Genomic DNA, 230,734 nt, shown 5'->3' with positions numbered 1-230,734 from the left:
CCCCCCCCCCCCCCCCCCCCCCCCCCCCCCCCCCCCCCCCCCCCCCCCCCCCCCCCCCCCCCCCCCCCCCCCCCCCCCCCCCCCCCCAAAAGTAAATATTGTCAAACATACTTTGGTTATATACGTTATTTTTGAAATTGAGTGTCTTTAAATAGGTTAAATGGGCATGGATTGGCAAGATTTGGCATGTGTGCTAAGGGGTTAATCACTTATTTTGGCTCATCACAGAAAGAAAAACTATGGCTTTTTGCCTTTAATTTAACAGAATGTTCTTAGAAATAGAGAATGCTCAAATTGCATAACTAACATAAAAAACAGTTATTGTGTGTCTGTATTTCTTTCTTTAAAGTTTGTTTTGGTACAATGTGTTGTACATAGCGAGGTTTAAATCTGTTATGAGTGCCTGTTGTCATGAATGTTACCATAATCAAGAATGGGGTGGGGGCTGTAATATTGTGTGGGGTTGTAATCCCCACCCCCGTAAATGATGTCCTTTTTTTTTTGCAATCTGTAACTTGGCCATCCTGTTTTTGCAGCTAGTGAACTGCATCTTGCAGTGTAACGTCTGTATTTCTCTCCGCGAAGTCTTCTGTGGGCAGTAGTCATTGACACATCCACGCCTGCCTTATGAAGAGTGTTTCTAATTTGTCAGACAGGTGTTTGGGTGTTTTTCATTATGGTGAGAATCCTTCTGTCATCAACTGTAGAGGTCTTCCTGGGCCTACCATGCCTTTTGGGACTACTGAGATCACCAGTGCTTCCTTTCTTAATGATGTTCCAAACAGTTGTTTTTATTAAAGAGAGCCTCACCTGTTAAGACTTGTATGGCTTAATATGTTGTAAACGCCCTCAACGATAGAAACATGTTGTTAAAACCACACAAAATATTTCAGTTATTTAAAAAAAAAAAACCCAGCCTTTAATAGATATTTTGACCCTGGCCATTATTTTAGATGTGCAATGCAATTGAAAATGGTTGCACTGGAGCTTAACTCAGTTGTTTTGTCCAGCAGTTGCGGTTGTTAATAGTGAAAAATATCAATACAATGCCACAGAATTTGGATATCTGTGAATAGGATGGATTCAATAAACATCAGCATGTATTATCAGCATATTATCATTTAAAGGATGTATTTTCATTGGTTTAAGCTCCTATCGTAACATTATTATTGATCCATGTCATATATATATATATATATGATGTGGATCAATAATGTTACGTCAATTAAATTAATGGGGATGATGACACTTTTCAGTTTCACCAAAAACAATAGTTTGATCCATATGGTCAAGTGGCCTTGAACGGCAGCTGCTAGAAAGCACAGCTCTTTACAACAGGCAACTTTTCCATCTCTGTTGGCATAAGCAAACAATCGCCACACAGACACCATCTCTTGTCTCATGCCCTACTCTTGTCTCCTCCGATCTTTATCGTTTTGATTTATTTGATGAGGGCTGTCCTCAATGCTTTCCTCCTGAGTAATGTCCCGCTCTGGCGCAAATTGAAAAGTCTGAACAGAAGACATTTTCAATGCCGCTCCGTGGACAAGAGCAATAGACCGAGACAAGAGCGATCATATTACTACCCAGAGTGCATTGCGCTGGTAATAACAATGGCAACCTACGAGTTGAAGGATTTAAAAAATAATAATAATAACTAAAATTCTTAAACTTCCATGTGGTTTTAATAACATATTTATATAATTGAAGGCATTTATGACATATTAAGTTTTAACAGGCAGGGTTCCCTTTAAGGCTAAGGATTGGCCTATGTCTCTGACTGTTTTTTCTTATTTCTCAGTCTCAAAATGGCTTCCTTGACTTTCATTGTCACAACTCTGGCTCTCATGTTGACAAACACCAATAACAGACTCCAAAGGCAATCAAAAGCCTAGAATCAAGGCTAGATACTGAAAGCTATCTTATAACTGCTCTACGAAGGCAATTGAGCACACCTGACTAATAAGAAACACCCGCGAAGCCGTTTGTCCCAAACATTATGGTGCCCTGAAATGGGGGCTATGTATAAAGAGTATGAGGTGAAAATCTGCACCTTAACCACATGCGAATTGTTCAGTTACACCTCTAAAATTATTGAGAACAGAGCCAAATCAGGAAAAAAATCTTTGTCCCAAATATTATGAAGCTCACTGCAGGTATTATATTTTGTGCATGCAAACCAAAATGTGGTCATTTTTACTTGATATCTATTTTAGGGGCGACATAACTCAGGAGGTAAGAGCGGTTGTCTGGCAGTCGGAGGGTTACCGGTTCGATCCCCCACCCTAGGCATGTTGAAGTGTCCCTGAGCAAGACACCTAACCCCTAACTGCTCTGGTGAATGGCGAGGCATCAATTGTAAAGCGCTTTGGATAAAAGCTCTATATAAATGCAGTCCATTTACCATTTACCATTTTATTTTTTGTGCTTTTGTATATATTTTTAATTGTAAGTGGCATAGTTTAAGCAGAACTATGGCTTGTTGTGATTTAGTCATGTATATGGGGCTATATTAATATATTAATAACTCCAGTTGCATCACCAAATAATTTTTAGATAAAGATTGTTTAATGTAAAAAGTATCTTGAGTATGTAATGCAGTTCCTGATGTCTGGGAAAAATAAATTTCAGTCAGGTGTAATATTATCCTCTCAAGTCTCGAATAATAGCACATCAACCATGCCTGCTATTCAGAAAGTTTTGGTCAAGAAGGTCAATGCAGATTATATGCATAGGTGACAACACATCACCGCTGATCGACAAAGTACTCAATTATAGGATAGCAGGCGAGCATGGGTGATAAAAAAACTATTCCAAACCAGAAGACTTCATTAAAAAGTACAATATACATTCCTGGCTAGAAATATACATTTCTTTTTACCGTCTCAGGAAACAAAAAAGGTATTTAAACGCACTCAGTCCTGAGAGCGTGCTTCAGACAACCTCTGCTGAATTCAGAATACATTTCATGTATTTCTGACAACTGCCATTCCTGTAAATGAACATCATTTTTCAAGTTCGAGAGACCTTCCTTTTTCTTCTTACACAGGTCAATTCATGTATTTAGATTAAATATATGTATTACTGAATATATAAGGTAATTGTTTTTGGTTTGGTGCTGAATGGATCTGCTTTAGGTCAGTCTGTGGTCAAACCAGCATGCACTAACCTGTCAAACAGGGATCATGATACATATCCCCTACTAAACGGGAGAAATCCCAAAACCCCCCAGTGCCTGTAAGCAAATCCAACAGGTGGAAGCTGGGGTGGTGGAAGGTCAGCACAATTCTGTGAGCTGCAACTAGCATAGCAGGCAAAGAACAGCATAGGCAATCAGCAGCGTATTCCATTAGTGTGTGCATGTGATGAGTATGGGAACATGTAATGATGTGTGTATGTGATTGGTTGAGTATGAGAACATGCAGTGATGTGTGTATGTGGTTAGTTGGGTATGAGAGGCAATTGTTGGCTGCAGCAAGAGTTTCTTGACATAACTTGCTTTGCACATTTCATGTGCGTCACTCATTAACACAAAATCATCAGCATCCCAGTTGTAAAAAATGCAACCATTGCATTGTTAGCCATCCAAAATTGGAGGGATACCAATCCTTCCAGGGGAATTTCCATGGGCTTTGTGGTTTATCTTATATGCAGAGGGGAAACGTGAGAATAAAAAACAAAGAACATCATCTTTATTGTAAACAGAGCTTTTCATATAGGTTTAGTGTGACTCATTTAAAGTATAGCCTGCAAATACTGTACAGTATCCTTTCATACCTGCCAATCATGTCAACCAAAATGCAAATGGTGATGATAAAATTCCCCAAACAACCCATCAGACTCAGCTAAACTGGTGGCATGTACAGTAGCACATCAGTAGTAAAAACAGCATTGTGCATTGAAAAGAAAAGCCCTCACCAAATCAATTGTAATCTGGGTTGAATCAATCAGCCAACTAATTAACATGGTAGAGGAGAGAGGGTTAGATTTGAAGAAATATTTTATTTAACATTAATATATGTATTTAATCGATTTAGGAAACTATAAACCGATTAAATACATATTTTAATATTAAATAAAATATTTCTTCAACTCTAGCCCCCTGTCCTCTACCATGTTAATTAGCTGGAAGAAATAACCAACTACTGTACCTTTTTTGATCAGTTAACAGTGCTTATGTATATATACACAGACACGCATGTGTATATACTGTATGTGTGTATGTATAATTGATTATACAATCACTTCAAGTCATACAGAATATGAAATGTTGTATGTGCATAATATAAGACATGTTAATAAAAGAAATAACATGTATTCAGAGTGTTATCGCAATGTTAAAGTGGGTCTCTTGACAGTTGCAGAGAGGATTATTCCTATTTTTTCCATCATCTTCTGAGTTGGAAGTGTAAATCTTTAATCATTGCATATGTTGAAGACCTGCTTTCTCAGAACTGTTTGTGGAGGGAATGCACTAGCATGAGTGGGACTAGCAATGTACCCTCATAAATCATTCAGAACGTTGTTTAATCAGATCATTGCTTCTCTTACTGATTGGATTATTAAGTACATGAATAAAAAATTACCTAATTGCAAGGGTTTGTACATCTTATAATTATTGTCAATATACAATCATTTTTCTTTCAATTTTTGACCTTGTTTTCACTTTGTATACAGCACAAGATAAGCCATATAGATTACTCCTGAATAACTAATATGAGTTTAGTTTCTTGCCTTACTGAAACACAAAATAACAAACCAAATTAGGTGAAACTTAGATTAAACATATCTTCCATATTGGATCATTTGGTTGGATGCAGTATATGCTTTATGTTGCAAATGTTTAAATGCATACTATGCAGGATTTTCACCTTGAACGTCTTTACTATGATGCACTGGCAATCTGTGTCTGTGTTCACTTCTGCCTAATCCTTGCTTGTCTGCTTGCATTTGTCATTCTAAAAAGTGTTTGTGATATTTCTGGGTGTGACTCTTTTTTCTTTGTGGGCTGTATTTTGAAAAGTATCTGGCCAATGGAAGAAGACAGAGAAGAAGTAGAGGAAACATGTATGTACTGGCTACTACAGTGGTGCATTTTCAGCTGGATTAGTGCTGGAGAGATAGGGACGCCTTGGTGGCTAACCTATCACTAACCAATTAGCTGGTCAATGTTCGGTAACATTATCTAGTTGTCATTATTAGCTAACTCTATTCATGTTTTGCAACGTTAGCTGGCTGGCCATGATAGCCCAAGAATTTTCTGTAGATTTGATTATACTATATAAGTAAAAATGTAAGGCTGGAGAATAAGATTCCAATCCACTTCTCTCGGCTCATATGGGCAAGCAAGCTATTGTTAGCTAGGAAGAAGGAGTGAGTCTACCAGTTGGAAAATCTATACCCATTAAATAATGTATTTTTTCCAGATACGACTAAAGTTTGACTATTGCAGACTAATATCCATGGTCGGACAGACACGTATTTTTCATTAAATTCATCTTAGGTGAATATGCAGTTGTGTACCTTTGTTGCCACGGGGGTTGGCTGGTAGGCTGCAGCCAAGAGGTCTCCTGGGGTACTTCCCCAATCTGCTGAACAGAGAAGGCAGCCTAACATCTAGCTACACGGCGGGAGAGACATTTGCTGAAATAGATAAAGCTAGACTATGTAAAGATGCAAAAAATCTATCAAAAATAAAAGGGACAATGAATTTATGTGTTTGTGAATATGCATGTTTACGTTACAGAATTTTACTATGCTTCCAGGCAGGCTAGAGCAGACTGAAACCCACAGGTGGTGTGCTCGTCGTGGCTAGCATAGGCTCATTCCATCGCCACTAAGGAAAACCTAGCTCCCCATAACTTTGAAATCGGATTTGTCTGTCAAGTATTTTGGCATACTTGTGACTGCCTGACTGGTCTGAATGCAGCAATTGCTGGATTTTTAAAAAGACATAATTCCAGTCTGCAATGTGATGTTACAAAGCTACCGACATAGCTAGCCAGAGCAAAATGGTTGTTTTATTGGTGCATGAGCTTTTTCATCGTGGGGATGTAGGCAGGGTTGAGAACGAGGTGGGGACATTTTTGATTGTACATACAGGAGTGAAGCAAGGAAAGAAATCCTACATAGTATGCCTTTAAATGAGAGAAACTGAACTGAAGATGAGCTTTTATGCAATCATAAAAGCTGAAGGAGTACACAACAGAAGAAAAAAAAACTTATGGTAAATAGAACTGGCAAATAAAAGCTGATGTATTTGCCCAGAAGAGGGTAAATAGCTGCTAAGGTTTGATATTCAGCAGTACAGGGTAATAGCCTAACGTGCACTTAGTGCCTTCTGCAAATTGCCAATGTCTTATTTGAATTGTAGTACTGCTCCTAAACAAAAAGCAAACCCCATCCATGACTCAATGGTTAAACATACTGCACTGTCCTTCAAAGGAGACCAAAGCCAGAAGGAGACGCTCACATTGTAGGTTGGCAGCTTTGTACCAGCCGTGAGATGTAGCATTCAAATACGGGGAGCAGCTGATTAAATGAAACTACAGATAAGAAAATAAACTATTCACTTATGGGCTCTGGCTACTTGTTTAGATGATCTTCCATCTCAGCTTGGTTGGTTCAATTTTAATGATTTTGTGATGATGGGAAAATTTCTTAAGCCGTGGAAGAGACAATACTCATATACTCGAATATCATATTACTGTACACTATATAATATACTTACCAGTTTCTGGGTATTAATGGAATGTCTTCAATGTGACGAATTCTATTGAACATACAGCATCAGTCAATTATTTTAATGAACGGAAGATAAAATCATAATCTGTTTATCTTCCTAACATTCTTGAATGTGTTGTAAATATGTTTTGTCATTCATAATAATAATAATGAGACAATACATATTTACAACACATTCAATAATGCATTTACAAACAGATTCCAGTAAATACATAATATTAAAAAATGTATAATATTAAAATATAAGTAAGATACAATACAATAAGAAGTCATACAATTCATGTGATATAAAACAGAAAAGGTTTTCATACATCTATTAACTGTTCTGATTGCTTGCAGTAAAATAAAATGTAGGATTATGTGAATATAGAAGGTGATACGTCCAAACACAGCCATGTAGATGTGCTTTTCATGGGCGAAAACTTCTGATGGGGCTGAAGATGTTGATTTTCCCCTATTTATTTCACAGCATTGGTCTAATGTAACATTTCATTAGCATAGATAGCATTTCATTAAGAAAGAAAAAAAAACACTTTATTGTGCTCTTGTTCATTTCTGATGGATCACAAAGCCCTTTGAAATCCATCAATAAGCAAGTCTTTCAGTTGCCCTTTTACAACTGCATTACATGGTTAAACATTATTTTCCAGAGGTACTGTTTTCCATCTTTTCTCTTGCCTGACTTCACGTTGACACAGGAGTGCTACAATATGCAGTACGAAAAACATGTAGGTTACTTGTTAATATATCTGTAATTAAAACACACAGCTCATTAAATCTAAAGAATTGCATTTAGAAAAGTAACAACTGATGAGGAAAAATGTCCAAATCCTCTTGGCGTTGAAAGAAATGAAATCCAGGAATCCCAGAATTATTAAGGCTGTTGAAATAAGACATTGGACTATCCAATTACCTCTAGTATTCACTCAAAATATATAATCAGGTAATACATAAAGCAGTAGTAACAGTTTGTCTCAATTGTAACAATTGAATGTAAATAGGATTAACGCTGAATAAATTAAACACTTTTTAGCTCTCTTCAACTGGGTTGCTTAGTCATGCTTGTTCCCTCAGTGAAAGCGAGCGTTTACAAAAGTGCTGTTACAGTCCAATGTTGTAATAACACCTCATAGTAACAGAGTATCAGCTGTTAATTTCTCTTGGTAGTTGGATGACGTTGAAATGGATTGTTATGGTGGAAATTATGAATCAATGTTTTAGCCTGGTCACCCACTCTTTCCGTTGGCTTTCTCTGTACTGTATTTTAAAAGCATGAAGGCTATTAGCAAGTCTCCTGCCAAGAAAGATTAAGATGCAGCTACTTGGACCTGCACTTAAACCCCTTTACTATATTAGTATAGATACCTATTAGAAACGCCTTTCTCTGTACGTGAGAGAAAGCCTGCTCCGTTATTTAGGTGATTTTTCATGCAACATGTCAGAGAGCAAAATATTTGACTACAAAATAATAATGCAAAAACCTAGTACTGGGTTCCACAGATCAAGGGAGGTCAATGTTTGTGAATAACAAAAAGCTGCCGCATTGGGGCTGCCATACACTTTTATTACGTAAAGAATACATTCATCCTCGGGTCTGTAGATCAGTTTAGTGGCTGAAACATCAGCAGAGCATGTAATGACTTGCTACCACAGCACTTTGGTTGAATATAATTATTTGGGGAACGATGAATCTCAGCTGTTAATATTGTGCAGTTTGATTTGTGATTTCTGCAAAATATATGCAATAGAAAAAAAAGGAAGGAGGGGGGAGGAGACCAAAAAGGATATGTTCAGAAGAGTGTACCATTTCAACAAACAGTGCAGCTTTTTATCCATCAGGACAGGAGACATTCATTTGAGACTGAAAAAAATAATGAAGCTGTCTCTAAAATTCATGGTTAAAACCTGATACAAACAGGTAATTGTTTCTTTTTATACAGCAAACATTGCAAATATAGAATTTTTATATATACACAGTTTTTCGATGTAGAATGCATTGATAAATAGTTACTTTACAATGCAGAGTGAGAAAAATGTGTGCATGGGAGTGCAGTTCTCTGGCAAAGAAAACCATATACACAGTCTTGTATACAGTGATCAGCGGACATGTTTTTGTCGGTTTTTCGCTCAAAGTACACAGACAGTTAATCCACAGTCACAGGACATGGCCATGCAATACCCAAATAATTATATTCCAATACTTTTTTTGCTTGTTTTCTTTTTTTTCTAGAAAAAAAGATTAGGACAATTTAATACAGCTGACTTTCCTCAGTTGAAGATCTTTCTCTTTCATTTGGTTCATATACTCACAAATGTGAGAAAGTAGTTTTTATGGTTCTTTCTCCATTTTGTCCAGAAATACAGTCTGAATAAAAATAGCTGCGGAGGAATTTCACAACAATCTAGATATTTCTCCTTGTAAATCTATTTCTTTCTTGTAGTTTTAAATGTTTTGCGCTGTATTATTTTGGTCCATATTCAGAAGCAGTAGTCTGGGTAAAATCAAGATTTCTGTTGAGCTGATACCCCTTTCCAGTAGTCTAAAATGTCATGCAGGTCCTCGTCCTTGGCAAATTGCACTTTTTTGCGGAGTGCATGTCCTGCTGCCATGTACTCCTCTTCTTTGTGTCGTTTACGGTGGAGCTTGAAACGCTCCCAGATGCTGTGGGCTGGTTTGCAGGAGTACTCAGGACTGGAAGAGTAGCTCAGGTTGTGGTACTGGGGTGAGAGCTGGGAGTAGGCAAGGTCTCTCGGGCGCGGGCGTGTGAGAGGCTCCAGAATGGAGGGCTTCCTGCTTCCCGGACCCTCCATCTGCTCACCCTGGTGGGAGCCTGGATAGGAGTGCCGATGCTCACTGTACTGACGGATTTTCTCTGCCTCCGCGCGTAGAATGGCGGCCGTTGGCGTAACGGTCAGGATGGTGTCAGCCGTTGGTGAAGTTTTCTCAATGTACTTGGCCTCAGACTTGTAGGCTCCTTCTGAGCGGAACGACCTGGGGCTCCGTACGGAGCCGCTGGAAGAGGTGCTGGAGCGCTTGGGTGCGGCCTCCATACTGTGGTGCCTCTGCAGCGGGTGGTGGTAGCTCTCTTTGTACACTGGGGAGAGGAAGCCAGACTTGCTCTGGGGCTGCTCTGATATTAGCACTAGTTGGGGTTCTGCAGTGGATACTGCTCCAGATTTCACACCTTGAAAGGATGTGGACTCAGATTTCAGGGCATCAATGCAGTTATTGATGATCTGATTTACTTTGTCTACCTCCTTTGCAATAGTGGAGATTTCAGCCACTGAACCTTGGTTGTTACCAGGCATGGACATATCACATTCTCTGCGATCGGGTGGCTCCCCAGTGCGGACCTCAATGTAATTCCCCTTGGCTGTTTTAGGGGTTTCACTGATATCCTGTAGTTTGTACTGCTCCATTTCGCCACTGGAAGGTAAGTAGGGCATCCGGGGCATGTTCTCTCCACTCATCATCTGCTTTTGTGTCAACTGTGAGATAGTTCCTCCTTCTAGTTCAGGTCCATACTTGAGTTCAATTATATTCTTCTTGATATTTCCTGCTTTTTTATGTTTTTCATCTTGTTGCCGTTTTTTCCGCAAGCAGTAGTAGACTACCCCTAAAACTATTACCATGCCAAAAAGACACCCCAGGATGGTCATGATGTAGTGAGTGGCGGTAGAGTTGTTTGCCTCTCTCTCCTTTCCTTTTTTTGTGCCTGTGGAAACAGACAGACAGGTGTGGTTGTATTGCAGAGAATTGCGTATTGAGGCAACGCAGTAGGTATACTCTGTGTGAGCTTTCAGATTTTTCAGTTCTATCTCCTCCTTTTCTTTCTTGAGAGGCTGTATGGTGGTGAAGAAGCTGTTGTTGTAGAGAACCAGGATGTACATCTTCTTGAAAGGATTAGGGATATGAACCATAATGACCGCACTGGTGTGTGTCACTTGCTTCAGTCTCATAATAGGCTTCACATCAAGGTCAATGTATGGTGGGCTTATATTGATGATGTCATAAGGCCCAGTCCCTGAGGGGCAGTCCTCTACTCCACAGGGGGTTGAGTCTGGTGGGAGTGTGGTGGTGTCGGGAGTTCCAGGGATGTATGAGGTCACATAGTCCTCTGTGCACAAAGTGGAGAGCATGTGCAGGGCATTGCGGTAAGTGGGCATGCTTGGATTCTGGCTGAGAAGGCTGTAGCCAGAGTAAATCGGAGGGGAATCACACACCATGCGCTCAGTTGTTCTGTTGGGGAAACCTGCCAGCCACTTGAGGAATCCCAAGAGCTCACAGGAACAGTTGAAAGGGTTGGTATACAACTCACAAGTGGTCAACTTATTCAAACCGGTGAAAATTGACCCATCTAACTGCTGGATACGATTCATAGAGAGGTCTATATTTTCAATGTTGGGGCATTCCCAAAAGGTATTGGGTGTCACTGTCTCAATCAGGTTTGCCTGGAGGTAGAGGTACTGAAGTTTGCCTAAACCCCTGAGAATGCCCTCTGTCAGGTTCCGCAGCTTGTTGAAGCCCAGTTGGAGGACCTGAAGGTTGAACTGGGCAGAAAAGGCCCCATCCTCTATGTAGGTGATCTCATTCTTGGTCAAGTTCAGGTAAGTCAGGTTGCCAAAGCGGCTAAGGGCAGAGTAATGGATGCTTTTTATCTTGTTCTCATTTAGACGCAGGTCCACAATGGTGCTGTTGATGTGTTGGGGAATGGCCTCGTAAGGTGGCTGGTTCTGACTGCAAATCGCCAGCCAAACAAAACCCTTTTCCCCCTCAATAAGCCAACAGTCCCCTCTCACCCCACCAGTCTGCATCAAAGAGAGGAATGCCACCCACCAAAAAAAGGCACTCATCACAACATGTCCATGGGAAGCTATCTGCGCTTCTCGTGAATTCATGATTTTACAGATAGTTACCGAGTGGCGACACCATCAACAAGGCGGGATAAGTTTCCTATGAGACACAAAATGAGGAATCTCACAGGGTTCACAACCTTTCTCCAGTTTAGGCAAAAAAGTCCATACTTCACCACCAATGGAGTGAAAAGGACAGTAATTGGATGATTCTGTACTGTCTGGACCAGACAGTGTTATACAAGGCAACGCGACACAGCCTGTGCATTTAGATTTCTTTGCACGTGTGACTGTTGACTGGCATGAGGTGCTGATTGGTCTCTGGGACTCAGTATATCACCACTTCAGATTGGCTTGTGCTTATTTCCCTTGTGGCCCACATTTCTGACTAGCCTTGATCTCTTGTCTCTTGTACCTTCACTGATCTTTCATTTATGACTCCACAGTCGACCCTGGAAAGGAAGAGAAGAGGGGTGGATCAGTGGAAAGAAGGTAATACCGACTTGAAACTGAACAAAAATCTGCATATAGAACAAACACATCACTTATATGTGACCCATTGAACCATTCTACCACACACCAGAAAGAAAATAATATTTGTGCTGTGATGTGCATAGATTCTGTGTGGATAACATCAGATAGGATACCAGAATGAATATCAATAGAATCATAAATAAAAGAATCTAGAAGCTCTGTCTACATTATAATCTACACCTGCAATTTCCAAATAAAAATTTAACATGGAAAAATACTGTTTGCATAATAAGCCTAAACATTTATATATAAATAATATTTCTAAACAGGCAGTAAATCAGCAATTTACTTTTAGCAAGTTAATAATTTTATGGATATTTGGATAATAATCTCAGCCAATTGGGATTATTCTCTTCAGAAAAGGTCATTATAATATACTTCTGAAAACTGTAATAAATACAACAAAGAAATACTAAAAATATAATGTAGAAAATTTGAAAGATCACATATTTCAAGACTCATGTATGATGTATAACATAATTCCAGAGGCTGTTATGTGGTTGAAAGGACGGCCATCAGTGGGACAAAGTATTACGTATTAATTATTAAATTTTTATTTCAATTTACCCTTTAGAATACATGATTGGACGAATTAAATCATTAAAAAATAAGTTTCTGATGTACATATAAGACACATTATACTATCCTCTAAGAACACGTTTTCCTAGCTCTGCTTTAAAACATACTGCTTATGAAATCCAATTTCTTGGTTTTTTTTATTAGTGCAATTTGCTCCTGCTTTCTCTGTGGAGATTGAACTAAATACACCCTGTTGAAATCCCATGTTATAACATGGGATAATGTAATATCTCCCGTATTGGCAGCAGGACCCCATCCTGCAGCCCCACTGGTACATTACATGTTGCCATATGGCCTAAGCACTGCATGAACCCTGTGGCCCAGACAGCCCAAAGAGTAATTGATGTTTGACATCTTATAAAGTATTGTGCTAATAAGCCCAAGCAGACAACAGTTGGTCCCCATAAATAAGAACGAGCATGTACACATACTTTGGTAGACATGTTTGGTAGAGATGTTTGGTATGACATATATCTATGTTCATAGTACTGTGAAAAAATCAGGAAATTCATGGCAATATAGAAATGTACCACTAGGGACAACACTACTGAATCTTCAAAAGTACCCTCATCAGGTCAAAATGAAGGGCCTGCTACTACTGTCACAGGAGAGCAAACAAGCTGTACAATAATAACAGCCCTATGCCTTGTCACATCAACTGGAAGTGTGTGATATTGATAATAACTGCCAGACCATGTACACTGTTGTATGGCACACTATACTCCTGCAGATGTATTTGCGCTATACCTTGGCAATTCCAATGCCCTGTGTGAACATGACATATGATGAGATTCCATCAGATTGGCCTCCTCACTGTGATGAGTTCCCAGAGTAAATATGAGCTGAGGAGCCATACAGCAGAAGTTGATTGATGGTTGAGAGGCCATGTGCTGATTAGTGCTTGAGGTGACTTGATCTGTTATTCAATATTGTGAAAGCATGGTGCAGTTTATTACAAAGGTCTTTATTGATGAAGTCACTGGCAGTGGCATACAAGTAATGAGCTCTGCATTGAAGCAAAATTAAATTTCGCCCAGCTGAGGACTACTGTACCAGTTATAATTGTATTCAGTCTAACAGCATAAGGAGGTGATTTCTCAAACTCTGCACCAATTTGTGAACTGCAGTATTGGGATGTATTGCTTTGAAAGAATAACCTGACTTGTTTTTCCCTTTCCTTACTTTTGAAAGAAACATAATGCACCACATATTTGCTTCAATGCCATCGGTAAGTCACTCATTCTTTTCAGTTGAAACACTTAAAAGTGACACTTGCATTTGAAACAGGCACTTATGGTTTTGCAATTTATTATAAAGTGTAATTTTCTCTCAGACAATACAGGCAGATTGTAATACTGTAGAATATCTGTTGTTTGGTATTGGCATTTTGTGATAATGAGGTATTCGAATTTCATTTTGCACTCACATTATGATGTGCACAGCAATGATTCCCAACCCTTTTCCTGGAGATCTACCATCCTGAAAATTTTAACTCCAAACCTAACAAAACATGCCTCTTTCAAATGCTACCGATGTCATTGAGCTGTTAATTCGTAGAATCAGATGTGTCAAATTAGCGTTGAAATGAAAATCTACAGGGTGGTAGATCTCCAGGGACAGGGTTGGGAACCACTGATGTAAAGTTCCTGCACTTTTCCTGCTAATGCCCAGATTGTGTCATATTTAGAACAGCTAGGTAGAGAGCATGCTACAATAACATAGCCAATAATGGCTATGATGGATCTACAACCATGACTGGAACCATTAGCCTACAGAACAAGCAAATAAAACATCCATGCCACATTTATTCATGCTAATTTATATCTTGCTTAGCTTAATAGGAAAGAAAATCAGTGGAAAGGCTCAACAATGGCAATGCTATCTAATCCAACTTTGTACAATATTAACCAACTAGTTTTGGAGATGGTGAGGGAAAACACTTCAGAAGTCTCAGTGACCTCATCTTCATTCTACATTTTTCTAATACCCATTCATCAGAAATCTTACAGCACCCCTAATATTACTTGTTCATATAAATCTGTACTGCCTTGATTACCTAGACCATATCAGACAATAGCAACATCTGTTTATTGCACTTGCAATAAATAAGTACATGGGACTTACCTGTTATTCCTCCAAGAGTACAATTAATAAGGACTTGCGATGCTATCAGAGCTAATGAGATCGATAGGTCTACCATGTTAGCCATCATCTATTTTCCTGTATTAGTCCATACAATGTTTAACAGGATCCCCTATAGAACAAAGTATCCATTGTCTAAGGCCTTCTTGGCTATGTTTTACTGGGATAGCCAAAGAATCGCTGGCTCACAGAAGAAAGGAATACTGACCACAACCGTAGCTATTTAAAGTGCATGTACTTGTGTGAAACACCAATTATGTTACATATGGACAATGGACAAACTTGACTGGAATAACAAAAAAAAAAAAATTGTTCCTGATGTTTCAATAGGGGAATGTTTTTACATTACTTTATCTCAAACTTATAGCATCACAAATATCATAGTTAATGTTGCAAAGTCTCACCAAAGTTCTAATGACAAAGCAGTGCTGCAACATCACTTTTTCCAGTTTAGTGAGCTTTATGGCATATACATTACAGTTAGTACCCGCGTTATCATATATCTGTAGGTTCTCATTTTTACAGAGATATCCAGAAGGGCCAGAGAGGTTAAATTTCTTAATGTGAGCAACGACACATTTTGTCAAGTCCTACAGCCCTACAGCCTGGCTAAGGAGGTAATTCTTGTTTAAACTGGCCAAAGTATGCCCTTGACATGACCTGCATCAGCCTTGCTTAGATTATTTGGCTCTTCTTGGGAGAAAATCAATGCAGCTTTATTAATCATATTGACTTATGCAGGCTTGATTTTGTGCATGTGTGCTGTAGGTCACCGTCCCTGACTGAGGCTTACTTCCTGGATTTTGTTAAACAGTGCTCAGTACACCATTGTTTTGTCCATGTTTCTTTAGGATGAACGACAAAAGCTGAACCACAGATGGAGCTATAAATGTAATAAATGTAGACAGAAATGTTATTTATATGTACTACACTCAATCCCTTACCCTCCACTGGCACAACGCATGTACAGAACAAGCATTAGTATGTGAAAGGCTCGGAAAATAGCATAATATTGTCTTGAAGATGAAGAATGAATGAATCAGCCAGTTTACATGTGAAAAGATGTGTGGAACCTAAGAGACAATCAAAACATTAACAAAAGAACATAAAAAGAATTTTCAGGATCACACCTATTTTTTTCTGCCACACCCACAGATGGTCTTTGTTGACTGGTTCCTAATGCGCAGAGAATTTGACAATATTAATGAGTTGCCTTGAAGGATATGCAAGATATTGCATCAATGACATGGATATGACCGAATGACCAAGTATATTAAAACATTTTAAATATCTGTATTTCCTTCACATACAGTATATTGAGTGATTTCAGTGTCATACAATAAAAGGAACTGCAATTCTGAAACAGCAAGATTTGATTTAAAGCACAAAAATTACTTAAAAATACACATACACAAATTCAGAGAATTTGTAAATGACTCAAAAAATTGATTCAGGCTAATTCAGGGCCAAAGTAATATTTCGCAGTATTGTCTTCAATACTGTACCTGAAGTTTTATTCCTGTTTGACTCTTATTTAATATTCTGTATGAGCCTTTTCTTTGAGGTACATAACCGAGTTCCTTTCTGTGGTTGTGACATTGCTTTCTGGGAAAATTAATGTACACGGTCTGTAAAAAAATCCAATCCTACTTCACTGCAGTGTTTCAACATTTTCTTCTTTCTCCAGTGTTCATTTAATATTTATAGAACACGATCTCTACCTTCACAAAAATAATACATGACATAAATTGTTATAATTCAAGTTATAATAATTAAGCAATAAACTGTTTCGAGGTGGATGAGTCATGTAGTAGTTCTTTGTTTTTTTTTGTTTATAAAATTGTTTATGACTGCCCAGTGCCCACAGATCTTTTCAAATAATTTTCTATAGTAACTTTTCATATTTCAGATTTGTAATGTGTTTGATATGTTTCACATATGGTTTTTTGAAACAGAAAATATTCTGGTAATTTAAAAAAATCAGTATCCGTTCTCCATGTGATTTTTTGTACATGGGCATATATAACATTTCTGGATTGCTTCACGATCACCTTTATTTTTATAGTTTGCCTGTCTTTAAGAAATATCAACACAGCTCTGGATGGGGTCAATTTGAGCAGTAATTACAGTTTGAATGCATATTTATTTGTGCCCTTAACTTTTGGGCCCCACTTGGTCTCATATGATTTGTTTATAAACTGCATATTTTTCCAGTCAATGACTATAAGGTGCTTGTGTTTCCAGCTGACATACCTGTTCCTTCGTATGGTTGAGCATATCCCATCATTTTTGTGCCTGATGACGACATGTTGCGCAGACTGCACACAACAAGAGTTATAAACCTTAGAAAGTGAATCTTTCCACTCTGCAAGGTTAAACTTGTTCTATTACTGAAAACATTGCTTGCTTCTTACATAATACATAAAATACTATAAAAGAAAATTCTGCAATTTCTGTAATTTAATTATATAGGGATCAACAGCTTGTAAGCTGGCACTGACAATGTGGCATTGCTTTTGTGAAGAAAGGCTATTGTAATCACGTGGAAAACTTCATATAGGCCCCAGTATGTGAATGAAAGCAGCCCCATACAAACAACATTTCCAAAAGGTAAGGTTACATCATCTACTGGAAAGAGAAGGTCCTTATGTTTTTTCAAACAATATAAACCTATTCACAACTCTCCTTCAAGAAACAAGCAGTGCAGAACTCATGATAGAGAAGTACTGAGTAATGTATTAAGAATGTGTGACAAAGAGTCTGTTACCATTTAGAAAACACCCTGTTCTATAATTTTAAATGAACTTTTGGAATTAACTAACCTTTCTGTGAACCTCTGTTCACACAGCACATTCAATTTAAGCATTCTACATTGTAGTAAACTGCTGTGAACATATCTGTAAGCAAATAAAGCAATAAATATTGCATATTTGACAGCATATACTCGTGTGGGAGTTCGACAATGTGCAGTAGGAGTGTTTGCTCTAAATGCACTTGTCACTGCAACTTGAATAATACCCAAAAGGCAAAATAAAAGGTCTGCTTCATCCATGCGCAGACAACATCAAAGTTACTTTCAGTTTTATCTCCACAGAAGGAGTATAGCAGGATGGAGATTTCGTTTAAAAAAAACATATAAAAGTAAACCCAAATGCTAGCTGTCACGTACTATTACATCAACTAAAAGCATTAATAAATACATTTGTAGTTTTAAATCGTTCGGTTTATATAACTGCTGTCTCCATGGTAACTATGAAATGAGGCACAGATTGTTCCTTTAAAGGGCTGTCACTAAAGGGAAATTCTTGGGGCTGTCAGGTTCAGATAACACACTGGTTTTCAGTGAAGTGATGCACCCCACAAGGCACAATTGAATCCTGACCATGCCAGGCCAACTGTGGCCAGTAGCCCTGCAGGGTCCATATTCAGTTAGCCATTGTATTGCCCAGGGAGGTAGATGTTAAGGTCAGCAGGGTATTTATTTTACAATAGTGATCTTACGTCTGCATTCAGGATATGGGCAGGTTCAGAGGACAGGCTTGTTAATCCGTACTCTCCCAAATTGATGGAGGATATTGCAGCAATGGGACAACTGATTAGTCATTGTCAGTTCATGACTAAAGGAACAATAGGGTAAACAGTTAGCAAAAGACCTAAAGAAAGAATTCCTATGAGAAAGTTTGTATTCTCTTAGAATTATCTGTGGCTGATCCAAGATAATATGCATGCTCACGCTGAGTCACTGCTGGGACCAATAATTCTGTTAAAATGGGTCCTCCAGCAAAGATTTAAAAGCCACAGGAACCTGATTGTGACACACAAGGCTTATGATGGATGTGTAGGCAGCTGATACTTCCAGCTTCCTTGAAGTGCTCATGAGAATGTATGGCCTCCAGTAGATTGTGTGTCCCAGTAATGCAGTGATGGTGTTACGGCAGGGGGAGGGAGTGTGATCATATGCCCCAGGGTTCCAGTAGGAATGGTGCTGAAGCACACCTCCTGCACTCCATGGCCTGGTGCAAGCTCCATGTGCACAGACATCAATGATGGCCTGATATAGGTATCACACCAGGATGCCGAGGTTCAGAATTACACAGTCATACGTGACTACAAGAAGCAGCAGTGTACAGATACAGAACATAAACCTCTTAAACCATTACGGGTCAACAGCAAAATGATCCCATGGTTCATGTCCATTGACTTCAGCAAAATATGTCACGGTCAAGCAGTAGAGCTTGACACCAAAATAACACCTCTCAAAATATGAACCAGCTAACAATACTTTTCAGATTTGAAAGAGTACAGACCTGGACCGAAAACACAAGCAATTTCCAGAAAACAATATAAACAATAGTGCTAGGTGCCTGTTATAACTGAAATCAAATGTATTACTTTCGGTAAAGGGCTTCAGATAGCTGCAGCACTCCCAGGCTCATTGCAATTCATTAACTTTGGGTTATCCAGGGGAATTACCTTTTCCACAAAACAAATTCATTCTTTAAGAGTGAAGAAAAGGGGTGTATATACTTTGTTGTTGTAAAAAATAAAGGCAGACAAAATTCTATAGATTTAGTTTTGTCCAAGATTTCTTCATCCACATGCCATACAATCCTGAATTTAAAAAAGAGAAAAAAGAAATAAATGGTAGCTGCAGGATTCCAGGAATAAAAATGAAATGAATCTGTAATTAGGTTCGATGAGGCATGTTCTTGGCCTACCTGGTTACAGGGCCAAACTCTAAAGTGAGTGACTGATCGATAAATTGAGTGACTGTCCAGGAGCCCATGAAATATTCACCAGCATATTAACCCTGTGTCCAAAAGAGATCTTTCCAGTAATATGGTCTAAAAAATATCACCGCACGGTTGAATCTCAAAAGGTGCAGAGTCCTTCTTCTACAGTAGCAAATGTCAAGTGGTGCCAAGCAAAGTGAAGCATGTTTTTTTTCCTTCTGTGAGAAGATAACCTATTTGTGATGAATGAACAAAATGAATTAAGTCCCAGCCTCTTTCAGAAATGTTACTGAATGGAGGTCAGCCGTCAGTGACAGAGCGTGGTGCATCGCCACGCCTGAAGACTTGGTTAGACTTTGAGGCTGCCACACAGACACGAGAGAGGAGAGAAAAAACACTATCTGTAGAGAGTCCTGGTGTCAGCAGTGGCAGTGAGTTACAAAATAGTTTATGTTATTGGACAGTCTCCTAAAAGACTTTTAAAAGTTTCCTCTTACTGAGCAGTCTGAATGTGTAATGCCATTGTGTGATTTGGCACCTTCAGGCTTCGTCTGACTCTTTCCTCTGTGATATACATTCCGGCTTCTTATAGGTCTCCTAAATCAGATTGTTCTCCTGTAATTTTTTTCATTTTCCTGCTACCGCGTCCAACACGTGGCCCCAGACTCTGCGAGAACAACCTTACCCATCTGCCCCGGGGGGTGTGTGCAGTGCTGTGGAAACTGAAATGTATTGTCTTCGCGTCCAATTAAACCCGCTCCGCAAATCATAACTCACTGCTGCGTCTCTCTCTCTCTCTCTCTGTCTCTCTCTTTACTCCACATGGTGAAGTGCGCAAGCAGGAAAACTTTTTCAAGAGCGGCCGGGAATGCTGGGAGCCGCGTGTGCGGTGACACCGGAGAAATAAAACAGCCGGACCTGAAGACATTAAGGGCAATGAAACAAGAGCTGTGCAGAGCCAGCAGGGTGAGGAAAGGCTTCAGTCAGCTCGAAAAAGAGGAAAAAATATGATATATAGAGCGGTAAGATGCATGACCATAATATCACATATGGGGTTCTAATACATGTAATAGATTTCCCTGTGAAATGAGCCGTTCCCTACCATGTCATATTTGCATACATATTGCGTAAGCACCACAGCTGACAGCCTGGAAGGAGATTGATATGACCTTTGGGCGGTTCTGACGGTTTTTTATTATGCTTAGGACCGCACGCCTATTTGTTTTCTTTTCACTAAACATGTACAAATGCTTAAATGCGAGACAAGCCTTTGTAAAAGTGAAGCAATCTTCCCAGCGTATTTTTTGAGTGCAGACCTGATGGATCGTGCTGAACTAGATTTGCACGGAGAAATTCCGCCGTCAGACGTGTTGCCAGTAGACACACTTTGCCAGGCAGAAGTGTGACTGCCATGCCTTCATGCCAAAATGCGACACTTATTTGAGCTCTGTACCTCCCATCAGTCAGCGCTGTGCCCTCTGCTAAGCAGCGTTCCCATTTACAAATGACTCTGATATCAGATAGTGTTTATCCCCCAGGACTCCTCAACAGTGCAGGGGAAAACTACCCCCTCCTGGATCATACATTTATATTCTGAATTACTGATGAGCTGAAGTGATACACGCTCAGTTACAGGGCTGGAATCTGGCTGGGCATCTATGGGATGTTGCATTACAATGAGGAGGCTCATAAAGAGCGCTGTGTTTGGAGGAGAGAGAAAAAATCCTCCCGCAGTTTCGCTTGAAGAACCCATCAGTCCGGTTCAAAATGACGTGAACCCTTTATTCACTGGCGTGCACGCGTGTTAATCGCGGATGCCCCCGAAATCATACCGGGTACGTGTCCTGCATATTACGCCTCTGTCTGCATTCACACATGCGAGCGAAGAGACAAGTCAACACTATCAAATAGACGGCTGCTTAAGCTGCACCCAGAGGACCAGGGAGGTGATAGCCCTGTGACAGCCGATAATTTAATCTGAATGCAGTTTAAGAGTCACAGAGTCACGCAAACTGATGAGCAGGCTAATCACGTAGCAAAGCTTTGCTATAGTTTATTCCGGAGATATGTGTAATTTATACTCCCACCTGGTGCCCCTTATGAAAAACTGATTAATCTCCATCGTCCTGTTGAGGGTGCTTACAGGATTGCGGGCTGCGTGTCCTTGGGGGCTTGACACAACAGGTAGGGATTTGTGTGCAGACCGTACGGCATGTACTGGGAGGGAGCACACAGCATCCAGAGTGACAGAACTGCAGTGACAGACTAATGATAGAGGGATGTGATTTTTTAATTGCCTAGCCATCAGCTCCTATGGATTAGAGGTTATTTCTGGCAAGGGCTAATATTTTACACAGCTTGACCAATGCACTGCCTAGCATGCATTGGCTGACTTTTCTTTATATCTAGCATCTCTAGCCTTTAGTAGGTAAAGCACAGCCAACTGTCCTTGAGAAAAGAACAGGAGAAAAAACAACTACATCTGTGTCTGGTTTGCCAAGCAATAAATAATACATTACAGAGCAAAGACCTGCCTGATGCTGTGCACCACAGTGGCACAACTGTGGCAAAAGATCAGCACTCATAAACAGCTCTATCAGTGCCAATGCTCTGAATCCGAGTTACGCACGGTAACACCATTACACTAATAATAACGGCAGCACATCTGTTTGGGACCTTGGGTTTTGAAGAAGGAGCCCTGTGATATGGTACAAGACATTTGTTGTAATGCATTTATCGCATCTGTGAGCAAACCACTATTTATTTTGGTATTTTGGGTACTTTTTATATTTTCAACAATATTTTCAAACAATTTAGAAATCTAACACGTCTAATTTCTAAATAACCTACAACGCCTACAACAGCAATTCAATATTTACGATAATTGTAAACGTGCATATACTGTATGTAGAAAAAACATGCATTTTTCTAAATTATGACAAATGTGCAATTCTAAAACCACCAATTAGAAGAGTATTTAAACTTCCTGATCCATTCTTTTTACTTAATCTGCGCATTACACTCCTATAAGCCTAATTGGGTGGGTATATTTATAACAGCATCTTCCATACTTTTTTATACACAAGAGTACTGACAAATGAATAATAGTATAATACAGTGTTTAAAAACAAGGGAAAATCAACTTAATTATTTCCTCAGGGTGAATCCAAGGGTAAATAATCCTGAGCTTGGAGAGTTTTGGAGATTTATTTATTTATGCACGCACTGGCTAACTTATTATTAAACTTTCATTTATGTTTTATGTTGACAGTGTTTGGGAAACTACTCTGAAAGTGTAGTTGTACAAACTACCAATTACTTCACACTGAAAATAGTTGAACTAAAGCAGAGGTACCCTTGAGAGAAATGTAGCTTGCAGAACTACAATTACTCAGACATGAGTGTGAACATTGCCTTCTTTTTGTACACAGAAAAAACCACTATACAGCTCAGTGGGGAGAACCAGCAATGCGTGACATTTGGCAGTTGACCGGTGGTAACTATAGTGGAGTGGACTACTTGTGTGGACTACTGGACTACTCACCAATCAGGATTAGAGGGAAAAGAGAGAGAGGAGGTGATATGGTCAGAGGTCAAAATAAATGTACAAAAAATGGTCAGAATGGTGAAAATAAATATTTCAGGGCCAAAGTAGTTCCTGTAGTTAAATACACCTGAAAATGATACAAAGCAATTAAATAATACAACCAATACTCAAATTTGAATGCAGTTGAACAGACTGCTGCAAAATGTAATTAAGTTTAAGTACATGCAAAACTAATGCATGTTAATCTACTCCTCAAAGCTCTATGTTGAGACAAATTGTTTACCAAAGAAAGGGAAACCATTTTGGGAATTACCGTTTGTAGAAATCCATGTTATGCCCTCACACGTCTGTGAATCAGCATGGGGATGGATGCACATTTGCTTCAGTACATATAGAATGGTATCTCAACATACTGTTAAATGAACAGAAACAAGACTACCTGAGATTGTCTGGCCCTTGGCGCTCCTTATTTTTTCCCCTTGAATTTTTTGAATTTGGAAGGCCATGCTTTCAGTTCATGCCTCTGACGAGTGGTAGGTTTTTACCACTAGAATGCTGGAGGCCTTTTAAAAAATGGCCCAGAAAATAGTTCTTGAACCAGTAAGCCTTCCAGGCTGTAGAGTACAGAAGAGAAACACCTAGGGTACACTCTCTCCACTGCCTGCAGATATTATGAATGAGTACCCCTTAGGTACACCTTAATGGATTGAACCTGGGGTTAATTAAGTACTGCACTTCTTCTAGGCCTCTGTTAGCCATGAATTACCAAGTACAGTTTATACCAATCAATAATATTCACACTAATCAATATCTATTTACTGATGAAATAGCTTTTTAGTCTTTAAAAATTGATATGTTTAAATATTGATAAGACATTTCACAAATATGACAAGGATATTTTTCAAACAATTCAAAACATAATTCTGCCCCAAAATCTTATTCACATTTAGCGATTATTCAGAACAGAGAGGTTTTTCTGTTCGTTACCCAGCTTGCGATCCCGCTCTGCTGTGAAATATAACAAATGGTCCTTTCCTGATCTGGACAAACTTCATTTGTATGCATGACTTGTTCTCGGCACGACCAGCCGCATGGCAAAAGGACTGGGATGGATCAGCAAAGCCGTGCAGTGCTGCAGAATCCAAAACAGTGGAAAGCAAAGCCAGAGGTGTGGGGGAGAATGGCCTGGGAGAAGGAGAGATTCAACACTAAATAACTCTGATTGCACCCCCCCCCCCCCCCAGATGGAAATGCAGTTTTCACGTGCTCATCTGCGCCCTGGTGACCTTGGGATCGCGGCTGACAGGATTGTAAGCGAGTAGTGTCGTTAGCGTGGCAAAACAAACATCGACAAGGACGAGTGAAATGTCTCCTCTCAAGGTCGCCACAACTGTAAACAATCTGTCAAAAAAAATTAAACTATTAATACAATGCTACGCATTGTGTAGAATTCATTGGGGAAATAATACATTAGGCAATATTGTACGCTCTTTATCATAAAAAATACAAATATGACCTATGGTTTCCAGACCCTCTCCTGAAGGGGAGTATGAGGTTATAGTTCTTAATTTTGAAATTACACCGATGAACACAAAGCGTAATAATGGCTGTTCATTACCAGGGTCTTTTTTTTGTCCATGGGCTTTTGTTGTTCTTCTTGTTGGTCTTACTAAGTCACGATACCTGAACGCACACACACAGCCCTGTGAAAAAGAGGAATTGAGTTGTAGTGTTTGTGGCATCGCTGGTGCTAGTGCCAGACATCGGTGTGCCCCTGTCATCTCCTTCAGCTCTCCCGCCCTGATGTCTTTGGATGGCCTGGCAGAGCCTGGGAAGATTCAATAGCAGGCCTGAACCTGATAGGGTTTTGATGTATTTTGTTCACGATGCAATGTGACAGCCTCATGCGGGGGAAACAAAGGCGCCATTTGCAGCGTAAGTGCCGACCTGCCCGTTTACCTTAAAAGCCCATTAACTCGCTGACCCTCCGTGGTCTTGAGGAGAGGGTGCGATTTTTCACACGTCCCCACAAAGGCAGGGTTTCTTGTCTGTTTCATAAATGGGTGATGGTAATGTTGAGCGTCAGTGTTTGACCAAGTAAGACATCTGATAAAGGACAAAATGAGACAGCTGTTATAGTGATGGGCAGAATCTATGGCATTAGCAGACATTGCTTGATACAAAATGTCATGCTTTCCAATAACAAAGAAGAACACAGAATAATTTGGCTTTGAACATAAGTTACCCATGTGTTTTCTTGTCTGGGGAGGAGAAAAAATATTACACATTAGCAAACATATCTCTTGTACTGAAGAAAAGTACAGGAGAGCAACAACATGACCCCACGCCTGAGAAAAACAAAAACAGCCAAGAAAAGCATGTAGCAAGACTACACTGCATAAACTAAGGGACACTGCTTTTTTTTATTATTTATAAATTTGGTGTCTAACAAGAGGCTGAGCATCCCCTATTCCCACCCCAATTTGGAATGTCCAACTGTCTGCACCCGCAGCCATGTTCATGTGTGAACCCCATTGCCAATTAGGGAGAGTGTAGAAATGTACGGTTCTCCTCTGAAACATGTGCTGTCCCCAGATTAAGAAACTTTTCTTTGTAGCAAAGAAATTACCTGACATTCAAGCTATGGGAAGGAATACTTGTGCTCAGGAATACTTCATTCATAGTATCAATTAGGATTTAGGAGCATAGGTGGGAAGGGACTCAAAACCCTTGCATTTTCTAGGTGAAAACAAGTGTGGCATAAAAATTCCAGGTGTAATATTGAGAGAACAAACCTTTGAATATGGTTATTCATTCCATCATTCTAACCTATCACTTGCCAATCCTTAAGCATTGTATGTACCCAAAAGAAGAATATGAAATTAGTGTAAACAATCTTTATTATATAAATAATTTTGTTTTTTCTAAATTCACGCTTGATCTCTGCAATGTTCAGTAACTGTAAATCAAATGGAATGCTGTGAAAACTACTTGAAGAAGCAAATATAGCTACAATTATCGGTTTTCTGTATGAATACTAATGTTTCATTATTAAAAATAAAATAAAATTGCAGGCTAGTTAAAATTGGCTCCTTTATTTAAAAGGTTTCCTGAATTAGTGATATTATGCATTATCACGCCAAATTCAGAAAGTGTTTAACCCCTTAGTGAACAGCAGTATGTTTTATGTGGATTTGTGGGGTGCTTGAGGGAAGATTTATATTATAATTAAGCCAGCTCTTCCTTGATATCCTTACATTATGTGTAAATTAAACTTAATATGCAATCAAACACTAATATTACATTTGTAAGACGCAAACTTGAATCCCCTGTCTTTATTGTCCCCCAAGGATATTTATTTGTGTATATTGATTATCATCCTTCACAATATGTCACTCATAGATATTGCAGGTTGACAGTATTTTCAAGACGCCTGGTGAGGTATAAAGCAGCCATACTCTTTGAGCAGCTCTGCGTTCCAAAATCACTGTGTGGATCTGTGAGTTGTCATGGGCTGAAATTGATATGTAGCTACTGCCAGGCTCTTCCACGGCTATCTGAAATGTTCACAGTTTAGGATTAAGTAGAGCCTCATATACAATAGACTCATTCCTGTCCAACTGTCCAATAGTCATTTAAATCCTCATCCTCACCCCATTAACTGCCACCGTAAAAACAAACAATGCTTACAAATCTTTTCAATTACTTTTGTACACAGATATACAAAGGTGGGTCGGAGGTACTATACTGGTCAAGAGTTATTTAATTCTTGAATTGAAAAAAAAGAAATATGTGAGAAAATGTGTTGTAGTCACTGAATAATTAAATCTCCCCAAAACCTGTGTGGAAAGTGACCAAAGTGAAGCATTATTTTTTAATCATTTTTTTTATGGCTAACAAATGCTTCTGTGATTGTTACCTAGCTGGCTTTGCTTCCAGTCTGCCACTCTTTTGTGAAGTGGGCTTGCTGGCAGTGTGCTGCACTGTTTCCAGAGATCAGCTTGTAAATGACTAACAACTAAAAGCCTGAAATATAATTTTTTTTGTTTACTGTTCAGTCATCGCTAAAATGAACTCAGTGAAGTCAGTGAAGGATGAGTACACTTCATATAAGCCAAAGTTAAGGACAGATGTTGATTGAATACTGGCCAAGTTTAACCCGAGCTGCTTCTGCTGTATACACTGACACATTAATGTTGAAAACACTCCAGTATGCACAGTTAGACACCCTGGAAAACGGTATTCATATTATCTATTGCTGAGTAGATAAATAATATTAAAGATGTAAAAACTGAGAATATATAATCTTTTGTCAATACCTTTGATTTAGCAATGCGGGTTTCTGCCTTTCAAAAGCGGTTGCTATACTCATTCTGAACTTCTTTAGCAACTGGTTTATCAAACCCTAAGAATAGAAATACTTCATTCAAAATCAGGCATGTCTTAAATATGTACTTTAATGAAGAATAGTCTGGTCTTGCTCATGTATTTAAGCAGAAAGGAAGTTTATTTCCGCACAAAGATGAATAATAACAGAAAGTTAATGTATTGTACAATAGTACATTATTCAAATATTAGGGTACATTATAAAAGAATGTAGATTTTCCTGCGACCTATATCAAAAACCATATTCTTCTATTCAAAAACCTACACTACAAGGGGCAATCAATAAAAAATAAAAAAAATGCAATATTTTGGAAAATAATTTTTCACAGTAGTATGTTTTTGTCATCCAAACCACTTCTGTGTGAAAAAATGATTAAACCTTTTTCTGCTTGGTTGTTAACTATACCAAATACATTTTATTATGCAGTCTGTTATAACAGACACGATAGGAAAACAAAAAAGCTTCTGTTGTAATTCTGAAATTTGCTGACCCCCCAGAGTCCATAGCATTATATCATCTAGTGCTATATTTAAGTGAAAAAAAAACTGATTTTGCTGTACAGACTATCCAAGTATTATACATTTTAAGATATGTTTTAATATGAAATTTTTAATAATGCAGGTCTAGCTAGGGATTACACCAATACCATTAACTTCATCTAAATGTATGTAAGGAATGTGTCGCTTTTGTGTTTGAGTACAGCCATTTATATAACCATGCTCATATAAAAATGTATTTTTTCTTTGTGCCTTTTCTTGGAGAGAAAGGCCTTTCTGCAGTGTATCTGCTGACTGCAGGGATAAGGTGGCTCAGAATCACCTCAGCTGAATTAAAGTAATAACAAAAAGCTTTCAAACTTCCCTGGCCGCCGCAAAACTCGAATACAGAGTGCTTAGCGGAGTATGACAAAGAAAAAGTCATAACTCCGTGCCGACTTTAGAGCAGCGATAGAGTGCACAAATGTGCGATGCGTGGTTGAGCATAGTGAAAAGCACATTACAGCATCCACAGAAGGAACAAAGACCACGAGCCCATGCTTTCAGGTACTCCTGGCTCTGCTCAGCAGCCAGCCTGTTGGGGTGGTGGTGGTGGTGGTGGTGGTGAGGGGGGTGGTGGTGGTAGGGTGGGGTGGTGGTGGTGGTGGGGGTGTGTGTGTGTGAGGGGTGGAGGGCGTGCCAGAAAAGCGAGCCCCTCTTTCGCCCGGGGCTTAGTTAACGGGACACAGAGTGTGCCGCCCCGTGAACAGCAACGTTCCAAGGGAGTTTCAAACCACAGAAATGCCAAAGGGCTAAAGCCGCAACAACGTATAACATTTAACACTTCCCCGCGAAAAGGTTAGCGCAGCTCGAAAGTTCTGTCTGACCTTTATTCGGGTAATCGACACGCCATTCATTCCAGTTGCGCAGCCACTGGTGGCCTGAATTATGTAGCGCTCCTTCCTGACCTTGTTCAAAAAAAACAAAAAGCCTCACATGACATCCTTAAAGCCGTCCGGCCCCCGCCTTAGGGATGATTGCATTAGCAAAAGAGCTGACTTGGCAAACTGAAAATAAATCAAACCCATACATTTACAGCCCTCAACTGAAAACCCTGCTCAACCTTCACTATTTCAGCAGTCAGCCTACCTCATTCACACCGTAAGTGGGGAACAAACTGGGGGTGTTGGGGGGGAGGATAATTGTGCAGCACAGGAACAAGAATATATTTTACAAAGATACTGCAATCAGGCACATCCGGCCACCTTTGTTAAGAGGGAAGTTATTAACCTTAAGTGTTTTTCTCCCTGCTTCATTCCCTAGTGCATGACCTTTCAGGCGGACATCAAATGTCAGATGTTGATTGTGTGGACAACCTGACCTAAGCTCTCTGGCAGCAGAGCTTTGAAGCAGGGCTCCTTTAAGTGTAAACTTTTTGAAGGTATAGTGAAACCTGAAGGGGCAGGATCCATTAATAATGCATGCAGCTGCTATTTGTCTGCTCTGACTCACTCTGCTGGGCTATGTACCAATTCATCGCTCTGGTCTCCGCTAATTAAGGGAGAATAAATTACTCCTTAATTATTTGTTATTTTTTTCCAGTTGTAAATTAGGTCCAGTGCTACTGCATATTTGTAGTAAGACTTTAAGACATCCTTTGCATGAGCTGACAGCTACTGTACACACAAGCCGAGTCTTTGGGGGGGGGGGGGGGGGGGGCGACGCTTGGTGGCCTAAGGCTTGTCAGATTCCGCGTTTTACATTTCAAGCGCTAGTTTGCTTAAAAAAAGAGAGGGAGTTTCCCCTTCCTCGTGCTGAGCACACCCACCCCGCTCATATAAAAGGACCTCAGACAGCGTTAGGTGCATATGTACATTACCTTCCTCATTTTTACCAATTAGTGTCCACCTCCACGGCCCCCCGGTGGACATGTGCTGGTGGGATTGGAGCTCCCAGGGCTCCAGAGCCACGCGGCTCCCATCGGGAGCAGGTCTTTTATAAGGGTCCTTGACATTCAGGCTGTGATGCACACAGTCTAATTATGGGGTTACATAAGAGCCACGTCTTCCTCAGTAGATTCTCTTATAAGGCATATCTGTTGCAGCTACTCTCAAATGCTGCATTGGAGGCCATTTTACGTTTCTCTTCACTGTTCTCTCTTTCTGAAATTAAAAGTAGTTAAAGGAAACAGTACCCTATGTCTTAGACATGAATATTTACCTATTGTTTATCTGTCTCATTTTCAGTCTGTCTTCTGTCATATACAGTATATACATGTGTGTGCATGCATGTATATGCCCTAACGCCCAACAGAATTATTCCACTGATTTATCCACTGAAGTTTAAGGCTCATGTTGGCTCTCCAACTATCCATCACCAATGCTGTACATGTCTGTGTTGTCGACAGTAAATTAACAACATCAAACTCTGACCACAATTTGCTTTTAAGAGCTTATAATTGCACTTGTCCACTGTCCATTATCTAGCTAAAGACAGGCATATAATAAAACAATATTGAACAATAACTAAATAACTTCAATTATTGGTAAGCTATATGCTATTGGTCAGGGCAGTATCAGTAGAATTCAGCTTTATACTTTATTTCTTTAAGCACACATACATTTCTTCTGTTAGTTTTTATGCTTTAAATGCAACCTATGTTGAGCATATAAACATTTGGAGGCCTCTGTCCGTGCATATGACCTTTGAGTCGCTGATTACTGAAGTAAAGTGGTTTATGTGGCTAATTAGCAGCATTATTTGCTTCATTGCTAATATTAGTGCTACTCTGGAAGCCATGTGAAACTCTGGTTCTCTCTGGTTCTCTGGTTCTGGCTTCAGAGACACTTTATGAAAAGAGCAATTTGTTCCACTGTGTACTTCCAAAACTGAGCAATAAAAACATGTCTCCAATGTACAATGCTGACTTCCATAGTGTGTAATGTATTCTCTCACATGAGAATGATTTTCAAAACCGGTTCAGCTAGGAGCCATAAACAACTAATAAGTTTTAGTGTATTGTGGCAGCAAAAGCAAATGCTTATTTAATTCTTAATGCTCTGGAGAATATTAAATTAGATTCTCTAAATTACTTTAAAGAACCTCTAGACAGCACATTGCAAAACTTCAAACAAAGTATTGTTCATTTCAATTGTGGAATATATTTCAAAACAAAACAAAATATCTAATGAAATGCCAGTGAGGAATTCCCGAAAGGAAACTGCAGTTCCCATTCAGCTCAATGTCCCTGTTTCCAGTCTCCTTTCAATGGACATTTCAAATCTGATTTCTACAGGAAACATCCATCATTCCTTCAAAACATTAGTCAAATGGATACATGTGAAGTGAGGATTTCTCAAAAAATTATAATAAAATAAAAATCCAAACTTTACATTTTTTGTATTACTGTTGGATAGCCCTGCAGAGGATGAAGCATTATTGTGCCAAGTGCCAAAATACATATTTATCATCTGCTATTTATTTAAACTTAATGGAATGACATAAGTTCACGGTCTAACCAACTAAGCTAGCACACACACACACACACACACACACACACACACACGCACACAAAAGCACTCACACACACATACACACACACGCACAAACACGTTCATGATTCTGGAAATGAAATACGTGGCACCTTTGATGTCCTGTCTCCCCACATCCTCCCATACTCACTAGTTAATATAAAGCTGCCTACTGCAGCTCTGTTTTGATCTCTAGACAGGCATCTCTCAGTAGACCCAAGCTCTCCATTGGGTACAGCTGGCAGAGACGCCACAGTACAGTGGGATGACAGCTTTCTATTGCTTAAGGCAGCACCAGGAGAGGACTGGCTGTGCCGCTTCTGCAAAGCCCTGAAGAGAAACAGGCACATTAACAGCTGTGCTGTTCTCATCTCGCGTTAGATGTTATGAGACATGGGGGTAGCAGAACTGTCATCGCTCACTCCCACCATCTCCTTCTCCCTTTCATTTTCTCTTCCTCTCTTTGTCTACCTTCTTCTATACCTCTATCCCTCTATCTCTCTTAGAGCTTCTCTTCCTCTTCTTTATTCGGCAGTTTTTTCCCCACCTTTTGCCATATAACCCCCCTCTCTCATTCTCTCCTCTTCCCAGCCTGCTCTCTGGCGGAGGTGCCATCATACTCCAAGATCCCGCCATTGAGAGAGCTCCCCTTGATCTCCTGCGCGCCATCAAAAATGCATGAGCTCGACGGAAGAACAAGGTGGAGCGACAAGACACACAGAACAACTGAGCTAAAATGCAACTGCTTCTCCCGAGAGAGGAGAAGTTATTCGGCCCGGTGAACTTCGGAATCACTTAGCCGGGGGAGAAGAGGACGCCGGGCGCGTGAACGTGCTCCATGTTGCACCGACTCGATTAGAGGTTTCCGTTAACTAGTGCGGAACAAGCAAGCCTTCTGCTACTGGTCTCTGTGATAGGAGAGGTGTGATTGCTCTACAGCACCGATCAAATGTTTCCCCAACTGGCCAGGCCTTTTCCCTGAGCTCAGTTAAAGCAAGGAAACGGACAGACAGACAGACAGACAGACAGACAGACAGACAGTTGTGGCCTCCCTGACCCCAGTCCCTCAGGAGGGTTTGTGCAGGAAGTATTTCTATTTGTCTGGACCTCGCTGATGAGTTCACAACATTGTGTGGCCCACAAAACTTTTCTTTTTCAGACAATTGACTTTGTCTCCTCACACAATTTGGGGCTCAGACCAGTGCCACACTATATGGTTTGCACACAAACAAAATGACTTCTTTATCAGTGATAACACGCACTCTTTCTCTGTCCACGAACTGTTCAATGCAGGCTATGCATCTTTGTCAGACTACATTCATGTTTTTGTGACGTGCAAACAAGAAAGAAAATGACTTAAATGTAATGAATGTCAGACTGATTAAGTAAGTTCATTTCAAATAATGGCACCCCCAGCTGTACGCTCGCACACTCTGTGCATACCATATAATAAGAAAAAAAGATATCTCAGTGTTTTCTCATGTCACAGAGTCATAAAAATATGTAATCCCTTTGTTGTCAAATGTAATCACATTTCAGAGCATAAAATATTCTAACATTCTCTATCTGCTGTCAATATCCCTAAAATGCAAATAGCCCCACCGAAAAAAACAACAAAATATTACATTTGGCACACAGGGTTGAGGTGGCTTTAAAGTTGAGGAATTAAATATGATGCAATTCCTGCATTTGAATTGGAATTTGAATTAAAAGGACACGATAGGATGCAAAATTTTAATTTGAGTTGGAATGATAGGAAAATAAATTTTATTCAATTAAATTTAAAGAAATTCTATTTATGTATAGAAGATGAATACCTTATTAATTTGGACAAATATGCCACTGCCAGCTCAATAAACATCTGCCATAAACAATGCTATACCTTTTAAAATGTGACCGTACCGGTCAGATATCAAATACTGTTGTGAAAACATAATCCATAACCTAGACACTTAAGAATATTTCTGAGCTAGAAGAGTTCTGCAAGGAAGAGGGGAAAACTTCAGAAGTAAGGATAGAGAAAAATATTTGGCTACAGGAAGTATTTGGAAACTGTTATATATCTGCCAAAAGAGGTGGTAAGTAATAACTGACAGGAGCCTGAACTTTTGCATGTGTCATGTTAATTTTAGTGCGTTGTTTTGAATCTGCAATAATTGCAAATAAGTAAGAATCATGCATTAAAATTGTTTAACATTTTACCATGGAGAGGTCAGGTCAGCTTCAGGTCCGTTTCAATGAATCGCTTCATTTAGAGATACATTGAAATTTACCCTTTGACCAGGGCTGGCCAAACTTATGCATACAGCTAACTGTAGAGTAGAACCATAGTGCATCGACTAGAACACTGGTATCTGAGTCCTGTCCTGGGGCTGCAGTGCATGCTAGTTTTCAGTGTGCTTCAGCACCAACAATTAATTTAAGTCATTGATCAAGACACCACACACCTTGTTCTCAAGGCCTTACATGGCTGCTGATGAAAGGAAACCACAAATACCTGCTGGCACTGCAGCCCTCCAGAACTTGAGTTTGAAACCCCTGGGCAAGAATATATATGGAAAATTCTGTTGGTATTCACAGAAGCTTCCACACACAAACTCACATCCATGCACTCATGCAAACACAAACCAATATGCTTCCATTTGAGGATAGTTATATATGTCAGAACTATACTGTGCTAAACACTTCTAGTTAAGTATATTGTGGAGTGAAGTAAAGTTCCACTCACACGCTATTTGGTATGCCTTGCCTGTATAACATGCACACTTAAATTAGTTTCTGCACTCCGGCGCTGGTAGTGAATTCAGATTGCTTGGCAATTGTGCTTGATTTGATCAAGGGTCCTTCATACAACTGTTGACCCTTCTGGGAGCTGCTAGTCTATCCAGGGGCTAGGCATAAATACAGCCAAATGAACAGCTATGTTTGGGAAGATAAGATTCATTATTGAAATGATGATAAGATGAAAAAAAAGAACAAAATCTAATTATCTCTGGTGGGGAGAAGAATGATAGTGAAAGAATCAGCAAAAAACAGATGCTTTTGTGAATATGAAATTCTGCATTACGAAGTAATGTAAAAGCCAGGGAATTTGATTTCCTGATATTATGCATGGAACAATTCCGATTAGCAGAGCAAAGAGGGCATTTTAAAACCAGTTGCATATTGCAGCCATGTTTAAAGTACCCTGAGGATTGGGTGCATAACTGATGTAAAGTAAAATAGCACCTATTAACAGAAAATTCTCAGAATGAATAAAGAATGAACGTAGTTCTTTAAACTTTGTAGCAAGGGCTAAGGAGCACTGGAAGTACTGTTCCCAAAACACTCAAGACAGTTACTCAATAAAGCACAGCAGCTGATATGTTGGAGTCAAACCACTTCCCATTGATCACCTGTCCGTTTCATTTTCTGCATCTTTGTTATTTATAGAAAATCATTAGGTGACAAAAGGCCCAGTTTATTCATTAGAGTGGGGGCCAGAGACTCTTTTCCTCATTTCATTCTGCACAGTAAATGTAAAAAAGAGGAGAGGGAAAGGCAGAAATGGAAAATGGGACCTGCAGGTTTTTATATCATTTTCCGGACCATCAAGCCAACGCTCATTTCCTCGGTCCGTGAGCTCAACAGCTGCCGGCGAGCGTGCGCGAACTGCCGCTTCTCCCCGTGCTGATTCAGGACACGGCCACCGGGCTGGCATCGTCTCCAACACACACACACACACGCACACACACACACACGCACACGCACACACACACACACGCACACGCACACTGTGGGGTTACTCCGCCAAACAGAGGGCTGCATCTGTGGCCGACTGGGCTGTGGCCACAGCGTAACGAAGCCTGACTTCTCACCAGGGGTGAGAACTCCGAGCTTTGGTTCCATTAGAGGTGCGGGTCACAATTCTATCAGTGGGATTCCTGTACGAAATTAAACTTGACTTTGAAGGAAAAAACGAGAGAGGAGGGATTTTCAAGTTGAGAGAAAGCTCTCTGAAACTGATTGAGATCATTGGGCTGTGTGGAAAGTATATTGAATTGGGTATGCCTGTCTTTGATTAATATACATGTAGCATCTTTACACGTATGTGACACGTGTAGGCCCTTCCTTGCCATTCACTCAGTAGTCTAAAAGAGCGACTTTACAGGCTTGCATTTTTCAGATTTTATTGTCCTCCTGAAAAGTTCAAAAGGTATAATTAAAAGTACTACAATGGCACTAGGATAATACATTTTTCGCAAGTCCTATATCAGTGGTCTCCAACCCTGGTCCTGGAGAGCTACAGGGTCTGCTGGTTTTCATAGTGACTCTGCACTTCATGAATCAATTAGAGCAGTTGATTACACCATTAACTCAACTCACCTGGTGTCTTGGGTCTCAAATGGGTGCTGATTTTAAGGTGAAAACAAAAACCAGCAGACCCTGTAGCTCTCCAGGACCTGGGTTGGAGACCACTCACTGTCCTATACTTATTCCACACTGTGTGTAAGGGACTATGACATCACTTGTGACATGTGACATTGATAATATGTAAGACACACTAAAATGGCTTCACTAAAAGGCCTCAGAATTACCCTTAAGGGGATAAATCTCAGTAAATCAATGTTTTACCATAACCATTACATTGTATAATTTATCAAGGCTCTCTGTCAACCCAGTTACAGGTTGTTAATTTTTAATATGGAAACACCAGTATAAAGTCACTTTAGGGTGTTGGGCTATTGCCATTTTTGATGAAGCTGACAGCATATCACAATACTGCAGTATGCTCTTTCACTCACTATTACCCTTTGCTGACTATGTATTTCCCTCCAGTACGCAGGTGAAGCTGTAGTGTGGCACACTGAAATATCAACAAATATTCTTCCCTGAAGCTGCTGCTCTTGTTTCAGAAGTATCCTTCTGTGAAAAAGATATCTGCCATTGACTTTGTACCACACACTGATAAATAATCACTCATTTCTCTGTATTAATCTGCCAGCTAATATATATTGACCTGAACAGAATGCACAAAAGTCCAGGATGGATCAAATAAGGACAACTGCGTTGCAGAGTGAGGTCAATTCCCAGACAGGGAATGGAGAATATCAGGACTAGAACCTAATTTGCTAAGTTTCTTGGTCTAGTTACCGGATCTACTGGCTCCAAACTAGGGCCTAAAGCATGTTATACTACACTTGATCTAATTTCAGGTCAGTCTGACTTGTGGGCTGCATCAATGGTAGATATTGCCTTTCTATCCAGTGGCAGCCATTGCCCGAGCAGAGATTTTGCTCAGCTCAAGAGAATACACAGGTCCTGGATCCGGGCTCAATTTGGGTCATGCACTACTTTCTGCTCCTTTTGTATCATCAAACCATGTCCATTTACACATTCTTCCTATTATTAACTGCTGGATACCACATGCTGGCAAGAGCATAATGTGTGACTGCACTGATTGAGAGGCTAGGGTTGATAACCACAAGTACTGGGTAAAAAAAGTATAAAGACTGACTGAAGATTTGTCACACAACCCGAGGGAAGCAAATTGCAAATCAGCATGATGAGAATTAAGGATATACTGAGATGAAAGGGGAAAAAGGACATTCTGTTCTGTAAAACAAAACCAAATGATATATTACACTATTTAAGGCAAATTACCCAACAGCCTTGAGCACTGGAAGTATTCACTGTGCTGGAATGCTTTCATGCAATAGCAAGAACAACTGTTTATATGAAAAAAGCTTCCGAAATTACATCTGTATCATTCACTTTATAGTATTTCAAGAAGACACACAATTATGAATTATATTATTGGGAAAGGGTCAAGTAAGAGTAGATCCAAATTGTTGGGCTACCAATAACATCTTTTTCAATGCTACTCTAAAAGATATTGTACACCTTATCCTTGCAATTATCATGCATTTAAACGAGCTTGTTCCCAGAGCAGGGGGGTCCAATCATATCCAAGAAAAAAAAATCAATTTTTGTCAGTTTTTTTGTTTTGTTTTAGCACAGCACTAGCACACTTGATTCTTTTATCAAGGTCTTGACTGAAGATCGTGGTTAATTAATTAGTTGAATCAGGCGTCATAGTGCTTGGCTAAAACAAAAGACAGATTGGACAACTGACCTAGAGTTTACTTTGATGCTCAACCTTTGTCATTTGCTCTCATTCAGGATCGGACATCTGGGACGATTATTTATTTATTCATTTTCTTATTTATTTATGCTTACTTTAGAGCAAGGGTGTGAAACTGAAGCTCTGGAGGGTTGCAGTATCTACAGGTATTTATGGTTTCCTTTCAATCTGCAGCCTATTAAAGCCCTGACAACAAGGTGTCTGGACTCTTTAGCTAATCAATGTCTTAAATGAATCGTTGGTGTTGAAACACATCAAGGTCCTCCAGGAAGAGGGCTCAATAAATCTTAAACTTGTCTGACAAAAAGTCTGACATGAGCGAGCCAGGTGTGGCATATCTAGATCTCTCGGTTCCACAACACTGGACTCCAAATTAGGTGATCAAAATCGATGAAACTCAAATAATTTAAGCCCAAACCATGGGCATTCACTGTGAATTTAAAAAGCCACCTCCAATCAGACACGGAAAAAATGATTCAACACGGATTCTGAGCCCGATTTTTCATTTCTTTTCGCACCCATTGAACAAGATCATTACAGCATATAATGAATATTCAATAAAAAAGCAATACCTCAGTGGCAGCAAAGGAAATGAAGCTGGCGAGAAAAAAAAAAAGGCTAAATACAGTTAATGCATAAATTTATCCAACTATGCTCTCAATATCATGTTTGCCAAATAACGTATTCAGGTTGTTTACTTTTTTAATAATAATTTTTTTTATTTTTCTTATTTTAATGTTTAAGATATTGGCTGTAAGCAGTCTACTGTTTTCCTTGCATACTGTATGCTAAATCCATTTAGAAAAAAAAAGGAAGCCCGATCTCACTTGAAATAAAAAATTGAAAAAAACGGAACTTGAGATTGCTTTATTAGAGCACCAGTTAGGTGAGCACAACACCATGGCAATGCATATATTTCTTCATTGCTAAATAATGACATGCTTGTGTGTTGTAAAAGGTTTTTGTAATTCTATTTGCAAGAAATACGCAGGAAATAAAGGAAAAATAACATCATTTTGTCTTTATTAAAAACAGATTCTGCTGGGTGAGGGAGGGAATTGGGGTTGATGATGTGCAGCGGTCAGCTAAAGCGATTATTTGCAATGCTGTCCCTTACAAAACCAACCGTTTGTGTGATCTGGAATGTGGTGGATGGGATCATCATCCTCTGCTTCAAATGATGGTGTGGGGCATCTCTCCCCCCTCACAGTTGCCTTGAAGATTCTAACTTTCATCTGCACACTGGTTGAGTCCCAATATTTTTCACTCTTCACCTCCTATCCTCAACTCCCCCACTACCACTTGTCTCCTGCTTGGACGTATGTGGAGGAAAGGAGGGGAGGAGAAGAGTGGATGAAAGAAGAGAATGAGGAGACATGAAGACAATTGGGACAGCTTATCTGCTTGGGCGTCATCGAAGTCGACACTGACTGTTGATGAAGTAGCCCTATCATAATTTTGATGCCGAGCCCACAAATAGCCCTATAGCCAATCACAGATCTTACACATGGTCAGGGAATTTAAAGCTGTAAAATAGCTTGCAAGTGTCAAGTACAAGTAGTTTCATGTACATTATAAAAACATGTAAATGTAATTCTCGTTTGTGTCAATGCACTAAATATGTAATCAGCAACATTTGATCAAACTAAACATCTCATAGTGTACGCAAACATAACAATTTACTATAATTCCAGAATCCTGATGTCTGCACATACTGAGCACTGTTTCATCTCATATGCTGTAACTGTACTGTGACAACCTTCCTTCTTTTGCCAGTTGATTTCAGCTCACATTGAGTAATTCAGGAACATTTCCGTAGATTAGGGAAACTAATTTGTTGCTTCATATTATGTGTTATTGTTTCCAAGTGTTCATATTATAGCATTGTTCACACTGAAAAACAATTATTTCCCACTGTAAGATCTAAAATAAAATGTGTTGCTAATAAACACGTCCTTTGGAAAAGAAGACTGGTACTATTTGTACTAGACTAGCACTTACATTTGAGTGAAGTTCTCCTCTCTGCTCTCTCCATCTCTGCTTTCTAAAGTTTGAAGTCGCTTTGCTTGTGTCCTCCAATATTGGGACATTAGAGGAAAGGAGGACATAAAGATTGGAGCAGACAAGGTGGTAGTGGAGGAAAGGAGGATACATTTTTTGAGTACTGGGACACACCCACTGGCTTGTATCTTGCAAGAGGCCAAGCAGAATTGGCCTTGTGGTCCAACCTCAGGGGCAGAGTAGGGGGTCATCAGAAAGCACAGGAAGGGGGTAGCCTCTGTCCCCAAGAAGGAGGCAATCAAACTGTCCTATTTCATCACTTGGTACATAAGCCATAAGTTACATAATGGAATCTTTAAAATTCAGTTACATAACAGAGTCTAATTAAAAAAAAAAATCTATCAATCTATGAAAGGTGGTCCACCTTGTTCAAATCAATAAAACAAGAAGGACTCCTGGAAAATCCTCAAGTTGTGGACAGACCCTGTCATTTGGCTTCCACATTAGTTATGAGGTCGCTGGCATCGCAAATTATCTTGTTACAGTAAAGTGTAATGAGTTGCACGATAACTGAAATGACAAATAGATTTGCAAAGGTTTGTAGTGGAGTGAGCGCAAAACCATGATGAGTGACATTGGAGATATGAGGCTTTAGAAGGTTATTAAGATTAAGATAGATTACCTCTGAAAAATGATAAAGTAGAGTATATAATCATAGTCTAATTATTCTTTGCAATGTAAAGCTTGGTGAATAATTTGAGTGCCCATATCCACAGGGTTTTCCAAGAGAGGACATGCCATGACCAGATCAGGTTCTCCAGTGAACTGCACTAATTTATATACTCTTGCCAAACGCTACAGGCTATCAGCTTTAGATAAACTTTAGGTTAGTTTCATTTCAGAACATAGATTTCAGAGCATAAGTTACCATAGTAACTGACACAGGCTTTCTCTGATCCTCATATTTGGAGCTGATAATTCCAAAATCTTTACTTCCTGTGACAGATTGTGTAATAACTTGCCAGTTCTGTTTTCTGGAATACCAGCAGTGAAAATGGCAAGGATTGGAGGTGGGGAGCTCACTGAGAAGGGTTGAGCTACTCAACTCCTGGTCCAGCGGGCCACAGTTCTGCAGGTATTTGCTCCAACCATGCACCACGTCACCTAATTACATTGATTAGCTAAACACTATATTACACTAATACTTCCTGAACCACCTAGGTACAATAATTTGTGAAATCAGTCGTTTTCTTTGCAATCAGTTGTTTACAATATAGAATAACAAGCAAAAAGTGAACATGAGACTGTTATTCTTCATGGAAAGCGTAGCTATTTCTGACATAACGTGGCTTAAGACAGTAAATAATCCCTGTATATATGAAAATCTCCTAATAATAAAATAAGACATTGTGTTAAAATTCTGAAAGAGCAACTGTGGTTGGAATGGAAACCAGCGCACACAGGGGGTCCCTAAGAGTGAGGTAGCAAACCACTGGTGTAGCACATGGTTGGAACAAAATACCTGCAGACACTGCAGACACTGCAGCCAGCAGGAGTTGAGTAGTGTTGTACTAGGGTCAACTTCTTTTGTAAAGCATGTGTCCCACAGGGATTTAAATTTGCATTGAAATTGACATCTTCATGGGGTGCCCATTGGTGTTGGTCTCACAAATTAACCTGACTGATACAATTAACGGTTAATTGTGACCCACATAAAAACAATTCACAGAGAGGAAGGAAAATAAATATGAATGGAATGTCAAACAACAAAAAATGTATTTTAGGGACACCGCACGCAGACGGATTCAATATATGCCACACATTTCGCAATTTTATATATTTACATGTATATTAATTGGAAAGTCTAAATTACCCCTAGGTAAGAGTGTGTGAGTGAATGATGTGTATAGCCTGCGGTTGACTGGTGAACTGTCCAGGGTGTATTCCTGCCTCTCACCCACTGCAAGCTAGGTTAGGCTCCAGCACCTCCCACGACCCTGACCAGGAAGAAATGGGTATGGATAATGGATGAATGGATAGATATTATGATATATATTATGATTATATTATGATATATTATAGATATATTGTAGTTAGATATGATGAATATGAGAGATGTTGATATATGAATATATATTATATTCAACACAAAATGACAGTGGATCACCATTTGCAATTAAAAAGCAGAAGCTATGGTCTTGTTGTGGGGAGACCAAAAACAGAGGGATCCTATGTCAGTATGGCACAAGGGAGCTTTTAATGTAGACATCCATGATTTTCTCAATGCATTTTGAGTGCCAACATTCCACTAGAGAAACGGAATGGCCCCAAATTAAATGCTTTTCCAAATAAGCATGTAATCAAGGGCAGGGCAGTCCCCCTTGCAAAATGGCTTAGGCAGTAGTGTGGACCACAGGGTACTGATGCACATAAATAAAATATAAAGAAACTGGTCAAGTCAGCTGACATAATGTCTGTGGTCACTGACAAGTAAACAGATGGCCCAGACAATTGCATTTTACACATTTTATTTATATTGCAAGGAAAATCAATTTAATCAGAGTGGAAAGTAGTCCTTGATGACAGTGTACCCTGCTGCTGTAAATTACCGTTCAGTTTTAGATGGCATCAAGAAATGGCTGTTGGACTCTGAGGTGGATTTCAACAATGTGTCTATATTCATTTCGGATAATGCAAGGGACACATTGAAAGCATACCAGGAAAGCCTCAGAGGCTTAATGCCAAATGCAGTCTATTTCACCCACAGTGCCCACATTGTGGCATTAGCAAGTGGCATTTGGCCAAGCAATTTCCCCAAAGTTGAAAAACTCATGGGAGTTGACAAAAAGGTTTTTAAGAATTTTCTAAACAGGAAGTTGTACTACACAACCCCTCTAAAAAACACAATAATGGAGCAAGGTTCAGACCTACCAAAAAAAAAAAAAAAAGTTTGCTTTGAAGTACCTAAAAGAGCCTGCAGATTTCCGGAAAAAGGTCTTGTGGACAGATGAGACCAAGATTCACTTGTATTAGAATGATGGCGAGAGCAAACTGTGGTGGCCAGAAGGAACTGCCTAAGATCCCAAAGCACCGCCATCCCCCCCCCCCCCCCCCCCCCCCCCCCTCATCTGTGAAACATAGTGGTGGGAGTGTGGAGTGTTAGGGTTTTGCTATGTATTGCTACTACAGGTACTGGCTCACTTGTCTTCATTGATGTAACTGCTTAAATATGAGCAGATACAATGCTTCTGTACACTTCAGAATTCACCAAATGCCTCCAAACTCATTGGACAGCGCTTAATACTACAATTAGAAAATGAACTCAAACATACTGTTAAAGCAACAAAGGCATTTTTCAAAAATGCCCAAAACTGAAAAATTCTTGATCGGTCAAGCCATTCACTTAATCTGAATACATGCTGAAGAGACAACGTAAGGCACCTAGCCCCTGAAATAAGCAGAAGCTGAAGATGGCTGCAGTACAGGTCTGGCAGAGCATCACCAGAGAAGGTACTCAGCACCTGGCGATGTCTATGGTCACAGACTTCAAGCAGTCATTGCATGCAAAGGATAAATGAGGAAGTACCGAACATTAGATTACATTATTATGTTCCAGACATATGTGCCCTGAAACGGAGGGGTGGGGGGGCTGTGTAAAAAGCATTGTCATCTCTACATGGTGCAACCAAATGTATAAATACCTTTAAATAAAAGCACAAAATGTGCACTTTAACCACATATGAATTGTTTAATTATAAATCAAAAATTGTGGAGTACAGAGAAAAAACAACAAACATTATGGAGCCCACCATATGCACATATGCAGAAGTATCCTATATGCAGGAGAAAGCTTAATGCAGGTTCAAGAGGTGCATATCTTTAGTAATTGATTAAGGACCTGCAAGCATGTGGAGTTGCAATCCACACTATTCCTTCATCAAATGATTGAGAAATGAGGCAGAGCGTCTGAACACCTGCTGCCCTTGAGGACTGATTTAGATCTGCACCGTCATCACTGCGTTCTGCATGCGAATACAAAAGTGAATGGAATCTGGAAATAGTAACACTTATTTTGTGCAGCAGCAGGCTGAATTTCTTCTGGAATGGCGAACAAAATCACTGGGGAAATAAAAGCAGTCCAACAGCTGTCAGGTGTAGATCCCATTCTGATTTAAGTAAGTTGATAATTTCTCATCAGATCATCATTTGATACCATGAGGGGATTTGGCTAGATGTACCTTTAAGGAGACGATACAAGATAACAATAAATCATAGATGAATTGGTTTCTTACATCACAGGTCTGAGTATAAGAGTAATGAAAGAACACTCCTGCAATAATGTGCTTGCAATATTTCAAAACCTAATGCAGAACATTTACACATATACAAGATAATGTCCTGAACAAGAAAAATATGCCTAAACGCTTCTACGATAAATCAATGTAATTTGCATGCAGGCATTTTTGTCCCATGGAACAGTTTGGATGTGCAGGTGAATATATTTTGTGGCAATAAATTCTTAGAATAGAACATTATGAATACATTTTCCTTTTTATGAAATATAAACATGTAAATAATTTGTATGAAATAGATATTTTTGTTTTTGATAAATGTAATAAATCTTACATAGGGTGCAAATATCAGCCCTTACTAAGCAAACACAATGTGACCTATTCAGGATCTATCCTAATAAATGGTACAGTTCAATGCCCTTGGCCCCTTTCCCCATAAAAATAACTTGTTAGTCTATGAGGGTAGAACTGATACAGCCCAGCTGTTAAAAGGCTGCTATAACTTTCATTAGGAATTGTGAAGCATTGCTGACCACACAGCTGACCTATCGTAGCGAAAATGCACTGGTCCTATTTGATGCAATTATACAGTATTAATTAAACTGGATAAAAAACACATGTGAAGTGAAAGTTGCCATTTAATTTGCTTTGCATTAGGAAGTTTTTAATACAGCAGCAAAATAATCTTAAGAAATAAGGTCACCAGAAACTTTATATTAGCTTATGTACAAGATAAATTATGTTGTCCTGGGATTCATCACATTATGACCAATATTAATTCAATGCACAAAATCCAATTAAGCCAGTGCATAGGTGAAATTAGTTTAAACCAGTCTTAACCGTGTTTTGTAAAAGAAAGCCAAGTGTTGCTGTCCACTTTCAGATTCACTGTGTTGGAATGGTGACCATGGCATCAATAATATTCATTTTAAGCATGGCTGCAAAACATAAATCCCCAATTTCCTTTCAGGCTCTCGCCTAATATATGTCTGGAAACTTTCAAAGAGACAGACTCATTCTGCCACAGGATTTCTCCACTGTTCCAGTTGTGCAGTTCTCTGACCAATTAACCTGGAGACACAGGTTGTGAGGTCCTCAATTCAATTAGGTTTTAACAGACCATTCCAGACAGCTAACCTAATTGTCTCAGAGCTCCTGCGCGTACAGAGTTCCATTAACCAAAGAAAGTCTGAAAGAGCCCCTGTTATTTTTGGTGCCATTTGCATTCTTGGCTATTATTTCTCCATTTCAGCTGTTGCAGTATCAAGTAATCAGCACCAGTACTAATCTGTTCCCATAAAAATTCAATCATTCTTTAAAATATTGGGGCATCAGGGGAAATAGCATAGCATTTGTGTTGATGCAGGGTGAACTCTCAGCTTCTGTGCCTGCAGAAACACAAACACAAATATTGGATCCTGTTCAGCTGCTGCTCAGAGTACAGTGACGGAGCAGGCCTGGTGGCCTGGACATCAGCAACCCTGGCAGGCCTTCTCCATGCTCCAATTCATCTGGATCCCGCAAGGTTGCAAGGTGTGTGTGTGTGTGTGTGTGTGTGTTAGGGCTGCCAGATTTATAATTTATCAAAACCGGACAATGAAAACGCGTCCCTCTCGGTACCAATGGCAGACCTGGGGGTGGGGGGTGGGGGGTGGGGGGGGGGGCTTCTATCTGACCAAGGAGTCATTGACATGCTAATTCAGTACATACCACTGGTAAATTTCTTCCATTGATGACTCAAACTAGACCTTACATTGTCTAGTCAGGACTACAAAGTGGACCTGGGCAAATAATTCGAAAAATTGACATTCCGGTCGAAAACTAGACATCTGGGGTTACAGACTGATGCAAAAACAGGTCATTAGAGGTTGTTATACAATACTTGAATATATTTACATTTCTTTTTCTATATGGCTTGTGTAAGGTACCATTTGACAGGTATTGATCTCGAGACCTATTGAGACCACATAAACGTGATCTTGGACTGGATCTTGATCTCGACCATCAAAGCCTTGAGTCTCAGCATATGGTCGAAGGGCAAGACAATGGTCTCTCGCAAGTCCATGTTCTCTCAGCACACTCAAATCAATAATCACCTAGACTGTGCCATCACATTGCCGCTGTGGTGAATTAGCTGATTCCAAATTTCTTTTGTGGCATATATTGGAGCCGTCTACCCCATAGCTGCTAGTAACAAGGTGATTAAAGAAGAAATTACAACTGTTCACCTAATGGCCCCCTAGACCATGAGTAATTTAATTAATGTCTGTCAACTAACCAAAGATTTAGCTGAATGCAATCACCTATGAATATCTGAATGATAGCAAGATTGTCATCACTGGCCAGCTTGCTAGATAGCAAGATTGCCATCGCTAGCCAGCTTGCTAGATAACAAGCTTGCCAACACTAACTTCAAAGCAAGCTAATGATGGAAGCAATATTCAAATTGTCTTTATTATACCAATGAATTGTAGCTAGTTCTGTTCTTAGTATTCTTACTCTTGGTGTATGTTAGCAGTCTAGATATTACATATCCTTTGCAAAGTCTTAAAACTGCCTTGCTAGATCGACTCATAATTTGATGTAAGCTAATTTGGAAAATTTCAAGGCATATCTGACTAGCTGATCTGCTACAATACTATACACATCACAGAGGGCTTTAAAGAGGGTTGTGCAAACAAGAAATGGAGGACAACTTGCAAAATGTGTCGCTCAGTGAATTTCGAGGGACAACATTCTATTCCATAAGGTATGCAGATAAACTTGCGACATTAATTGAGCAGGATATTTCCCAGTCACTGGCTTGTTAACCAGCTCGGGTTATCTGTTAGCATAAGTACAAGCGAAATGTGATTAATCAGTGGTTGGTACACATTCACTAACATTCAAATGATGTCTGGATGTTGTCACTGTAACTCGTTCGTTATAACCCTGTTTCATTTGCTCAGCTTTCCTATTGTCTGCTTACTGTAGTTATCACCAGACTTACTTAACCAAGCCGGGGGCCTCATTTATGTAATGGTCTTACAATCCAATTGCTTTTTGCTAATCTTAAAAACAGTGGCTTAAAACCTGACTAAGTATTTATTTATAAGAATCCACTTTAATGTGGATATGATTGTATCTCCACATAAAGTTTATTTAAGAAAATTACCTTCTCGTTATGTGGAGGTACTGCATAATTGAGAACTGCATGTGAATCCCTGAAATGGTCTGCATGCTTTAAGAATAACATTCAATTGATAATCTGTTTTAGGCATGAAGCGTGCAAGAAATGTTGAAATGCAACGACAAATGCCTATTATTGGCCACATTCACAAGGGTAAAACATGTTCACATGAGTTCAAATTTAATTTATCTGAGCTTTAAACATCCCTGGCAAGTACAGTGAGTCACAGATATACCACTCTATGCCACTTTTTTGATCACAGTTATTAATCAAGCATCAGCAAAACTTAAATATAAATATAAAAGGCCCAATTTCATAATTACATTAGCCTATGCCAGGTCAATGTTCATTTTCCACCATTAAAAACGGAGTTGACCTATTGCTTGTGTTCCACAAAATAAAAGGACAATGTGAGGTTTCCTTTCCGGGTCTGGGGCTTCTCTCACACACACACACACACACTCCAACACATGCACATATACTCTCACATGCACACACACACACAAATGCACACACACGCACATACACTCTCTCTCTCACACACACACACAAATGCACACACACACACACACACACACACAGGCAGAGTAGATCACTGTAAGCTTTACTGAGAATGCTTTTGCCAAGAGCAGAGCCTATATTTAACAAACTCTCTTGGTAGTGATTCTGCAGCTGCACACTGGTGTGACGATGCGAACAGATTTACAAACTATTCAATTGCCTTATGTGAAAATGAAAAAAAAAATGTATTAAAATGAAAAGGCTATTACAAGAACTGTCACAACTGCAAGGCTTGTTTTCCCATTTGGGACTATTTTTTTTACACTGAGAACAAGAAATTTTTTTCTGCGTATCTGGATCATATACTGTATGAGCATTTGCAACCTAATGCCCAGCTCATGGAGAAGTCAAAGTTCAGCTCCATTAACTTTTGTCACTGAAAAATAGCTATAAGAGTAAAGAGGACTTCAGAGTTTTGATTTATGTGTCACTTGCCTGGAATGTTGTGCAATTAGAGGTTTCATTAAAGTCCACTTTATAAGGCATTGGTTCCTGAAGGTTTTACATAGCTGAAAGTTTGGACAATGTGAAATAACTACTCGAAATACGCACTCAAAGGGAAACATAAATTTGATGAAACTCACCCCAGATCTTGGCTACATTTATAAATTCATCATTCTTGCACGACAATGATAAATTAAGTTGTGTGTGAGGCTCATAACAATCTTATTATGCTACTTTTTCTGAACAAATAACTTTTAACAAAACCTGTATTCGTTGCTGTTTTATGCATAAATTATTTTAGTGCTTAAAAATAAATTCACAATTGCAACATTTTAATGGAACTGTAGATAGAAAGAACACAATGAACCATGGAAGAAGATGGAGAACTGGTGGAGGGGGCGAGTCAGAGAAATGAAAAAAATGCAATGCAAAAACAAACAAAAAAGACTAAAAATTCAAGATACACAGAAAATGAAAGATAGTTATACTATATGTATTTTTTGAAGCAATTGTAGTATCTGGGCATTATCTTTGTAACCATCGTCAGTAGTGTAGCTCTGACTAATAACAAACATCTCCTTATAAGGAAAGCTTATGCCGGGAGATATTTATTTGAATCTAGGAAAATTATAAATGGCAATACAAAATTGTGGTCCCTCCTCCATTCCAGCAGAGGTTTTGGGAGACAGCCAGCCTTCAAAAATAATCTGAAAGCTGGGTAAGACCAGAATGTTTTTTCAGTAGAAAACCTTTTTTTTTTCCTGCCAGCGCTGATTGTCTAGAAATTTGATTAGTCAACCCTGGACTTCCCGATGAATGTGCTGAGGACTACAATTACTCCGTGTCAATGGCAGAGTGGATACTCATACAATTTGAATTTCACATGCCGTGTGCCGCAGCTAATGCCGTCATATTATTAACGGGAATCAGTTTAAGCTTGTGCGCGTTCGAAAGCAGCGGCGGGAGCTAGCGGAGCCCGGTGAAATGAGAAGCTGCAATGAGGTACGGAGAACGGAACGTCCAGGATAAGGACTGCGGCCTGGAGGTGGCGCTGTTTTAAAAAAGGGAGAACGGTCACGCACGCGCCTGAGGTGAGGGCGGGACTGTCGGCGCGATGGCTGTCGGACCTCACCACGCTCGGGTCCCAGGATGAGCCGTGCCCGACGGGGCTGCACACGGCTGTAGCTGGATGTAGGTTAGGCCTGCCGCGCACATTAGACAGCACATACAGACGCACGTCCTTTGCATTACCGTCACCACTTTAGAGAGCGGGAGGCTCGCATTAAAAGCACTTAACTTCCCCTGCTTCCACGTTTGGCCTGGATTGTTGAAACACTCAGGCAGAAGGTATCAGTAAGGGATTACAGTCCCGTCTCTGAGTGGAACCACCACAGGCCACTCTGGCAATGATTTCAGCTGAGCTCTCGACTAAACAGCGCAGGTCTTTATACGAGAGACATAGTAAAATAAGAAATACGATACTCCCACTCACTCGCTCCAGAAGGACCTACATTATTAACCCAAGGGCAGCTCTGCTGCTATGGTGGACATATGTAGCAGTTGTCTAAAGTAGAATGCTCACTTTTATCAAAAAAAAAAAAAAAAAAACCCATTCTCAAGTAGTACATGTTCCAGGAGAACAGTTTTACTGAAAGAAACATTGAAAGTGATGTGATATTTTTTTAAACTGGCAAAATATTAAAACCATTATATACCATTAAATAAAACCATAATAATGCAAAACTTCAAATGACATGAGGACCTTTATGGGCACACAAAGAAAAGGTTTTTTTAGCCACTTTTAAAATGCATAGAATACAGCTGGAACATTTGAGGGAAATCCGCTGCGTGCACCTAACCATATTGATGTATCATACAGATAATTCACTCTAATTGCATGGGACCTGTGAGACCTTAACCTTTCCAGACTCAATCCAAACCTAATAACCAAGGCCATCTTGTAACAGCTGTCTGATTTAAACCAGACCTACAGCAAATCCCAACCTACCTCATCCCACCACTGGCTTTTGATGATATATAGAGAATTATGTATATCATATTTCTTCGTTTATGATTTTTGTCTTAATGTACCAGACCTAGAACACACACACATACACACATGTATACACACACACACACACACGTAATAACACACATATACACACATGCACACAGACACACACACACACACATGCACCCACACCCACATAATAACACACATGCACACAGATATAAAATATGTATCCTTAAAATGTGTTGCCAGAGTAATCCCAGCCATACCAATGGGGAAAGGATACAAAGGAAATAGTGGAGCACACAAAGGGTCAGAGGAAACCAGCGTAAAAAACACATTGTGAATTCAGCCCCATTCTCCGCTCTCCAGAGTTCAAAACCATGGCGCTTGTTATTTCCCTGTACTGAAGTGGGAAGGCATGTCAGCAGGAAGCGTGATATTTCAGTAGGCAATAGCCCTTATAATTTGATGTCTTTCTTTTTCATGCATGCAAATGAAAAAAAAAAATTATTTAATTCATATCAACTGACTATTCATAATGGTAGAACATAAATCATATGATGAATATCTTTTATATTCTCTTGCTACCAATCCGGTGCTGTAAACAAGCATGCAATATACAAAGAAGTCCCATTTTCAGACCTACAGCTATGTTTTCCTTATGTAGTGATCCATCATTATTCATAACACAGCTGTGAGATCATATACTAGCTCTGCACGGATAGTGGCTTTGGACTTTTATTACCAGTTCACAGCTAATGAAATTTCCCTGTTTGTTTGTATCTGTGGAGTATGCCTGGGCTTTGAAAAAGAAAGAAAAAAAAAAGGACTAGAATTCTCAAAAATACCCCAGTGGCTTAACAGTCCCCCGAGTATTTGATTGGAACCCGTTGTTCAGTTATCAGCGATTTCAAATTGGTTTCAAGGTTTACAAATAGTTTCTTTATCCTTTCCAGAAATAATCCTGCCACTCGACACAACCAAGGGGCACCGTTGTGAAAAGGAGGGGCAAGTGTTGAGCCGCTACCCACATCTCTGCACAGATTCGACCGCCATGCAGGAGAGAGTGTCAGATGTTGATCTGAGGGCTGAATCACAAGTTATGGAAATGCAGACGAAACATGAACATAAGAGCTCACAGGTAATCTGGTTCTCTGCGTTCCACCTAATATTCTCTCTTCATAATAGTTTCTCTTTTTTTCCAGTGTTGACAGACAAACTGTACTAAAGTGGTAATGAGAGGATTCTTTAAACATCTCCCTGCCAGCTCCATGTTGTGGGTGGACCTGGAGAGGTTTTTTTTCTTACCTTCTCCAATAAACAGTGATAATTCCCTGCAGTGCTCTTGTCTGAGGTGATATAAGTTATGCAGACTGATGAAGTGGCTTAGATTACCCCCGAATCTGTATCACGGACACCCTGCAAATTGAATTCTCAAATACATTTGACTTTGTGGATGCAGACGAAATTCATCAAGAAGGATGCTCGCAGATACGCCGATTGACTCAGGAAATTCCAATTAAAACATAATCACCTTTACAGTACTGAAGATAATGCTGTAATCACAATGAATCTGGATAATGTTGTTTGATGCAGGCCTTTCCCTTACGGAAACAATACCAACAAGTATTTCCAATTAATATTCATTGAAAGCATATTTTTTTTTAATTGCATAAATTAAATATGGGATTTAAGGGAAATCCCAATCACAAGCACCATTCTAATGCCACAGACCCAGTAGAATTTATAATATTAATACATCAATTGTGAAAATAGTGGAACAAATGTTTGTTTCACCACGATTCAGGAAATGATAAATTTCTAAATGTGAAACCTGACGTTGATTAAGCTGAAAAAACGAACGATTCTTGGATAACTATGCTTGGACAACTCATGGTTGCTAAAAATGATATGTATTCACATTTTATGTCTTTACTTAATTTATGGATTATAACCTGATCATAACAAACACAGAAAGTGTTTGAGGCTATGAGTAATAAGCACATAGAACCCTGTGAATTTTGAAAAAAAAAAAACAGTCCTCTTCTAGTTTTCCATTTTCAGATTCACAACAATAGCCATTTGTTAACTTGTTCTCTGGCCAGACGCAAGCCTCAATATTGATAATTTGGTTATTTGGGAGGTACTAATGTGGTGTGCAGACTATTTCCTTTACTTCTTTCACTTTTTCAAACAAGCTATGTTAAGGTATTATTCAAAGAATTTCTATGACATTCAGAAAATGTTCCAAGAATGCAGTTATTCTCCTAAGTGATGAATCACGTTGATAACTTACCCTCCTGCAGAATACACAAAGGCTTCAACTTGAAAATGTAATTTCAAATTAACAATGTGAGAGTGTTAATGGAGTCATGGAAAGAGACTTACTTCTTATCTCGAAGGGCGTATCTGACCAGACAGACTTTGGTTTCAGAACAGCAGAAATCTTGGTCAGTCGCATTCGCAGAGCGGAAAAGGCGTCTGTCACAAAATGGAGGGAGAAAGCCAACCATCATTATCGAAACAAAGTATTAATCAATAGATCAAGCTGTGCGGAGATAGATCAGATCTCTAAAAGCCATGAATCAGAGTAATTAAACAAGGAACGGGAAAAAGTAAGCTGGCAGATGGGGGAAGCCGGAGCGAACGTAAAAGATTTGGGGAAAGAAAGAGGAGCTGACGACAGGTGAGGAAACCGAATCAATCACGTCCCGGGTGGGTGGCAGTGAGGACATTGGGCCTGTCAGACAATCTCGCCACATGCGCTTGATCTAAACAAAAGACACAGATTGCGGAATGGAAACACGGATGGGAAATTAGAGGGCCAGGGGAATGGAAACAATGGAAATGTTAGTGAGATGGATGTGCGAGGAAATAAGGTGTTCACTTTTCTGATGAAGTCATTTCATGCGGTGCATTCCTGTAGGCTCGCGGCGGGATGGAGAGGAAGACAGACCCCGATAAGAGGGGTGTAAATAAAGCAATCTCCAATGATGTGCTGCTAAGCTGTACAGTAAAAGGCCAAAAAATAGGCCGATAGGTAGTCTGCTCATCTGAGGCGCCACGAACCATGGGGAAGAGGACAGATGGCAGGAAATACCCTGGTAAATCTAGCAGAAAGGAACTGACAGCGGTATCAAGTGAGAGGTAATGCAATAAGTGAGACTTTAACCTGTTGCAAAGCGCTGACTGCCTTAGGACTTATTTGCATATTCTGATAGAGTTGCGATGCAGAACCGTCTGCCATTTGCATTTTTATTGCTGCCGCCCATAGAAACGTACAGTGCTCTCACAAACTCGCGGGAGACGATAGGCGTCGCCGTTCATAGTTAGACGCCATCCCTTCACAACAAAGTGGAAATAACATATTACAGAACATCATTTGGAGAGATGCACTTCTTGTAGAAAATAAATACTTGACACAAAGTGTGAAAACCTCAGGTGTGAAAAGGACTGATCTTGTGAGGCCTTGCCCAGTTAAGAGCCCGGGAGTGTGGCAGTGCTCCTGCCGCCCTGCACTCCTCAGGTTCGACAGAACCCCCCAGGGTTTCGGAGGACCCGTGGTGCTCAGACTCAGACCACACTTCTGGCTGTCCTCCCCCAGGAAGAGAGTGACTCATTCACTTCCGCCTTCCTCTCTGATCCTACTGCACAATCCATCCTGGTAATGCACCCTCCATTGTATGCATGCTAGGCACTAACTCACAGACAGAAACTCATGTTGTAAAGAGACCCATCGTATCCTTGTTGTTTTTTATTACAACATCCATTACACGTAATAAAGTAGAGCGAATTCCTGATTTAAATAATTGATTACCGATAGGCATTAGAGATATATTTAGGAGACAACCACCAGCCACCAATGCATCACTGCTCCCTACTTCAATTAACAGTCACTCACTGATCAGCAGATGCCTCCCCACCAACGTCAGGGTTCAGATTAGAAAACCCATTATGCAGTTCATATAAATTACTGGATCATACTTTAAAGCAATAATTAAGGGTGAAAACTGCTAGGAGTGCAATTTGATTCTAGGTCTTGAATTTGGTCATCTGAGCTCCTGACATGAGCAATTGTTTTATGTCCGGAATTAACTATGCCAAGTCATTACATTACAGTAATGTATTGCTTCTTACTTCTGGAACATCAGAACCCTACAGAATCGGTAGGTACTGTATAACACAATCTTATTTTTAATCACCACCTTTTGCACCATTGTAAATGTTCCTGCAAGTAAAGGAACACGTAGAAACTAAATTCTAGTTAATTTTATAATATAAAGTAACTTTTTATTAAAAGTTATTTATTTTTATTTTTTTGGGAATACCTTAATAAAAAAAAAAAAAATTTCTGTCCACCTGATTCATGTGCAATAATGGCAGAGGATGCCTTTTTATATTTTGCCAGGGTTCACTTGTTCTCAATGAAATTGCATAACTGAATTGCAACCAGTGGTACTCAGCCAAATTCAGATGAAAGGTCTTTGTTACGTAAATTGGTGGCATAGATGTCACTGTGTCTGGAACAATGAGGTGCGGACAAAAACAGAAGCACTTTATTATATCCGTAAGGACAAAACAGTGTCCTGCTTTGACACAAACTGCCGTTGCTTCTTGATGCACCATCCCCATAGGCCAAAATCTTCAGGCATGGTGCTCTCATAAGGAAACAGTTATCATTCAAAAAAGATGTAAAATATCTGCCTGCCTACATTTCTATCTTGACACACACTAAGCTTGACATCCATTTCATAATTTGACATGAGCCATTAAGAGCTGGTATTTTCTCAATATGACTTGGATATAGAATATAGAATATTTTTTCTATATTTTTGGTCTGAAAAAGTGACAGGACTGCCCCAGCAGAAAGCAGAGTTAGGCAATGTCCATAAGCAAACATGTCAGGATGAGCCTTCTTCAAGGGTGTGACCTACTGTTACTTTTTCCCCAATTGGTGCCCCATAGTTTTTACTGACATCACTAGCAGACATATCGGGAACAAAATCTTGCAGAGGGTAGTTTTAATAAATTCTATAAACAGAACCCTGGAACCTAGATTTGTCTTTGACAATTATAATATAACCTATTCAAAATGTTATATATTCCTTGTAGAATATCCCCGGCTGTAGTTGGCAACCACACTGAAAAGCTGTTAATTAATAAGACGAATGGTTGGGATAACTAAAAATTTGGTTTCCTATTCTTTTCCAAGTTGTGCAACCCTAAGAACCCCAGATAACAGCATCATTGTAAAAAACAAAACTTCTTGATCATTCAAATTCACACGTACTTGAAACTTGTTCTGAATATATGTATATATTCTTCCATATTATTATTACTTTTTATTACAATTTTTAATGACTCATTTTTGTTTCAGAAAACTCATGTATTACTGAGGGGTGACTTCATGCGTTCATGTCAGAACGTATAATTACCATGGATGGAAATGGAGATTTATCACTTTTGTTACTGGTTCCTTGTTTTTCACAGCTTACTACTGTATTAAAATGAAATGTAAAGAACAACATATAACATATCAAATGGCAAACTTTTCTTTTATCCTTTAACACAAATCCCTTAAAACACAGAGCTGGAGATGCAGGCAAGATATCAGGCTCCTCTAATCACATCTGGTGCAATTATCCTAATTAGGACATGTCTCAACAGTGTGGATCTTCTCTGATCAATTGACGTCGCAGTTGTTGCATCTTAAATTTCTCCTTAGCAGATGTTTCTATATCAGACACATTTGGTCATTGCAAAGGATGCAGGCTCATACAGTTAGGACTTAGTACGAACAGTTAACTGCTTCGGTGTTATCAAAGGAACTGAAGAAGGCCTCTGGAGGGGGGAGACTGGAGGCCATGTTTGAAATGTTCAGTCTCACCACTGAGCATCTGGAAGCAGGAACAGCATGACATTCTCCGAGGTAGACATGATTCTGGGGGTGTTGGGTACCCTGTGATGCCAGATGGAAGAGAATACAGCAGGGGGTATTCCTGCACGGCAGAAATATGAATGCATAATTACACCAACTATTCTGCATTCATGTTTTCAGTGATAGCCTGTGTTGACTATTCAAGACTACTAAACAAACTATAATTTTTTAAATTTTTTAAATAGGACATGAAAACAATAATTTGTAGACTGAAATAAATATCAAGGAAAGAGCAGTGCATTCAGAGTCCTGGGCAGTGTTGGCATGGTACATTGCTCGCCAAAACAAGAAATACACGGCAGCACATTGCTATCTTGGGTTGAGTGAACAGCAGTTTGCGTGAGGCCAACGCAGAGCGACGTGGTACAAAGTGAAGATTATCTGCCAGTAGATGGCACTTTCCGCTTTCCCCTGAGGTGCACCGATCCGACATCCCCTGCCCAATTTCACACACGGGGCAGAGGGGGCACAGTGATGGGGTATTGAATATGAATGATGTCAACAACATTGCAATATTCTTTGCATCAATGCCACATCCAGTATGTAGGCACACAATTGATGTGGGCAGCACAGCCGAGGCTCTTAAAAAATCAATTGCAAACAGGCCTTGGTCTGGAAAGTAGCAATGATGCTGCAAGTACTTTTTTTCTGAACCTCCACTAAAACCTTTGAAATAAAAAAGGAAAGCTTGCTGGTCAGCCATGAGGACACTTCGTTTGTCGACCTCAGTGAATATCAAAAATAATTCAAAAGCACAATCTCTAGCCGGGAAAACCAGCTACCTGTGCGACACTGGAACCTAACGTGTCCTTCTGGCATTGTACAAAACACAAGACTACAGTAATTAAGTCAATTAATAATTAAGTAATATTTAAATAGCACAGTATCGCTTAATAAAAATATAGCAGAGGTCATTATGCTGATGGCATTTGCAGTAGTGCTGTTGTTTTCCATGTGATGCAAAGACAGATGGTGTGAGATTCTGCTTTTGAGGAGAATGACCTCAGGTTTAAACTCTCACTTTTAAACATGCAACCTGCATCCACATTCCTGATCAATCACCACGAAACACCTCAACGGTACACACTGCGGGTCATATGGGGACAGGGCTGCAGTTTATTATTGCCTGGCAAACACTCTCTTACATTATACACTACGTAGGCTTGCATTGTGATTGGACAGCAGACCAACGACTCAGCGCTCCACAATCCCCTCACGCAGTAGACACACGAGCATATGGTTTTATTCCACATGGTAGCATCACAACAGCACCGAGGTCCCACATGACAGCTTGTCCTGCTAATTTACATGCCAGAAAATGAAAAGACCAATTAATCTCAAAATGCCACAACAGATTTAAGGTTACCAAGAATTAGGCTCCTATTTTCAGAGATGCATTGAAATCTGTGCCGGGTGAAGTGTGATTTCTGTAAAAAACGCTGTACGGTAAAACCTGGAGAAGGAAAGACTGAAGATAATCCTTCATAAGAGGTGGAGACAATGATAGTTATAAATAGTAATAACAGTGTAAAATAATGTGTTTTTGCAAACACAGTACAAATGTCATGAAGTGCACTGCTTTGATTCAAATGAGATCCCTGTAGTGAGCTGAAAACATGGACATAGTGGGCTCAGTTATATCTCACGTGTAAATGTAGAACCATTTTTGACCTGTAATACAGCCTTGAAAATAGCTCAACAGGACGCCATAACCCAGTGTGGCTACTGATATTTCAAATTACAGCAACATGTATGAGATAGAAAACATATAGAAAACATGAAGCTTTGCTTTCCATGAAAAGCTCTTTACATGTGCCACAATTTCCATCCATCCATCCAACCATTATCTATACCCGCTTATCCTGAGCAGGGTTGCAGGGGTTGCTGGAGCCTATCCCAGCGTGCATTGGGCGAAAGGCAGGAATACACCCTGGACTACAGGAATACACACCAATCTATCACAAGGCACACACACCATTCACTCACACACTCATACCTATGAGTCTCCAATTAGCCTACCTGCATGTCTTTGGACTGTGGGAGGAAACCGGAGTACCCGGAGGAAACCCACGTGGACACGGGGAGAACACGCAAACTCCACACAGAAAGGCCCCAAGCCGAGATTCGAACCTATGACCTTCTTGCTTTGAGGCGACAGTGCTGCCCACTGCAACGCCGTGTCACCTCGTGCCACAATTTCTCACCATTAATTTGAGCTCAGGATGCCTTAATAATGGAATGGCAGCAAGCCTTAAAAAGTTATGTAACCCTGCTTGAACTAGGTAAATGACTTTCCTCAGGAAGGACCCGTTCACTCCTGATTGCAGTGATGGCTCTTTGTGTCCGGTCACTAGTCACAAACCTGGGAGTTCAGTAAAGCTAAGCACACTGTAATTAATTAGCCAGTATAAGCAAATCATTAAGCCTTTTCCACATGGACTATCTCCACAGGAAGTCTAAAATGGCCTTTAAGCATCTCCTCACAAGATTACAACGAAGGAAGCGACAATAATTTAGGAATAAACAATGTCGTGTTTAAACCAAACAAGTGCATCTATATAGGCCCTTTTCTGCAATATGTAGCGCAAAAGGAAAGGGTTAAACTTATTACTGAGCTTCATAATTCATAAGTAGGAGAACATCAAACCAGTCACTTTCTCACCCTACAGGGGGGAAGATGCACAAACAACTGCACTGGGATGAGATGCCATTTTAAATTCTGCCAAGGCTGTTCATTTCCTACACGTGAAATTTAAATGCCTACTGTATAAACTGAAATGTAAATTAATTGGACAACAGTTTGCAGCAATTAAAAACCAAAGAGTGTATTGGCTGAATATAGGGGATGTGTTATGCCCTTTACAGATGTTTCACATGTTTATTAAAACATGGCTATTCACAACATCAAGGCTTGGTTTGATTTTAAGCTCTTTCATTTTTATCCTAGAAACACAATTCATTTAGTCAGCTGGTGCCATAAAAAAGGACTCTGTTGATTGAATCTCTGTCACTTGTTTGTTTATTATGCTGGCATTCCCTTTTCATGGCTGAATTATGAGTTCTTGTAGCTGCCTGTATAAAGGATAGCACTATAGAGTTGCACATTTACTCAGTTTATTAAAGTCAAATGTAGGTACCCCAAGTAAATCACAGTTACCCTAAGACTGAGGTCCTTTTGAATATAATTAATAATAACAACACAGAATATCTGGTTTTGCATACATGCATGCATGTACAGTATAGTATTTGATATACAAAAACAAACAATAAATAAAAATAATGCAAAGCATTTCGCTCAGCATTCACTGTGAAAAATGGTACATTTCCAAGCATTTGATCTATTGACATACTGTAGATGTTCTTCTCTAACAGAGGTCGACATTGCAACCACATTGACGTCATAGTGTCAACAGACTGTCAACGTTGGTATTAATTCATCTTCACCCCACTCTAAATGTGGTGCTATAAGCATGCAAAATATAAGTCATTTGAAATAAATAATACTGCTCCAAGCTGATGCAGCATATTTTTTTTATTCCCCATATAAATAAATGATTGCGCGGGGAAGCTAATGGCTTGGGGAGGGTTGCTGCACCTCTTACTTCCATTACAATATGTGACAGTATGGCAGTATAAAACTGTACTGCATGTACAATAGCATGGACTCCCCTGCTGAGTACACCTATCCAGGTAAAACATTTAACAAATCAATTACTGTTCATAATCGCATTACGTTATGTGACATCTTTGTTGTACCCCATTTCAGTGCAGCTCCATGCATATTTGAATTAGGGACCCTGATGCACAACACCTCTAAACCCAGGTAATGGCTGAGGGTGTATTGTCTTTCTAGGCATAATTGCAAGGCATAGCTCATCCTGATGAGTTTTTTCTTCTTAGTGACACGTAAAAGTTTTAAATGATTCAGAGTCAGAGTAAATAGCTGAGAGGATATAAGTGTGGAGCACTTACGAACACATTTCAAGGATTTGAGTAATAACGGTTATTAGCAGTTTGCCATGTCATGATTAGCGATGAGTTCCCAGTGAGCACTGTAGCAAGGGACTGAATGAATACATGCATTTACAGCACCATATTTGTCCTTTTAGGGTGTGAGGAAAACAATGTGACTATGTTGGATCATTATAACAAAACAAATCAAGAAGAAGGTGTTACCATTTGCTGACCAATCAGACTGTTATTATATTATTGTTAAGGACCACACCAAATCATTAAGTACAGATGTGAATCTTGGGAAGCGTGTGCATCAGTCATGTTTGAAGTAGCTGTCAATGATTGACAACAGATGCCTTGAATCCGAAAAGATTTGCACTGGACAGCACCACAGCAGAATGCAGAGACTGATCATCCATTCTCCAAAAAAGTGTAACATTTCATGAAGCCCCATGATCATAAACCCATTCTAACTTTACTATTTGTTTAACAGCAAGACCATTTGTTTAACAGCAAGACTTTCTTATTTTAGTACCTCTCATGAACAGTCCAAAATAGAATCAATAAACAAATGTTATGTGGCGTTGTAGTAATAATTCAATTAGGATGCAATACACTTCATTTTATCTTTTCCTCCCGAAGCCACAAAGAGGCATTAGAAAATAGAAAAATGAACACATGCGTGTGGCCACAACCGAAACGGAGGTAATTACTAATTAGATTGATGAGCTGTTTCCTCTGATCCTTTTTTTGCCTGCATATGTGGACATCTTGCAATGTGAGCAATGACCTAGATACATCTGATAATCTAAATACCAACCCAAAATGTAGGCTCTTGCTTATAACTTTACAAAAATGTATATATGTAAAATTATTTCCATGATTGTCTTTATTACTGAACTGTAAAAATGTTTAAATGCATTGGGCTCATTGTGTTTCTGTCTATTCTTCAGTCGGTTCTATATGTGGAAAAGCACAGATATGATTTTACACAGATAACAATGTAAAACTGATTCTCATATGGATTGGTAATCAGCCCTGCAGCCTTCTTGGTTTGCACTCATTCGTGGTTTTGTGGCAGTTATGGCTTGGTGGAACATACCTATACAGCACAGAGAGTTTGGCCCTTTTCAGGGTTTCCTACAGAAATAACCACAATGACCACAAACTCTCAGCCCTTAAGGACATTCATTTCTGTACCTTCTAGCCTCAAGTAAACACAATGAATTCAGACACAACTTGACATGTCCACACAAAACCCCAAACTTGGGTTATTTAGCATTCTTTCCCTGTCAATTTCATCATCACAAATGCACCTGTCCCACAATCAATAATTCTCCCCATTGGACATTTTTGGACATCTGCCAATAACAATATCTAATCAAAGTAGACTGATCAAAGTAGCCAATTGACCACACATTTATGATTGACACTGCAGTCCAACAATCCCTGCATAGAACTAGCTGCTGTGTACGACTTCCTCCGATATATAGCTCTCGCACTGTCAGCAGCATTATAGCTGATAGGGGAAACTTTAGCTACAAGTTACAAAGCTTCTTCTGTATGTGGTTGAAGGTGTTGTTGGGAATTTTTTAAAATTTATTTCAATATAGCCACTCGTACATTTGCTTGTACAAGATAAGATATAGGCTATTTTGCCCATAAATAACATCAGATAATGTAACTAGTCTATTAGCTGTAGATAGCCATGTGATTAAAATCTAATAAAAGTTTAGGCAATTTGTCAAATGCACAGCACATTGGCAGTTGTTAGCTGGCAATGAAATGCTTAAACATTAGCCTGGGAGCATCTGTGTGTGTGTGAAGAGAAAAGCTAGTGAAACAATATAAGAATAAGAAATGATACGGGAGGTAATAAAAAAGTAGAAACAGAGCTGCTGGAATAGGTAGATATTGCACATGATTAGGTCAAGTGGGTCCAATCAACCAAATAGTGTAGTGTAAAAGGGTCCTACAGGTAGAGAAAATCAGGCTTAGGTCAAACTGGCTTTAGAGGCATATCTACCATTAGTGAACTCTTCTGGTGCTATTTTTTGCACACCTTGCTGTAGTATTGGATAATGGTAGATATTCAATTTCAGCACTTAATTAATGGAAGACCAAACAATAACTTCCCCAAGATGTTGATGCAATTAAGGAGTAAGTTTCATAGCCTAAGCATTTTTCAATATTTCCACTGTTTCATGTTTTCCCTTGTCATGGATAATTTGTGATAGAATCAAGGCCAACTACTTTTCGAAGATACTGTGTAGGGGTAATTAAATTGAATGAAATCTTACCGACCTTTTTCAAAACACCAGGTAGCCTAAAACCTTTAGCGTATAGTGCAAGTAAAACAGACAACACATATTCAAGAAATATGGCAACGAAGGAGTTAGGCATAGATGTGTGGGGCCAAGTAAACATATTGTGGCAAGAAGATTATTCCCAGTGAAAAATTGCAAAGAAGCTTAAGATTTCCAGATGTGGTGTTCAGTAAAAGAAGGTTCCACCTAATAGGCAGTACTATTAACAGGAGAAGAATGGGAAGAGTAAGGGGCAGAAGACAAATATATTGTTGTCTAGAAAACGAAACTGCTGTAAAACTGCACCAAAACGGGAAGAACTCAATGCAACTGGAGAGGAACCAGTTCCCCTGACTACTGTCAAAGGCAACTATGATCTGCTAGTCTAAAAGGATGTGTATCTGTGAAAAAGCTCTATGTGCTGTTAACAGAATAAATGACTCCAGTGAACCAAGCATCATCACAACTAGACCAAAAAGACTGGAAAAAGGCAGATGCACATGTGATGTTGCTTTTAGTCAATTTAACGCCCCCTCCACCGGCCCCCCACCCCCCATTTGCAAAATAATTGGACAGATTTCCAATTATTTCTAATTAATTGTAATTAAAGCCAAAGGAGGCTATTTTGAGGAAAGTCGTGCCTAAGATTATTTTTAAGTAAAACTCTTTTAGTGTTATTGTAGGTATAAATAGGTGTTATTGTAGGTATAAATTGAAAAAGAAAGTTTATACTTTGGTTTCTTATTCAATTCATGCATGTATATTAACTGAATTCTTCTCTACCAGAGGTTTTTTTTTTTTTAAACCACAGGTGGCCCAAAACTTTTGGCCTGTACCGTATATCATTCAAGGCTTTACATACTTCAGCAACAGTGACAGTCTCAAAGTGGAAAGGGTTTACAGAAAAGCTTGCCACAGGGTTCACCACAGAGCGTCCCACAGGAGTGTGATCATTCTATGCCTTAGAATGATCAAAAACAGATCCAGCAGAGATAAAATGCTCATTAAAAAGACCTAAAATATTGTTTTTACCCTTGATTTCAGCAATGTCTGTCTTAAGGTGGTCAGGAAGGCTAGCAGAAACATTCATACCACATTATAATTGACAATGACCAGCGATTCATGCATAAAATAAAGTTTTTAGTTAAAAAGTAAATATAGTTATAGTTTTGCAAGGACTTGAACTGAAGCATCCACATTGATGGTGTGATAATATTCACTGTGTGGGTATTCATTTTGTGCCATTCATTTTTCATTGTTGCTAAATTATCATTAAAATATCTGCAATGTTGTACTGTATGAGTGACAGTAGTTTAAGTATGCCCTTATGGTAAGTGAGAGCTATTTTCAGACACCTGAAACAGACGCACTGGTGTCAGAAAAAGAGAATCGCTAATCATCACAACAGAGAATATGAATGCGTACTCATCATCATACTCAGGACTGAGAGCCTGCAAAGACTTACCTACAGCTGGCGTGCAGATGGGGTGCTAAAGCAGCAACGGGTGGCACTTATTCTAAACGTTCCCTCTTCATTTGAGATGGAGCTTCTCCCCTTGGAAACAGATCACAGTGGGCCTTCCCCCCTTTGCCCCCCCCCTCCCACCCTCCCCCTCACCACCCGCCCTCCACCTGCTGGCCTGCCAATCATCCAGCTCTTCCCTGATTTCATATTGATACTGCTCAGCCAGGTTCCGAGCTCCCTGACCCACTTGTGCAGCGGGAGATTTATGGTCCCTGTGGTGCGCTGCTGCGATGGCGCATGGATGCTCACAGAATACGTTTACAGGGAGCAGTCAGGGGCGCTGTCCTAAGCCGTTGCCCACAAAAGAGGAATCCTCACTCTGGAGTGACTGGGTGCACATACTGCAGATACGTGTGAATGTGTACACATGTCTGTGTGCGCACATGCGTGTGGGTGTGTGTGTGCATGAAGATGTGTGTGTGTGTGTGTGTGTGTACGTGTGTGTGCATGTATGTGCGCATGTGCATGCATGCATCTGACATGTCTGTATCATATATTTGTAGTCATTTAATGTGAAAGTTCTCATTTCTCATGTTGGAAGTTTGAGCAGGTGAAATACACCTAGCTGCTCCAATATTTTCCAAAAGACTAAACCAGAGGTTTCAATAAATTTTAAATTATAATGAGTGAAAACACGCACACACACACACACACACACACATACACACACAAACCCATCAACTAGCAACTTGAACATTTCATTGCATTCATTCACCCTTCTCAACTAATAGTATCAGATTTCCCCACTTTTCTCCCTAGTTTAGAATGGGAAATTGTGTCTCTTGGGTTGCCATAGTACCATTTGCACAGTGAAGTTTTAGCACTCATCAACAAAACAGAGACCATTCCGCACAGTATTGGCCACACAGTACAGGAGTACCCCACAGGAGAACTAGCGGCAAAAAATGCATCTCTTACTGGTGACAGCTAGCTTCCTGCAAACAAGTTAAGTGACATTTTTGCAGTACAGGGTAAATAAATTGCATTCTGACTATTCATTTTTTTTCAGTTTATTATTGACAGTGTCCCTCAGGTAGGGGTGGTGGTGGGGTTCATGCAGTTCTTACTATGTAGTTCAGAGAAACTATGTTTTGATTAATAAAAAACATTTTGCATGTTTGAAACGTGACACACATTTCTGGTTTACGCCACACCCACTTCCGTTATTATCTGAATACAAATATAGAAAAATTTTGTTGGTTGAACAAATACAGATACAAATACAAATAGTGGCACCTCCCTCCACCCCTAATATACTATATATATATATATATATATATATATATATATATATACAGTATATATGCACTTTTCCAGACAAATAGCTTTCTTTTTAAAGATGTCCTCTGGAAGAATATTTTAAGAAAATTTGGTTGGATATAATTTTTTTTTTGTGTCTGCAATCCCATTTTACTTGCTCCCATAGTTCATGTTTACTCTATACATAGATTATAATGTTTACAACTGCATTTTATACAAATTGAGCATTCAGCCCCAAATATTCAATTCTAACAAAGCAAACAGTTATACTGCTTCCTCTCAAGAGAAATGACTTCATATGAAGCTTCAATTCAATTCATCAATTCAACTCAGTTTTATTTGTATAGCACTTTTCTTTTAGACACTGTCACAAAGACACTTTATAGAGGAAGCAGAAAGGAAAATTGGACATAAACCAGCCCTAAACCCCCAAGAAGCAAGCAAGTGAGGTCAAAAATTAAATTAAGGAAAAATAAAAAAAGCACTCAAATGGTGGAGATAAAAAAACTCCCCATTGGGAATAAATCATGGGAGGAACCCAGCTATATAAGGGGACCCGTCCTCCACTGGCCAGCCTCGTGTAATACTAAAGATAGATTGAATGGCAACAGAAATGTAATCAGAAATGTATCAGAGCACATAATCAAATGGTTGGACTGAGGTATTAAACTAGGTTGTAAAATAGACAGTCCATGTGAAAAAAAAGTATTAATATGCAGTTCAGGGGGGCGGGGTGATGTATCTAGGCCTCCAGGCATGGGCTTGAACCAGGAGAGGGACAGGGCTGAAGCAGTCTGGAGAACTAATAACTTTGTGTCTTAATCCTAGTTGAAATGGTATTCAATCAATTTGTCATTCTCTGATGCTCCATCCTGCATAAGTATTTGCCATAGGTCGAGCCACATCAGCATCCAGACCTTGTGGCTTCATTGTTGCATCACTCAGTGCAGTCAAGTATATGCACATGCATTTTTATATTTGATACACAATACATACATGGCAACAGAAACCCTTCAGGCAAGGGACAGAAAGTTAATTCTACCTGGCAGGATCTCTGCTTGTCAGTCGTGATATCTACAGTACAGGACAACCGAACACACCTTCTTTTCTTGTTCTACAAACTGCATGCTGACAGCTTTTTAAATATTCAAAACACACTGATAAACCAGGCTTGCTGCAGATGCAGTACTAAACAAGACATTAAAAAAACAACACTGACAGGCTATTTAACAACTTAAGTATGGGAAAAAATATTTCTAAATCACCTGTCACATGACCGCTGCTCCTTGATTTAGTAGCACAATAATTAGGTCTGATGACTATCTACAATAAAATGTTCGCAATTTATGCTGTGAACTGTTAGTATTTGGACAGAGACGCTACAGCCAAATGCCATCTATCAATGATGAGCTATGATCTAATAGGCCCAAAGTCACAAAATAGACGCACTCAAACAACACTTTGCGCTAACTCACACGTAATAGAGCCAAGCCATCTCTGGCAATGAAAGAGGGTCTGTTTTAGATGGTCCTGATGAATAGCCATAGGATGCAGACATGTAAAATGACAGGTGTACAACAGGGCTGCCCAAAGGGAGATAGAAATGTGACACAGTGGCTGAGATTGTGTAGCCACAGTGGACAGAAAGTCCTGGGAAGCTCACTTGCCTCCCTAAGGACTCATTGTGACAACATTTCGGCCAGACAAATGCATCTCCACATGCCGCTCAAAGAACAGCAGCTTTCTTTCAGGAAGAGAATGTGATATTTATGCCATAGATGCTCCACTTGTCAGTCCTGAGACCTACAGAATATGTGTGGGATTAGCTGGGAGGATGTACAGCATCAAATGTTCAAAGTTCAGTGAACAGACACAAGCTTCTATGGGCTCAACAAGAGGAATGGGACAGAATCCCACAAGACAGCATCAGCAACCTGGCGCACATCACATGACAGATTTTGGGCCTAAATTGTTTCCGAAGGTGTCCACACTTGCCACTGGACAGCTATACACTGTATGCAATATCTGATTAGTCAGATGTCTTCAGATCTTCATTTTCCCAATACTTTTGTGAACTGTTTGCAGGTATAAATTTTAAGTTAATTTCAATCTTTGCTATATCTTAAATATCTACTGGCATACTCCTTTAAGTTGGAAGGAACCTATGGCAATGGAAAATTCTCCCAAACAGACATGATATAGTTCAGTGGATTTAGGTAAAAAACACCGTCCATTTCATTTAAATTGCGGAGAGCGATGGAGGTGAGAAATGGCCAGGTGGTGAATTCACCTGTAGCAGATCAGTTAGGCAGCCCCACTCGCAGATCGCTACAATTTGTTAACATGCAAACAATTTAAATATAAAGAACGCATTAACATTTTGTTCTGAGAAATTAAATAATATTACAACAGAGATATGCATAATTTAAAGCACATACCTGTACATAGACAGAAAATACCAAAACTTCCATTGGTTGATAGATTATATAAATAATATTTCATTTGGAGAATTATGTATATTAAGAACAGAGCTTTTAAAAAGGCTCCTTTCACACCTAGTTTCATTTAGAAGAGATGTTAAATTGGAGCAATTGCAACTGCAGTTAACTGGTGAATACCTAAGAAAAAAAAGCATCTACAGCTAAGAGTGTATGGTGCCTATATTTTCCACCATACCAGTACTAACACATTTGATCATCATTGTAAATCATGCCTGATGCAGGTGAAACAGTGCAGAGTGAACAGAGTTTCAGAAAACGACTAACATAAGACAAGTGGACTAACCAACCAAATTTAAATTCATTTGTAAATTAATTCAAATTTTTATTGAATTTTCCTGGCCTGAAACAAAGCAGACTTAATTTTAAATTACATCAGAACTGGAATAATTTCAAAAGAACTTGTATAGTGCTCATTCAGGCATAGCTCACACTGAAAAAATAAAAATGACCCAAATTCAGATGTTAGTTTCGATTTGGAAACAGTAAAAATCAAGTATAAATTCATGACTGTTTAAACAGGAATCCATGTCCACCTCTAAAACAGTTATTAGTGAGAAAGAATGTCTCATGCAGAACACTTAAAACTAATACATGTAGCTTAATCTATACAGTACGTTTTCTTGGTTGCAGGTTTAAAGGGGCAGTTCAATTAAGGTTCAAATGAATGTTTCTACTTACACAGAGTACTATATATCCAAACAGATAGTTCCATGCACATATTAAGCTGTGTGGATGTTTGTGAGTAAAAGTGGCATTATAGTTGGAAAGAGACATTGCTCTTGAGTTTCTTGGTTATACATTTTTGGCATTTTGAGTGCTACAAAAATATGTTCCCTTGAGGTCCATTGTATCAGGGTGAGCTGCAGTGGATATCTAGAAAACTCATAAAATCTCAGTGAAACTATCTGGATGGATAGATGGTACTCTGTTTAAGTAGAAATATACCTTAATTTAATTTTTGGGTGAACTGTCTGTGGTGTGGGGATGGCTGGTTTAAGCAGCCACACCTGCCCTGGGTCAAGCTAATTAGACCTGGCCAATTGGATAATTGGTTAAGAATTAGATAATTGGCCAGGCTAATTGGACCCGGGAACAGGAGTGGCTGCACCTGTGCGTAGTGAGGTAATCAGTGCGCACAGGTTAAATCTGCCATCCCCACTCACACAGAGAGAGCCTCTGTCATGACTGTTTTACATCTGCTCACTTTGGCTGTAACATCTTGCCACCCTTAAAAATAAACGTGGACTGATTGAACATCATCTCCCTGTGTCTCTGTGCTGGAGGGTCCTGTGGAAAGCTACTTCGGTGGCCTGTGGCAGGCTTGTTTGCCACACTGTCCCTTTTAACTTCTAAAAATAATAGTCACCGGCCCTACCTAATAGTTTAATGCCAAGCATAGGAAGTTGAATCCAGGGGGCATATTAATCAAGCATATACAGTGCAGCCCATAAGTATTTTATATTTTTTGGCTCTGTACTCCAGCACATTGGATATGAAATGTTAAAGTGCAGACTGCCAGCTTTAATTTAAGGGTACTTATATCCATATACTGCATAGGATAAATCATGTTGAAACTGCAGCCCTTTTATATATGGCCCCCCATTTTGGAGGACCAAAAGTAATTGGACAATTAGCTATTCAGCTGTTTCTTTGCCAACTGTGTGTTGTTGCACCATTAGATCATGCTCAAGTAAATTAACTAAAGGTCTAGAGTTGATTCTAAGTGCAGAATTTGCATTTTGAGTCTGTTTCTGTTGTCTCTCAACATGAGGACCAAAGACATGTCAGTTTCAGTAAATCAGGAAATCATGGGGTGGGGTGGAAGAATCAGAAACATAATACAGTCTGAAGAAGCAAGAACACACTAGGGTGCTCAGCAATGGCAAACAACCCGGTAGACCACAGAAAACCACTAAATTACACCATCTAGGATGTAGGCGTAAATGTGTCAAAGACCAAAATAAAGAGAAGACACCAGCATAACCACAGATGATTCACTGCAAGATGCAAATCACTGGAAAGCCTCAAGAACAGGACAGCCAGGTTAGAGTTTGCTAAAAAAAGTAGTTCTGGAACAAACTCTGATGGACAGATTGGATGAGCATTAACCTGTACCAAAGTGATTGAAAGAGAAAAGTGTGGAGGAACTTATATTATGATCCAAATCAGCCCTGTCATCTTTGAAACGTGGTGGTGTCATGGCTTTGCCATGTATGGCTGCCACTGGAACTGGCTCACTTATTTTTATCGATGTCTTTATTGATGCTGTGACTGCTGACGTCAGTGGCAAGATGGATTGTTTCTTATTGGTGCCGCTCACCTTGCAGCAGGACGATGACCCCATACACACTGCTAAAGCAACCAAGGAGTTTTGCAGAGACAAAAAGTGGAATGTTCTTGACCGGCCAAATCAATCACCTGACCTATAAAATAGTTGAATAGGCTTTTCACTTGCTGAAAAGATGACTGGAGGTAAAAATCCCCCCAAAAAACAGGAACAGAAGGTGGCTGCAGTACATGCCTGGCAGAGCCTCACCAGGGAAGATACCCAGCGCCTGGTGATGTCAATGGGTACTAAATATGACAACTTTATTTTTTTGTTAATGAATATACTGTATTTATTACTTTTAGTCCCATAAAATGGGAGGACTATGTATAAAAAGGTCTGTAATTCCTACATGGGTCACTGGATATTGATGTAAATTAATTAAAGCTTACAGTCTGTACTTCAAACTTATTTTAATTTCAATGTGCTGGAATGCAGAGCCAAAACAACAAAATTTTGTCACTGTCCAAATACTTATGGACTGAACTCCATATGCTTTGACAAATCAGTTATGATTTCTATTTTAGTTCATACAGCCTACATACAGTCTTAGTTGATACATTATAGTACAAAGTTGTGAATTTATATAGTGAAGATTTCAGAAAACTACGGAACTAAAAACAATCTCTCATAAAGACTGGGAATATAATTAACTTTAATACGAGACTACAGAATTGTTTGGATCATAAAAACATGCTAATTATATATGTACTGCATATCTGAAATAAACATACTACTACTACTACTACTACTAGTACTACTACTACTACTAATAATAATAGTAGTAATAATAATAGCATGATTCATAAATTACATTATATTACAGGCATTTAGCAGATGCTCGTATCCAAAGCGATGTACACAACTTTTACATAGCATTTACATTGCATCCATTTATACAGCTGGACATATACAGAAGCAATGCAGATTAAGTACCTTGCTCAAGGGTACAATGGCAGTGTCCTACCGGGAATCGACCTTTAGGTTACCAGACCAGTTGTCACAAAATATTTTACAGAACTCATCACCGTAAAGTGTAGCACCCCCCCGAGGTGATGCACAGCAGCCATTTTGTGCCATAAAGCTGAGGTCATTATTAAGTAGATATGCCAGGCCACTGTGTTAACCCCTACTCACTATGGTGTGCTTGACATAATTAGGGCCACCAGTTTGTCTCCCCTTGTTTACCTCGCTTGGTACTTCACTCCTCCACCAGCTAGAGGTTGCAATAACCTCTTTGTCAAGCCACTTCTCAAACAATTATCCCATTTGCATCACCTCAATCATCTAAGTTGATAAAGTAATTGCCACTAATTAAGCACAGACTATGATTTACAGTGTTCACAAGTGACATGTTAAATTCAATTTGATTACTTACTACTGTGGACATGCTGCTGTATTTTTAAGAGTTTTACAGGGGCATGATAGGTTTTGTTAGAAGCTGTGGGAAATGTACATGTTAAAAATGAGAGCAATTATATCACATTCAACTTGCACAAGTTAGCATACAGTCTTTGTACACCCACACCAGCCCTTTCCAGATAAGATTGGACACCCCAGCTATGGTTGCATTTCTCTTTTTACTGCAGCTATACTCAATTTGGGTCCTGGGGAGCCACAGAGTCTACTGTTATTTCTTTATTCCTTAAGACCAACGACTGACTCAGCCCCGAGAAACCAAGTGACCTGAGTTCACTGTAAAATCAACTGCTTTGACTGAACAACTGCCGTGTTATTCAATTGCTGAGTAACAACGAAAGCCAGCAGACCCTACGGCTCACCAGGACCAGGAACGAGGACCACTGGCTCAAAGATGTTTTTCATAGCATTTAAACTTCCATGCACGTTCACTTTCCTTCCTGACTCTCCCCATAATAGATTAACTCAATGTTTTTTTATAAATAAGAATAATAAGAAACTCAATAAGAATAATAAGAAACTCAATTCTCAATAAGAAACTCAATTCTACGATTAGCCACTTGACTGTGCTGTTGGAGTGCCTATGGGACCCCTGGAGGATAACCATTGAAATACAAGTTTAAATTCCTGCAGGACACATACTGGAGACAAACTGGTGGTCCTAGTCATAGTGGCATAGGTGGGACCTTGGTGTAATTTTTCATGCAAAAGACAGCAGCAGTGACTTAGTTTTTCCAGGAGGTCTCCCATGCAAGTATTATCTAAGCCCACACCTGCTTGTCTTCAGCCATGCAGCATGTATATTACAATATGACTGCTGTAAATGTCCAGCAGAAACAATGCACACCCACACTATACCCAAAAGTGTTTTATATGAAATAATAAACAATAGTATATTGACCTTAGAACTCAAAGACAACAATATAAGTGATCTGATGGTTGGTAAGATACAATACAGTTCACAAAATATTACGCCCCTGTATGGAGATGGGGGTGGATTGGAGGTAGCCATTAATATTACATAAATGTTTGGAACATTTATTATAACAATGAAATGTCTTTGAGCCATTTATGTGTACTACGGTTACGCTTTTCTTTTCTTTTTTACAACTCTACAAGTGTGCTCATTCATTCTTTTGATGTTACTTTGCAGTAGAACCGCAACGCAAAACAATTGTAAGGTCATGAAATTTTTTTTTTAACTTGAGGCACAAAAACACTGCACTGTTCAAGAAATAAGAATGCTATTAGTTTGTATATTAGTTTTGAAATGATCGCACAACACATATATATTTCACCACAGTTCAGAGCTTGACTGAAACCACTACAACAGTAAGTATTCTTTGGTTGAATAGAATAAGTCAGATTGGCAATAGTCAATTTGAAGCTGAGGATCTGTTTTGGTATTTATTTATGTTTGTTCACCTCCTGGTGAACCCTGACTCTGTAAAATGTATGTGTGCCAAAAAGTAGCTTGTAGCTTTGATGGCCCTGATATTAAAGGAGAGGTGTGTAAATCTTTGTCCTAATTTGAATAAATAAATAATATCACTTTTACATTACACTTTTTAAACCCAACGATAAAAAACATATCATGTTTTCTAATTAAAATTGCGCTTACACTGAATTTATTTACAAATGTAGATGTTTAATTAAAAAGTGTATTAATAAAGTTATTTATTTCTGAAAGAAAATTTATTACTGCCGAAGACCTTTATTTTTTCAATTAGAAAGTATTCACACCAAAGTTTGTTTTGAATGAAAATGTATTCATCTGGAACAATACTTAATTGCTTTTTCCATGAATCTTTCTTTCTACAATGTGTTTGTGAAACATTTTAAAAACCCTTTGGATGTCATTGTTATATAATGCCATTAAATGCAAGGTAGGTCCTCAAATTCACCAAGAAGTAAGAAAACAAATCATGTCTGATGACAAAATTCATAAAATGAACAGGGAGTGTTGTTGTATATTACAAGTTTTCTGTCATTTCTGTATGCACAGGTTGGCACGATGACCTTAGAACGATTGTTCAGAAAGACAACTATAGCTTCAAAGAAAATTTGAAATATTTATTTTTAAATATACATATTAATTGTCATTCTGTTGCCGGTTTGGGTCTTATACAAAGGGCTTCACATTTAGCACTGCAGTTATGAAGAGTGTCCTCCTATAACTCCATTCTCATAAAATGACCTGCTTTTAAAGGGACTGGCCATTGTCCTTCATTTCATTGGCAGCAAGAGCTCTTTCATGATGTAAATTTTCCAATTAATTTACCCTGAATTACTCCTGAGAACTAGCCAGCTATGTTAACAACATTGAGATAAACATAGCAGTTCTTGTTTTAAAAGTGCACATTAATAACAGTGGAAGAACTTAGAAAACAAGCCTACACAAAAACTGCTTCTAGATCAGTCTAATTTAATATTTTCCAGATTTTCTGCACAACCTTGAACCTGTCAGTCTGAGATTATTTACTATTTCAAGATGTAACTATGGGGCTGTGTAATGTTATTTCAAACTGGGTGGCAAAGGTTACAGCGGCATGGCAATGGGATGCTCACCTGTGCAGTTCAGGTCAAATTCGTTTTTGGCACTACCATCTGTCTTGTCTTCATGGCTTCATCTGCTGTGTCCGGTAACATAAATTGAGAAAAAGAAGAATATAAAAGACAGAGAATTTGACTTTTCTTTTCAGTGGTTTTCTTAATTTGATTTATAATTTACTTTTCAGAGAACTTTTCTGCAGGATTAAGGGAATCAACAAAACATGACAAACCCTGCAGAACACGTGTTTGCCTTCTGTCAGCACTGAAACAGTCGTGTTTGGAGCCCTTTTAACTGATATCTGAACAAGATACAGCAAAGGCTGAAAGACAGAGGCTGGTTTATTGGAGTCTTTTGAAGGTTTCACTGGGTGCTACAATTCACCATCAAACAAATAATATAATTTTTGAAAAGAGTGTCATTGCATGCCTATATTTATTTCTGCCATCATGCATATCAGCTCCTGCTACATACCTAAACAAAAATGTTTTCCGCATAAAAAGACATGTTACTTGCATACACTCCCTATACATCTGTACAAAACACAGTTCCTAAAAAATGTCTGCATTCAAAATTATTGATATGAAAATTAGACCAAATTACAACTAAACTTTCAAGTTTCACAGAAATTCAACAAATTTATTCCCAAAGCACTGCTACCCATATTTAACTACAAATGTACATGAAATGGGTCAGACTTGCTTGTATTTCATATATAAAGTTCTCAAATATGTGGCCATCTAGGAAATGATGGCCTATATGACATCTAGCTGTCTACAATTCTGCAACAGTCAATGGTCCATGTGTTCGAAACTAACAAGGTGACTAGCTGTTTTAATGAATGAGTGTCCCACTTGGTAGCCAGCTAGCTAGTGTATATATCTAATGGGCCATGTGTTTGGTCTTATATTCCATATAACAATAAACTGAATAAACACTTTGTTAAAATTAGCTTCTTATTTGATCTGTAACATTTGCTTTAATAGACAGCCAAATTGCTAAGGTCGTGTAGATTCCTATTCATGTACTGGATTGACTCCTAGCACTGATTTTGTGCTAATAACAAAAAAAAAGAAGAAGAAAAAAAAAAAAATTACAAAAGACCAAAGTTAAGTTTTTTCCCTATCTATAGATAGACTGTCAACATACCTATGGAATTACTCAATGACTGATTCCCAATTCTGGACTACATTAACTAAAAAAATGTGTACAGGTACAGTATATATGGAAACAAATCAAAAGCATTGCTTCAAATAGATACCTAACAAAAGCTAATTTTACTTCAATGGATTTGTTCACATGTAATGGTCACCTCCAGTGCCATTTGATATTCAGCAACATATCTGACCCCACCACCACCCTCCCCCATATGCACAAAAATAAATAAATAAATAAATAAATAAATAAATAAATAAATATATATATATATATATATATATATATAACCCTATATATATATATATATATATATATATATTCAAAAATGAAAAACTTGAACCAAGCCTGGAACCAATTAACTTTCCGTAAGAAATCTGGAATGTAGCAAGAATGCTAATAAACCAGAGGACTATAGATAATGGCATTAATTAGCTGGTAAGGAACTAAGGATGCAATTTGCATTTTAGTGAAAGACATGATAGTAATAGAGCCTTAGGCAGCTGCCAACCAGCCTGTGAAGAGGTGAATGTGAAAAGTTGAATGTGGGGCGACCAGGAGAAGAGTAAAAGTTTCAAATCTCACATGCTATTCTTTAATTATTCATCATAATGATTCAATTCAGCTGTTCAATGACCCGTTTCATGGTGCTGAACAGACACTGGAAATGAAGTGTCCTTGGCACCATGTAACCCGCAGCTGCCCTGACCCACCTTTAACCAGGAAGGGGAAAAGCCTCCATATAAGGCTATGGAAATGCAGAATTTCTAGGGCACATTTAACAATGAAATGGCATTCAAACCAAAAATCAGGCATACATTCACAGGGAATTCGCTTGTTTTAAAAAAAACTAAAATATATCCACAAAACCTTTGAGTGGCCAGTTCTGACCATGCACAATCTTTAATGAGTTCTTTTCTCTCTCACACAGCTGTTTAATTAGTCCCTGCCCTGAATGGTGCATACTGTATGTGTGGTGGTGGTGGGAGGGGAGGTGGTACTGGTGTATCCCCTAATGGTATGAGCAGGAACAAGCAGTCTTCACTGTGGGTGTTACCACATTACCACTTGGGTGTTTTGGTTCAGTTCCAAGCTCATTGACAGACAGGAATAGAGCAGCACACATGGGGAGGTCACAAAAATAGCCTGTTACAGGTGACTGGATGGTACACAGGGCCTTGTGACACTACTAAGATATACACATTGTAAAAATTTGGTTAAAGATCACGATGAGCTGTTATGTGTCCTTCAATTAAAAAGATAAATTCTCAGTATTTTGACATTATCATAATGGTTATCTGGGTAACAAGGTAACATACATCTAGGTAACAAGATGAATAGCTTTTATAACACTACAAAAACTGCTGAAAACATATTACACACAGGAACTCAAATTTAAACAAGTTACTCAATAAATGGTTTGTTATACTCTGAGAGGAATAACTAAATATGGGCAGAGATTATTAGTTCAGCAAATAGCATATATAAGTGATAAATTATCTGATGCTACTGTGTGTTTTGAAATGAAAACGCTTTCATGTAGTTTAATCTGACCTGGCTGCTTGCAACTTTTGAAAATGACTTTACAAATTAAAGTTATTAACATTACATGCAAAATTGTGTGTGAATATTTTAACTTCAGCAGGCTGGCTGGATCAGAACAGACTGGAGTGTCTGATCTTATGATCACTGCACAGTAGTTTTTCAATTGTATCAGAGCAGCCTACATTCCTGTCTGGTGGCTTTATCAGTGGATTGCTACAGCAATATTATGGCCATCTGTTGGGTTGGAATGTTAATGGCAGCATAGTTCATTCTAAAATCTATAAAAAAGTGGAGTTTTTCATGACTGTACCCTTACCATGATTTCCTCTGCACACTAACCTTAGCAATTATTGCTATATATAATTCTATCAAGGATAATGCATGCCTTTCAGTATTTACTGTACTTAATAGCTATATTACATAAAGCATCAGAAAAATGTGTTACCTAACAGTAATGTGACTACAATACCCACCAAGATTATGCACACCTCTCGATAAAGATGAGCAAATAAGGCAATATAAAATAAAAAATGCAGGCAATGGTATTCACAGAAAAATTGGGAAATTATATGCTTATATACTAATTACATTTTATATTTGTCCTAATTATTTGCACCCGTTTTCATTACTTTGAGTGCCCTCCCTTCACAAGGATAACAGATCTGACTCATGTGTTTTTAGGAGATTGGGGAACATGTTATGGCCTCAACACAGAATCCTTTGAGATCCTTTATTCTGTACTTGTGGACTGCTCTCTTCAGTTCAACACATAATTGCATTTGGGTCAAGTCAATATGAAACTACATGTTCTTGTGTTCTGACCCACTGAGATGAGATGCTCTTCCTGTACATAGCCCAGCTTTAAGAGAAAAACTGAAGTGATGAAGCACGAAAACGATGGTGTATGGAATTTCAGCTGGATTCTTATAAGGCTTGTCTCCATGCAGATGACAGTTTATAATGGCCCATATGGCAGTCTGTGGAGAAAGGGCAGGGAGACACACTGCACAAACTGAAGCTGGTCTTTGATGTTGATTGTGCCCATTTAGAAGCATGAAAAGGGCAGTGATCTGCACGGACATGTTGGGCAAAAGGCCTAATTGCGAGTCTTGAGAGAAGTGATAGCAGTTAATATGCTGGGATACCTACAGAAACCATTCTAGCGCTGCTGTTCTCCAGAATCTATGTATACTTAAAAGAACATGACAGGCCTTGGAAAAGGAGGCTGAGAGCACGGAGCGACACATAATCATCATGTCACCTACGCAACAGAGCACATTTTTCATTTCTGGTGATTTTTCAAAACTTGTGATTTTGGAACTTGTGTGCCCTTACAGTAAATACCTCTCTGTATGTGAAACTTCAAAGAAGTGGAACACAAAGGGAGACAAATCTAATTATTTTGTCAACTCTGCTATCATAACACAATCCATCTCCTTTCATTCACTGTGCTTGGCACTTCATTTTGCCAGCCCGAGTTGTACCATGAATGGGAAATGCGGGGAGGGAAAAAATACCAATAGATAAAAGATAGATAACAAAGAGCACGACTTAATTCATTTGAAAAGACAGTAACGGTGCTTTTGCGAACAGAAAGCGTCATTAAAATAACATCTTCAGTGTTCAGTTTTGAGAAACACCAGAAGATAGTTTGGCGAGGCAGGTGCCGATTTAGGCACAGGAAATCGATACGATGCTGCCGTGTTACTGCGGCGGTCTGGCAAAGCGGTCAGACATTACGAAAACCAGGCAAGTGATATATTTTTTGAGAACTCTTAAATAATAAATATGATTTTAATAAAATATTTAGGAATTAAATATAAAGTAAAATAACGTGCATTGAAAAAAGCCTGGGGCTCCTGGCAGCAATGCAAAAGGATGAAGAGAATGTCTGAGTGTGCAGGGTTTTTGTATGCGAGTGTAGTTCTTGGATAATATTCAAAAAAAGGAGATTCCAATATCAAGAGACAGGCAGATGAGCGAAGATATTTTAAGAACATTTTCCGGTGATTGACAGCTCCCTGTGTGCCTGTTTTATGGAATTAGACAGTAGTGATGAAAGATATATAATTCGTTTTGCTACTTCTGCTGCCGTTCTGGCAGCTTGAATTCCACGTTCCTGGCCATGTGATGTATATTGACAGTTTCATCCATTGGTATAGACATCTTCAGTGCTCTCGAGGAACACACCGACCTGTCTGAACCCTGGCTCCACAGTATTCACAGGCATCGCAGAGAAGAGCAAAGAAAAATGCAGAGCTAGGTGTACAGAAGTGGAGTTTCACAGGTCAGCCGCTCAGGAGGGCAATTCATCAAAATAGCATGATGCCTAAATGCCTCGGTATTAAATATGTGTTCATTAAAATTGATTTAAGGGCAGGGCAACAAAGAAACATCTAGTGTACATTCCTTCTTCTACACTTTACACTATATTATAATTCGGTGGTTGAGGTTAAGGCAGGTTGTTATTTTTCATGCTTTTTTATTGAAGAGCTTTGCTCTACAAGACTACATAAGGGATACGGCAAGAAAAGCACAGAATATATTTCTGTGAACTTGATTTCACATCTGAGTGACTCTATGTCCCAGTTAGAGCTGGAGCTAGAGAAGAGCCACACCACTCATTTCCTCGAGCAACCACGAGGGAGATAATGACTAAAAGTTCACACCACTTTGTTTGTGTGCTAAGCTGAGCACAAAACAAAAACAGAGAGAGCCTGTAAAATATACAGCTGTAAAAATACACCAAAAACATCCACAAAAATGAAACATGAAATGCTGCCAGAAATAAAGTAACCTCATGACAAGAGGGTGATACCATATGCAAAACGATAATTCTCTTTACACGTTATTTGGTAAACAGATACTCTTACCCAGGGTGACATAAACTATAACTGCATTTTGCATTCTGTCCTAACTGGATATTAGCTGGATATATGTTGAAATAATTCAGGTTCATTGCCTTGCTCAGGGTTGTAACAGGAATAGCCCACCTTGGATTAAAACATGCAAATCTCTTGGGACTGTCACATCTTTTGAAAGGCACTTGTATAATGAATTGCAGGCACGTGTATTTTGCAAGTTAAGCCGCACCTGAGTTTGATAGCAGGTCTGTAGACTGACTTAGGCATTTGGGCTAATTTTTCAAGGCAATGCTTTCACTGACAACTGCGTCAATCAGGCCGGTCTCCCAGTTGTCATAAAAAAAGGAGCATTTTGCGGGTAAAGCACCAGTGGGAAATCAAACAGGTCTTGATGGATAGCGCATTCACCAGTGCAATACATTTGATAGTCCTCATTCAGTCTCCCGCTCTATAAATCGCCAAAATTCAGCAGTCTTCTGGCATCTCCAGTTTTGAGGCTTCACCCTCGCATTGATATCGAAAACATTTTTTGTGATTAGGAAACAAACGTTTTTCTTTGTATACTGTACTTAAGTTTTGATTTAAGGGTATGCTAAGAAGTGTAATCATAAAGTAGATCATTTAGGTTCTTCTCCCGCCTGCCCATGCCAGCCAAAAGCAAGCATTTTTCCACAAAATTTTACATTCATCCTGTTCTGTATTTCTATTCATAAGAAGAGTTCTCGCATTCAAAGCTTCAGATCAGAGAGAGCAGTGCATAGCCTGTTCACAGAGGGATGGCAGGGATCATCAGAAACTGAATTACATAAATAATTTACGGGGAATCTGCCTGAAGTATCCCTACTGAGTGGCACCGTGAGTGAGTTGTGATTTGAGAGATTTGCATTTCCCTGTGATTGGCTGTCCTGTTTAGTAAGCTGTGTGTCCACAGCTGGGCCCTGGAACTTGCTCGGGTTACACCTTCATACCAATTTGAGTGACAGTGTTGGGATTTTTGTCTTTCAGCCTTTTGAGGCAGCAGACCTGACAGTAATGCCATGGCCTATTTTATGCTCTCAGTGTCTGGCATTGCCATATCAGGAGGATGTCTCACCGCCGCTTTAACATCAGGTCCTGTGGGAAATGTGTCAACACTTCATTTCCTTTTCAAAGGTGCAGCCCCAAGGAAAATGGCACTATGGACTGGAAATCAAAGCAGGACAGGAAAGATTTGAAAAGGACCTTCTTTTGGTATTGACCCATTTGAGAGCAGAAAAAAAAGCTGTGTTTAGAGGTTTCTTACCCATTTCCAGATTCAGTGAATTCACTCTTCCTCAGGATTAAAAGTAGGTGCAAAAATACAAATCTCTTGAAATAAATGATTGTCCTCAGGTTGCAGAAGAGGGAATACATTAGCTGATGGTGTTCATTTGTTGTTGAGCCAGCAGTTATTAAAATGAAGCTCAGCTGTATTTCAGCCATGTGACTGCACTTGTTAAAAGGTACAATGGTCTGGAGGTCTAATGTAAATACACATGGCTGACAAATGCCACTGGTGATAACCGTTTTGTGTTTTCATTGCCCTCCACTGTGTGTAGATGAATGAGATGGTCCAGTGAGTAATTTAGATTATTTTAAATATAACCACATTTAGGACCTTCCTTGATTCCTATGCTATTTTGCATTGAACGCACATACCCTGTGTGGAGATTACACTCCCAACAGTTGCACACCTTCCATTATTCTTGTATACCCTCCTATGGGGCCTGTTTTCAGAGTGATTTCAAATTGACCCAGCTAATTCTCATCAATCCCACGGTGTTTTAAAACAAATTAATATCCTTCATTTTCTGATGCTTAAACATTAGCAAATGCAACGATTCATTATTTTTCTTGTATTAAACATTTCTTTCAGCCTTGTCTCTTATTATCACTGGCGAGCACAGTTATCATTATAATTGGATGCTGAAAATATAACCAAAGATATTCCGTTATTTTCAGCTGTTTATAGTTAACTGAAGTTATATTTGCTCAAAAACAGCAGTGGTATAGTAGTTATGAAAACAATTATGAAATTCACAGACAATGTTTGAGGCAATATGGAGTAGAGCCTGTGCTGACATAGTTCTCATGTGTGTTTTAATTACACAAATAAGATTTTAATGACACACAAAGTCTAGGGTTTATCATGGTTTGAGGAGATAAATAGTGGCTGTCATTACCCTCACAATTATTGTGATTTACCCAACCAATAAATTTGGCTTGCTTTATTTTGTATATTCAGGACACTACAAACGGCTCAGGATTAGTTGCCAAAACTGAAAATAATCCAACACACCTGGGGAATAGCAAAAATAGAGTGACTCGGAGAATATTAATATTCAAATCTATTTGCATTTCATGCATTTAGTAAGTGATGATTTACCAAAGCAATCTTTTGATTACAAATACACTGGGAAACTGGATAACAGAGAATCTGAGACACTGGGAAACTGGATAACAGAGAATCTGAGACACTGGGAAACTGGATAACAGAGAATCTGAGACACTGGGAAACTGGATAACAGATTATCTGAGACACTGGGAAACTGGATAACAGAGAATCTGTGACACTGGGAAAGTGGATAACAGATTGTCTGAGACACTGGGAAACTGGATAACAGAGAATCTGAGACACTGGGAAACTGGATAACAGAGAATCTGTGACATTGGGAAAGTGGATAACAGAATGTCTGAGACACTGGGAAACTGGATAACATATTATCTGAGACACTGGGTAACTTTTCGGTTCATTTTGTGGTACGTGCTGAAGGTCAGGTAAACCAAGAGAGGATTACTCTAACAGGATGTACAGCTTCACTCTGACATTGTGCAAATGGAGGAATCACGCGATTCATGTGATCGATCTCTGAGCCACAGTTTCAGGAGTCAGACAGGTGAATGTATGTTCTGTAATTTACCTTGGCAAAGGAACACATAAATATTTTGTGCTATCAACCACTTTACCACTGCAATGAAGCTGTGTGTGCAGTGATTCTGATCTGTTCACAGGGAACAACTTTGTTCCCTTCCCTGTAGTTTTTCTGCCTTAAATCCCTCACAGGTTGGCTGCAGTTTTTAGTAATTCTGATCACAAAGGAAAAAAATAACTTCTCATCTTGTCATTCTCTAAGAATTTGGGAACATTAAAATTGTATATAAATAAATATAACAGTTTGGTAACACATAAGGTAAATTTTCATTAGTAGTTAAATACACTGACTAATGTATTAGTTACATGATTATTTATACATTAACAAAACATAGGATAAACTTGTAATTAGTTAACCATTAACAAAAACATTCACTTTTTTTTACTCCATTATGAATTGGCATTAACTAATGTAATTGTTAACCAGAAGTAATGATGTAGAAGAGCTCACATATTTCAGTAACTTTTCAGTTGTTAGTAGTTAACAACTACATCAGTTAATGCCAATTCATGTGACCTTATTGTCAAGTATTACCAGCAGTTTTACCACTGCTTTTTACAGTGTGACAATGCATAAAAACACTTAATTTACTTTTATGTAATCTCCTGTGAGAGTATTAAGATTCAAGTGAATATGACTGAGTTACAGAACATAAGCGTCTTTCTGTTTTGGGTACAAACATTCAGATTGTTAACTTCGCAGTTCTCTGAAATCTATTTCTTGACCTGTCAAATCTCAATACTTTTCAGTCTGCTCTCTGCTATAACATGAACAAGGGGCAGCCATTATTTAAAACCTGTAAAAGCTGTGTGTGCAATTTGGTACATTGCAGATGACCTTGGGGATTGTAATCCCATTTTTTTGCAATGCACTGCCAGTTCAATGGAGAAAAACTGTACTAATTCAGACTGTCGAGAAACACAGCTATCATATTCTACCACTGAGTGGAATAAAGAAAGAAGTAAAATATATTCAGAAGGTAAGGAACACTGTGGAAGGCAGTGTTTCTTTACACATTCAAAGTTGAATGTCACTGTGCATCAAGAGCAAAAAAAAAAAGAAACCTTTTATTCGACATGCACTCAGAGATTTTAATGTGTTTTGCCAGGGGTAATGATTCAGCATCAACTGTTATTTGCCATCAGCTCTTTGGGTGGGCTCCGTATTTGAATAGTAATGTTCACCACAGAATGCCCACATATGCCACACACTGACAATGAGATGAATGTTCCTGCTCGTCTCTCTATCTCCGGGAGATCTCAACCAAGTGTGCATTCCCCTATTGAGAAGCCTTTTAAAAATCCATAATGGCCTGTTTGTTAAATCAAAGCTTAAAGTCTCTGCTGAGACAAAGAATAATCTGTCATTATATTTTAAATATATGCTGGAAAGTTTGATGAGAAAACGCAGTAGGGGCTATGTTTGCACTCATTTTAATGTCAGATTCCTGTCCTCTGATACTTCTGTGCAACCATGGAGACATGAAGTAAAAGCCATCTATGGTATGATTCCCTATCGTAAGCAGTGTACATGCTGGCCTTTTAGAATAGAACGAAACTGACTATGTTTCTGGCACTAATGGACATTTGGGAATTTTATGAATTCTGAAAGATTCATTCTCTAATTGAGATGCTGAAAACACAAAACATTTTCACTCAAATTAATCCATGGGCCAAGACGCAGCTATTTATAGAAATGGAGTATTAAACAGCTGACAAGATAGATTGCTTGTTTAACCTAAACAAGGGTGACAGGGCACTATGGACAGTTAATGTAGTATGATGGGTTGAATATAGTTAGCATAAAATTTTAGCATAGCATAAAATCTGTGTCCCTGACAGTATAGCCAAACTGAGATACTCTGAGAAACTCTTATCACCCCAAAAGTGCCCATTTATTTGATAAGTTCTTTTCAACACTGTGTTGTACTATATTGTAAAAGGAGTTGCATATAAAATGTGAATTCAAGCTTATATATATTTATGACGTTATGACGTTCATTTTCCACACTGTCCTGGGCACTTTTACGAAAGTGTACTTTCTGTATCGAAGTCTGCCAAGCTCAAAATTCCAATGCCACTCATATGATATGAATAACACACAAGTGGCAATTTCCATAAACAGCCACAATCACAACACTTACACTATACATTCCAGGGCAGAAAAGTCTGCCTTTTCTTTGACAAAACAGTTAGGATACCACCTGTCCAGAGGATGAACTGCGGCTCGACACAGATTCAGTATGAGAACATTACTGGGTTGGGTGAGCACTGTGAGCTCCACAACAACATGACTCAATGGGTTTTACTGGCGGAGCATGGCTTTTAGTTGTGAGCTGTGAATGCAGCAAAATAAAGCTGTGTCCCTCTGCTCTGGCCTGACACTAACAGGTCACATGGTCCACCGGGGGATCTGGGTGGAATATCACACCATCCAAAAGGCTAAAAGGTAAACAAGGGAGATATCATTGCCTGCTATCCAAAACACTTGAGACAGTCTAACTGTGAATGCTGTCTTAACATCACGCTTTGCTGAGAGGACGGTACAGTATGTATCCACCAAGGGGAAAAATACAGTCAACACACATTTTCAGACTTGCATCCTGAAAGCTAGCAATACATTTACTCGCAATGTTGTGGCAAGGGCAACTATAAATAAACAGCGCATAGCAAATATGAAACATCCAAGCACATCATTACAAAATGTATTTTTGATTCTTTTTTTTTTAGAACCCAATTAGGCTATTAATTAAACACGGATGGCAGTATTTTTTCAGTGTTGTAGAAAATGAAAATCTTCACCGTTTCCCCTACGGCTCTGAAGTGTGAAGACTACAGCACTTCGGAATCTGATCAGGAGACCGAAAACAAAACTGCAGCTAATTATTTTGGGTGCCGCGAGGATCTGATTCCTCTGGGAGTGTCTCTGAACCTCACAGCTGAACCGTGCTGAGAGGATAGATGAAGTGGGCCACCGTGTGTGACCAGCTCTTCTGAGCCTGGTGTCCCACTCTGCTAGGTGAGGCAGGAGACAGAGTGACTGAGAGGGGACAGAGGCTTTGTGTCTGTAGTCCAGCTCTTTGCTCTGGCAGGCCCGGAGAGTTCCAAGCCCTCCCGCTCCCTCTGAGCCCTCACTGTTTCCCCACATCTGTAGGGAAGCATGCCGTAAACAGTATGTGAACTGTGCAAACTGCCAGCCTTGCTATGGGAAGCAAAAACAGGACACAAAAACTGCAAGGCACATGGCACACTTAAATTATGCATTCGGTAATGCATTAGCAAAAAGATTTATGTACTTCCAGGATTCAGGAAGAAAAAGTTCTGCTTCACTCACAAACTGGAAGGAAAACTTTAGCCCAAGGGGTTTGTTTACTTAATATTTTTCTTTTTTCTTCTCCACGATTACAATGCCTTGTTAAGCATAATCCAAAACATCCAATTTCTCTGCATGCATAAACATCTGTCAGGTAGCAGCTTCAGTAGGAGCCTCAGTTTGAACAGTAAAATGCAGGCCAGGGGCCTGGGGGCTGATTTCCAATTGCATTCATGGCTGCCACAAAAAGAGCGCTATTCCTCCCCAATGTGTACCAGGAATAGATCTTCGCTACTTCTGAGTTTACTGTCACTCAAGTACATGAGAAGGTAAACAGCTTAGTGATCCATGGTATCGATATGCACCACTACCTGAAATGCCGCGGGCTAAAAAAGTAATAAAGGCAAAACCAGCAATCCCATCCAGCCAAAAATAGATGAATTTTGTCATGAGGGCTTTCATTGTGGTTTGCGTAAAATTTACTGGGGGTGATTCAGGGAGATGCTAAGTGAATTCAAGGTAAATTCTGTGTTTAAGGAACAGTGGCAAAGAAATCAACAGCAAGAGAACATGAGCTTCAATTGTTTCAGTACTGTTCATCCAGATGGTGGAGATTTTCAGAATTTTTGGAGTTTCAGTCATCTGAACGTGTACAAAATCCAAATGTTCTGAGTAATCTTTAATTGCTTGGAAAAGATATGGTACATTTAAGCAATTACCGACTAATTCATTCTGTGAAGACTCTTCACTTGCAACTTTGGAAAAATGACATTTTCCAGCAATTTAAAAGCATTTGAAAACAGAAAATAAAGGACAGTGTTTTTGTACTGTAATCATTTTATATGAGAAAGTTTTATTTACACAACTGGAAACATGCCAGCACTAAAGTCTCTTATATTGCAGATTGAAAAATTGCTTCAACCAATTTTAAATGCTTTTGAATGCTGATCCTCAAGAAAATGTAATTAAAGTGAATGTAGCATTAAATTAATATTATATTCCCTTTTGTGAATCCCAATAGAGATTTCGGAACAGTTCATCCTTGGAGTTTCAATGAGGCGCAAATTGAAAACAACTCACAAAGTGCACCATGAGCAGTGTCCAAGGCGGTTAAGAAACCCACACATTTCCAACAATCATTCTGAGGGGCCCCAGAAAGCAATAAGAAATGGTTCCCCTCCATCATTCCAGTAAAAAAAAAACAGCAATAATCCTTTTGACCACTTTTACAGGACAAACCTCATTTTTTCCAGTACAGCATATCCTGGGGCCCTCTGTTTTTAGGTACACACTGTAATTCACTTTGAAGAATTACCACTGTTACCCTTGTAAGAAAAAGGGAAGTCGAGAGCTGGTGCGGTGTTGAATCTTGGTTCGCGAGCAGTAAATCACCACTTCCTCAACATTTCTCTTGCCTCTGTATATCCGGAAACAAATTTGTTCCGCATTAAATACTTTGCCTGGAGGGGTTCTCTCCTCTGGACCTCATTGGCACCGTCACCTGTCCTGATTGTGAAGTCTCTGATGTGACACGGCACAGACATGGCGCAGCCTTTTGTTGAAAGATTACTAGCGGATTCCTCTTTAGCTTAAAGAGGCTGGAGATTCAGGGAAAGCCCTAGGAGCCACTGAGCTGCTTGTCCACCTCCAAGTAAAGCCTCAAAACCACACGCAGCGTTGTCCTTTAAATGTTTTACACGCTTGTCACAGCGGCAGGATGACATCGCTAACGAGCATACAGGATCTAAATCCGTAAAAAAACAAAAACAAATACAGATTGCAAATTAAAAGCATTAACGGATGCATGTGGCATGACGATGAATTTCACTCTCTCTGCGAGATGTGATGTGGAAAATGTGCAGCAAGCAAGCAGCGAGCACTGGTTGTAAATAATCGTTTTTATTTTGAGAATGATAAATGGAAACGAGAGCGAGCTGAGCTCTGTCTTCACCCCCACGCCCCCGTGTACCGAGTTGTGCTTTCGTGGGGAGCTTTGTGTACAGCTGGTGTGGAGCAAAGAGCTGCCCACTTGAGTAGAGTGCACATCATTAGCCTGCGTAGCGATGTGGATGGTGGGGTTCAGGGCTGGTGCACACAGGGTTATCACAGTCAGACCCCTGCCTCCCTTCACTTCCATTTCGGGCCTATTCATTATTCACAACACTTCATAAATATGCAAAATCAATTCTCAGTAACTGATTTGCTTCCACCATCTGGCCATTAAGCACCTTATGAACAATATGCCAGTCAGAGCCAACTGTGCTACTGTAGCTAAATAGCTGACTCAAGCATCGACGAGCACAGAGGAATTCACAATCATGCCAGCAAGGTCAAGGTGCTTTCTCTCCTCTCTTTTCCTTTGCAGTCTCTGCACTCAGTCCATTAAAGCTTCAAATACTACTCAGAGGTGGCTACTCTATCCTCTGGTGTAAAGGACTTTGTCCGAGTTCACTTTTCACTTAGCAAATCAATGCGTCAGCCCTCAGCACAGCTTGGAATGAACTTCAGAAATGGGTCAGTGCTAGCCTGTATACTGGACCAGGTGAATGAATTCTAAACCAAAAAGTTGTCAAAAACTTAGTCACAAAATATTCCCTTATTTTATCATATTATTTTTCTACAAAGCCTTTTATGATATCAGCAATAGAACTGGTTTGTCCCTCTCTTGAAAAAACAAATTGCATTTTGAAAATATTATTAAATTCATATGAATGACTGGACCTGCCAAACCAGTGACTTGTGTGCACCAGCCATTGCAATGCAAATGAAAATATCCATATTTGTTTTGTTTTTTAATTAAGGATGATAGAGAGCCAGTTGGCACAAGTTTAAATTTCACACTCATTTATTTGAACCAAATATCACTTGCAGATAAAGTGAAATAAAAAGGTCATTGTACATAGGAGCTGTTTCAATGTTAGAGTCTGTTATTCTGGCAACATCACTAAATAAGCTGAATATATAACTGTATATTGCTATCTTACTCCCATTCAACATTCTAAAAAGGCATCCTAAAAGAGAACAGGCAAAACACTAACAAACATTTTCTAGAATCAAGTACCTTGGGCCTTCTTGTTTATGTTGCAAAGCACTCAATTATGGAGGGACGTGATACCTATCTAGCAAAGTTTTTTCAAGCTGAGCATTATACTGTTATAAGGTGATGTATTTATGGGTTGTGCTAAAGTGGATTTATTAGAGGAACTTCTTGGGTTGCAGTGTAATCGCTGGTCTGCTACGTTGACTGAAACGTTGCCAAACATGGCTGCAGTCTGGCTAAACATCGCAGGGCACGGCCCATCCCCGTCCACGCCGCCGCATGCAGAGCTGTTTATTTGGACTCGGATTGATTTATCTCTCGCATGATTTGCAACTAGATGCATTTAGAAGCGTTTTACTGAGAGGGGATGACAGTAACTATGAGCCGCAGAGCTATGTCCTTCTCAGGTATCCAAAATTCCCTGTTAGTTTAATGTCATTAGTTTAACGCCAGAATTTTCATCGATGAAATAGAGGCCAAATTCAGTGCTGACAGCTCAGTGCTCACAGCACTTTGTAAATAGTGATTCATCATGTGATCTGGTGACTGCTCTTTGAGCTGGCTATTTTGCTTCATTTCACAGGTGACATCCATGAATGTATCCCAGCATACACAGCACATGGGCTTACAGAGTTTGGGTGGTTGTCCACAAAGTGATGTAGCTGGAGTTAACTCCAATCTAAGGATGATGGGCAAGACAAAGATGAAAAATACATAGGCTGAGCTACAGATTCCAAATGGTGATGGATTTCAAAATAAAATAGAGAAATATCAACAATATGAACAGAAAGACTAACCACCTAGGTGTGCTGTGTGCAAAAGCAGGCTATCCAAAAATTCCCAACTATTGCATCCAACGTGCAGGATAGAGGAAAAAAAGATTTACAGTTAAATGGGTTATAAAATATTTTATGTATATTGGTACAGCTGAAGATGCACTTGAAAGTTTTCTCTCGGGTATTGTGAAAGTAGAACTGATGGAGTTTGAGGGGCATTGAAGTGATAAATAATCTTATCACATACCTCTGGATTTCTTGTTAAAATTTTATTTCCACCAATTATGTAGTGTACGTAAGAATTACTGAATAGTCTCGCAGTGGGGTTGAATAGTAGGTTGAAAAGTCAAAGGTATATAAAGTGTGCCTTGGGCCTGATTTTTAATGGAGCACTGCCCAAAATAATTGTACATTTTCCAGTCTGTTGGCTGCGAAAGACATAACTACATCAAATGCAGGAAAAAATCTGAAATTCTCATCTTACTCATTCCCCTTCAGCAGATGTAATTGCATTATGCCATGTGAAATCACAGATCGTCTAAAACAAACTCAGCCCTGCAGTATACGAGAGCCGATGCATCAGAACCGCGGTGTGATGCCGATAAAACATTCTGACACTAATGTCATTCCCTTAATTCAGCACTGGGGATCTTTTCTCCAGCGCAATCTTTGTCCGTTGATAAGCACACCTCCAAAATCGGAGGCATGCTGGAAGGGGAAATGAAATGAAATGAGCGCACGGAAGTGCAAAACCCGCCACAGTTCCGCAGCTGAATAAATGGGCGTGTGTACGAGACGGCTCGAGGGCGAATCAGTGATCCATACAAAAACATTTCCCCTCGCAGCATATGAGAAACTGCAGAATGAGAAACACAGTGGAAAAACGAAGTGAAGACCATGTGATATGCTGTGAAGACCATGTGATATGCTGCTATCACTCTATGGGAAAGGACACACATTGGAAAGCCTACGCCAGATGATGACAGAGCAACATTCTTCACTGGACTGTGCTGTCCCTCACTATAGCACATGAGCAGCCCGCTCTCCACTGTGCATACCTGCACTTTCAATAGAGATCTCAGGCTTTGATGCCGGGCCACAGTGGAGTGAATGCTGCTTTTAGATCAGCTATTGACTCCAGCTTGGGGAACCAGAGCTTTTCTTTAGCAGCCCCCCTCTATTCATGGATCCAACTTGTCACAGGAGGCAAATTAATGAGGCAAAAAAAATAAAAAAACCACTCCATATATCAAAAACTGACTGTCACAGCCTTCCATTGCGCCAGGACAATTGCGATACAATTGTGTGCATTCATTAGACACTGAATAAAGGTTGTTTTTGATCGATTTCGGCTGAAAAGACCCACAGATATGGTTTCCATGGAAACACTGTTTATAAAAGTGTCCAGACATAACTTCAGAACTGTAACCTAATCCCCATGGCATTAATGGAAGGGTATCCAGTCAAAGCCAGAGTGATAATTATACCCAAAATTACTTCCCACTGCGTATATCATTCATTGTCATATTCTTGATGTGTCATGGCAGTCATTGCACAAATATGCAGTGCAGTTTGTATTAAATTGCTTTGAGTTGTAAGATCCAAAAAATAAATAAATAAATAAAAATAAAATTCCAATCCACAGACATTTCCACTGCTGGGGAACAATGAGCTGAGAGGACCATTTTAATGGTGTGCGGAACTTGAACATTGTGTTGGTACATCAGACTTCTCTCTTGCTTCATACTTCACCTCATCCCCAGGAGCACAGAACATGCCCTGGAGACCCAGCATGCAACTGCCTGTCATGTAAACACTAAAAAGACATACCTTTATTATGGAGGCTGCACAGAAAACTCCAGTCAATATGAAAAATATCAAGAAAATACAGTCTGGAACTTCTTTGCAGCAGTATGAACCTTCACCAATATGACAGAAATAATAAAAATTGAAATAATTTACAGGCAATACATAGGTATTGGACAACTGTTTACAATAATATCCTATTCCCTATTTTATTGCGTAATAGGCTAAAAAACCAATTAAAAAACAGAGAAACCAACAAAAAAAAAGCATATTTTACACAAATTCAAGGTTCTGGAGTGGTAAAAAAAAAAAAAAAAGTTTATATCAAATGCACACTAATTGAAGCCATTCTGCTGAAGCAATTAAATTAAACTGTTTGAAAAATATTCACAAAATTTCTTCAGACCTAATCACTAGAGTAAAGAAACAGCTGATGGGAATGCAAAGCAGTTTCCTGTTCCATGAAAGACCTTTTTGGCAAATTCTTATCTGGCCTTATGATTTGTGCTGCTAATGAGAGGTAAGCATTCTTGCAGTGTAGCCTCTATAATTCTGCTCTCAAAAACTTCTGTATGTGGGGTCTTGTGATATTTTCACCCTTGCTCCCTGGAGATGGCTGATGATGTCACTGACCCTTGTTTTAGGGATTCTCCTCACAGCTCTGAGGATTTGTCTGTCATCAACTGCAGTCCTTAGCCAACCTGTGCAGTGTTTATTTCACCAGCAATTTCTTTCTTTTTCAAGACTTTCGAAACGGCTGTACTTGATATTCCCAGTTTCTTTGTTGTACTTCTAAATGAATTATTTTGTTCAGCTTGCAGATTTGTTACTTTTCAGCTATAGTTAGTTCCCTGGACTTCATAGCGTATGCCTCTGACTCCAAATTCAATCTCCACAGATGACTTCCGTTAACTTCATTCTGAACAGCTGAAAATGGGGGGACTCAACACAAAAACAGCTGTTTCTGTAAAATGGTAAAAGATACATGCATGTAAATACCATGAAATAAAAGCTGATCTTTTGCCTGTACATTTGTCTCATATTCACCTTTTGATCTCAAATCCAAATGCCTGAAGTATATAGCAAAAACAACAAATTTCACTTGACCATTACCATAGACAATGTATATATTCATTAATAGTGGATAGTAGATACAACATTATATTATATACGGCATTCACGAGAGCTACACAGTAAAATATCTTGAGTTAATTCAACTCTAACAGTGTTAATTCAACTTTAACACATAATATTTGGTCCAGAGTGGGTTCAATTAACACTGTTAGGGTTGAATTAACACTGGATATTTGACTGTGCATGCACATTACTGCCATTGTCTCTGCACTAAATAAAGACCTGCCATACCTGCACTTCACACGTAGGCATGAAAGAGGTCCCCTTCCCCCCAACACACACCGCCCAGAACGGGGAATGGCAATCTCTTCAACAGAAAATGGATGAGTTTGCCTTTCAATTTGCATTAGCAGTGACCTCTTTTTATGTGGCAATTTTTTGTCATATGTCCCCTCCCAGAACAGCTATGTCATTGGTATTGGAGGAGGAGATGCTGGAGAGATCTGCAGTCACGTGACAGAAACGATAAGAGTCATATCAGCAGATTTCTCCAACAGTAGTGAAATGAATATACCAGGAACAGCTGAAAGTGACAGCTTATAACTCTGTGTTGACTTTGCCTTAAGAGACACATGCCTTAGGTAGTAACCCATCACAGGTTGCTGGTATTCATATTGGCTACTAGCAAAAATGCATTATAAAGGTAATTCTGTTTGATTTTGACCTACCTAGTCATACTTTTTTTAAAACAATTAATTAGAACTTATATATTGTTTTAAAAACTGCATATTAAAGAGTCAATTCATTCTGATTTTGTAGTGAAACAGTGACCTTCAAACTATGATTGCTGTTATACCTAATGAATTGTGTTTTAAAGAGCAGCCAGTAGTTCTCTCTGAAAGGTTGGATACCTCAAATGCATAAAGTGCCACAATTTTCAAAAATATCAAGTGTTAAAAATAAACAGGGAAGGCTTTCACCACCACCACCACACATTTCATGTCAGCCACGAGACTCTTGTCATAGCAACCCCCAAAGGAAAGAATATCGTCTTTCATTTTTTTCCTCCAGTGGACAAAACCAACGTGTTGACCTAGGGTGAGCACGTCCACTGGCTCAGGCTGTGGCGGACCCGTCTCCTTCTCCAGAGAGAAATAAGCTGGTGTCACAGGTCTCCGGGGTTGCACCCTTAAGGCACGCAGCTTGCGCGGTGGAAATTGTTCCACACAAAAGCAAAGAGGATTACAAGAGTGATGAAGACTTCGCACTTCATAAAAGGACCGAAAGTCACTGAACACAATTTTCACCAATTACCAGCCCCGGCCTGCGTGGTCAGTTCTCCTTAGCTTTGCTTGCTTTACCGGTTCTACGTGTGAATTGGACACGAGGCGTCCGTAATTGGATCGCTTCCTCTGCGGGGAAGGGGGCCGCAGATTTCTGTCTCTCTTCTGAGCGCCGTCGACTCGGCGATTATTTTGACAACCCGTTTGACTGGCCATTGTTTCCCTTGTCCCCTTCACGCCGCTAAACACAAACGCTGCCTTTAATGACGTACCTTAACACTAAACGAGAGACGTCAGGCGGAAACGTATCGCGGCTCCCGTTGAAGAGAAATCAGAGCGGGTACGTTTCACAGGTGCTAACAAGACAGCAGAGCTCTCTCCCAGATGCTGACGTTCACCTGTCATTTTGGCAGGGAGCGTGGCTCCTTTAATTGGCCCACTTGTTCTCTTCTCCCCCTGACAAGCAAAGACTGCTTTCCAGAGTTTAACAAACCTACTTCTGGTGAGGAGAAGGCGATGTCTCAGAGGGGGGAAAAAAATTTTGATGTGAAAACTCAAATGCCTGAATGGCACTTTCAATATCAACCGAAAAAGAAAGAAAGAAAGAAAGAAAGAAAAAAAAGAAGCAGGGCGCTTCCTGACTTTATTCAGGTTAAGCAACTGTGAAATAAAATTAAAATGAAATTAACCTGGCCTGTTAATGTAGTTACGATAGTTACGCTGACATTTTTCTAAATAATGATGGATTAGTTCTAAACATAATTTAAGAGGCTGACTTGCAAGCTGTTGTCACGCTTGCATCAAAAAAAAACAAAAAAACATCTGGTTGTGTTTGCATCTCCTGTGAAGTGCATGTAATCAATAGAAATTTTACAATGCAAAAACTGGGAGGGTTGCAAACAGTTTTAAAATGAGAAATGAGTGTAGCCATTTGTTCCTACATTTTTTAAAGAAAAAGAACTAGGTCAGGACATTAACTGGGTCAGAAAAATAACTGGGATTGGAATGTGCCAGTTCATGCCTTTGTCCAAGTAAGTCCGAAAATCAGAATTCAGTTCTTGTTTGTGATTTAATTTATCTCACTCTGTGTCATATTTTATCATGTGTAATGGTTTCCCTGTTTTTCACAAATGTGAGAATTTGAGAAAGGCAGGAATAGTTTCACTTACACATCATCAGCCCTTGTATGAACTGTCATAAACAAAATACAGCCGCTATGAAAAAATAAAATAAAAAATCACAGACCACTTCTTGCCCTGACAGCAAACAGATAATGATTAACTGAACGCTGGATTCAGCTTTGATTTTAGCCAATGACCTGTCGATAACAAACCCCAGACAGAGCCATCGATCTTTCCATTTTGCCCAGCTAGATGTTTTTTATTGCTTTTCATTGCCATTTGCAACCAAGAGTTCACGCATATGCTCGCAAAACCAAGGTGTTATTGCCTTATGCACCAAGGTGTTATTAGGTTAGTCACACATTTTACAAGCATGCTACATTCAGCTCAATGTTCTTCATAGTGCAGAAACATATCTCATTGGAAAAATAGACTGCTGTTGCTTCAAGATGACTTACTATCCTGATTACTGAATTTAAAATAAGGGAGTTAATTCATTCATTTTGTTTCACTGAGTTACAAAAAAAATATCACCTGAGCAAGTGGTTAAGTATCTGCTATAAACAGAGCCTTAAATACGCTTAAATATACAACTGCATAAAGCCATTAACGTCTGAAGCTTATTTGGATTTCATCGCTTCAAATGCAGTTTTATGAATGTTTCATTTGCTTGTATTGGCCCATGCAAGCAAGGCGGCTCATTAATTTAAGACTCCTAAAGTTCTTTGAAAAAGGCACAAGGCAAGAACTGTCGATAATCATTGTTGGTTATTTTACAGAAGGGGAGTCAAGTTCACACAACAAGACGCATGTCTAAAATCCCACAGAGGGGCAGTCCATCTGAGCCTTTACCATTCATGCCACTCAGTCATGGTTACATTAGTCACTAGCAAATCATAACTTAATATGTTCCACTGGTCCCCAAATAAGGTCAGTAAGGTTATATTTATTACTCTGAGATAAATTTTGGGCCAAACTCATTCACCACACCCAGGCTACCTCCATCTATAGTACACATCAGTATTAGTGAAAATGATGGATATTATTGATTAGTTATTGCATTAGTTAAAATAATATTAACATTAAATTCATAAAAAATACACATTTATCTAAATACAATTCAAATATATGATCGGTCTTGTCGTTTTAACTGGAACAATTTGGAGATATGCATTATTACATAAGTTTTAACACACAGAAAAACCTTGCAAAGATCATTAAGTTGGTTTTCCTACAGCTGCCATCATTTTATAAAGCTATGTTTAGTCTTTACATAACTTGTGCAGTCCACCTTGCTTTAAGGATATATACAAATGAGGCGATCAACCTGTGTTGGGTGATAGAAGGTTTATTTTTATGTGCCACCACAAGCCTTGCCAGAATGCTTGAGCCAGGAAGAATGCTTGTGCCAGAATGTCAAACTAATCAGCATTAAATATCAGAATAAATAACAGTACCACATAGGGGTGCTGTATTGATGGGGGTGGGGGGCTTTGGAGGAACAATTCCAAAGGTCCTGAATGACAGGGGCTCTCAAACATTGCACTGTAACTGTGCAGGGATGGGGTGACCTGGGATGAAACCAATGTGAGCCCCTTCTACCAAATGCCTGAACTATTAATTAATTGTTTAGAATACCTAATCCAATATCATTTGAATGGTAAATTCTACTGCTAGCAGTTGAAATGAATTTTACTCTGAACTATTTGTCAATCACCAATATTTCCCTCTTGCTTCCCACTTATTCATTACACAAATATTTTCTACATACCAAATATCCCAAATATAGAGACACAAAGTCAGGTACATGATGAGATTACTCAATTAAATAAGTTGTTTGATTTGATTATTTTATATTTTATGAATAGTAATAGAGCAGTGAGCATTGTAAAACTGGAGACAGACAGATACTTTGCAAAGGGCAAGTTCACTCACTCTTTCAAGAAAAAGTTTCCACCTCTAACTCAGGCCATACCTTTTCTGATTTCTGCTCTGTTTGATTGAATCCATAGAACTTCACGTAAGTTAGCATAAGATTTCATAGCGAACCAAAATATTGTTATGATTTCTAAGGTTTGTGCGCAATCTTTACAGAGCAAAACTTTATTTATGTTTTGCTTGTTCTGTAACATGGAGATAAATGTTGTCTATTTCAAAACCGATGGCTTACTGTAGGAAACACTGCTGAGCAGTCCTTTTGTACATAAAGACCTTCTTCAACAAATTGAAACAAAATATAAATAATATTAGCTCTGGTTTTTGCTTTCTCATTAAATTTACACTAAATGAAGGGGTCATTTGTCAGAATGGCATACACTAAAAGGTAAATGGAGTGCCCCATTAATTTTCATCTGGGCTTGTTTACGAAAATGTACTGTAGAGCTACGAGAACAAAGACTTGATAAAGGTAAAGCAAGACACTTAAAGTGATTTTTTTCATGAGACCTCTACCCCAGGACCTAGCCTCTCCTCTGAAATCAGTTTGATCCATCGCTGCCTTTTCTCATTGAAATCACCAGTTTAAAAGAGGTGAGATGTTTGCTGTCCACAATTAGTTGGATTTCCATTTCTCTGAACTGGGAGTTCTCTTCTCAGCTTCACTGTTGCTCTCTCACATAAATCCAAAAGCTTTCGTACAGCCTGCTGGAAACATGCCAAAGTAAAAGTGGAGGGGTGATTTATTAAGTGATCTGATTGGGCAAAGCTTTTCTTATGAAAAGCAATATTCGTTCTCACTGGAGAATGGACTGGAATAATAAATCCTCTTTGTGTTGGTTTTGTGCACAGGGGTTCCAAAGATGGCAATGGAGCTCCTATATTGACTCAAAGTGACTCAAATCCCCCCCTACAAAAAATGCAGAGTGATCTATCCTACGAAATTAGATAGATAGATATCTAGATAGACGTTAGATAGAGAGAAAAAACACAATGAATGCCTTGATTCACAAGTATTTGGTTTGTTTTCAGAATTGTAAAAATCTAAGTCAAATAGTACTTGTTAATAATTCAAATCAAATCATGTTCATATTAACTGTGTGTGTGTGTGTTTGTGCATATAGGATATGCTATATATGTAAATATAAAACTTACATAAGTCCACATTATCGTTATGCATAATATTATTTGTAGTTCAAGAGAATTAGAAGTTACTTAATCCCAGTTAGATAAACACTTGTTATATTGGAAAACATACACTTGGAAAATTGATACTTTTAATGACACAGCTTTTCATCTTTTACTATGTGTCTTCCAAGAAGGATAATTAGGAAAACAGCTGAGCTTTAATGGTTATTGTCAACAAGCCGTACACTAACTGGATTAATTCAGCATGGAAGTGCAAAGTGTCAGAACACAAAAAGGATTTTTCTTTTGGGCCCCACGGTAGGTAACATTTTTAACAAAATAGCAGCATTTCTTGAACGGAGCTGTCACATTCTTAGTACCTATGCGAAAATCAGCCTGATGTGCTATTGCTACACTGCATAGAGCTGAGTGGCCTTCTTTACCTTGTGAACATTCTTTGAGGGGTCATAACCAGTAATGGACGCCAGTATTCCCAACCTACCCAGTGCCTCCCATTTGAGAAGGAAGAAATCTGGCACTTTGTGTGCTAAGAGCTGTCTTTTAGTCTCTGCTGACACAATGAGCCTGTTCTTGTGATTGGGGATGTGTTCTCATTAATGCAGATTCAGACAGGGCCTGTGAAGTTTACGACTGACGATTCATTGTTGCCTCACGGAAACAATTGGGGCTTGCACAATTCCCCTGCTTAACTGTTTTGAAGTATTAATATTTCTGTTTATTCATTCCGCTCGTTCTGAGGGGCCGCGGCACAGTGACAGCAGCTGCATGCACGCTGCTTTTTTCTCTTTGTTTGAGCGATGATGTGCAAGGGGGCAGGGCACCCAGATGAAAAATAACTGAAATAATGCAGGCTGAAGCCTAGTTCCAGACATCCAGATGTAATTATCATACTGGAGACGTGTATGTTTAAAATGTGCAAGTGGGTACGTCAATGACATGCTGATCTGATAAAATAACCAGAGAAAAATGCAAAGATGTATAAAACTGAACAGACTACGGGACCACTCAAACACAGCACCAGAGACTATGTGCAAAATTTGATTAAGGAAATAATAAAAATCCCTGGGGTATAATCTTTATTAGTCTGCTTGAAAGGACAGAACCATCACTCGTGCTATTTGGCCTCTGAATTTAAATATAGAAACCGTTGTATATTAGATGAACCAAGATGTAAGAAGGACTCTCTTATCCTCTTGATGGTTAGCTGCGATGACAGGCTTTGGTTTTTGATATTGGCAATGGAATTGCTTTTTTCTTAACAGCATGTTTGAATACACGGTAGGAGTGAACAGTGTTGCATAACATTTATCAATATTTTGCACAGTTGAAGTGGAGCACTAGGGTAACGGCACATATTCTGATGAATACACAGCGATAAATGTTATTTGAATCAGTTATGTGTTAAAATGAGGATGGACACTGCCTAAAAACCTCTCTGAGAACAAATGAGAAACATCTATTAGCAGAAATACATCCTTACTGGAATAAAAATATGCCGTGCATTTTATTGTTTGTCTTGAAAACGACTTACTTGGTGGAGACTCGACAGTGATTTGTGACTGCACTGGCACTGGGTGGCTGTCGCCAAACTAATTAGAACAATGAATCTTAAAGCATTCAATCCCAGCATGAGATGTTTGTAGGAGTTGGTGATATATAAATGGCTTAGTTGGTGTCATTCAAATGATCCTAACACTGGGAGACTAAGATTTACCAACTGTGTCAAGTGTGTTCTGCCCAGGTACTTTTGGCCTTTTGGAATTGGATACCTTTTCCCCCAAACTGTCTACTGATGCAAACAATTGGCCCATGTCCTGGGATTCTTGGCAAGCAACACTGCTGGCTGCAGTATGGAATTCATCATATCCTCACTGGATGTCCTCAACATGGCAAAGTGAAATAAACTGTCAGTCAGTCATCAGTTTGTTGTTGCAGTACATCCCACGCACAGTAGTAATGCTGCAATGTTGTTTTACCAAGAACAGACCAACAATGGCACGCATGCTCAAAGATGGTTGATTCAACATTGGGCGGTTCGCTTCCTCAAATGTGAAAGTCCGTTCCTCAGCCCCCTCCCCATTCCAATGAGCGCGGACAATTTATCTTTATTAAGCATCGGGCTCGTCTTGAGCGGCCCAAGATAGGCGCTATGCGAGGGAGCCAGAACGGAGGGAGGCTCCGGAGAAGAACAAAAGACATCTTTCATCAGCGGCGGCGTCTCAGGGTGACACCGCGCCGCGAATGAAACGAGTGTTTGTCACACAAAGGCTTTCAGACGGGCTTATCTTCGCCTCTCTTTGCCAAACTCTGCCGCATTCCCCACTGTGTCCCTGTCACTCCACCTCTGCGAGGAGCCCAGCAAAAAAAACACAAACACAGGGCTCCTCCAGAACAGCACGGGCGTTCACCTCCTTTATAAGGATACGCAGGCCACTTAACAAAGGGAGAAACTCAAAGTGCTGGCGAGAAGAGAGAAACAAATAAATAATACAAAGCAATGGAATGCAACACTGAGGTGATTTTTGTGAGTAAATATGACCGCAAGGAAATAAAAGCTTGATAGCCAGCCAGCTCCAAACACTGTACATCAGCATTTTTCAAAGTGGGTGCTGCAGCACATTGGGGTGCCGCGCGATCCCTTCAGGGCTGCTTCGAAACTTAAGCTATGTTAAAAATGTATGATTTATCTTTTTGTTAAGTTATGATAGAACTAATAAACTATACTGTAAATGAAAAAGCTGATTCAATTCACGTAACAATTTATAGTGAAGTTCCATTAACTAACACAATTAATAATGCATTAACTAACCTGAACAAAGAATTAATTAATCTATTAATATTTATTAATGTTAACTAAGCCATTAGCAAGGGTGAAATAGGAACTACAGTCTGAGCAAGTAAGTTAGGAGTAAATAATGTGTTTTTCATGAAATTGCTACCTAAGTGAACAATTTGTTCATGTTAGGAAATACTTCCTTAAGTATCCTGTCAGGGCATGTAACATTAATTGTGATGACCAAATGGGTCATACTTCAATGTATGGAGGAGAATGGCACATGATTTGATAAAACACAAATAAATGATTTGTTCATGTTAACAAATACCTTGTTAAAAGAGTAGTTCATTCTTTGTTCAGGTTAGTTTATGCATTAAAGCATGCTAGTTAATGGATTCGTATTGTAAAGTGTTACTCAATTCATGATGGAGCACTAGTAAGCTCAGCTGATTTCAGTTCATGATGGAGTATTTGTAAGCTCAGCTGATTTCAGTTCATGATGGAGTATTTGTAAGCTCAGCTGATTTCAGTTCATGATGGAGCATTTGTAAGGACAGCTGATTTCAATTCATGATGGAGCATTTGTAAGCTCAGCTGATTTCAATTCATGATGGAGCATTTGTAAGCTCAACTGATTTCAGTTCACGATGGAGCATTTGTAAGCTCATACTGCAATTATTAGAACTTGTCTCAACTTGGTCCTCCGTGCGTTCAACCTCAACCTGTTTGTACACACTGATCTCCCACCAGGACTGACATGTACCTCATTTGATCAAACCTCGACTGATTGTTACTTTTAAGCAAGATTAGGGACATCTGGTGGTTTTATGCATTTTACAAAAGAAAGAAAGATTAATGAAGAAAACAAAACTGACATCAAGATTGCCTGCTCCTGCTCCTTCTGCTGGACCCGTTTTGATTGAATAATTCTGTGATATAACTTGTTGTATTTATGCCAAGCAGCTTGATGCATTATTAGTAAGTATGAGCACACATTTTTTTAATTAAGCGAGACAAAGCGTAAGAGCAGGAAGCTAGCAAGGCATAAACTCTGATCTGCCATAAGAGATTGTCGTGCATACCACGATACTAGATTACCTAAACGTAACTTATAAAAATGTCATTTGTTGAATGAAATAAATTAGATATTTTGACATGTCCATCTACTTCTGCCTTTCATACAGATTTACAACCAATTCATAGTGTGACCATTTATTACACAGTAAAAATTTCCAGTGTTAATTCAACTGTAACAGAGTACACTTGGTCCCACTCTGGACCAGACCATTTGTATAACGTGTTGCAAACTGCTTATGTCATTGTGGAATGCCACAGCAATGGAAATTATTTACAGGAGGACATCAGGCCTGAACAATTTGGGAACCACTGCTGTACCGTACTGCAGCTTTAGAAAAAGACCTGGAGCCTGAGTGACTGGCACAAGTAACTCCAGCCAACTGTGCGGCAGAACTCTTTGTGTGGTGTTAGAACGCCACGCGCAGGACTCCATTAACGGGGCCCGACGCGAGACAGCAGAGCCGACCCGTACATCACCACGGCGATCGCCGCTACCTGCCGGAGCGTCTGAGCGCCCCGGTGTCCATCACTCTAATGTGCTGAAAGAGCGCGCGGGAGAGGGAGAGACGGGGCCGGGGGAACGCTGCTTCACACTGATACGATAGAGCCAGGCTTCTGCCAGCCCGCGGGAAAGACCAATTGGGCCTCGCGGGGGACGTGCGCTCCTGCGTGGGCCCCAGCTGGCTGCGCTCGGCGCTAGCGCCAGAGTTCACAGTCCCGTCAAGATGGCACCCCGGGTCACAGCGCCCAGACACAGAGGTGAGGCTGTTACACGCGAACCTCGTTAGCCAATCAAATTGTGTCTTCTGTCCCGAATTGCCGATACAGTAATAATTAAAAAACCTGTTTAATGCTGACTAGGGGCTTGGCTTTATACAGAGTCTGGAAATGCATGGCACTGCTTCGTGCTGACTAAGGTTGCTGTAAGGATGCCAAGCGCTCCTGGATGCAGTTCAGACATTACACTGGAGACTGAAACGAGCATACACGCAGGCTATAGGAAGGCTGCAGCTACAGTAAGCCTTAAGATGTGCGTGTGTACGAGCGTACGCTGGCTGACCTTCAACATGACATTTTCAGATTCCACAATGTGAGCTCACACGTAGGTTTCAGCGCATGTGGACCTTGTTATAGCAGCTGAGCACAAAGTCAAATGCGATGAACAGCGAACATTGTATTTTGCGCTAATCTCTTCATTAAACAGATCAATATGGCCTGGGTTCTCGTCTGAATTTCTCCCTTAAAAAAAAAACACAAATGTATGCATTACCCTCTACATGCCACAAAAGCAGCCCCTCTCCTCCTGGGAGGTGTTAGATTAAGGGGTAACACAGAAAAACAAAAGCAGCCATGCTACTATTAATGTAATAATTCACCAAGGTTAGAGCTCAGCTCTCTAAGCTAGAATTACCCATTTTTGGCCACTGAAGGTTGAGTGTTCTGAATTATTTTGAGTAAACCCACTTGGCTTGAATAATCTCGCAGTACTTGACCCACAAAACGGAACTAATGTTATCATTACATGAAAGAGACAAAACTGCGACGACGACGCACTCGGGGGAAGGGACTTTGCGAACACGTGACCGCGAGCAGAAGCGTGCGGTGGAAAGATAGCGGCAGAACCCAACGCCCGTCGCGGGCGATGCAGGCAGGGCGCTTTCGCCCACCTCTTCTGTGACAGCCACGGCGGAGCGATGAACAGAAACTCGCAGGGCGCTTGATCAGATGAGATCAATGACTACTTTGGAGACAGACGAATCAGCCAAGCCTGGGACGGAGAACCTTAAGACAGCCGCACGGGCCATGATCTCATGAAGCCACAGCCCGGCCCCTGGAGGAGCCCTCCTCATGCTGTTACATTCCCCTGTGATCCTCTTTTCCTTAAACCTCTAAACCTAAAATGCTTACACTGTAAGCACCGTAACTAACGGATTACCAGGATTAGGAGTGGACAAACATGAAGAGGGCCATATGTGTGCAGCCTTCATCTGGAACTATCCATGCAAACACCCCGTGGATATAAATTATGCTGCCTGTATGTGCGTATTTTTTATGCACATGTAGCATTGGTTGATGCTTGCATACGCTTGCTTACATTTTTATCTGAAATTAATTTACTAAAGATTATTGCACTTTCCTGGAGGGGAAGGAAAAGGTAATAAAAGAGTGAGTCTGGATCACTGCACAGATGATGCAAATGAGAAAGATGATTGTCTTCAAATGAAGCAAATTAAAAAGCTGTTATTCTTAGTCAGCTAATATCCTGAGGGCTTCTTGCTGGCCATTTTCTTTCTATTTTTGTCTTTCTCATGCAGGTCAGCTGGAGAAGGTATAACATGAATTCTCTCTGGCAGAGAATGTTGGTAGTCTCTAGCGTCAATGTTACAGTGGCAGTGATTAGTGATGGGAGGCCTAATCATCCTTAAACGTGATGGAACCATCATGTTATTAGTGATTAATTCATGTGATCCAACCAGATACGCTGAATCTAGTTGGTGAATTTAGAACACATGGTAGCTCCACCCACTACAGAACTCATTAATGCTTGCTTTGTCATGACTAATTTTGGCCTGGATCTTTTCTTTCCCATCTCCTACAGTATCTAAGACCCATCTTTCCAACACCTTGAACGCTTACAGTGACACAGTCGGACAGTTCTCTAACTGAAAACAATGAGGACGGGGAGTGAATAATTTAGCAGTCTCCAGAGCAATGACTTCTCTCATAGGTGTTGGCCGTCGCCTCCATAGAGAACTCAATGGGATTACCAGGGGATTAGGCCTGATAAGCGCAACAACAGAATTGTTTCAGGAGGACAGTTTATTTTTGCGCTGCCAAATCGAAACTCGCTGATGAAGCTCCCTGAAAGCGGCTCATGCCAGTGACTCACTGCCTGACAGAGAAGAATGGCAGCCCCACCCGTCCCCCCCCCCCATGCTCTCACACTGCCCGCTGCAGTCTGCGGATTAGCTGGGAGAGCACATGCTTGGGCCAGGGAAAGAGCAGCGATACATCTGTTTAATTACACTCCATCGGGCGTATTTTAACCTCGGCCTGCTACGCTTGCATTTTCCGCCCTGACTATAGCGGTCCCTTGGATCTGCACCACCTATTTTGCATTACTTGAAGTGACTGTGCTAATCCATATGCCTGGTGATTTTAAACCAAAAAATATATGTAAATAAAATAAAGTTAAAATCAAAGGAACCCCAAATTAAATCTCCTTTTACAGACCAAGTGAACCCCTGGTACTTTAATGAGTACCGCATCCCTGTGCTTCCAGGCAGCTTCAAGGCAGATATGTAGTATCTGATGAAAAATGAGCCAAACACAGAAGAAAGCACAACTGGCACAAATGGTATTTTGGCACAGAACCGGACTCTTATGCTAGTAGCATGCAAGAGAAGCAGGAGCTCACATTTATACCAGTGAACTGGCTCTCACGTTTCAATGCAGGAACACTACAGTTTCAGAATGCATCTGATTGGTCGCCCACCGTGGCCATGCTTTTTGTTCTGTAACATATATAAGGACTGGTAGGAGGAAAGCCATATACACAGGTAGTCACCATCCCCTTGCCTATCAGGTCAGTTCTATTTTAAATAACAAGTTACCCAATTGTTTAAAAAGAAAAACTACATGGGCCTTACTTTCTTAATCATTTATTATATTTTCACCTGAGCAATTGTCAGACTGTAGTGATAACTCATGGTGATGGAAAATGAAGGCATTCCCAGCTCAATTTAGCCTATTTAAACACTGAAGACCGTGGTAAACCCGCAGCAAAGTTATAGAAGGCGTATGTTTAAGAGGGCAGAATTACATGAGGGTGTGGTGATCTTCTTTCTCGTACTGCCATTGCATCAAGAACATTGCAACAGTCGGTTTCTTCATGTCGGATTTACTTGTCCAGGAGATGTACAGGGGCCTTTAGGTGCATTTATGGCACCTTTAAAAATCTTCCTGGGGCAAATGATGTTGTCGGTATAGCGTGCCAACTAGAGAAGAAGGGTGTGTGGCAGATTAATTGTTTCGTTCGTGTATTTTCATTTTAGCTGGATGCCTGGATATAAGCCAAAATGATTGATTCATTATTTGAAGCCTTGTTCTTTTTTCATTCTAATTTATAGTAATAAAACATTGTCATAGCCTAGACTGTACTACTTTTTAAAAATTTTTACAGACTATTTAAGTGAAACAATGCCATGCATTCACCACTCCAGTTATATTTCATTGAAGTACTTGTGATGCTCCACAGCCAAAAGATCCATCCCAGGTAAGTAGGTGGCATATGCAATTATGCCTTATTTATATCAAACTCTGATGCAAAAAGGCAAACACTAAACAAAAATAAGATCAATTTTCATTATGCGAAATGGAAATAACATTAAAATTAGACAAAGACGTACAGTATGTCTCAGCACTATTGCAAAAAGTGATATGATCATTCTTCATAATTAAATCATATTATAAAGAGCATATTATAGCAGCACCCACCAATGATGATTACACAGTAGATACGTTCAAATTTATGCAAACGAAAGAATACAAAAAAATAATTACCCAGATACTTACGTATAAATGCAAAAAGCAGATTAGAGGCAATGAATCTTGACCTTTGCAGGAGTTCTGCACCAGCAATTTCAGACCAATTTTGATTTGAAGAATTTCAAAACCCATTGCCTCTGCTCTGTTTAATGTGTTTATACACATCTGGGGATTATTTATTCATGTTTTCCCTTGTTGTGCATATTTGAGTGCATCACTGTGTAATCCTGTTAGATACCTCAAGTCTGGGTGTGTGCTAATAAACTCTGCCCTGCTTTCTATAAACAAAGACCAGAATAAGATCAGTCACTGAAAAGGAGATGCATGATCGGAAATTGAATGTAGAAAAAACTCATTGGATTCTGATTACTACTGGTTTGATTATTGGTTAATTTAATATTTGTGGCTACAAAATAAGAGAATCATGCTTACAGATTCAGATAAACAGATAGCAATAGCAATGTACATATAGCTAATGTAAAAATAAGGCAACAGTAATATAACTAGCAATTCCACTAAAAGAAATGGAATTCTTTACATTGGAGCAAGCCACATTTGAAACATTTATGTTCCAAACAACCTTCATTCCCTGTGCTTTTATATCCCACAGGTACATACATATATGCCACAGGTACATCCCATTGTATATACATATATTTATTTGATAGATGAACATCTTAGACAATTTGACAGAGAAGTGTAGAGAATATGTACACATTGGTAATGCGGCCAAAATAGCACAGAGCCCGTGTTTAAGTTCAAACGTGATCCAGGTGGGTTAAAATGCAAACAAATTATCTGACACTAAATCAGCAGAGCAGTAAATGTTTTTATTGTCACACCTCCATTATGCTGCCCAACCCATGTTTCCACAAATACCATCATTACAAACCGCAAAATCCAAACCGGGCGGAGGCTAAAAATATTGACATGCAGAGGTGGAAATTAGCTATTCCACTAGCACCCAGGGATGATTGTGATGCCATTGTTAGCAAGATACGGGTTGTGTTATTGAGTTATATTGCTTTCAGTCTTTCGGACTACAACAATAATACAGTCAGAACAGAATAAAAACTAAGGCACATTTTTAATGGCTCCAAACTTATCCATGGATAGAGACACCGCCATGGCCCATGGGGGCTCATTTCAAAATTCTATCATGAGGCTCTCTCCTCTCTGTTCAGTGCTCTCCACCAGCCATTTGCCTATATGAGCCCAACACTGGAATTTCAACACCACCAAAACCTTAAATAAATTTATTCACAAAAAGAAAAAGAAAAATAACTGAAAGCTTTGTTCTTTCAAGCATTCATAACTGGAATTTTGAAAAGCTGTGTTTAAAAAAGCAAACATTAAACATCTGTGTAGGTCATGCATTTCCAAATCTTTTGGGAAAGGCAAAGGAGGTGCAACACTCACTCTAACTCTAACTTTTTACTAATAAAAACAAGCTTTAAGAACTGAAATGGGCTTCTAGAAAGGAAAACTGGTATAAATGTAATTTAGGAATTAAAATTAGAATGAACAATTTTAACATTTTCTACATACAGTATATAACATATATGTTATATATAACATCCAAAATGTCCACAGTGAAAAAGGCAGCCTATTTTGCAGGGGGATTTTTGTGGCGGATTTGTGTTGTACACACCAGATGAACAAAAGCAGGAAAAATTATAAGCTATTTAGTTAGTTAGTATTAGGCTACATGGCTCTCTGTAACTTTTTACCTGATTTTCTTTTTAGTTCTTATATAGTTCTCTGAGCAGTACCCACACTCTAGGAAATATTGCAAACTAGCCCACTTACGAGCAACAACAAAGGGGGACTTCTTGATTGTCTTTGCAATCCCACAGCTGTGCAGCACTCTGAGTTACACGAATAGGTTGGGATTTGCTAAGTGTTTTAAGTAGTGCTAGCACCAACTATTTTCATGGGGCTTCCGCTAACATTAGTGCAAGTTAGCCAAGCAGCAAAGTTTTTGGAGGTCTGTCAGTGCTATGTTTATTTCAGAAACTAGCCTAAAATAGAGCGTCTCACTACAGTAGTACATCAAAATATTGCAATGTTTTGTTATTTTATTTACTTTCTGTGAGCCGCCCAGTCTAGCTAGTTACTGCAGATAGATGTAAACGAAATATAACCAGCACCCAAGGTCAAAGTTCAGGAAAGTACCTGGATGTGCCACGGTGTAGCCGCGAATACCAAACGTATGGCTGTTTCTAGGGCAATCTTAAAAAATGTAAATCTTACAATTAACTTTTTCCTAAAATTCTTGTTTCCGCTCTGCTCATCGAGGTATGTTTCATTTGAAACTGCTGAAACTGCCTCATGGTAAAGAAAACAGTCTGATAACAAAACACACGTCTCTCATGAGGCAAACCCTGTTTTGTCGCAACTCTACATCTGTTTATGACTGGTGCAACTCTACATTTTGGATATGTATTAATACATGTATGCCATCAATACGATGTCAGACTACCTCAACACTACCATTAACCTCCAGTTTTTGAGGACAAAGAGGTAGGGATTCTTCAGAGAGTGGAAGAAATGATGTGGATAAGAATAGAAAGGAGAGATAAGGAAAGGAAAGCGAAAGGCGGGGAAAAACAGAGATTAAGGGGCTCTCTGGAGGAAAAGGAGTTGGAAGAATATGAGTGAAGGAGAGCAGTCGAGAAAGGGGCACAGAAAAGGCAGAGGAAGAAGGGAAAAGGAGGAGAGGAGAGGACCTGCAGTACAATGAGGGGGTTAAGTCTCTCATAGCCTGGGGTGGCTGCGTGTCCGCTAACACAGTAACATATTTTCAAGGAGGTTTCAAACAACCTGCTGGGAGCTTATCTTAACGTGGAAGGCAAGAAAATCTAATGATCCATGGCCTGGGATGCCATCTTCTCTGCTTCCCTCTAATCGATGCCAACAGGTATTTCAGGCAAGAGCAGAGGAGAGGTTTGAGTGCAAGGCTCATGGTGGTACTACAGCACACACGATGGTGTCCACTGCCATTCAATCGGCCACTTCTGTGCCTTCCAATTTGGTATCGTGACAACATTTCTCACTTTTCACTCAGTCTTTCTGGACCAAATAGCATCCTTTGGTGGCCCGAAAAGAGAATTTGGAAAACACTTCTACTCATGTTGTGAAAGAGATCCATAAGCATAACAGCCAAAAGATGCGCTCAGCTGCAGCAATATTAAAATGTTGGGGAAAATGATTATCTGTCAGCAGAATCAATTCATTAAGAAGAGTTTGGAGGTCACCCTACTAGTTAGTATTAACAGTTGCAAAACCAGCTCAAATAAGGTTGTACATAATAGCCACAATTTATAAACAGTGCATCATGGTGCCCTATTCATTACAGAAATCACTAAGTCCAGTATAATACATGCTACATAACTGCTGCCACATTACTGAAGTAGAACATTCGCAAAATTAACTATCTCAATAATTATAAATCACACTATTTTGAGTGACCAAAAAAAGATAAAAGAGACAATGATAAACACTGCCACTGTCTTTCCATAAATAAATGAGTGCTGCCATTCACAGACATTGACAAATGTCTCTCCGACTGGAAGGATTAATCACAAAGAATCTGAAATGGTGTCATGCTGACAACCCTTTTAATGATGTTTAATGCTGTTTGAATCTACTTCAAACGGTCTGAGGAAACGAATAACGCGCTATCCCCTTTCATAATGTGAGAGGCATCTCCGTCTGATTCAATCTCTGAAAAAGGCATTTTACTGACCTGAACAACTAAATGACAGTTGAGACAGTATGAACTATGAGAAACACACCATATGGTACGCTACTTCAATAGCTTACTTTTTTAAACCTCAACATGGCTCCTTTTGCAGTTAACTAGCCCCAAATAGAAAAAAAAGAAAGTTGAAAAGAACCTACAATTTTTTTCTTCAAGTTTACTTAGTTGCATAATCACGGTATTTGTTACATGGAAATATATCACTAAGGTAGAAGGCTGCCAAAGCAAATATTTTATGACCTTTTACTTCCAAAGTACTTTTTACTTTTATTTTTAGTCATTTTTGTAAGAGGACCAACAAGGTTTTGCACAACAAGGTGATTTTATGTATTAGGAAACAGGCCAAACCTGGCAGTGCCAAGATAACTACCGGCTGCATATCTAAACATATAGGTTTCATTTACACCCTTAAGACAGACTTCCCCTCAAGACAGGCTCCCCTCAAGAAATTCAGAAGGAAGACGCTGAAAGCAATTGAAATATGGCAGTCATATTCACAGAATGTCATAAACCCCCAAGCAAAGAAGAGAGAGAAACATAAAGCTTACTTCTGAGCACTTCTGAGAGTGCAGGAGAGGAGAGGCACACCGTTTGGACCGCACGTCCCCCCAGATTCAGGGCCTTTACTGAGCATGTGCCGATGCAGCAGGACGGACCCGAGAGCTCTCGAAATGACAGACCTCTGCTAACGAAGCCGACAAACGAAAAGCAACGCCAGGCGAAGCACGCTCCGCGCGTCCTGGCGCAGATGGAAGTTGTGGTTTCCCGCTGCAGCCGGAGATTGGCGGTACCAGGCGCGCGCAGTGGGAAGCGTGGATATGAGGCAGCCTGTTACGCCGATGATGGCGGGAGGAAGACATTTACAGCTTCACCATTCACCGAGAGCCATTGTCCCGCTCTCAAATAAAAGTGATGTTGCAAGCTGTATGCACTCATGTTTCAAAGTGCCTTGGGTGCAAATAGGACAGATGGCTGGTAAAAAAAAAAAACAACAACAACAGTGCACCCATCATTTTATTTCTGTATCGTTCTCAAAAGTCCATGTTTTTTTGCTGCATTAAAAACGCAATACTACCCCAGGGCAAGCAGAGAAAGATACAAATAACACATTAGGAACATATTTTACAGCCGAATCCAAGATATCCTGACAGAAAGTGGGAAACAGGAGGGGGCTACCATTAGCGGAGCAAGCCCGCTGAGTGTCCATTTGTAAAGCATGCTGGGATTGTAAACTGGGGCGATAAGCAGAATATGCATATGGCAAGCAACATATTTGCTCTCTCTAATGTTGTTTTAAGGGCCCATCAGAAAAAATAATAATGCTATTCAGTCTTGCACATACTTAGAATGTAAGCCAATCCCTTTAAATTTGTACATGTAAATATATTCTTAAAGTTTACTGCAGCAGTAATCAAAATGCCTGTTCCATGAAACCATGAAAGTAATTATATATATATATATATATATATATATATATATCCATCCATTATCTATACCCGCTTATCCTGGGCAGGGCCACAGTGGGTGCTGGAGCCTTTTAAGCTGACCAGTCCCTCCAGCTCTTCAGTGGCTGGTTTTCCTCATTTTTGTGCTGGAATAAACACAACTCAAAAACTCACTCTCTCAGTGTGTACTCCTGGTCTCGGTCCCGAACTGTGGAGAGGAACACACCTTTAAGCATTTGGGCTGATTAGCTAACAATTAAGCATCTGGGCTGATTAGCTAACCCAGGTGCGTGTTCTCTCTCCGCCGGGAGGCGTGATCGAGATGAATCCGGGTCTTGGCCAGATTGAATACTACAGATACTTCATCATAAATCATATAACTTTTTCAAAAAACCAACAGAGAAGTGAATTTCTCTAAACACAGTGGTGATTTGTTCCTGTTAAAACTGACTGTAAAAAAAATCTACTTGCTGATCATGTTATCATTTTAAGCTTAAAAAGGTGAGCATATTTGGCTGCTGGTATCTGATCTCCAACTGTACAAAGCTTTTGGCTTTCAATTTTGTCCAGTTCTATTACCCTCTGCTTTTTGAACATTATTAAAAATTAAATATATCCTTAGTGATTGAAATCAAAGCGTAAATGATACAATTATCAAACCGAAGAATCAAATTAAGCGCAAAAATAAAAATGCCTCAAAGAAATCTTAGTAATTGATTTACAACTTCAAAGGCATTTGAACAGCAACAGAAAAGGCCTGCTCAGAAGCCTCCTGCACATAAATGGTCATTTAACTCTACTGCAGATTTGAGACTATGCCAAGGTTTTCTTTTCATTAAAAACCATATAATGAAATAATTACATAATCAAATTGTCCTTTTGGTTAGTAGGCAATCAAGCTTCTAAAAATGTTTTATTAAAGGAAGATGAAGTCAATGTTCTGATCTCCCCGGGCACCAGGAGTGGCATGGGGAATAAGACACTCACTCAATGTTAATGCAAAGCTACCCAGGGCCCACCTGTATTTGTCCTGCTCTGATCCAAAGCTTTAACGTTGAGGATAATGTTAAAAAGCCTACTGGTTGCCAGTTGGAAACTTGGAGCAGTCTAATAAATGAAAATGCACTAAATGGATCATTTATGCCTGCTGATTAGCTCATGAGAATTCTCACTGTGCATATATCCAGAAATATTTGTAGGGCACATGGAGACATTATTTAAATTTTTAAAAAGAAATATCAAATATATTCTCAAATATAACAATGCTACATTACTGGAAGTATCTTGCCAGTTGCCAGATCTGACAAATATGGACAGTCTTAAGTCACCTACTGAATCACTTTATACCCAACATCACCCAGCTGTGCCAATATTCATGATATTCCATGGCCTCTCATGCCTGATTGCTTGTGTTTATTCTTCTGTTAAAATTGTACCCGATGACGTAACCTACAGTGGTGCTGCGTGATGTAGCAAGACAGGACGGGCTCCCAAGGAAGCTGAGTGTAATGGGCAGCCCATTCACCTCACACAAAATCAGACACACAGAAGGGGCACGGACGCGGAACCAGGGGAAACCCGATGTGACAACAGAACTAACTGCAGTCTGAGCCACCTGTGTGTCTCATGGGTGGAGGGGGAGAGGGCCCAGGGATTCTCAATCCTCCGTCATCACCGTGCATCAGGCCTCCTGGAGAAGCCCCTTGCGCTGACTGGCAGTGAAGTCACTGAGTCACACGCGGCGGGCGGTCTCTCTTGGGTACGTCCAGCACAGATGTGACACAGCTGGAAACGCTGTAGGCTCAGGCACACTGAGAATTTGAACAGCGCTAAGACTACATATTTTTAATTAAAAGTAAATGGTGTAGGTTGCTCTCTACCATAGGTAAGCATTTGCCCATAAAAAATCTGATTAGGCATCAAAGAACGTGATGGAGTTACTGTTAAGCTGGGAAGGAAACATAATAACAATTGCTGACATGGTGATATTTACTCTTTGGCAGATGTTTGAATGAGCTGGAACTGTAGCACCACCACTGTGGTCATATGCAATAGAGTTCTTAATCAGGTACGCTAGAATTCCAGCTTCTTCCAACATTTGCCAAAGAGAAAATATCATCCCAGCAGCAATGAGCTTTTTTTCTCTACTCGTATAACTTTGTTAAGTGACCTTGGGCACTGGACAGGCGGTATATAAAATGTATTGTTAGTATTCATTGTTACTCTATTTATTATTACTCTTTATTGAATTATCTGACTTACTTACTGTCTACATAAAGATGTTGTGCTAACTAAATTGCATATCGCTACGTATCTAGCTTTCTTTCTCCCAAAACAAAGAATTACAAAAACCCCTGCAGTCTACTATTAGAAGTAACTGCTACTGAGACCTTACATATCACTTACTAATAAAGAAGCAACTAAAGTCTTAACACTGGGGTTCTGCGGCCTTATTGGTGCTGTATTTCACAACCGATTTGCAGGCATTTACAGATACGTGGAACCCTTTACTTGTCTAACAGACATTTTCAGACAGATTTCCTTGTTTCTAGACTGGGCATATGAAGCAAATTCTTCAGTTATAATCGTCAGTTAAAATCTGCACAAATCCAAGGGCATTAATAACATAGAGTAATTGCAAATTATGTGAAGATGTTTTGATACCGATACCATCAGTTGAAATGCTTGCAAAGTAAAGATAAACTGAAAATGTTTTTTCCTACCTTGTGCAATGGATATCATTTTTCATAAGTGATAATGTCCATAGGACATATAATGAAAACTTGGTCCATAAAATTTTTTTTTCTGTGTTTGTATTTTGTATCTGTCTCAGACATTGGAAATGAACCCCCCCCCCAGTATATACGTGTGTGAGGAAAATGAAACAGTTCATCAGTAGCACAACATTAATCAGATATGTGTGCTCTGATCTTGGAACAGATGTACTGGATAAATGCCCAGAAGATTTCAACAAGCAGCTCAAGAAAGGTGGATTTTCGTGTTTTGCTTTAGGTTCACTCTCAAATTAAAAAGGAAAAAACACTGGAGTTCATATAAGCTGGCAGTGCTTATTGATATTCACAACAGAGCTTGGCTCATTGTTTGGCTATCGAGACATATCACCCCACCACAGGTGAGGAAGAGACCATTGGATGCTTGCCAGATCACTGTTCTCCAAACTCATTGTATCTTCTCCCTTTTGTTTATACCTGCTGGCTTATTTTTTTCCAAAGTGCTGGCAAATTTAGGTAGGAGTTCTGTGTTCGGAATGACAAGTAGCTTTACATGTGGTATACAGCGCAGCGAAAATGATAATGGTTGAAGCTTTAGGACGCGCAGTGCATTTGTATTTATGGCGGCCATGTTTGTTCCAGAAGCCACATATGGCATGCAATCAAACCTCTGGGGTTTCAACAGACTGGGGAACTGATTTTCAGCACTAGCCTAAAAAAAAAAGCTAATAAAATTCTACCTCTGGAAAGAATATATCACCCTCACCTCTAGAATATGTACTGTTATCCACCCCAGAGTCCACAGTGTGAAAAATGGCTTTCATCTTGTATTGGAAGTAAAGGCAGATGATGCTCAAGACTGCATATATCACACTAAGGGAGGAGTGGGGTGACAAAATGCACATGCCTCAGAGCACCACAATATGTCTGCACATTTAAATTCAATTATGTCACAATGAAGTTACTGTCACATTGTTTTGAAGAATTGTTCAGGTATCACTGTGTTGTCTTATGACCAAGCAGCACATTCCCCGAAGTGTTTTAGCAATGCTGTACAATGTTGTGCAATGTACAATTGTTCATGTAATGCTACTCATCACCAGGGGTGTCTCGGGGCATAGCTCATAGAGCACTGTCCACATGCTCACTGTGAGCTGAGAAGTTGGCGATTGGAATTAGGCCGCACAACTTTTGTCTCTCCCGCTCTCACTCTCAATTCCTCATGTCTCTCTACAAAGTCCCAACAAATAAAGCTGAAAAAGCTCTAATACTGTTTATATATATATCTCATAATCTAACTACTGCGGGCAAACTTGAAAAGCTGCTCTGCTTGCCTTTGGAAAGAGAGAAATGTCTGCCTCATCACTGCAGAATTAATGACTGCTGATAGATATCTGCTGAGCTCTGGCATTTCATAGGTGTGTACAGCGCATTAAAACACTGAGAGGCCCAAGGACATCTTACACAGAGGAATATGCAAATCAAGAAGCATTTTCATGAATGGTTAAATATGGCTAAATACTGTATTGGGTCTCTTTGAAAGCACATTATTTAGTCTTGACAGTACATGTGTGTGCTAGAAATAAATGATGTCACTGCTTAGTATTCTGTTTCTCTTCTGATGGTTGTGCAGTTTCTCAATGGTGAACAACACCATGGATCAGGCATGAACCAATATAGCATGTATTGTTAAGAACTATATGTCTTCAGGATAACAACAGTTTGTTCACAGAAAACACTGAGAATATGATTACAGTTTGTACATATAGATTCTACAGTTCCAAATACCCTTACCAACACAAATACTCAAATTACAGTTAACAAGAGGTGTAATGGCTGCAGCAAAGAGGAAACAAACACAGCCCAGGATAGCCAATGAGCTGCCACCTCGCCCTCTTCAATTCTCAACATGGAGACGCTTCAGAAGGGAGTTCTACGCCTTTAGGCGGCATACATTTTAAGATATTTAAATGGATATGAAATGATTGAAATCAAGATACGATCAGACTATTGCCTTTTTTCTTCGGCATGAAATATGAGACCGACAACATTTGTATTTCAAAACCGCGGCCTCCAACCAACTCCTCATAGAAAAGGCTCTCGCTAATCTATTCCCAGCATGCCGCTGGTACACAATTCACAAAGATGACCTGATTTGGCAGCTCCCTTAGAGCCTCGAGATTGGAAATGTTAACAATATGGGCTGCTTTTACAGGTCCGGGCTTGAGGTGGCATTTTCAAAGATCTGTGCCTTGCTTGCACACAATGACAGCTTTTTTTGTAGCGCAAGCCGCTCCCATCGAGTGCAGAGGCATTTTGATGTTTTTTTCTCCCCCTCTGCTACGCTGTCATCCATCACCTTGATGAGCAATTAAGCAAAAGTCTACAAAGTGCCAGAAAGTAACCCAAAGTTTCAGACTGTGCATATTTCCTTTCAACCACACCATACAGCACACACCAGAGCACAGAGATAGATCCCTGATCACATGCTATCTGGCCCCATCAGTCACTTTTCCTCTCTGCTCAACATGACAAGGCTAGATTATTTTGAGCTGCTCTTTTTCCAAACACAACATCCCATTGGCTTTGTACAGAGGTGCAGGCTATTTTGCAAGATGTGTATGAGAAGTCATTACTGATGTATAAGCGCTACGTGGACATCCTCTGACATGCTCAAAGTAACATGTAGCATGCTGCACTCTCACAGTCTTATTCTCCCCCAGTGGGCTGCCTTCAGTGTATGTGTGTTTACCAGGCCAGTAAACACACATACACAGTCTGGATAGAAACAAAATGGCTCCTATGCTGACTGAGCACAAATGTGTGTGTGTGTGTGTGTGCGCGTGGGTATTTGTGTGTGTGTATGAGTGTGTGTGTGCGTGTGTGTGTGCAAGATTTATGAAGAGCTGCAGCTAGGATAGGTTCATGTACACATTCTGCGTACTGATTAAGATGCAAAATAAATGTTATATTTGACTGTCTTAGGTATCCTAACTCTGCTATGGAGTAGTTGCCATAAAGTATAATGTAATGTAAATGCTATGTAAAAGCTGTGTAAGTCGCTCTGGAAACGAGTTTCTGCTAAATGCCTGTAAGGTAATGTAATGTAAGGTATTGTATTTAAATGCAAGCGTCTGTTTAGTAATTTTGGTGTTTATAGCGTCATACCATGCTTGATTTAGACTGTAAATTATTTAGATTATTTAAATTTAATAAATGACAGGTAACCACATAACTGGCAAAACAATAATGTTACAAGGAAGAGGCTTGAGAAAATAGTTCATTTGAATTTAGTTTAACAGCAATTGAACTAACATATAATTATAAATACTTTGCTAAAGAAAAACAGGTTTACGGTATTTTAAAAATACTTTAAAAACATGAAATCAGATTAGTGGTTGCCAAGACGTGCAACCAGACAACAGGAAATTGATCACTGTAATTTGCCAGGATACTGTAAGCAGGCACTGGATTTTTACATTGCAAGTTATTTTAAGTGAACCTGTACTACAGTGCACTCTATTATCATGAAACGTAGTTATCAACAGAACAACAATCACTTCCAAGATATATTATGAAAAGACAAGTTATCTTTTTTTACATTCTGGAAACAGTGGTTGCTAAAATAGTCTGGGGGGGATCTTCAGCTCTGTGCCAACTGCTGTGTTGCTAATGCTAGCTAAGAAGATAGAAATGTGAGGTAATGGCCTCAAGGGAAACATTATTTCTGTTTTTCTGCAACTTTATTTTGTGTATCTTGACTTGAAAAAAGGTGTTAATTTCAGAAAACGTGCCTGCATTTATTTATTTGATCATTTTTGCTTTGCATTTTCAGAGGTGGAAAATCTAGGTTCAGAAAGTAAATGTCCTTCTCAGTATTGTGTTGCCAATTAGTACAATCCTTCAGCCAAGAGGTAGAAGTGAATTAGTGAAATCAGCAGGCTGAGTGGAAGAAACACATGGCAGGATTTTTACAGTCTGGCCTTTGGACTTTCCACATGTGCATTTCTCAGCTCCACTGAGATAACTGCACTTCATAGGTAGCAACCGTTTGCTCACTATTAATGCCTGGAAAAAAACATGAGCCTTTAGTGAAATGGCTCATTTTCAATTAAGAGCAGGTGAGTAGTATGACTGGGTCTACGGTGAGTTTAAGCATATGTTTTATTCAGGTCAAAAAATCAACTGTTTTCAGGAATTCTGTACAGGAGGAGATGCATACTGATTTAATGATAGATCAAATAAGCTGTAATTTGGGTTATGTAAAATGTCACCTTTAGCCAGAAGGGGGTCCTCTCTGCCAGCAGGGCCACAGGCAAATGCCTGCGTTGCCTAACAGCTACACGCGGCCATATAAAATGAGCTAATTACAACAACGGCAATATTTCCCACCGGGTTTATTGACATTGTTTCCTCTCCCTACTCAGCTCCCTTTAAACCAGCATTAGTAAGGCCAGGGAGTGCAAAGTGGTCCACAAAGTATGGTTTTAAAAGAACGTATTCTAAAAGAGATTCTATGTAAGGCAGCTGCATTCCTAATGGTAAAACCAAATTTGTAATAGCAGGTATTGAATGTTACTGCATAAATGTGAATAAATTCACACTTTTTAGAAATGATTTTAGAAATTGTGAGTGCTGACATAGGAGTGTAATGAGTGCTGACATGGGGGTGTTATTTCAATGCTTAAACCAACCAGCCTTGGAAAAAATCATATCAAACTTTTTATTTTTATTCCTACAGAAGTTACAGGAACATTTAAAGGCAAATAAAACATTGCGAATTGCGCTTATTTAGTTTCAGCATGACATTGGTGAATGTCTAGTTGTCACTAGGGATCATTTTAATATCAATATCTTGGTACGCAATAAGATTTTTGGCTTTCTACATTGAAAACTTTTTTGTTGAGATATTCACTTTCTTAAATACCTTTTAGTGCAGCATTTAGTTTAGGATGTCAGTATGTTTAATACACCTCAGAAGTTTGAGACAATTGAGGGTACATCATTATGCTATTTTATGAATATGCTTCTTTTTTCTTTTTTACTAATACCTTCCAGACCAGCAGCTTTAAGTTTTTAACAGCATTTGGTTGTCAACTAAAATGGTAAGCAAACAGTACTTACAGCAAACAGTACTGATATGACAGCAATTAAGGGAGACATTGCTGGCAAATTATTAAATGTGTACAATAATGAATATGAGCATGGTGATATGATCATAACATTTGTTCACTAATGTGGTAGTCGAATGTGAGGGATGGAAAAATGGAGCCCAAAATAGGACCAGAAATATGTTTATTTTTAGTTATAGATTTGCCAGATCATATTGAGTCCATGTGAGGATATCTGACAGTAGAAAGATTTTCTCCTCATGCTACGTAAAAGGCCAGGTCTAGCAATACAGGTCAGGGGCAGGTAGGCTAAAGCTGTATGTGACCACTGCCTGACTCTTGTAAAGAAAGGCTGATTGGGGGCCTCCTAGGTGGTGTCCAGCTAAGGTACTCATCCTTGGTGCGGTGATACTACTCATAGTCCGGAATCAATGGCTGACAGTGCCAGTGCAATTTTTTGATCATCTTGGACTCCAGCAGGGAAATACTCTGGCAGCTGCATCACACAGGGAGGGAGGGTTTCACCTGGCAGGTTATGCCTTAACTCCTCTGACTCCTCCGGTCCATTGGGTGACTGCAGTACGCCTATCTGCACTTGGAGTGCACGTCTCCGGTGCAATGGACCCACATAGCTAGGCCAACGCACAGCCGAATGAACAGAAGAAACGCTGGCAGCTTGCGCCTTGGACATTAATCAACACAAAAGGCTTTCAGCCATGGGACAGGAGTACAAATAGATTTGGGAATAAAAAAGTAAAATTGGGGGATACATTTAGCTAAAAAATAAAGCGAAACAGAGACCGCTGTCCGTATGGTGACTGACTTAATCCATACACAAATCCCCTGTGTGGCCAGGGGTTCAGTTCCCCACCAAGGCACTTTCCGTACTGTGATTCCATCTCTAATTATAACCCACTCTGCTCTCCCCGTGTCTGAATAAAATGAAAAAGTACATACATTTTTAAAAGGGGGAAAAGAGAAAAGTTGGCTTAGGTTTTGGGCAGGTTTTTGGTTTCAGTTTGCTTCTGAAGAAAGCATCATTTTACTTGTGTACAGCTTGTAACCCAAACTAGCATGGTGTGGAAAATCATTAGGAACTTAAGAGACTTTCCTGAGTCTAGTGCCATTTTCGACTTCACAGGTGCACCTGCACATTTGGGAATAGATTGACATTCAAGTCGCTGCACAAAACCAAAACAACTGCTGTGACAAAGCTATGAAGCACACGGCTTGATAAACCATACGCTGGCCATACTTTGGCATCAATAATGCCATGGTTTATTGCACACGGTAAGCCATAAGGTTGCGTTATTTTTTAAATGAATAGTGTTTATGTTGCTCAGCACGTAGACTGTGCTTAAAGTATTTTGATTACCCTTATTACACTTCAGACTATCATCACCTAAGAGGTCAGTTCATTTTAAATGATTTACTGGTGAGTTTGTAGTGCTTTGTACACTCTGGATCAAAGCGACATTGCACATGCACAACTATTTTAGTAATATAATTGTCGTGCACACAGGCACTTGAGAATCTCTGTTAGTATACAATGCCATACTGGAATTACTGCTTACTTTGATCTTGCAACACAACACTGCTCTAAAAGGCACCAGGGGAATAGCGCCGTATCCCGCTGCATGCCATGATTACCGACCCAGGCATTAACATATGCATCTTGCAGTGAGATCCATGCGCAAATCCCTCAGGAGTGTTCATTTTCAGTTACTAACCACAATGCCAATGGAATGATCTGCCTTTTCACATATCATGTACTGTAGAGAAATATTTAACAATACTGAACTAATGCAAACTAACTAACTAACTTGCTGACTAACTAACGAACATCTGTAATGGCCTGCTTCTCTTTCACTGCTTTAGCATGTGTTTCCCTCTGATGCCATTGAGTTTGAGGACAGACACCATGATTGAACCAAAAATGCTTTGTGGACAAAGCAATCACCAGCCAGTGAGGTGTAGACAATACATTGATGGTAGAATGTTTCATTGAAATTTTGAAATAGTTTCTATGGCAACAGTGCCCTTTCCAACGACCCTACTGTGTATCGACGGAGTTTTACAGAATTAATAATGAATAACATTTTTTTAAATCACAAGAAACCAAACAGACGTTGCGTAAAGGATTAAAATAAATCTACGGACTTTGATTATAGACACAGGCTTGCATTTACTAAAGTGCTTCACCAGACTAAACCATCATTTTATGATACATCTTGCTTGTAGAGATTTTTGATATCCAGGGATGCATTCAGCTTCGCTTGGCAGATGAAGCACTCCCCAGCCTGTAAAATTTACAGTTTAATTTTGCTTAATTTTCACATGGTATTAAAATGGAACCCAGCTCCTTAATGGCACTTCCTTATTGCAGAGACAAAGGGAACCTTTTACACATACATGCCAGAGGGATGACTCAGTGCCAGCCAATGGTGCACCACAGCTCTCAAATCCATCACACATTTATATTGCAAGTCCTCCATGAGCAAAGACAAGCACTATAATTACAGTGTGCTCGCCGCTCACATTTTTGCATGATTGCACTGCTTGGACACGCATCTAAATACTATGAAGAGCAGACAGCAGCTGAACATCACGGCTCAAACAGATGCTGCTGCTCTTATCTTTCAACAGAGGAGCTTGTCACTTCGAGTGCTCTTGTTTTAACCACCGCATAATGTTATTCATATTAAAAAAAAATTTTGTTTACTTATCTTAAAAAAAAAAAAAAAAAAAATGGCCACCACCGGTGCATCAGCACTGACAGGGGAGTCTGCTGTGCCAACAATCTGAATTCTCACATCTTAGGCCTTGTAAATTCATTACAGCCATTTATAAAAGCTCTGAGTTAGGTGTCGTGACAAGTTCTGGCATCTGGACCCCGAAGAAAGTTGGAGAATTAATTTATTTTACAGCCAGTGACTTCAGATAACCCATCTGCGAGGCCCACATGCTCAGCAGAGAGAAACAATGTGAATTCTGGAGTTGACAATATGGCAAAGACATCTCGCTTGCGCCAAGCACCAAAAATGCACGACACTGTTACAAATCAAGGCGGGGGAAAGGGGGGGGGGGGAATTGAGCCACAAACAAAATGGCAGAAATGTGACACACACCTGCTGTTCAGCAGCTGCATTTTGAAATGACTTACAGTGACTCAGATATTAAGTGCGCACAGCCACATTTTGTGAAATAACAGTTTGCAATGCTAGAGCATTTCACACCTGCATTCCTCCACTTCCCTCAAAACGCTGAAAAATTCCAATAAGACTTTTCTAAAGGTTGACCGAGCGTTGAACAATAAGCATTGCATTGCGGCATAGGTTTCCTTATTCACTCAGGTTGAATCTGGAGGGAGCCAGCAATAATCTGATCTGTACCGAAACACCATCAGGGAAATTAAATGATGATACGGAGTGATGATATCATTATTTGCTTTTTTGGTTAGGTTCAAGATTCTTGACACATGACTTTCTGTCCTATAGTCTCCAGATTCTGTGCAGCACTATAATCTTGTATGTTGGTGAGCCATCAGCAGTTTCAAAAGGTCTTTATGCAAACCAAGTGTGCAGTTAAAATGGTGACATAAACATCTATCTTTGGGTTTCTGTGTTGCTTTTAGAATTTGTTGATCTTTTAATGACATTGACAATGACATTAATGAAATATGCAGACATTTACTGTAACTATTACATATTTTACATTAGAGTTTCAAGAGGCAACTCATTTTGCATGACAGGATAATGTGTAGCATTACGCAGTTGGATTTAACATACATTACATTACATTTATTTGGCAGACACTTATATCCAAAGCGACGTACAAAAAGTGCATTTCATGGTCATAGACAACTGCTAAACACAGGTTCAGTAAGGTACAATACTTATTTTGTACAGCTATTTCTAGCCAAGAACACAGTTTAGTTCACACAGTGAACACTATTTAGACCTAACCTCTGCAAAGCCAACTAGGCAGAAGAATAAGCTACAGTATTAGGACAAATACAAATTACCAAAAAGTGCTGGGATGGGGCAACATGTAACAAGTGTCATGAAAAAGGGGGGGGGGGGATTTAGAGTGAAATATACAGCGTGGTGGTGGTTAGTCTAGGTATAGTCTGAAGAGATGAGTCTTCAGGCCACGGCGGAAGATGGGTAGTGAGGGGGAGGTTCGGAGAGGGACGGGGAGTTTGTTCCACCACTGGGGAGCTAGGGTGGAGAAGCTCTGTGATCCCTTTGGGCGGGTGGGAGGGGTTACAAGGCGCCCTGCTGCTGCAGAGCGGAGTGATCGAGCAGGCACATATAATCGAGTCATGTCCTGCAAGTAGATGGGGGCTGTCCTGCTGGCAGCAATGCAGGCAAGGGTCAGGGCTTTGAACCGGATCCTGGCAGTGACCGGTAGCCAGTGGAGTGATCGCAGCAGAGGAGTGACGTGGGACATACGTTAATACGTTAATTCTTTAACAACATGGAAGTTTCTCAGTGTTCATTTTGCTCATATTTGAGGTGTTTTTTTCCCCCATTCAAAGCCCTATTAGAATTCACTAGCAAATCACTGAAACTGAAAGAGGAACAGCGATGAACACAGCAGCATATGCGAGGTGGACTGTGCAGCACTGTCTTAAACGTCAACAAAACACTTCATTTAGTCTGATGGCTGTCAGGCTCATCTGCTTGATCTCGCTCCCACGACGAGGACGAGCACGTCGATACACCTCGGCGGTGGGGGCGGGGGAGGAAATTCCTTCGCTTGGCGATCAGACGGAGAAATAAAGCATCGATCGCGGCGAGGCGTGGGACCGGAACCTCCTGACCCAGCTCCGCCCGTACCGCAGGCTCAGGGGTCCAGACGCTCCGCGCGCCTCTCCGTCCCGATCAATTACTGACCTGTCAGTCGCCGCTGGCCGTGGAATGGACGCGCGACGGCGGGGGGGTTGGGCGCAGACAGATGAGAGGAGGCGATGATCCGCGCCCACGTTTTTTGAATTTGCGTGGGCGCTCTCCGCCCGAAACGACGCTGCGTAAATCCAGGGCGGCCCGAAAGGGTGTAATTACAGCACACACGCGATGATTTGCATGCCTGCGCTCCACTGCCACATATGATTGACTTCCCCTATTTATTATATTTAACAGCAACCAAATACCCAGAAGCATGCCTTTTTGATTTTACCTGAGAGCGGACGAAAGCCTTTAATTAAAAAAAACATTGAAATTTCACGGGAGGCCTGACATTTGCAGAATTATTAGCTGTTCATTTATGGCTGAAACGTAACTTATTATAAATCAGCCTATATGTCACTTAATAGGCAAAGCTCATTTGTTTTGATGTCAGTGACTGATGTTGATAATTAAATTATTATCTATATCTTAGCATAGAAGATAGTCATGAATGTCTTCATTAACGCTTCACGGAAGATTCAGCAGTATTTGCGCAAGTGAAAATGACAAAGTCACTTATGCCGGAAACATACTGTCTATTCAGTCAGCTGCTCGCAAAAAAATTGAAGACCCTCAGATCTTTGCTGATATCACTGACACATATTCACGTATTCTTCTCCTTGAGTTGATCATCAGCAGTATCAAAACCAAGTCTGGCGATCCAAATTCGCACAAAACCGATGTTGATTATTGTCCTGGCTGATTGACTTTCTTTCTCTCGGCAGAATAACCACAATTATTTCAGACATGGCAGACTTACTCCTCACGCTTTTCTCCTCCCTATGGAGCTCATTACTGTGATCAGCTTTCATTCTGTGCTGCATTCACATATTATTTCACATGGTTACCAGAACATAGTTTGTATCCTTTATGCAGTCGCGTAGGTATTCTTTTCTGAAGTGTGTACAAGTATATATATATATGTGTGTGTGTGTAAGTGTGTGGGTGCATAACTGGGTGCGCATACCTGTATGTGTATCTACATGCATGTGTGCACAGTGCTGAATCCAGTAATCCTCTGTGTGAACCCACCACACCAGTCACATCTGTAGCGTAGTGTTAGCACATCTCTCTCCTGATCGTCATGGTAATAGAAAATGAGGAAATGCCGAGCCTTGCCGGATGCATGTCAACACGTTTCTGATGTAAACGACGGCCCCTTACAACTCCTACTCAAAATAACAGCCAAAACAAGTCCATTGTACTGCATATTACAATGACAGTAATCATAAAATGCGCAACATATAAAATTTAAAAAGTGGGGGTAGATGAACTTACACGCACACTTTCTGAATGTGTTTTTCAGATCTGCCCAGCCCTACACTGCACTCACATCCCTTCACACTGTTGCCCCAGCGCTGGTCTTGGCCCACCCTTATCAACACAATAAAAATAATTGAGTTTGAGAGCCGCTGCAGGAGTGCACTGTGTCACTGCTGGCCCACCATGCCTGTCCTTCTTTCTGCATGCAGGGCATTCTTTCCCCCCTGAGGGAGAGTCTAGAGGTCTCAGATGTGTGATGTATGGTCTGCAGCTTTCTACTTATAACCACCCAGGAAACTACAAATAGAAATCATTGGACATTTTTTCCCCTTTCAATTCAGTTATCTTTCTATATAATGTGCTTTTAGGAGCAGTGGAAATGACTAAATGTTCATCCTCTGGCAATATGAGCATTAAGACCATGACAAGAGCAAACATGTATTTCTTTATACTGCTTATCAACCTTTCACGTTATTTCATTATCACACATACGCGAGGTTTTCACATTATACCACAATTCCCTCTGGCACCACTGTTTGGAACAGATGAAGACATATCCCTGACATTGTTTAGCATTTGTGTTCCTTCCTTTGTGATAATCAAGCTTGAAGGAGAAATCTATCACAATTCCAAGCCCTCAAACCTTACAATCATTATTTCTTTGTGTTAGTGTGTGTGTTAATGTGTCATTAAAGCTTTAAATGGCTAGGCACATACCTTGGGTGACAACATGCGATCACAACATGCTTTTTCAACTGGCTGGCACACTGTACTGGTCACTATGTCTAATATTGAAGACTGAAACTGAAACTGAGCACATGTGAAACTTCTGAAAATCCCTCTGATACCAACAGAGCACACATATTTTACAGACGAGATCCATGCAATTTGGCTATCTCACATGCTCGCTCGTAAACTCATCAATAAGGCCTCTATTTGCTGAGACCTGACAAACCTGTTATGTATGACTGCTTTTTAACAGGCTCTCATGCAAAGCATATTCATCAAGTACGGCTATATCATGCTTCGGCACGTAAAAAGCTCTTCTGTGACTGTACTTCCTATTGCCATATTGAAAAGACTGAGAATGTACCTTCCCTGGCTAGCAACTAAAGCTTGTTTACTGGAAAATTCCATTCATCAGGTAAAGTAGCCACGGGTTCTGGAATTAGCCTTGTTTCCATTATCCTTTAGCACTCTGGAGACATGTTCTATCTTCATTTTTAAATCCCTAATTTGGCAATACCTAATTAATATTCAATCTGAATAAGCCTGTCAGCTGCTTTAGTAAGACATTTAGCAAATGAGCCTCTGGGGAACCACACTTGCGTCCTTACGATTTTTTTTTAGACGTTATTATTAATTATTGAGTTTGCACCACTGGTGGAGGGTACACTCTCATGACCTTTCACAAAAATAGATAAAATGTTAATTGTGAAAGGTCTTTTTTATCTATCTAATGGTCTAATCCTCTTAATTCTTCCAAATGGTTGAGATTGTTCATTTATTAATAAATAAGCTGATGACAAAACACCAAAAGGAAGAGGGGTGGCACGCTAGAGATAGCAACAGTGTCGATAACTATAGTGCTTATAGTCTAGCCTCTCAGTGAATTGTAATTTGTCATAACCTTGAAAAGATTTTAATATTTAAAATGGCAAACTTCTCAAAAGTAAAAAAAAGTCCAATAACAACGCAATGGTCACCAATTGTACTGCTTGATTGCAGAGTGGCTGTCACGGTATTTCAGTTTCACTCAAATGATCAAAAAGCCATGTATCTGCTGTTTTTTACAGTATACCTGTACATGAGTCCAATTAAAAGAATGTCTTTAGGCTGCATTAATAAAACATTACTGATCAAAGTGTAGTTTGTTTCGGTGTCTGAGAGGGAAACTATGCTTTGATCCTGACAACCTTAGGCATTCATCCTTATTTTAATAGTCTTAGAATTTAATAAATAAATATAGTAAAAGATAAAAAAAAATCTCCTATGTATCCTTCAGCTCTTTTGCAGTCCCCATGGCTTTGAATACATCCCAACTGATTTTACTACCCCCACAGTGAACTGGCTGAAGTTCGATTCTTCCCAACTTAAAAGGTCATAGCTGGGCCACAGTCATGGTCAGAAGTGAATGAGTCACACAGGCTTCTCATACAAACTGAGGTAGACTGTTCAATTTCTGTGTACCTTCAGAGAGATACAATCACAGCAATTGTGCTAGCTTTGCTTTGCCAGATTGAAATAAAACAGCATTCAATGTCTTAGGCTTTTGGAACATCAGTTTGTTAATTTCTAATCCTTATCGCTAGTTACAGGCCCCTATTAGATTTGCCCAGAGCCAAGCTCAATTGCCATTGCCCACTCAATTGCTTAGTTCACTGGACAGTAAATAGCATTGCTCTGACATCGCATTTGTCCTGCAGTGTTATGCTTCTGCTCGCACTCTACAAAAAGCTCTGTCATAATGCAGGGACTTCTTGGATGCTCAACAATGAATTCAATTTGGCTGTTAAACATTGATTATCACAATTTTAAATAGATGCCCTGCAGTACTCTTCAGGAGAAAGATGTAGATTCCACAATAGAACCAGCTACCCGTGGTCTGGGGAAGATTTGCCCCCAGAGAAAAGCCTGATTATGAAAATTACCTGCCCAGGCTGAAACACAGCACTTCATAAGGCAATTCAAATTCTTTCATCTGCATCAGTTCCTCAAAGCACTGTATACAATTATCACCAATTGAAAAGGCATACGAGCAGTCTTTATGTAAATTAAAGAGTTAATCAAGTCATTACATCTGAAGCAGCCCAAACAGGAAGCATTTAAATCAGAAGTCATTAGGTGTGTACCACATACATGATAATTGTAAAAACAGATTAAAAGGGTGCATTACTAAGATCAAAAGAACAGGAAGCTTACAATTTGTATATAGTTAAGACATTAGGATTTGGAACAGCAGTGTAAGGCTATCTGCCAGAGATCATGACGCCTATTCATTTTAAACTGAGGTAAACCTATAAACCCAAATGTATGAGCTCTTTTCTTTGAAGGTTTTCTTTTGAAAGACAAGCATTTCCTTTTGCAGGATGATGATAATAGAAATCCTGAACTCTGTCAGAATTCATCTGGGTTCTGTGACACCACTTCCTCTTCAGAGACTGTAGAGACAGGGAAAGGGGCTACTCCTTCTCAGAAATAAATCCTCAAGAGACGGATAGCTGGCCAGCCCCTGGACAGGGGAGCACCTGGTATTGAGATAACTAAGTGAAAAGGCAGCAAGTTTGCGCACAACTCGGCTTTCTTCTCCAAATGCACATAGACTAGTGGAGTAGTGGAGACAAAACAGCTTCACTCCGAGCTCTGCCGGCACATCAGTCAATTTAATAGAATTTAGCACAGCCGTCATGGACCAAAGGATTTATCAAAAGGTCCCACAGAAAGCAGAAGAATGAAACCTTTAATACAGTCACCGGCTCAAGCAATTAAAGGATTATAGAAAGAGATGCATTCATCTACAAGAGCTGTCGTCTGGCTCGATTTGGAACCCTCCACTGACATTGCTACTAAATGGCTTCAGTCCGGAGCCACGCTTATTGTACAGTTCAAGTCTCACAAATTATTCAATTTTAGATAAACCCACATTTAGAGATAACATTGCTGCATAAAATAGCATTTTAATAGATGGCAAATTTACATTTTTAAAAAATAACAAAACACTTTTTAACCAACCGAGTTAACCATCTCAAAGAGATCATTTTTTTGAAAGTCACAGAAACAATTCTTTATAAGTTGTTGCTTGCTGAACACATCAAAAGTTATGGTATACAGTATGAGGAAAATGGTTGGTTCCTAATTGGTGGCTTTGTTTTGAGACCACAGTAGTGCTTGAAATGAAGCTTGTGCTTTGCAAACTGTACATGGTATATTTTGTGAGAACCCATGCACAATAATAATAATAATCTGATGATGAAAGAGTGCTTTCTCCCCAAGTAAAACCAGTGTGCACAAACAACATATTAATACCATCTGGAGCTCCAATGATTTCATATTGCAACATGGAGAATTGCTTTCACTATTCCCTTAAAATACTTGTGGGAAATATCTTACCCATAAAAAAGCCTAAGATCATTTTCACTACTATTTAACCCTTGACAGTAGCAATTAAGCACAATGACCATTCAGACACTTGTAATTTTAATATGCTATCTAATTTGGTTAGCATATACACAGGATAAAGTACAGCACGTTCATGTTAAATCACCACATAATGCCAGACCATGGTAGTTGGAGACCTCAGCTGAGTGCTTCAAGAGAGCTGTGAAGCTTATGAGAGAAAGCAGAAGGGGGTCTCGTTCCCCTGGTCCCTGCATCTCATCTTGTGAGACAGAAAAATACCAGTATCCTTAAAACAAAGCACGACGAGAAACGATCATTTTAATGATACGAGGTAAATCTTGCAGCATCTGGGCCCTTTTTTAAAAAGCAGACTGTTGCAGTACACAAGATGTACATTACAGAAAGAACATTGCTTCACTGAGCACACAGCTGTTTCCCTGATCACATAAGAGACCCCACACAGCCATTCTGTGATGGGTTATGCCGTCATCTCAGTCTGGCAAACGTAAGTAAATGGCCATGCATGGTGTATCTTTTGAGAGAATCCATCTTTATGGCTTTACTTTGGTACATTTGATTTCTATAAAAATGTCACCATTAATGATAATAGAGGAGTACGGTAAGTATCCATGGCAAAAGAAGGGGAAAATAATCTGTATTGTTTTATGGTATTCATCAATTAACCTTATGATCTTCGTAGTTCTGTCTTGCTGATTTTGTAAAGTGTTCTGACAAATAATACAGAATTGGATTAGTTTTGTTAGAAATTATTCGCAGTTCATCAACAATGTAAGAACTGATAAGATGAGCAAGTTCCTGTGTGACCATTGAGGAAAGCAATTACAGTCTATGATGTTATGTTGAACAACCGCTGCCTTAGAATTCCCTCCCAAAGAGCACCAAATCAGATGTCGCTCAGGAAATTGCATGGACACCTCATTTCCATTAAAATCAAAAAATGATAGCCTCCTCTTCCATCAATGACAGACCGTCTTTTACAATACACTCCTCACATTCCCTGCCACACAAAGACTAAGCTGACATAATATAACTTTCAATGCACTTCAGGCAAAACATTACTTTACCCTTAATGAATTCACACTGGATTTTCCCCTGATCGACATTAATTTAGGCCTATGGTGAATGATTCAAACAAAACAAGGTTCTTTAGCAATTATATAAATGTAATTATGGGTAGATGAAAGAATAAATATTATAACATTTTTGAATGAAAAACATAAGATTGGATAAATTTCCAAAGCAGTCCTTAATTTTCATCACTGAAAACAACATGTGAACAACTGAAAAGTTTTACTCTGTAAGTTTGCTCAAAATGAATAAACAATGGCATATATTCAGTAAAACCAACTGTATATATGATAAATGAATACCCCCCAGTAAGGATTATTATTTTTATATAATAATACATGAACAAATTCAAAACTGTGTAAATACATTTTAAAGTCTCACAACCCCTCCAGTATGTTATACAATCTAAAAATGTAACCCAGAAACTGCATACAGATTAAAATTAGCAGAGAAATTGTTTGGGGTAACATAAACTGGTATGATGGTTATGATCTGGTATAATTTTCGATGGATGAAGCATTTTGTACATGAGAATACCATTATTACACAGTCAACTGCTCGGTGTTAAATCAACTCTGACAAAATACATGTAATTCTGATCAGGTACATATGATCCCTATTGGACACACAGAAACTGTTAGAGTTGAACAACTACTACTTATACTAACACTGCTATTACTATTACTGCTGCTGCTGCTGCTGCTGTGTGTGTGTGTGTGTGTGTGTACATGTATATGTATTTCTTATTTTTTACTGTTGAATATGTCTTTTGTCACAATTTAGGGGGAAACAATGGCCCAGATTCCTGAAATCAATTTTATTTAGAGGGACATAAATACAAATCAAAGCCAAAAAACTTAAATTAGATAAATAAACCAAAACAAAAATATTATACTACCATGCATTATGTTCAGAATATGTGCAATTGGTTTTCTGTTTGCTTCACTCCCATTATTTTGCTGCAGTACTTAATCATCGGTCACAGAAGCTAGGTGGCAGTAATATGCTTTTTATTTCGAAATGTAATCTCAGCTCAGGTCGAACACTAAACCAAAGAAGACATGCATTTTCCTTCTTACAGCAAAGGCATATTTGAATAGGTTACTCGTGTCGTCTTTATTTGAAATAATGGAATGATCAACTCAACAACAAACAGATGATTACAAAAGAGGAACGGTGTGATGATACTTACTATAGCGAAGCTAAAAACATATATATACATCTGCTGATAGCTACTTCGCTATTTTGTTTATTTTCTTGCTATTTTTGCTAAACCATCTACTTCAGTCGAAATGATGCTGACATTTTTTTTCAAATGGCACTTCATTACAGTAGGCATTGCACTCCGCATGCTGGTACAGACTGATTGGACACGAGTGCTAATATCAGTGTTCAATGTTATCAAGTTCTGGTGAAATTGAGATCCAGCAGACCCATTTTCATCAGCAATATCTGAGGTATGTTTCTCAAATAGTACACGGTCAGTTACGGAGGCAGTTTTAACAGTGATACATAGCAATATTTTAGGTATTTTCTTGTGGGAATTTACTTCATGGCCACAGATTGCAGTCTCCGTTATCCTTCTCATGGAACTGGAAGCTGCACTACTGATCTGGAAAACTCCTTAACAGCATGTGCTGCATTTCAACAGCAAAACTTAGCCAAATGGCTTAACCTTTAACAATTTGTCTGACTAATACTACGCTTGCATGCATTTTGAAAACAATTTAATCACCTAATTGTTTATCTTAGTAAAATTGTTTTGCTTATTAATTCATTAAGTTTTGTTCAGTCATATGTTGCTAGTCACAAGTCATGTAATTTCAATTGTTTTACTTTTATCTGCCATATCATGGTGCATAATTGCCTAGATGTTACATAATGGAACTAGGTATGCTACAGACAAAGATAATAGGTACTCTGTTTAAGTTCTGACAATAACAGATACCTTGCAGCTTGTCAGTGTGATATACCAATGTCACTGCTATTGCCTAGCATTTAGAACTGCAACAATGACCCTGGTCACTGGACTTGTGACCCGGGAAAATGAGACCTATTTGATTTCCCTATGGATATAGCCTGTGACAGCAGTTATAAAACAGGACAGTTAATAAAAGTGTTGGATTTAGCTATATGGGTGTAAATTAAACTTGTAAATAATTGCCAAGCTAAGGAGTTGACTAGGTTAACAAAACCTTAAAAATGAACCCTTGGTGGGATAGCCAACAATTTACATACAATTCTAATAAATATCAAAAGATATTACTAATGTCATTGTAATGGGTACAGTACTATATTCAAAATGCTGAATTAAATAACTGTTGCTGTGCCGTCCATTATTTAGTTTCCAAGCAGTGTACACGCTCAGGGCACACCACTGACCAATGGGTATTGCTGGCGAGTGATGGGTCATGGTCATCCTGGCCAACTGAATCCCTTCCGCTCAGGCTGATGCAATGGCCAATTATGCATTGCTCTGCAGGGCTGCTGGATATGGTTGGCACTGGCACAATCCGCGTGTGATACTAGACCGTCACGTGGGGCTCATCCTCATAAGGAAACAGTCTCACAACTGGATTCACCACCCAAGCACTCCCCCCAGCCTCCTTTCTTTTTGTCACAGTTTACAAAACTATTGGGAATAATTATTTTATTCTTCATTGGATAGACACTTTATGGTACTCACCAAAACTGCACCTGAAATATGTTTTCAGCTGTACAGTGAAGGGATACTGTAATATATGGGTTAGATGGGAAGTGTGGTGCGTTGTCAATACCAAATGTGTATATAGGAAAAACTATAAAATCACTCTGGCTAAATGCATTATTGAAAGTATTAATTAATTTTTCTCTCTCTTATTCTGTCTGTCTGTCTGTCTATCTATCTGTACCCTCGCGTGTATGCGCGCTCGTATCTGTCAATGGATATGTACCACGGTCAAAATTTGAAATTTGAACAAAAATCGCTCACTTCAGAACCATGGACAGTTCTACTAGACGCTCTCTCATGAGGCTATTTGAAGGCAGCTACCAAAGCACCCAGAAATATAAAATATATACGCCCTCTTCAGCCAACTTTAAAACATCATCTTACTATCCATAAGAAATGGGTGTATTCCAACAACCATCTTCTCCAAAGACATGAATGTGCGTTAAAGTTTGAGTAGATAAAAACACTATCAAGCAGGACGAGGAATAACTAGTTGTTTAAAAACAAGCAAACGGTTTGGAAACTTATAAGCTTTTTGACAACGCTGGCTTAGGCTACATATCTAACACGATACAATTCGTGACGTTCCCAGTTAATGACCTCATTGTTTTTTTTTTTCTTACAAAATAGATTCAATCTTTAATCCTTATAAATACTTACATGTTATAGGGTAAATTAAGTACGCCCATACAATTTTAATGTACAGGTGGAATCCAGCAATCTTGTTAGGATCATACTCTCTAGATAGGCTACTTTTCTGCTGGATTTTCTGGATCGCTGTCTTTTGCTACGCATTGAATGACGAAATAATAAACTGAATTTTGTCATCAGTCAGAATTGAACAGAAATATGTAAATACGTGTGCATATGGTGAAATGCAATGAGATAATTATCGCGATAACACTTGCTGACACGATTAGACGAATCACAGTTTACATGATATGAATGAAGAACAACGGTTTCTCTGACCAAGAGAAAGATGTTAGGATTGGCACAACGTTGTCTGATTCGATTCGACTCTTTATCGATATGATCCAGTTTTACGAAACATTATCCATTCTCACTACATTCCAGAACATTAGTGGGGTTAAGCCAATGTTTTACTTTTTTGTTTTCAGTATTTGCCAACGATTCCAGTTTCAATATTTAACCAGCTCGTTAGGCTCTTAGAAATGTTTTAAGCAGTCAGTTTGAAATACCGTTTAGCTTAGAATGAGTTGCACAACAATCACAATGTTAGAAAGGTGAGAAAAGGAAAAAAACAGCCAGAGCCATCTCTGTATTGCAATATTTCTCCAAATAAAGTCAAGGTAGAGTGGGATAGACTCGGAATATTATAACACAAAAATCAGAAATGTGTCGCTTGTTATATATTTTTAATATATCTTGTCAATCCGTCAGATAGTGTGCTTTTATATGTATCATGATGTAAGCTAGGCTACTGTACGATTTACAACACGACCTTTTTTCGGGGAGCAAATCCATTTCACTACGGGCACTTCTAGAATGTAAGCAGTACGCTTAAATAAAGGTGACTGTGATGCCAGGGTTCATCCATTACAAGTCAGGAGGTGGACTGATGGCTTTTCATACAGAGCAACACTAGCAAATGACATAATTTATATCTTCAAAGGCAATGCACGGATAGCAATACTAGGAACCAATACTAGCTTGAAGACAACCATTATGTGATATTCTGAAGATTACTGAGACCAGATGGTCTACGATTTGAAGAAAATCATTATTATTTTAGTTTACCCCAACTATAATCGCTAGCTAAGATACAGTTTACAGAAGTGTTTGACAGAGCACCTCCTCAAAATTTAAGATCACAAATAGTTTACTCTATTTGCGATCTTAAATATGTTTAACACACTTAATAAGCATCAGGTTGAAGTTATATTGAAGTTCAAGTATTCACTTATGTTCGCTATAATAATAATAATAATAATAATAATAATAATAATAATAAAACGTACCTCATTTAGTAGTCTGCAGTTTAACTATTGGCGGTGATATGCAGCTGGCGTCTCAGGTTACAAGATGGTTTCAGAATTCGAAAGATTTTTTTGAGTCTTCACCGAGCTTACCCTTCCGCTAAGTCCAAGTGCTCTTAAGAAGATACTTCAAGTCCTTGACATGAATAAATCAGTTGTCTCATTTTAATAGGAGCATGAAGTCCAGAGTGTAAGGTTCTCCGGCAAAGAAGATACTGTCTCTTGGGACACGGAATCCACGTGCGAACAGCGCCCTGAATGAATGTAATGGGTAACAGCCTAAACAGCGTCCTGGAACTGACAAGTTTCTTCCATTCTTAACTCTTTGAAAAAAGATTTGATTGGCATCATATGCCCATCCCCTTTATTAATGTATCTACATGTTTGTGTCCATTGATTGGTCTAAACCCTTCTTTTGTCCATCCATATCCTATTCATAATATTATATTGAGCCCAGTCTTTCCATTAGCCCAGATCTTAGGTATGAATGGATACCGCAGTTTTTGAGAGGCTACATTTATGAATATTCAGTACCTATCTTTAGTTTTCAACGACTACATCATTCCTCCCATAAAACTGTTCTACTTTTCCCAGGGTTTGTAATGAAGCTAGCGATCGAGAGATATACCAGCAGAGTGGCGCATAAGCGGCATGAACTGTGTAGCCTAATGCGGTCCCTAAAATGCAAAACAGCAGGACAATAAATAATAAGAATTACACAGCAAGAGAGCTCCCATCTCTAACCTTCCTGTCGCTTTGCCGCTAGGATATGAAGCTTCTTCTTCCACAGCGACGTAATTATATAGTGGGAATCGTGTACCGTTTTCGCCGTCTCTCCTCTCTACCTTAAAGAACGGCGGTTCTCTTTCTGTATCCACAGCACGATCTCGCTCTCCTTCTCAAAGCAACCAGCAAAGGCAACTTGCATACAAAACAGCTGACTCAATCCACGAGCAACATATCAAGATAAGAGAGAGGGAAAGCAACGGCTACGCGCATGTGAACACAGGACCATGGTTCATACAAGCAGTACACCCACGACGAAATATCGTGCCATCCCCTTTCAAACCTCTGGCCTTTAATAGAAAACGTTCATCCACACAGCAAATTCGCGTTGCTTATCAGAACGTGTCAGCGTTATGATAGTAATTTAATTCTAAACTGGCTTATAAATGGAATGCAAATGTGTCTTTCATTAGATCACGAACACTTGGTTTGTTTAAAGAATTGTGTATGTATATGCCCGTGTGCTGGCGGAAAGAAAATATATGGTAATTTACGCCTTTTCCTTAATGTACGATTGAGGCACATAACCTTGCAGACATCTGCCACACTAGAAGGTAATCTAGGAATGCTTTATCTAGAAACATACTGGAAAGATATGCTTGTTATTCAAACATTTTGAAAAGTCCATTCATACATTTCCCATCTCATCACCTTTGTTTTCAGTGTACTTGCTTCGGCTCTGCATCGGTTAGATTCTACAAAATTAATAAAGAATAATTATGATACAAAAAAAGAGGATTCCCCCCCGCCAAGTCTGCCCATCCTCCCTCCCCACCGAACACCCCCCACCCCCCACTCCAAGTCTGCCCATCCTCCCCCCTCCCGCCAAATCTGCCCACCCTCCTCTGGCTGTCATGGTCTGGCCCCTGAGTACATCTCAGAGTTATTGACTTAATATGTGTCTCCAAAAAACATCAGATCAGCATCCCAGGGATGTCTGTGTGTCTCCAAAACTGGGGAAGATAAAGGATTTTTAAGAGGCCACTGGTCTGTAGGACGCCTCACCAGAACAAACTGTATTGAGTTGAGAGAATGTCATTTCCTTTTGACCATTGTGATAGATTTTTTTATTGGAATTCTTATTGTTGTTTCATGACGATACAAGTTGCAGTCCTTGCACACATTAAATGATTGAAATGAACGTATGTAAATACTCGGAAAATAAGGTGACGGGACTCTACAAGCAATTAGTTATATTCAACAAAGTATAATTCCCCGATAAAGCGGAATTCAGTCACTCTCCACCTGCAATGGGTAATGGTTATATACAGCGCTAAAGACCTCTAAACTAACAAACTAATGATTTATATTACTAATCTCGTCATGCTTTATATTAATGAGTGCTGTTCAGCATATAATCAATGGCAAAACTGTCACTGAAAAGTATGAAATCAACAGCAGGAGGTTAGCCAGAGTTCAAAATGATGTCTAAAGTTTAATGTTAAGCAGCGTCATTATTTAAAGGGCGAGTTCACTGGTATTTAATAGCAAGATAACGGAAATGTCAGGGGCACTTCAGTTTCATTTGCTATGCCTCCTACGGAGCAATCAGGGTACTTATGAAAATAAGAGGCACTTCTCTCTGTATGGAAACACACGTTCTCTCTCTCTCTCACACACACACACACACACACACACACACACACACACTAACGGATGTTAATCCTACTTCACTTCGTAGGCTACTTACTTTGTACTGACGTACTGCTACCAACTGAACTGATTTGACAGATAGTTTTTCGCACTTAACAACAAGCATGATATTGCACGACTTGACAACCAACTTGCAGCTATCACTGAAAATGTTAAAACCAATCAAGAAAGGTTAAACTGGCAGACTTTCGATGTCTTCTTGTCAGCGTGCTCTGCTGTTTTCTGTAATCAGTGTAAAGCTACAGCCCGAGCCACTGAGCAATAAAACTGATTGCATATTGTGTATGTCATAGCAATCTTAGCACGAGGCTAACAAGCACAGAGGAGGGAATACCCAGTTTATGAGTTTTGAGATTTGTGGAGCACATCAGGTGCTGTTAGCCGTACTTCCTTACTAATGATTCTATTTCCCAAGTTACATACTAAAGTGATCCGCTAACACTCTGATAACCGCACTTGGTGCTCTGGTACAGTTTCACCTTTGGGACTGCTGTGATTTGTGCCTCGTATATGCCAAATAATTAAATGTTGCTTTCAGATACCAAGGATGGACCAGAACAAAAGTGCATCCAAGTAAAACAAAACCAGGCAGAGGACGAGGGATCACTGTTTTCAATTGTACACTGCTGTCCCTCAACGTCCAGCAGTAACTGAAGGTGTCATATTTATTTTGCCATCATCTTGTCATTCTCTCAAATACTACTGTAATGGTGGAATGTTAAGTATAATGAAGCTAAAAATTAATTGGTTCAATATAGGCTGATTGCACTATAGGAAAACATATTTCCAAAGTAATACTTTACTTATTGAACCATTGACTAGTTATCTCTAATTAACTGAACAGAATTTTCAAGTAGCTAAATAATTTGTTTCACACTACAAATTAAACCATCATTATGCATTCCAGTGATTAATATAAACATTGACACGAATACGATGACGTGCTCTACTCCGCAAAACCGAAAAAAGAGAATATACAATTCTTTAGGTTCTGAAAACCCCGGCAAATGTTTAAAAAAGCATGAATGGCCAGCGCAACAATTGTTTCAAAAGAACACTTCGTTTATTCCAAACGCTAGCAGTAGTTTACGAACGCGTTTCGGCAATCCTGCCTTTTTTAATATAAACGTTGAACATCACCATTTTCACCAGCATAGTCACTGAGCCAATGTTGTGCTGTTCTGAAGGCATCCTTATTGGCCTTGATTGACATGCCAGCCTTTCTGTTCACTAACTCTGGGATTTAAAACAACTGAGGTTTAAAGCAACTGTTAATAGGCAACAGCGGAATAATAACATAAGTAGGGGAGTGTATTCGGTATCTTGAAGTCCTTTGCCGTCAGTCATAATAGTTTAGGGGCAACGTGTCAACATGATTGGTCTCTTGTAGAAATCCCCTCTGTATTAATTTTCAACAGTGGAAGGAAAGGTGCACCTATATGGTATCCAGGAACCGTAGGTTTGTGAATTCTTGCAAATTTTAATCCAGAAAAGCGGTCCTCTCTATCAGGTTTAAAAGGCATTACATTCCACAGAAGTTCAAGTCATAGTACAGGCTGTAAGCTACAGCTGGACAGATTCATTTTCGCGTAGGAAGTGTGTGGACCTGGTGGGCGTGCCAATGAAGCCATTACTCTCTTGTCAACCACCAATCAACAAGCGATTAATAAATTACCGTCGCTATGTGGTCAGCTTTCAATCACGTTCAAAGCTGACTATTCCCAATGCGTGAAAACAGACAGGCACGTCGAAAACAAAACACATCCCTTAATACCAATGTTTTCTTAATGACGATTAAACGGTTGTGCTTGAAAGGACCTTCGCGACCAATATCTTCCATAAATTGCCCGTTAAAATCGCCAAGGTGTAAAACTGATAAAATTCAGAGACTATACGCGATAGTGCATTCAATTTTATTAAATATGTTTTCACACAAATACACTAATGCTCGAAAATACTAGTATGTTTTACCAATATGGCTTCGATTCAGTAGCCTACTCATTTCAGAAACAGAAGTAATTGCATTATCCTTTGCCGTCAAATGATAAATAACGATAAAACACTTTACAGACCAAAAAGTGAACTCAGCGGGCCTCCATGAACATCGAAAGGTAAGAATAATAACAACAACTTTAATAACAATACTAATACAGTAAAATTGAAAGTATAAGCGATTCTCACTGCAGATCCAAAGTAGCCTATACAAGGCTATGTATGCTACATATCAAATGACACATGGCGTTTTGAACGCTCAATCCATTGAAGAGTAGCCTAGGTTTTTTCAGTGTTGTAGAACTCCATTGCTTTCAATTACCAGTGATGATTCTTACATCAGCATTAGAATGTTCAGTTAAGAACATTATCTTAATCCACGTTGCACCTAGCATCGGAATTAATGGTAATCATGGTATTAAGGTACCCATAGTGTCACTAAACTGATTTATGAAATTGTTTCTACTCTAAAATGCATATCACTATGTAAAGATGAACAAAACTAAGTTGGCTAAAACAAAAATTGAACGTCCGTTAAACAAACGCAAGGACACATTGCATTGCACATGCTACAGTACTGTAAAAAATGTATAGCAATATGTTTTATATTACACTGAATAAAGTTTGAAGAACTATGAAGAAACAAACAGTCAAGACGCTCCGTAAAAAAAGAAAAAAAAACAGATGGCGCCTTAGGTCTGAACATTGCATTTTGAATCGTGGGCTATTCATTATGATGCTTATAATAAAATCAAAATACACACGTTTTGTTTCCTCGGTATAAAGCATAAAAAATCTGAAAATCACGAAAGATTGCAGATGGAAGACAGGGGTGGAAGCGGACTCTAGCGGTAAAGGCAGACCTTGCTGTCCATGGTTCTGAAACATTTAGGGACAAAGACATTTCCTTTCACAATTCGGTAACACACCTCGAATGAAACGTTAGCTGGAAATCCATTTCCTTAACTCTTGAACCTGATAGGTGTGCTGTTTGGAAGTCCACTAATCGGCCATAAGAAATGGTATAGTTTCTGAAATGCTATCAAACTCATAAACATCTCTGCCAGAGGTTAGTTGCATTCAGGTTTTCATTTTCAAACCAATGCCAGCTGAAACGCCCTTTAACCAGTTTTCTTCTTAAACGACATTCTAAAAGTAAACTATCTACAAATAAAGTCAAACAGCGATCTCTGCTGGGATTTATGCTATGAGGTGCCTTTTCCAATGTAGGCTACTTTCAACATTAAACTGATTACAAACCGCACGCTTCCCTTTAGCTTAACACGAGTGTCGTTTACAACAATCATTAACAAATGTGTGAATGTAAAATTTAGGTGATGCACAACATTAGTTGAAGCAGGGTCCTATTGGACGTGTAAGAGAGCATGCAGTCGAATTGATAGTGAGTGGGATTTTAAGCTTTATGTGCAAAACGAGCCGATTCAAACACATTCAATGGAAATGCATGTCCGTATTGTCATCGTGATGCAAAACGAAGGATAAACATCTGTATGACGTCCCACTGCTGCAAGAAAGAAAAAGCATTTAGTCGCTTACCTGCTTAAATCAGGACAGACAGAAGTTCCCAAGTCTCTCGAGATCCAAATAGAAGGGCGTCAATGTCACTCCGAACCCAAAGAAATTTTCGCGGAGTGCAGCGAATTTCTATAGGAAAATCCAGGGTTGCACTCAGCCTGAGAATACAAAGAGCTGCAGCTCCTCACTGCGCCAAGCACAAACCTCAAAGATCCATTAAACAGAGGGTGATTAATTCAAGGCAAACCCCTGATTGAAAACTCCGCTGCTCCATTGGCTTTATTTATTCCAAACAGACCAGGAGTCGGTTTCCATCACCAAGAAGCAAGACCGATTCGTCCTGGTGGCACCACGTTTTACCACTGACAACCATTTATATTTTGTTGCAAAACTGAAGGGTGAACTTTACGGCAAATGCATGTTAGTGCAGAAGCATCGCAGGAGGGCGTGTATGTAAATCTCATAATCAGATTGACACAGTCAGGCTAAAAAATTCAACACAGACCTTCGGAAGTTAATTTCAAATCATTTTGTCGTAGTGTCCCACGTGCGATGCTTTTTAAGTCCCGAAAGGTAGAAAGCGTACAGAATTAATGAACCTTCACTACCAGCACGTCGAAACACAAGGAAACAATTACGCCACAACGTCATTTATCTCTGGATTAATCGGTCACTTAGTTGTCAAAGATTTATTCAGTCGTGCCTCCAATACAGCTAATTTAAATGCATGATTAATTACATAATGAAAAAGAAACGGCCTCAACTCAATAGCATGTAAACTTAAGTGCTGGTCCTACACTGAAAATGCAATAATGAGATAAGGATAAAATATAATCTTCGCTATATTTTCGCACTAACGTATCGGGCAAAACGACCTTCTTCAGCGTGTCAAAGGTAACAAATGCTTATATATATATATATATATATATATATATGTATATAGTGCAGTACGTAATATGGACATAGTCCCTCCATTTTAGAAGAGCAAAAGTAATTGGACAATTGGCTGCTCAGCTGTTCCTTGGCCAGTGTGTGTCTTTTCATCATTAGTGCATGCACAAGAAAGCTAACAAAAGGCCCAGAGTTCATTATACTGTGTAGATGTGGAATTTTCACTTAGTGGCCGTTGCTGTATTCTCTCAATATGAGGACCAAATAAGTGCCAATGGCAGGAAAACACCATCATGGGAAATCAGGAAAAAATCAATCAAAGACACAGACAAAACATTAGGTTTGTCAAAATCAACTGCCTGGTACATTGTTAAAGAGCAAAAGAGCAACTGGTGAGCTCAGCAACAGCAAACAATCCAGCAGACCACGGAAGACCACTATAGTGGATGTCGTATAGTATAGTTGTGAATAAAAACCCATTTTCAACTGTCAAACAGATCGAGAATGCTCTCCAGATGTAGGCATAGATGTGTGAAAGTCTTCCATAAAGAGACTACATCAACATAACCTCAGAGGGTTCACCGCAAGATGCAAGCCACTAGTAAGCCTCAAGAACAGAACGGCCAGGTTAGTGTTTGCTTAAAAAAGAAGAAGAAAAAGAAACTGCATTAAAAAAGCTGTAGTTTTGGGGAAAAAAAACTCTTATGGACAGATGAGTTGAGTATTGCCTGTGCCAAAGTGATGGAAAGAGTAAAGTTTGGAGAAAGAAAGGAGCTGCTCATGATCCAAATCGCCTCTCATTTATGAAACATGGTGGAGGTTGTGCTATGGCTTGGACATGTATGGGTGGCACTGTAACTGGCTTACTTGTCTTCACTGCTGATGGCAGCAGCAGGATGAACTCTGAGGTATACAGAAACATCTAATCTGCTCAGATCCTAGCAAATACCTCAAAAGTAATTTGACGGTGCGTCAACTTTCAGCAAGACAGTGACCCCAAACATACTGCTAAAGCAAACAAACATTTTCATGGCCAAAAAGTGAAATGTTCTTGACTGGCCAAATCAATCACCCAACCTGAATCCAACTGATCATGCATTTCACTTGCTGAAGTCAAGACTGAAGTAAAAACGCCCCAGAAACCAACAGGAACTGAAGATGGCTGCAGTACAGGCATGGCAGAGCATCACCAGCGGAAGATACCCAGGGTCGAATGATGTACGATGGGTCGCAGACCCACATAAACACCATCAAATTAAAGTTGACAGTCTGCACTTTAACATCATATTCAAAGTTTCATTTCAAATCTAGTGTGCTTGAGTACATAGCTAAAACAACTAAAATGGTCTCACTGAGCAAATAATTATGCACTGAATTGTCTGTATATACACAGTAAAAATGTTTTATTTGTTGTAAATTGTTTGGATTTGAGATCAAAAGATGAATATGAGACAAAAGTAGAGACAATCTGCTTTTAAATTCATGGTATACCATAAGAGTGACACGGTGGCACGGTGGTGCAGTGGGTAGCCTTGCAGCAAGGAGGTCCTGGGTTCAAGTCAATCTTTCAAGTCCAGGCCTGGGCCTTTCGATGTGGAGTGCTCTACCCGTATCATTGTGGGTTTCCTCTGGGTACTCCGGTTTCCTCCCACTGTCCAAAGACATGCAGGTAGGCTGGTAGGCTAATTGGAGACTGTAAATTGCCCATAGGTATGAGTGTGTGTGTGTGTGTGAGAATGGTGCATGCGCCCTGCAATAGATTGGCGGCTATATACTGTACATATATAGTATATGAGGGCTATTTTCTTTGTTAAGGTTAATTCAAAGTTTTTCTAAATAGGACATACATATTATTTATTATTTAATGTTAATTCAGGCAGGATCACTGACAAACTATCTTCTGAGTTTATCTATTTTGATATGCTGCAATATACAATATGCATAAGCAATCTTTAAAATGGTACTTTTCCAGTAACATATCAGTTGTATGAACTCATACACCCATGGACTCATATGAGCAGTTTTAGTATAAATGAACTTTCAAGGACTTCCTACACTGCAGCTACTGTGCCTCTAACTTTCATGACACATGCAAAATAAATAGCCCTTTTAGAACTTTTCATTGTTTAAATGTGAATCACTAAGCTTGCATACCAAATGTCAGGGATCATGATATTTGATTAAACAGGAATCAAACAGATTTGGAGAAGACATGCTGCTCAGCTTTACTTTCTCAGCCATAGGGGATTCATTCACATATTATGAGCTTGTTTATGTTTGAAGATAAATACACAGGATTTTTATTAGCAGGGTTTTATATCCATGCCCCTATTCACCATCATTATAACAGGATATCCAAGTTAGACATATAGGTACTTACTTCTTTTGGTCTAAATAACACTTTCAGACAGAAATCACTTCTACTCTGTATAATCCATTATAGTAGCAGTTTTGTAGACATGTTCAAACAATATTGATGAACATAATTTTTCTCAGTCATTTTTTACCAAGCACAGTGGTAGTTTTTTTATTCTCAAATATTAATTGGTGAGTGGCCAAGTTGGGAGTCAGCATATTGCTTATGGTTGTGCTTGTCTGTAGAGGAGTCCCTTTGAGTTGACCTGTCCACAGCTCCCTACCACATACACATTGGCAGAGCAACAGTGACAGTGTAACATTTCTGTTAAATCTTTTTGCAGAGCCATTCATTATATCATCCTTGCCTTTTCAGTGCATATTGCTAGCATTTTAAAAAAAATTTTTTGGAAATAAAATAATTGTAGAAAAAAAAACATTTCTGAGGACATGATTGCTACTTTGCATCTATCTGAATTGACTGAGGCAAAGGGGTGTTTAAAAATTGTATTTCTGCAAACTCAATTGATACACAAACAAATAGTTTCTGTTCACTTTGGAAAACAATTACTTATGTCTGGAAAGTTTTCCATTTGCAGAAGGTGGAAGGAAGGTTGCATTTGGAAAAATGAACCTGTGCACTTCAAAGTAGGTCATCATATCAAAGTTCTCTAAACTGAAATGTTACAATGACCTCTTCCTAAGCATTAAGGACATCCAGAAAATCTCTGAAATATTTTTTCCCCCCCACAACTGGACCTAAAGCAATAAACCCAGTATCTGCAGTTACAGGCAGTTAGAGACAGCTATCATATAATTATTTTATTAGACTGAATCAACAAAATAGATTAAAAAAATATATAACGCATGCCTTTTCCATTACCCAATCTCTTGAGTAAAAAAAAACACGTATGTCATTTGCTCATCACTGGCACCGTGATATAATTCAAGTTCAAAAAAGAAAAACTCTGAGTGAAGGGGACAAATAGAAAACACAAAGGTTACATGAAAGCAAAAGATGAATGCTTATTCTTTTCATATTTTATGTACATGTCCAACTCAAAGATACTATTTGCTGATATAGTGACATTAATATGCGGTGTAAAATAGCACACCATTTAAAATATATGTATTCATAAAATATATGCATTTTTAAAGCTTTGGATCAATATTTAAATTTTCTTTTAAATTTTCAACAAGGGGGCATTTAAGGCAGCAAATTCAGTATTAGGAGACAAGGGAGAGGAGGCTAATAGGTGGAATGTTTGAGGTGATTTATTAAAATCCCACTTTTATTTGCTAAGCCTTTCAGACGAGGGGATGAGAAAGGGGTGCTAGGCATTGCCTGGTACTTATAATTCAGAGGAGGGAGCTGTGAGTGGCAGTTGTTGTAATGGAGTTTCTGCTGACAATGAATTCTAAATATCCATCTAAACATCTAGATTTTGGGATTAACTCTGTTAGCATTAGCTTCCGTCCTTTTAATGGCATAATGTAAAGAAAGGGTGATCTCTGCATGACCAGGATTGTCTGAGTGATTTGTGTCTTGTCTAAATGGCAGCAGAAATGCATGCCATAGACCTTGTGGTTAAAAGCACTCTGCTTTTAATGACCGAGGTGGAGTGGTTCGATTTGTTCATTTAACTGAGAAGAAAGATCATTTCCGGCAGGCAACTATGAAAGCCATGCCCATTTGTTCACAATGTCTCATTGGTTTTTTCTGATTTGTAAATGAGAAATATTGCTGAGGACAATATGTTTAATATAATTGTCAAAAATTGATTAGTGCTTCATCCAACAATGAACGTTTACTGTGCAATTTTCATACAGTGGTTTTAAAATGGTGTCATTCTAAAACCAAGAGCCAGTTCTACCAAACAACAAATCTACCAAATAATGGTAGAGAAATGTGAGTGTCATTCATAATGTAGTGCAAGTACATCACACGTCTATGCCACCATGTCACACAATATGTTAGGGCACTCAGCCTTGCCTGCGGACATATGAACTGCAACCCGTGTAGGCTTGCATGAGCATCACTGCTGAACATTTGCACTTCTGCACACTGAGCATGCAGTCTTTCACATGCAATCATTGTATAACATGTCCAACCAGAAAGGCAATAGTTGGAAATTATTGCATTTTTGTAAATTGACTCTTCCATAATGATGTACAAACCGCTTCTTTCAAACTACAAAACTACACCACTATTCTGCATCAACCAGAATGCTTTCCTAAATAAAGTTCACAGAGAATTCCTTCTTTCACATGCCTCTGTGTAAGGCAGGTAAAGATTTCCATATAAAATACACAATGGGAGAGAGGATATCCACAGCCTATGTTGCACAGAAGTGGCATGCAGCAGAAAAGCCATATAATAATGACAAGTACAGCGGTTCCACACATGAATGCCCTTAAGGCAAATAAAAGCCACTGACAGGAATCTCCCTTTTGACAATATAACAACATACAGAACCTCAGCAAAAAATGAAGCGCGGCATAACAAAGCATTCTGTGCTTCTTCATACAGCACTGAACTGGGGATGATAATCTGCCCTAAGGGGAAGAAATCTCCAGAGGAATCCAGATATAGAGGGGGAGCCTATCCTCTGCCTGCTGGTCTGGTGTCGATAGTTAAAGATAAGCTAAATGGTAATATATAGGTAATTGGGCATGTATTGACAAATACATGAAGTGATTGGTCAGATGATAGCCTGAAGTACTAACTGGTCAAATATAAAGTCCAAACAGAGAAATGCATGTTACTGTAATATGCAGATCAGGAGGGGTGGGGAAATGCGCCTACGCTTCCAGGTTTCATCAAGGCAAGGGCTTGAACCAGGAGAGGGATCTGAGCGAGGCTGTAGTTTGGTGTCTTGCAACTATTCTGTTGTGCATAATTTTGCAGTTTTTGAGACCAATGCAATTGCAATTTGGACAGTGAGTATTTGACTTCTTTGGAACTCTGTTAGGTGCCTTATGTTGCTTTGTGGTTAAGTTGCTTACAAATCAAAGTGCTTATTGCCTTTGTAGTTGTGATTTCATGCCTTCAAAGTTACTAAGTCTTTTTTCATGTGGTGTTTCCGATAGTTTGTCCCTATGCATGCACACACGTGCACAAGCACACACACACACACACATTTATTTATTGTTATTTGGGACAGGACAGAGGGAAGAAAGCAGGTGATTTCTTATGATGTATGATAAAATAAGCCTCACAAACCAGCTAATGAGGACACAAACCAGGTTTACCTGGTGTTTGTAGTCAGGGTGGCCAGGGATGCGTAACAAAAACAAAAACCTAGCTCAGTTTAGAGTATAACTACACATTTTACACAGCCCTCTCAAAAACTGGCCATTTGGTTCCCAGTGTTAACAGACAATTCAAATAACAGACCAAAAACAGGTTCTAGTAAACAAGCCCCACCGTAATTTAATTGGTGACTCCCACAATGTCCAAAATGGGGAGCAAGTCAAAACATTCTGTATCCAAAATCACTTCTTCAATCACCAACACAATGCACTGCTCACTCTCTGCATTCTTCCCAAGCTTGCAGCACCTCACAAGTAGCATTTGTACTCGTGAGCCAATCAAAGCTGTGATTGATTGACTGCCTTTACATTAATGCTTTCTGGCTAACTGGAAAATGCAGAGTGGTTCCAGACAACCAGGGAATGGAGCCAAATGAATGGAGGGAAGGGAGTTCAAAGGAACATAGTGTACTACAACCACACCCGCTTTGATTCGCACCAACCCAACCCCACACCCCCAACCCTGCATATGACATGCAAAGATAGTCTTTCCTGGACAGGATGTGTTACATAGTGGCAGGAAATTCAGTTCCTGGAGGGGCAGTGTGCAAACAGGTTTTTGCTCGAACTGGCTTAATTATCTTGTTAGCTGCTTAGAAATGCTGGTGCACTTTTAGGTTAGATCACAGTAAAGGGTTTTATAGGGACATAAAAAATAGTTCAGCTGACCTTTTTTTTCCCTTAAGATGAAATGTGACAAAAATTTTGCAGCATGTGATTAGTTGAGGCTGATTAAATAATTTATAATTCAGATACCGCCTACCCTGCCCACCCCTGGTATAACAGTTCCCTATATTATTACATTAAATACACAAACAGAAACCACTGAGTTACAACTGTATTGAGGTTGTGGGTTTCACCCAAAGTAACTTGAAAGAACATTCCTAAAGAAGGATACACTGCATTTTTGTCTTTAAAATAGTGAGGTATATGCCCGGAATACACAAAAATAATTTATTCAGACATTATGCTATAGCCGGTTGAAATATTATTCAAGCAGAGTTAAAACATATTTATATAGCATACGTATACATATTTTTGTTACTTTTTTTAACCAATACCTACTAAATCACAATATAAATGATAGTGGGGAGAAAAAAAAACTTGTCTGCTGTTTGTAATCAATCTGTCAGTCGGATGCTGTTTTGGTGAGTGGGCTAATGAACTTGGGCGTTGTACAGATATTTCTTCATAGCTAGCTAATGTTCACACATTTGACACACTGGTTTAAGTGTTGCACTAGGTCAATAATAATAACCACAGATGTAGAACGGCAGGAAATAACATGTAAACGCATAGCTATAACTTATAATATAAAATATGTGATTTTACTTCTTGCAATGTTACTGCAATGTCTAATTATTTGATATTACTGCTTAGTTATTCCAGAAACCCTGCTAAGCTGGTCATCATGAAGGACAGGTTTGACGCAATGGATGCAGTTCTTGGCCATTTCCTCCTAGTTTGCATAATATTCATGGTTCTCAACTTAAAATGGGAAAACAAACATAAGTGCACTCCAGGAACCATTTTGCCATTTCCTGGTGGAACAGAGGCTCTAAAGCAGTTCACTGTCCTTCTCATTGTTGTTGAAAGATAGCTTGTCGGCCAATGAAAGGCTGCCTGTAGAACTTTACACTGATACCTGGCAGGTGAGTGGCAGACTGCTGGGCATGGGTATGTGGCCTTGGGGCAGTTAAAGCAGTACAGCTGCAGACTTGTTCCTTGTGTGCCGGGTTGACTGCCTCTTCTGGTGAGCCCTCCAGTGGGTTGCCTGTTGGGGGAAGAGGATTTTGTAGGCAAGTGGTTCGCGGAAGCATCAGGCGTCCCTACAGGACACGGACAGGATTCTGCACAACAAAGCTTATTGCCTCATCACACTTCTCCTTATGTCACACCTGTTCTGTCTGGAAAAAAAGAGTTGTATATTCCAAGGACACTCATTTCACTTTTAAAAGGTATTTTCTTTATGCAATTATGAACAAGCACAAATGTTTGTTTGCAGTTGTTCCAGGATTTGCAGATATCTCCAATTGGTTACTTTTATCTCCAGACAAAATGAGGGTAACTGAAATGTGGAAAGCAAGATGGAGCTATTACGGAATAGCACTGTCTGAAAAGATTTCATATTCATCAGCATGGTCACTTCACTAATTAGGCCTAACTCTAAATACTGTCTTTCTATCCTCAGAATAACAGTTCTTGCAATCTAATCTACAGTTAATAAAATGTAATTGATTGGTATAATCACTGATATGATTGGCAATATTTTTATCATCACATATCAGTTTTTTAGACACAAGATTTTTCCATCAGATATTGACATCTGATTCGGAAATCTGTCTGTCCTGGTTCAGTTGATATCTAAGTGCTAATCCAGTGTTTATACTGTACGTATAGTAGGGATGATGCCAAACACAAATATCCTATTTGTAAATAATAATGCATTCTCCTTGAAGTTTTCTCCTCCCCAATTTGCCCAATATTATTCGGATTTGGATCTTTCTTCTTATTCTTAGTGATTTGCTCAAAAGTCAGCATGAAGTTTCTCAATTCAACACACACACACACCTGCAGAGAGACAGTGAGTGAGAGTTTCATTTAACACTAGATAGGCTGGAGTGTAGGACGGAGTGTGGCACAGTGGGTAAGGAACTGCGCTTGTAACCGAAAGGTCGTAGGTTCGAACCGGGTAAGGACATGCGTTAGTCACCTGAGCAAGTACTAAACTGATTGCTTCAGTATTATCCAGCTGTAAATGGCTAACAATGTATGTTAAAATGTAGTCGCTTGGAAGAGTCGCTAACTAATTTGTATTAAGCTGAACGAATCGTTGGGACTAAAATCCAACGCTAAATCTACGCTCCATTTCCTATATTACTAATACTGTGTTTTAAAATAAAAATCTACTCAGTCAAAAACTACAGGCAGTTTGTGCCATTTTCTTCACAACCCCCAGACAAAAGACAATAGGTGCTTGAACCCAGGTGCAAACGTGTGCCGTCTACTCCAACATGCTGTTCAGCAACTGAATAACCAGCCCTTTGATATGAGTTTCCCAATCAAGCGCTATCAAAACTTACTTTGCACATATCACAAAATTCATTCATTGCAATCGTCTGATGAAATTGATAAACCATTTTGGTGGGGTTGAATATTTGTTTACTCTGTACATATATAAATGTTAGGCTTAGAACTCTGTGGAGATAAAACCAGACATATTTTCAGGTTTTCTTTGAAAAAACCAAATAAACTGAATAGAGCAGCCACAGGACAACTGCGGAAATGTAACCGATTTGTGTGCGTGGGGTCCCAGCAAACCACGAAAGCTGCATTGTCTGTAGGATTGATAATAGGAGAACGACGGTGCATAGGCTATGTAAAAGAGCACTCCAAGGAAAAGTGAGGGAGAAATGTGCTGATGACCAAAGAAATAACTTTTTTTTTTTAAGTTGCACTTTGTATTTCTTTTACTACTTCTCATTCAATTTCAATTTTGTATTTTGTCCTCCACATTTTAGCACTTTTCTCTGTGTTTCTGTAATATGTCGAGACCATTTTCCTTAGCCTATATTTAAAAAATGCAGTAATTTATAAATACAAATGTTGATTTTTTTTCCCTTTTTATTTCAGACCCATCTAAAAACAGCTTCATAGCAGATTTTGCAACTCAAATTGATTTAGTTTTGTCCTGAGTTTCAAGAAAATAGTTTTGCAATTTATGATTCATTAATCTTTACACTTCTGAAGCTGCTGGCACCTCATGTGCAGGAGTTACAAAACACAACTTAGGGAAATTTCAGTAAGAGCATAATAGCTAAAGATCTACTCCACCCAGGGAAGCTTTCCAATGTTTTATTTAATTTATCCAAGCTTATGCAAACGAAATGTATAGGTAAAGCGGGGCTTCAACAAAGAGGGGAGGAAAAAAGTGACCAGTTACGGCTTTGCTGGTTGTTTTCACTTGGAACGAAATCGCATCAACAAGCTTTCTTTTCCCTCCCCTTTATTCTGAATAAGCTTCACCTGAGCGCAGTAGACTTTAAAAATGTTTTATTCCTTCACAATTCGCAGGCATTCCTGAAAATACACAACCCGGTCAGAAATGCGTGTGCTGTTCGCCAAGTTACACATTCTAAACGGTGTGTGCTGTACATGCCTGCATCACGTTCTCAATGCATGTTACCCACCGCTAGCCACCGTAGCTATCCCAAGTTTAATCACTTCACTCACGAAATTAACTTCACCGTAAGACTCAAATACACAAATATATTACATTAGATACTAGGCATACACAACAACACTTTCATAACTTAGTTAACTGGTAATCAATTACTTTTCTCACCTGAAAATACATAACACAACACGGGCAAAAATGCTGCTGTTCGCAACATAGCACATTCTGTTGTACACGCCAGGACCCCTAGGTGGTGCCCGGTGGCCGCCTGCCCATGGACTCATATGCAATGCCTGTAATAATAAATGTGCCTGAACCAATACTGAATAATAAAATATCAATATGCCTGAATACAAATGTAACACAATGATTATAACAAATAAATTACATGGTGGGTATCCTGTTTCCCAATACAATAACTCATGGTCCCCACATGTGTCTGTCTACGTGGAACGTACCTATAGTTTTTACATGTTACCTCGTTTCCGGACCTTGGGCCTGCTTCCGTGAGTCTTCCTATCTGAAAGGTATGTGTAGCCTGATGTGTAGCCATGTAGCCATGTAGCCTTGCTCCTTCATTTTAAGGTTAGCCATCCGTGGTATCATTGTTATAACTCATATGTATTTGTAGCTTCCTAGCGTATGGGAAATTACTGGATAGTGCTGTGAACCAGCTCATTAGCCGTGCATAGAGAGATCGGTAAGATCGGGCGAGTGTTCACTGCGTCTGACTAATAGGACCAGATAAGTCTTCACTAATCAAGGTGTGGGGGGCCTTAATGTTAGGCTCCCCTCCAGAGCCTAGCATCGCTGTGGAGGGGACGTTATAGCATTATGGTGAGCTCCTTCACTGTTTGCATGCCTGAGTGTCAAACTGCACCAAACCACGATTTTAACACTATTGCGCTGTGTTCCACATAAGGTGGAGCGTGTAGTGGTAAGTAAATTCACGGGTGGGTAGCCATTTTAGGTATCCCACCGAGTCGCTGCTAGGCTCGGTTGTTATCGCCATCTCTTGGTATTTGTGAGTAAATTGTTGAAGTCCATATGTTTTTTTTTTTAAATGGAATAATAAATAAAAGCTTTGTATTACCACTTACATCATTTTACGGTGTTTGTGTACAGTGGTGTTTAACGTCTTTTAAAATATATAAAATATATATTTGCTTTGGAACCATTTTCTTTGGAACCTGTCTTTATTCAGCCAACGAACCGTGGCACCTGTTGCAATGGGTGAAATTCCTAGGGTGGCGTAATCGGACTTTTTCTTTATCCTTCTTTATCACTTGCCACACTTATATTCTGTAGTTTTTATTTATTTAGGAGTTCGTAGCATACAGTAGTTCATTATGAAGGTGAGGAACAATTTTTTGAATTATAAAAAAAATGTCAGCTTATAATTGACTTCACTGTCTCTTCGGTAGGGGTGGTGGTTGAGTTCATGCAGTTCGTACTCTGCAGTTCATAGTAAGTTTGATTTATTGTTCATGGTTCGTCAGACACAGATTCAAAAGGTTACCTGTTGTTGAACTGCATTATTATTAATGTCATTGTAAAACCATAACTTTAATGCTTTAATATCTCAACGATGCCAGTGATTATAATGGAAAAAATAAGGGATTTTTGGAATTTTATACAGCTTTGGGTTATACTCCACACACTTCTGGTTTTTATACAAATACAAATAATTTTTTGGTTGAATCAATACAGATACAAATACAAATAGTGGCATCTCCCCCCACGCTTAAAGTATAGCATTTAAGTAAAGTGGTAGTTACATTCTATACAATAGACAGTCAATGCAACAGAGCTGTAGAGGAGGGTAATGCTGTCTTTTTCATTAGCACTAATTAAATGTTCCTGGTTCCTACACTTTGTGTGGGCAAAGAGACACACATGTAGGATCGCAGCATAATTTAATTAATCAAAACATCATACTATCTACATCAAAACATCATACTATCTACAAACAAATCTTTCTCTCAAGAGATAGCAACTGTGCTGGAGGTCCACACCTCAGTGCCTAAACATTTGACAATTGAATATAGTCATACTGTGGACATTTACCTTAATTTTTGATTAAACGTTTTCAAATGGTTTCAAATACAGACAGCTTAGTTTATTCTGAGGTACTGCACCAAGGTAGTGATGAACTCAATAACCGTTCTCACTTCCCAACAGATTTCCTCATGATGTTCATCCATCAGCATTTATACCTATCCCATCTTACAACCATTCATCAACTTGCTTTATTAATGCCAGTTTCTATTCAAAGATGATCAAATTTATCATCACTGAATTATGAATGAAGCACATAGCTATTTGCGGGCTTTATCAAAGTTGCTCAGATACTTTGCTCTGCAGGGCACCTTCAGAATATTTTAAGAAATTTTTAAGATATTTTATTTTCGTAAGTGCTGAGTGTTAATTTGGACTTACAAGATTTATGTGTTAATACTTGCATTTGACCCCAGAATACGTATTACATGGATGACACAAAAGATCTGGTGTTAATAGTGTATATAAGCACATTATTAAAGCTGTTCTATGTAAACCCAACATGCTCATATTAAGTCCACCAAATGCAGGAAAGTACAACGTAGGATAATTATGGTTTGATTTATCTAGCATATGGTTAATAAAATAAGCGTTTTCAGATATGAGATGCGTAAAACTCTGTTACAGTTTGTGTTCATGCATGCTAGCAGCATGTTCCCTTAATCAGGAGGGCACAACTAGAAACCTCTCTGCACTATCTGTGCATTTTGAAGTGGACAGGCAATCATGAACGTTACAAAGTAGTCAGGACGAAGGTTAGGCTATATATAATTCCTAAACAATCTTGTGTAACTTTTGTCCTGACTATTTACTGTAAGACGTTTGTGGTTTGCTTTCTACTTCAAAGTGCGGAGGGGTTTCAAGTCAGGATAAAAGTTACACATAGCCTAATTGCTAAAGAATGATGTGTTAGTAACTTATGCCATTAGTGTTTATATGTACCATGAGGTGTGATGGATATATGAATAATATATTATTTTAAAATATCAAGATTTACCCTCTTAATTTCATGTTAAAAATGTGTCCTTGTGCAAGAATTATCCAAAAATTTTAATCTAAACAACACCTCTTCAACAAAGTTTTGGTACATTTTCAAAATGCTCGCAATGATTTTGAATGTGGAGTATGGTTTGTAGATAAGTGGTGGGGGGGAACTGACACACAATGTGGAAAAGGTTCAAGGGGGTATAGATTTTCAATAGTGTCTATATTTGGTCTTTACAATGTTTTTTACAAATTATATAAATATGGTGCAAGAAATGTAATGTGATGAAATATATTTTAATAGTTTTTCTATCAATAGTTCTTGTGGTGGGGCTATTAGGAAGACCTATTGGCTAAACTTATATATTGAACTTCATCTGGACTTCATTTTAAGCTCAATCTGGACTTTTTTAACAGTTGAGATGAAGAAATATAATAAATCCAGACTGAGCTTAAAATCTCACTCCCAGTGAGGGCTAGACAGGAGATTGAACTGGCTTTATTAATAGTGTGAGGGGTGTGCATTATAGCTAGTGGGGAAAAAGTTATTGTTTTGATGTTTTCAGGACTAATCTTGCTTACTACCTACTCTGTAGAAACAAGCTGTCAAACACATGACATAAAAGGTTTTATGATTTTATTTCCGACAGGGCAATTTCTTCTAGAACACAGACTGAAAACCAGGATCTGTAATATTACTATCCATTTCAAACATTCCCCAGTTTTTGCTGCTGAGCAATACTCTTTTATTTCGAACACTCGCTATGTGCTTTTAACCCTGAGTATAAAGTGAAGTCTAAGCAGTACAACCCTGGCAAAACGTCTTTCCTTAGAGCAACCCAGGAATAGATTTAGCATTCCACCCTTCAGCCCCAGGGCAAAGGATCAGAATAAGTCTGAAACCTCATCGGCACCAATTTTCCACTGTGGCACAATGGCCTCTGAGCCTGGCTTGCTTTGAACTTAACTGTATCTGCTTAGCATTGATCTCAGCTCCAGTGTCCAAACAGACCGAGCAGGGGGTGATATGTTTTTACCGCTTTTTAATGTTTTTCCTTCCTACCACAGCTTGAAATATAACGTGACTGCATTTGAAGAATTAAGCACAACGGGGGGTGGGGGGAGTGCTGGTGGGAGTGGGGCTACCCTATAGGTTGGCAAGGACCATCCTGCCCTTGACGCTCTGACTCCAGTCAGCCTGCTGAAACATCGCAGAAGCTGTCACTCATGCCGAGCACATCGCCTGCTCTACATTCTTTCAGATCAGAAAACCAATCAGATCTTTTTTATATCACACATCAGAAGAGATTAAATTCTAACACTTAGCACGCTGTTTATTACCCCGAGACTTTTTAAAAACAGGGCACTGGGTGACAAGTGAGAATCTGGGAATTCACTTCCAAGACCGCTTATTATACTGCAGGGTTACTCATGCCTTGTTCTGGAGGGCTGCAGTATCTGAAGGGTTTTGCAGTAGCCAGGCACTTAATCACCTTCATTCAATCAATGTCCTGTTGGATTTTAAAACAGCATTGGCAATGGAAAGCTGGAAATCCTGGAGTGGATTGCAGGCCCTCTAGGTCAGGAAATGAGCAGCCTTGGTATAAGAGGCATTGGCCCTCTAGAAGAACCTGACTGTGAGGGATGCTTATCTCTACAGGGTATTATTGTACATCATTTCCAGTTCCATCTACTTGAACTCCGGAAGTGAGGAAAACATTTATTGGTGAATTTACTCTGCTGGCATGCTTTCTGCATGAGCTTTTATACCCTGTGTGGTTGTAAATATTAGTTAAGAGATTTTCTCATTTTATTTTAGCATTTTAAAATGAATAGAAATGGGCAAGGGTCTGTGACTGGGACAACCACAAATAGAAAACTTTTTCTAAATATGAAGGAATTACTTCAAATGTGTCATCTTTAGAAAGGGTCTTATATTCATTTAAAAGCTACTACATAGTTACACACATTAGCTGTCAGACACCAAAACTTAATCTCTGACTATTTTTGAGAGTGTTCTCCTTTCTCCTATTGGTGATAATTGTAAGTGCTGCGATGACTCCAGAAGCAAAATGAATCTTTGCTCTCTTATAGCAGATGCCAAATCTAGCACTGCTTCAATTCAGATAACATGAAAGGAGAGAAATTAATGTTTTCTACCTTTAGCAAATACCATACCTGGGAACACAGCATTCATTTTCAAGCTTGGCAGCAAGCCTGGTGCACCATGGGATCCTCGGATTAAACTGGCAGACATTTAAACAATCCTCTTACCTGTTAAGACACCCATTGGCATCCAGCATGTTGGAAATAATGCTGCAAATAATGATATTCTAATTGACATTTTTGTTTTGTAGTTAAATCATTAAATTAAAAGGCCAAATCATTGAAAATTTAACAAATAATAATGATAATGTATTTTTGGATGCAAATGATGATAACTTCCCTCAGATACCTTTGTCTCTTCATGTATTTTTCCCAAGGTTAAAGCACCAAGCAAGAGTCGTAATAATGTTGTATATATAGTCAAATGCATTTACATAATGGATATTCACAAGTACTTGTGAATATCTATTATGTACATCTATACACGTAGAAGGCCCTCCAATTCGTGCCTTCCTTCGGTACAATATCTTAATGGAGTTAAGTTTGTGTTTAAAGTAGTGTAAGATGGATCTATGCATCTCTCTCACTGTGCCTGGTGCATTGGCAGATGCAGACACCACTTCTGTGCATGACACTAAGAGCTGCCCACGCTGCAGTGGTGGTGGTGCAAGGTGATTCTCCGCCCATGAAGAAGAGAGAACAACATGCTCTCACATGGGATAAATAAAAAAACAATTCCTAGCTTGGTCTCCCACCTCATCACAGCTTTTTTACTTTCAATGTCTTAACCACATTTAACCTCTCTCTCTCTCTCTCTCTCTCTCTCTCTCTCACATGCACACCCACATATGTGTGCACACACAGAAACTATTGTAACTTTGCTTGTGGGAAACAGACTGTATAATTTTTTTTTATTTTTGAGAAAGAGAAGACACACATACAGTTAAAGAGTTCAGTGCCAAATGCAAATGGCCTGAGCTGTTAATTTTAAGGAAGTTTTATCCTTTGAAGTCTTCAGGGTATTGAGAGTTATGTTAACATTACTGAGTGATCAGAGTATAAATGTGTTCTTTGAAAAGAAGCAATCCAAAGAACTGTATTCTATTACTATAATAAATGACTTAAATCGGATAACAAAAGATAAAACATTGTCTATTGTAAGTTAAATTACTTTCCATCCAAAAAACTAAGCACTTCTGAACTGCTTCAGCAAAAAAATCCTTTAGTTTTGGGGTTTAAAGACATTCTGGGTGCATCAGAATTCACATCCACCCTCCACTTTGTGCAGACAGACGTTCTTTCTGATGAACCACGGCATGCTGGCGTCTGCCTGCCTCAGTTGTAATTACCTCCTCCCCCCCCCACAGCTGTCCCTAAAAAATACCTACTGTCTTGCCATTATGCTAGCCTTTTGCCCCATTTCCAGGTTCACTAAGCATTATTACACTCTGCTTCCAGGGTTTCCCCCTTCCATGTTCATCCACATTACTGATGTGCTTTAGTCATTGCTTTTGTTTTTAAAGGTGGGTCATAAAGTTGGAATTGTCTGCTGCGAACACCTCCAACTGAGCTTCAAGCTTAATCAAAATTCAATTTTTCTAGTACTGTCACTCTGACAGTTCCTGTGAGCAGTTCAGGTTGAATAAGCCCTGTGGTTTAAGATAAAAAATTGGGTCACGATTTCCTAGTCAGTAAACTTTTTGAGATTTTCTTTTTAGCAAGTAATTATTCATCAATTATTACATTGTAGACTGAGGGGTAAACTCATTGGAACCTTTACATATAGCCAGAAATAATGACCTGGAGAAAAATGTGTTGCTTGATTGAATTGTTTATTGAAAAATGGGCAGCTCTATTGAACTGAATTTAATGGACTGCATTGCCATAGGGCCCAAATTTAACAGTAAAATTTCTGGACCATTATTTTACTGTAACTGATGAAACAAGTAGGTCCCAAATGCTCGAGCTACTGAAACGACACATAAAAGTCCAATGATCCTAAAAAAATCCTAATCATGCATTTTATATTAACATTAACTTGTACTTGAGCTGCACATAAAAGCAACACAGAGACCCATTTATACCTTCTGGGTTGAAACAGCGAACAGTCTTCTTACTTTGCATCTAAAAACCCTCATGATGACCCTGCTCCCAGTTTCTATTTAAATCTTGCTGAGGGTTCAAAGGCATTGCAGTAGATATTGACAGGTGTTTAATTGTAGATGGCAGATGTCATATATGAAAGAAACAGGCATTCCTTATGGGGCTGTTCTTATCAGGAAACACAGCTGCAAGGGCTGTAGAGTTCCTAGTCTATTTACGAAAACCCAGAAGGCTTGTGAGCTGTGGAGGTCTTAAGGGATGGAACTCATGAACATGCATAGGACCCCATCCATCAAGGGGCTCATGTAAGTGACCAAAATAAATGACACCTCCTCCATCTTAGGGGAGTATGCGGTCAAGGCTCACATATTTTTGGAAGTCAAAATGTCCCCAGAGGCCCCTGTTTTGAGCTGAGGAGGGGAAATGTTTGTACTGTAATGAGGTGTAGTGACTACAAACTGAATGCAATATTGATTTAAACAGATATACCAACAACATTTTTTGTAAAGGATGGCACACATCCCTTTATAGAAAAGCAATGGGCCATTTTAACAGATACTGTATAACACGAAACAGAATGGAAGAGCAATGAATGATATAAATCATATACGTAGACTTGCCTTTGGGTCAAATAATTCTTGATTCCTATTGACAATAGTTGTTGGTAAATAGCACTGTGTTAGCTTGGAGCTCTTCAAACAGGTGGATTACGTTTTAATTGAATTCCAGATATACTTCACCCTCAATCCATTCTAGTGCTTCTGAGGTCAACTGGCCCCCAATCCACCACAGCATTTGAAGTATGGCAGGTGAAGCTACACATTCTGTGCTTGCATACAGTTTATAGTTCTTTATGTGAAAGCTAGTTTGAAAAGTAAAGAAATATATGAACTGGAAAATAGGAAATGATTATGTATCTGCATTGTCTTGTATTTGACCACTGATGAGATTTTCTGTCTTTACTGATGATTAGGGGAGAGTGGGGCAAAATCTAACGTGGTAAAATGTAACACAGGCTTTTTAGGTAGATGCATCGAGTTTGAACTATGTATTTCAGGTTAAACATGCAGAATTACCTTCTCTTTGCCTCCAACGAATGATGGGAGAGTTCAATAAATGTTTCAGGAGACATTGCCAAAAGTCTGTTTTGGCTATATGCATTAACTTTTCACTTTTGACAGAGATCAGTATAGAAAAAATCTTCTTTAAAAAACTGTAGGAGGAGGAGGGGGAAACTGCACCACAGGTATAGCAACAGTTACAATAAACAGGCCTACTTTAATTGAAATTGATTAAAATAATTGTGTTCATTCTGATTAAAATCTAATCATTCTGACAGCATGAATGTTTTTCTGTAACTGAGACCATTACTGCAAAGCTTGTTTTAGTTTGGGTTCCTTTTGCATTCTATTCATTCTTTCTTGCCTATACAACTTTATGCATAAAGTTTCGTACAGATTTCATTTTCATCATGGCCAAAGTAAAAATAAACAAATAAAATTGCCCTAACACAAAATATAAATACATAAATAAAGTGCAAACAAAAAATGTGAACTCTGTGCAGAAACATTGATTTCTCAATAGTTACAATACAATTTAATACAGTACAAACAATTCCCCCAGGCATGTACATGGAGTTGACCACCATAAATAAATCTTCAACCTGTGGGAAACACTGAGTTACATCACATGTAATTAGGAACGAGGTGTAGTTTGACAAAAAATAAAAGAACTCAAATCTGCTTAGAATACAGCAGCTGCTTAAATTAGTATCTCTCTATTCATAGTTTGTAAATGAACGCCAGGGAACATACAATTGGAAAAATAACAAGATGACCAAGTTCACTTGTAAAAGAGAAATGCTAGAAAAAATACAGTGAAGTGGGTCATTACCACTTGCACTTGTGCTTTCCCGTGAACCACTTGCTGAGACTGTCTTTTCGTAATTTCAATTCATCAAATGTTTATGTGAATGCACTGTTATTTCAGTAAGGAACAAAAGGTTCTCCGATAGATTTTCATTTTCTCCCTCAATAAAATGAAACAAACTCCATAAACGGATATTAAGAGCAAGACATTTAGTGTGTTGCATTTTTATTGGATTAGGAGTTATTATTGGATTTGTGGGTATCTTTATTCAGGTCAGCTTAAAAACGCTTACCACCTAAAGCTCATAGTCTGTAAACATACTTATTCAGGTCTTTGCCTGAGGTACCTTGCCCAAGGCTGCAATATCATTTGCAATTGCAGAATTCCAACCCACAATCTTGAGTAAGACATCTGCCTTTCATGTGGAGGATCCAGAGGGTAGACAGAAGTGACAGACTCCCTGGATTTGTAGAGACGTCAAATATAACCAGTCTGACTGTATGGCAATCAGCCAACCCATTTTACCAGCTTTAACATCCTCATCTTCTGTGTATGCAGGAGTCAAAACAGTATTTATCATCAGCTTGCACTGCCAAGTAAAGGGCCTACTGTACGTTTCATTTTGAATGAGATTGTACATTACGTAAAGTATACCCAATTCTTCTTCTTTTAATTCTACTACTACTAATGCTGTCACTCCTACTACTACTACTACTGCTACTACTAACAACAACAACAATAACAGTCATGATAATAATAATAATAATAATAATAATGAAAAGAGGAAGAACTACAAGGGTGATTGCTCATGTCACAGACACTGTTCCTCGGCAGTGGCCAGGTGATGAAATTTCACGAGTTCCAAATTGAGTTTCCCAGTGATTGGCTACATCCACTTGCACTTATCAGCCATTACATCATATACCATGCCCACTTGCACTGATTTCCACCAACCTTTTTGATTTTTTGACTAATATATGTCTGTGATCATATGTACATATTTTTGGTTCATTTGGTCATAGCATCCCCTATTGCCCAATTTGAAAATCCCTTCAGCTCTAGTGTGGGGAGCCAACCCTTAATGTAATGCCGGAGTCGATGCCATCGGGCGCCATTGAACTTTAAAATGAAAATACTTCAACACTTCAACTGCAATACCCTCCTCCTGCTACAATTTTTCCTAAATAGCTGGGCTGGGCATTGTTCGAATTCTAATTACGTGAAGTTGAAGACAGAAGCAGCAAATGATCTTTGTATTTCTTTAACTACTTTCTCCATTTTGTGTTTTGCTTGTTTTGTTCATTTTAGCGCTTTTCTCAATGTGCCTATAATATGCCTTGGCACATTTTCCCTTACCTATACAACAAAACCAGTGTAAATTAGAAATAAAAATGTTGAAATAGATGCAGTTGTGTCCTTTATTTCAAGAAAATAGTTTGCACATTGATGTTTCTAATCTTTATTAAATTAGGTCTACGTTATAGTTAACCTAAACCTGAAAACAACTTATCAGCTCGAAAAAACCTTATGCACTCAGTGTAATACATCATGTATTACACTGAGCACCTACTGCATAGGTAGCACCTACCTACCTACAGTATCGTACATCAGGTTTCATGATAATCACCAAAACTGTTACACCATTCTGACTAACACTGATATAGGCCATTTTTAAAGTTCATTGGTCAATGATGGCCATGTTGTTTTTTCGATTGTGCCAGTTTATACGAAGTATGTGCATGAATGAAGAAAAAAACAGGATCTTTAAATAGGATCTGTCCTAAATGGGAGCATCTATCTGTTTATGCAGATGTTCACTCTTCCTCAGAAGTAGCAACAGCAAGCAAGTCCAAAGCAAGTGAGAAATCTTAATTACCATATCATTCTATCAGATTACATTATATGGCTGTGCCTATGTCATTACCTTTATTTTAGCATATTGTGATCAGTACAACATCCAAAAAAAGTACTTTAAAAGGAAGTCCATTACAATGTTTACTATAATCGGAATACATAATTTGTAACAATGTTTGCTAACATTCTCAAGCCATTTGCCCTGGGTTATATTTGCCAAATTAGCCATGGAAATCAGAAGTGTCTGCCAATAAAATAAATGCCTTATATCACCATAAAAATCCACCTTTACTACAGTGGGGTAAAACAATTCTGAGCAGAGTTAAACTACCTTAGTGTTATAATCATATAAAACAATATTCTTCCATATAAATGCAATTCTAAAGCAGAGGTCCATTCCGAAGGCTCAGAGCATGATAGGGGAGCCAAAGTACAATTTAAAGAACAGCATTTGTACTGGTGCCCAGGAGGTGGTGAGTGACTCAGCAGTCTTGACTTCCCTGAAAAAATACTGTTTGAAGATAGTGCTTCAGTGTTTCAGCTGTGTTAAACCACACAATTTATTTGGCTCAAGAGCCTGATCATATCTTTGACCTTACATCTTATTCTTAAACTTATACTTAAATAAATGAAGATGTTCCAGGAAAATGATCCAGGTTTTAAAGCTGTCTGTTACTACATAATACTGTTTTATATCTTAGGAGGGAATAATCTGGAGCGTTTTCAGCTCAGTTCAAAACTGAATACTGGGTCTTCCTCTTAGACTAACCTCACTATTATTGTTACATATGGCAACTCACAAACAAATAAAGCAGGCAGAGTACAACACAGTACAAACCATTTTTTTGTCAACCTGATACCATAATTGGATGCCCTGATGTTGTTGGCAACTTCTATTTTAGGATGGCATTGTTGCACATTTTCTCTGCTGCCTTGATGGCAATTTGAATTTCAAAGAGTCAACAAGGTGCAGTCATTTCTCAGACAAACAAGCATTCCATTCGGATCTAACTTGTTTGCCTTTTCTGTTTTACCCAAGTACTTGTAAAGATGCAGAAACTGCAGTCACTGAGCACTGACTGATGCCCAAAGATGCATCGTGACGATGAACAGTAATGTACACATAAGGAACTAAAAAGTTCCAATATCAGCATTATAATTTTCAATAGGCCTTTTCCTTTTTTTGCTGGCTGGTGTGTTGTCAATGCTGTTTATCTACAAAGGAAAAATGTTACCATGAAAAAACAAAATGTTACCATGACAAGAGAGAATTCATATTCTAATGCAGCAATATGGAGAAAATATTGAGAATATGGCAATGCTAAAAATGAGTTGTTATAGCCTCCCTCACATTTTTCATATGCTTATTAAAGAGGCTTAATGATGTAAAATAAGAGAAAATAACAGAAAAGCTATAATTAAAACAGGAAAACAAGTTATCAGAACAATAATTTTTATGGGCTAGTAATTTCTGTAAGCAAAAACAAATATAGAATAGCTTCAGCATGCAGCCTTTAAAACTGAAAAACTAAAAACAAAACAATGCTTTGTTGATAAATAATGGTATCTATTTTGATAAGCTAGAAGATGATGTTCATTGGTTCAAATTAAGGGCAAATAACTACCTTACAAAATGTGTGCCGTGAAAAAGTATTTTCCCCCTTCCTGATTTACTCTATTATTGCATATTTTTCACACTGAATAGTTTCAGATCTTTAGACAGAATGTCATATTAAACAAAGAAAACATGGATTAACACAAAACACATTTTTTACATTATTATTGAATTTGTTTAATTGAAAAACGAATCAAAAAACCCACATCATCTATATTAAAAGTAATTGAGCATCATTTAAATGCCACATCATATCTAAGCATTGCTGCTGATCATGTGCAATTCAATGACCACATTCTACCCCTTTTCAAATGGATACTTCCTGAAGGATAATGCACGCTGTTACAAAGCACACATCATCTCAAGCTGGTTCCATGAACATGACAGTGACTTCAGTTTACTCCAATGACCTACACTGCCACTGTATGTCTGTCTAGTGTAGCACCTTTGGGATTAGATGGAGGTTCGCCGAATGAATATGAGACCAATAAGGAACGGTGCTATACACCCACTGATAATATCACATATATGGCATAACCCAGCTCTGTTTCCAGGTGCACCTCACTCCTGGTCCTGAGAATATCAACATTCACTAGCCACGCTCAGTGCGCCCACACTCCATGCCACCCATGCGCCGTGCGACATTGTTTCCAGAAAAATTAGTGTCAAGCACCAGGAAAGTTTGTACAGGTTTGACTGCCTTGCTCAGGTCTGTTTAGGTCTGTTTGAGGTTGACTGGTGGACTGCAAAAAGCAACAGCAGTTGACAGCATGTTTCAGAGAACAAGATAGAGAACAAGAGCAAGCTTGTCTGCAGTTTCCAAACTAAAAAGAGGATGTTACAATGAGGAGCAAGACAAAAAATGAATTAGGATTTCCATAACAGAAGACATGTATTTTTTAAACTTATTATCAATCACTGATTAGGTAATAAAAATTAAAAGCAGATTTAAAAAATCAGTCAGTCATACACTATGAATGACTACTATCAAGTCACTGTCAAAAAATTGGCACTGTCAAAAAAAAAAAAAAACATTTTATCCAGCTTTCCAGAGTGAAAAGGGTTAAGAAACAAACCAGCACTCAAAAACAGAATGAAAATGCTTACTTTCTGCTTTCAGGAAAAGACATCCCAGATGGCCCTATCAAAGGTGTTGAAGCTGTTAATAATACAAATGTTATATATAATGATACGCCAGACAGCTTTCCTTTAATGTTCATACTATAAGCCTTTCAAAGCAATATTAAATATTGAAGATACTTTCTGTTCCAATAGTTGCATGCAACCATGTCGAATGTCTGCAATAACCAAGGTAGCCAAATGTTTTCTGTTTTCTAGAACTTTCATTGACACTTTAGTCATGACATTACCCTGGCTAGGCAGCTCATTTCATCATTTATTATTGTATTTTCCATTCATTACTGTCAATGTCTGACACAAACAGTGTCAACATAACCTTCATCAAGTCTACATTTGTTCTGATAAATTCAAAATAATAATAATAATAATAATAATCGCTGCATGCAGCAAAGAGCCAAGCACAGCTGTAGCCATCAAATAAATAGCTACAATCTGTGAAAAAATTACATACATGTGTTTGAACAATATTTAAAACTCCACAATCCATTAATTAGAAGCAGGAATAGCATAAGTCACAAAGCAACCATGTACAGTAATTTCAGACTAGAAACCAAAAATATAGATAGCGTGTTGTCGTTAAGTGAAAGCGCTCAATGTTTGGTTATTTTAGTGCCTATTATATAGACAGCAATGCATTTAGAGAACATTTAAGTGGTTAAATTGTCAACATTGCAAAGGTTTTATGCAGCATTTGACCATCATAAATATAGAGGGTTTGACGGGTTTGAATTGAAGATGAATTGAGTTTAGACTATGGACACTGCTTTTTAATGTTCAGGAACATAAAATTTTTAGCTCCCTAAAAATCTGACCAAATTAGGAATCACATATAACACAACATTTTAAGAACTCTGAAAAGCTGGTGTTCATTTATTAAATATACGATGGCTTATTTAAAGGCACTCTAATGTGGAAAAATGCTCTCCTTAACCATGGCAAAATGTCATCACTAATAGAAAGAGAGAATGAACAACTGAGAATCGCTCCTTATTTCAGCAGAATGAGGCAAAAATAATTAAGTGATGCAGATTTATTAACAAAAATAATCACATTGGAAATGAAAGACCTGGAGCCAAAATCTCATGCCCTGTGAGTAATGGTGAACAGTGACTTCATTGTCTGGCCTGTTCCTGTAAGAGCAATGTCCAAGGTACAACTGTAACCAGTGAGTCATGTTTAATTGCTCACCCACAAACAACAAAAAAAGAAAATACAAAATTGAAACAATGCTTTTCTGTAATTATTTTTTATTTCCTTTGAGACATGTAGAAGTCACGGCACATATAATATATACTTTTCCTCTATCACCAAGCAAAGCTTTCTGAAACAGAAAACATGTAAATGATGTGAATGTACATGTGTACTGGAGACTCACATTTCCTACAGGGGACAAAAACACTTATATAGAACATTTTTTAATAGCTATAGCTGTAACTACAGCTATAACTGTACAATTGTATAAAACTCTAATTGTAGCACTCAAGTCCTGATTGATAGCTACTGTTTAGAAAATGAGTCAAACCATACCCCTTGGATTTCATTAACCCTTTAGAGTGAGGAGTTTTACAAATGCCACACATTCATGAATCATATTGGCCATGCTCATAATTATTTACCAGTATATCTAATATGTAAATTATTTTTAAGAGCTGATCACATACAAAAATCATGTCATACATGCTTGAAATACTGAGAGCAGCAATCCATCTTTTTTTTTCAAGATCTGAAAAGCGGTGAGCAATAGTGTCCATCTACTACAGAGATAGACAGATAATTTTTCCAACTTAAAATGAATGTTTGTAGAAAATACACAGACACTAATTTCAAGATGGGGAAATGACCTGTCCATCTCTATAGGAGATGGGGAATAATGTCTAAAGAAGCCATATTAATGTTATTCATGTTATTTTAATACACATAAACAGACAATTCAGGTTGAAGGGATTTTAAATCTCCCCTCTCCCCATAACTTAATGTTGACAGAGATATTCGAATGGGCTTCATTATATAAATATTTTATATGAGAGTATTAACACATCATAGCTCTAAATTGAAAGATTAATAGTGATGAATAAAGGATAAGCACACATTTGTGGACAGGATGGAGTGTTTCTGTGCACATCATAAATAAGGGAAGAAGGAACATGCAATATTTATGGGTTGGATTTACAGTTATAGCTGGAGGATACAAGGTTACCATTTTGATGAAGTGATATCTCAATCGAAGGGGGTCCCACTGCAGTGCTGGTAATCTGGAGTCTACAGTTGTCATAGGAATGAACATTTAATGGCTTCAAGAAATTGAATATTTTAAGGTTAACATATCACAAAGAAACATCGTTAGTTGATTTTATAACAATAATTACTTTGATGCATTTTAAACAGCCTGATGGACCTGGAGAACATTCAACCTCAAGGCTACTGCAAAATGTCCAATGTAAATTATCCTGGAAACTCGAGCACAAATACACACATTTGATGACCCACAGGAGATGACCCTTTATTGACTTCACCTGTTAAATCTACGTCATTGATTGTACTGTAGATAATGTGGAGGAGAATGCTGTTTCAGTCACTGGCCTGCTGTTGGCCGGATGATTTGGGTGGTGGACCATTCCTGATCCACATGGGAAAATTTTTAAAAGTGGAAACCCAGCAACCCTACATCTACTACCATCCTCCATTAAAAAGTGTTTTTTCTTGTCCATCTACCCTCTGAAAGGCACATATATACAATCCGTGTCTCAGTTACCCCAAGGCTTAAAAATCCTTCTTCAGCCTGTCTCATTCCCATTATCTACACTGAAGTAGATTTAACAGGTGAAATCAAGAAGGGACCATAGCTTTTATCTATACTCACCTTATCAGTCATGGAAAGAGTCGGTGCTCACAAAGTTTTTTACACTCAGTGCATGTATAAACGTAGGTCATAAGAATAGTTAAATATTGCTAAGATATAAATACAATATTTACCACCAAGTTTTACAAGGGAGCTGACTGGATGCCAGAAAATGCTAGCAAATAAGCTAGGGATTCTAACAAAAGGATTCTGCTCTACCTTCTCCGGTCCCAGAGTTTCAGTTGTCAATAGCTCTGGAGAGAACTCTCTCACTTGTGCCCGCTTACGGACATAATCTCTCTTGCCTCATGACCTGCATCAGATAGTTTCAAATGTGACTGATGATCATTCCATCATTAATGTTTTTTTGTTGTTGTTTATTTAGACTTGAATGACTGCTGAGCCATGAAGTGATAATTGAAATAGAACTGTAAAGAAGCATTAGACGTCATAGCCACGAAGTATGGTTGTTATACCATGGCTATTAAGCAATCAGATTGCAAGATTTGCCCTAGCCATTATATAATTAGAAATAGATAAACAAGCATATCGTGCAGTTCCTGAGTTAAATTCTCACTATAAGATGTGAGTGATGTTTTCTCTCATTTTATTGGAGGGATGTATTGTGATTACAAGGTTCTGGCCCTGAAAATAAATGGCTTGAATACAAAGTGAGACTGTTGTCCTCTTTGACCAGTTATCACTTCCTACTCTGCCACAACTAAAAACTGCTTCTATACTTTTTCCACTAAATATTTCAGTGTAGTCCATATCTGCACATCTGCGTTCCTGTATTTTACTGCATAAACAAAGTAAGTGCCCCAACAAATTAATTACAGCATTTTCATTGGCAGTATTTATATTTTCTTCTAATCCAATGAGTACACAGGTGTACCTATGATGACATAATGTAGCATGCAGTGTTATCTCAGACATTGGCTTTTCAAGGTCGCAGTACAAGGTGAGCAGGGAGTTTCAGTGAGATGTGCTGGCTGCATTCCTAAGGCACATTACAGGGCTCAACTCCTTTGTTTTCCTTACAATAGCATCATTAAATAGGCTTATGAGCTGTGTCCCCTTCATTTTTCCAGAGTTTTCCTTTTTTATTATTTCCTAGAATAGAACATATATAATATATGGGTCCCCTGGATTGAAAAATTGGATAATTTTTCTGATCAGTGCATTAGAATGAGTAGGTGTGTTACGCGAAATACCTGGAAATTATAATTTACCAATGTAAATGGTAGGTATGGCATTGGAAACTGCCATGCACAACTGTGAAATCCCACTAAAATAAGCTATGGTCCCATAATATTTGACAATTCATCCAAGTCGCTCGCCTTGTTAGGTTTTAGACATAAATGGTGTGTGTGGTGTACACACACACACATCATTGAAAAGTGGTCATATGTACCTAAAGTTTTCTTTCATGGCAGGAAATCACTGCAGTAAAAGTGGACAACATTAAGCGCTTGATATACAGTGCCCTCCAAAAGTATGGTAGTGATGTGTTATTTTTGCAATATACTGAAGGCATTTGGATTTGAGATCAAAATCAGTTAATACTGAGATAAAAATACAATCTTCTTTTATTCCATGGTATTTGCATGCATATATATTCCACCATTTTACAGAAACAGCTGTTTTCAGTTGGATCTCCCCAAGTTCATCCGATGACTTAATTTTGCACAGCTGAAAACGGGGGTGAAAACTATGTTTTAAGTGAAATTTGGGCATTTGCCGAAAAGTCTGGAAATTAAATTTATCAGCCCTAATGCCAACATCAGCCTGCTCTCCATCATGGTGTATCAGCACAGATCTATGACAACTGCTACAGCCCTGCATATGCCCACTGTACATGTACTCACCACGGGGCAGATTTAGCAAATGAAAACATTTCACTTAAAACAGTTTTTGTGATTAATTTCTTTTTTCTTTTTTTTGCTCTGGGAGGTTAATTAATAAGGTATTTTCATGCATATAACGTTCACTGAAAATAATGACCATATGAAATTCAGAACATCATCCGAAAACAAGCATTAGATTGTACGGCTGTGTATCAAATGTTTAATTTATATTTTCTGTGACGCTGAACTGCATACTGTATTTACATTCTGTATAGCTCGACAGGTGTGAGAAATATCCCTCCAAAACATGCTGTGCCTATGAGCCCACATTAAATACCACGTGACACAATGTCCCCATCTAACACTCCCCAACCCACCACATTACTTTCCACAAGTAATCAAGCACACATGAGAAACTTTGCATTTTGCATTTACAAAGTCATTTGCTTTCATGGATCCAATGTAATGGAATTTCCCATTAATAAGAAAAACTGAATACTTTTTATGTTCTTTACAAAAACATGCTCCTATGTTACAAAAAACACAATGGAGAACTCACAGCAACAAACCACCACCATGCTCTGTGTAATGAAACTACTTTTTTTCGAATGATAATCCATTGTTATTTATAATACAAATGCAATACAGTTGTGTGTGTTACTAAATAGAATATCTGGGGACACAATGTAGATGGCCTCAGAGAGCAGCAGTCCTCTAACCGTGTCATGCCCTGAATTTTATTGTCCCTCCTGTGCCACGAGCCAGGCATGTTTTTTTGTTTGCTTTTCTCGGGCACTTGGACTGCAATGCGCTGCTTTCCCAAATGGAGCCGCATGCCCGTCTCCCACTCACTCTCCATCATCTCAGTAGGCCTGATTTGGAGTCAGTTTGAAAGAGACAAGCCAAGGATTGATGGGCATGGCAAATGGGCAAAACGCTTACCCTTTTAAGTAGGCCGTCCCTGGGAGGAAGGGCTGAGGCATTTCGGCATTGGAGTGTGAGGGAGGGAACATTACGGCTGTCAGTTATCCACCTGCTCGGCAGACACCTGCCCTCAGTCTTGGCCGAAGCCAGTCCACCAGCTCTCTCTGACATTTCAATTCGGTGAATGTCAGTCTGCACACCCTGGAATAAAATCAGCCCGACAGCATGCCTCAGCAGCACAGAGCTGTGTGTTTCCCCACATAGCGTATTCACAAGCCTTCATATATCCGGCAACACAATGGATGGCTTTCTCTTGAAGTTATGCTGCCAGCAAATTCAAAACCACCTGGCAGTGTTTATTAACTTAACTTCTTTAAATCTTTGTTATCTTTCTGGTGTGTGTGTGTGGGGTGGGGGGGGGGGGGGGGGGGGTGGAGTTGGGTGGGAACATGGGTTATAGATATGAAAAAAAAAAAAGAAAAGAACTGGAGTCTGAACAAAAAACAGAAAACTATTAAGAAATACAAAACATAGTCACATACTTTTCAACTTTACACATCTTCCTGAAAAATGATATAATGGCAAAATTGCTCTCAAAACATTAATTTTACTGAAACATACATATAATATTGTGTGTATATATATATATATATATATATATATATATATATATATATATATATATATATATATATATATATATATATATATATATATATATAATATGACATAAGTGACATATCTGTGACTTTAAAGGGAACTGTGATTCAGAAGGAAAAAAATACCTTGGCCTGGTTCACTATGTTCATGGCTCTACGAGTGATTATTCCTGCCCTTGGGTAGTCTAAAATGTTGGCTTGGAGGACGATCACTGTTATTAAGAATACATGTAGCCTTGCATAACACTTTTCTGCTTCATTGGTTCAGAGACATAACATTACTTTGTAACTAGTTTCTTTGCTCAGTTTTGTTCAACCTGTTTTTGGACCTTGTATTCATCAGACACACTGAAAATATAACAATTCGGCAGTAGCCTGGTATGGCCTCAAATGATGTCTCTATTTTCATAGAGCTATTGGTCATATTTTATATCTAAAGCAATAATAATTATAGTACAATGTAATAATAAACAATGAATTGGTCAATTGGCAAATGGCAAGACTTTCATTTATCAGTATCCAGTGTTTTGCATACCACTAAGTATGTGCAGGAATGATAAACCAGGCTGACTTTGACCGACTTCAAAAAGCCAGTTAGCTCTTTCATGAGAAACACATACTGTAGAAGCCTAATGGCTTCCCTTTGTTAAAAGGTAAAGATCTGCTGTAAGATCGCATATGTGAGCAGACTGCCCAAAGAGACTTTATATTCATCAGCACATTTCTGTTTTGATGGCTGTGTTTTATGGCTTAAAGGAAATTTGACAATTTCTATTCCAAAAAGAAGATTCAATCTAGGCTATGTTATAAATTCAAGGATGGATGCACACCCATTGACTTTTAATAGTCTCTCTGTTGCTCCAGGTCCTTTCTCTGTACAGTGGAAGGGCATGACCAGCATACTGCCGACCAGCCTCCCCAATGCAGTCACACACACTGTTTCTATGGAAGGTGTTTTGATTTACTCTGACTTGCTGTCACCTTGAGGTCACAAGGTCATGGGACCAATACACAACTGGGACCTGTCCAGGAAGATATACAGTTGCATTGTGAGCCATCCACTAATTCCAGTGATCTCATGGGTCACACAGGAATCTACAGGCTACCTAAAGCAGTTACTCTATATACTCCTTGCTCAGTACAGGAAGGATAATAGACTTTATTTTTTTTTAAAAAAGGTTTTGCAATAGAGAAGAATAATTAAGTCACCCTAAGTGTCTGTATTATCCCAAAAGGCTGTACAGACTGTCTTAGTTCATTTAGATGAATTGGATAAACTAGGGCCACTAGATTAGAAAATACAGAAACTCTTGAATACGAAATAGGTTTGTGTGGTCAGGTACTTTCACACACAATGTCCTGCCAGAGACATTTTTACATTTTAAAAATGTGTCTTAGCAAAATCATACGATCAAGAGTCATTTTAAAGAAAGAGTAGTACGCAATTGGCAATTGTATTTTTGGTACAGAGAAGCATTTTCAATGCTGCATATGAGAATTAGAAAAAAGTTAAGAATTTATAAAAGAATTTTGAATTGGCTCATGTTCTTAGTGCAATTTTAGACATCCATTGTGGAAGACGTCACAAAACATATTTGTAATGTCACATGACAGAATTGATAACCTTGTATGAGCATACACTTTTTGGCCAACTTTTCCTCCTTTTCTGAATATCTCATATTCTTTTATATTCATATTTGTTCGAGATTTTGTCATAAAAATTAAAGTCCATCTTTCAGAAATTCATGGCTGCAAAGCTTTGCTGTGGGGCTGTGGAATTTTAATAGCTGCATAAGCAAGAATGCCCATATGCTGGCAGCTGAACAGTGATGTTGTGGATCTTCTGTTTTTATATATGCAGTTCATTGGATAATGAACCACATCTATTCAAAAAATCCAAAGCTATACCCTCTTCTTTTATTTTGCATATGCATTTTCAGTGCAATAGGGAAAAAGTTTGGATAGCGTCCCAGTGTGTTAGATGGGCAACAGAATAATTCACACCTCTCATATTTAAATGATTGCATATTAGCATTTACTGCTATTATTATAACTATTATTCAATATAATTTAAGTGATCATTCCCCATGTTTTATATGAATTTACCATTTCTCTGAAAGATGCACTTCTGCAAAACTGGAACTTGAGGCTGAAGGTACAGAAAAGGGGTGTGAGAGGGGGAAAAGCCTTTAATTTCCTTACCAAACATGTTAGAGCTTATTCTGTATTTAACAGTGAGATGATGTGAGCTGAAAACACTGTAACTGGAATGGCATCTTGGAAAACGGTAGCTGTTTCAGGAAAATTAATTTATAATTAGTCCCATCCTGAATTTCCCCTCCTCCATAACAACACTGATGTACTATTAAGGTTTCAGTCGCAATGTCTTAATAATATGACTAGATGAACAAAACTGCTTGCTGTATTCCACATGGCACTGTGATGTAATATCTTGACAAACAAGAATGACTCTGATGGGATTGCAAGGTTAATTAAGGTGTGTGTTTTCATCTACTTTCCATGTATTAACAATTTTAGCTCTGGAGAGGGCAAACGTGTTCCGTAAGGGGAGTTATGGAGATTTGTCATTTAAAATTGTCATAAATATGCTCTCATGAATTGTTAAATGAAATTACAATGATAAAACAATGCCCATTTAAAATGTGTAGAAAGTAGAGATGAGGTAATGGTCCTGAAAAAACATTATCACATAAGTAGTATGACCTTCATCATCTCATGTAATAAACACACACACACACACACACACACACACATAAATATATACATAAATGCACCCCCAAATATGCTTGCGGATTTCATAAATACTATAGGAGAAAACTCGGTTGTGTTATCCTTGTGAAGTGAGGATGAACAAAGCACTGAAAACAGGGGTGCTAATAGTTTTCTGGCCAATAGCATTGGTATAAAAGTAGGACTGCCTATGTTATGAGAACAAGTTTTCCTATTTTTGAGCATACATTGAGTTGTGTTCTTATTTCCTACAGCTTTTTTCTCTTTCTTTTTTATCTTCTTTTATATCAAGGATGCCAATAATTCTCAATTTCCCATTCTGAATGCTGATACGTGATCTTCAGGTCATTGCGCGAATCTGCGCAAACAACACAGAACACAGTTTCATTTGGGTAAAGAATAATCCCGTACTAGACTTGTGTACAATGATGTGTAAGGAACAACAACCCTTTTTCTCAATTACCTACCCTGGCTTCTCCATGGTTTGTGATCTGGATCCCTCTAAATTCTGTAGGTGACAATGTGCATTTTCAAAACATGGCAATGTATGTTATTAGCAGCAGTGAAAGTACAGTACTTTCAGTGACTAAAGCAGCCCTGAATGCATATTTGGCTCCACTCAAGAAGCACGAGCCCAGCTCAGTGTGCAGTGACTCTGACTACGCTGATTTCTGACCTGTTTCCTGTCTCCGGCTCTGCATTAATGTGCACATGCTCCGTTCATGTGTGAAGAGTAGGGCATATGGCGGAGTCAGGGTACAAAGTCAGCTGAAAAACCAGCGGGGTGCTTGGGTGAATATGACACGTTGAGCATGATTCTGTTCTGCGGGAGAAAAAAACCAGCACTCCTACTCAACATTCCCTCATCGCAGGACAGGACCTTTTTAGAAATCACAACTTGGTACAGGCTGTTATTACCACAGACAGCTACAGAAAATGTCTATACTTTACTTTAGTGTTTGTCCCCTGTTCTCTGATGCTGTGGCATCTTCAAAAATAATATATTCAAAGAAAATGGAGAAATATTTTTAGAATTAAGTTGTTTTGTAGAGAGCTTGATGATAAGCTCTCTGGAAACCTCAATATACATTAAATGGCTCACTGAGTGAAGTGTCTCCATGGTCAAGAAATGTAACCCTTGTCGATCAAACTCTAAAGAACTATTCTGAAAATCGGAGCAGTTTCACTTGATTTAATGTGACTATGGGACGGAAAACACATTTAGTGTAAGGCTTAAGGGGATGGGAAATGGCCATGTTTTTCTAGAAGAGATCTGTATGAGCATTCTGCTTTCTTAGCAGTCTATTTTTTAAAAGTCACCCACCCCCTGGCATCGCAGAGCCATGCTTTTATATGCTAAGAGGGAGAAGTGCCGCTAAATGATCAGTCTCCCAGTAATGAGCATTATCAAGGCTAAATAAGGCTGTAGTGAGAGAAATGCAGAGTGGGGCTCTGCAGCAATATCTTGTGTTTCTCCTGGCATACATCTATTCGCTTGCATCAACCCTTGGTCATCAATTTCAGTGGAATGTTTGCACATCGTAATAAAATATTAAAGGCGGCAGTTAAGTTGCTATCCACACTCATCACATTTGCCTATTATTCAGCTTTCATTTCTTGGCTCTGACTTTGTGACCAGGACGCCTTGCCAGGGCAAGGGCTGAGCAGTGATCCAAGTGTCTATGTAAAAGGATTGTGTAAAACCCAGAGGAGATCTGGGTTTCACGCTTGTATTCCACACCTTTGAGCCAAGACCTTTGAGCCACGCTTTGAACCAAGGAGCCTCCTTGAAAAAAAATTAAATAAATTCCCTCCTTGGCATGTCAGCCAAGGAGGTGTGGTTTTAATTTGGATAGGCCAGCCCAGGCCAATACTAATTAAAGTCTACAATTTAGCAATGTTAGCTTAGACAACTGATAATGGCATTGCGCCATGTTAGGGTAAGCTGAAAATATATTACCAAGTTCATTTAAATAATAAGTTAGGCTGCCATTTAATGTTTGAGAGGCAGTTAGTTTACTATTTTCCTACTGACCAGGTTTTGGGGAAGAGCCCGAATGAGAAAGGAGGCTGGAAGAGGAGAGAGGCTATTAAGTGTGTAGAGAAGTCAATAAGCACCCCTGTTAAAGTTAGCTTGTGTTCCAGATCTGGTGTTCCTGGTGTCTTTTTTTGTGGTAAGGCAGAAAGGGAGTGGCATAATGGGAAACCCATTTTGCTAACTAGCATTATAATGCAAAAGCAGCCTCATATCAGTAAACCAAGACAAACCCAGACTTGTGTGCTACCTTACGGAGAAGTGCAGTTAAAAATAACATTTGAGTGAATGCTAAAAAATTAATGGTCCTGGAATCCTGTATATTTTGACATTGCTCATTTAAACAGTATTGCTACATTTCTACAAGATCATGATCTCTTGATCTTTGTGCCAGGCAGAAATCTGTCCTTGGCCTCTTGTACCACTGAGAATAAAACTGGTTATTTTAACTACTGTGATTTAAAAGTGTTTAACACAGCCATAATGGATCTAGGTCTCATTTTTAGCACCTTATATTTTACATGGAATATGATGTAAAGGTTCTGATTATGCAGATGCATAAATTAATGAGTTTATAGACAGATTTTGTGTTTTTATTTATATTTTTTGCTAATTAGCATTTCTCCCAAGCTTCCAGTTCAGAGGCGTTTCACTCAAATGTTCCATTGCTGTGGTGACGCTTGACAGAACCAATGCAGGAAAATGTGGAAATTAATTAAAAAGGAATGATGTGTTCCAAAAATTGCTTTTCAATTTTTTTTCAATCTGCCTGAATGCAAAGTTCCATCTGATCAATGACCATATGGCAGAAGTACAAAGAACTATCCATTTCAAACGAAAAATATGTTTAAAACCTTCTGTACCAGATCAAAAATCATAACTGTTCATAAATATGTAAATGCCTATTTTCAAAATGCACAACAGCTTGTCCATTCTGTGTCTCTGGCTCCCTATTAACTGATTATATCTGTCGTATTCTTTTAGAGATGTCTATTATAGACAATGAAGCTGCCAAAAAAGTTATAATAAAATTATTATAATACAATAAATTTAAGTTCAATGCATCCCATTTCAAACTAATAAGATTGCAATTGCTTTTAACTGCTCTTGAAGTCAGGAGAATACAGTTAGCTTTGAAAAATGGATACATCCACATTTAATATTTCAGTTGATAAAACTTACACAAAAAAGTCAAACAAACACTCGACACCTCATTTAACTGTGAATATAATTCCTGTGCTAAACTGAAATGGTTATTTTTCACCAGCATTCTCTTCTCAACAGAAACAGCACAATGTTAAAGACATGCTGTGCACATACGGTGAAGACTCTCCGCTCTGTCAGACCATTATTACAGCTGGGGAGATGAAACTTCCAGGGCTGTGAACATATAATCACCACATCATGCTCCCCTCATTTGCATATAATCTCACTGCGCAATGTGCCATTAAGGAGTGGCTAAGAAGGCTGAGCTGTGTCGCTGATGAGGATTGCGTGCGCTCTGCGCAACAGGGCGGGAAATTAATCAGTCAATCACCAGCTGCAAGAAGAGCACTGCGCCTCACAGTGGTGAAAAAGAGACCGGCACAAACGAAAGGCTTTTCACTACTGACCACCCCTTCATTTTCATTGGACAGAATTATGATAATGTGTGGCATGCTGCATGCACTGGGGCCAAAGGGCATGTGAGGGTGCTGGACACAGTAAGGGCTGGTGGGAGATACGTTTAGCAACATGACAGTCATCAGTGGCTGGTCACCAATGTGGTCTGGCTGCTGGGTCTTGTTCCAGACAAGAGACAGTATTAGCATACCAATCTCTTTTTAAGAAATGGAATCATGTTTTGCCCTGCAACAGTGACAGTTAGCCCTGAAATATGTTTTTCACATCCAAATTTGAGGGAGTCTTGACCAGAATTTGCTTGGAACAGGTCTTTGCATCACTGTGGCTTACTGAGAATTGCCCCTGAGAGAATGTTGCACTATAAGATGTCTGCTTCACCAAAATTTATTACAAATACTCCTGACACTGTCAATGTAATACCAAAAGCTGCAGACATCCATAAATATAAATTATTATAAAACCTAAGTGCACACTTGGGGGTGGGCTGTGTATATTTACCTTCCCATTTTACGTTCAGATTGTATTACAGTACTTTATCAAAAAAGTAATTATCCTGCTTTTTAGAAATATGACATGTTTATTCCTTGCATGGCTCCACTATCAAACACATTGCTATGTACTAGGACATACTAATGTCCTATGCATGTAGAACTTCAAACTGCATTGCCCGGGAATGTATCTAGTCTCCTTTTTTGTGGCAATAGATGGATACTTGATTACTACCTGGGCGGGATTGAAATCCTATGAAAACAAGACTACCACTGGTTTGAAACACTATGAACAGAATACTACCACTTCTTCTATGATGGTTTTGGACTTTCTCATGCCATATCTTAATTCTAAATGTGTGATATTTACATTCTCATATTTAAAATTAAGGTCATCACATATGAGATAATTAAGATAAAATCAAAGCCTGTTAAACAGTATAGATTGTCACATCTTCTCCTCAAGCCCATTGAGTCAAAAATAACCACATGACCAAAAAATAACTTCAAAGCACAGAATATAAATAATCTGGGAAAAGGACACAGTAATTGAAAGTATACAAAAGTTAGCTTGGGGAAAAACAAACTATAATACCAAATTAATTCCAACTGTTCCAGAACAAAAGCATTCATTAAAAAGTTTAACTGCTTTTTCTGACTGAGCCACAGAGGAGCCCTCATAATATGTGATAATTTTAGAGGATTCATGTGAGTGAAGCAGTGGCTGTCTGTGACTTTTCCCATCCCACTTCTTCCATGTAAATAATTTGTTTTGTAGTGACGTAACCATGTAGAAATGTGTAAAAACTAAAAAAGGTGCCATATGAGGCTAAAAAGTGCTGTTTTTTTAATTGGGCTGGGTGCTTGCGTGGTACAGTTGCTAGTGTACGCTAGTTTTTAGTGCAGTGATGCTGCTTCAGAATCAGATCCTGAAGCTGTCAGTCTTGACTCGCCAGAGGCCTCATGGGGGAAGTTTTCAGTTAGCACCAGAGCTCTGCTGGTAGATTTCAGAGTGAAAATAAGCAGCAGATAGCTGCTCAGGGTTCAGAAGATGTGTGTGCTACATGTTCATGGCCTGCATTGCCTGCATAAGCATCAGAACAACAAATATGAATATCAAAGACAGAATTTTCTTTGCACGTAATAGTGTTTAAGTATTAAAAGCTTGCCTTTAGGCTTGCTCAGTAGCTTGTCATGTTTGCTTACTACGTACCTATGTCATGAATGTTTCTTAGAGCAACTGAGACTGGATTCCTTATTGATTCTACTAGTGTATGTACACATTTCTAAAGACATTTATAATTCATCACTGAAATGGGTAAATGATTTCTATCAAAACTTAATAGAGCACAGCATATTTTATGGAGTCTTCCATAATTTGAGTATGTATGTGTCAAAGTTTCCTGACCATTAGCAAGCACGGTGAATTATGGCCGTTTTGAGAAGGATGCTCAGTCTGACTGTAGAGGTGCATTCTTCAAATATAAATAAATGCCCCCTCTTCCCACTGGCAGCAACATGAATTGTTTTTCAAAACAGTTTCAATAATATCTGCAATGTGAATTGCCCTTCACTGTATATCAGATGTGCTGCCAGGGTGCGGATTAGTTGCATGGATGACAAATATATTTATTTACATCTCACAATGAAGCTTGGCCACCATCAATATTTTACAAATTATAAATAAATAAATAAATAAATAAATAAATAAATAAATAAATAAATAAATAAATAAATAATGGTTGTGATCACTTATTAGCCAATTATATGAGCCAGGCCAAAAAATTCACCAGCCAGTTTATTATGCTGTACATGTTGGTAATACTGTGGTGATTTCCATAATCAGGATAGCACACATTCAGGACATTAAAGTGTCATTGACAACCTTGGTTTTCTGAGTGAGAGCTGTGTCCACTCAAACATATGTTCCATGTCTATGAGACTACAGCATGACACCATTTGTGGCATATGTGCTTTCTTTGTACAAAATTCTAGCTTTATTGCAAATGTACAAAAGCTCTGAGCTAAAGCTCTGTAACCCTGCAACCTGTTTTTGTGTTTGATGAATAATGGTTACCAAAAGGACCACAATGTTCTTTATCATTTCCAGATCATTACTCTGCGGAAATGGATATTTTATTTGTATGGGACACCACTGTAATACAAGGAGAAGGAGCAGGTTCCAGGTGCCACAGTGCATGAGTATCCAGGGACATCAGCAAGCAGGGGAAAACAACCGAGCCGTGAACAAGCCCAAACTGAGGCTGGGATGTAAACAAACAGTGCCAGTTGGACGGACTTCCAAGGGAGGATGTTCTTCCAGGAGGATGAGAGCAGTCTGGTACCATGTGCTATCACAGCAAGGTAGGCAGAGCATAGCGCAGAGCTGTAGCAACAAACTACAGCGCCATGAAAAACTATTTGCCCGCTTCCTGATTTCCTCTATTATTGCATATTTGCCACACTGAATGGTTTCAGATCTTTAGACAAAATGGAATATTAGACAAAGGGACAAAAAAACACATTATCTAAATGATATTATATTGTATTATTTAAATTCATGAAAGAGTTATCAAACACCCATATCACCCATATGACAAAGTATTTACTCCCTTAGTTATTCAATCAATCAATTAACCAAATTAAATTAATAATTAGATTCAGTGCTTGCATTCGTCCATGTAACCTCTGCAAAGGTATATAAACAGTCCCAACTGTTCCTCTGCCTCCATGTCTGCTCTTTATCTGAGTCTTGTGGTGGATAGAGCGATCACATCAGCCCTAAGTAGCTAGGCCATGACCAGCTTCCAGTCAGACTCTCCAATACAACCAATGCATAATTCAAAGACAGTCCTCATGGTCAGTGCCCTAGGGAGCCACAGAGGACCACTTCCATAACCACAGTAGAGGGAAGAAAGGATACAGAGCAATAGATCTCTTCAGGTGAAGTAGGGGCAGTATCTCGGAAGAAAGGCTGTGCTGGACATTAGGCCAATCCCCTGCTTCAAGCCAGAATATACAGTACTTCCACTCGTAATACAGTTCTTTGAGAAAACCCGGAATGAAACACTACAGTGCCACAGTAACACAGCCACAGTAATTCTGTTGGATTATGTCTGAAACGGGGAAAACAGTTCTGACTACATGCTTCTAAATGACAAAGATAATTACCTCTTTAACCTCTCAATAGCTTCTGATGTAACAGAAAGCTATCCTTACTACTGGTTGCTTAATATTCATAATTATTACCCTCACAATGATTCTTTATTCATTCATTTGTTTCAGCAGGCACATAACAACAGATCAGAACAACTCTGGATCATGTCACGCATTACCATAAAAACACTGTATCAGGTTTAATTGGCCACAATCAATATATACAGCAGAGTTGTGCTCCTAAAAAGAATTCCTGCCAAAATCTAGGAATGGTTTGATAAGTTATGTATTACTTATTGCTTATCATGTATTGTGATGTAGTTCAGATTAAAAGCATTTTCCAGAACTGAATATCACCCAAAAGTTCTGAAAATAAAGCATGATGTTGACTGCTCTGACCACTGACCAGCACCACATTAATTATTTTTGGTTGATAGCAGATGGTGTGTCACCAATTAGGCCCTGAATGTGAAATATGAGTAACTGTAATTAGCTACTGGCGTATGTAGAAAAACAAAAACACAGTTATAGTTCAGTAAACACAGTTATAGTTCAGTAAAAGGTGTGTGTCAAGCATTTATCCTTCATACAAAGATGGAATAAGTTTCATTTCTTTTTTTTATCCATTCTTATATAGAGCATAATACCAATTTGTAATTTATAACTAATTATAGCTAATTTGTCCTCAAAATAAAGCAAAATTGTATTGAAAAGCTTTCTAAAGAAATTATAAGTGGAATAACAGACAGTGATGAGGACATATTATGAAGAAAAGTATTATGAGGACAATGATTCTGGATTCATCCTGTTCCTGCACTAACACGTTAACAATTGACCTACTTTTCAGGAAGCAGTCTGGAGCAAATTAAGATATTGAGGCTGGCAGAATTCCCATTTGAGTACTGTCACCTGACAAAACCATGGGGTAGATTCAATCAATGCACTTGGACAGTTTGAGGGTGTATACAATTTAATCAAACCAGACTTACCTGCCCTGGATTAACCCAGCCCATTGTCGTATCCCCATAAAGTCATTGTATGCCGTTACAGTGCAGCAAGTAAGAGGGTCTAGCCAATTAGCCGATAAAAATTCTTTTTCACCAAGTGACTGACTCAGGTTTCACCTGATTGGTCATTTTGTTGCAAATGTAAGTGTCTTTATGCGTTATTCCTGGATGTCCTTGATGTGGGTTTTGGTGGAAACTGCTGTCTGGTAAATACATCCATTGGGCAAGAGGCAGGAATACGCCCTGGACAGGCCACCAATCTATCGCAGGGCACACACACCATTCACTCACACACTCATACCTATGGGCAATTTAGAGTCTCCAGTTAGCCTTCCTGCATGTCTTTGGACTGTGGGAGGAAACCGGAGTACCTGGAGGAAACCCACGTGGACACAGGGAGAACATGCAAACTCCACACAGAAAGGCTCCAAGCCAAGATTCGATCCCACAACCTTCTTGCTGTGAGGCAACAGTGCTACCCACTGCACCACCGTGCCGCCCACTGGTGAATACAGAGATATTGTTATCTTTGAGTTATCATGAGACCAAGGGCATTTCCTGTGCCATGTGAACTTTTTGTAATGAGTCATGACAGGAACCAGTGAGACATGACGCAACACTAGTTATTTTTAGATTTGCATTCACAGTAACTTGCACGTTGAGGGAGGGAAATGTTTTGGGATTGTAGAAACAATGCAGGTTATCCCTGGGTGCACTGATTGCAATGCGGATGCAATCAATGGCAGCCAGAACACCAACCTGCATTGTTATAAAATTCTTGTTTCACCCTCTGATGGTCCTCTGGTGATAGGAATTTAATAAACTGGCAGCCAATCTCCACAAAATCATCAGAAACATCACAAATTACTCTACTTATAGTTGACCAGCAATTTCCCCCACAGTAGTTTGAAAGGAGCCAGCAGCATACTGTAGAATGCCAAAGCAGCAGAGACCTTTGTGTCCACAGATAGCGGATGAGTTTATGTGAATATGCTGTCTTGTAAATGATCCTTCAGGAGCTGAAACAAGAATTGTCTGCTGTCTGTATCAAAACACTAATGATCCTGAAGGAAGGAATTCGGCAGACATTAAAAATTGCAAGTATAAAAACTACGCTCTGCAAGTATAAGGCACCGCTCTTCACTCCCTTGCAGATCAAATGGCTATCACTGCTGCTGCTGCAATGTTTTTATGCATTTTTTCTTGTAAGATGTTGATCTACAAGATCAGTGATGTATGTGGATCTATTTATAATAATTTCATTTAAAGAGATAGCATGATATTAGATGGCGAACTACAGAAATAACTACTAATGTAGCACATAAAAAATAAAAAATATTAATTAGTTACAAAGATTCTTATAATTAGTTTCTGGTTTCAAATGAATTAGTTTCTGGTATCAAACAATAAACAAAATAAAAAGATTACATAGATGGTATTTAGCCTATAAATTCTTACTATATATTACACCTTAGAGATGACATAACAATGTCACAGATGTACAAATGTTATAATGTTATATTGTAGGCTGCGGTGTATTAGGGGTGACTTCTGAACTCCATGGTGAACACTTGGACAATTATACCTTCTAAACAAAGATGAAAAAATCCCAGCAGGCCACTTGGCTTCAAATGAATGATCCAGGGCGACAAGCCGTGTGAAAAATAACTATGGATGACCATATTAGAAACACAGCTGTTTCCATGCAAAACAGCTGTAAGAACATTAATTAGAGCAGATCATAATTTATTCATGGTCAAGCAAGCTAAACACAAAATATCAATTGTGTTTTACATTTGCCCGACAACTCCCAACAAACAGATTTCTTCTGGTGCACAGAAATGCAGTGAGGAATTAGTGCTCTACTCCATCATTATCAAGGAGAGAGGCATGGCAGAAGTAACAGTGTTCATGCAGTTCTGAGCTAATGAAACGTGACACGCATTGGCCAGCAATCTAGCGCATGTTCTTCCCTCTACCATTATGTTCAGCTGCAACAGAAAGTCAGGGCTATTACGGCTGCTGAGAGTAATTAAAACAGATATGAATGACTTATCATAAGTGCTTTATTTTAAGCTTGTGATCGCTGATCAAGGCTGACTTATGGAGGTGCAGTATTTGAGGCATTGCCAGTGAATGCAGTACAATATTAATATTAATATAAAGACAGAAAAGTGCAGAGAAATGCACAATATATATGCTATTCTCATATTTATGCTGAAAAATGATGCAAACCTAGTTGCAAACCTTAAATTGGAGAATAGATTGTTAATATATAGCATAAGATTGTGATTACTTTCTCATCTTGTGGCAAAGTGGACCGACACTGAATGTTGATAATTCAGTGATAGTGCACAGCACAGGCAAATTGTACTTCCAAAAATTACTATAATCCATTATGTCCACCGACATCCAACACTAGACTGACCAGGTTACATTTACAGGATAATATTTGCATGGCTCACCAAAAAGGCTTCATTACTTGCAATGAGAACTAGATATAGCATTGATAAAGCATGCCAAGAAGTGGCATAAGTTCAAATCATATGACCAACGAGAATTTGCCCATACCTCACAAGTTACTCTACATGATTGTAAATCCATTTCTGGACTACTGCAATTCCCTTTTTGCTGGTCTCTCTGCTTGTGTCGCCAAACCCCAGAAGCAAATCTAGAATATAGCCACAAGACTTGTCTACAATTTTCCAAAGCATTCTCTTGTCTCACCCCTCCTCACCTCACTTTATTAGCTACTTGTTACTGCTAGCATCAAGTGGAAAACCTTGGTACTAGCCCACAGAGTAGGTAATGCAACAGACCCACCACACCTCCAATCAATCTTCAAACCCTACACTACAGCCACATCTCATCACTCTACAACCTTGGGTAGAATGGCTACCCCCTCCCTCCATAGCCACCCAATGGTGGAATTAAATCAATTCCGATGCTGGTCAGAACAGCAGAATCATTGTCTACCTTCAGAACCTGACTAGACCCAACTCATCAGTCTGTGTCTTTGTCCCCCTCTTATCCCCATTTCCAAACATTGGTCTTTTGTATTAATTCAGGTAATATTATTTTCCTTCTTAGTGCTTGCTATCAAAGTAATGTCTATGTGTTTTGGTTATTTTTCAGCATAGTTATTTAGTATTAGATATTACATAAGTACTTGCTGGTCTGGGAATGCTGTTAGCCAGGTCTGGCATTATTGCTCAAATAAATCCTGTGAACGCACTTATGTTCTCCTTCATTGCAAATCAGAGTGTGTGCTAAATGGATGACTGTATGACGGAACAACATACTATGGTAATTACAGAATAATATCTGCAGAGGGGTTTGCTGAGATAAATTCTTCTTTAAAACAGGAAATGAAATGGGCAAATGTACTCAGCCAATTCTTTATTAGTTTTTTCAGTCTCAGAGAATGAAAGGTTTATTTCAGCTTGCACTTTCTAAGTGATTAAATAGGACAAATCTAATTCTTCATATTTATGTGGATGGATGCAGAAGATTTTGTTCATTACTGGTATTTTAGTGCAGTGGGATATTTATATTAAGCTGTTTGCAGGCATTTGTTTGTGGGGAGAAGGAGGTGATGGGGATTGTAGGGATGCACCTGCCCAAAGTGCCCGATGTGCCCCTTTGATTTGATTATAAAAATTATACTTGTATTATTTTTGCTGTCAGTTTTGTACCTATGATGTGCTTCATTTTGGTAAAATATATTCTGTACACTAACTGGGAGTTTTTTTCTAGGCCCTTTTCTGCCTTCAGAAGGTCTCTGCATGGACCCGGCTGTTCGTTATCTCGAGATTCAGTTTCATGTGCTAAAAAGCTCAGTTAGTTTACTGACTTAAATAAAAGTAAGTGAACTTTGCTTTCTTTCTGCAATGATTAAAATATTTGATATTCTGCTAAGGGTAATGAAAGCGTTTGGAAACAATCATTCAAAAAGTTTGCTGAAATGAATGGACCAAGGATAATGCTGGTTAGGCAATTTATACAATGCCCTCTCTGAATGAATCACAGGCAGCCTACGTGTCTCCATGACATACAAAGCACATTGTGAATAAAGAAAAATAATCAGACGCTTCCAGCAGTTCAGTCTGTAAACTACAGCACAAGTGTGAGCCTTAAAGCTTTGTTGCTCCCCATTGATTTATCTCCTGAATAAACCTAACAGGAGGTGTAACAATTCAAATCTGTGCTATTATTTAAAGAAATATTAGTTCATATGCTGTATGAATTACACTAGGATTGATTTAATTACACTGATTAGTCTTTATTTGGTACAATGTAGTTGCTTTATATGTTGGTTGGTTGATTTGATCCATATACTGTACTTCATGACTTGTAAATAAGTATTATGTAACAACAATATTAACAATCTAAAAAAAAAATTATAGGAAGACAGCAAAAGCTGTAAAGTTAATTAATCAACAGTCAGATGATACTTCCAACAGTGTTTGAGGAGTACAGTCATGGCTGAATTAAAATAGTAACTTTTGAACCTTTTTTCAATAAAGGTCTTATTAGGAGTGTTTTCAGATTCAATTTTTTTTTTTGAGATTACAGCTGGTCCGGCAGGTGAACCCATTTCTAAAAATGAGGGTCATTTTAAAAGATAATTTCATTTGTTTTAAAATAAACAAATTAAATACCCCAGGGACCCCAAAATTAGCAGTATTCTCTGTGCTAGGCTGTGATTTACACTGTAGACTTGGTCATAAACAGCAGGTAGGTGGCGAGGGTGCAAACTGCACACCTGACAGACCGGAAAATTTGAATTAGCTGCACCAAAATTGCAGTCCACTTCTTGATCTTGAAAATAGATCCCATATTGTCTGTAGTGTACACATTATTATATGTTTTCAGTGTATTTACATAAACCAAACATGCACTCTATATACATCTGTAAAAAAAGCCTGCTTGTATTCTAAATTTATACCATTTTCGAATGAACTTGTATATCTCACGGAAACTGAACAAGCCATATTGCAAAGCAACACTGCCCATGTTGTTCCTTTACATAAAAAGCTTTGCTTATAAAAAGTGCTACTATATTATCTGCAGAAAAATGACTCATCATAACCATTAAATGGTTTGCAGTGGTGTAGGCTAATAAACAAAAGCCCACACCACTTAGATGAACTCAAATGAAATTACCATGCAAGATACAAACTTTGTGATTAAATTTGAGTCAGTTGTTTAAGTCTCCTCTGTCATTCATTGGAGATGCACAGTGTAAACTTGTCCCTAGTGTGAGAAATGTATCATTCTGCATCAACAGAAAAGTATAATTTTGCCTTTGCAATATTTGGAATGAAGTTTGCCTCTGTTGCAGAAGTCCCCAAGTTCATATGCCCATAATTTTGTTTCTTTGGAGTGCATGTTGTCAGGCTCTCAGCAACTTATTTGTTTTGACACAATGGGACTCAGTCACGGAACATGTGTACAATCACATTGATGGTAAAATATGAACATTTCTTCATGGCTGTTTCCTTATGCTAATCACATAAACAGGATTGCATGTTAAAGTAACAGAGTCAGCATTTATCATCTCATACACCTGGGATATACACAAAAACAAAGGTCTGCACAGGTGCCATGAATCCCATATTGGTTTTTCGTTAGAACATTTTTAAGAACAAAAATAAGAATATTTTGAGAAAAGTTTTGTGAATGAGGCACAATGTGTATTTAATCATTTGACTTGGCTGTCTGTCTGTTGAGCCATTTTTTTGCTATTCATTCTTCAGTTGTTCAACCATGTTGTCATGAATTCTGATCTCTCAACTCTCAATCCAGCACATAATTTCAACAAGACTTTTGCCATGTTCTGCAAACATCTTGAGTGGTGGCTCTAAAGTCTCATAGTCTGCGATTTATACCTGTGCTGCCTGCCTGCTCAGACCAGGTACACAGAGAAAGTTGCAGCCATATTGATTGTATATTTAGGTGAAATTTCATTGAAATGTTACTGGTAGAAAATGCAACACACCAACTGATAATGTATTCATCCTGATCCAGCCCATTTTTCACTTGTGCCCTGTGCTGTGAGCTGTGCTCTCCTCGCCTCTGGTCAGGTCAAATATCAAGATTCAGCAGCCAAACCCGATGTGTCCATGCACTGCATGCCATTGATTTTGGAAAATAGAACCCGAATTGTGTAATTGGTCATGTGGATGTGACAATCCAATGCCTTCAGTGCCCCATAGGAATTTATATGATAATGCAAAGTTGAAATTATTTTGGGTCACATACACTAGATAAAATGATGTCCCTAAACATTACACTCAAAGTAAATATACGCTAACAAAGCCTTTCCTTTCAAATTTATGCTTGTGTAGTGGGAAATGACAGACAATGAGTATTGCTGATTCTACAGTTTTGTAAACTTTCCAATCTGTTAATGGATTATACAGATTACAAACAGATGCACCCTGTGATCACACTCCAAGTCATGGTATTAAATTGCAGAGATCGTTAAACAGTACATTCACTGTAATTCATTACTCACCCTAGTTCAAATAAAAAAAATGCAAATGATGATCACCATTCCTTGTCCCTGTAAGTGTCACATAAGGCCTCAAGAAATTGGAATACACCGAAAAGAAAGAAACAAGTCCAGTTCAAAATATTTAAATAGAAGTTACAGTATACGTCTTTCAATTAGTTATGCACACTAAGTAGAGGAATAGACTGACTTTGATAACAATTAAAGAGAAATAGATGTTTTGTTAATCTGCTATTAGATATTAAAACATAGAAGAACAGAAATAAAAATAATCCCCCCCCCCCATTTAAACATGGAATGCCTGTAAGAATAAGAACTGTATTAAGTTTAGCAAAATACCTCCCAGGAAACATTAGATCAGCAAATAAATAAAAAATAAATGTATTATGTTCTATAATTCATGTAAATGTACAACCACAACAACAACAACAACAACAATTACTACTACTACTATTGCTAATAATAATAATAATAGTAATAATAATAATAATAATAATTATTATTATTATTATTGCTGTTTTTGTTGTTGTTTAATGTGCAAAATGTAATTTAATATTAAATAATCATTTTGAATATCTACCTTTTATGAGCAATTAAATGGATCTTTTTAAATAAATAATATTTAAAACTTTGCAATGCATTAAGCTTTTATCACAGTAAATTCTGTTTAGTGCTACAACTGAAGAGCTAAGCCCTGGAACAGACACACTAAAATGAACTTTTAAAACATTTGATTTACTAATAAATGCATCTTTTCCTCTGCTAAGCTACGCAAGTCCCCCACACACAGCCATGACCCAAAGACCCCATTATTATGATAATGAAAATAAATACTGTTTAGTAGCACCAACAGCGCTCAGCTATGTGGGCTTTAATTGATACTCAGTCATCTCATTTGGCAAACGAATTTCTACTTCCTACGCAACAGAGCAATCAATACTTGAGAGCGCCTGACAGCTTTCATTTTCACCGATAAATTAAGGCAAAGCAAAGTACGGAAGACCAATTAACAGAACGGCAAGGATAAAAAAAATATAGAAAATATAATAAAAATAATTCAATAATGTTATATATTAAATAATGATTATTGAATCATAATTAAATCAAAATTAAAGAACCTAGTAATATTGAAAGTAATCCATCTGTACTTATCACCATTATATGTCTATTGGTTTCTGGAATCTGATTGTATCTTCTACATTTGGAATCCTAGCAGGGAAAAATCATTCCTAATGTCTCACATTTGTGTAATGTACTCTGAGTACAACTTTTACTTTCCTGGCATTTAGCAGAGATTAGTAACTGATGAAATAAAAACCTTAAATTGGAACTAGCATGTTTCGAACAAATTAATGCTGATTGAATTCTGATTCCCTGTGGTGTAAATAAACAAGTCCTGTTCATAAGATGTCATTAAGTATGGTTAGTTTGGACGATTCAGTTATTTAGAGTATGTAGTTGAAAGTAATCATTTGGAAGATTAGTTAATTTTGTAAACCTTGCTATATTTTTTATTAGCCTGGATACTGTATGTAATTTTATATTTAAATTCTGCTATTATATTTCCATTATCAATTGCATATGATAGTGGAAGTGTATCTTATAATGATAAAATGTAATGGGAGAGAGCATTACTCACTTGTTCAAACAATACAAAATGAATAGATCTCACTATATAGAATATAAGTGGGATTGCTTTTAGGAACATAAACATTTATTACATTTAAAAAATAAATATAATAAAATTGTACATTTTCCCAACTTCTGGCCCGCCAAAAAATAATTTCACACAAGCTACTATGCCACATAAAAGTAACAGATATTGTTTAGCATGTCATGAAACTATAGAAGCATGAATGCAATGGTAATAGATGCAGTGTCACTATCTATACCTATTCACCTAGCAAACTTACTGGCTATTTATATGTTAGAGAGGAAGTTTATGTGTGCATGAGTGCTTTAGTGATGCTGTATCTATAGTTGCCGGTCTGGGAATGTTGGTAGCAAGGTCTGGCAGTGGCACAATTGGTCATATTTTTCAGGTGAACCCAATCATCTTTTTCCTATATTTTAAGTCATTCTCTAGAGCACCTACAAAGTGCTTGTAATGTAGTTAGCTAATGTTAACTGTGAAGTTATTTGCAGAGCATATGATGGTTTCTTTTTAAATTGCTGGTATGTTAAGTGATAAGTGTTAAGTGGATAAAATGACGAAATAGCAAGGTGGCATATGCAGGCGTGAATACCTGTAAAATTTTGAGATCAAGTTTAATTGTGATCACTTAAATGAACAGGAAAGGAACACTGAGATGCAGGGTAGATGCTGCTAACAAAGCTAGAAAGTTATCTTTCCAGTTAAACTGTGTTATTCACTGCTTTTATTGTATAATGTTATGAGACAAATCTGTCAGGAAAAAGACAGGGACATAGGGGGACATTACTGTTTCCAGTAGTTCCTTCCAAAAACAGGAACAAGTCTCTGTGACGACAGTTTTCCCATTTACGAAATAGAGGATTCAGGACATACAGTACCAAACAGTATCTGTACCCAACCAACAAGGGTTGTCGCAATGTAATTATTATCTTACCCACTGGTGTTTTGTATCACCAATTTGAGCTGGAGCCATCTGTGTTAGAATGAAACTTAAAAGACTTTTTGGAAAGGAACAAAGGAAAATATGAATTCTGCAACTTGCACTAGTGCTTCTAATTTAAAAGTTTACTGGCACTGCAAAGTAAAACAGTCACACTCTGGAGCCCTGCATTCCACCCTTGCTTCACTGGCCAGAAAGAGGGTTTTTTCAGTTTCCTTATGAGGATGACTATGAATGATTTAATGTGCTATTTTACAAGCATTCAGTGACAAATATCTCATAATTAATAGCTACTTGCTTGATCACTCCCCTGTCTGTCCTGATGAAAAATGTCATTCGTACGTTTGGACAGACCTTATTCAAAGCAAGGGAGACTTATGAACCTGAGAAAAGGTTGCAAATGACTATGTTCGATTAATACTACTTTATTTTTGGCAAAGTAGGCCTGGTGTCTGACATTTTCCTGCCCTGTACCAGCCTATAAAACATCAAAGTTCCAAGAGTTAAGAACCTGATCCATCAATCTTTGAATAGCCTTATGAGATCTCTTGCAACTTAAACTTTAAAGGTTATTATCAGACGAAGGTAAGATTGGCTCGATATTTTTTTGTAAATGCTGTCTTTTCAACTGATGTCATCACAATTAACTAACTTCAAGCAACTTAAAAGACAAGTAGGGATGAGAGTTAATAAAATGTCCTGGTTTAACACTGTACAAGCATTTTATGGTTTAATAATAAATGATTCATTAAGGAACTCTGGCTTGATATTAGTTACATAACATAAGTGAGCTCGCGATTGAGAAAAGGCAATATCTGGTCAGGTCTCACAGCTCCAAAAAAATTAAAAAATAAAATAAAAACCTGTGGTTCAAAAGCAATTTCTGTTCAACGCTGCGCACAGAATTTCAATTTAATTCTCACTGCCACAGTATTATCATCCTCAACCATTTTCCAGGAATCTACAGACACCACGTCTTTCAAACCTCAAGCCTGTTCTGGTTTAGAACACTGAAAGAAAAGTAATAAAAAATGCTAAGTTGTGCAGTTTTGAGCAAGCACTTAAGGAAATTGCAGACGCCACTGGGTCAAGAAAGTATATTGAGGCAGCATTGTACAGCACATCTACAATTATCCACAAATTTCCTTACAAAATTGTGGGAAGCTGGATTGTTCGTTTCTGATACTTCCTGTTGATGAAATCCGCATCAAGCTTCAACTAACTGCATGCAGCATTCAAAACAACATAGCATTGCAGTGATTTCAACAAAGTCTGAAATTAAATTGGTTCAAAAAAAAAAAAAAAAAAAGAATCTGATACTGATGCACAATAAATGACACAAGGATTTCTGGGCTACTAATTTTCTGACTTTGGCGGTCTGAGAATTAAAGTCCTCTTTTTAAAAACCCATTATTCATATGGACGCATACATTGATGCTACTGGTTTGTTTAGATGCATTAGGCCCTAGTTAGTGTAAACAGCCTAACAAACTTTGTTAAAAGATATTTTTAAGCTGTTTGAGAGAATGTTAGTATCCTCAGAAATGATGGGTGATGTATTTGTAAAAACGTTTCAAACATTATTCAGTTTCGTTGCCTATTAAAAAACAGTCGTGTAATACTGTCTGCTTCCGTCAATGACTCTTCTAAGATGCTGCCTCTTTTCCACATTTTTTTGTCTCTTATTTTTATTTTATTTTATTTATTTTCTTTTGTCAATAAGGTTCAGTGCATACTTCTTAACTTTTGGTGGTATTGAAATACCAGTGTTGGATCCATATGGGCAAATGGCTGGTGGGGCAGCACTGAACAGAAAGGAAAGGGCCTCATGATAAAATTTTGAAACGGGCTCTGGTTACATTGTTGGTTGACCTCTTATTGAAAATTTGAAATTATAGTATATATATATTAATTAGTAATGTAATGTGAATATCAGCAATGTTTAGTGCCTATAAATAATTGCAAACAGCATCTGGCTATGTAAATTACAGCAACTCAGACTGTGACTTAATTTATAGAAATGTGTCAATAAAAAACGGTTCTCCACTTTTCCTCCACATGATAAATTATTGACTCCTGAACTGACAAGATTGTAATTAAATATGGATCCTCAAGCTGTAGGAGTAAAAAATTCAGACACAATAATCCCATGAGGTAGAAAATGGCAGGCCAAACATAACCCTTTCTTCTTTGAGAGCTGGAGAATTTCATTTTTTCCCCCTGTTCACAAAATGAATATGGAAAGTTACACTAAGGACATTCCTGGAAGGAAGGAAAAACAGCTACAGCACATGGGATTTCCAACTGGTATGTTTTGAAGTGACTGCCTCTTCATTAGCACCATGGGCACTGTGAAAAGGCCTATAGGGGAAGTATGTGACAGACATTTGCCATGGCCAGATGTCCCACACAGGTGACAGCTGTGTTTGTCAGGGGAGCCCCCCCTCTCTCTCAGGCATTACCTGCAGCAACACAGAGAGAAACTGCTATTAGAAATGCTGGATTCCCAAAGCTTTGAAGAATACATTCTGCACATACAGTATATGATCTGTTGAGTGTAAGTTGGCTTAGTATAAAGGACATACATTTTCTACAGCCTTGTATCACTATGATGCACAATGATTATGTATTTATGTGTGCATACATTCAGACATGCTTCTCATCCTGCCATTACCCTTAAACTCTTATCTGCGGAGTCCAACCATGCGTCATTGAAAGGTCTTTTTCTCAATGCATTTAGATATCATCATGGCATTATTCAAACTCTCAACGAGCAGGTCATTTGAAATATGTAGCTTTCTTTAAAAGGTAGACATTTTCTATTATTAAAATAACTTTGCCATTATTTAAAGTCATATTAAATATATGAGGACGTAACCTGTTAAAAGGTCTTGCAGTGATTGTACCAATTTAAACTTTTGTGTAATTCTAGAAAATATGTTTGTACAAGGAACTATACATGTATATGTACAAATATTCTTTTTCAGTATGACTTTTGTAATATTTCTATATACTGTACTGAAAAATACCATTCTGTCCACTTTCTTACACACATTTCAAAATATGTGAAATAAGATTATCCATCTAATAATAGACATACAATACATTCCAAAATAAAGAAATGGTTCCACAGTTATTCATAACCTCCAGCACTGACACCCACATATTTGCTCAAAATAATTTATAATTAAGCTCAGCTCAGTTCAGTTGTACAGACAATGGAAATCCCAGCCTCTCAACAAGTTATTTCTTGCTGCAGGCTTAACATGAACATTAGCCTGATTTGACATTAAAGGTGTTTGTTCAGCGTAGAAAATGTCTAAGTGGTTTCACATAGTCAAATTATCGAGTTTCAGAGAAAAAGCAACACAAATGATTCCACAAGACACAACATGAAGAGAAGGGTAGAGGGTACCAGACCAGTAGCCCATTTTTCTGCTTAGTTTTAACACATTTAGACTGACTCCACTCACAGCTGCAGCATTATTACGCTCCCATTTTGAAAAAACATGCTACACCAGGCTCAGTGAGGGAGCAGTTATGTTGACAATATAAGGCATTTCCAATAATTCTTTTCATTTTTTTCTCTCTTGGATTAAAGCCCAGGAAATCTACTGAAACCAATTCATGCATGAACTAGATTAAACCATGGGTTAAGCTCTTTGGCACTGTTTAAAGTTTTACTGAAGCTAATCAATTTGAGTGCATAATACTGTATATTGAAAAATTTTACATCTTCCTTCTGGTGAGGGTTCCTGCCGTGGGACAATTAACCGGCATCTTTCCCAAACATCTATTTCATAGACATACAAGTTGACAAAAGATGTATTGACAAAAAAAAGGTTATTTTCAAAAACCTTTAACTGAAATGTCTCCTTTCAGCAATATTTTATACAAACCATTTCACATGATCCAGGACAATGGGGTTTCTTTCTGTCATTTAAAACACTTATTTTCCAATGGTTTAAGCATCACTGCGTCAGTTTTGCACGGATGAAAATGGCTTACTTTTCCACATCCTTTCTTCCAACAAAACATTTGTTATCAGATGTGCAACTACTAGCACATACTGCAAGAGCTGGAAATAAACCATGGCAACAATTTTATATGTTATGACCATTTTCCAAAAGAAAACCCTCTAAATAAAGCACTGTCTCAGTGCATCTCAGTGAGTATTCGACCATGAGACATACAGCATGAGAAGTCAAAGAAAAGAAAAGGTATTGTGAAAAGTATATAATATTGCATTCACTAGCAATATCTTTACATCTAGCTTTTGTTAGAGGTGCACCATCACCAAGTCAAACCTCGGGTCTCCTGTAAAAATAAGAAATCAATAAATGCAACCCAGCCTAAGTTATAAAACCTATGTTGATGCACTATATAAAATATATGTGTTCATAAAAATAAGAGCTAAATTGGTCAAATAAAAATAAAAAAACACTTGGGGATATGGGGGGATTCACATGTTTTTTAACAATACTTCTAAATGTATGAAATTCAGTTAAATGATAAAAAAATACTGTACAACGTTGTCCCCAGTGTGGACTGAACAACGTCCATTAGAATGCATAGCTTGTTGTGACTGAAAATACTGAAAATCTAACTCATTCTGTCACACTAACTCAATTCAGTTTTGCAGATAATTTATGAGGGTTACTGCACTGCTTGCAAATAAACATGGAACACTTAAAAATGAAGCGGGGGATAAATCACAATGAAATGCTTCAACAGATGTCTGAGCAGGATGAACTTCACTCAGCCCCTGTGCTGTTTATTTTTAGTCTGTCTTACTCTCTGATGTCTGTCTCATTTTATAGTTGTATTTGCAATAGTTTAAAATACCCATCGTTGTTATTGGATTTTATTACTATTAATGTGACACACTTGAGATTAAAATACAGGTTTCAATTAGTCAATTACTGGGCATGTTCACTTGGAACGCATGCTGTTGTAAAGTATGTTAGCTACCTTGGTTATTGCAGTGACCATCCTTAATAATATTACATTATCAATGAAGTAACATCAAAAATGTTTTAATGTTCAGCTAATTGTATCTCTGAGTATTTAGGTTACATGCATTGTTTCTATTTAACTGTGTTGGCATAGGTGGACCAAGGTCTAAATATTAAGAAGGTGCTGAGTTGTCACTTCTGGGGAACATAACCACAATTTGAATCCAGTTTCCTGGACCTTTCAAAATAAACTTTATGTACTTAAGTATACTTTTAAAAAGTAACCTTTTATGTACTACTTGTTGTAAGCATATATAGCCTTATAATGTTGTTTTTAGATAGTACCTGCATAGTTTCTCTTTTGCCAGAGGCTCCCTGATAAGGTGTCCTTAATTTCAGTGCCAACTCAGGCATTGAAATTAATTCAGGCATGCATGATTAAAATAAGCTTGAAGCATAACATAAGCCATAGGCTTGCTGCTCCACTGATGTGCTGTTTCTGCAGTCTGTGTATATTAAAGATGTTTATACAATGGGCTCAAAGCAGTTTCAGGACAAAAACTTGGCTACTCTACTTAAGTGGTGTGTTCATTGAAGTTTAGCCCAAACAAAATAACCACCCGGCCTGTGCGACCTCTAATATCACTAAGATAAAAAGCTATAAACTTAACATTTACTCAGTGGACTGCTTTGCTCATGTGCAAACATTATTAACATTTAAAGCTTCATTTTGCCACCACAACAGACCTTATCGTAGTTTGAAGAGTGGCAATGAGAAGGCCAACATACGTAACACCACCAGTGGGGTGTGAAAGTGTATCAACCTCTTGGTTGCGGGAGCTGGAACTAAAGGTTTGAAAAAGAAATGAATAAAAGCTCAAAACCCAGTCCTTATCCATGCCTTTTCGATTTTCTTTCACACATACCTCTGCCCTTTCTTTCATGGTGGACCATTCTGAAAACAAATCACAAGTGTGAACAGGATATTTGTAACAGGTATGCCATTGGCTGTTTCAGCACAAGTCAAAAAAAATATTTTTTCCCACTAATAATCCATCTGAGGCAGACAGTTTGCTTTTGTGCATCATATACAGAATGAGCAGATGAGATGAAGATCATTAATGAATAAAATGTTTATTTATTACATCAGCTGCAGCTTCAGGGAGTGGTAAGTTCACAACGTACTGAGAGATGAGTCAAATGGACAAATCTTTACATGGAGGTGCGTCAGCATGTTTTCACTAAAAATATTAGTTTAAAAAGAACGAATCGTTCACGAACACACACCACTAGTTTGGGATTAGATTCCATAAGTGTTTGTTGCTTGTTAATGGCTGCAATGACGGATGCTAAGAAACCTAGATACAGCAAAGAAAAAAGACAAGCTGACAGGGCTCATTCAAAAACCGGAGTCAACCCTGGAATTACTTTTTTGGTGTCAGCTGAAGTTCACCAAGGGAATGAGAAGCGATGCACGGTTAGCCTGTTTTCTGTTGGTCCTGTAAGTAACGTTACTTTTAACTAGGTAATTATGTTAGGCAGCTAGATGCCCGAGGTTGGGGAACTTTTGTATCGAATTCCCATCAAGATGTCTTCCCCCCAATGGGAACTGTGTCAAAGCAAAAAAAAAAAACAAAACAGAAAAAAAACAACGAGAATATAATAATACAATAATACACGCATGGCAGGAAAACAACTAAGTTAGGTTTTCAAATACAAGTGATATAGAATTCATGTAACCTAACAGTACATCACAGTGCGTAAGACTGAAGTCAGCGAGGGGTGAGTCTACTCGTCTGGAGTGCGGACATTTGGATTCAGCCTTATTGTATGACTAAACAACCAATCAAATCATCTGAAACAATAGAAGGCTGTGTGTCACTGAGAGAAAGGCAGTTGCAAGCGGCCTTGATTGCTCATTTAAAATGAATTAATAACAATCTATCAATACAGGGTAGGCATGACTATTGCAAACATAATACAAAGACTGCATCATACTAGTAATTATGCATCAAAGTAAATGCCCTCAAAAATAATAGGTCCATTGAGTCTCTGTGGAAGTTTCTGAGAGAGGGAGAAGTACATTACTTAAGTATAAAATGACTTGAACTCCATAAATTGCATGGTACCTGCTTCAGAACATAATTTTTTAAAAAATCCTTTAAAGTTGTTAATTAATTTTCTCAAGAATGTTGGAGTATTTCAAGGTGAGCAGACGTGACACAAGTAACAACATGAAGCCTGTCTAATTATATGATGTGGTGAGCAAGCAGTATGATAAAAGCACTCCATTATCAGTGATCTCTGGTGCGTGAACTTGATGTCAGCCAATATGTGACCCCTTGAAGAAAGGACCCTTTTCCAGAAATTGGAGACATTTATAGATATTGAGGGCAAGGTCACCTCTTCTGTCAACAACAGCATCAAATTATCAGTATGGAATTGGTCCACATGCAAAGTAATGGGTTCTCTTACACTCTCTTAAGACGATCTAAAGCTTCAGATGGCAGCAGACAACCAAGAAATTTGGTGAGAAGTGAAAAACGTAATCTCCCCTCAGCAAATCTCAAGTGGTACAAATGGCATTTCATGGTATCTAAAGCCAAGTATGTCAATAATAAAGCAAGTCACAGTAATGCATGCTTTTGAAATTAGTTTCTGTTTTTTCTTTCTCACCAAAAACTACATCTTGAAACTCTGTTAATCATATATGAGTTAAGAAACTGTGTTGCTTATCTAAAAATATTCCTAACATGTGACCTACCATGCTATTGCTTGCAAATAAAGCAAAAAACTGATTCAAAACATTTCAGAAACCATGACATAACCAAACATAAGTACACAAAGAAATGGCATTCTCTCTTTAAACACCTGAACCAAAATGCTGAAACTTCATTGTCTACAGTAAGGTGGCACACCCACAGAGACATACAAATTACTGTATGTGTTGGGCAATCTGTAAGTATATAGAGTGTTGACCATTGCAAGTGATTGTTCAGAACTATACATGAGAAAACTAAGAATATACAGGCAGAACAATAAAACAATAAATGTCAAACAAACGCAAGGTTTTGCATCTTTATATATATATATATGTGTGTGTGTGTGTGTGTGTGTTATGGCAGTAATCCTAACGAAGATATGTATAGAACCACATTATTGTTCTCAAATGAATATGAATATGTTGACTTAATACGTAATATATCCCAAGATGTACAGTAGATTTAAAAGTTAATAAATCAAAACCTGTCCCCACTGTCACAACATAGAAAAAAAGCACCCTGCATTTGATTGGTGTCAAACAATAAGAGCTTGTAATTTCCTTAGTGATAGCACAATCCGGAATAACATCCAAATAAAAATGCAGCCACACTGATGGTAGTAATAACATTGAGTTCACAAGAGGATCATTCACTCATGATTATGTATGGGCATGAGTACTTGAGTGCTCAAGTACTCGAAAGACAAGGACTGCTTGAGCACTATATATTGCTTATTTGATAATAAATGCAAGTGAATTAATGGTTTTAGTTTCATCATTTATTTTCACATGGCAGCTTTAGCACTTTGTTGTTTCATAATTCAGAACCCTTGCTCTGGTCTGCATTGCAGCAGCAGTTGTGACTCAACATTTTTCAGCATTGTGTTCAACATTGTTGCCAGCAACAATGTTGATCTTCAGTTAAAATCCGCTGGATTCTGTGAGGTGCCGTTTGTCAGAATTCAAATCAACAAGGTAGCAGCATGAAGTCGATAATGAAAATATAATGAAAATATAATTTTTATAAAACAGCATGTTGAACTAAAACTTGAGAGTTTTTTTTCTTTCACCTTACAGAATGTAGGTCTTGGATGTGGTTAAGATGCCATGGACAGCAACCTAGGCTATATCCTTCTTTTTTCCCTTAAAATATATATTACATTTCATAAGTGTGACATTGACACATATTTTTGCACTCTTGCACATTGGATTTGAAATAAAACAGTGAATATGAAGTTAAAGTGCAGACTGTCAGGTGAACTGTATAGGAATTACAGGACAATTTATAGATAGTTCCCCCGTTTCAGGGTATCAAAAGTAATTGGATGGCTCAGCTGTTCCTTGGCAGGCTGTGGGCCATTGCAACATTAGTTCATGCCCAAAAAAGCTAAAAATAGGTCCAGAGTTGATTCTAGCTGTGGTATGTGCATTTGGAGTCTGTTGCTATTACTGTTGTCTGTCATCATGGACCAAAGTAGTGTCAATGCCAGAACATAGAGTGTGTTCGAATGAACTGGTTAGTACATTGTTAAGAAGCAAGAATGCAGTGGTGAGCTAGTAGAATATGGAAGACAACTGAAGCAGAAGACCAAAGAATACTTTAAATTGTGAGAAAAAAAACCTTTTTAACTGGTGAGCAGATCAAGAACATTCTCCAGGATGTAGGCATAGATGTGTCAAAGAATACCATAAAGAGAATTCTACAACAGCACTGGTAAGCCTCAAGAACAAAACAGCCAGTTTACTCTTATATCTTTAGAGTCCTGGAACAAAGTCTTATGGACAGATGAGACAAGTATTAACTGAGATCAAAGTAATGGAAGAAGGAAAGTGAGCAGAAAGGGACTGCTCACAATCTAAAGTGTACCAACTCATGTGCGAAAGGTGGAGGTAATGTTATGGCATGGGCATGTATGCCTGCCACAGGAACTGGTTCACTTGTCTTCCCTGATGACGTGTCTGCTGACAGGATGAATTCTGAAGTGTACTGAAACATCTTATCTGCTGAGATCCAACAAAATGCCTCCAAACTTCTTGGACAAGGACAATGACCCAAAACACACTGCTAAAGCAACCAAGGAGGGACAAAAAGGGTTCTTGACAGGTCAATTAAATCACCTTATCTGAATCCACTCAAACATGTATTGCGCTTGCTGAAGACAAGACTAGAGACAAAACACCACAGAAACAAATAGGAACTGAAGATGGCTGCAGTACAGACCTGGCAGAGCATTACCAGGGAAAATACCCAGCATCTAGTGAGGTCTATGGGTCACAATCTTCAAATGCAAAGAATCTGTAACCAAGTACTAAATATAATTTAATTTAAAGACACTATAAAATGGAAGTTAGAGCAGAACTGCCTTGCTTGATGTGATCTATACAAATACAAATCTATACCAAAAAAAAAAAGGTGGGGAGTTTGTTTGTTGTCAAATGTGGACATACATTAAGAACTGAGTTGGGTTGGAACATTCTCAGCTCCTTTGTGGAGGATAACTAGACATACAGAATGTATACACAGTATATATGCTAGACTATTTGTGCAATTTATATATGCACAATTTAGCTGTCATCATAGATGCTCATCTCAGTATGTACTCTTACTTGCAAAGATAGCAAGCTAGTGTATCAGTATTGGTATTGGGATATAAGTCTTGATATTACTTATCGAATCAAAAAGAAAATCTGTGGTACCGCCCATCCCTAGTAGATTGTAAAAACCTGATAGCAGCAGGTTGACAGAGGGAGGGGGAGGGGGAGGAATAGCATTCAGTATCCCTCCTTTAATTTGGTCTGGACACATTACTGTGTCAAAATACAGAAGTACAATTTTACAAGTTTCTGGAATTTATAATTGAAGACATGTTTGTGCATTTATGAAGAAAGAAAATTTAGATTTTAGCTTGTTTTAAGATTATGTTAATTTGTCCAATTACTTTTGGTCCCCTAAAATGGGAAAACATAATTCCCTGATATACATATAATCACCCTCAAATTAAAACTGACAGTTTGCACATTAACCTCATATTCATTGTTTCATTTCAAATCCCATATGCTGGACAAAAGAGCCAAAACAATAAAAATAAAGTCACTGTCCAAATACTTAGAGTACTGTATGTGGACCTATCACATAGTAAATGGTATAGCCAGCTGCATATGAATCGCCACATTTGTGTTTGGTCTCCTTCTAAAGAGGCTTAAACCACAATAATAATAATAATAATAATAATAATAATAATAATAATAATAATAGTTCCCTAAGATCTTCTTTTGACATCTTTGTAGAAGAATAAGCTTGTCAGACCTTAGATATACCAGTCACTGCAATAACGGAGGCTAACCCCTTCAGTGCTCTAATACTGGCACTACTATATCAGAGCCAGCATCTGTAGCCCTCCTGGGAGAAGTAGACTATTTATGACTGCTGAGGAGAAGGTTCGATTTTAGTTTTGGGTTAAAAGTTCAGGAGTGTTTTTTGTCATTTTGTCATGTCTTTGTGCCATCGTAGCATTTTACCTGCTTTCTTATGTTCCTGTTCACAAGAAGGGGCACAAGAAGGGTCATTTTCTGGTCTGGTTTCCAGGACTGGTTTACTGGTCTCTCTCTCTCTTCCTCCCTCCCTCAGTATGTGATTTCCATTTTTGCTTTACATTACCATATTGTGTTAGTTTATGTAATAAAGGTAATTCATTCTGAATCCATTGTAGAATTAAATTTACTTGTGGGTTTAAGCCTTGGGTAGATTTAGTTCTGCTGCATCCTAAAGTTGCTGAAATCCTGATGCCGCCTGATACTGTGGAATGCAAAAACAATTTCCCCACTAAAACTTTAACAAGCAATCAGAATGAGCTTTTCCACTCCTGTGCATTGTGTCATCATTTTGGCAGCATTGGCCCCCCAATCCCTTCAATCTATAAACTAAACAAGCAAAATAAAGTGTGTGTGTTGTGCGCGAGGGGGAGCCTTGTCATACCCTAACCAATCGCAATAACCAACAGAGCTTTTAGGTTGCTAAGTTGTTAGGGTTTCCCTGCTGACATTCAGTGCTCCCTCCTTATACCACACCCTTGTCTACTACCAGCCATTCATCATGTAAAAATGTTCTCCTAGAGAAACTATTGGTTTCTATATACTAGTCTGGCCATTCAACCAAACAGGCTGTGAACCTGCAGTAGCATATCATCACTGATGGAAAAAAAAAAGTGAGCATCGATGGAAATGTTTCATACTTTCCGTTGAAAGAAAAAGAAAACTGGAAATACACCTCTCCCACTATAACTGTGTGAGTCTGTCTAAAATTAATGAGTCAGGGGCAAGGGAGCAATATAATGAAACAAAAACAATGGCACCTTCTCGTTTGCACTAAAGTTAGAAAGAAAAAAAACTTTCAATGTGTTTCGTGAAACATTGACAGATTTTTTTCATTTACTAATAGTGTTACTAACAATATTCCCTCACTGATGCTGTCTTTAGCTTTCCAACATCACAATAACAAATCCCAGCTAACTCTGAAATCATCTTATATAGAGTGGTGATCATTATGCTTCCTGCTATTATGCTACATCTTGTAAAGCCAACACACAAAAATGTTCTAATGAGATCCCCATTTATATCACCAACTTTAGCTCTTGTTTTTTAACTGGCAGCATAATGTGGAAACATCGTAACTACAGGACTCCATTTTATGTGATTGAATTATTGATTTCTGAGAGATGGCGAATTAATTAGCTGATGATGCAGACATCTGATTATGAATCATTCTGGATGGTTTATCCTCTGGATTTGAAATTGTATATATAAGAATCAATGTCTGTTGTTTTCATTATGAATAGAGATAACTGCTAATAGTCCTCAAAAATAACTTTCACACTTTCAAATTATTATTATTATTTTTTAAGTCTAATGTTCTAAGCAAAAAAGCTGTGGATTACGGCTGCTGTGTTTGTAACAACACACAATTCCTAAATCCATAATTCTTCATCTAGAAAAACTTACTCTTGGTTGTCTTGCATAATTTCATATTGATTTGTGAGCTTGTTACTTATTGGTGTGTTTTCTCTATTACCTTCTTACCGCTGGAGCGAAACTTGACCATTTGGTGGCAACACTTTATGAATTTGTTTATATATACTTTAAGTAAAAACCACAAAATATACTTAATTGAATTTCATAGAATTTAGAAATATGCAGTCATACTGCATGTGAAAAGCAAAAGATATGTAAGACACATGCTAAATATTTTCCGTAAACATCATAACAGTAAGACCAGAGATGGGCGTCTTTGCATCCTGAACCCAAGTGCTGCATTAAAATGACAACGTGCCAACTAAAGCTGAGTATGGGAAGAGCACTGTGCTTTTTGTGTGTGTGTGTGTGTATGTGTGTGTGTGCATGCATGCATGCATGAATACATGTGTCTGTTTTCCAAAAACCAGCCCCAGAATTAAAGGTTTTGAAGAAGAAATAAAAACATCTCTATTGGAGCGATAAACCTCCAGCGTTGAACTCACTTTGCACCAGCTGTCATTTATTGTATAATGTGGTGGGCAACTGCTTGACTGTTACTGCCAACAGAGGCAATCCAAAGGGGGCAATCTGGCACAGCCAACATTCCAGCAGTTTGTCCTCCTGGAGCACACCTCTGATTGCAACAGAGGATATGGTTATGTTTCATTTAAGGTCACCAGAAGTATGTTAAGACAAATTTAAACACCAGGGGTAAATTACAGAGCTGCATGCACTGTACAATATACTTCATATCCCAGAAATTGTTAGTACAGCCTTCCTATGAAAAATAAAAAGGGGAAAATTAGTCAATTTTCACTTTACCACATTAACCTATGTTTAATACAAAAGGGACACTTTTGTGCAAACAATCAATATTGTTGAATTATAGAGAAAATAATGGCCCTCCTTTCAGTAGGTGTGTTCATGCAGTATTGCTTCACTCAGGAGGAAAACTTTATTCAAGACGAAGAAACATTTCACTAAATCATAAAAAGAGCCCAGTATCACCGGACAGTTGATGTGCAAACCGTAGTCTTCTGGTTTTGGGGTATTATATCAGATATATTTTCCGTCTCTCAAACTAAGTTTGGGTTGCCATGGATATTGAGTAAATTACATAATGCCAGAGATTGGAATATAAATACTTATAAAACACACAATGCAAAAGTTCATCCATAACCAGGCCACACAATGCAGATGAATAGGCACATCATTTTTATTGTTCAGCTTTATTTCCATCAAGGTGGAAAGCTTAATACTAAATACAGCTGGTTTGTTGAACGCTCATTACACGTGGCAAGAGTGAACAAGTTAACCACACAATATGGCATCACTTGGCCTCATGCTGGTCTAACAGTTGCCTTTTTCCAATTAAAAATGCTGAAGTCTTAATAGCAAATATGCCATACACTTACACTTAAGTCTGAAATCTGGGCTAGACAGGTTTCACAGGATGCACTATTAATTTAAATTCAGTTCATGGTGCTTTGGTTTTGGAAACCCGCAGTGAGGTTGCAGAGAGGGGCTGAGCATATGGAGCTGCTGGTTCAGTGCTGTGTTCTTCGTCATTGGCATTTTCATTAAGTGAGTTGTACCCTTTATTTTGTGGACGTCTTACATTTGGATTTTATGGTATACATTTTATTGTACAACATTAATATAACAACTTCCACAGACATTTTAACTATGCCAGCATCCTGTATGTCTTTTGTAACTATTTAGGACAGTGTCCAGATAGAACTGGGTCCACTAATATTGATCCAACATATTTATTTATTTATTTATTTACTTGTACAAATTTGTGCATATTCCAAATTAGTCCCATCCATCTATCCATCCATTTTGTAAACCCGCTTATTTCTGGTCAGGGTCATGGGAGGTGCTGGAGCCTATCCCAGCGTGCATTGGGCAAGAGGCAGAAATACACCCTAGACATTTCGCCAGTCCATCACAGGGCACACACACCATTCACTCACACACTCATACCCAAGGGCAATCTAGACTCCAATTAACCTAACCTGAGTGTCTTCGGACTGTGGAAACTGGAGTACCCAGAGGAAACCCTCACGGACAGGGAGAGTACACGCAGGAAAAACACACAGAAAGGCCCCGGCCAGGATTCCAACCAAGGACCTTCTTGCTGCGAGGCAATAAAATGCTGCCAAATTAAATTCCTTGTATTAAATGATCTTGAATTAAATTGTTATTGCGCATATGTACCGTACTGTAGAGCTATTTATTTTATAGAATTTGTCAGACACCTTCCCAAAATTGTAAATATTTATCTACTAATCAAGGTCCAGCTGTTATCCCCGCATTTCACCTTGGAGCTGGTTAAAATATGGTACCGTAAAACTACCACAGCCCATTAAATTATCAATTACCTATTACATGGGGGCCTGATGGACCCTTTATTACTCTTTATAATCTTTTTTCGATTATCTGATGCCAGCCTGCATGTAGCCTACTTTCATCCTACCGTCTACCTTTATTCTGCTTATAAATAAGGCAGAACCATTGATCATGACAGAGGTGTTTTTACCTCAATTGGGTTCAACTAATAATATTGTCAGTTAGTAGGTAATAATGCTGTCATTTTCTCAGTTAGTGTTCAGTTTCTTGTCAGATTAGTTTGATTCTCTAGTCTATCAAAAGGAGAAAGAATTTGGATACAAAGTTTCATGCCATTACATGAATGACCTAGATATTTCCACTTCTTCCCTTACTAATGTATGAAAACCTTTATGGGAATTCATCATCATAACCTTTATTTAATTCTCGGAGGTGCAATTGAGGGCCAGGCCCTCATTTTCAATGTAGCCGAGATTACAAAAACATTTAAAACACAATAAGTATAATAAAAAAATTGTTTTTGTTGATACAATAAATATGATAGATTATTTACGTAACTGCATGTGGGTATTACACTAAGTTCATTCCACAAACAAGCAGAGCTGGAAAAAGAGGTGTTAATCATTACCTGGGTAAACATTTAAATAACCAACATGAAGACACAGTGGGAGAGCGTGTGGCACAGTCCTTATGGTGGCTGAATATTCCCCCAAATCCCCCATGCAGCTGGGAGTTTGACTCCCCACCATGCCGCTCTCTGTCCTGTAATCCCATCTATACCTGTTGAATAATGTGAAAAAATACCGATGGTGGAGTGGATTGTCTGCTCTTCCTTTTTCAAAAATGAGATACTGGCTCATCTTAATCATGGACTTTTAATACATTTATTTATTAATTAAATTATTTAAATAATGAATTGAGTGAAATGGTTTACTATATTAAGGGTCTTCGGTTTTCAGTCAACCTTAAAAATAGACCAGAATTATCAGGTCCACCATAGACTAATTGTCCTTGTTTCACAAGCTGTGATGACTAAAGCTTATTGAACATCTGTTGGTAATTAAATTAACAAGCATTGAAAGCAGGTGCGTAAGAGGGATAGGGAGGCCATTGTGCATTGTGCATTTTGTATGTCATGTTTTCTTAATACTGTATATTTTTTATCACTCTGCAAGGCGAAGTGTCAGACAGCTTTATTACAAATATAACTTACTAGCTATTTTTGTATTCACAAAACCTTCTAAAGTGCCATTTACTTTTGTAGCTCTTCACTCTGTTAAAGTTTAAGTTAAAACCAAGTTTACACCATGGTTGCTTTAGCAGTATGTTTGGGCTCATTGGTCTGCTGGAAGGTAAAGTGCCATCCAATAAGTTTTGAGGCATTTGTTTGGATCTGATCAGATGTTTATGTACACTTCAGAATTTATCCTGCTGATGTCAGCAGTCACATCATCAATGACGATGAGTGTGCCTGTTCCTGTAGTAGCCATACTTGCACAAGTTATAGCACTACCTCCACAACGTTTCGTGGATGAGGTGGTTTGCTTTGGATCATGAGCAGTTCCTATCTTTCTACAAATTTTTCTCTTTCCATTGCTCTGGTACAGGTTAATACTCATCTCATCTGTCCATAAGAATTTCTTCCATAACTACAGTTTTTTACCATAATTTTTTAGCAACCTCTAACCTGGCTGTTCTGCTCTTGAGGCTTGCCAGTGGTTTGCATCATGCAGTGAACCCCCTGAGGTTATACTGGTGCAGTCTTCGCTTTGCTTTATCTTTGTCACATTTCTACGTCCTGGACCTGGAGAATGTTTTTGATCTGTTCGGCAGTTTAAAAGAACTTTTTCCACAATTGAAAGTATTGTTCAGTCATCTACTACGGTGGTCTTTTGCAGTCTACCAGTTCAGCAGTGCATTCTTTCTTCTTACAATGTGCCATATAGTTTATTTTGACACACCCAATGTTTTGGTTATGTCTCTGGTTGATTTATTCAGATTTTTCCACTCCAAGATGGACCACGTTACTGGCACTAACTCTTCTTTGTTGCAAATGCCACACCTAGAATCAACCATAGACCTTTCCTTAACTATCTTGTGCATGAACACAAAGACATACAGCAGTCAAAGAAACAGCTGAGCAGCCAATTGTGTAATTACTTTTGCTCCCCTAAAATGGGGGAATATGTTTAAAACGGGCTAATGTTCACCCATGGTTCCTCTAATACAGATTAAAATTAAATTAAAGCTGACGGTCTGCACTTTAAACTCAGATTCGTTTTTTAAATTTTTTTTATTTCCAATCCAATGTGCTGGAGTACAGACGACAAAACAACGAAACAATTTCACTGTCCAAATACTTACGGACCGCTCTGTAGATAGTAGTTTTATTGAGCGCAGCTCCACAAAAGTATTACTACTTCATGCGGAATTTAAATTAAATCAACAGTTCCTTAAATCTTGTTTAAACCTTTTTTCTTCTTTCATAAAAGCATATATGTTGATTTGAACATCCAAAATTTAATTCCTCTCTTTCAATATCATACCATCCCTTGTTAATTGATCTGTTGCTAAAATGAATTTAACAGATTTCATATCAGCTAGAACTTTGTTTCTGTCATTAGCTTAGTGAATTGTTTTCTGACAAGTACCTTTTATGAAATCAAAATGATATATCAAATCAAATTTTTTTTTTCTTTCAGTATTTGAACTTGTAAGCATTCTCTCCTTGTCCATTGTAATAGAAAGGCACTCTCACTGATAAACATTGATGAAGCTTTCAACAACAATAAATTAACTTCAAGCAAGCTATAGACTTTCCATTCACTTGGTGTGTCCATGTCCCATTCGTCCAGTATGCTGAATTGTAATTATTTTCAGAGAACTGTAAATTGAGTCTTAACACCTCAACATTTCTCCTCTCAAATCAAGTCTTGCATTCATGCAGCCCATCCTTCCTTTCACATTAATCAGAAAAGAAACCTGTGACATGTGTGCATATGTGTGCAATGAGCTGAGAACAATTTACTGCTTTTCCAAAATGTGTGATGTAGAAATTATTTGAATTCGACACAAATCAAAATTAGGCTAGTATGCATGGCATTAATTTACATGGAAATTTTTGTTTGATTTTATGAGAGTGCTGGCCATTGTACAGCATAACCATGTGGCTCATGGGGTAGTAGTGTTGGGGAGTTGGGTCAGAAGGTAGATTTGATATATTTGATATGCTTTAGAAGAAAACTTTGTGGAAACACGTTCACACCACTACTGTTTACTTGTGCCAGGGTCACAGCCATGACTTCAGCAGGGCAAACCCATACTTTGTGTGATAGAGAATATCAATATAGACATTGTCATGTATTTGCACATTCAAATACATTACAGATCAGCAGGTTTCCCCTGCTCTTTCTCTTACTGTAACTTAATGCCAAGAAGTCTGATATCATGTTTACACGCTTATACACTAGTCTCCTGTATTACAGACCAATTATTTCTTTCATTCCCTCAATGTAATAAATTACTGCTACTAATTTGAAAGCAGATGCAGCATAATGTCGGTGTCAGGAGATGTTGTGAAAACTTGGATCTGTCCTTGAATCTGAACACATGGACAGTAACTTTATGTCTGAAATGATCTTTTATATAAATTGACAGTCACACATCTTTTCATTTATAATTGCCTATTGTCTCTCATCTATAAAAGACGCTTGAGCTTGGTTACCTGGATAAATGACCTGGAGACAAATTTTTGTCACATTTTATCTCTGGATTAACTTACGTTGTGCCATCCTCATTGGTTTTTCTGCTATACAGTCATTCATTTCATCTGTCATGCAATTTCACAAGCCAGTGTTTTGAGCATTTGACATTTATGTGTGAGTCCTTTCAGGTTTTTTCCCCATTTACAATAGATTTATTACAATGAGAGATCAGATACTATGTGTTGTGCATTTTTCCATGACAGGAAGAGCATATAAACTAGAAGTGAACCTGTACTGGGTCAGAGGCAGAATCTGTACTAACAAAGAGAAATACATCAATAATAGACAGGCAAGAAAGGGTTAAAATCCAGTCTTTCTGGGGTTGTCCTTAATGAAATTCAATACTAGAGGCTCTATCCATCAAACCGTTATTAATAACTTTACCTTGAAGGGGGTCATGAGGAGGTGGATTTAAACTGGGGGGTGGGGGCTGGAGATGACAGACGGGGGTTGGGGGGGGGGGGTGTTTTGGGGGGCTGGAGATGAGAGACAGACAAATGCACAGACAAAACCATTTTAAAAGCCTTATTTACTTACAATATACTGCATGCATGGATCTTGGGAGGGAGCCAAAGTACCTGAATGAACAGCACCTGGAGCAATCAGGCAACAGCACTTGTCCACTGCATCTGCATGCTGACTGGGATGACTTGCTTGCAACCATATCTCTTAGTCTCCTAATGATTTAAGTTTGCTGTCGTTCATTTAATTGAACTGTTCATGATTGTGCAGCTTCTAACAGCAATGTGATTGTGAATCTGTCCTAGGAATGTCCTCAACAGTGCACAGAACTGCATAGCTGGTATTTCAGAGGCCAATTAGGCCTCAAATAGGGCCACTTGCTTTCAAAGCATTGAGGAAAAGTATGAAAAATTGGTTGCATAGTTTTGTTCTGTCTGTGAAAGTGCCATTCAAGTCAAATGAATCAAACAATCTAATGAAATAAAAATGCCTCCCTGTTTTCATGTAGGTATTTTTATAACACTGCGTTAAAAATGTACATGTCAAGTGCAAGTTATATTTCTCAGTTTTGTAACATGAATATTTTACATAATAATAAGAAATTATTCTGTGGCCCCTCAGCTGGAGGGGTCCCTGATTTATAGTCAATGTCCTCTCTGGTCAAACAAGTTATACATCAGTCTTAAAGCATGTGGAGCAAGAGAGAGCCTGAATAAATCTGTGAAAAATAGAAACATATCATACACCAGTGGCTAGGAACACCAGTTCGCCACTAAATTATTAAAATCCCTATATCCTGCAGTACATAATGTACTGCTGTCAGCCTATCAATTTAACATAATTCATTCTTTGACACATTTGTACGTGCAACACCTCAGGATGGAAGCCTCCAACTAATCACAATTCCTAACAGTCCATTAAAGGAATACATTCATATCAATTACCAAAAACTGTCCCAGAATTACATGGAACGGTTATCAGCTGCGTGAGAAAAGGAGGTAGGGACATCACAAAGGGCACCAAACAGGCTGTGCCATTTTGATTTACATTCATTCAATCCTATGCTAGCTTTTAGTTCTTTAAGCTGTGTGATGCTTCTGTCCTTCACCAAACTGAATGCTGTACTGATAATTAAACAACATACATGTTGAGGGGTTTTGCATGGTTCAACCAATTTTAGGTATTAGGGGTGTGGGAGGTAAATGTACGCTGAACAATATTAGCACTGTATCATCTTTTTATACAGTACCTTAATCCTAATAATGTATGTATTAATGTGCCAGCTGCTTGTTTCTGTGTTTTTTTTGTGTGTGCTATTGGACCAGAAATGGTGTTGGGTCTTCAGCAGGGGCTTAGCCTCATTGCAATGAAAAATGTACATGTAGTTTTTGTCAAGTAATTTGTTTTTTACTTGTGCCTGTCATCTGCATTACCACACCGTATAGCCTATTTATTGCACACAAGCTCGGGTTTCACACTTCCTGTCAAGAACATTCTTGATTCATTAATGCTTATTCTTCCAACTGCCAACATCTCAATGCTCACATATGACACATCACCCTTTCCTTAATGTTTCCAAGCCTCTTAAGTATGTTTTTAGACAGTTGAAAGATCCAGTTAAAAATGACATCAAAATAAAGCAATGTGACAATACTTGATAATCAGTACCAACCGCTACACATGCCAGAAAAGCAATATGCAGTCTTAGTCCTCCACCATATCATATTTGAACCATCTCAAATCTTGCATGGAGAATATTATACATTTCTTCATGGTGTTCCTTGAAATGTAATTGCCCTTAATAACATGATTTCTGGATATTCAAGGGAGAGTTGAAATAAGACAAGTAATTTAACACAACCTATTTTGACTTAGTGTGGAGTTGGTACAGGATCATTAATCTTGGATCCAAATTAGAAAACAACCATTTATATCATTGGTTCTGTTGAGGCTCCATGTCTCAGTAAACTTATCCTGCCATCATTCTTTATTTCAGCCAAAGCCAGCACCAATACAAAACCATATTACAGCTTATTTTTATTATGCAGTCGGCTATAGGAGGCCCCTACATACATTAAAATATACAGGCTAGAGACAATGTCTCCAAAGGACTACAACCATACCTGGATAACCATACATAACAATACACCAGAGGGAGAAAAGCAATTAAGTTTATGACAGATCAAGGAAAAGTAAAAAATGCTTAGCTACAGTACTCCCCAGTAAATAATAATCATGATAATAATACTAATTCTGCAAACTAACCCAGAAATGAATTTAGTTCAAACAAATTCATTTCGATAAAAAACAAAAAAAATATATTCATCCTCAATATGATCAGCTAATGTTACAGCATGGCTGAACCAATTGCCTGGTGAGTTAATTAATTTCCTGACAATCTGCCACAATTTTTCTTCTCCTGCAATGTGCAAAATGTAGAGCCGAGTTTATTTATTAATTTATTTCAATAACAAATTATGGCAAAGTGACACTGGGATTAATGACTAAGTGTTTTGCTTTGGTCAAGACTAAAGTCACTATGTGTGCAAAATGTGAAATGTGAATACAACACAAAATAACTTGCAACAGTACTGTCAAATTCCGAATAGGCAGTAAGCTACAAAGGGTTGGCAAGGGTGCTGTAATCGCCCACTCATCTGAATGGAGATAGCAGCAGTTGGTTTAATTTTTAAGGAATAATTTTCTCTTATGAGGACGTATTCTTCTAAAAATGAATGAAGCAATATAAATCAATAGCAGTAAAAAACACGAGAACCATTTGCAACATTTAAATGTGAAGAGCCACAATTATTTTGATTTGTTCTTATTTCACACATTATACACTTGGAAAACAAATAAAGAACTGGTTCTGTGATGAAATTACAACCCCAGGGATATTTAAAAAAAACAAACAAACAAAAAAAAAACATTATAATAATGTAAGGTACTTGCTTTCACAATCTGCCTACATTACACAGAGAGAAAGAGTCAGGTCCTGAATTATTGGCACCCTCGATAAAGATGACAAGAAATAAAATAAAAATGTGTAAAATTAATGAGTTTTCAAACTCAATAAAAAAACTCAATAAAACTCATTCTGACAAAGATTTGGTCTCAAAGAACTCTCAGGCTTGTATCAGTTACATCTCCAAAATACACATAGTTCCTACCCAGCCTTTTAGTCCCTGCTCATGAGTTTTCAAAGGTCTGCATTTTATACTTGTCAATTTTTCAAATATTACATTTTTATATGAGCATGACATATGGTTTTATTGTGATTATTCCCCTGAATTTATATATGGATATACTAATTATAAAAATGCAATGATATTTCCTCACTTAAAAGGTATTATCATTTTATAAGGCCATATAAATTATGTATTTCATTAATTATTTCCCTTTCCCTTCAATTTATGTTGTATTGTGGAGGCATTAGGAATCAATGTTTTGTAAAAAAACAGGTGTTAATACCTTTTACTCAATTCACTGCTAAATCAATTCACTAGCCTGAATAGATGGCAAAAATTAGACATATACTAAATAGGCAGTGGTACATAGACAATGGCCAGGCTGTCTCAAATTGAGTAAAAAGACAAGAAGCCAAACAAGATTTTGAGGGGAGTTGCATTCACAAGGTGCACTTTATTTTATAAGATCACTTCACTTCCTCAGACAGATATGAAATGTACAGCAGCTCACCTTCAACTTCTACACATCCTGCCACAGTTCCAGCACAGACACCATTTAGGAATATGGATCTTACAAATTAGAATGAGATGAGTTTCAAGTGTCTTCAGATTCTATGGGAAATTCAATACAGGGATTCAGACTTCACATAAGCCCTGCTCTTACAGCTCGTCTAAGCTGCCTCCGCTCATCCCAGTTCTGCACCTCCAGACCTCTAAACCTCCAATCTGGCTCAGCTCCCAGATCAAAGATAAACCTTCCTCACTGTACCAAAAAAAAAAACAAAACAAAATAAAAAATAAAAAAAACAGACAGAAACAAAAGAGAAAATGCTAATCAGTCCTGGTCAATTCTCCCTGGCAACATAATCCAATCAAGCTAATTTCTCTTGCCTGCTCATAAAACCTTACCTATGGCTGTGATGTGGCAATGAGAACAAACGTCATGGGAGACACAGAGCTGCAGCTGTTGCACTGGCATCTAATTTACCTGCTGCCGTGTCCCAGCCAAGAGACTGCATTGGGTAATTAGCGGCTTTTTAAATGTGTTTAGAAGTAGCCCTTCCCCCACTCCTTCACAGCATACAGCTGGAATTATCCAGAAATTATCATGGCAACTGCTGCTTTGATGGGCCACTGAAATAACACATGACAAGTGGCATGGATGGGAAATGAAAAGGAACCGCTCAGAACAAGGAATGTTTTATTTATTTTAGATCGGCAGACTTCCATGTACGTTCAGAAAAGCTTCCAATGTCCCCTTTGAAGCACAGCAGCTACTCTATAAAACAAGACCTGTCTTGATAAAGTGTGATCATAAATTAATAAATGTATGAACTGTGTGTCATAATCAGTTGTCTCCTTCTACAAGAGTGGATACTCAAAATGTCTGCAGTGACAGCAGAGGAACATCTTATTTTTGCTTCACTACTGAATTTAAAAATGGAAACATTAAAAATATGAATTGGATTCCAGAGGAACCTTGTCGCTATCATTTTCTGAAGGCATTTCAGATAATCTGTGTTTTTTAATTGACGATCAAAACTGATTGTGTCCAAGCTTTTGCTTGTGGATTGATTCTACCCATGCAGAACTGTAAATATTGTTTCAGAAAAGAACAACTAAAACAGACTGAGCGCTGCTCCAGGATCTCCACACTCCCATCTTCTTAAGAGGCTTGAAGTCATTGCGGTGCGCTCTATTAAAACACAGCCATTAAAAATGTGGCCATCATGATAAACAGTGGCGAGAAGCCTCCGATTCCTCCCGTAGTCCAGAATGCACCTGGGGACAGAGCTAAAGCTCTGGTTTTCAGCTGGAGATTACCATTAGAAGGAAATCCTTAACAAAATAAATCCTTCAGTACATACTGCCAATAAACAGAGGAGGAAGGATGGGAGCGTGATAAATAGCCTTTCTTAAAAGTATCAAAAGGTCTTTTATTGAACAAGCTCAAGCTTTTGAGAGCAAGGGCCAGATAAATGCCTTTATCATTTGATTGATAAAATAAGGTGAGGGAGAACTGGGGTCACTGATCAGCCATTCTGCAACATCTCATCTGAGAGGTTTTTACATGTCATGTTTGATGTGACTAAACAGGCAGGACAATGCCTAACTCAGCTACTCAGCAAAGAGAAAGCAACACATCAGACACATATTTATATATTTTATATCACAAATATTTAAAATCAGACTTCATCTTTGAAGTGAAGTAAATTACACTACTTGTGGATTACGTTCTGACCTTTATTTATACAGGTGAGTCCAATTGACATAGAAAATCTTTTTCAAGGGAGTGCTGGCCAAGCGTTTAGCACGCACAGCATACAAGACAATTCAGTACAATACACTAAAAGCAAAAACCATGAAACAGAAAGCCTTGATGAATTTACTGGTCAATATAATAAAATGTGTTTTGTCTGCATTTAAAATCTATTTTTGCTCACAAAGAGCTGCTTGAAGGTCATTAAAAGACTGTTGGAGGTTCTGAACTGCTTTAGACAATGAGACAGTACAGGAATAAATGGTGTCGTCAACATAACAAATGCATTTATAAATTATGCACAGCTAAAGAATGCTATTAATATGGATTGTAAACAGAACAAGACCAAGGATAGACCCCTGAGACACACCCCTAGTAAATAACATTGATGAGGAGTTTTTTCCTATCAATAATAATATATACTCCGAGTTCTGTTAGATAGATGATTATCAAACTAGCCAGTTGCCTTGGTATCATTTGGTGAAGAAAGATGTTATGTGTAGTAGTCATACATGCTTCGGTCAAAAACAAAACTGATCATGTACTCTAAAAAGAGTAACATTTTATTCAAATGTCTGTTCATAGAACATATTTAAAGGGATCATTATCAGCCCTAATGTCTAACACAAGTAGAACCAGTATTTAAATATATTTTAAGAGCAATGGTAATGGGGGTTTCAAACATGCTAATATGAATTCTTTAAAGACAAGAGTACTGATTGCCTGTGTTAAGCACTCTGCACATGTGAAGTATGTTCTGTATAGTTCATTGGACTGAATTATATTATAATCAGAATAAAGGCAAGTATTATTACTGAAAATACATTGCTTTGAAAATAGTTCTATTTTTAGTTTACATTACAGGCATTTAGCAGACTCTCTTTTCCTGAGTGACTTGCATTGTATCCATTTATACAGCTGGATATATAATGGAACAATGCAGGTTAAGTACCTTGCTCAAGGGTACAATGGCAGTGTCCAACCAGGGAATCGAACCTGCGACCTTTAGGTTACTAGACCCACTCCTTAGCCATTATACTACACTGCCGCAGGCCTTTTTGTTTTGATGTTTCCCCTGAATTTCGGGCTAACAGCATGGCTAGGTATGGGGTCGTTTTAAATGCAAGGTAATCTTTTAGTGGAGCAAATAGGGTAATTAAGAACAAATAGGAGATGAAATCTGAGGAGGCTGAACCATGATGGAATCTGCAAAGACTTGTAGTGAAATGTCCATATGATATGGCAGCCATTTATTTTACATGTGTGAGTGACAAAACAGGATCTTTGCAGTATTGCGGTCAGTCTAAATGCTCGGTTTGAATTGCAGAACTCAATATTTTCCTGGAGTAATGTGTTTTCCCTTTGGTTCTCGGTATTTATGTGCTACAGTGACACTAATGCTGCATGAGCATTTATTGTGGGCGAGGGCAATGAATGAAACACCATTTTTGTTATCGTTCATGTGGTCAGCATACTTATCCCACAGTAGGTTCCAAGGGCACGGGCTTCATACGGCTAGGTTTTGCAAGGTCAACCCATTTAGTGGCTGAGGGAGCCACTGGTCCTGCTGGAATTGGAAACCACTGCGTGTGTCCCTCACACTGGAGTGACTCTTAATCAGACTCCCTTCACATAATGATTGGACTACAATGATGACTGATCACTTCCATCGCTAATGCATATTATTAGTGCTCCCTCTTGTAAATGATTGTATATAGTAAGAGCACGCTCAATGGGACAGTTCCAGGGTATGGAGCATTCTCACATTTTGACCTTAAAAATATTGCCAAACCCAGTCACACTCTAATGCCTTCAAAGGCTGAGAAGCTTGTCTCCTTGAAGCTGGACTACTGCAACACAATCTTCATTGGGATTAAGAGCCTCCGCAGGCTTCAGTACATCCAGAACAGTGCTGCCAGGGTCCTGCTGAGAGTGCAGAAACACCAACACATCCCTCCCATTCTGGCTTCCCAGCACTGCACTGGTGCCCCATCTCCTACCAGATTGAATTCAAAACCTGCCTTCTCACGTTCAACGGCCTCCATGACAGTGCACCTATGGTACATACTATCTTAAAGAACTACACTATAAACTTCCTCTCGCCATCTACAGTCCAACAACAGTCTGCGGCTTTGCACCCCCAGGAGTGAGCTCTCCTCATTAGGGGATCAGGCTTTCTGTTCCGCTGCCCCCTGTCTGTGGAACGCTCTCCCGGATCATCTGAGGGCTCCTCAGACCCTGAGCAATTTCAAGTCTGGATTTGAAACACATCTTTTTAGGAATGCGTTTTTATTAAAACTGTTGTTTTCTGTCTGCCAAATGATTTTATTGCTCCAGCTTCTTTGCCTCTTTGTTTCTATCCTTTATATTTCCTATCATTTTAATGCACTCATGTAGCACATTGAGATTGTTCACACAATTAAAATCGAGTGATAAATTTGATTTATTATTATTATTATTATTATTATTATTATTATTATTATTATTATTATTATTATAGCAACTGATCTGTTACTATTACATAAATGATTTATTCATATCAAGTCATATTCAAGTTTTCACTCAACTCACATATCCAGTTGAGTTGAGTGAAAGTATCCAATACATTTTTTTTTTTTAAACACACAATGCATTTTGCTTGACATTAAAATGTATTGTTCAAGAACTGAAAAATATTTGTATCAATAATAACTACCTTTATTGTAACTACTGGGTCATATAGCAAATGAAAAGCTTTAATAAGTAAAACTAATCTAAACATCAAATGTTGGTTGTAATGCTGGTTATCAACAGCAAATTTGTTTTTTGTTTTTTGCAATGATATGTTCCACAGCTGAAAATGACTTAGTCAGCACCATCACAGAGAACATGGAGTGACATAGGACAAATCATTAGCAGCTTTATCATGACATGAGGTGTGAGGGTTTTAGTCAACACAGGGTGCTCCCCAACTCATATGAGGAATATTCTGATATTAGTTTAAAACTATTTACAGATTTAGAGCTATTTTCAATATAAATCTATATTCTCATATTCCACTAAATTGAATTTCAAATCTTATAAACAATTAAACAGAATGATTTCAAATAAAGCACTTTAGCCCATATCCTTGAAGACTGATAACTACAGTTTCAAGGCTACAAGGTAGTAACACTTAGTCTGCCACTATTTCATTATTAGGCAAATATCAAATGTCAAGACATAATTATCTCTGCATGACTGAAATCAGCTTTAGCAGAACTTTGCTAACAAAGAATAATCCAAAGTACATGTCTTGAACAAGCAAAGTCAAGCTGGTTGATTCTGAACACAGTACTATAAATATTTAATATCAAGATAAGTTCACAGACATCATTTACCAAACAACTGTGGAACAATTATAACGATTACCATGGTGAATACTGCATGTTATGATCAAGGAAACCCATAACCTTGCAAGAAGTTACAGGCTCACAACAGCAAAACCAAAATAATAGGTCATAAAACAGTAAAAGTAGGACAACATACAAATATAACTATTGGTCTATAAATTATGGTCTGCTAGTGATGTACGGGCGGCAGTCACCGGTTCGATTCCCGGGTAGGACACTGCTGTTGTGCCCTTGAGCAAGATACTCAACCTGCATTGCTTCGGAATGTATCCAGCTGTATAAATGGTTGCAATGTAGAATGCTCTGTCGCTCTGGATAAGAGCTTCTGCTAAATGCCTGTAATGTAATGTACAATCAAATGAATCCTTATTCTACAATGATGTTCAAGGCATTTATACCAAAATGGAAGCCCAATGCCGCGGGTACCAGTGGTGAGACACCGTGCATTGGCAGCCAACTTCCTCTTGGACTATTTTGTGCACATTACTAGTGGTCATCTTTAGTCCATATACTCATAGTTACATACTCAGCCTGAATTTTAATTAACTCCATAGCAAAGATCCACCACCATATTTCTTTATAGGTACAGTATGACATTATTTTCAACATGAGCATCATTTTTCCAATGCACCATCACGGGTGCCCATGGCCAAAAAGCACAACAAATTTTGGCCTCATCTGAAAGACTGGGAGGAACCAAGGGAAACACCAGGCAGGAATGCAGCAAATTCAATGCAAGCAAATTCAATGCAAGCTTGGGAGAAGACAATAACTACACAGAGCTTCAAAGTTTTTTTCTGGATGTTCATCATCTGAAAGATGGCATAGATTATAGTGTTGTTTTTATCAGAAGTTTAAATTCACTTACTCTTATTGGTCAAGGTGGCATTGGTCGATATTGCAGGGTTGAATAAAATGTTGAGTTTGGCTATCATGCTTGTTATTTTGTTTCCAGTTTATATTTAAAACATATTATTGGGTATTGATCTGAATAACAGTGGTCTATGAGAGGATTAAATGAATGAGAGTGAGTGCACTGGGGGGGGGGGGGGGGGGGGGGGTTGGGGGTGGGGGGGCTGGTTGCTATAGAATTGAGTTTCTGTGGCTCAATATGCAATCTGATTCTGCATATGATTCAGCAAATGCATTGCCACATTTAAATTTTATCGACCCAAAATATCTACCAAAATGTAAAAAATATATTTTAATAAAAACTGAGAAATGGCACAAATCTAAAATTGTGGAGTACAGAGCCAAATAAAAAAAGAAAATAAATTTCTGTGTCCCAAACGTTATGCAGCTCACTGTATATATGATGCCTTCAGGGCATTGGGATTATAGACTAGAATATTTCTCTATTGCAGGCTTTAAAAGAACTGTGGATATGAATAGTTAATAGGCAAGCCAAAACCACTGATGCACACTGGGTGTTATACGCATTTATTTTACCTATATAGGGTTCTGTCCTTTATGCCACAGAAATAAAGCCTGTCTAAGAAAGTTGCATGTTTTTATATCTGTTACACAGCACCAGACTTGGATTCTTAATAGCATTTTTGGGGGGGATTTTAACTCCATGGTCTGCAGCAATGACAGCTACAATTGAACCTTAGGTTGAATATCAATTGATGTACTGATAATATTTCTACCCTGTTTTCAGATTGTGGTAAATCAAATCTTTGCTAAATAGAAACAGTTCCCAGATTTTAAGGATGAGGGAGGTTTTCATTTTCTTATCAGAAAACCTTCCTTGACAATGCTCATATAATGACATTTGTAGTAGTATGATGGGGGGGGGAAATCATATATTCATATTTCAACAGCCACAAACATATGCACACACAACTGAGACAAAGCTTAAAAATCATGCCTCTTACATTTAGCTGATCAAGGGGTAACTGCTAGGTCCTCAGACACAATCCGATCAGCTCAGGTTAAATCTGCAACGCAGCACAGCACTCTAGTGGTCGTCAGAAGAATGTGTGTAATGGCATCCCTGTGCGGTAACTGATGTGAAGATGTGATGAAAGAAACCGTGACATAAAGCTCCAGATGTTACCGGAGCAATTTCAATTACGTATATATTGTTCAGCTTTAAGTGCCGCCATTTAGCACCAGCACTTTTGAATCACGTGCCGCAGTCTTCCAGATGTCTTTCGAAATCTGCAAGGAGTGTCACAGAATGCGTAATGCCCATTCAGACTACATGAAAAAGATTTGATTAATCATCTCTGTAGTGAAAGTATGAATGAATGAATGTAAGGATGAATAAAGAAGACATTCATGATTATACTTCCAGTGTTGCTCTTCTCACCTATTACGCACATTTGGCAAAATGTTAGAGTACTTAGAGTACGAGAAAAAGCTACTTTAAAACTAAACTTTCACTCGTGAGAGCGAGTGAGTCAGTGAATGTGTGTGTGCGTGTGTGTGTGTGAGTGTGTGTGAGTGTGTTGGTGTGTATGTGTGTGTGTGTGTGCACGTGTGTGTGTGTGTGTGTGTGCGTGTATGTACAGTTATGTGAAAAAGTACACTCTTTCACATTTGGCCTCTGGGAGTGTGGCTAGACAGAATCCTCTTTGGACAAAGGCCAACAAAAAAGGACTGCTTGCTGTCTTGGCCCAGTTGGAGCAAATCTGTGTGGAGGAATTGGAAAAATCCCTAAATTTAAAGGTGCAAAACTCATTCAGACATATCTGAGGAGACTCAGTGCTGTAATTGCTGCCAGAGGCCTATCAATAAAATATCGACAGACTGAAAGAGGGAGAACGCTCATACAAATGAGAAATGTGAGTCTGTCCATCTATCTGTGTGCTCCCATAAAGCTGTACAGGGCGAGAGGAGTGCTCGAGCGTTTCTTTTGTGTTCAGGCTCGAGTCAAAATAGGAGTGCAACATGATTATTTTCATTCTCTACACAGCCACCCTCTCGGAGCGTTTCATCAGGTAGAGATCAAGTGTTTTGGTGCTGTGCTGTTATCAGGAGTCAAACCACAAACCTCAGGGAAACTAAAATCAATGACTCTACAATGTAATCTACAAGACAAGTGACCCATGGTGACTCTTATTAACCCCGACACAGTTTGTCCTTGAGGTGGTGCAGGACAAGGCAGCCCACCGGGGAAGCACTTGCCCCAAAGACAGACACTTCATTCCACCCTGTGTTACACACTGTCCTCACTGAACATTTGTGGAAGAATCTACATCAGTATGGAAATCCTAGTGTTCAGGACACCAGCCAAATCTCTTCATCATTCTTGAGTAGTCTAGTCTTCAGCCCTCTATACATGGGCTGGAGTATATCAGTTTACAGTTGTGATTAAGTTGAACACAAATATTATTCCTGTAAAATGAACATGCTGCACAGGGGTGTACAGATACTGTGCATATGAAGCAAGGCATGAACAAAAGACAGCAGATACAGTAGGAGTAGCAGAAATCTGGGGATTAAATGTACTTTTAATTAAACCCTGCCGGAAATAATTACACTCATCTTTGTCCAGTGGCAACACACAGGACTGAAAGCTAAGAGAAAGAGAAAGAAAAAAAAGTTAAAATCGTAGTTTTCAACCACTCGGCATATTTCATAAACAGTACATGAGATTTACTGTTTACAATTCACATATCCTTCAGTCCTTGTGACTCTCTCTCTCTCGATCATGAGATGCCATAAATGTCAGGTCTAGGGCCCCTTTCTGTATCTCTGAACAAAATGCATTCCAGAATGTTTTCCAAGACCATGCTAATTTGAATGCTAACAACATTTATACTCCTGAATACAATTATCTACCTTGTAGCTCTGTTGTAAGACAACAGGTCCAGTAGGAAAATGATTGTCATTGCATTGAATTGGTAGAGAGGTTCATGATAAAAAAACCAATATACTTGCCATTTTTGCAGGCTTTGATGTAGGCAACATTCAATCCACAGTACTGGCAGTACACATTGTCCCTGCAGACTGCGTGTGTGTTTTAATTTAAATATAAGTTATATATTTTCACTTTATCATAGGATTGCGTATGCAATTTAAAGTATGAGTTGCTCACTGATTTGATTGCGGCACATTGCATTGAAAATGCCCCTAAGTGCTCATTAAAATTTTCAGTTATCGGATAGACTAAGACACAATTGCTGATCTGGCACCTTACAAACCTTCAATACTTTCAGGGGTTTTTTTTGTCAATTAAAATGAAAAAAAAATGTAGTTGCCTTTTGTACCATATAAAGTACTGCAACTATATTCCAAAATTTTACTGACCTGGGTTCTTTAATAAATGGCCCTTTCATAGTGAGTGTATTTGGGTACCTAGTTTTTACAGTAGTAGCTGAGATTGCCATTATTACTGATTCTCATTAAACTCATTTAATGAGTTTGTAGGAAATTGTTAAACAGAAATGTGAGTTGGAAAATAATTAAACCTCCTCACATCATATCCAGCATTGTACAGTATAATGCAATCGGAATCTGTTATTGGCATAGTCACCTGTTCTATTGTATGTTAAATACGCTGCCTCCTGCTGTAATGGAATATGGAAGTGTTTCTGAATTTGACAAAGGCTCCTGGGATGTTTGGAAAAAGTTCTCTATATAAAGCACTGATAAAATATTAAAATCTTAAATAACTGAAGTGAAATTGGCCAGGGAGGCCCAAACCAAATTAATACACTTTAAAGAGTTTAATAGCTTTCTCTGAACCAAAGCCAGTGTGTATGGATTCAAACTCCTTGAAATCTGCTGACAATAATGGCATTGGTCTGGTTGTGACACAAATTACCCTGAAAATGAATCATTTTCTGGAATTTTGGAGTGAGGCAATCATCTCAGTAGCAAATAATTAAATAATTTGTTCTCCTTCGGAACCAAACCACAGGAGAAAAGGACTTTGTTATGACAGTCAAGTTACCACGAGATCAATTGTGTGACTGGGACACAGGTTTGACTGATCACAAACACACTAATCAGATCATTGATAGGTAGCTATGGGCATGTAAAACCTTTTGTTGAACAGTTTAAATTGTGTTCTTGGCCAAAAATGTATTGGGAAGCTGTTTCAGCAAAAAAAAAAAAAAGAAGGAAATTATACATTAAATTAAATTACCAGCAATGGACTATATGTGACAGATGTTGCATGGGTTCATATAGGACACTACTCTATATCAAAAAGAAGTAACAATGCGACAAAAATACAGAAACTGGCTATGACCACCTTTTTAAGCTTTCACCAGAGTGCACATTTATTTTCACTCAATATTCACATGTCAAAGTTGAAAAAAGATGCCTGATAGCATGACATATTAATTTTTTTTTTTCTCGTGCCACGATGTAATCTGTGCAAATGAACAAAAATGGTGAGAAATAATGTTATACATTATATTGTAAATGCAGGAAAGATCTCTGCATCAATACTTGATGTGCAAAGGACATTACCATAACAGATGTGCATCTTCTTATATTACAGTATGATGGGTTGCAATTGTATTTTGGTTGCCTTTATTCACATTTAGGGGTGGATATTGGTAAAAATGCACTGTGGTCAGGTCTATTAAAATATTTTTGAATATTTCAACTTTCTGAGTCACTGAAGATTTTATTTAATTCCATGATTCCAAATAAAGTATTGATAACACTGAAAAAATGAAGCCATATAGAACATCTAAATTATTTATCAGTAATAATTGAGGGCTGTATAAAATAATAATATTCTTTGTAAATATTTCAGAGGATTTGCAATCCGGCATTCCTTTTTAAATGGCCAAACTGTATGGTGGAATAAACATTTAAATAGTATGAGATGATAAAAAATAAAATAAAGATTCAAAAGATCCTAGATCCTTTTTTTTCAACCGCAGCGCAAATTTGTCACAGGAAATTTGAAAGCACTGGTCTATTACAAACTGGACAGTCAATTGGCATCACTCAATCAAGATATTCTGATGAGAAGATAACAAGGAGCTCAAATCAAGCCATAGCACCATCCATCCTAATGAAAGGAAGTTGCTCTGATGACAGAACCAACTTCTTTCATGGCCCCTTCATCGTTGAGGTGACGATTGCAGTCCTCTGCATGAGTGCAGCCTCTGTGTGTCACCTAATGTCTATGGGAGCAGCACTCACAATGAACGCTCCATTACCACGTCTACACCCACATTCTGGAGCAACAGCTTCAGGTAGGCAAAAATGAGTACTGCCAAAGGAGTTCAGCCCCCTGACGCGGCCTTGCTCTTCTCAAGACACGTCTTCGCACCTTTCTGTCCATGTCAAATTTGGCATGCACAGAACAACTCAGTGAAAGGGGAAATTTACTCCAAAGTGTTATTATATGAACAGATCTGAGAAAAGAACATTCTCAGGTTTTTGATCTGTTTATTTTTTTAGTACGTGAATGTGTAAAATTTAGGAGCTTTTCAAAAGTTCACAAGCCGAAAAAATCTAATAGCAAGTCACCCAACCTTTCACATCAAATGATATCATGCTGAAGATTGATTCCAAAACAGTGGCGTTAATTCTTTGAGTTTTTTTTGTACCAGATTAATTAACCTGCATTCTACCTAAAATACCAGTCACTAACGTGACACCTATTCAAATTCCACAAGGCGAACCTGTCTATTTATACCTCTCTTGTAAGGTTTTTTCTTCTTTCTTTAACCTTTTAATGGATGACTAAAAATGAAAGAAAGTGATACTACCTGGTGGGAGTCAGTGACAGCATGTGCTACATAAACAATTTATGGAAAACAAGCACACTTCATGTGATGACTCATTTAAATGTGGAAAGTGTCCTGATTGGACAGTACAGTGTCACACCTTTGCCACATTTTCAGCTCTTTACAAACTGAAAAGACACCTTGGTGTTTCTTGCATTCCTGTGGCCACATATGTTAGTGTCGGTAACACATGGAAACTGATTTCGACATGACTGTTTTTGATCTGTGCCAGTGCTTATCCTCAACAACTGCCTTTGCATCCTCAAAATAGAGTGCTCCGACTTTATGTTGTGTCCAGAGTCACTGGCATCTCTCATGATATATTATTTATCATGTTTTTTTTACTAAGCAGTGCTTCAGGGGCAGATCTGAAGAATACAGTTGAAGTGGGACAGAACAAAATAGGCAAGAGATAATTAGCAAAACTTCACCACACAAGGTAAATTAAACTTTTTTTTTGATAAATGTACTGTTTTTAACTTGGAATATATGAGATATTTCAATTATGTTTGTGACATTGATTTGGATAGTATGTATTTAAGTCAGATTTAATGCTTTGTGTAGTGTAAACAATTAACAGGGTTACGTACCATGACAAAAAATGTTGAAGGTACATGCAAACAGGAACTATTGGTTCTTAAATAACTATGAACACATTTTTGAGATTAGCGAAGTTGTCTGGCATTTGTGTTGCATAGGCAATTCCCCCACATCAATTTTCACTGCACCCTAAGAGTAATAATTTACTTTGCCGGTGGTATGTAAGGTGGCTTGGTGGCCAGAAGAATGAGGCTCAGAACTTTTTAATCGAACTGTTAGCATAGGAAGTGCAGAAAAAAAACATCTTTCAGAGTCACAATCTATGAACACTTGATACTTTGTCTATATATGTACAGCATATCCATGTATATCCATCACACATTATATGTTTAGAGTCCTAAGAGCATCTTTCCAGAAATGCAGATTTGCCATACAAAATATGGATTATGCATACATGTATATGTATAAAACATATTTTGAAAACATATTCAATTATCACATGAATGGAACTACTGAGGGTATATTTCTAAATAAAAGCCAGCTATGGGTTCACTATTTGTGATGAACACCTGTATTGCATCACTGTTCTGTATGCATAACTAAATCATGCATTTACAGTTTGGGAGTTGTTTTTAAAAATATTAGCAATTATGAAAAATAGTGCTGGGGGGTGCTGGAGCCTATCCCAGCATGCATTGGGCGTGAGGCAGGAACACACCCTGGACAGGCTGCCAATCAATTTGCAAAGCACACACACCATTCAATCACACACTCATACCTTAATTGTGATTAATTAACCTACCTGCATGTGGGAGGAAACTGGAGTATCCAGAGGAAACCCAGGTGGACATGGGGAGAACATGCAAACTTCATGCAGAACGAGCCAGAACCCAGGAACCATGTTTACCATAATAGAGCCTCTAGTAGTAATGTGATATACTGCAGATGTACAGAGAACAGCTAAAGACTGGTGGTAGGTGTTTTGAACCTATGAGATACTTTTTTATGGAAGAAAAACTAATATGTAATTCTTACATTATTTTACAGAAAAACTGATATGCTATTTTGCTTAACTATAATTGTACAGTATGGCATTATTTTACATATGAACTGTGCTTCACTTTTGGCTGCATGTTCATGATTAGAGAACAGTGTTATACAGAACCTGAGGTGGTGTTTCTATGGAGAAACCCCTAAGTGAATGGCTGTGATCTCTCTTTCAAGATACCTCTATTAAAGCCTGATTAAATTTTAAAAGAGTTTCCTCAGGCACCCCACTGTGTATGAAAGGTCAGAGCTGTCCTTGGGAGATTAAGTTCACCAACTTAATGATTTAGCATGTGGGTGCATGTGTGTGCATGATCATTTGTGCATGTTGTCTTTGACTAGTATTTGTTGAACAATTTAAATATATGCTTAATTTAAAAGGATTTATGTTTGTAAAAAAAAAAACAACAACAAAAAAAAGCAAATGGGCTGTAGGGATATGTAGAAATGAATTAATTTATTATGGTACAGTATTGTGGTTTTATATAGACCCACGTGTTGAGCTTGCCAGCTAGCCAGCAATAATGGAGAAGAAATATATGGGCAAGTAGCTACAGTATAAATACCCAGTTAGAGCAATTTTGCTAGAGGAGTTGTTGAGATGTGATGTAATGTCCACTTTATCCATTTCAATATGGCAGATGTGGCAATATGGTGTGTTCCATACAAAGATGTATCATGCTCCCTGTTACATAGGGTAGTGCACGCTGGTGCATGCACTGTAGTACCTGAAGCAGATCCATTCAGTGCCAAACCAGAAAATATACTTACCCACACCCCCCCCCCCCCACATTATATACAGCAGAGGAGTTGGGTCTGGAGCTCAACAGATGAAGGCCAGAGGTGGAGGGCATAGAGGGGATCCTGCACATCCTCTGACCTGCTGGCTGTGAGTGCCTGGTGGAATGTCATGCATGTTTGGTATCAGCTTCATCATATTTACATGTCCCATTCTATTTGCATGTCTGTAGCCTAACTTTGTTTTCCACAGAAGTAGAGAATTGTGTGTCCCTTGTGCATCCCCTTGAAGAGGCACTGCTGGATACTATCAGTACACTGCTGGCTAAAGGGCAAAGCTGCAGTCCTAAATCCGTATTCTGCTCCACCATAACAGGGTAAAGGCATATCAGGTCTTAGGAGAGCGGAGGATGAGGAGACTGTCTCCCTCCATTCAGGGAGGTCTGTAGTAGGCTATCCCATAGTACATAACACTTCTGGAAAACACATATGGGCACCTGTATTCTGTGGTGCTAGATGTCTACTTTTTTTAAAGCAGAACACCCAGAATGAAGACATCCAGGCTACTGTATTTTCTGGCACAGGAGGGGAGAAATTTAGAATTGCTTGGTCCAACACAATTTTTAAACCCTGCTCTAATTTGTCTTGTCAAAATGCAGATGTCTGTGCCATTTATAAGGGCTACCTGCACCAAGAGATAGCATACAAACAACTGAAAATGAGGAAGCTGGAGCTGGGGAAAAAAACTAGAAAGAAGTCAAGAATCAATGTGGATGAGGTGCTGTAAATTTTGCAACCCAGTTTAATTGCATATTTGTGAATATTTTGGGGGAAATTTCCCCTAAAAATATTTTTTTTTTTTACTTGAAGCCTAGGAGGTGGTGGCAGCGGCCTTCTGTAATATTTGCAGTGCACAAGGTGGCATCTGCCTCCCAGTAGTGACTGTCTTCTGCCTGCAGAATAACCTTAGCTATTGTTTGTGTTTTTTTCTCCTGTCAATCGTTTGTTAAAAGGTTATGCAAACATAGTTTGTTACAAAGATCTTTACTAGGCTTGTTACTGTTTCAGCATGTTGCTATGATTACATAGGGTGGTTGGCTGTGTATGAATTAGGTATAATTCCTTTATAATTATTATATAATGATAATACGTTTATGTAAATTTGATGCTGAAGGACATACATTTCTAGTGTACTTTGACTACAAGTGCA

The 230,734-nt window shown here is 38.6% G+C and overlaps 1 protein-coding gene across 9 annotated transcripts; it reads right to left on the bottom strand.

The window, feature by feature from the left end:
* Nucleotides 1-8,287: 8,287 nt before the first annotated feature.
* LOC135248176 (protein ELFN1-like) lies at nucleotides 8,288-153,211 on the bottom strand. Of its 9 annotated transcripts, none has more exons than XM_064322494.1 (6): nucleotides 152,682-153,210; nucleotides 152,372-152,496; nucleotides 149,672-149,800; nucleotides 73,929-73,993; nucleotides 52,520-52,612; nucleotides 8,288-12,050 (listed from the first exon to the last, which is right to left on the bottom strand). In XM_064322494.1, the coding sequence occupies exon 6, from the start codon at nucleotides 11,641-11,643 to the stop codon at nucleotides 9,247-9,249; it is 2,397 nt and encodes a 798-aa protein (XP_064178564.1). In that variant the 5' UTR covers nucleotides 11,644-12,050; nucleotides 52,520-52,612; nucleotides 73,929-73,993; nucleotides 149,672-149,800; nucleotides 152,372-152,496; nucleotides 152,682-153,210; the 3' UTR covers nucleotides 8,288-9,246. The 9 variants fall into 9 exon arrangements, 8 of the variants coding, with proteins under 8 accessions (XP_064178564.1, XP_064178565.1, XP_064178567.1 ...); XM_064322495.1 differs by having other exon boundaries at nucleotides 152,592-152,682; XM_064322497.1 differs by lacking the exon at nucleotides 152,372-152,496 and having other exon boundaries at nucleotides 152,662-153,211.
* Between the last annotated feature and the right edge of the window lie 77,523 nt (nucleotides 153,212-230,734).

The sequence above is a fragment of the Anguilla rostrata genome, chromosome 2 (genome assembly GCF_018555375.3).
Source record: "Anguilla rostrata isolate EN2019 chromosome 2, ASM1855537v3, whole genome shotgun sequence".
Classification (NCBI taxonomy): domain Eukaryota; kingdom Metazoa; phylum Chordata; class Actinopteri; order Anguilliformes; family Anguillidae; genus Anguilla; species Anguilla rostrata.
Note: the sequence above shows the minus strand (reverse complement) of the source record. Positions and strands in the feature narration are given on the sequence as shown.

Bases quoted from the DNA above. Each gene is read 5' to 3' on its own strand.
- LOC135248176 (XM_064322497.1), bottom strand. From the start codon at position 11,643: ATGAATTCACGAGAAGCGCAGATAGCTTCCCATGGACATGTTGTGATG.